This window comes from Peromyscus californicus, unplaced genomic scaffold (genome assembly GCF_007827085.1).
Source record: "Peromyscus californicus insignis strain IS unplaced genomic scaffold, ASM782708v3 Scaffold_6__1_contigs__length_162567912, whole genome shotgun sequence".
Classification (NCBI taxonomy): domain Eukaryota; kingdom Metazoa; phylum Chordata; class Mammalia; order Rodentia; family Cricetidae; genus Peromyscus; species Peromyscus californicus.
Window position 1 is genome coordinate 52,628,572 of NW_026294584.1, and position 288,358 is coordinate 52,916,929.

At 41.7% G+C, this 288,358-nt stretch overlaps 5 protein-coding genes and 2 long non-coding RNA genes across 17 annotated transcripts in view; 4 read left to right on the forward strand and 3 right to left on the reverse strand.

The window, feature by feature from the left end:
- Positions 1–9,727, reverse strand: part of Dennd2a (DENN domain containing 2A) — a 91,076-nt gene extending 81,349 nt beyond the window's left edge. The window contains 1 exon segment of the mRNA XM_052719046.1: positions 9,625–9,727. The gene's annotated coding sequence lies outside the window, so the exon portion shown is untranslated.
- A 103-nt stretch (positions 9,728–9,830) lies between these two features.
- On the forward strand, positions 9,831–23,416 carry LOC128098222 (uncharacterized). Its single transcript, XR_008214170.1, has 3 exons — positions 9,831–10,041; positions 19,048–22,300; positions 22,637–23,416. It is a non-coding gene; the product is annotated as an uncharacterized LOC128098222 (long non-coding RNA).
- A 1,369-nt stretch (positions 23,417–24,785) lies between these two features.
- Positions 24,786–41,454, forward strand: Adck2 (aarF domain containing kinase 2). 4 transcript variants are annotated; one of them, XM_052720373.1, is made up of 9 exons: positions 24,787–25,707; positions 25,903–26,103; positions 27,187–27,333; positions 31,255–31,383; positions 33,513–33,608; positions 36,214–36,465; positions 38,209–38,337; positions 40,525–40,578; positions 41,074–41,454. In XM_052720373.1, exons 1-9 carry the CDS (start codon positions 25,192–25,194, stop codon positions 41,209–41,211), a joined length of 1,662 nt encoding a protein of 553 aa, XP_052576333.1. In that variant the 5' UTR covers positions 24,787–25,191; the 3' UTR covers positions 41,212–41,454. The 4 variants fall into 4 exon arrangements, with proteins under 4 accessions (XP_052576334.1, XP_052576333.1, XP_052576331.1 ...); XM_052720371.1 differs by having other exon boundaries at positions 24,787–26,103; XM_052720374.1 differs by lacking the exon at positions 36,214–36,465 and having other exon boundaries at positions 24,786–26,103.
- Positions 41,455–46,117: 4,663 nt separating this feature from the next.
- On the forward strand, positions 46,118–53,848 carry Ndufb2 (NADH:ubiquinone oxidoreductase subunit B2). The gene is made up of 4 exons (XM_052720375.1): positions 46,118–46,276; positions 49,409–49,553; positions 52,687–52,787; positions 53,773–53,848. Exons 1-3 carry the CDS (start codon positions 46,179–46,181, stop codon positions 52,759–52,761), a joined length of 318 nt encoding a protein of 105 aa, XP_052576335.1. The 5' UTR covers positions 46,118–46,178; the 3' UTR covers positions 52,762–52,787; positions 53,773–53,848.
- A 5,075-nt stretch (positions 53,849–58,923) lies between these two features.
- Braf (B-Raf proto-oncogene, serine/threonine kinase) lies at positions 58,924–200,822 on the reverse strand. 7 transcript variants are annotated; one of them, XM_052720364.1, is made up of 21 exons: positions 200,604–200,822; positions 151,445–151,546; positions 138,929–139,192; positions 130,196–130,299; positions 128,069–128,171; positions 124,639–124,787; positions 123,359–123,475; positions 115,479–115,638; positions 109,948–109,983; positions 109,588–109,624; positions 107,992–108,111; positions 105,031–105,167; positions 103,478–103,595; positions 92,225–92,309; positions 91,376–91,552; positions 79,852–79,898; positions 78,805–78,923; positions 74,618–74,749; positions 71,100–71,234; positions 69,058–69,211; positions 58,924–65,865 (listed from the first exon to the last, which is right to left on the reverse strand). In XM_052720364.1, exons 1-21 carry the CDS (start codon positions 200,805–200,807, stop codon positions 65,843–65,845), a joined length of 2,523 nt encoding a protein of 840 aa, XP_052576324.1. In that variant the 5' UTR covers positions 200,808–200,822; the 3' UTR covers positions 58,924–65,842. The 7 variants fall into 7 exon arrangements, with proteins under 7 accessions (XP_052576324.1, XP_052576323.1, XP_052576326.1 ...); XM_052720363.1 differs by having other exon boundaries at positions 130,187–130,299; XM_052720366.1 differs by lacking the exon at positions 109,948–109,983.
- Positions 200,823–274,619: 73,797 nt separating this feature from the next.
- On the reverse strand, positions 274,620–284,646 carry Mrps33 (mitochondrial ribosomal protein S33). Of its 2 annotated transcripts, none has more exons than XM_052721280.1 (3): positions 284,525–284,646; positions 278,389–278,630; positions 274,620–274,975 (listed from the first exon to the last, which is right to left on the reverse strand). In XM_052721280.1, the coding sequence occupies exons 2-3, from the start codon at positions 278,601–278,603 to the stop codon at positions 274,870–274,872; spliced, it is 321 nt and encodes a 106-aa protein (XP_052577240.1). In that variant the 5' UTR covers positions 278,604–278,630; positions 284,525–284,646; the 3' UTR covers positions 274,620–274,869. The 2 variants fall into 2 exon arrangements, with proteins under 2 accessions (XP_052577240.1, XP_052577241.1); XM_052721281.1 differs by lacking the exon at positions 284,525–284,646 and adding an exon at positions 284,143–284,453.
- A 3,035-nt stretch (positions 284,647–287,681) lies between these two features.
- The window catches only part of LOC128099988 (uncharacterized), a 6,916-nt gene continuing 6,239 nt past the window's right edge, over positions 287,682–288,358 (forward strand). The window contains exon 1 of the long non-coding RNA XR_008214633.1: positions 287,682–288,358. This exon is cut by the window's right edge and continues 1,864 nt beyond it. This is a non-coding gene — a long non-coding RNA (uncharacterized LOC128099988).

Sequence of the window (288,358 nt, forward strand, 5' to 3'; positions counted from 1 at the left end):
CTTCCTTAGAAACTTCCATTTTAACATGCTGCCTTTTTACACTGAACAACACAGCAACAAATTGCCTCTGAAAGTGCCATACCACAAACTTTAATTTCATATAAACTTAAATAAAAATTCATAATAAACTCAGCATGGAGCTGGTGTGGGGACACGTGAAGGAGGATAGGGAATATGTCATTTTTAAAAGACCATCAGAACCTCATTTCAAAGAGCCACTACTGGACACAAGCATTACTCACGAAGTGTCTTTGGGATCCTCTTTAACCCAGTAGTTCCAGTTTTAGGAATTTAGTTGGCAGAATATTAGACTCAGGGCTTGTGGCAACATCATTTGCAGCAACTAAAATTGAACCATAAATTGTTAGTTTGCTAAACAAATGAACTTAAACAGAGGCACCCCAGGCAGCTGTTAAAAAGAAGGCTGTTAATAGAATTATTCTCATAAAATGTTGTTATATTGTGAAACTATGTTATAGAAATTTTTCCATTTTGCTAAATATACATATATACACATATAGATATATGTAAAGAGATATGCATATATGCAAATAGATACAGATATAGATACACACACATATGCAAAGAAAAAAAGATCTAGGAGTCTTAGTGATGCAGGCTTCTAATCATAGCTACTTGGGAGGCTAGGACAGCTTGATCAAAGCTAAGGCCTTTTTAGGCTACAAGTGAGTTCAAGGTCAGCCTGGGCAATTTAATAATGCTCTGTTTCAAAACAGAAAGTTAAAAGAGGGCCCAGGTAGCCAGCCAGTGGTGGTGCACGCCTTTAATGCCAGCATTTGGGAGGTAGAGGCAGGCAGCCCTCAGTGAGTTTGAGGCCAGTCTGGTTTACAAAGTGAGTTCCAAGACAGCCAGGCTTCCCAGGGGAAAAAAAAAAAAAAAGAGCCCAGCAGGAAGGTGACACAAGCCTTTAATTCCAGCACTCTGAAAGAGAGGAAGGACAGCCTGGTCTGTCTACACAGTAATTTCCAGGCCAGTCAGGGCTATAGATGGGAGCTTGTGCAGGGGTAGGTGGTGGCAGTAGGAGTGATGGTTTAAAAAAAAGTGTTGGAATATAGTTCTGATGAGATGGTACCTGCTGCAGGCCTGATGACCTCAGTTTGATCCCTGGAACAACCCCACGATAGAAGGAAAAAACTGACCCCCAAAATGTCTTCTGACCTCTCCGAGCTCTATGGAATGCACACATGTGCACATGCACACACACACACACACACTTGAACTCGCGTGTGTGCAAGCAAACACACACACACGCACGCACGCACGCACGCACGCACGCACTTGCTCTCTAAATGTAATAAAAACTTAAAATAAAGGCTAGAATGACGGCTCAGGGGTTAAGAGCATATACTGCTTTTCCAGAGGACCTGAGTTTGATTCTCAACATCCATGTCAGGTAGCTCACAACCACCTGCAATTCCAGCTCTAGAGAGATCTAATGACTCTGGCCTTCATTGGCACCTACACTCATATGCACATACCTGCTGTGGAACAAAATAAAACAATGTATTACTCTCATTGGCTAATAAAAAGCTGACTGGCTAATAGCTGGGCAGGAAAAGATTTAGCGCAAGAGCCAAACTAGGAGAATTCTGGCAAGAGAAAGTGCAGGGTAAGAGAGTCACCAGCAAAAGCAGAAAAGCAAGATGAGAATGCCATACTGAGAAAAGGTACCAAGCCAAACATAGATAAGAAGTATGGGTTAATTTAAATGTAAGAGTTAGCTAGTAACAAGCCTGAGCTACCAGCCGAGCATGTATAAGTAATATTAAGCCTCTGAGTGGTTATTTGGGACTGGGCAGTTGGGAGAGGAAACATCCATTTACACATGCCCAGAGACATACATACATGCATGTAATTAAAATAAATCTTTTTTTTCCTTTCTTTCTTTTCTGTTTGTTTGTTTTGAGACAGGGTCTCTCTGGGTAGCCCTGGCTGTCCTGGAACTCGCTCTGTAGACCAGACTGGCCTGGAACTCAGAGATCTGCCTGTCTCTGCCTCCCCAGTGCTGGGATTAAAGACATGCACAACCACCATCCGGCTAAAAATAAAATGAATTTTTACAAAATTTAAATGAAACAAGGTTGGATACAGTTCAGTGGTGCAGTGAATCCCTACCATATGCAAAGGCCTTAGGTTCAGTTTCCAGTACAGAAAGAAAAGGGATCGAGGGGGACTCGGTTTACAGACCAAACATCGATGGACCTGCTCTGAGGCCGGGGACAGCATCGGGAAAAACTTCATTTGTCCGCGGATTCTCTTTACATATTGCTTAAAGCTCTTTTTTTTTTTTTTTATTTATTTATTTATTTATTTATTTATTTATTTATTTATTTATTTATTATGTATACAGTATTCTGTCTGCACGTATCTCTGCAGGCCAGAAGAGGGCACCAGATCTCACTACAGATGGTTGTGAGCCACCATGTGGTTGCTGGGAATTGAACTCAGGACCTCTGGAAGAGCAGTCAGTGCTCTTAACCTCTGAGCCATCTCTCCAGCCCCATGCTTAAAGCTCTTAAACACAACTTTCTCAGTCCACATGAAAGCATACACACGTAAAAGTGAAAAATTTAAATACAAATCTAAGAAAGCAAAACACTAAAGGAAATGAATTTGACTCTGTACTTAAGCTAGTCTGTCCAGTCTTCGGAGTAAGCCACCGTCACAGAAAGAGTAGCCAGTCATAGTCATGGGTCTCCAACCTGACCCTACTCCCCGCTTGGCACCTGCCCAAGTCCTAGAGTTCCAAGGGCCTCTTCCCTAAACTTGCTGCAAGGGTGACTCACCCCATCATGCCCTGAGGCCAGGGAAAACCCCGTTACTTGGCTTTCCAAACAGAGTAGTCAGAGAAGGAGGCTGCAGGACTGTAACTCATCAAATGGGACAAAGCAGTGATTCTGGCCCAGGTGATGCAGGGCCCAAGTTCTATGGTCCAGATGATACAGGGCCCAAGTTCTATGGCCCAGATGACACAGGGCCCAAGTTCTATGGCCCAGGTGACACAGGGCCCAAGTTCTATGGCCCAGGTGACACAGGGCCCAAGTTCTATGGTTCAGGTGACACAGGACCCAAGATCTATGGTCCAGGTGACACAGGACCCAAGTTCTATGGTCCAGATGATACAGGACCCAAGGTCTATGGTCCAGATGATACAGGTCCCAAGTTCTATGCAAACAGAGTTGATTTTTGCCTCAATCAGCCTCTGCTTTTAAAACCAGGACAAGTGTCTGCCTGACTGTGGCTTCTCGGAATAGCACTGCCTTCTGAGCATCAGAGGTGAGGGGCTGAGCTGTTCCCTTGCCTCCTGTTATTAAAGTGCAGACAGGCCCAGCAGCCTTTCTGCTCCTGACCTGTGAGAAGACTTTCAAGAGAGCCTGGAGCAGTCTCTGGATTCTGAGGAGGCTAGAGGTTCTGGTGGCAAAACGGTCCACACACGAACACTCAAGGCTGTTGGCCAAGCCCAGGGCTGGGTCCCTAGTGCCACAGAGGGGCTGAAAGGTGGCTGAGAAAATAGTGAGCTCTCACAGCTGGGAAAGTGTGTGGCTGTCGGCTTGTGAGAAAAGCATTTCACCAATATCTCTCCAAGAAGCACAATCCAGGGCAGCCTCAGGAAAGGAACCAACCCCCAGTCTTGGACAAGGTAACCACCAGTGCAATGCAGAAGGACCTGCAAAGATCTTGAGGTGAAACTGGGCGGTGGTGGTGCATGCCTCTAATCCCAGCACTCGGGAGGCAGAGGCAGGCAAATCTCTGAGTTCGAGGCCAGCCTGGTCTACAGAGTTCCAGGACAGCCAGGGCTACAGAGTGAAACCCTGTGAAAAATGAAAGATTGCCGGGCGGTGGTGGCGCACGCCTTTAATCCCAGCACTCGGGAGGCAGAGGCAGGCGGATCTCTGTGAGTTCGAGGCCAGCCTGGTCTACAAAGTGAGTTCCAGGAAAGGCGCAAAACTACAGAGAAACCCTGTCTCGAAAAACCAAAAAAAAAAAAAAAAAAAAAAAAAAAAAGAAAGATCTTTAAGTTGAGGCGAGGCAGCAAGATAAAGAGCTACACAGAGACAGTGGAACACATGGCCTCAAGCAAGGTCAGCCTGGGCTACCTGGTACCTGCAATACAGCCTATATGGCCCCGGGACCTTTGGGGACCCAAGGTTTATCTGCCTTCAGAGATGGCGAAAGCTACAACCCTGAACTTTAAAATCATCTGGAGACCACCCCCTCACAAAACAACAACAACCCCCCCCCCCCCCCCCCCGACACACACACACACAACTGTTGCTCAGGGCCACTCTCAGAGATTTTTTTTCCTTTAATTGTTGTGAAGGTGAATGGAAACAATCACTATTTTTTGTTGTTGTTGTTTTCGAGACATGGTTTACTCTGTGTAGTTTTGGTGCCTGTCCTGGATCTCACTTTGTAGACCAGGTTGGCCTTGAACTAATAGAGATCTGCCTGCCTCTGCCTCCTGAGTGCTGGGATTAAAGGCATGCGCCACCACACCCGGCAGCAACGGCTATTTTTAAAATCTCTCTCCCTAGGTCTCGGGATGTAGTTCAGTGGTAGGGTGCTTGCCTAGTATGTATGAATCCCTGCATTTGACTCTAGTATCACAAAACAACGCCTGCCCGCCCCCCCCCCCCCAACGTCCCTCTCTGGCATTTAAATACACATTCTAAGGTGCAAGACAAGTTTAAAATACTAAGAAATTTGAGGCAGGCATGGTGGCATACACCTGTAAGTCAACCTTGAAAGACTGCGGTGGTTCAAATGAGATGTATTCCATAAGTCTCGGCATGTGAATGCTTAGTCCTCAGTTGGTGGCTGTCTGGGGAGGATTAGGAGGTATGGCCTTATAGTAGTAAGCATGTCACTGGGGTTGGGCTATGAGGGTTCAAAAGTCTCACACCATTTTGAGTTAGCTCTCTTCCTCCTGTTTGTGGTTTGAGGTGTCAGCCCCCAGCTGTTCCAGCCTCCTGCTACCTCTGCTCTGCCACCATGGACTCTAACCCTTTGGAGCCATGAGTGCCTGCTGTGGGATGTTCTGCATGGCAAATGTGTTGCTCTGATTGGTCAATAAATAAAACACTGATTGGCCATTGGCTAGGCAGGAAGTGTAGGCGGGACAAGGAGGAGAATAAAGCTGGGAAGTGGAAGGCTGAGTCAGAGAGACACTGCCAGCCGCCACGATGACAAACAGCATGTGAAGATGCCGGTAAGCCACGAGCCATGTGGCTAGGTATAGATTAATGGAAATGGATTAATTTAAGCTGTAAGAACAGTTAGCAAGAAGCCTGCCACGGCCATACAGTTTGTAACCAATATAAGTCTCTGTGTTTACTTGGTTGGGTCTGACGGCTGTGGGACTGGCAGGTGAGAGAGATTTGTCCTGACTGTGGGCCAGGCAGGAAAACTCAAGCTACAAGTGCCAAATAAACTCTTTCTTCTATAAGTTGCCTTGGTCAGGGTGTTTTATCAAAGCACTAGAAAAATCACTAACGCAGAAGGCAGAGGCAGAAGGACCACAGAACAAGGCCAATCTATATGGTGAAACACTGTCTCACAAGCAAAGAAGCAAAGAAACTCGGGGGTGGGGGCTGGTGGAGAGATGCCAGAGCAGTTAAGAGCAGGTGCTGAGCTTGCGGTGGATCTGAATTCATTCCCAGTATTCCTGTCAGGCAGCTCATAACCACCTATTCCTCCAGCTCCAGGGGACCCTGTGTCCTCTTCTGGACTCCATGGGCATCTGTACTCACACTTGCACACATTTACAAATAAAACCTTTAAAAGAAACTAGAGAGTTGGCCAGCTGTTAAGAGCACTTGTTGCTCTTAACAGAGGATCCAAGTTCAATTCCTAGAATCTACGTGGCGGCTCACAACCACCTTACTCCAGTCCCAGGAAATCTGAAGCCTTTTGATCTCCATGAGCACCAGGCATGTAGTTAGTATACATACATATACACAGGCAAAACACTCATACACATACAATAAAATAAATCTTAAAAATATATATAATAAAAGAAACAGGAGATGGCTCAGAAGTTAAAAGGGTTAAGAGCACTGACTGCTCTTCCAGAGGACCCAGGTTTGATTCCCAGCACCAACATGGCAGTTCACAGTCATCCGTAACTCCAGTTTCTGGAGCTCTAATCCTCTTCTGGCCTCTATGACTACCCGGCACACATGTGATACATGGACATACATAAAATTTTAAAATAAATAAAAGACAGAGAAAAGGAACCTGCTGGGGAGAGCAGAACCCCTCACTTCCTCAATGTTAATGTAAGCTATAGTTAAGTGAGACCGCTCATGAATGTTACCGAGCTCATTAGTGAGGCGATGCCCACGGATTCTGTAGGCTGTCCGCCTTGTGCAGATGTTGGAGGGAGCGGTCACTACGAAGCCTGTGTGGAGTCTGCGGGACTTCCCAGCTCACTCCTTCTGAAACTTCTCCTTGTGCAAACAATCCCCACGCTCCAGACCTCTCTAGGGGAGGAGTTCAGATCTGCTGAATGCCACCCACCCCTTTAGATGCAGACTCAGTATCAAGACCTGAGGGCAGAGGGATCCGGGATGTGTCAATCAGGAGGGAAGCCCAAAATGCCGCTCCCAAGGCTTCTGCCCATTTTGCCACTGAATGGCATTTCTGGAGGCTGGTGACACTGGCACACTAGGATCTAGCTGGCTCCCCTGCACTACACCAGGGTCTCTGCCCAGCCACGGACAGACTAATGGGCCACCTTCCTGTTTGAGGCCAGGCAACTGGCTGCTCTGTCCTCTACATTCAAAAGTATATGTCACTTCTTCCTAAGACATCACTGTCTTGTCCCCTGCCTCTGGTGGCACTGTACCATGACTGTACCCAGCTGACATTCCACCCTCACCCAAACTGTTCCTCTAGACCTGAGATAGATGGTACGGGAGGACAGTCTTGTGGAGTTTATCATCCCATCTTTTGTAACACTGACAATGAAGGTCTCCCCCACCTTGGTCTTATCTATGTTTATCATTCTGTTTACCTAAGGAAGACTTTATTCCATCACCACCACCCCCAAGTCACTCCCTAGTCTTTACATGAAGTTCTCCTGATGAACTCCCAGTTGAGTTCAATTCCAGGAAAAAATTTGTTCTGAAAGTTCATTTGTATGCTTTCTGTTGTCCCCAATCCAAAACTATGCAATCTAGTGCATTTTTGTTTGTTCCTAAGCTGCCAGAGAACTGGAAGCCAAGTTCACTGTCCAAGTGCGGTAATCCGCTCCATTCAGGCCATTCAAAATGTCCCTCTTCTTCTGCTTTCTCCTGCTGAGCATCTCTGGGTTTGGTTCTAGTTTAAGTAACCTCATCCTGTGTCCCAAACCAGCAGCCTTGCCTACCTCTTGACCTCCAGACTCCATCCATCCCTGCTGCCTCAACACTGCCACTCTATCAGGCTGCAAAGCCTAGGTCTCGCTGGCCTCAGGGCAGAGTGAGCTTTCTAAGACACAATGCTAGCTGGTCGCACTCCTACTTTGGAGTTTTACCTTGCCCTGCCTTGCTGAGACAGACCAGACACACACACACACACACACACACACACACACACACACACACACACACACACGGGGTGGTGGGGCAGGGGTGGTGGTGAGAGAGGTGGGGGTTCTGACTGTGCTGCAGCCACACTGGGCTTCTCCCTCAGGCCTGCCTCTCTCCTCTCTCCATGACTTTTCATATGTCGCTCTCTGCTCCAGACAATATTTCCTGCAGGTTCTTGAAGTGACTCCCAGGTCTCACCACAAGCATCCCCTCTGAACTCTCCTGGCTCTGTGGCAAACAGCATGAATAGCCAGGCCAGATCAGAATGGTAGTTTCTGGAAGGAAGGGGCTGTGTTAATCACTGTGTCCCCACTGACCACCACACAGAGCCATTTATATGAGTGAAGTTATGTCCAGACGGGGTGCAAATCATCCAGAATGAGCGTCCAGACATAAGACTCTCTGCCAGTGTCTTCATTACCCTACCTCACAAAGAGTCTCTGAAGAATGGCGGGCTCAGCAGGTAAAGGTGTTTGCTGCCGAGCCTGATGTCCATAAGTCCGACCCTGAGGACCCACAAGATGAGAGGGCAGAACTGAATCCTACAAATTGTCTTTTGATTTACACACATGCCTCACGGCACATACACAATAAATAGAAATATAATAAAAATTGTTTTAATTTTGTTTTAATCTCAGAGATGAAGATATAACTTAGTAGGCAGAGTGCTTACCCTCCCATGCAGGAAGCCCTAGGTTTGATCCCTAGCATCTCATAAAGGTTTGTGGCACACTCTATAATTCCAGGGTTTGTGAGGTAGACTCAGGAGCTGGGGAGAGGGCTCATCAGTTGAGAGCACTGACTTCCAGAGGACTTGGGATTCGACTCCTCGCTGCTCACAACTGTCTGTAACTCCACTCCCAGGCAACGGGCACCAGAGCCTCCTTGGTCATGCACATGGTACCCAGACATACATCCAGGCAAACACTCATAAAAATAAATTAAATCTCAAAAAAATTAATTTAAAGTCAAGTTCAAAGTCTGTCCACGATACCTGAGACCCTGTCTCAAAAAAACAAAACGAAACAAGAGTCCCTGAACTGAGCCTGTCTGCGCCTACCAGTAATCCCGCACTTAAGAGAGCGAAGGCAAGAGGGAGGGTGGTAAGTTCGAGGCCAGCCTGGCTCACATCCTGAGACCCGGTCTCAAATAAACTACCATTGGTTTCTGTTTGCCCTCAACTTCCTCTCAGAATTTCCACTTCCCTCCTAAGTGGACCATCCCCTAAACAAGTCCATTCCACTCTTCAGGTGTTTGATACTGAAGGGAAAAGGCTACAGTAACCACAGCAGGTGCAAGTGTTTCAGAACAAATCACTGTAAAGTGACTATTATAACACCATTACCACACCCCACAATTACCTGTCATTTGGGGAGTTGAAGTCACAACCCCCAAAGCCATCAGAGCCCTGGGCCAGAAGTCAGCCTGCTTCTTCCTCAGCAGATTGGTTAAATCAGGGTCCGCGCACTTTCCTAGTTCCAATGCAGGGCCAAGGAGGGCAACCCCCAGCTTCCTGTCCCTGCCCCTCACTAGAGGATTCCCGGCGCTGGGCTCCCTCTGTCTCAGTGGTCTGACTCCATATCTCGGTGCCCCCCTCCTACACAAGATTATATCCTGTGTTGTTGAGAGACTTACCCCGGGCTCCATCGGCTCCCAACTCCATCCTCGGGAGGGAAGTGGGAGAAGTGAACTTCAACGTTCCCCACCCTCCAACACTGCAAACCCTGACTCCAGCCGTCTGGACCCCCCCACCCCGGCGTACAGACGCCCTCTCACACACGCGCACTCACTCTCAGGCGTCCAGAGCTCTGGCACGGCGCAGGGCCGGGCTCTGCCCAGTTTCTGCAAGTTTCTTCGGCCCTGAAGTCAGCCCGCCCCGGGGAAGAGCTCTGGATCGCCCGCCGGCGCGTGTCCCTGGGGCCGGGCTGAAGCGTCCCCAGCGCCGCCTGCACACAGTTCCCTCGCCGCCCCCGCGCGTACCCTCCCGGGTTTGCCCGGAGCTCGCCCCGCACCCCCCGGCGCCCGGTCCTACCTCCCCGCAAGCGGCGGCTCCGCGGGTTCCGGGGCGCATCTGGCGGACGCCGGCGGGGGCGGCGGCGGCGGGGACGGGGGCCTGGGGCGCCATGGCCCGCAGCCCTCCGCGCCTTTGTCCGCGCGGCCTCCCCAGGCCGCCGCGAGCCCCTCGGGTCCCCGCCGCGCGCGCTCCCGTCCGGTCCCCGCCGCCTCCGGCCTCGGCGGCGCGCTGCGTCCCCTCCCTCCGCCCGGGCGCCCGCGCGCGCGCGCAGCCCCTTCCTCTGCCTCGGGCTGCGCCGCGACCGTCTGCCGTGACGCGCGCCCCCTCCTCCCGACCCATCCCGCCGCTCCAGTGAGCTAATCCGCAGCTGGCGGGCGCCCGGCCGGTTGCCACGGCAACCACTCTCCCAGGGCCCGCCGCCGAGGGGGAGCCACGGTAAACAGGACCTTCTGCCGCACTCGCCCCCTAGCCTTTCGGGGGGGAGGTGGGGGAGACGGTGGCTTAACCTTTTCTGTGCTGAAGATGGCCGCCTGGGTTCTCTTCTACCCCGGCCGGGGTCCATTCTCGAGATGCGCTTAGCCAGGGACCAAAGACCCGTCCCCACCGACGCGGCAGCCACGCTCCCTGCCCCTAGCTTTGTTTCTGATCAGTTAGCATGGAGCTAGGCTGCGGGAACGCCGCAGGCAAAATTGGGCTCCACATTTGCCCCCAAGCAACTGACAGTCATGAGACAGGCCTTCGAGACCCACCGGCCCACTGTTTGGCCACAAGCGACTCACAGTCATGAGACAGGCTATTAGGACCCACGGGTCCATATTTACCCCCAAGCAACTCACAGTCACTTTAGGAGCGGGCCATAAGGATCCTCGGGTCCACCTCCCTGCAGAAGGGTGCAGAAAGGGTTCTAAGCCCGCTGCAAGGCGGGCTGGTCAGGAAAAGCGATCAGAGAAGCGATTTTCTTCGGCCTGCTGGTCCTTCTTACACGATGAAAGCACACATGCAGGAGGTTTTCGGATGGTAGGATCGCTAAATAGAAGTCCACTTGAAAATGCTGTGGGCTGCAAGGGAGTCGGGAACACAGGCTGGGGCATGAAGTCCTCTGGGACTTTGATGGCCTGGAGAAACAGGACAGAAAAGGCAGTCTGGGAAGAGGCAAGCGTATCACTGGCGACTGTGGGGGAGTCCCATCATGGCATTAGGGGAACCTTTATGAAGAAAGAGAGAAGAAGGCAGATGGGTAGGCCTGAGGAGATTCCGGGGGGCTGGGCAGATTTTGAATACTATGCTGAAGGCAATGGGGTCCCAGCAGAGAAGTGCCAAAGGATAAGTTCTCAGGCCTGACAGTGACAATTTGTCTGTCCTGGGGGGTAGATGCCCGCCAATCTCTACACTGGAAAAAAAGACATTCTTGTCTATAGCTTAGAGACCTCCAAAAGAGTTAACCTATCTATGTTTCTGGAGGTAGCCTAGTGGCTTAAAGCTTAGGTTGGGTGGGGGTGGGGTAGAGGGAGAGGTGGGGGTAGGGTGGAGGGAAGGGTGGTAGTATAGACCCAGACTTCTTACAACTTCACAAAGTGGGTACTTAGAGGAAAAATAATGTTGCATATAGAGGAAGGCCCTGCCCGGCATGCCTGTAATCCCAACACTCAGGAGACTGAGGTCCTTTTCGGGGGGGGGGGGGGGGGGGGGGGGGAGCTTGGAGGGGGCGGGGGACAGACACCGAGAGGGGGGTGGACTTCAGACACCAGGGAACCGGGATTTACTTAAAGTCACGGGGGGGGGGGGGGGGGGGGGAGCTGCATCTCCTTCATAGCTGAGGGGTTTGCTCATTGCATAAGATCTTCGAGGCCTTTCTGAATTCTTCATGCCACACCCATTTCAATGAAGCACTGTCGACTTTCAGAAGAGACATTTGCCAAGCCCAAGCATTTGTTTTTGAAGTGTTAGTATTCAAATTATTGCTTTGTTTGCATCCTTCTAAGTCTTCGCTCTCTAAATAAAGATCAAAGGCTTGGCTGCTGGAGGGTTAATTACTCCCAGGGCCACAGGCTATCCTGCGGCAGCAAACCGGCAAAGTTTGATGGGAACCGAGCCAGGAGTCCAGCTGGCTGCCTCCCCCTAGCCCAAAGCACAAAAGAGCCTAGGAGCCTTTGAATGTGTGGCTTCCAGATAGCTCATCACGTCTCAGGTGGGCCTGACAAAGCACGGGCTGAGGAGTCAGTCCTTTGACAACTCCTAGGCCACAATTTTATCCTGGAATTCTGGGCGCTAACTTGTCTTAGGAAAATATCCCTGCCTCTGCCCCATGGGTCAGATTTGGATGAATGCCTTCCCATCTCAGACTCACTGCTTGTAGTGTTCTCACTGCTGGGTCATCCTGTGGCTCCTTCACCATGACCCAGATCCACTCATTGTCCTCTGCCCACTTTCTCTGTGTGGCCTTGTGTGGCCTTGTGTGGCCTTGTGTCTGATGGTGTCCCGTTTTCCCAGCAGATGGGACTTTTGGTTCCACCCAAACCCTGGTGAGTCTCTAGCTCCAGCAGTTCAAAGCAATCCCCCCCTCCCACACACACACACACACACACACACACACACACACACACACACACACACACAAGGTGGATGCTCTGTCCTGGGGCTGCTCCGAAGCACACATCCCTACTCTCCCCATCCTCAGCTTCTCTCCAGGTTGCAAAATGAGCCCTAAGGTAGGCATAAAGTCAGCTTTCTGTAGCTGAAGGAGTGTGGCTTCAGCAACTCCCTGGATACCAAAATGTTTGGATTTTCAAATTCGTCGAAAAAATGGTTTCGAATTTGCATATACCCTACATGAATTCTTCTATACTCTTTGATTCACCTCTAGATTATTATTAATTACTTCCATCTAATCTAATGTACTGTGTAATTATAAATAATATATATAATATATACACACATATATATTGATTTTTTTTTTTTTTGGGTTTTTTGAGACATGGTTTATCTGTGTAGCCCTGACTGTCTGACTGTCCTGGGACTCACTCTGTAGACCAGGCTGGCCTCGAACTCACAGAGATCCGCCTGCCTCTGCCTCCCGAGTGCTGGGACTAAAGGTGTGTGCCACCACCGCCCGCTGTCTTGAACTATTTTCAATAGTTGTTAGACTCTATTGTTGTGGCTTTTTCTTCTTTCTGAAGATGTCATGTGTGGGGATGTTTGGCTTGTACGTGTCTGTGTTCCACTTGTGTTGTGTGTGTGGTGGCAGCAGAGGGAAGAAGAGGCCTTCAGATCAGGATCCTGGAATGGGGTTACAGATGGTTGGGCTGTGAGCCACCATGTGGGTGCTGGGAATTGAACTGGGATCCTCTGTAGAGCAGCCAGTGCTCTGAAGCGCTGAGCCACCTCTCCAGCCCTTGTTTTGTTTGTTTGTTTGTTGTTTTGTTTTGATACTGTGTCTCCTATTCCAGGCTGGCCTCTACTTTTCTATGTAGCTGAGGATTTATTTTTTATTTATTTATTTTTTTCTTGTAGCTGAGGATTTTTAACTCCTGACCACTTGCCACCCCCTCCCAAGTGCCAGGATTACAGGTGTGTACCACCATACCTGACTTTAGAGTCTAATGTTTAGGGGATGGGTGACAAGAAAAAAGACTATACGTACTTTGTATGGTGGTGCCCATCTTTCATCCCAGCACTCAGGAAACTGAGGTAGGAGGATCATGAGTTCAGTGCCAGCCTGAGCTACATAAATCTCCCAGGAACCCCCAGCACACACACAGCTGTGTATTTTCAGTTGTATGTGTATCTCAGAATATTTTCCACCAACAGTGGGCTGAATCTAAGACTTTAGGATTCAGGCCGGGCAGTGGTGGGTGGTAGTGCACGCCTTTAATCCGAGCACTCAGGAGGGAGGCAGAGGCAGGAAGATCTCTGTGAGTTCGAGGCCAGTCCGGTCTACAGAACAAGTTCCGGGAAGACTTTAGGATCCACAGATGTGGAGGAGTAGATTTGGAGGGCTGACTATGATCTGGCTCAAGCTGGGAAAGGTAAGGATGAGACAAGGGGACAGAGCTGACTTCTTGTGAGCCTTTAATTCTGCTTTCTCCACGCGGCAAGAGCCTTGGACCACTACAGAACATCCGTTGCTTCCTTCCCTTCCTCTTCCTTCAGTGCCCTGGTGAAGAACATAGACTTGGACTAGATAGCCAGCTCCAGCTCCAGAACAGGTTGCTCGGCCTCCGAGTCCCATATCTTCAAGGGTAAAGTGGAAGTAGAACCACTTGTAACCACCTCATTGTGTTGGTGAGGAGGAAGTCGGGTAATAGAGAAAAGGGTCTGCTACTGTGCCTGGCCCAGTGTGAGAGGAGAATTCCCTCACTCCCTTGTGTCTCCTGTTATCCTCCCCCCCCCCCGCCCCTCTGTGTGTGTGTGGGGGGGCATAGGTCAGGAGGAAGGTGTGGCATGGCTGTGGGTATTCCAAAGCCTAGAGGAGGGTGTGATGTCAGGTGTCCCCCCTCCATCACTCTCCACATTTTCCCTTTGAGGCAGGGTCTCTCCTTGAACCCAGAGCTCACATTTTGTGGCTAGGGTAGCAGCCAACAAGCCGCAGTGATGCTCATGTCTCTGCTCTCCCCATCCAGGGCTGGGTGAACAGTGGGTACGGAAGAACACACCCACCTTTGTCCTGGGTGCTGGTGGCCAGACTCAGGTCTTCGTGGTGGCTCAGCAAGTCCTCTTTACGACTGAGCCATGTCTCTAGCTCCTTTTTCTTTCTTTCATTCTCTTCTCCCCATGAATACAGGGCATGTCAGGCTCAAGACAGAATCAGGCAGTTTTTCTTCTCTCCCGTCAGAGCCTTCTACCATAGCGTGGTAGGCAGCCAAAAGCTCACGGGCTTCAGCCATCGGCCACCAGCCAGGGGAGATGAGAGGGAGAACTCCAGGGTCCTGGGCAGGCTAGTTCCCCTCGAGGAGCCGGATAGCACCCACAGAACAAACCTCTGGACATCACCCTCAAGTTTTCTCATTTCCAGCAAGAATCCTTTTGGATGCTAATGTTTTTCTGAGCAACTTCTCTGTTCTAGGCAGTCTTTTCTGTCATGTCATGAGTCTTACTGGAGAGCACATGGGCCTAGACCTGTCCACTGAACCCAAGTCCTTTCTGTCACCCCACACTGCTTGGGAGCATGGTTCTGCCAGCACCACCTACCCCCCCCCCCCCGCCCCGCAGCCCCCCCTCACCCCCCACTCCCCCCCCCCCCAGCTGAGGACCGAACCCAGGGCTTTGCACTTGCCTAGCACTGAGCTAAATCCCCAGCTTTTCAAAATCTCTTGATCAGTATCCAATCCGTGTCTTCGTTATGCTGCCCCCTCGTGGAAGGTGAGGATCGTGCCATGGCTCGGGGCACCAGATCTGTCGTCCTCCCAGCCTGGTATGCTGGGACTGGTTTTCTTGGGGCTCTTGGCAGGGTCTTTAATTTGCTGCATTGACACTTGTCTGCCAGAGCATGGGAAAATATACACAGCCAGTGATGATGGACAAGACCATTGGTTAGCTATTCTCTTGAAAGCTGGTGTGGGGAGAAGGAACATGTATCCACTGAGTAAAGGACCAAAGAGGGACCTAACCAGAGGCAGGGAACGTCTGTGTCTCACTCTGACACACTCTTGATCATGCCTCTTCCCGTCTGGAGATCGCATGTACCCAGGGGACGCAGAGCCTGTGGAAACACCCAGGAGAGCCCTTTTCTAGTCTCCCTTGGGCACCTACCCCTTTCCTCCTTAGGAGGTCACCTTCTCAGGCCTGTCCTCTTCCCATGGCCGGGCCCAGCCTTGACCCTGGCTCTCTCAACTGGGTGTTAGCAGAATTCCTGAAAAAACAAAAACAAAAACAAAAGCAAAAAAACCAGGCGTGGTGGCACACACCTTTAATCCCAGCACTTGGGAGGCAGAGGCAGGCGGATCTCTGTGAACTGGAGGCCAGCTTGGTCTACAGAGTGAGTTCCGAGACAGCCACAGCTGTTACACAGAGAAACTCTGTCTTGAGAAAAAAAAAAAAAAAAGGTTGGCTATGATTCCAAATGCTGGCCTGCATTCAGAGAAAAAGATTATATATATATAGAAAATTTAATTTACTCAAAATTTTGGCTAGAAACGGGGAATTTTTTTCTTCCTTTTTTCAAGACAGGGTTTCTCTGTGCAGCAGCCTTGGATGTCCTAGAACTTGATTTGTAGACCAGGCTGGCCTCGAACTCACAGAGATCCACTTGCCTCTGCCTCCCAGTGCCGGGATTAAAGGCGTGCGTCACTACTGTCTGGCCCCTACAATGTTCTAGGTTTACAGTTTTGGTTCCCAGTCCTTTAAGTAAAGTGGATGAATCTGTGAGGAAGCCAGTGCAGCTCTTCATGTCCCCCATGAGCCCAGGACATACAAGATGCTAGCTCCCCGAGGCCAGAACTTCTGTATGTCCTTCTGAGCTTAGGATGCAAGGCCCTCCATCTTGTTTCTGGGCATCTTCTCTGCCTGAGCCTCCATATTTGGGAGGAATAGGAAGACAAGAATCAGGGAAGACGCCGGGCGGTGGTGGCGCACGCCTTTAATCCCAGCACTCGGGAGGCAGAGGCAGGCGGATCTCTGTGAGTTCGAGGCCAGCCTGGACTACCAAGTGAGTCCCAGGAAAGGCGCAAAGCTACACAGAGAAACCAAAAAAAAAAAAAAAAGAATCAGGGAAGAGTTTAAAAACACAAGGATGGGGCTGGAGAGATGGCTCAGAGGTTAAGAGCAGTAGCTGTTCTTCCAGAGGTCCTGAGTTCAATTCCCAGCAACCACATGGTGGCTCACAACCACCTGTAATGAGATCTGGTTCCCTCTTCTGGTGTGAAGGCATGCAGGCAGGACACTGTATAGATAATAAATAAATCTCTAAAAAAAAAAAAACACAAGGATGTGAACTGGCTCTATTACCAGCTTGTCCTCCCCCAGCTAAAACTCACCCTACCCTGCACCTTGACCTCAGCTTTTCCACCACTCAGGGACTGTGTTTCACTGTGTTCCCAGAAGTCGCACTTGGCTGGGGAGAGAGCATTTCTTCTGGAAAGGCCTAGGATCTGACTACTCCCTACCTTGTTCAGGTCACAAATTTAATCAAAATAAGAAGGATTGGCTAGCATTGAGCTAGTCTATATGAACTGCTAAGCTGGCATTATGGTCTCCAGTGAATCAGCTCTTTCCTCATCTCAGGTCCCTGGGCAGATGGGGTTAGATGGGTCCTTGGGAACTCCAGCTCCACCTGCAGCCTCCTCAGATTGGCAGAAGCACTACACAGCTACCATTCTCACTCAAATTCTGCTTTTTTTTTTTTTTTTTTTTTTTTGGTTTTTCGAGACAGGGTTTCTCTGTGTAGCTTTGCGCCTTTTTTGTTTGTTTGTTTGTTTGTTTGTTTGTTTTTTTTCGAGACAGAGTTTCTCTGTGTAGCTTTGCGCCTTTCCTGGATCTCGCTCTGTAGACCAGGCTGGCCTCGAACTCACAAAGATCCACCTGCCTCTGCCTCCCAAGTGCTGGGATTAAAGGCGTGCGCCACCACCGCCCGGCAGCTTTGCACCTTTTCCTGGAACTCACTTGGTAGCCCAGGCTGGCCTCGAACTCACAGAGATCCGCCTGGCTCTGCCTCCTGAGTGCTGGGATTAAAGGCGTGCGCCACCACCACCCGACAAATTCTGCTTTTTTCTTCCAGAGGTGGCAGGTGGTATGCATGCTTGCAGAGCTTACCTGGAAGGTAAGTCCCAAACTAGCTTCTCATTTAGTGGAAGAGATGACGAGTCAGAGGTTAACTAGTTGGCTGCCCTGCTAAGGACAATGACATCACAGCTTGAACGTCATGGCTACTGGTCAGGTTTTCTGTTGTTGTTGGGTTTTGTTTTAATATTGTTTATTTATGTGTAGGTGTACATGCCTGCAGGTACTTATGAAGGCCAAAAGGGGATGCTGGGGTTACAGGCAGTTGGAAGACATCAGACGTGGGTGCTGGGAACCAGACTCTGGTCCTCTGAAAGGGCAGCAAGTACTCTTAAATGCTAATCCATTTATCCAGCTTTGGTTTTGTTTATGAGACCAGGTATTACTCTGTAGCCCAGGCTAGCCTGAAACTCTTGGCAATCCACTTGCCTCAGCCTCTTGAGTACTGGAATGGAGGCATGAGTCACCAAGTCCAGCCTGGTCAGGGTTTCAGAACAGATAGTCCAGGCCTCCAGGTCAGCAGAACTACTGGGTGTAGCTCATCTGAGCTGGAGGGTCTCAGAGGCAGGTGCACCCATACTTCCCAGGCAGAGGAGAAGGGACTGTCCCTACTGTGTTAGCACAAGTCCAGAATCTGGGAAGGGCCAGCAGGTGCTTGAGCTGAAACTGGAATGGGAGAAAGTCTCACTAGAAGAAGGACCAGAAGGAGCAGAAAAGAGGAAGGCAGAGGGGCGCTGAGCCAGCCTTCCCTAGGGAGGGATTTGAGGGGACACCATGAGGCATGGTTGACAGTGGCTTTCTCCTTCTCTCTTGAGAATGCTGAGATTTTTTTTCCCTATGTGTGTGGGTGTATGGGGGTGGCTGGAAATGTATATAAATATATATTTAAATGATGGCATATACTTAATATGCACATACATTTAAATGATGCCAAAGATTAAACCCAAAGCCTCACACACACCAAGAAAGTGCTCTGCTCACCTCCAGCTCCATCCCACGGCCAAAGTTTTTACACCAAGCTCCAACTTTCTTAGGGGCAAATTGCAGGCCAGGTGTATCACATAGGACTTGCAGTGGGGTCAAGGGCTGACCTTTTCAAACGTTTCTTTGCTAGATAATCACCTTGACCTTGTGGAGAAAGAAGAGATGGGAAAAGACAAATTCTAGCTTCTCATCAGCCATTTTGAACTGTTTACACGTAGCCAGTTATGGCGTTTTGTTAATGCAGCCCAAAGAGACCTGTAGGACCAGGGTTGTTTCTGACATTGTGTGGGGAGAGGTCAGAGATGCAGCTAAATATCCTCCAGTTACAGGACCCTACCCCCCTGACACCACCCCCCACCACACATACACACTAGAGAATCATCCTGCCCAGAATGTCAACATGTCAAATGCAGAAATTAGAGAGCTGGCTTAGCAGTTGAGAGCACTGGCCACTCTTCCAGAGGACCTGGGTTCAATTCCCAGCACCCACATGGCAGCTCACTGTAACTTCAGTTCCAGGGATCCAACGGCCTCTTTTAATTTCCACCAGGCATACATGTGATGCATAGGTATGCATGCAAGCAAAATACCCATATACGTAAAATAAGAAAACAAACCTCCGCCTCCTTCTCCAGGGCACTAGATGTACCCCGCCTCACATCTGCCACAGGAGATGCTAAAAGGATAGGTGCCTGTGCAAAGAGACGTCTAGACAGGTTTACGTCTCTTGTTTTTTTCTTCTAGGCAGGTATGGAACCCTAGGGGAAGCTTGGCTACACTTCGAAGTGAGTACTGCCACCTAGTGGAAGTAGAGTGAACCACGCCAGCAGGGACGCTACCAAGAACTGGATACTTCATTTGCTGGGGCTTTTGTTGTTGAGAAGAATCTGGAAATCAATGGAGGCTACCCAAAGGAGGACAAATGGGCTGTTTACTCAGCGTAGGCTGTAGAGAGGAAGCCAGCGCCACTGTGGAAGAGACTTGAACTCAAGTGGAGACAAACGCCTGTGGGCCCAGGTGTTGCTGGGGCCGTGGTGAAGGAAGAGGTGGTGTTCTAGCTTCATTTCTATGGCTGTGATAAGACAGCCTGATGACAAACAATTTAGGGGAGGAATGGGTTATTTCTGGTTTACAAATTTGCTTATTTAAAAAATTTTTTTGAGACAGAGTCTCACTGCGTAGCTCTGGCTGTCCTGAAACTCACTATGTAGATCAGGCTGGCCCTGAACTCATAGAGATCCATCTGCTTCTAAGTGCTGGGATTAAAGGCGTGCACAACCATGTTTGACTGTTTCGGTTTACATTCTCAGTCACCACCCATCATCGAGCAGAAGTCAAGGCGGGAACCCAAACAGCCCCGTCCGTCACATCACGTGAACTCGCTCTCCTCTGAGTTTCTCCTGTCTCCCATAGTTCGGGATCTCCTGCCTAGGGAATGGGGCCACCCACAGTGGGCTGGGGCTTCCTAAGTCACAGACATGACCACGGGCCAGCCTGCTCTAGGCAGCCTTTCACTCTGGCTCTTTTTCTAAGTGATTTTAGGTTGTGTTGAGTTGACATTTAAAAATAGCCATCACAGCTATGAAGTAGAGGAGGTGGAAGACTCTCATAGTTCGAGGTGGCGGCTGACTCCCAGCAACCCGAGTCTTCCCTACACAGCAGGGGAGACACACATACGAACACACAGACTGTGACATCACACACAAGACCCACAGTTCAAACCAGACAAAATCCCAGCACAGAGACGGGGAAGTGGACACAAAGTCTCACCTCTAACCAAGAAGCTATTTGCAGCTAATACCTGCTTGGAAAGGGAAAATTGGTTTTCTGTAACAGAGTGTCCCTGAATATATCAACCACATTTCAGAGCAGGCCCCATGTGCAGAAGCTGTTGGCCAAGACAAAACACACTCTGTGTTTTTTGTTTTGTTTTGTTTTTTTGAGACAGGGTTTCTCTGTGTAGCTTTGCACCTTTCCTGGATCTCACTCTGTAGCCCAGGCTGGCCTCGAACTCACAGAAATCTGCCTGCCTCTGCCTCCCGAGTGCTGGGATTAAAGGTGTGCGCCACCACCACCTGGCGACTCCGTGTTTTTTGTGCGCCTTCTGTTTTGTTATATTTTTTTGGTCTTATAAGTTTTACTTTGTTTGATTTTCTTTTTTTTTTTTGAAAGAGCAGGATGAATTAGAGACGGAAGGAATGATGGATCAGTAGGAAGGTGGGGGAGGATCTGGATGAGTTGGGGGAGGGGAAAGAATATGATCAAAATATATTTTATGAAAAAAGTTTTTAAATGAAAACTTCAAAAACTGAACCATCATAGGCATGTTATGTGACTGTCGGGCTGTCTGCAGCCAGTACTGAGTCGGAAGTGGGGTGAAAGTAGGGGCAGCTGGCACTCTCAACAAGCTAAGCTTTCCTTGTAAGCCTGTAGCTGTTGCAGGGGTCAGCCAGAGTTCCATGGTGAAATATGGTCTGGCCTTCATTTCGTCTCTAAAGTAGCCGGGTCCCATGGTACCACCCTGTCTTCATTGCTTTCACGGCCCTCGCTACACTGTGGAACTGCGCTTATGTGCTCCCCCCATCCCCTCTTCCCCTTCTACAGATGCACATTCTCCTGCCCCTTTCCTAGGTTTACAGACACAGAAGCTGAGGGTGGGCTAGCCCTCCAGGTAGTTATGACAGACACTAGGGTTTGAGGTAGGTGCCATAGGTAAATTTCTAGGAGGCAACAAAGGTGCACCCACTCCCTGCTGGGAATTGGCTAAGATGTTACTTTATTTATTTTTATGGGTAGGGTGAGGTAGGGTGGATATGGGCTTTAACAATAGAAAATTGGAAAACATTTATTATTTATTTATTTATTTATTTATTTATTTATTTATTTCCGAGATAGGGTTTCTCTGTGTAGCTTTGAACTACTGTTCCTGTCCTGGAACTCACTTTGTAGACCAGGCTGGCCTCGAACTCACAGAGATCCACCTGCCTCTGCCTCCTGAGTGCTGGGATTAAAGGCGTGCGCCACCACCGCCTGGCTATTTATTTGTTTTTGTTTGTTTATTTTCAGGTAGGGTTTCCTGTACCCATGTGAGCTTTAGACTTTGATTGCATGTGTGAACTACTCCACCTGGCAGGGCTTTGTTTATTTATTTACTTAGAGAGGGTTTCATTATGTAGCCTGGGCTAGCCTGGAACTCACTATGTAGACCACGCTGGCCTTGAACTCACAAAAGACCCATCTGTCTCTGCCTTCTGAGTGCTGGGATTAAAGTTGTTTGATGTGCCACCATGCCAGGTCAGGACTTTATTTTAAATGAGATCTGCTGGTCATGGTGGCACATGCCTGTCATCACAGCACTCAGGAGGCAGAGGCAGAAAGACCAGAAGTTCAAGGTCATCCTCAGGAACATGTCAAAATAGAGGCCTCTTTTAAAACAAATTGCTTGGTAGCCAGACAGTGGTGATACATGCCTTTAATCCCATCAGAGGTTTTCTGAGTTGGAGGTTGGAGGTCTACAGAGCGAGTCCAGGTCAGCCAGGGCTACAGAGAAACCCTGTCTTGAAAAACCTAAAAACCTAAAAAAAAATCACTTGGTCTGATGCTTTAGACCAAGCACTTGGGAAGCCGAGGAAGGATTGCCTCAAGTTCAAGGCCAGCTTGGCTCTGTAGTGAGATCCAGACCAGCCTAGATTATGGAGTAAGGCCTTATCTTAAAATGATAGTAACAGTGCTAATACTGCTAAATAATCACATAGAAAACAGATGAGATCTTCCACAGTGCATCTTCCATGCCTGTTATATGACTCAGGAGAACAGAACTACTTCTGCTTTCCATTAAGTGATAAAAATGACCATGTTTTGGCAGAGACGTATTGGGCCTTCGTGAAAAACTCTCCCCTTCTGATGCCAATGGGGATTGAGAGCCCAACATGGCCAGCTTTGGCAAACATTAACGTAAGCCTAGGAACTGTAGCCATGCGGTTGGATTCTCCAGAAGGTAATGTATGGTAACTGCTTTTTCAAGTATGTTTAAGAATGTGTCACCCAGACACCTTGGAGATTAAGGATAACCCTGAAGGTCACTGACCTCCATTTGTTAACAGTAGCATGCCAGCTAAGCCTTTTCATTTTCACAATCCTCTTCAAACTGGTACAGTACCTACTTTTCAGGAATGGCTTTCTGCAACATTTATTGGCCTCCTGAAATTCATTTAGCCTCCTTTGAAGATACCTTAAAATTTGTGAGCCTGAATGTAGCTATTATGAGACTATTAGTTCTGCTCCTTGTGAGCTGCCTGTTTTTTCTTTATGGTTCTTAGTTGTTCTTTTGCAGAGCTGCCAGCTTAAGTCATGCTGGGATCAAGAGAAATGGGCCTTGGTGGTTTGTGTTCCTGGAGTTATGTCCATACCAGTGGATGCCCACACGCTCCAGAAGAGAATTTGACATCACTGCTGCTGTTGTTGCTGTTATAGCAGAGGTGGCCACTGCTGCCACTGTTTCTGGGATTGCCATTGTTAGTTAATTAGCGGCGCTCTTACCCTGCGAGGGAATGCCATGAAACACGACAGAATCCACTAACAAGAGTTTTATTAAGATAAAAGGGACAGATGAGTGCCCAGGCCTGTGGGAGAGACACGTGTGTGGGAAAAAAGGAGGAGAAGGAGAAGAAGAAGAAGAAGAGGGCAGCCAGGAATGTGGTGCCAGCTTATAAAGGCTGGGTGGCATATGCGCATACACAGGTCGACGTAACTACTCCACGCCTGCGCAGATCACATGGCTGCATTGTGCACTCTTACACAACCATGCAAAGTCACGGATCCTGGTCACGAGAGACGCCTTGACCCGGAAATGGCTATCTTGACATGGAACTGGCTAGGCAGAAGCGTCCACCGGGCATGCACAAACACGCCCAACCTTGGGGGCGTGTTGTGAACCCATCAGCCACTTCATAATTGGTTACTACAGCTAGCACAATGGAGACTCTGGCAGCAAAAGTAGCTACTACAGTTAGTTAATCTTTCATTCTATTCTGCCCTCTGGGGTTCTCCCATTGTGCTATAAGCCTGTATTTAAGACCTCCTCCCTCCTTCAATAAACGGCATTCGGCATTCAAAAAAAAAAAAAATGATGATGTTGGCTAATTGGGTGTGGGGTGAAGCATATCACATACATACAGCTTGCTTCCTTTTTAAACTATTGCTTTATGTGTATGGGTGTGTTGCCTGCATGCACAGCTGTGCATCACTTGTAGAAGTCAGAAGAGGATGTTGGATTCCCCCTGGAACTGGAGTTACAGACAGTTGTGAGCAGCCATGTGAGTGCTGGGAATGGAACTAGAGTCCTCTGGAAGAGAAGCTAATGTTCTTAACTGCTGAGCTATCTCTCCAGCACCCCTGTCGCTTTTTGAGACAGGGTTTTACCCTGTATCCCTGGCTGGCCTAGAGCTCCCTATGGAGACCAGGCTGGCCTTGAACTCTGTCTGCCTCTACCTCCTGAGTGCTGGTGTGTGTGTGTACCCTCAGAAGCCAGAAGGGGGCATTAGATTCCCTGGAATTGGAGTTACAGGGGCTTGAGAGTTGTTAGATGGGGGTACTGGGAACCGAATTTAGGCCGTCTGAAAGAACAATACACACTTTTGAAAACCGATGTTGTCTCTCCACTGCCCACCCCCAACCCCTGCCACTCCACCAAGTCCAAGGCTGTCTGACCTCCCTGTGGTTATTCAAGATTACACACACACACAAACATCAAAAGTCTTTCTTACTCTGGAGCTTTCTTCATTTGGCCTCTCTCCCAAGACCCTTATTTCTTCTCCAAAGTAGCCTGGTCCTATGGCACCACGGGCTCCTCATGGAGCCGTGGCCCTTGCTACACTTTTATTTATTTTCATCACATTTCTTTTATATGTGGGGGACACGACTTAAAGAAAACGGTGGCCTTCCACCGGGTGGGTTCCTGGGATAGAACTCAGTTGTTAGGCTTGACAGCAAGCACCGTTAATCCACCTAGCTGTCTCGTGTTCCTGTATAGACTCCCCCTACTCTCGCAGTAATTAACGGGTGAGAATAGCACGAATATGTCCACTCCCCAGAGTCCAGAATAATACCTAGTTTAATACATATTAGAGAAAGACTGATTGGGCTCAATAAGTATTCGTCAAATGTATAAGTCATTCCCTAAGGTCTAAACACCACCGCTAAGTCTTGGTAGCCTGGGATTCAAGAACCCAGGACCCACACCCAACGGCTGAAAAGGTCGCCTTCCGCTGGACACACCTGCGATCCATTGTGCGGTTTAACATTTCTAGGGGTTAAACTTCGAAGCTCCGAAAAGGAGAGGCCGACAGGGAAAAAGGGGTCACAGAGGGTGCTTCGGTGTTTTGTGCTAAATCCCTTCTGGGACTCAGTGTGTCCCTTGGCCTGGTTCGTGCCGCGGCCCCTTTAAGGAGCGTGTCCTGGGCGGAGAGGGCGGAGCCAGGTACCGGAAGTCGCCGGCGGCGCGGGCCCCGGTGCTAAGTGCTCTGCCTGGCTGCGGTTATCAACTCGGGCTGGTCCCGGAGTAGTTCGGTGTGTGTCCCCCGCCTCGCTACGGCTCTCTGAGGTCCCGCCGTCCGCTGCAGGCCACGGGTCCACCTCTCCACCCCTGGCGCTCGGTGACACTCTGCGATCTGGCACCAGACAGCCCGCGCGCGTGCTGACCCCGCGTCACCCGGGGTCCCTGGTTCAGGTCGCCGCCCACCCCGGGCCCGGCCTGGCTTAGGCGGCGGCCCTTGGAGGGGGCGGGGGGTGGGGTCGGTCCGACTTATCCTCAACTCTCCCGGAGCATCTCCACAAATGGCTTCTCCTTAAGTAGAGGGCAAGCAGCCTAGGCCTCGGGGCCTGGGGAGGATGGTAACCCTCTGGCGTTTGTCCGTCAGGGTCTGCTTGTCACACTTAAGATGCTTTGAGTTCGGGAAGGAACTTGGCCTTTCCAGACCCCTGGGGTGCTCTCGCAATGCCAGACTATGTTGGTTTCTGCTGGGTACTTTGCCCAAATTTATCTCAGCCCATGGGAATGTTGGAGAGGGGGCGTCTGGCAGCTTGTGCCAACGAAAGACCCACTGGAGTGACCTGGCTGAAAATGGACGGGTGGAAGTGACCCAAGCAGGGCCTCTGGGCCGTGTCTTACTGTGTCTCCGCCTAGGGCTCCGCGCTGGCGTTCTCTTGGCGAAATTCTTCCCCCTCCTGGTCTTGTACCCTCTCACCTACCTGTCTCCTAGCCTCTCCACCCTCTGGCTCCACCTACTTTTGAAAGCCACGGAGACCTCGGGTCCAACATACATCAAATTGGGCCAATGGGCCGGCACCCGGCGAGATCTCTTTTCAGAGGCTTTCTGTGTCCAGTTCTCCAAGCTGCATGTCCAGGTGACCCCCCACCCTTGGGCCCACACGGAATGCTTACTCCAGCAGGCATTTGGGGAGGACTGGGGCAGCCTCCTCTTTTTTGATACCCAGGAACCTGTGGGTTCAGGTTGTGTGGCACAGGTGTACAAAGCATTCGCTAGCACTGCCTTGCTGGAGGACAGAATCTGGAGACTTGGGGACCTCTCTGTCCCACAGCTGTCCTCAGGAACCGGGGCAGTCGGGATGCCGAGACAGCCCTTTGCGAAGGAATGGAAGCCTTTAGAAAACCTTGCCGATGAAGCATTTCTAGAAAAGCTGCTGCTTCCTAAAACTGACCTTGTTAGGTCAGAAGTGGGCACATCTCAGGTTCCTGGCCATCCACCTACGTCGGATCACCTCATCCCAGTAGCAGTGAAAGTAAGTGCTCTCTCAGCCTCAGTCTGGTGCGCCCCATCTTTGATCAACTTACCTTCTTTGATCAACTTACCTTGCATGTCTTTGATGAGCTATCCTGGTATAGGACCCGAGTCTAAACATGAAATATGAAATTCATTTATATTACACACACACCCTTTATACATGTAGACTACAAGTTATTGCAATATTTTTAGTGCACCTTTGTTATGACTTCAACCCATCCCCTGAGGTCAGATTTTGGAATTTTTCACTTGTGTTAGGTCAGTCCTTAGAAAGTTTCAGATTTGGGGGCATTTTCAGTTTTGGGTTTTGGATTTGGGCTGCTCAACCTGTATTGTTGTTAGCTCAGCCAATGCTTGTTAAAAGTAAGCTGTTTCATTTCTCTCTCTCTCTCTCTCTCTCTCTCCCTCCCTTTTTCCCTCTCCCCCTCACTCCCTCTCTCCCTCTCCCCCTCCCCCTCTCTCTCGTAGTGAGGATTGCATCTAGGGTGAATTAAAATTTAGTTCACACATGCTAGGCCACTAAGCTATATTGTGAGCCTTCAGTCTACTTTTGTTTGGAGACAAGGCCTTGCTAAGTTAGTTTCCCAGTCAGGTCTTGAACCTATGATTCTTCCCTCCCAAGTAGCAGGGATCACCAGTGCTACTAGGCCTCCAGGCCCAAGTTGTTTCTTTTACTTTTCTTTCTTTTTTGGGGTGGTGGTGTGTGGTTTCTTTGGTAGAGTCGTACTCTGTAGCTCCCTTGGTCGTCCTGGAGCTCACTAGGGTAGACCACAGAGATCTGCCTGCCTCTGCCCCCTCTGTGCTGGGATTCAAGGTGTATTCCTCCACAACAGGCCCTGGTTTCATTTCCTGACTTGAGGGAGTGGTGGTGTGAATAGTGTGAGGGAGGGGAAAAAAAAAAAAACTTGGGTTTTGCTACTTCTGGGGAGGAGGGACCACTACCCAAGAGCATCTTGGGTATTGTGTTACTACCCTTTGTTTTGAGGAGAGGCACTGTGGTTCTTTTGAAGGTGGGAGCCAATGCTTGCTCAGTAAAATGCTGTCTCCTGATTCTGTCTTGTCTCATGGTTCTTTCTGGCAGGTGTTACACCCTGGCTTGCTCACTCAGGTGTACATGGATTTACAGCTGATGAAGATTGGCAGCCAAGCCCTGGGGCTTTTACCAGGAGTCAAATGGCTTAGCTTGCCTGAGATTGTGGAGGAATTTGAGAAGCTCATGGTCCAACAGGTGACTCCTTCTCTCAGTTGTAAATAGCACCTACCATACTTCTTGCCATTAGTAGATGCTTCTGAACAGGTGAATGGGTAGGTAATTTCCCAACATGTCATGCAGAGCATGATCTATTAGTCAGGGTGGGTAATGCTAGCTGATGAAACAAAACAATGGCCCAGTCCCAGCAGTTTCATATAGCTAGGCTATTTCTTGCCTATACTCAGGTGACCTGAGGGAGAGGGAGCTCTCCTTTGGAGTGGCTTTAGGACCCATTTTCTTTGCAAGATTGGCTCTGCCATCCCAACTGGAAAACCAGTGCTGCCTGTCACCACAGAGGCCAATGGAGAGAGACAAAAACTAACCCTTTACAGTTTTTTATTTTACATTTTATTTCTTCTTGTGTGGGTGTGTGGAGATGGGTAGGCATGTGCATGTCATGGCATATGTATATGTCAGAGGACACCTTTGAGGAGTCAGTGGTCTCCTTCCACAGAGTGGGTCCTTGAGACTGGGACTCCCATGGCAAGTGTTTTTGCCCACTGAGCCATTTTACTGGCTCAGAATTGAATCTTTAAATTGTGCTTTATTTCGCAAGCCTGTGGTTTGAGATGGTAATAGATTAACATCCTTTTAGAAACAAAAAGACCCGCCTTACATATTTTCTCCAGTTAGCAGGCTTTATGGGGTGGGCTGGGAGTGGGGAAACAAAGGCAGCCATTCATTCCGGAGCTCAGGCTTGCCCCTCTGGTCAGCCCGTTGGCTATAGTTTTGAGGCTCGTGCCTCTCTGGCGTTCGTCACTTGCACTCTTCCTGGTTCTCTGGACATCTGAGCTCAGGCAGTTCTAGAAACACCGGCTGTGTAGTGTACAGTTATCAACCTTGTGCTTCTCCGGTGGGGACATCTGAGCAGAGGTGGGGAGCACGGCATCTCACAGCAAGCAGTTAACATGCTGTGCCGGTTACGCCATGACTAACTGGACAGAGAGATTCCTTTTTGCAATATAAAATGCAGGTATGTCTTGTGATACAGAACAAAAATGCCCTTATCTGTCCCTCCTGTTCCCTATTACCATCTCCAGCATAGTTGGTGTGGAATGGAGCTGACATGGAAGTTGGGAGAGATTTTATGGGCAGGCCAGGAAGTGGGAAACACCTCCTCCTTCCAGCTGGCCAACCAGAGCTCCATGGACCTCTGAGAGCACTGAGGAGATACAGGCTCCCTTTGTGCCTCAGGGAAAAATGAAACTAAAGGGGTCATATTAACTGCAACCACCAGAGGCTGACCTCTAGGGAAGGAAGACTCATTCTCTTTGTTTTGCTTTGTTTTTAGAGCTAATTGAGTTAGACAGGGACCTTCTCCCTGTTGGGGACCCTTGGGGGCATTTGTATAAGTAGCAAGACTTGGCCGGGTGGTGGTGGCGCACGCCTTTAATCCCAGCACTCAGGAGGCAGAGCCAGGCAGATCTCTGTGAGTTCAAGGCCAGCCTGGTCTATTAAGCAAGTTCCAGGAAAGGTACAAAGCTACACAGAGAAACCCTGTCTCAAAAAACCAAAAATAAATAAATAAATATAGCCAGACTTGGTAAACTTACATGAAGGTGTTTGGGCTTTCAAGTGGATATCTGCACTGGCTCCCTACTGGGTGGCTCAGGTATGGGCAGAGTTTCAGAAGCTATGTACCAAGGCTTCATTTATATATTCTGGGTGAAGATTTTTAAGTTCCAGGCACACATTTTAATGTTTCAATAGCATTTGGGTACCTGGTGTAGTGGCTCAGGCCTGTAATCCTAGCACTTAGGAGGCAGAGGCAGACAGATGTCTGGAAGTTCAAGTCCAACTTAATCCAAGTGAGTTCCAGGCAGCTAGGTCCTATTTCAAAACACAAAAATGGACAATTTGGGCTGTTGGCATAAGTAGAGCAGCAGTGAATTTTACCAGCAGTTCCGAAGACAAAGCCTGGAGTCGAGAGACTGTGGTTATGGAATCTTCCCAGGGTAGAAGGGGCTAGGGGCTCAGGCGTTTTGTATAAGGATGTTACAGAGCTGCACTCTCAAGACCTAATCACTCTGCAAAGTCCTTCTCGGTTATATCATTACCTTGGAGGCTAGGATTTCAAATAGGAATTTGTGGGGAACTGAGAGGTATGTGTGGAGACCTACCAGAACAGAGTAGAGAGCTTTCTTTCTTTCTCTCTCTTTTTTTTTTTTTGTTTCTTCGAGACAGGGTTTCTCTGTGTGACAGTCCTAGCTGTCCCGGAACTAGCTCTGTAGACCAGGCTGGCCTTGAACTCACAGTGATCCGCCTGCCCCTGCCTCCCCCCGAGCGCTGGGATTAAAGGCGTGTGCCTGCACCGCCCGATGAGCTTGGCTTTCTATTCTGGAGTATTGCCAGTTTGATGATAAGGCAATGAAAACGGAGCAAACAGCTTCTACTCCAACCACTGTCTCTTCATCTTGACTCTTGGCTTCGCCTCCCTCCTGAGCTTCAGCTCCCATTAAAGCCCCACAGACCTCAGGTCCCATCTCTTGAAACTACATCCCCGTATTTTACCCGTGTGTTTTAGACCAGCCTCTCCGGCCAGCCCTGACCGACAGGTGCAGCAGCACATTGCAGGCCAGGTGTGTGTGTCTACAAGTCTGCTTCAGTGCTCTGTGTGCAGTCACGGCAGTTATTCCACACTCGGGATCCACGGTGCCAGGCTGCACGCATGCCCAGCGCTCTGTAGACTTGATGGGATGTAGAGGAAGGTAGGGAGCACCAAAGAGGTGCATCCAGAGAGAGCAGCAGGAGCCCAGTCATGACCCACCTGGATGTCATTCTAGAGAGCAGCAACTTCAGGGCTGGAGAGGTGGCTCGGGAGTTAAGAGCACTGGTTAAGAGAGTTCTCTTGCAGAGAACTACCCACAGGCAACTCCAGTGTAACTCCAGTTCCAGGGACTCTGACCGCCTCTTTTGACCTCTGTGGGCAACAGGCACACATGTGGTATACACACATATGTGCACATAAAACACTTATACATGTAAAACAAACCTTACTTATTTGTTAGCTTATTTATTGTTTGTTTGTTTGTTTTTCAAGATAGGGTTTCTCTTTGTTGCCCTGGCTGTCCTGGAACTAGCTCTGTAGACCAGGCTGGCCTCGAACTCACAGAGATCTATCTGCCTCTACCTTCTACGTGCTGGGATTAAAGGTGTGTGCCACCACCACCCAGCGAAAAAAATTTTTTTTTAAAGAGTGTGGATGACACCATTCACATGACATGGATATATCAGGTAGATTAGGAGAAAAGTTGGGAAGTTTATTAAAATAAAAACGGGTTGGAGCCGGGCGGTGGCGGCGGCGGCGGCGGCGGCGGCGCACACCTTTATTCCCAGCACTCGGGAGGCAGAGCCAGGCAGATCTCTGAGTTCAAGGCCAGCCTGGGCTACCAAGTGAGTTCCAGGAAAGGCGTAAAGCTACACAGAGAAACCCTATCTTGAAAAACCAAAAAAAAAAAAAAAAAAAAAAAAAAAAACCAAACAAAAAAAGGGGAGGGGAGTGGTGGGCATTCAACTACGGCAGTTGCTGCAATAGGTTGGAGGCCCAGGCCATCCCTGTGTGGAAGTGGCTGTAGCACATTGATCATAAGGGGTGGACGGTTAGGCTAGCTGAGCACTGGGGCACTAAAAAGAGCTCTGAGGTCAGATGGGCATCCATTGGCTGCTGTGAAGGCCCACATCCTCCCAGGGCATCTGAGATCTGCCTTAGGGGAGTTCACGTGGACAGTGGATGTTTCCGCCTTTTGCGGCAGCTAGCTGGTGTGTCTTCTCCGAGGTTCCTGGTGGAGCCAGGGGAGCAGGTGAGGGGAGAGGAAGGGGAAGCTGCGGAGCTGCTTCTTGGCGTCATAGAGGTGCTCCCTGTGCACACTAACTCTTCTCTCCTCTCCACCTCTGCAGATAGACCTGCGTTATGAAGCTCAGAATCTAGAACACTTTCAGCACAACTTCCAGGACATGGCGTCTGTGAAATTCCCCACCCCAATCCACCCCCTTATTACTCGGGATATCCTGGTGGAAACGTACGAAGTAAGGCTCTGGTTCTGCATGTCACTCATAACTGGCCATCCGCATAGGGTCTTCATTCTGGAGAGAGGATGTACTTCCTGTCTGTAAACTGGGAGAGGGTTGAGAATGGTGGAGGGCTTGCCCGGCACTACAGAAAACCATCCTACCATACACCTGCCAGAGCCATCCTGCCATACACCTGCCAGAGCCATCCTGCCATACACCTGCCATAGCCATCCTGCCATACACCTGCCATAGCCATCCTGCCATACACCTGCCATAGCCAACCTACCATACACCTGCCAGAGCCATCCTGCCATACACCTGCCAGAGCCATCCTGCCATACACATGCCAGAGCCAACCTACCATACACCTGCCAGAGCCATCCTGCCATACACCTGCCAGAGCCAACCTACCATACACCTGCCAGAGCCATCCTGCCATACACCTGCCAGAGCCAACCTACCATACACCTGCCAGAGCCATCCTGCCATACACCTGCCAGAGCCATCCTGCCATACACATGCCAGAGCCAACCTACCATACACCTGCCAGAGCCATCCTGCCATACACCTGCCAGAGCCAACCTACCATACACCTGCCAGAGCCATCCTGCCATACACCTGCCATAGCCAACCTACCATACACCTGCCAGAGCCATCCTGCCATACACCTGCCAGAGCCATCCTACCATACACCTGCCAGAGCCATCCTGCCATACACCTGCCATAGCCATCCTACCATACACCTGCCAGAGCCATCCTGCCATACACCTGCCAGAGCCATCCTACCATACACCTGCCAGAGCCATCCTGCCATACACCTGCCATAGCCAACCTACCATACACCTGCCAGAGCCATCTTGCCATACACCTGCCAGAGCCATCCTACCATACACATGCCAGAGCCATCCTGCCATACACCTGCCAGAGCCATCCTGCCATACACCTGCCAGAGCCATCCTACCATACACCTGCCAGAGCCATCCTGCCATACACCTGCCATAGCCATCCTACCATACACCTGCCAGAGCCATCCTACCATACACCTGCCAGAGCCATCCTGCCATACACCTGCCATAGCCATCCTGCCATACACCTGCCATAGCGGCTCTGGGAGGAGCCGGAGGCAGAGACAGAGTGGAGTGAGCTGTGACCTGGTCCCAGAGCTGCAGGTAGCCTCAGACTTCTTAGAATTGAGAACTCACTCTGCTGTCTTATTAGCTGGGGACCGCATGGCACTGCCCAGGAGTCAGTGACACACTGAATGAAAACACGTTTGACACAGAGGAAGTGCTCGGGCAAGCATTTGCCTTAGCTGTCCCCTAGACCTGTCTCATTAGGAAATGGTAATGAGCCGGGCGGTGGTGACATACACCTTTAATCCCAGCACTCGGGAGGCAGAGGCAGGTTCATCTCTGTGAGTTCAAGGCCAGCCTGGTCTACAAAGTGAGTTCCAGGAAAGGCTCCAAAACTACACAGAGAAACCCTGTCTCGAAAAACCAAAAAAAAAAAAAAGGTAGTGTGACATCCAGAGACTTGTCTCCCAGCTGTGTGACTCTGAGGCTGTTCTTAGCCCCGCTGGGCTTTTTTTTTTTTTTTTTTTTTGTGCTCCAGCTCAGCGGGCCGCCTTGACAGACTGAACCAAGTGGTGATTTGCTAGTCGCCCGCTCATTCTTTCCCTTTTCCTGCTGGAGCTCCAGCTCAGGTCTCTGCTGGATGATTCTCTTGTTTTAGTTTGTTTTGAGACAGTTTCACACATTCCAGGTTGGCCTCAAATGATGACCTTAAAGTCCTGTTCTTCCTGCCTCTGCTTCCTAGGGGCCAGGATTACGGGTTTGCACCACCACGCCTGGCTCTTGGCTCAATCTCAGCATCTATCTACTCCTGTCTCTTCCCAGGGCCTCAAGCATCTCTCTCCTCTTAGTTGCAGAGTTGATGGCTGCAAACTCTTGGGTATTTCTTTTGAGAAGTATATGAAGGAAATGTAAATAGATTAAAACCAGTGTGTTAGTGACAGATTTATAGAGGTTTTAGGATCAGCTTCTGGGGCATCTTGCTGTCCGAGAAAGACAGGATCGATGTGTGACCTGGCTGGGGAGGGGGTGGGGTGGCCAGCAGGTTAAAGCTGTCTCTCTGCTGTCTTTAAGGAGAGTGTCCCAGTGTCCAGCTACCAGCAGGCAGGAACTCCTGCCGACCTGAAGAGGGAGATTGCAAGGCTGGGGATCAACATGCTTTTGAAGATGGTGAGCTGGGGGCCCCTGATGTTGAGGTCCAGTGCATGGGCAGATTGCATAAGGGAAAGTGGGGGGACCTAGCTGGGTGCTGAGGCTCAGTACACAAGCAGAATGTTTAAGGGAAGGTGCAGAGGGCTCTGCTGGGCATGGACTGGAAGGGCCAGCCAAGCAGAGAGCTGCAGGTTGAGAACTTGAGCTGAGTGGAACCCCCCAAATGCTTCTGTGACCCAGAGCTTGTGCTGAGACCTTGCTCTGTGGTGTGCATTCTGTGTGCTGTGGAAAGAATGGTAAGCACACTGTTTAGACCAACAGCAGGTATGATGTGGGTTAGATACTGCTTCATTCATTCATTCATTCGTTCGTTCTTCATTCATTCAGTATTTATGGAGTACCTGCTGTATGCCAAGTGCTGAATGAAGTGTTGGACTTACTTAAAAGCAGACCTGACTACAATGTTTACTGGGTAAACCAGCGGGAAAGAATCGCATGCCATTGAGGGCCTGTGCTCAAGTATTAGCTTAAAGGGACCTTTTCTGGATCCAGGGCTTCACCCAGGAGGTAGCTCCATTTCATCTGGGATGGGGAGGCTGTGGTCACCAACATGAAGAAAATTGGCAGGACTTGTCTAGAGACAGCAGCCTGTGCCAAGGGTGCGCTGCAGTGGGAGACGTGAAGGTACATTGTGCAGAGCATCTCAGAGTCAGGATTAATCCATGGGCAACAGGCTCATCTGAGTTCTAGTCCCTTAAAAAAATTCCATGTTTCATTAGTACATTTGCTGAAGTACACACACACACACACACACACACACACACACACACTTAAATTGAGACAAGCTCTTTCTGTATAGCCTAGAATGATTTGAAACTTATTATAGAGCCCAGGCTGACCTCAAACTCACATTAATCCTCTGCCTCCACTATTTAAGTACCAGGATTATAGGCCATCATGCCTGGCAAGTATACAGGTGTTAAGTATATTTTTTAATTTGCATATTTTTTAATTTATTAAGAACTTTTAATTTTTAAAAGTTTGCCTGGTGCCCAGAAAGCCAGAAAAGGGCATTAAATAACCTGGAATTAGAGTTACAAATGGTTGTGAGCTGCCAAGTGGGTGCTGGGAATCTAGTCCAGGTCCTCTGGAAGAGCAGCCAGTGCTCTTAATCACTGAGCCACCTTTCTAGCCCCAGATTTTTAATTAAAAAAAAATTTTAGTGTGTTTGTGTATGTGTGACCCCGCACATGCCGCATGGTGTGCGCATGCGAGTCAAAGAATGACTTGTAGGAGCCAGTCCTCTGTCATCACATAGATCCTGAGGGTCAAACTCAGGTGGTCAGGCTTGGTGGCGGGCACCTTCATCCACTGAGCCGTCTTACTGGCCCCTAATAAATTAAGAAAAAATCATTCTTTAATCCTGATGCAGGCAGTGGAAGAATGTGAGGCAGAGATAAGCTGGTCACGACAACGGTGACCTCAGGGTGGAGTTGGGTTGGAGGAGTGAGGTGAGGCAGGGAGGTGCAGTAGCCCAGAGGCAAAGGGTGGGTTCTTTGTTTCTTTTTTGAGACAGGGTCTCATGTTGCTGGGCTTGAACTTGCTATGTAGGTGAGGATGACTTTGGAACTCCTGATTCTAGTTTCTCCGCCTCTCAAACGCTGGGAGGACAGGATTATGGCCCACGTGTCCTGCCACACTGGGCTGATGTTGGTTCTGTAATCTGTTTGGGTCTCTCGTCTTGGAAGCCCTCAGTGAGCTTTTCTATCTCATGCCTGTACATCAGGACGGGGGGATAAGTAGAGGTCCCTAGCCTCATTCTCTCTTCCACAAGGCTGTGGCAGGGGATCTCAGTGGTGCCTTTAACCACCGGGAAATGCCTGCTCTGCCTGGGGACATACTTAGCTGTTAGAGCTGGGTCTGGGATGTGTCTGGAACCAGGTGATGTGCAGAAAAAGGCTACGGATGCCCCCACTTGGGCACTTGGGCATATAGGATAGTACTTGGCATCCCCAGCAATGAATTGAGAAGCCTGGCGAGTCGAGAGCTGAGGTTATCTCTCTACTGATGGGGTGCAGAGGAGACAGGGAGGTTTGAAATTGCTGCTTTGGTTCTGAGAAAGAACCCCGGGAGTGTGGAAGGACTGCAAGTCAGTCAAAGCCACACTGACTCCTGAGTCGGTGGAGGCACGGCTGATCTATCTGTGGTCTACCCGGGTGGCTTGGAGCGGAGTTGATCTGGTGGTGTCTGAATCCAGGTGTTAGTTCTGTCACCTACTACCTGGGGACAGGGAGGGACAGCTGGGGCAGGCAGGACCTTGAATCTCGGCCCTTGAGAGGTGAGGCAGGTAGGTCTCTCCGAGGTTGAAGGCCAGGCTGGGCTACCTGAGACCCTGTGTCGTCATAAAGTGAAAACCCAAACCAAACAGAACCAGCCCTTTGACTTGGCTTAGCCCTGCACAAACTCTTGTTTGAGAGCATCTAGCAGCAAGGGCTTTGTGGAAGGTCCACCTCTTGGGCTTGTCACTGGCAGCCAGCTGTCCCCTAAAACTTTTTCTGCAGGTACCCCAGTAGTGCTAGGGTGGGAGGGTTGACACAGACCTGACTGGTACAGTCTCTTCCAGATATTTGTGGATAACTTTGTGCATGGAGACCTTCACCCTGGGAACATCCTGGTCCAGGGTGCTGATGGATTGTCCCCAAGCCTGGAGACGCAACAGCAGCAGGTGAACGTCCGTGACACACTGGTGGCTACCCTAGCGCCTGCCCTGTGCCCACTGCGTCTGGTGTTGTTGGATGCTGGCATTGTGGCAGAGTTGCAGGCTTCAGACCTGAGGAATTTCCGGGCAGTCTTCTTGGCTGTAGTTCTGGGGCAGGTGAGACTGACTGGGGTCAGCCTTTAGGCTCTGGGGAACCGCATGAATCACTTCCTAGTCCTTGTCTCTGGTGAAAGCTCAGGGTTACCAGATTGCTGTGGTTGGACACAGGTGGAGTAGGGGTGGGCATTGACAATGTGCTGGTTCTCAGGCTGGGCAGCTTAAGGTTGGCACCCTTAGTTGGGAAGGCGTTCTTCTGCATTGTGTGACTGTAATTTGTCGTAAATTTGTGAATCTGTCAGCAAATTTGTTGGCATGATGGTGACAGGAAGCTAGCTTTAAAAAATGTTATTTATGGGGTTGGCGATTTAGCTCAGTGGTAGAGTGCTTGCCTAGCAAGCTCAAGGCCCTGGGTTCGGTCCTCAGCTCCAAACACACACACACACACACACACACACACACACACACACACACACACACATACACACACACACACACACACACACACACACACGTTATTTATTATCTTTGTGTGTGATGTGTATGAGTGGGCAGGTGAGCTTGAGACATGGTGTGCATGGGATGGGCAGGGGACACTTTCGGGACTTTCGGGAGGCAGCTCTGTCCTGTAGCCCTGCTTTTCAGGGACTGGAGTCAGTCCTCAGGCTTGTGTGGCAGACACCCTGAGCCGCTGAGCTGTCTCTCTGGTCCTCTAGCTTTCTGATAAAACAGTGGCTGTCTTCCATCTGTGCCCTTGGCCGCAAAGGGTGGGAAGCGTCCACACCACAGAGAACTTGTCCTCCACGTGGGGCGAGATGGTTGGGATCTGTGGTGTGGGGATGTAAGTGGTTCCCCCAAACACTCTGGGGGCTTCAGGGGTTGGGACTTATTATTAGAGAACACAAGTCTGACAGTCCAGATGAAGTGTCATGGCAAGGAGGCTGGGAAAACACTCTGACTGCATGGAATAGGATTTTCCTGTGACAAAATGTTGAAAAAGAGGGCTTTTTTTGAAACAGGGTCTTATTTTGTAACACTGGCTGGCCAGGAAATTGCTGTGTAGTCCAGCAGACTGGCTTTGAACTCACAGAGATCCACTTGCCCCTGCCTTCAGAGCACTGGAATTAAAGATGTGCACCACCACACCCAGCTAGAGAGCTTTTTAAAAGAAGCAAGACTCAGGGATGTCCCTGCTTAGCCAACTAAAACTGTGGTCTGAAGCCAGTTTAAGGTGCCTCCTGCTTAAACACTGGGATGCAATGTGGGTGGGGCCATCTTCCTCTGTCCAGACTTATGTGAGGGACAAAAGCCACAGTGGCCATACTTTGGGAGGTGGCACTGGGGAAGGGCCGAATGTCCTGGGAGACTGTGGGCACTTGGGTTGGAGGGTCTCATGGATCAGGGGAAAGGCTGCATGGCAGGGACCAGGACAGCTCAGCCCTCCAGCCCAGCTTGTAGGGCCTGGTGGCCCCAACTGGGCCACGTGGTCATCAGAGTCATGGAACTTAAGCATCAGGACTCCAGCCTTTCCCTGACTGAAGTACTTACTCCATGTGGCCCAGGAGGGAGAAAGAGGCTGCTTGCATCATTGTCTTGACTGGGCTAAGCATAGGGCAGGCCCGCTGGCTAGCAGAGACCTTAAACTCTTTGGCTAGCTAGCAGGTCTAGTGGATGATAGTAGCTCAAAAGGGTGAGGGCACAAGAACTGGGTGGTAGAGAAGCCAGGCAGAAGCAACTGAGAGACAGGAGCATGCAGTGTGCTCACTCTGTTCGACCAAGCCACGTTTCCTGTGTACCTTCCAGGGCCACAGAGTAGCTGAACTCATCCTGCATCATGCCCGGGCCAATGAGTGCAAGGATGTGGAAAGGTTCAAGGCTGAGATGGCTACACTGGTGACCCAGGCCCGGGAGAACACCATGACACTGGAAAAGGTAGGCAGGCACTGCGCCGCTTGGGCAGAGCTACACTTAATCGAGGGTCCTCTTTGTGGGGAGCTTGCAAAGGGTAGGATTTCTGGGGGTGGTGTTGAGACAGGATTTCTCTATGTAGCCCTGGCTGTCCTAGAACTTGCTCTGCAGACCAGGCTGGCCTGGAACTTAGAGATCTGCTTGTCTTTGCCTCCCAAGTGCTGGGATTAAAGGTGTGCATCACCTCCACCCAGCAGGAGGTAGAGTTTTTCATTTTTTATTTTTTTTGGTTTTTTGAGACAGGGTTTCTCTGTGTAGTTTTGGTGCCTGTCCTGGATCTCACTCTGTAGACCAGGCTGGCCTTGAACTCACAGAGATCTGCCTGGCTCTGCCTCCTGAGTGCTGGGATTAAAGGCGTGCGCCACCACTGCCTGGCTTGAAGGTAGAGTTTTTTTTTTTTTTTTTTTTAAAGATTTATTTATTTATTATGTGTACAGCATGTATGACTGCAGGCCAGAAGAGGGCACCAGATCTCATTTAAGATGGTTGTGAGCCACCATGTGGTTGCTAGGAATTGAACTCAGGACCTCTGGAAGAGCAGTCAGTGCTCTTAACCTCTGAGCCATCTCTCCAGCCCCCAGGAGGTAGAGTTTTTAAGGCAGGTTAAAAAAAAAAATCTTTTCTTGTTCTCAGCTCTTCCAAGAAGCTGAAATCACAGGTTCCTTGCTGGCAGAACCCCTGCTTTATCTAGGGACTAGCTGTTGTGGAGACACCTGACCATGCAGGGGAGGCAGCATCGCAGAGATGTGTCATGAGCCTGTGTCCCTTGTTTGGCCTGACCCATGGTGACTTACACTCTGTTAACTCGCCTGTCTTTGTCAAGTTGATGGCCTACATTAGCCAGACTGGCCATGCAGAGTGGCCACCAGTGATGCTGACCTGTTTTTGTTTTTTTTTTGCCTGTTTGCACAATTTGATAGACTTTAGTCCAGCATCCTCATAGGCCCATGACACTATTACTACTTTCTATTTTAGAACATCGCTGTCTTCAACTTCACACACACATATAATGTATGGTGATTACATTTCACCTTATTTTTTTAAACGAACATAATATTTGCAATTGTAACCATTTTTAAGTTCACAATTCAGTGGCATGAATTACATTCAAGATATTAATTGAACTCATGATATTCATTAATTACACTCATGATACTAATTACATTTGTGGTATTCATTGATTATATTCGCAGTATTCATTCAATAACTATATTTATGATATTCATTGATTGTATTGATTTTTTACATTCATGATACTATGTTCTGATACTACTGTCCATTTGTGGGGTTTTTCCATTACACAAAATAGAGAGTCTGTATTTCAGAAATCATTGCTCTATATTCCTTTCTTCTCCATCTTGAGATAACATCTAATCTTTCTGTCTCTATGAATTTGTATATTCTATATATTTCATGTAATACAATTCTATAGTATTTGTCTTCTTTTTTTTTAAATGTAAAAACATTTTATGTGCAAGTGCAGGAGAAATAATATACAGATAGCTTGAACATAAAAACAGGTTATAATTCAAAATTCTAGGGTTATTTGAAACTGGAAAATATTTTCTCTGTAGAAAATAGTAAAAATGATAACATTTCCCAGTAAGCCCTTTTAAGCCAAATAATAGCTGAATTACACATATAAATATTGATTAGATTCTGGGTGACTTGGTTTATGCAGATGGTTACTAATTATACAAACAAACACATGTGCCCCCCCCCCCCCCCAACTCGTGCCTACACCAGGCAAACCTCTATCTCTGCTACTGAGCTACACCCTAGTCTGTTTACTTGGGAACATTCTGAGTGTGGCAAGGGATGGGGAGAAGGATGGAGTAGACATGGCTTTAAGGCTTCTTCTGCAGGCGTTTGTGGCCTGTATGGAAGTGGGGCCTGTATTGGTAAAGTCCTTTTTTTGTTTTCAAGATAGGGTTTCTCTGTGTAACAGTCCTGGCTGCCCTGGAACTCGCTCTGTAGTCCAGGCTGGCCTCGAACTCACAGAGATCCACCTGCCTCTGCCTCCCGAGTGCTGGGATTGAAGGCGTGCGCCACCACCGCCCGGGTAAAGTCCTTGTTGTTGCTTGTTGGGCAGCCCTTCTTTCTCGAGGGAAGAAATGCTTCTGGGATGCTACTGGGTTCTTTGTTTTCCAGCTTCATGTCTCCAGCCTCCTTTCCAGTGTTTTTAAGCTGCTGATGATCCATAAGGTGAGGTGTCATTAGAGAAGGCTTGGGAAGAGGTGGGGTAGGGCACGGGGCAGTGGGGTGGTTAGACCCGCTTTTCTCCAGCATTTTTTGCATATTGATTGTGGATTTTTAATCTCCTGAAACAGGCCTAGTGGGCTCATGGTCCCTTGAGAACAAAGTCCGTGAATCTGTCAATCTATGTAGTCAGTCCACAGGCTGACTTAGACGATAGAGAAAAATGTATGTAAAGACATAGAAAGGGTCCAGCCAGATATCCCCTCCCTTCCCTCCTTGGCTTGTGTTAATGGTGCTCAGGTGAGGGATGGACCCTTGTCCTTGGGCCACCAGAAGCCCTAGTGTACCCTTCTGACTGCTGGGAGGGAGGTGGGGAGATGGTAGAGGGTAGAATCCCATGGGCAGCACAGGAGAGGTGCAGGGCTCAGTGACATGGTTGTCCAGGATGCTCAGATGAATCCTGAGCTCTGGGAAGAACTGCTGTTTTCTTTTCTGTTCCAGGTAAAGCTCGAGAGCAACTTTGCCTCCATTGTGTTCGCCATCATGGTGCTGGAGGGGCTTGGCCGCTCGCTGGACCCCAAGCTGGACATCCTGGAGGCAGCAAAGCCCTTCCTGCTCAGAGGAGGAGGGTTCCTGTGACTGTGGCAGTGGGCACACAGTGAAGGCAGATCCTGACAGTCTGTCCTGTGGCAGCTGAGACATCTAAAATTGGGATGTGTGGCAGAAATGTTACTAATTACCCGGTGACCTAGCTTCACGGTCTGTTTGAAAAATTTGGGGTTATTTAGGGTACAAAGGAGGGGAGCCGAAACTGGTGCCAGAGACACCATTTCAGGAAAAGACCCTGCAGAAGAAGACAAATACATTTGTTTTTCTGTTTTCCTCCCCTTTTTAACTTTAAAAATGTGTGTGTGTGTGTGTGTGTGTGTGTATGTGTATGTATGTGTGTGTGTGTGTATGTGTGTATGTGTGTATGTGTGTGTATGTGTGTGTATGTCGTGTGTATGCAGATGCCTACCAAGGCCAGAAGAGGGCCCTGGATGAATCCTCTGGAGTTTTAGGCAGTTGTGAGCTGCACAGCGTGGGTGCTGGGGACTGGAAGAGAAGCAAGTGCTCCTAACTTCTGAGCTATCTCTCCAGCCCCTTCTTTCTTTTGCTTTAAAATTATACTTGAGCCACGTGGTGGTGGTGCAGGCCTTTAATCCCAGCACTTGGGAGGCAGAGCCAGGTGGATCTCGCTTGAGTTCGAGGCCAGCCTGGTCTACAGAGCGAGATCCAGGACAGGCACCAAAACTACACAGAGAAACCCTGTCTTGAAAAAACCAAAAAATAAAAAATAGATAAATAAAATAAAATAAAATTACACTTGCTGTGTGAGAGGGAGAGCTGTGGGGAGTGTGGGGGGGGACAGCTCATGTGCCATAGCATGTGTGTGGAAATGGGAACCATAGGGATTTCTGGGGATTGAACTCAGGTCTTCAACCCTGCCATCAAGCACCTTTACTAGAGCCATGATGGTGGCCTGCTTTTCCTTTTTCTTAACTCTGCTCTTTGGTAAGGTGGTTCTTGCTGGTGCTTCCCGCCCTTAGATAGACACAGGTTAGAAAATGCCATATAATCTTGCAGACCACATTAAAAATTTTTTTTGAAAATGATATATACAGCTGGGTGGTGGTGGTACATGCCTTTAATCCCAGCACTCTTGAGGCAGGGGCAGATAAATCTCTGAGTTTGAGGCAAGAGGCAGGGGCAGGCAAATCTCTGAGTTTGAGGCCAGCTTGGTCTACAGAACAAGTTCTAGGACAGCCAAGACTACACAGAGAAACCCTGTCTTGAAAAAAACTAAGAAAACAAAACAAAACAACCCCAAATCAAAAACATCTCCCCCCAAACACAAAAAAACCCCAAACCAACCAAACAACAAAATAGAATAGTGAAGCTGGTGGTATAGCCCAATGGTTGAGGCTTGCCTACCATGTATGTGGCTCTGGGTTCAATCCTCAAAAACCCCACCCCCATAAGTGACTGCTGTAGAGCCAACAACGTCCTCTCCTTTTTGGTGGGGAGGGGATGTAGCAAGCATTTAGGAAGTTATGTCATCTCTGTTTTTTTCCTCATATACCCCCTTTTGGTGATTCATTTAGAAAGATGAGTGAATGACCTTCAGCTTACCTGCAATACTCAGATTCTAGGACGGAGAAGGTAAAATGGAAATGAGAAGTTCCCTGAGAAGCAGCTATGAGCCTGATCCTAATATCTTAAATGACTCCTGCAGATGAAGGGCCTTAGTGCTCAGAGGAGATAGATGGCTTGTCCTAATTCACAAGGTTAATTGTCACAGCAGGGGTTTGGACTCCCGATGTTCAGCCTCCCAATTTCTAAGCTCTTAGAATTTGTTATTACTGTGTGTGTCATGTGTATATGTGAGTGAGGAGGTCAGAGGACAATGTCAGGAGTTGGTTCTCTCTTTCTACCCTGGCTTCCGGGCAGGACCCAACCCAGGTTGGGTTTGCATGGTCTACCCGTTTACACACTGAGCATCTCACTGGCCCTCTATGGCCTTTTAGAAATGTAAGCTGTGTTTGTTCTGTGGCCTTCCTAGAGCTAGACAGCTCTGTAGTTTGGGAAGTGAGCTTTCTAGAAAGGACTGGCAACTCCTGCCCTTTCCATTCATGGACTTTCTTAGTGGTTTGTACATGTTGTTAGAAGGAGTGGTGGACTGTAGCCCAGAGAAAACCGTGCCATTGAATATAAACTAGAAAGTCAACTTTCATCCATAGAGAGAATTCTACAGGTTCAGGGTTCAACCCAAGGCTTGTCTTTAGCAGACACAATTTGCCACTCAAAAGCCAGTATTTGGGAGACGAGTTGGTGGGAAGGAGTCAGATTTAGAGCATGGAGGGGCTAATGTCTTCAAAGCTCCAGCTTTGGGGAACTCATCCAGGGTGTGGTCTGTTTCTGCCCTGTGGGGACCATCCCAGTCAGTCTCAGCTTCCTGATTAGTGTTGGAAGTTTTTGTCCTGCAAGCTGCTCCCAAGTAACCGCATAGAGGCTTAATATTAATTATAAATGCTTGGCCAATAGCTCAGGCTTGTTACTAGCTAACTCTCACATTTTCAATGAATCCATATTTCTTATCTATGCTTTGCCATGTACCTTGGTACCTTTTCTTAGCACGGCATGCCCTTCTTGCTCCTCTCTGCAACTACTTGCAACTCCTCCAATTCCACCCCTCTTCCTCCCTGCATTTTCAGTTTGGCTCTCCCACCCTGTTCAGCTATTGGTCAGTCAGCTTCTTTATTAAACCAATCACAGTGACATATATTCACACATTGTAAAGGAATATTCCATAGATTAGTTCCTGTGTTTTCTTTTAAAGAGAGTATGTGTATTTATACATACATGCACATGAGTGAGTACAGGTACCCATGGAGGCCAGAAGTGGGTATCATGCCTTGGAGATAGAGTTACATGTGGTTGTGAGCCATGTAATGTGGGTGCTGGGACTGAAATCAGATCCCCAGGAGAGCAGAACATGCTCTTTAGCACTGAGCCATCTCTCCAGCTTCCCTGGATTTTCTTAATATAGGCTTATCATCTGCTACAGGTTAAATCTCATAGCAATTTACATGCTTTGTGACAGTCTATGCACAGAACTAAAACTAAGGAAGGGCATTACTCCTGATGTTATCCCACACATATAACAACACACACACACACATACACGATAAAAATTTTTTGCCATCACTTTTTATGTTCTCAGAGTAGGTCTTGCCTGCTTGCCACCCAAAAACCAATATTTGGAGGCTTGGTTGGACGAAGTCAAGTTTATTCAGGGTCTCATAATCATATGTTCTGTTTGGATATAACTCCTAGGACAGGTTTCCTGTTACATACAAGGGCAAAGAGTCCCATATGTTAGCACAGAAGGCAAGTTATTAGTCATATGTGATGCAGTCGGGTCACTAAATTCAGGTCTATCCTTGATAAGTATCTATTCCCATATTAGACTCTTGAATTTGGAACACCATAGCGATTCTCCAAAGTGAGCTTGGCAGGCTAATGTCATAACTTAAAACTGCATATTCTGAAAACATACAAAGCCAAACTATAATGTACCAGGGAAGACATTGTTGGAAACAGTATTCTCAATGTTACCAAAACAAGACAAAACCAAAAACTCACTAGAACATAGCAAAAGTAACCCTGCAAGGCAATGCCTTTTTGTAAAAAGAACGTGCATAACCTAAACTGGCCTTGAAAGTACAGTAGGGCAAGAAGTTCACTTGTAATTCTAACACAGGTGATAACTTTGACTCTTGGTGAAAGATTAACCTCACAGTCTGCCTTGTTTGGCTAATTCCTAAGAGATGCAAAGGAAGGAGGCGAGGGGTCAGTAGCTTGTCATCAAGTTCCCAGAATGAAAGGCCTCTGTGTAAACAGGTTTCCCAGATGATTAAAAGATTTTACAAGGTAGAGATGTTTGGAGTATTGGCTCTTCATGTGCTAGCCACCTTTTATAGAAAAAAACCGTTTCTCACACCTCAACAATTTGGGGATCTTAGGAGTGAGTCAGAGAGGGTTGGAGTCTATCCAGGTTTGGACAAAGGCAATATTGAGAGATAAAAGCCGGCTAAGGCAGGAGGATTATTTTGTTAATGGCAAGTGGAGCCTTTGTTTCTTGAAGGGAATCTAAAGTGGAAGAAGAATGACAGTTGTTTGGAATGATGACGGCAGGCTATCCTACAGTCCCAGTGGCTCAGAACAGGAAGGTATGCCTTAAGGGGATAAGCTTGAATAGTCATGATCCCCTCCCCCGAAAAGGGACGAGTGCACCAGCGCAGCTACACAGTTCGACATGTGCTTATATTTGTGCTACAGCTTCTTCTGCCAGAATATTATTACAATTGAGGTCAGTTCTCAGGTTTGCTACCACCTTGGTGGTCGCTGGTATTAAGTGGCCTACCCTCACGTCCTCGTTTCTCTGCTTGCTTATTGCAATAATAACAACAGAAGACAAAACTGAGAATCCCGTGCTGGCTAAGAATCAAGGAGTCAGGAACCTTCACCCCTATTCCTGGCCTTACTTATTCCGAGATTGCAGGGTTAGGTTCTTCATCAGGTGATCCTGATGCCACTGCCACCGGTCCATGTACTGCGATTTAACACCCTGGCTGCCAGTTAGTCATCAGGTTTCAGAACAATACTGGAAGAAAGATCTTACAAACATTGCATGGTTCAGAAAGGATTTAGGCCATTAACATGGGCCCACAGTGGCAGGGACACCCATGAAGGCGCCGCCTACATGAGCCAAAGCAGGGAGCAGCAGCAGCAAGGTCAGACAGGAGCACTTTGCCAGGCTGCGTCACGAGACAGCCCGAGATCCTTCCGAAGGGCAGCCTGTCCGCCCGTTAGGCCGGAGTCTCCAAGGTCCGCCAAATAGAAGCTAGAGCCGCCACAGGCGCCAATAGGCCTGATCATGACCCTTGCGGCCCACCATCCGCCCAGGTAGAGACCGGCGGCGCCGTGACGTCACGGGGCGGGACGTGGGGAAGTGACGCATCAGGGGTGGGAGGGCTGGAGATCGGTCTCCGTTCCCAGCTAGTATGTCTGCGCTGACGCGGCTGGCACCTTTCGGTCGCATCGGAGGCCGTCTGCTCCGGGGCTGCCGCGCGCGGGCGGCTGGAGTCGGCGGAGTCCGTCAGTGAGTGTCGGGTGGGGTTGAGGGCTCGGCTGGCTCGAACCACCAGCGCCACTGGCCCGACGCCGTCACCTTGAGGCTGGCGCCCGGGCGGGTGCGTGCGCACTCTACTGCCCCCGGAGGAATGCTGGGTCTTGTAGTCCGCCTGGACCGAGACAGTGACTTTAACGAGATCGGTGGCGTGGAGGTGATGGGCTGGCACGGGAATCCCAGGGGAAGGCATGAACTAGGACCTGAGTGATAAGAATCCAGCCACGCACGGTCCCCGGGTCTGAGACTTTCCGTGCAGCCGGGCAGTGGAGGTCAGGAGCGCAGGGAGACGGGTAGAGATGGGCTCTCAGACAAGTGCGGGCCGGACGGGGAGTGCCCTGGAGAACTGAGGACTTTCCTTAACAGTCCTGGGCAGCCACGGGGACACCTTAAGGCAGGAAGGTAGTAAGTCCGTTATTTTTACCGTTAGGTACATTTTTACTTTTAAAATTTGGCACTTTATTTGAGACGATCACTCTAAGTAGCCTCGACTGGCCTGGAACTCGTTATTTAGACCCGACTGGCCTCGAACCATAAAATTCCGCCTGCTTCTGCGTCCCCCCTCCCCCCCAGGTGCTGGGATTAAAGGCGTGCGCCACCACCGCCCGGCTCTCGTTGGTTTATTATATTACTCTTTCATCTATTTATTATGGTACTACAGCTTGATTCAGAGGCCTAATGATTAGACAACTTGTCTTGGGTTGGAGTCTATGAGTCTCCTAGCTGCCTGCATGGACTCTTTATGAATGTCAGCCTCAGTAATTGCTTCCCAGGCATTTGTGCTTGGTTAGTAATGCTCGAAAATGGACTTCTTGTTTATTTTATTTCATTTAGCATCCTATTTTTTTATGTATATGAGTGCTCGATCTGCATGTATGCCTTTTGCCAGATCCCATTATAGATGGTTGTGAGCCACCATGTGGTTGCTGCAAATAGGACTCAGGACCTGGAAGAGCTGCTGAGGCATCTCTGCAGCCCCCCCATGTTGTTTATTTTAGTTGGAGGGTTTTTCAGAGGGTCTAGTTAGCCACAGTGCATTTAGCCTGGTTTGTAGCGTGACATAGTCATCTAGGTATTTGTTGAAAATTTAATTTCTTTTTTCTTTTCTTTTTTTTAAGATTTATTTATTTATTATGTATACAGCATTCTGTCTACATGTATGCCTGCAGGCCAGTAGAGGCCACCAGTTGCTGGAAATTGAACTCGACCTCTGGAAGAACAGCCAGTGCTCTTAACCTCTGAGCCATCTCTCCAGCCTGAAAATTTGCATTTCTTAATCATGATAATAGTTGTTATTGTTTTTCTCTCCCTAAAATTATTGTCTTTCATCCCTTTGTTCAACACCCTTTTTTCCACTTTGGACTGGGGATGTTGCTTAGTTGTTAGAGTGCTCGCCCAGCATAGGTTTGATCCTCTGCACTTCCCCAGAAACCCCCTATAAAGCAGAGGGTGAGGTGACAGAGATCTGTCACCCCGGCATTTGTGGGGTAGAGGCAGTGGATCTGAAGTTCAAGATCATTTGTGCGATGGACCATGTTCCAGGCCAGCCCTGATACTTCCTAATCAGTGGCTTCCCTGTTTTAGATCATAGTTAGAAGGTCACTCCTGTAATAACAAGATGTGTAGAGTTGCCACGATGGGTTTGAACTATAAGCATAGCATGAAGCAAAGCTTACTTTAATGAAGTTTACTGATTTGCCACTTACATGCCCAGTTTGCAGCTAACGTCTGTGGATGAGGAAATCTGTTGTTACATTGGGTTACCCAGTGTGGCTTGTTTACATAAATCGATATTGGTGTGCACAGCTAGATCTTGAATAATTAAGCAGTGCCACCTGAGAGTGGCTTAAGTAATAGGTAAGCAAGTCCTGTGATTCCAGCGCTGGGGCAGCTTTGGCAAAGGATGAGGAGTTTGAGCCTAGCCTGGGCTACACAGGAATATCCTGTCTATAAAAGAATAGAGCATGGTGATAACACTCCTTTAGTCTCAGCATTTGAGAGGCAGAGGCAGAAGGATCATGAGTTCCAGACTAACTTGGGATGAATAGTGAGTTCAAGGACAGTCTGTGCCCCATGGTGAGTGGATGGCTCATTAAAAGTCACCTCTCACACCATTGAGCTTTCATTCAGAGCCTTCCAAATGAGGGTGCTATAGCTTGGGTAAATATTACACAAAGATGGACTGTTGCCATCAAGCTGCTTTGACGACGATTGGAATCCCGATGAAGGGTTGTTTTTATGTTGTTCTTTGTGTCACTGGGTACTGAGCCCATGGTAGGCAATCACTGTACCATTGAGCTACATCCCCAGCACATGAGTTATATATTTGTTTGGTTCATAAAATGAAAAACAAAAACGGAAAAAATAACTAGGGTTATTTGCTTATAGGCAACATTCTTGGGCTTTGTCATCAAAATACATGTGTTCAATTTATGAAACAGTGAATCACAGCTTTTGTCGCATAAGTTACAAAAGTTACAAAAATTCAGATAACAGCTAATGGTCATAAGTCCAGTGTGGTACCTGCACATGGTGAATACTCAATAAATACCTGCCAGCAGTCTTTTAGAATGAAAGAGAATAATAAAAACAGCCCCAGCTTAGTTCACTGGGGAAAAACAGGAGCTGTAGAACCTGAGTTCCAATGCCAGCACTCAGAGGACAAGCCAGGAGTTGCCTTCTGCACGAGTAACCCAGTGTCTGTAGGGGCAGAGTCCAGAGGGTCCCTGGGCCTTGCTAGCCACTGTCCTAGCCCCAGGTTCAGTGGAAGACCTCCTCAAGGGAATGAGGTAGAGAGTGATTGAGCAAGACACTTGATGTCCTCTGCTAGGAAAAGAGACAGCAGGGAAGAACCATGGGAATATTGCTGTTTACAATGAACCATACATTGGCCTCTTGTCAGTACAGCCAGTTTTCCTGGTCCCCATTTTTAAAGCAAGCTAAATGAAAAACCAGTATGGGAAGGAAGTGGGAGCTGGTCGGTCTGTATTTTGGTGTAGATGAGATGTGCTAGCTTCAGTTTTAAAGATGCATCTGAAAGCTGAGCTGACTCTCTGCTCTGGAAATGCACTAAGAAGCCGTTTTTCATATTGCTTTTTCTCCTAGTGCTGGTGATGGTGTGCACATTCCGCCCAAGTACAGGGAGTTTCCCCACCTTACCCGAAACCAGGTGATCCAGGCTGAGTTCTTAAGCTCACTCATGTGGTTCTGGATTCTCTGGCGCTTTTGGCATGACTCGGATGCTGTGCTGGTAAGTGTGGGAGAATGGTTCTAGTCCTGATTTGAGAGCAGGAGAGGGAGATGGCATGGCTAGCTTAGCTTGTGTGTAGATATCTTTTTCTGTCCAGGTGTATCCCTTTACCACCATATTGTCTTGTTACCTAGTGAAATGTTGTTTTTGGACCTGTTTACGTGATGATGTACATTTGGGAGATCTGTGATTTATGGTTTCCATTAGGTTGCCAGGTAGGGGAGGGGGGCTAGAGGTAATTCCTTTATGATGGGTGAGTTAACATTTATCTTCGTTTGTAGGTTAAGTTTCACATTTAACTTTTCGTTTGAGCCAGGTGTTTTTCTTCTTCTTTTTTTATTAAATTTTTCATTCATTTCATATACCAACCATGGTTTCCCTTCCTTCCTCTCTTCCCATTCCCTCCCCCACCTCCCGTCTACCTCACTCCCCATCCACTCCCCAATCAGAAAGGTCAGGCCTCCCATGGGGGTCAGCAAAGCATGGCACCTCAAGTTGAGGCAGGACCAAGCTCCTCCCCCTGTATCAAGGCTGGGCAAGGCATCCCAGCATGGGGATTGGGTTCCCAAAAGCCAGCTCGTGTGCCAGGGACAGGTCCTGATCCCACTGCTAGGGGCCCCACAAACAGGCCAAGCTACACAACTGTCATATACATGCAGAGGGTCTAGATGGGTCTCATGCAGGGTCCCTATCTGTCAGTCCAGAGTCCATGAGCTCAGATCAGCTGTCTCTGGGTTTCCCTGTCATGATCTTCACCCCACCCCCCCAGCTCATATACTCCCTCCTCCCTCTCTTCAACTGGACTCCCAGAGCTCGGCCCAGTGCTTGGCTGTGGGTCTCTGCATCCACTTCCATCAGTTAAGGATGAAGGCTTTCTGATGACAGTTAGGCTAGTCACCGATCTGATTATAGGAGGTGGCCAGTTCAGGCACCCTCCCCATTATTGCTGGGAGTCTTAGCTGGGGTCATCCTTGTGGATTCCTGGGAATTTCCTTGGCTTAACCCTAAAATGTCCCCCTCTATCAAGATATCTCTTTCATTACTCTCCCCCTCCCTCCGTCCGGCCCCCAACTCAACCAACCCGATCCCTCATGTTCCCATCTCCTCCCCTTTACCCATTCCCCCGCACCCCTCCAAATTTAATTCAGGAGATCTCATCTATTTCTCCTTCCCAGGGAAACCCATGTGTCCCTCTCAGGGTCCTCCTTGTTAGCTAGCTTCTCTGGGGCTGTGGATTGTAGTCTGGTTATCCTTGGCTTTACATCTAATATCCACTTATGAGTGAGTACATACCATGTTTGTCTTTCTGGGTCTGGATTATCTCACTCAGGATTTTTTTCTAGTGCTATCCATTTGCTTGCAAATTTCATGATGTCATTCTTTTTTACTGCTGAGTAATACTCCATTGTGTAAATGTACCACATTTTCTTTATCCATTCTTCAGTTGAGGTGCATCTAGGTTGTTGCCAGGTTCTGAGCCAGATATTATGTAGCCCAGGCTGCCCTCAAACTACCCATATCGGTAGGACTGGCCCTTAACTCCCAATCCTCCCCTCCCTGCCTTCCAAGCAGTAGGCAGGCACCACCACACCCAGCATTAAGTTCTTTTAAATGTCGAACATCCTCTTCTCTGTCCAGAGCCCAGAGCAACCAGATTGGGGAGTACTAGATAGAAGTTAATTTGTCTTGAGAAGGGGAGTTAGTGGTGACTTTCTCTTATCCCATCATTTGTCACATTTACACGGACTCCTGTTTGCTAGGAAATTACATCTTTAAGACACTGAAATCTTGAGGTTGGTTGAGCATGAATGAGTTCCTTGTGGTCTCATTCTCAGCACTAAAAAAAAAAAAAAAGCAACAAAGATGGGCATTGAAATTTATAGGTCCAGGACACTTTGAATTTTAGTAAATTTGGGTTTGTTTTCAGGATAGGTGAACAAAAATCCTCCAATTTAAATAATTAAATAATTTAACAAAACTGCTGGCAATATTGTAGCTAGAGTTTTCCTGCCTGGCCCACAGTCAGGACAAATCTCTCTCACCCGCCAGTCCCACACCACAGCCCCTCAGACCCAACCAAGTAAACACAGAGACTTATATTGGTTACAAACTGTATGGCCGTGGCAGGCTTCTTGCTAACTGTTCTTACAGCTTAAATTAATCCATTTCCATTAATCTATACCTTGCCATGTAGCTCGTGACTTACCGGCATCTTCACATGCTGTTTGTCATCGTGGCGGCTGGCAGTGTCTCTCTGACTCAGCCTTCCACTTCCCAGCTTTATTCTCCTCCTTGTCCCGCCTACACTTCCTGCCTAGCCAATGGCCAATCAGTGTTTTATTTATTGACTAATTAGCAACACATTTGCCATACAGACCATCCCACAGCACAATATGGCTCAGCAAGTAAAGGCACTGTAGTCAAGCCTGACAACCAGAATTCCATCCTGGAATCCATGTGGTAGGAGGAGAACCGTAAGTTGACCTAAGTTAACGGTCCTCTGACTGTCCAAGGTATGCTGAGGCATGTAGGCAAATACCCACGTGCATGATAAGGAAATGTAAACAATACACAGGTTTTTATAGGTTCAGAACCACCAGGATGCTCTGCTTCTGTCCTCTTAGAACTTTTCTGTGCCCTTGCTTCTCAGGAGGGAGCTGCTTGGGCTGCACATTTCCTGCTGGAAACATCTGTATTTCACCATAGTTGGGTCGTCAGGAGTATTAGGCTGTAGGTAGTAGAAGATACTGCAGCCAGATAGGTCTCCAGGTCAGGAGTGCTTCCACCTGAGGCTCCCGAATCTCAAAGTAGGAGTTAAAGGCTTTTGAAACATTTTGTTTTGCCAGGACTATGAGAAATTGCTGAGATAAGGAGTATATATGCGTGTATATCTGTGGCCTCCATTTCCTCCTACTCTTCATCATAAACATACTCAATGACTTAGGCTGCCACCTCTGAAATTTCAAGCCACTGTGTATAATGAGCAGATTGAAGTGGGTTGAGTCATTGATTAGTTCTCATGTATGGCAGGTGCTGGCTATAGTAATTACTGCAGTCAAGTCTTGGAACTTAATTAGCTGCATTTATTATTACAAACTCTTGACTTTGTTTTCTTTTGACTGGTTGTCACCAGGGCCACTTTTCGTACCCAGATCCTTCACAGTGGACAGATGAAGAATTGGGGATCCCTCCTGATGAAGAGGAGTGAGAGAGCATAAACTCAACTCTGTACAAGTAAGTATGCCCTAACGTCTTGTTTTTTTTTTTTTTTTGAGACAGGGTTTCTCTCTGGGTAGTTCTGGTGCCTGTCCTGGATCTCACTCTGTAGACCAGGCTGGCCTCAAACTCACAGAGATCCACCTGGTTCTGCCTCCTGAGTGCTGGGATTAAAGGCGTGCGCCACCTCCGTCCGGCTTGTTTTGCACTCTTGATCGCCTTAAACATGCATATCCTAACAGCCACAGGTCTTAATCTAATTTCTGCCTAACCATTTTCACATTGCTAGCCTGCACCCCCTTTATTATCTTCTTTCTATTGATCGTATATTAAAAACAAGTATCTTTAAAGTTAGGTTACAGTTTTTGGTTGCTATCCACTCATTGAATAAAGATGGATGAATTCTGCATGGTCAAGGCTCTGGGTCCATTTGCCAGTGTAACCAAACCGAAACCCCAGGCTTGCTGGTCTGTTCCTGCAATTCCAGCACTCAAGAGGTAGAGGCAAGAGGATAGGAATCAGATAACAAGACTGCAGAGTGAGTTGGGGCCAGCCTGAGCTAGGTAAGACCCTGCCTCAAAAACAAACAGCCTGGCTGTGGTGGCACACTCCTTTAACCCCAACACACTCAGAAGGCAGAGGCAGGTGGATCTGTGAGTTCGAGGTCAGCCTTATCTGAGAGTGAGTTCCAGGACAGCCCGAACTACACAAAGAAACCCTGTCTTGAAAACCAAGACAAAAGAAAAGAAACCAGCTATGTGATGTTTCCTGGAATATAGTGGTTGGTTAGAGTTTATGGTCTGTAGCTGTAAAAGCATGCCCTACTCTTATTTGGAATTAACACTTTAATGACTGGACTAGGAAGGGTGATTTTGCTTTTCTCTTGAAAGGCTATTCAGTCAGAGCTCCAAAGAAAAAATGCTTGAATAATTGGATAAACAAGATTATGGACTTGGATTAGTAAATGTAGTAGTTCTTAAAACTTGCTTTTCTTTCCCTACAGGAACAAGGTGAGAAGTTTCAAGAAATTACAGCCTTCATATTTAAAGTTGTAAATTAAAGTGGTTTGCCAAGGATGAGCAACTGAGTTGTTTCTGGTGACAGCTGGCCTTCATTCTGTTCTCTAACTGCTTGCTGGGCTAAGTGGTGTGTGCCCTTTCAGCTCATCCTCGTGGGTCCCCTATGATGTAGGTAGCCGTTATCTCTTTGAGGCCCATAGGAACAGGAGATAGTTTCTTGTTTAGCATCACACACTGGTGAGTGGTTAGGTTATGTCTGACTCCAGCTTATTTATTTATTTTTTTTAGGTTTTTCGAGACAGGGTTTCTCTGTGTAGTTTTGCGCCTTTCCTGGAAACTCACTCTGTAGCCCAGGCTGGCCTCGAACTCGCAGAGATCCGCCTGCCTCTGCCTCCCGAGTGCTGGGATTAAAGGCGTGCGCCACCCACCGCCTGGCCTGACTCCAGCTTATGCATGACTTAAGTACCACGCCTCTCCTTAGCTCCTGCCTTAGTTACATATGTGTTGACAGGTGATATGACCGTATAGCTGCTGCAGCTTGCTTGTTGCCCTAGAGGTTAGGGGTCAGCAGAGTCCATTCTTTCCGAATCTCCTGTAGGACTCATAAGCCATGCCTAACTCGGAATTTCTTAGTACTGGGAATAAGGGTAAGATTTCCTACTTTTTCCAGAATTTTGTTCCAGGGTATTTCGCTTTCTGTGGCATCATAGCAGTTATGAGGAAGATAGAATTTTCATCTATCTACAGAGAAAAGTCTGGTGTAACATAGCTTGAGGACCTAACTACTTCATTATGTTTTGACCAACTTAGCCTTGGGAGTACAGTGCCAAGATTGATTGAGAGGTGGGGATTGGGGTGTTACACACCTATAGTTTTTCTTTTTTTTTTTTTTTTTCTCGAGACAGGGTTTCTCTGTGTAGTTTTGGTGCCTGTTCCAGATCTCGCTCTGTAGACCAGGCTGGCCCTGAACTCACAGAGATCCGCCTGGCTCTGCCTCCCGAGTGCTGGGATTAAAGGCGTGTGTCACCACCGCCTGGCTTACACACCTATACTTTTAGCATTGTGGAGAGTGAGGCCAGAGGATTGTACCCATCTCAAAATCACACAGACAAAAGGATTCTGTTTTTAGAGGGCTTTAAGAAGGAATGACAGGTGATAAGTCAGTACTTGTGAGATTTGCTCAGAGCTTGGATGATGTACTAAGGCGTTTTAACTGTACCCTGAGTAAGTAGGATTTACAGGAAGTGTGTTTAGGAACAAGGTGACCCATTAAGGTCTAGATGAAGACCAATTTCGTCTGAGAAACAGCCTACTGTGGCTGTGAACAAGTAAGGAGAGGGTGGGAATAGATGGTAATGGTTGCTCGTTTGTGTTTGACAGTAAGTATCTTGACCAATTTGTGGCAGGCTTCGAGCTGGAATGACAGGGTTTCCTGTAACATACAGTTTTCTACTTTTTCTTCAGTTTCCAGAGGTCACAGTAGCAGCAGCAGCTGAAACAACTAGAACAGCTGTCTTTTTCACTGGCAACCACAGTAATCCCAGCTGTGGCACTGGGGGCACTTCCATGGGCGATGTGTTCACGTCTGTGTGAGGGTGAGCTGTGCTTTCCAGGTCTCCTTATCTTCCCACTCCTTATGCATAAAGCCACCTAGAACATGGTCTACAACAGTGAATTTAAGCAGGATAATCCCCTTAGTTCTTTTCTTTAGAAGCAAAGAATTGCTTAGTAGCAAACTTGAAATATTCTTTTGTTTAGAAGAATGTTGGAATCCTCATTTCCATGTTTGGGCTGGGAAACTGATGCAAGCCAAATGTCAAAAACTCCCCAACCTGCTCAAAGAAATGCCCTCTACATGGCTGTATAGCACATGAGAAAATATTTAAATGGAAGAGGGTCCCAAAGAAACATTAAATATAGCCATGTTTGATGGTGACATATAATGGAAACTCAAAGCAGATTGTCACACAGGCCAGACGACGTGATAAGCATGTGTTAGTTCATTAAATCTTCACAGTACTATTTCTGTTTTATAAGATGGAGTTGAGTAGATAGGTTGGAAATTTGCCAAGCCAAAACTTAGGTCCTGGCTGTCCGGCTGTAACTGTAATATGAGTACAGTCACTCTTCTTCAGTCAAATCTTAGTTTTTCTACATGATTCAAAGTTCCCAAACAGTACTTTCTGTTTATTCTAGTATGTGGACTTAAAACATGACCAGTGGAGTCAGGCCTGATGGCGTATGCCTTTAATCCCAGTGCTGAGGAGGCAGAAGCAGTCGAATCTCTGTTGAGTTCGAGGCCAGCCTGGTCTACAGAGTGAGATCCAGGACAGCCAGGGCTACACAGAGAAACCCTGTCTTGAAAAACCAAACACAAAAAGACATGGCCAGTGGAGACATCCCAAACTGGTTTTACAACCCACTCATGGGCCTCAATGTACAATTTGAGAGAGAAAGCATCCCAAGCTCTGGAATTAAATTGGCCAGATCTGATCCTAAGCCTACCTTTTATTTGCTGAGTGTGGGCAAAGTACTTATTTTAATCTTGTGCCTTAATTTCTCTATTTGTAAAGTAGCTTAGACCTATGGCTAGCACAAGGAAATAATCTCTAGAGCAGTGGTTCTCAACCTTCCTAATGCTGACCCCTTGACATTTCGTTGCTATTTCATAACCGTAATTTTGCTACTGTTATGAATGTAATGTAAATATCTGTGTTTTTCAATGGTCTTAGGTGACCTGAGAAAGGGTTGTTTGACCCCCAGGTTGAGAACCACTGCACTAAATAGAAGCAATTATTTACTGTTTGCAATTAATATTTTTTAAAACATTTTATCTAAGCTGGGTCTGATTTTCACAGGAAAGCCCACACATGGAGACTAAGCTGTAAACTTTTCACAGATGTGGTGCCACTTCTCTTCAAAAACAAAACCAAAGAACAAAACAAAAAACCCAAGCAAGTTTAGGGGCTCTCTTACTGGCTTCAATGAGTGCTGAAAGTGTATTCCAAAGTAAGTTTTAGCGTGAAGCTTGGTAAATAGCTAGGTCTTTGTAAACAAAAGATGAGGAATGACTCACGGCAATAGTGTAGTATGCTTCTGTAATTTTACTAGTTTCCTATGGCGTCTTTAATAAGACAAGTAGATAATAAGGCTGAGATAAAGCATTATATAAGAACACCTGTTAAATGCTATTACAGGAAGACATGTCATTTTTTTTTTAAGACAGGGTTTTTCTGTGTAGTCTTGGCTGTCCTGGGATTCACTTTGTAGATCAGGCTGGCCTTGAACTCAGAGACCCACCTGCCTGTGCTTCCCAAGTGCTGAGATTAAAGGCAGTGTGCTACAGATGTCATTTTGTGTGGGAGCCCACAGAGGTTTCCTAGTGAGATCTGAGCTTGCTTTACCCAGCAGGGCTGCATTAGGGGTTGGCTCACCAGGTGTTTAGGATGGTCTGTACTTGGCTGTGCTGCGGGGAGGTCTTTTGCTCTACCCTTTGGCATTCCTTTAAAAAGCCCTTTAGAAGAGACAGAAGGGGCTGATGGGTTTTGACCCAGGCCCTCCCGAGGCTGTCCTGTGTTTCTGTCTCTCTCCTCTTATTTTTATCTAAATATTTCTTGCTTCTGCCTGCTCAAGAGTACCCATGGGGAAAAAGTGGGGGCAGGCCTCCCACAATTTTGGTTTCACTTGTCCCCAAACTATTCTCTAGAACAAGCTGGCTCTTCTGCTTTCCAGTGCCATCTTTCCATCTACAGGATAGAAGTGTGTGCTGTCCAGGAAATGTCAGTAGGCTAAGCTGCTGTGCTGACCTACCTCAATAGCCTCCACTTTCTCCACTTCTCAGTGACTTACCTGGTTGATAAAGACAACAAGTGTAAGTGGAGCATTGTCTGGCAAGCATCCTCTTCTGTGAACTCTCTGTTGAGAAGTAAACACCCATTTCCATTTAGGTTTCATCTTGTCCTGATGGTTTCAACACCATTGTGTACTGATCTTGGGTTCTGGCTGCATAGACTTAGGTGAGGCATGTCCTTCAGAGTTTCTTGGGATTAGTATTCTCTTTTTAATGACTCTCTATTAGTTTTGTGAGTTTGGGAGATTATATATAACCCAGACAGTAAGGTATGATGACCACAGCCCTTTCAGAAGAGCTGGCATGGGAGAGTTCTTTGTAAAAGCATTTTGAAATGTAAGTAAAACATCCATATTTTGGTGACAAATATTATAGAAAACTTCCATGTATGACACATTGAAAAGCAAAGCAGTAATAACTTGTAATCAGGAATGGTCATTTAGAAAACAAGTTCATAAATACAGAATAACTTTTTCTTCAGTTGAGAAAACCATAGTTCAGAGAACGCTAAGTCCCGACAGCATCTTTAGGTTAGAGACACACATAGTGTGGAAAGGTCAGAAACAGATCCCTGAAAGCCTGCACCCTCCTGGCAATTTTTCTGTCCTTTTATACTGTTCTTAGAGGGTTTCCAGGTGTGTAGTTTTAAAGTCATCTTTTTTTCTGGAAACTGGTAGTTTGTTTTGTCTGAAGATATTTCAGGTGTTTTTCAAAATAAAGATTCTGAAATTAGATACATAAAGTCGGCCCATCCGGAACCATCCCTGAAAACATGTTCAGCTTCAGATGTGTGTGTAGAGTCTGGTACTACAGAAAGTGTGTGATTGCAAGCTGTGTCACAAAGGTTTGTTTTTGAACAGTTCTGAGATAACTGAGATAATTTCTACACACCAGCTTGCCTCTTTTTGGAGACAGGTTTTCTCTGTGTAGCCCTGGCTGTCCTCAAACTCAGACATCCACCCACCTCTGCCTCCCAGCTGATGAGATGAAAGGCCTGAGCCACCACCACCCAGCTAAAATTTTAAATTATACTTTCAAGTATGTGGTTACACAGAGAACAGTTACTTTAAGCCAGAGATGCAGAAGGTCAAACAATACTTGAGGGTCATCACCAAAACTTGATAAAAAGACTATTACAAGTTGGCTAGACCATGCAGGAATCTGGCCAACTTTAACTTCTACCCATCAAGCAGCAATCAACATTTTGAAATAAAATGTGCATTTTAGCTTGGACTGTCAATAGCCAGTAACTACTATTATTCGATGTCAATGCTAGAAAATAATCTTAAGATTTCTCCATGCAGTCAATCTTTATTATAGCAGTATTCGCATATTCACATCAATTACATAGCACTTTTTTGGCCTTTTTTTATAATACAGAGTTTTTAAATAACTTTACACAGAAATAAAGTTCTTCAATTTGATTTTCAGCTATCTTTTTATTTAATTCTCCATGCTTTCTATCCAAACTGAACAATATTTTCCATTATACAAATTTACATGAGAAAAACTCCAAAGTACAAATGAAGGGACCTGAGCAGGAAAGAACTAAGTAATAGGAAGTAGGTATAGAGAAGAAAAAAAATTCAAGCAAACATTGAGGAATACGGGATAAGAGGGAGACATCATCCATTTGATTGAAAATAAATGTCTTTTTCTTATGAATTGAAAAATAAGCTTTAAAAATAGTTACTCCATTATAATTTTTGCAAAGCAGGTATAGAGAGGTTTGTGGATAATGAAAAAGTTCCCCTCTTTTCACTGGGCACACCCCAGACTCCAGAGAACCTTTTCAATGCTTGAGTGGAACTGAGGTGACAAACCCAAACCTCTGGCAATTACAGACAAGAGGAATGTGTAGGAGTTGCCATAGGTTTGGGTGGTGAAACAGGAGCCGTAACTCACTGCAGTTCAAACATGAAGCATTCCCTCTCCTCTCCCTTATTGGAGACTTGTCCTCAGACCAAGAAGTACATATGACCATTTAGAGTGAGGCTTGGTAGATGGCTAGGGTTGTCTCCTTTTTCCTGGTCTAAAGCCAAAGAGTGGTCTATTTAATAGAATCCAAGAGACATGATGAGTGGTGAAGTCCATCCCCTGATCAGTTAGTTGTATGACTATCTTAGGAGAGGCAAGTGCTGTAGAAGCAAAGGATCAGAAGTACACCCAACAATGGGAATACCATAAATTCTGCTACCGGGACACAGTCCTTCAAATATGGTGACATGGAAGCCAAACCAATGCTGTATTGTGGAATGGCCAAAGGAAATGACCCAAAGTGTTTTCAAATAAAGGGAGAAAGAGTACAGCATACACACACATACCTGGTATGTAAACTAATACAACATGAAGATAAATAAGACATCAAGGTTAGCCGCTTATACTGGTAATTAACATGAATAAAAAGGCCTATGTTCACATAACTGGTTTTAGTCAGCAATGGAACATCATACATTAAATGTATTAGAAAGGAATGACTTAAAAAAAGTTCACAGCTTAGAATAAGAAGCACATTTATTGCACTCTTACATTGTATTTCAGGTGACTATAGTTCATCTCCCACCTTTAGTTTTTTCCTAAGTCCCAGATTGAAGTGTCACCCTACCTTATTTTGGTCCATTTTCTTCCATTTGTGCCTGTCTGTGAGCTTTCTAGTCTGCAGTTTCTTCCTATGTAACTCATAGCCCAGCCAAACACACATGGGTCTTAAAACAACAGTGATTTTCAAGGCAAAAATAAGACTAAATCAATCACTCCCATCCCCATTCCAGCTCTGTAAACACACTTCACACACTTCCCGTCTGTCTCCCCTGTGTACACTGTAGATGGGAACCAGCAGTCATGGGTGCTGGCTAATGTACTCAGCCTGCCAGGAAAAGCAAATGATTTGCACAAAACATTTTTTGATACTCACAAGAATAAATATATTTCAGTTCTATTCAAAGAGCACTTCAATCTACAGAATTCTCTACAAAAAAATGCACCACAAAAAACAAAACAAAACAAAAAAACAACACCACACTGGCTGTTGTCCTCATGCACAACTGGTTATATCACTGCAGTTAGTCAAAACGGCTAAATAAAAGTAAACAATTTAGTGATACTGATTGAGTAATTAATAAAAGGGATAGTTGGAGTTGTGGAGACTGAAATAAAGGATTCACCTTTATCACTTTACTAAAGTGGTAACTAGGTGTCCCTAAGAGAGAGAGAGAAACAGTGAGCGAGAGTTTTAACTTAACATTTTATATAAATGTGGATAAATGTGGCTCAGTGGTAGGATCCTTGCCCGTGCATATAAGGCCCTCGCTGCACACCCCAGTGAAAAGAAAAAAAAGGAACTGTTAATGTTTCCTTTCAAATGACAAAAATTAGATCTGAATTTCAGTTTAAGTATCTCTGCCCAAATGGAAGTAGAAATAAATTAATCTGAAACTATTAAATTATTGTCTGGTGTACTGACAGAACAAGCATCTGGCCAGCATCTTCAACTCTACCAGAGCCAGCAATTAGGACCACAAATACACCAACCACTTCAGTCCCTTCTGGTATCAGCAATTCATCTTGGAATCTGAGTGAAACAGCTAAAGGACACACTGGGGAAAACATTGAGTTTCTTGGGGCTAGTGAGGAAAGGATGCAAGAACCACAGCATGGAGTGTCCAGTTTATATGCACTGGCCAAGTCTTTCACTACTCCAATGTCCCTTTACAAAAGACACTCGCAGAGACAGCCCTGTCTTCGCCACGCACCAGAGCACTCAGTAGCACTAGCCAACTTCATTTGCAAACAGGTCTTGGGAGGCAAGTTTACACTTCAAACTCTGAACACTCAGTGTCTAGGTTGGCAGCATTTCTCTGGAAACAAATCAAATCTACAATGTGTTTTTTCTCATTGAGTTAGAACATGATTGCTGCCCAGCACACACTACTTCAAAACTAAACTACAGCAGTATCTTAAAATGTCAAACATTGTGTATAAAAGTTCCATGCTTTGAAGAGCCTATGGGAGTAGAAAAAGTTTCTCTAGAAATGTCACTGAACTGTATTTTCAACCTAGTTGCTCTATGTGGTAAATATTTCTGGCTATACTAGGGATTATGTGCTTTAAAAAAATAATTTTGTTCATTGAAAATTTACCATTTTCTCATGTTTTTTGATGTGATTTTGGCTATAAACTCTTTAGTGCAGTTATCTTCGCAGTCTAAATTGCACTCTAAAAAATATTAACACAGCTGAGTTAAACCAGACTGGCTGTTCTCTTCATAAATCACTGGTTTCTGCTAAATGTTAGCTTTTTATTGCATCATGAAGGCACAGTAAGATCATTTGGCAAATTGTCAAGGTATTTTTCTCGAGCCTCCCTACAGTGTTTCACCCCTGTAAGCTACCTGGTGTTTCTACTCACAGTGACCTTTTCATCTCGGGCTGTGGTTTTAAAAATAGCTTATTGGCTGACATCTGCTGGTCAAGGTGCTGGTATTAGAGCACAACAATGCCAACTTAGACAAAGAAGAGAATCTTATAAAAAGGGCATCCTTCTACCCTCTTAGCTGGGCAGTCTCTTTAGATGAACATCTGGGCATGTGACAAAGCTGTGGCCAACTCACTGTGAAGGTATACTGTTTTGCCAAACCTACTTACTGAAAGGTAGAATTATATCATGGTTAGCAAAGTGTTACCATAACTATTTAACTTCATGCAACTGACTGAAGGTTAAGATTCTGAAATATATTAAACAGACTCTGGCACCAATTCCAACAACAGATACTCTGAGCTACACCTTTAAAGAAAAAAAAAATCTTCCAACAGTATCACTGCTTAAATGTATAATGCCCTTTAGGACAAAACGAGTGCTCAACTACAAGTACACATAAAAGTTAAAATCTTCTATCATCTTCATGTTCTAGAGCTCCTGACTTCTCATACTTTAAAATAAATAACTGTTCATTACCTCATTCTGAGGAGGTAGTTTTTTGAAGAGGTCACCTGATCCCTGCACTGTGTTTCCAACTAAAGCTAGATGCTGAGGTTTGCAAGAGGCTGGGAGGTGGATGTGCGGTAGGGACAGGTGAGATCTGAAGAGGGACAGACAGCAGCTCTGACAGTGCCTGACAAGACATCACGTGATAAAAGAAGTGGGACCGCACCAAGACTGAGGAGTATTTACAAGGTTTCTGGTTGACAGTGCTGAAGTCCTGAATTACATCTTTATGTAATTCCTTCTCCTGTACCAGCATAAATCTAGCATACAGTTTATATCAGATCATCTTTGAGGATGCCTCATTATGCCCTCCCAGACCTCACATATGGACTTAAGAGATGGGCTGTTCAGGAACCAGAATCTGACAGTTACACAGAATATTTGCTGAAGATGCATGTAAGTACAAATGACCACACTGGATACTCTAGTCACAAATTCCTTCTATAAACTACATTTTGAGGTTAATAATATCTCAGTGTCAAAAGTTTGGGTCCTGTAGCTTAATGGTGAAAAGGTCCATCAGGAATACTACATATTTAAAAACAATTCTATATAGTTGCTCTCAAACCTTTCCAAGACTTCACTCCTAACCCAAACAAAACAGACCTCAGGAAGCACTGCAACCACTTCATGGCCCGACAGCTCCAGCCTTACAAGACAGTGAAGCAGCCACATTCTGTCTATACAATTACTCATAAAGTGCTCTGCACAAACAAGGACTTCCTTGTATTTCCTTAGGAGCTCAACAAGATTATCTGCAGTCTAAGCATAAAAAAAAAAAGAAAAAACCCACAAAGGATACCTTTCTCATGTTTGTAAACAAGAAGAAAAACGTATCAGATAGAAAATAAGGAAGGCTTAAATATTTATTTCTACTTTTTATAATCTCTATTAAAAACATCTCGCAATCCCCTGAGCCTGGCTTCTGGGCACAGCTTCATTTAATATCAACTCCACTTTCCCTTTTCAAGTGAGATAGCAACCTACATTAAAATGAAAGTTAGAAGGGTCCCTTTGCATTCTGTCTAGACCACTCACATGCTAAGCTCCCTCCTTAAGCTTGCTGGGTCCCCTCTTCCAGCAAGGAGGTGGCCCTGCACCAAGGCATGCCTGGGAGGCTCTAACTCCTCAGCAGGACCTAAATGTACATTGACGGCCAAAGCCTAGCTCTTTCTAGCTAATCCTGGGTAAAGGAAACAAAGCCATGCTAAAAAGCATTTAAAAGGGTAAAAATGCCTTTCAAAGAGTGGCACATCATATGCAGAGGCTATTTTTCATATCAGCATGAATCATTTTCATCTCAGTTTCTAACATTTTTAAGGTACTCATCTAAGACTTAAAAATGCATTGCTGCTAACTGATTAATGGGGATTCATAAAATTTTCAATAGCCTTTCTTTGATGACAGATATTTGAGCAAAAATCATCTAGCTGTTTTGTATAGGCTTAAATATATAGTGGGATCGTTATAATTTGAAACTTGAAATAATTTAAAATTCCATTTTCTTTTAGATTCCATAGTATTTTTTTTTCAAGTTCTTGGCTATAGTGTAGTTGCTAAGTCATCTCTTTTAATTTGCATTTCTAAATTCAAGATTCAAGATTCCTGGATAAGAGAGGTACTGGCCATTAATATATCCAGTCACTTTCTTTGCTACTATGGTAATTTATTACCCTTAAAGCCAAGGGAAGCTATAACTCGGTTATACTTTTGATCTGTGCAAAGACAAGATTTAGGGTTCTATAAAAAAAAACCGATGACAGGCCTCACACCTTCCTGCAACTCCAATGTCCCTAACAGTTTTATTTCTATCTAGGGAACTCAGCTACCAAATTACCCAACCTTCTGAAGACCAGGCTTGGGAAAAAAGGAAGGAGAATGACTGGAGACACCACCATTTTTATTTTAGGTTGCATATTATAGATCAAAGACTAGAAAGAGGATGTAGGGTGTAGTGTAGACGTTAAGTTGGAAGAAACAATGGGATTGTTAGCAAAGATGTTAGTGTGGATCCAGCAAGTACCATTAATTTAAAAAGTATAAATAACTCATTATGCTAAGACTCCCCACAATTTTAGGTAAAGAAAAGGATAATAATCATTCTTTAAAAGTTGCTTACAATTAACAAAAATATAATTTTCAGGATATATATTCTGGTGGGAAGTATTCTTTTATTCCAATTAAACCTGAAAATTATTTTCTTTTATTAAAAATAAAAATAGACAAAAACTCAGAAATTAAAACCTGTACCTTACATTTAAATTACACTAATCTCTCACATTCAAAACTGTCAGTAAGCAGTTTTGTAGGCTTTTAATTAGATGCTGTCCATGGCATTTTGTGCCCTGGACAAGGTAGCCACATAAGTATTTGGTGACTGGAAGAGCTGAGAGGAAGCTATGGACTGTATTTTCCTGAGAATTTGCTACACTGTGGAGGAAGCAATCCCCCAACCCCCATCTCTATTGCTGGACCCAGTGAGAAAGAAGGCAATGTGTGCCAGCACTGTCCAGCCCGAGTGCTTAGGCAGAGCCCAGGGAGCCAGGCAACCCGAGGGGAGAGAGCTGGAGGTGAGGAAGAAGATGCAGCATCCCCCTTTCTCGGCCCCCAACACAGGCTCTCCTCACCTCTCACCCTCCACTGAAATTTAAAGAGCTTCACTGTGACGTTTGGTGAGGACTGAACAGGCGCTACACAAAGGGGATGCTGCATTTACTCCATCCCTCAGAAGTTAACGGTGGTGGATAGGGAAAGCACTCCACAACACATCCCAGAACAGGCAAGAACGATGCTTGGTGATTGAAATCGCCCCATCAGATGACCAGCCACAAACTGATCTGGTAGTTAGCAGGGCAAAGTTGACTGGCAGACTTTCCATAGCAGATTTCCCAAGCTGCAGCAGCAAATTCTTTCCATCATGCCTGACCACCAAAAGGGCAGAATTCAGGGTCTCTCCTCTTTCTTCCTGGGAATGGGCAGACTTGTGTGCACGTGACATTTGTGTTGAAGAAGAAACACGGGCAGCAGAGAATTCTGGTTCCTAAAACATTCTTCCCTCTTTTGTTGAATAAGAAATTCCACTCTGTTCCACACGAGCTTAGGCATTAAAAATTTTGTATCTTTTAGAAAAAGATGTGAGGAACAGAACTGTGTTTTGATGTTAACAAACTGTATGAACACAAGACATGAAATAAAGAGCAGATGCTGCCATGATGGAGTGGTTACTTGAAGGCTGCAAATTCTCCTGTGGAGGGAGGACAAGAGCTGATTTTAAAAAGTTATCTCCAAAGAATTTCAAGATAGAAAAGGCTCACTTCAATTTCACTGAAAGGTGACTAGTTAAAGATATTACAAACCTTGTAACACAGTCACTAGTTGAAACCTCAATTCATTGGACTCCACAAAAGAACACAAGTGTATGTGCATGCCATGTGAAGATCAGCTCAACTGTATCAAGAAAATAACAGCTGCAGGGAGTTTCACAGCTGGATGTCATGCTGCAGTTCAAGCCTCAAATTCATAGTGCAGGCAGGTGGGCCCCTCAGCACACAAAGTCTTCCTACCTTGCCTCCTCAACTGGGATTACAGGTTCTATGCTACCTTGCCTGGTCCTAAATAATTATTGCTAATGACTGGTAGACTGAATCTTAAGATTACATGTTGAGAAGGTCAGCAAGGTGGTCTTGACCATGCCATTCTGGGGCCTCCTCTTCCGCTTGCTGAGATTACAGGTCTACCATTTTTCTCAGCTCTCTAAACAAGTTTTAATAATTACGGTTTGCTTTCCTACTCTGCATACAGCTAATTGGACTGTAGACACTCTTTCCATCAAAGAGTCTTCTTAATGAGTAACTAACCAAGGCACCGTTGAGCTGAAAGACCAAAGAAGGAAGCTAAGCATAGTGGTTCATGCTTGCAGTCCTAGTGTTTGGCAGGCAGGCAGTGGTAAGAAAATCCAAAGTCCCAGGCCAGCCTGGGCTGCACAAGGAATTTGTTTTACAGATGAGCAACCTGGGGTTCAGAATGGTTAGGAAACTTGCCCAAAATCACACAACTTAGAAAAAAAAAATTAAAAAAGGTCTAGAACAGAACATTAGGGTATAATCCTTTATGAGAAAACTAGAACTCATGACAAAACAAATGAACAAAATAGCACCACTAACCCCCCCCTCCCAAAAAAAACCCATAGAGAAACTGATTTAATTCTAGTGCTTCCTATTTTTCTAGATCTACATGATCTACACACCTTACCTATCATATTTTAATATTCTTCCTTTTTTGCCATCCTGTGGCCAAATGTGGAAGGGGAAATCAATTATGCAATCTATGGGGGAATGCTTGGGTCTCTATGGTTGTACATGAGTTTCTGAGCAGCTTGAGAGAGTTTAGGAATGCCAATGCCGCTCATAAAGAAAGGAGAAGAGAGGAGGAAGACAGGCAGGGGGGATAGGCTGGGGTGTGTGTGAGTCAAATGAAGATGGTAGAGTACTGGCACGGCAGTGCCGAGAAGACAGTGAACGAGGAGAGGAACACGCTAGTAAGATAGGTGTGCGGGGATTACAGAAAGAGCTCCAGTAAAAAAATCCCTCCACATACTAGGTTTCATATGCTCCAAATATCTGGGTATTCTATGAGCCATGTCAATTTTGTAAAATTTTGTATCGTTGCTACATGCAATGATATGTGACAATAAACTCATCATCTTTATGTTAATGGAAGATTTAGAAATCATGATTTTGATGGTTTCTAATACATTACATTGTTTGATTTTTTTTTCTCATTTCCTTTTCCCATGTGGTGATCAAACACTATAGAAGCACTTGCCCATTCTATAAAGTCAGCTACCACTGAGCTGTATCACAGTCCTAGGGTTTCTGAGACAGGGCCTTTATGTAGCCCAGGCTTGCCTTCAAGTTGTGATCCTCCCGATTCCAATGTACTGGCTTTTTATATTTAGAATCATGAATCAGTATATAAAATTACGATGGCATTCTCAACGTACCCAAGTGAGGAACAAAAGACAAGTCATAATAATAAGCAGTTTCCTTATATGAAATACAAAAATGTAAGTAAGGAAAGTATTTCAGAAGAGTATCTGTGGTACTTACAAACTCAATTATCATTAAAGTTTTCCCAATTATCTGCTTATTGTTTTCAAAGGAGGATCATGCAAACATGATCTGTCTGTTGAATAATTATTTTTGCTTTGGGTTGTATTTAAGCATTATCACAAGTCTAAACTGAGTAACTGATTATCAGTAAGTTTTGGTTGCTAGGTGACTATGAATGAAGTAGAGATAGCAGGATATTTTAGAAGACCACATGATTCTACTTTTTTGCTTTTAGATTCTCTCCAAATCACTAGAAAATTCTATTCCATCATGGTTACATTATACTCATTTTCTATCCATAAAAACTGTAAACACTAGAAGGACTTCACACTGAAATGCAAGAAGAGAGTCAGACATTCTTTATGGGGGGGATCTTGTTGTACAAAGGGTATTAGGAAGAAAGTTATGAGACACAATGCTAAGTGACTGCTGTAACATACATAAAAAAGTAGGCATAATCTAATATAATAACTTAAAAAATTACTTGGTTGTTTGGCAACCAATTATCTAAAAGCAAATAGACACCCTAAAGATTCTCAGAATTTTGTAGTTTCTTTTGGGGAAGGGAGTGAGAATAAAGGGTAAGGCATTTGCAAAGACCTTTGACTTTTTTGCACATGTAAGACATCTTTAACATATAAATACCATCTAAGAAGAACCTTAATTTGTACTCCCCGGTAAAAATCCAAAGTTAAGTCATGTTACCTAGGTCAAATGTGCCAATGACTGATATTTTTGGTCACTCACACCCAAAATTTATTAAAAGAAATTATCTATTGCTTCAAGGAAATAAAGGACTTGTATACTTTCTAAACTGTAGTAAAAAGAAACAGCTACAGGAAAATGGGAAGAACAAACCCCAGGATTCTCTATCGAGTTTGTCTAGCTGACAGAGGCCAGCCTCCTGGGGACTCCCCACCCGTGAACATGGAGAGGGAGCCTCCCTTTCTCTGGATGTTCTACAAGGGACAGGTAATAAAAGCTGCACGAGCAACTGAGAGAGAAACCTAGAGTTTAACAACAGGGATGACCAAGTGAACAAAACAAAGTCAGAACAGGAAGTAAAGCCCCTGGAAGAGGCACTGAAAATGTTTAGCAGTGTTTGTGTATTTTAACCCCTTGACGTTGAAAATTCAATGTTAAGTATGATTTTAAGATTTGGAAAGCAATGCCTAAGTTTTTCAACACAAACATTCTTTGGCTCCCCTGTGTACAGCAGAGTTCCTAGTTAATTTAAATATAAGGGAAACTATTCATTTGTTTTGGTTGCTACCTTACTTTAATGTCTCCCTCATTTAGTTTGTTTCAATGGACTGGAAACGCACCATAGCCCCCTGCTTGGATGGGTGTTTTAGGAGACGCACAAGCATACAGACTAAAATCTTCTGTCTGGAAACCAGCCCGGTTCAGGGAGGGCTCTGACGCACTGCGGTGAATTTTCGGCAGTGAGCGGGCCAGCAGCTCAATGGAGGCGAGGATCTGTAAGGAAGAAGGAAGGCAGGGCGGGGGCGGGGCGGGCACAAAGAGAGGGCAAGAGATAAAAAGCAGAATAAAAATATCTTTAAGAGCTCATCGTACTTATAATGAGATTTTTACCTCAGACTTTTTGTTTTGTTTTTTTAAGACAGGGTTTCTCTGTGTAGCTTTGGAGCCTGTCCTGGAACTCGCTTTGTAGCCCAGGCCGGCCTTCAACTCACAGAGATCCCCCTGCCTCTGCTGGGATTAAAGGCGTGAACCACTACTGCCCAGCTTTTACCTGAGACTTTACATTGTTTTCAGTATAATCAATGAACAAAGAGAAACTGGTATTTTCCCATAAACATGAAAGTCAAAAGCTAGCACAGTAACACAAGTTTTATATGCACACATAGCTGAATAAGTCATTCAGTTTGTATTTTAGATCATTTGCCATCCTTGAAATGGTAAATACAAATTTAAAATTAATTACAAACCTGAAACTCTGGCTCTGGGGGATCCAATAACTTCCTCTGTCCTCCTCAGGCACTCTCACAAATGTTACACACACACACACACAAATTTTAGGAAAAAAAAAAAGATCTAAGCTAGGTGTGGTGGTATATACCTTTAATCCCAGCACTCGAAGCAGAGGCAGATGGATATCTTCAAGTTTCAGCCACCTCAGGCTACATATTGAGTACCAGGTCATGATACCCCGGGGTACCATGAAGTAAGAATCCATTATAGTATGTAGTTATAGTAAGAATATAATGTAAGCCAGGTGGTGGTGGTGCACTCCTTTACTCCCAGGACTCCAGAGGCATAGGCAGGCGGATCTCTGTGAGTTCGAGGCCAGCCTGGTCTACAGAGTAAGTTCCAGGACAGGCACCAAAACTACATAGAGAAACCCTGTCTCAAAAAACCAAAAATAAAAAAATTTTAAAAATCAATATATAATAAAACAATATATAAATATATAATATAAAGCCTAAAATAATAAAAATTAAAAAATAAGAAAAATCTAGCATGAACAGAAAACTTAGAATCTATTTATTTTACCATCAAGAATAACCCCAGGTCAAAACTGTCAGTAGAGTTTTTATAAGTAAATTGTCAGAGGCAACATAGTATAAGATACTGAAGCACACTGAGTATAAAACAAAGAATCCAAGTGTGTTAACTGTACAAAAACCGTTGGGGAAAAATGAAATCAGTACCACCGTTTTGTTCTTTTTCATTGTTTATAAACTCATAATGGTTATTTTCACAAACAGAAGCCTTTTAAAGGTTTTTTTTTGTTTGGTTTTCAAGACAGGGTTTCTCTGTGTACCTTTGCGCCTTTCCTGGAACTCATTTGGTAGCCAAGGCTGGCCTTGAACTCACAGAGATTTGCCTGCCTCTGCCTCCCGAGTGCTGGGATTAAAGGTATGCGCCACCACCACCCGGCATTTTTAAAGGCTTTTAACTATTTTAAAATATGTGAAAGGATTCAAAGATCAAAATGTTGAGAGCTAGTACTGGAGAGATGGTTCGGTTCTCAGAATCCACATGATAGCTCACAGCTATTACAGATTCCAGGGGCTCTGACTTTCTTCAAGTATACAAGTGGTGCATACATATCCATGTAAGCAAAACACCCATACACAAAATAAATGAAGACAGAATACCTCTTAAGAGTTTGAGAACTGCTAGACAAATGCAAAGTCCCCTACAGGGCTTGCATTAGGATCCCAAACAGAATTCTGCTCAGCCTTTGTAAAGTCATTGCCCTGTTTGCTCATCTGGCTGTGCACGGAAGAGCAACTCAGAATCCAAACTGTACCTTCACTCTCCTGCCCACATCACCCTAAAAATCGCCTTGTGAAGGTTAGTTAGTTGGTAGCCTGGGGTATCATGAAGGGTTTCTTACTTGGGGAAAGAGTGGTCGCTCGTCTCTTTTCTTTTTGAGGCACTCTGCCATTAATCTCTTCATGGCTTTTGGACAGTTACTCCGTACCTTACTGAGATCTGGAGATAGATAGCCTCGTCCCACCATAAAAATTATCTGAAGAGAAATAGGCAAATCATACACTCTTATTAATAAACAAATATATCAGCAATGAAAATTTAACAAACTGTATACTTACGGAATTTGTACATTATCCCTGTATAAGCTAAAATAAAAAAACAAAGCTAGTATCTGGTCTCCTAACCCATCACAGACTGTTGGGAACCCATACCAACAAGATGCAAGCTTGTTTCATGACCCCAAGCCTGTGGCAAAGTCCTTTGAATTTCTCCTGTGGTCCTTGGAAACAGGGGCTGTGTCTATCACAAATGTACCTTTTTTTTTTTTTTTTTAAATCATAGAGGCTGGAGAAATGGCTCAGTGGTTAAGAATACTTGCTGCTCTTGCAGAGGATGTAACTAAGTTCAGACCCAAGCACCCGGTGGCTCACAAACACCTGTGACTCTGGCTCCAGGGAACTCACTGCCTTCTTCTGGCCTCTATAGGAACTCACATGTATATGCATATACAGCAATAAAATAAAGCTTAAAACTTATTTGCCAGAGAACCACTTAGGTGTATGTGTAAAGAATTTTCCCTGTTGCACCTAACCTCTATTTTACGAAAGGCCTTTTTTTTTTTTTTTTACATTTACCAATATGGACTCTAGTACGTATTATTCCAGGCTACAAAATGTGGTGGCTCACGACCATCTATAATGAGATCTGGTACTCTCTTTTGTCCTGCAGACATACAGGCAGACAGGACACTGTGTACATAATAAATAAATAAATGAATCTTTAAAAAAAAGTTATATTCACCCACATATACATAAATTGAAGAGAAAATGAAAAACACCATGGTGTTCATGAACACACATACTTTTGGAGCTAGGAAGACAGCTCAGTTGGTAAAATGCTTGAGTAGCCACATTAAAAAGGCTGGGCATGGTGGCATGTACTTTTAATTCCCGTGATGTGGAGGGAGAGACAGGTGGATCTCTGGGACTCAGTGGCCAGCCAGTCTAGCTTAATCAGCTGGCTCCAGCCCAACAAGAGTGCCTCTTTCAACACACAAAGTGAACAGCATCTGAGTAATGATACCCAAGACTGCCTTTGGCCTCCACATGCCACCCCCGCCCCCTCATTTCTGTTAAGCAGGTGAGGCATGCTTGTAATCCCAGTACTGGAGAGCAGAGGCAAGAAGGTCAGGAGTGCAAGACCAGGCTGGGCTACACAGCCAGACCCCATGTCTAAAATGGAACAAATAACAAGCCAAAACTATGTACTTTCAATTTTTACCTTTTTTTCTTTTTCTTTCTTTTTTTTCTTTTCTTTTTTCTTTTTTTCTTTTTTGGTTTTTCGAGACAGGGTTTCTCTGTGTAGCTTTGTGCCTTTCCTAGAACTTGCTTTAGAGACCAGGCTGGTCTCAAACTCACAGAGATCAGCCTGCCTCTGCCTCCCGAGTGCTGGGATTAAAGGGGTGTGCCACCACTGCCCGGCCAATTTTTACCTTTTATGTGATAAAATTTATCAGTTATACATTAAAAACTATAACAATGGCAGAACCCAGCATTTTAAAATAACTCACCAGAGCTTAAAGTCTTAAGAAAAAAAATTTAGAACTCTCAATTTAACCTTACATTCATATTTTTTCTTGAAGATATATAATGCATAATAAAAAAGCCTTAAAAGCACAACAGTATGCTACATTAGGACAGAATTCCATGAGGGGTTAGAGCATACTACAAATAGCTTGAAGAGAAAAAAAGGAACCATGCCACTGTAGAGCTTTTCTATATTTAAACAGGGGCTAGTCTTTAGATTTTACTGGATACATTTCAGGGTTTCTCTGTGTAGTCCTGGCTGTCCTGGAACTCACTCTGCACACCAGGCTGGCCTTGAACTCACAGAGATCCAGCTGCCTCTGCATTCTGAGTGCTGGGATTAAAGGCGTGCGCCACCACCGCCCGGCTTAGAATCTCCATTTTAAAGCAGTCTTTTATGTGATTATTATGCAAACCACAGCATATAGCAGAAATACTCTTAATCATTGCTTACATGGGTAACTATCTTCTTCTAATGAACAATTTAATTGCCATTGCTGTACTCTTCACACGTACATCTACACACACTTTAAAATGTTGAAGCATCTAAGGTAATTTAAGTAAAGACAACTTATTCACTTTCTAGCATTAGTAAACTGAAATCAGTGGTACAAACTGTAATTCCCAATATTCTGTCGACGAAGGCAGGAAGATCTACATCTCAAGTTCGGCCAGGATTACAGAATACTATTCTGTTGAAAGATGAAGAGAGAGTGGGAGAAGGGATGGAAATAAAGAAAGAAAACCTAAGGGAATTTATTGTGAAAACACAGAGGAGCAAAGCTTTGTGAGCTGATACTGGCTGGCATCTTTTGGAAGGAAGAAACAGAGAATGAGAACTTAGGAAAGGAAGAAGTAAAAATTTACCCTTCTGGCTGGGTGGTGGCGGCGGTGGTGGCGCACGCCTTTAATCCCAGCACTCGGGGGCAGAGCCAGGCAGATCTCTGTGAGTTCGAGGCCAGCCTGGTCTACAGAGTAAGACCCAGGACAGGCACCAAAACTACACAGAGAAACCCTATCTTGAAAAACCAAAATAAAAATAAAAATTTACCTTTCTGCTGGAATTTTCATTAGAGAAAAGATACAACATGATGTAACAGCCATTTCCTACCCCCCTTTTTGTTGTAGGTGTGTGTGTGTGTGTGTGTGTGTGTGTGTGTGTGTGTGTGTACACGTGTGTATGCATGTGAGTGTGCTGGCCTGGATAAATGCTGAAGCCAGAAGTGGGTATCAGGATGTTTTCCTCAATCACTCCTCCACCCGTGCTTTGTTTTTGTGTTTTAAACAACATCTTAACAATTCTGGAAGAATTGGATACAAATATGTTCATAGCTGAACCCTTGCTCTGACAGTACAACTTGTGATACAATCAAAGGATAAAAGTATACCTGTGATCACAGCAAAGTTCATTTTTTCTTTTTTTAGAAGACAGGGCTGGCCTGGAACTCTAGACCAGCCTGACCTCAAACTTAAAGAGAGATCTGTCCACCTCTGCCACCTGAGTGCTGGGATTAAAAGCATACACTACCACAACAGGCTCCAGAGTTCATTCTTTTAGCTCTGCTATGACCAAGAAACAGGTATTACCTCAATTGTTATACTTCTAATTTCTAGTCATAAAATTGGGGATTTTACTCCATTGTAACATTTATGACCAACATTTCAAGCAAAAGCCTTACAATTGTCAAATGCACACAAACATTTTCTAAAGTTGATTACAAAGATCAAGAGCTCTATCTTTCATGTTTACCTCCATTTCCAGACTTCCTTCCTACAAAGAACCGAAGCCTTAAGCAAAACACTAAAATAACACCCAGAGATGATAAATATTTACCTGATCCCTGTTGTTGATGTTCGAATAAGGTAGCTGGCCAGTCATTAGTTCATACAGAACAATCCCAAATGCATATACATCTGACTGAAAGCTATATGGGTTTTTATCTTGCATTCTGATTACTTCTGGTGCCTGTTAGATAAGGAAAAAAAAATTCTAGTTTTATCCTTAAGTTCAGCTGAATAAAGACTGAAATACAAACTATGATAACTAGAGCAACACCTTATTTAAAGAAATCTTCTACTATGTAAGTCCCCTATTAATGGTCAAAGAAATAAAACCAACTAAGAAAAAGGGGGAAAAAAAAAACCTGCTTTATAAATTCTGAAAGGTGGCTCAAGCCAAATTTCCTTGATGCATTACTATGGTTTTATATAATTTTATCAGCAATCCTCTTTCTGAACAAACACCATTTCTCAACACTATCCTATCAGAGTTAGTCTCCACTTCCTCTTCTTGATTCACAAAGAAATACTAGATTTGCACTTACAAAAAACTTGGGAGTAGGCACAAGCAATTAATATCTTTCCAAGTTACATCATAAATGTGTGGTATAAAAAATGCTTTACTGGTTGGGCGGTGGTGGCGCACGCCTTTAATCCCAGCACTTGGGAGGCAGAGGCAGGTGGATCTCTGTGAGTTGGAGGCCAGCCTGGTCTACAGAGTGAGTTTTAGGACAGCCAAGGCTGTTACATTACACAGACAGAAACCCTGTCTTGAAAAACAAAATAAAACAAAAACTTTACTAACAAGAGTAACACACAACAGGGTGACTTACTGGAAAACTCTAGTTGTTGCTTCTAGGGCAAACAAAGACCAAATCATATTCACCAGATTTTAACGTAATTTAGTCACTATGCTGTACAACTCAGTTTCTTACTTATATTAATTATTAATATTAATAAAATAATTCATTTACATTAATGATAGGTGAAGAAGTAGTGGGTTTCTTCCTTCATCTTGCATCTCTTATACTGTTTTGTTAGAAAGGAACTGAAGAAGTGGTAAATGGTATTAATGAAACTTTGCAAAAAGAGCTGAAGGACAAAGTTCCTGGTCGCGGCAAGTAAGTATCTGCTGAGGAATAACAGTACTCTACTGTAGCAGCAAGTCAGAACTGTCTGGGGAGCCTGCTCAGTGCTGCCTACACTGAGTCCAACAGAGACCATCAGAACCTACAAGTAGGACCCACGCTTTACTATGCTTCAAAGTTCCACACGCGTCTGCTGTCGGCCCACGTGAAGGAACACTGAAGGCAGACCCATGGGACACCCCAAGAGTCAAAGGACTGGGTGGAGGGTTTTCTCTTATTTGTTTTGTCACACACTCTGTTGACAGCGGCTGTTTTAGTAACGTGGTAACAAAGTAGTCTTTCTGGCCGGGCAGAGTTTAGATCAGTTGAGAACTGTCTTTTAAAATCTACTTTTCTTTCACTGCTGGTAGATGATTTGATGAAAAGTTGAATGTCATCTATTTAGAAGAAATGTGTGATAATCTTCAATTTTTTTAATTTACAAAAATTTTTATATAAATTTCTCTCTTCTAAGATATAAATAAAAGTAGAAAAGACTACTGTAAATAATTCAGAGGACCACATAACCTGGTTTATGACCAATTATTATTTTAGGCTGTGAATATTCCACATACCCGAAAATTATTTACTTATTTATTTTGAGACAGGGTTTCACTATGTAGCTCTAGCTATGGAACTCACAGAGATCCATCTGCCTCTGCCTCTGGGATTAAAGGTGCATGCCACCACACCTAGCCTATTTAATTTTTATGTGTATGGGTGTTTTGCCTGTATATGTCTGTCTGTGCACTGTGGAGATCAGAAGAAGGCATCAGATGCCCTTGAATTGGAGTTTACAGACAGTTGTGAGTTGCCATGTGGGTGCTGAGAATTAAACTGAAGTCATCTGAAAGAACAGCCAGAAAGAGCTCTCAATGACTGAGCAATCTCTCCAGCTTATCCCATTTTTTCCTGAAGGCAGATACCAATTGGAAAGATTTATTAAACAATGAAGTACACTGCTGGCTAATCTTGTTCTTTTAAAATTCAGCATGGTAGAATAAAAGATGACCTCATTGATCCAGGGTTATCAACAAAAAAGTAATCAGAATTAAATATAAACAACTTTATAATATTCTACTAACTATATAAACTAAGGCTTTTGAAAAAGAACAAACCTAGAGAAGCATGTGAGTGATCTGTTTTAAATTTTTGCTTCTATAATTTCAGAAGCAAAAAGCCCCTTCCCCATCCTCTTGGGACACACTGCCTACCATCTTTGTTAGAAGTATGTGCCTTAAAGGTGCCTGAAAGCCAGAATACAACCATCAAATAGTCTCTTCTAATAAATTAAAACAGTTAAACATATATCAAGGAATTTTAAAAAGAAACTTAGCTAACTGTAATATGGAAGCTAAGAAAGGATCTTGTCATCGACTACTCTGACCTAACATTTCCAATGAGGAGACTCAAGGAAGGTTAGGAAACTCTGAAGTTAGTGGCCTGAGCACAGCTCTCCTGCCTCTTCCCCTCGCCACTTGTGGTATCTTCATCACTCATCCAAGACAGCACACTCGATTTAACCCTAGGCTCACTAGACATCATCCAAGAAAGCACACTCGATTTAACCCTAGGCTCACTACACAAACTCGGGCCACTACTTTGGAGAATCTGTTTCTTGGAGACTGCTACATACTGTTCTGGGAATTTAGGCAAATATGGCATCGAAAGCTCTCCTGATTTTTCTGTTTCTAATAAGTTGACCCAAAAATATTAGAGCAGATTAATTTACTTAAAGATTAAAACTACACAAAGATGTTTAGAACACCTGTATTCCACTTAGAGCATATATTTCAAAATTCTTTGGACTCAGGATTGCTTTTATTCAAATATTATCAAAGATCCTACAGAATGTTTGTCTGCAGGGACTACCTCTGTGAATATTTAAGATATTAAAACTCAACTGATGATTAAATTATTTACTAATTCACTTAAATATTAAATCAATTGTGAGATATTAGCAGAGAATACCTGCTTTCAATGAAAACTAACTATATTTTCAAAAACAAAGTTTAGTGACAGAAGAGCTACAACTCTCTCTCTCTCTCTCGTGTGTCTGGCTTAACAGCAGCTAGTTGGAATCTCCTATGTGCTCCTACATTCAATCAGCTGCAGTGTGTCATTTGGATTGTTGGACAGGAGGAAAAGATGGTTTCACAAAGGAAAGACCTTTGGAAAGGTCACAAAGAACCACTGTGGGTTCACAGCAGTGTTCCTTGAAATGACTCTTCAACAGCCTGCTGCAGTAACCGGGATCCCAACTGTTAGAACCTCTTTCTACAAAGCAGAAACAAGGAGAGACAGACCTCTGCAGACAGCACAAAGCTCACTAAAAATATCCCCGTCTTTTTCTTTTGTCTTTCCTCTTCCAACTGCCCCATAATTATAAAGTTCTTTCTAGTGTGAAGAAGGTCTATTTCCAATATAGGCTCAAATACAAGTGTGAAACAGCCTTTCTGTTAAGAATAGGTCTCTTAAGACATGTCTTAAACTGCAAACCTTAAAAAAAAAAAAAAAAAGAGCAGGGTATACAGACCATTTGAACATAAAGTTGTTGTTTTCTTTCTTTTTTTAAAATTTTTATTTTTAGACAGGGTCTCACCTAACTCTGGCTAGTCTGGAACTCACAGAGATCCACCTGCCTTTACCTCCTGAGCACTGGGACTAAAGGCACGCACCACCAAATCCTACAAAGTATTTTCAATAACATTTAAACATTTTATACCATATATGTATTATGTTTGAAATATATTGACACTAATTTTGCAATAATTTTTTTAAAGACAAGAAAAAAGTTAAAGACTACATAAAAATAAGAATATTGATTCTTTTGTTTTTGTTTTTATTTTTTGAGACAAAGTTTCACTAGGTAGTTTTGGCTATCCTGGAACTATGTACACCAGACTGGCCTCAAACTCACAGATACCAACTGCCTCTGCCTTCCGAGGGCTAGGATTAAAGGCATATGCCACTATGCCTGGCTTCTATACTGATTCTTGTGAATAGTGGGAACTGTAAAAATACTGTAGTTAAGACCTTCAGTGACTTTCTACTAACTAGTCACTAGTTTAGGATTAAAGAATGTGATCAATTGAGAAATAGCCTCAATTCTTACCATCCACAAGATAGATCCAGACAACTGTTCAAACTGATGGGACCCACTCCATCGAGATTTCACTGTAGCTAAACCAAAATCACCTATTTTTACCGTGAGGTCTTCATGAAGAAATATATCTGAAGTGTAGTAAGTAAAGGAAAAAAAAATAGATCTCATTTTCGTACTAGAGAAAGTGTTTTGATGATTTCAGGTAAAGGAGCTAGTTTCTTTAACTCTGTAGTAAGATTTTCTTTTTAAAATATAGTAATTCATATTTCCCCCTAAAGTCAACAAACATGTTTTAAACAATTAGTTCTCTTCGGCTTTTATGACCTGCTTTTAAGATTTCTTGGGTTAGAAATATGTGAGCATAAGGTTAAGGTGTTTTTTTTTGTTTGTTTGGTTTTTCGAGACAGGGTTTCTCTGTGTAGCTTTGCCCCTTTCCTGGAACTCACTCTGTAGACCAGGCTGGCCTCGAACTCACAGGGATCCGTCTGGCTCTGCCTCCCGAGTGCTGGGATTAAAGGCGTGCGCCACCACCACCCAGCTAAGGTACTTTTCTAAGCCTATGGGATATGTGGAAACTTTCTAATTTGAGTTGGTCCAGATATCCTTTAACACATCAGGGAAAGCTACACAGGTTCTTTATTAGAATAAGAATGATATCAGAAAGGATCTGTCTGGACTCAGAGAAAAAAAGAAATTGTTTTCTTCATGTCACTGTTACATAATTTTGAACCTTCAGTTTCATATCTCAGTTACTGCTCAGCAAGATTAGATGAATTAAAGCAGTAGCCATAAAATATTCACTTTCTAGGGCACATAAAATGAAAGCAAGCAAGATAAAAAGCTCTATTGTAATAAAGACTTTTCCTACAGGGCCCAGTCATACAGAAATGTGATCAGGTTGAATCCTGTTCTATTATACTCTCATGCAAATCGACTCATTTTCTTTACAGCATATTACACTTAGCATGGAACTGTTTTTACATAACATGAAGACAAAATGCAGAAGAAAAAGTCAGGATGCTTTCAGACTTCGCAGACCAGTTTCAGGAAGGATACTATTACTCTTGAGGTCTCTGTGGATGATTGACTTGGCGTGTAAGTAACTGAAAAACAAAACATCATTTAACCTGAGTAAGACTCTGAGTAGGACTCTGGCCTCAAAATCTACAGAACATATTTCGGGATGTAAAGACTTAGAATAATGATACAACTGAAATTGCTATATTGTGATAACCTCTTTACCTAATAATTGATGGTAAATTGAGGGTTATAGAAACATACCACTATTATATACAGCCCAAATCCTGTTGCATATGAGGACTCTGCTTTATCTTTTACTAGTTACAAATACAAACCTTTCACTCAGTCAAGCCTACTTATCCATGTCCTTCAGGTTTAATCCCATCTCTTTCAATGTTTCCCCTTCTGTACTTGTCCCCAACTCAGCACCATTCATTTCTCCACCTATTCATACTCTAAGATGAACATTCTTATTTTCTAACAAAGAACCCAATGGAAAGTGATCTTTCACTGTTCACTTATGTAGTAATTAATGCAACAGCTTGATCTTTGTTTTGCTTTGTTTTTCATGTGCCTATGCTTGCTTTCCATTTAGAATGCAAATTCCACTAGACTAGGAAAGTTTGGTAAAGACAATTAATTTTAAAGGAGGCATGATATATTTGTAAAACATTAATGCCAGTGAGGAAATTTTCTCATAATGACCACATCATATTGTTGTTGATGTTATTATTACTATTGCCTTTTAGAGATAGGGTCTCACTACGTAGCTCTGGCTATGCAGTCCTGGAACTCACTACATAGACCAGTCTGGCCTTGAACTCAGAGATCTGCTGCCTCTGCCTCCCGAGTGCTGAGACTAAAGGCGTGCGGTGCGCCATGATGCCCACCAACATATTATTTTAAAGTCAATGATAGGTCACCTATCCTTAGTTATCCTAAATTATCCTTAAAATCTACTTTAGTTTTAGATTTCATTTTTATTTATTTCCAATGCATAGAACAGGACCTGACAGGTGTGAAGCACTGAATACATGCCTGTCAAATCAACTACAATAGATGCAAGTTATCTGTTTTATTACCAGAGAAAACAGATATAAAGGACTTCTGAAACCTAACAGTGACCACATTAAGTCAGTTCTGACTTAAAATCAATATAAAATCAAAGTCGTACCATGAACACTATTAAAAACAGATTTATAAATAGTTCAGACTGTTTGCACCCCTTTTTTTGGTTTTTTTTTTTTTGTTTTTCGAGACAGGGTTTCTCTGTATAGCTTTGCGCCTTTCCTGGAACTCACTCTGTAGACCAGGCTGGCCTCGAACTCACAGAGATCAGCCTGGCTCTGCCTCCCGAGTGCTGGGATTAAAGGCGTGCGCCACCACCGCCCGGCTGTTTGTACCTTCTTATGTTTATTAAATGTCCTCATTTTCCCAGACAGACATCAAGATCTGTAACTATTTTTTGAACAAAAATTTCATTTTAAATTACTTTATCCAAAGTAACCCCTTTTCCTCCATTACTCTTTCACTTCATGCTATTTCCTTCACAACACTTATTACAAACTAAAATGATCTTGTCATGACTCTGGCTCTAGGCTTCTGCTATATCATTATCACTATTCTTATAGCAAAAGAAATGAAGAGGTCAGTTATAGATTTCATCTGCTTTAAACACTTAAAGGTTTATTTTCTTATTTATGTATATGTATGTATTTCTGTCTGCCAGCCACACCTGTGCAGGTGCCTGTGAGGGCTAAAAGAGGGTGCTGGACTCCCTGGCACTATACTTACAGGCAGTTATGAGCTGCCCAATGTGGGGTTTGGGAACTAAACCTGGGTTCTCTGGAGGAGCAGCAAAGTACTCTTAACTGCGATCTTGCTAGCCCTATTTTATAACTTTTGCAAAAGAGTAGAATAGAAGGCTGGAAGGAAAAGAAACTCTATTTGCCCAGCTAGAAAAATGGGGCGAGTATCACACTCAAAACCTACACCATACAATACTTCAATGTAATTACTGCACTAAGTAATTCTATACAAATTACCTCTAAAACATAGTTTACTAAGCTTGGACTAATTATAATGGAAGATGTCAATAAGTACATAGTTGGCTGGAAGTAAGGAAGGGAACCACACTAAATAACCTATACTCTGACATGATACAGAAGTGTATCAGTTATTTAGGATAATTACAGTGGATTTCCTTCCTACCTTCTAAAACATTTAATTTAGTGCTTGTGTATGTGTGCCCACCATTGTATGTATGGAGGTCAGAGGTCAGCTTATGGCATCAGTTCTCTTCTTCCACTATGTTGGTACTGAGCATTGAACTCAGGTGGTCAGGCTTGGCGGCACATGCCTTTACCCACTGAACAATCTTGGTGAAAACTTTCTACTTTTTTAATATGTTAGGAGAGCATTACAGGTGTGTGTGTGTGTGTGTGTGTGTGTGTGTGTGTGTGTGTGTGCGCGCGCGTGCGCGCTGTTTGCAGCACTAGGAAGGAACAAACATGCTATCATTTAAGTAAGTACCATACTCTCTTGACATGATTCTTTTGCCAGTTTCTTTGCTTGGCTAAAAGTGTGTGTTGACAGAATCTACTCATACAGCTGCAAAAGCACTTGATAAAATCTGTCTTTGTTCTACATCTTTCAAAATCTTACACAAGACTGACCTTTCCAACATTCTTTGAAGAGCATAAGATGATGCACCAAATTAATATGCTTCAGACTTGATCTGACCAACACAAACTAGGCTGAGATTCTCATCTTTATCTCCCTTGTGGTAGGCATAAACTTTATAATCAAGAGCCTATTAATTCTAGGAATCCTATAAGACTATATTAATTACAACCTACAATAATTTTTCTTGAATTGCTTTTATAAAATACTTCCTTGATCCCATATTTGTATATTCTCTTCTTCGTAGGTAGATAGGATTTTGTTTTTAGATATGGTTTAAATTTTTAACTTATTAGATTTCATTTTCAGTTAACATGGTGGTTCATGTCTCTGTAATCCCAGCACTTCAAAGGCTGAGGAAGTAAGATCACTGTAACTTCAAGGCCAACCCAGGCGCTGTTATGTGTGTGTGTGTGTGTACATATATATATTAGGTTCAGTCTGTGGTACAGTGTGAAAACAGTTTCAAAACACACAGCAGCAACAACAAAAACATCCAAAACAAATCTTAATCCAAAACAAATCCTACTCCCAAACCAAACAAATTTCACCTGAAGGTTTTTACTTATATTCTGAGACATGATTTTGCTTCCTAAACTGGCCTTGAACTTTTAAAACAATTCTCCTGCCTCATCTCTGGAGTGCTGAGATTACAGATGTGCACTATCATGCTAGGTGTTAAAAGTAAAGCTTTAAAGATCAGAATTCTAGTAACTTCTATATCAGCTCCTTTTTATTTTTATTTTTTTAATGGGTCTCACCCAGTAGCCTAGGCTGGCCAGGAACTTAGTATGTAGTTCTCAAACCCGTTGTGATTCTCCTGTCTCAATATTCTTAGTGCTGAGAATACAGGAATGAGTTGCCAGACTTGGCTCTCAGTTACTTTTGAAGGTTTTTTTTTAAATTAAAATTTATTTATTTATTTATTTAATTTATTTATTAATTATTAATTAATTATACGGTGTGCCTGTGTGTCAGAAGAGGGCACCAGATCTCACTATTGATGGTTGTGAGTCACCCTGTGGTTGCTGGGAATTGAACTCAGGACCTCTGGAAGAGCAGCCAGTGCTCTTAACCTCTGAGCCATCTCTCCAGTCCTCAGTTACTTTTAAGAAGGCTCATCCTAGGGGCTGAAGAGAGGGTTCAGTGGTTAAAAGCACTGGCTTATCTTTCAGAGGACTTGGATTTGATTCCCAGCACCCATATGGAGGCTCATAAGCATCTGTGGCTGTAGTTCCAGAGGATCCAACACCCTCTTCTGGCCCCTGTGGGCCACATGTATTACACTTATACATATACATGAAGACAAAGTACCTATACACACCAAATAATAAAAATAAAATGTAAATCCTTTTTTTCCTTTTTTTTTTTTTTTGGTTTTTCGAGACAGGGTTTCTCTGTGTAGCTTTGCGCCTTTCCTGGGACTCACTTGGTAGTCCAGGCTGGCCTCGAACTCACAGAGATCCGCCTGGCTCTGCCTCCCGAGTGCTGGGATTAAAGGCGTGCGCCACCACCGAAAATAAAATGTAAAAAGGCTCATTTTCAAAGAAATGAAGTCAGAAATCTTCTAACTTGCGATCCTCAGGTACACAGTCATCCATCCAGTTTTAACACCAATTAAATTTAGCTGCTTGTGTTTCATTTCTTTAAGAATACCATGAAAGACACCAATCAAATGCTTTCCAGAAATTAAAATATTAAAAATCACCTCGCTGACAAACCAGTTTAATCAATTACTCTATTTGGGAAAGGCCTTAGTGGCTCATCTAAGTTTGTTAGTTTCTTGTATTTTTTAATTATTACTAAAACTTCAGACCTGGCAAATAAGATAGCTCAACTTAAAGCGGTCTTTCCTGAACTGTGCATAATTCCACAAATGTCCCTCAGACTTCAAGCAGGAAAAGGAGAATCTCTCCTCTGACACCCTAGCTCTCTGTGGAGTTGGGCAGCTGTCTCAACCGACAGATGTGACAGTGGTGACATAATGTCAGGTTAGTCTTGTGTATAGGTGTTTTGCCTGCAAGGATGTCTGCACACCACATGCATGCCTGGTGTCTGAGGAAGCCAGAAGAGGGTTTCAGATACCCTGGACTGGAGTTAACAGCTGAATGTTGGTGCTTAGAACTAAACCTGAGTCCTTTGGAAGAACAGCCAGTGCTCTTAAGTGTTGAACCATCTCTCCAGTCCCTATGCTTTATTATTGAATTTAACAGTTTTTTATGTACCTTGGAGACTTTTTTTTAAAGATTTATTTTATTTATTTTTAAGATTTATTTATTACATATACAGTCTGCATATATTCCTGAACGACAGAAGAGGGCACCAGATCTCATTACAGATAGTTGTGAGCCACCATGTGGTTGCTGGGAATCGAACTCAGGACCTCTGGATGAGCTGTCAGTGCTCTTAACCTCTGAGCCATCTCTCCATCCACTTTGAAGACTTATCAGATATATTTTCAAACATTTTCTCCAAGACTGTAATTTGTCTTCATTTTCTTTTGTTCATCTATCTTCTTCTGCCATACTGAACAGAGGGTCTCACACAGGCTAGGTAGTGCCCTACTAATGAGTGATATATGCCCAGACATATTTTCATTTTCATAATAGTGTCTCTGGAGGAAAACTAATTTTTTTTGAAGATTTATTTATTTATTTATTATGTATAGAGTGTCCTGCTTGCATGTATCCCTTCAGGCCAGAAGAGGGCACCAGATCTCATTACAGATGGCTGTGAGCCACCATGTGGTTGCTGGGAACCGAACCCAGGACCTCTGGAAGAACAGCCAGTGCTCTTAACCTCTGAGCCATTTCTCCAGCCCCGAGGAAAATTAATTTTAAGTTTTGATGTACTTCAAGCCATTTCTTTCTTTCCTTTACCTCTGTGTTCTAAGAAATCACTGCTTATCTTTATACTACAAGGGTTTTCTCTGTTGTTACTTGAAATATTAGATTTTGTCTTTAACCTACTTCAAATAAATGTTTGTTTTGTGCCATCTAACAGATAATGGTTTAATTTTTCTATATGAATCTCTTCCGGTTATAGCAACATTTGTTGAAGAACTGTCTTCATGAATTGCATCAACACCTTGGTTAAAAAAAAAAAAAAAAATCAGTTCGAGGCCAGCCTGGTCTACAGAGGAAGATCCAGGAAAGGCGAAAAGCTACACAGAGAAACCCTGTCTTGAAAAACAAAAACAAAAACAAGAACAAGAACAACAACAAAAAATCAAATGAAAATCTGTATATTGGATCTATATCTAAGCTTCCTATTCCACAATGATTTATATATATACTTATACAAATACCACACTGTCTTGATTACTATAGTCTTACAGTAATATTTGAAATCTCCCACTAAAGTCCAATTTTGTTATTTTCCCCCCAAATTGTCTGTCTTCTTCCCCCCAAATCATCTGTTTTGTCACTTCCATCTTTTAAAATTCCTTCCTGAAACAGGGAATCAGGTAGCTCAGGCTGGCTTTGAACTCATTATATAACCACAGAAGACCTTGACCTACCCCGACTTCACCTCTGAAGGTCTGTGATTCTTTTTTTTTTTTTTTTTTTTTTTTGGTTTTTAGAGACAGGGTTTCTCGTAGCTTTGTGCCTTTCCTGGAACTCACTCTGTAGCCCAGCCTGGCCTCGAACTCACAGAGATCTGCCTGCCTCTGCCTCCGAGTGCTGGGATTAAAGGTGCGCCACCACCGCCCGACACAATCTAGCTTTTTTTTTTTTTTTAAGATTTATTTATTTATTATGTATACAGTATTCTGCTTGCACGTTTGCCTGCAAGCCAGAAGAGGGCACCAGATCTCATTATAGATGGTTGTGAGTCACCATGTGGTTGCTGAGAATTGAACTCAGGACCTCTGGAAAAAAAACAGCCAGTGCTCTTAACCTCTGAGCCATCTCTCTAGCCCCAACCCAATCTGTTTTAACAGGGCCAAATATGCTGCTGTGTTGAAACTAAATTGAGGTACTCAAGTGTGGAAGCTGGGAGATAGATAATTCAGGTATGCGGATGGGAGCTTGAATAGGAAGATGACCTAAATAAGTGACACGAAGTTATAAGGCTCTGGATATTCTTTAAAAATAGACACATTGAGTGCTGGGTGTGGTGGTACACACCCTGGTCTACAGAGTGAGTTCCAGCACAGCCAGGCCTATAAGGAGAAACCCTGTCTCATAACACAGTATCAAAAATCAGATACAATGTTGGTAACAGATTGGTTTGTGGTGGGAAAAAAAGGAAAGGACTCAAGGATCACTGTATAATGTCTGAGATAAGCAGCTGCAAGAACAGTGCTGAAGAACAGGCTAGAGAGATCGGCAGCTGAGTTTTAGATCTAGTAAACTCGAGATCTCATTAGACAATCAAGCGGACATGTTGAGCAGGCAGTTGATATAAGAGTCTTAAGTACAAATGAAATGAAATAGCTGGAGAGGTACAGAACTGATTTTAAATTTATTTTTTTTCCACACTGTAAAACTGAATACATATATCCAACACTTAAACAAATCCAAATATGGGCCGTGTGTGTTGTATTGCATGCCTTTAATCCCCATTCTAGTGAAGCAGAGAGGCAGGAGGAATTTGTAAGTTTGAGCCTATCTGGTCTACACAGTGAATTCCAAGCCAGCCAGGGCTACATAGTAAAACCCTATTTCAAAAAAGCAAAAACAAAACCCCAAATACCCAAATATGATATATACTTTAGTGGGTTGATGACAGAACAGGGGGAATAGTTACTTATACAAACTGGTATTGTTTGAATTACTTATGTAAATTTATACAACTCAGTTTGTTAAAAAATTATCTTAGCATCTCCTTTTCTGAACTATGCAATATAACAACAGACAAACTAATATTGAACCAGATAGCATGTTGTTGCTGTTTTGGGCAAGTTCTCACATATTACAAGCTGGTTTGGACTCTGAACTTCCTGCCTCCAGCTCCCAAGTGCTAGGGGTTACAGGCAATGTATGCTACTACAATCAGCAAAATTGTGTAATAGTTTTAAACTTCTTTTTTTTGTTTTTTTGAGACAAGGTTTCACTGTGGAGTTCTGGCACTTACTCTGTAGACCAGACTGGCCTTGAACTCACAGAGATCTGCCTGCCTTTGCCTCCCGAGTGCTGGGATTAAAGGCATGCGCCACCACTGCCTGGTAGTTTTAAACTTCTTTTGCTGAAGACAACTCAAATGAATTCTAACAAACTATATAACTCCTTGTGAATTTTAAATTAACATTTAAAGGTTAAAATAAATGAAAAGGGTATAATTTCCAATGTGCTACATTATCAACACTTAAACATTTTGATATTCAATGGTAATGATTTTTAGGCAGAACATTGCTTTGACTGGCCTGGAACATGCTATGTAGATTAGACAATCTTCCTGCCTGTCTCCCAAGTGTTGGGGTCATAGGCACATGCCACCCACCATGCCTGGCTACAAATTTTTTTAGAAAGCATCTTGTTTTTTGAGACAGGGTTTCTCTGTGTAGCTTTTGGAGCCTTTCCTGGAACTCACTCTGTAGACCAGGTTGGCCTCGAACTCACAGAGATTCACCTGGCTCTGCCTCCTGAGTGCTGGGATTAAAGGTGTGTGCCACCATCGCCCAGCAGAAAGCATCTTGTTTAATGTAAAAGTCTTTTTGTTTCTTAATCTCCCCTAGGAAACTAATAGATTATTCTCTTGGTGAGAGTGGTAACCTCTCCTTTCATGGATCTGTTTTTCCCAGTGCACCCCACCCTGGTATGTTTTGACCTTTCATTTCTATCAGACTTCTTTTCTAATGTCTGGTGATTGAGAGACAATTTGTCTTATTCAGACTAAATGGGAGACTAGTAAATTGTCTGATTCATTGTTTGTCAATTGTACAGTGACACTCTTTCCTCCTGGTCTGGTAAGATTTCCTAGAGAAGGCTGGACTTGTAGGAAGAAATCAGGTTTGGCTACTGATATCTGGGAATCAAAAAGAGAACAGGCAGAACACTTGTTCTAGGGATTGGCCCTAGGTCTAATTCCTAACACTGCCCCCTCCCCCGCAAAACTGTGTGCACTGGGCAGCACAGCTGACCATCATCTGGTAAGTTCCCAGCCACCCAGTCCCGCTGTTTTGGAAAGATGTCCAAGTCCTAGACACAGCAGAATTCCCCAGCCAGAGATGGGCATTTCCGAAAGTCCTTCTGCCAGTGGCACTGGCTAGGAGAGGGATTCACAAAATAGCTTTCCCAGTGCAGGAACTGACAATTTCTGAAACCAATCTCTGTATACTTTTGAAAGTTCTGTGACGTACACGTGATGCTTTTCATTGGCAATTAATGATTTAGTCTTTTTGCTTTCTCCTAAAGCCCATCATCAGTTCTCCACTTGCTTTCCAACTTTCAAAAGTGTGACTACTGTCTTCTTTCTCTGTCTGCCTTTTTAGTTTAGACTTCATGAAAATATTTCCTTACTGTAGTTTTAATGGGGTTGAAGAGACAAAAAAAAAAAAAATCTGTCACTTTAACCCAAAACCTACCTAGTAATTTTAATAAGAGTTTTTAATCTGTCAAAGACTTTATATTGGTACATTTGAGCAGATGCAAATTACCATCTCAATTGGAAGGGAAAAAAAAGAAATGGAAAAATGCACTGTGGTTTTTTTTTTTCATTAATTTTAAACTGGTAATAAAAAGTAAACTCTGGCCAAGTGGTGGTGACTCATACCTTTAATCCCAGCACTCGGGAGGCAGAGGCAGAGGGAGGTGGATCTCTGTGAGTTCGAGGCCAGCTTGGTCTACAAAGTGAGTTCCAGGACAGGCTCCAAAGCTACACAGAGAAACCCTGTCTCGAAAAACCAGAAAAAAAAAATTTTTTTTTTAAATACACTCTTTTAGATTTGAATAGATTAAACTTGCTTTGTTGAAAGACTGAGCTTGTTTTGCTAGTAGAGAAGTTAAGGATGTTATTGAATATCAGACCGAGTCTTGGAACTGTAAGAATGCCCTAGTTAAATGCTTTCTTTTATAAGGGTTGTCTCTTCACAGCAGTAGAACAGTGACTAAGACACTATGAGTAATAAAGCATTTTGGTTAGACACAGGCTTGTTGTAAGTTACTGCCTAGTTTTGAATGAGGGAAGGTGAAAAAGTTGAGGAATCAGATATGGTTTGGAGACCTGTCTTCATACTTATTTCCTGTAACTGATCTTGAGGGAAGAGTTGTAGGTGTTAAGACATATTCACTTTTACTCTTTTGTTCCAATTTTATGATGTAAAGGTTGCATAAGTGGTTATGGGAAAACTAGTCTGAAACCTTTTTTTTTTCTCTGAAATCTTAAGTTAAAGTAACTTTGCTAAATATGAGACCTAACAGGTTACTTATACAAATTATTTAAAAGCCTGTTTCTGCTGGCGGTGGTGGCGCATGTCTTTAATCCCAGCACTCTGGAGGCAGGGGTAGGCGGATCACTGTGAGTTTGAGGCCAGCCTGGTCTACAAAGCTAGTTCCAGGACAGCTAGGGATGTTACACAGAGAAACCCTGTCTAGAACCCCACCCCTCCAACAAAAAGCCCATACCTGTAAAGGGGAAATTAAAATATCTACTTTATAATATTTTAAAGACTAAATGACATACTAATACATGCACACAGAATCAATTTGCATACTAGTTAAGACATACTTTTAAACTATTCATCTATTCATAGATGAATTTATATTCATTCAAATTTATATTTTATTGTTTTCAGCTAAGTGCTTTTTTTGAGACAGTCTCTCTAGTTAGTTCTGGAACTCAAAGAGATCCTCCTGCCTCTGCCTCTCCAATGCTGGGATTAAAGGCATGTATCACCAAGCCTGGCCTCAGCTAATTACTTTTAAAATGTTATTTTTCTCTTTTTTGTTTTGTGCTAGGGATTGCCCCTAGGGTTGGTGCTTAAGTGCTCTACTACTAAACTATATCTGCAGCCCTAACTTTTACCTTCCAACTGTTTGATTCCACTTAAAGAGTTTTATGCAAAAATTCTTTTTGAGCCAGTTCTTTTTTTTTTTTTGAAACAGGGTTTCTCTGTGTTGCCCTGGCTGTCCTGAAACTCACTCTGTAGACCAGGTTGACCTTGAACTCACAGAGATCGCCTGCCTCTGCCTCTGCCTCTTGAGGGCTGGGATTAAAGGAGTGCACCAGTACATCTGGCCTCAGTTAATTTTAACCTATATAAATCTTACAACATGTATCTTTTGAGTTATAAAGCAAAATTCAGTAGACATTTATGTTTCAACTTGAAGTCCTCAACTGGGATCAGAATATAGATATTCATTTAAAACTTTAATAACTATTTTGCAGCAGAAAATACAGGCATGCAAGAGAAAATTATTTGAAAGCACAGATAATAGTCACATATTTTCCATTAACTAGTAATGGCTTTTTTTTTTTTTTTTTTGGAGGGGGGTCCTGCTTTTCTGTACTACTGTTCACATAAATCACTGAGTGCTAATCATCATTTGCAACTGTAAAGTTCTCATCAAATACTACACTCATTGTATACTTTAAAGGCTGAACTAGGGAAATATTATTATTAATTTTTTGTTCAAGACAGGTTTTCTCTGTGTACTTTTGGTGCCTGTCCTGGATCTTGCTCTGTAGCCCAGGCTGGCCTCGAACTCACAAGGATCCGCCTGGCTCTGCCTCCCGAGTGCTGGGATTAAAGGCGTGCACCACCATCGCCTGGCAAGAAATATTATTTTTTTAATAAGCTAGTACTAGTTATTAGTTAGTATCCTTGCACAGAAACTTAGAATGTATCCCACAAGAGGTATTATTAGGGCCTTTAAAGTATCCTTAAGTGGTTCTCAAAAAGTCATGTATGAAGGTTTAACAGAACTGAACTTACTCCATGCCCTGTGCAGTCTGCCGAGCAATATCTATAAGTTTGATCATCTCAAATTTGGTCTCAATGATGTGGAGATGGTGATACAGGCTGGAGCCCTCACACCACTGGGTAACAATAGCCAGCTGTGGCTTTGTTGAATAGCCCATGAAAAGTAGGATATTCACATGTCGTGTTTTCCTGTAAAAAAGAAATGTGACAATGAGTAACAATTCTTTAAAGAGAGCCCAATCAGTCTACCAATACTATGCTCTCAGTAAAAAGTACTAGAAACAACATAAGGTTAACCCGTAGTTATCTAGTCGAACCTACAACTCTATTCAGAAATATATTATTCAAATATATTGAGTAAGGAAGTAGAGGGTGCTTTTGTTTAAGTGGTTCTATTAGGACATATTAGGAAGTCTTCCTATGTGAAAGCAAAACTATTTTCCTCTAACCTCAACAACTAGCTTCCTTGTTCTGCTCTCTGCAATGTAAGAGGACCTATGTACCCTCTTGAATACAATAGCCTTCTCTGCATTGAAATCTTAGTTTTGCCAAGCATTTCTCTCACACAAAATTGTAACTCCAGAATCTTCCCTATAGAAGTCTTATCCCAGGACTAATACAATTTTAAATGTGTTTTGACACATTTAGAATTTTTAGAGTATTATTTTCCTAAATGGAACTATCATTATACACGATCAGACACTTTCTGTTTCCATTAATTCAGTCTAGGAATATGTCTTCTATAAACAGTACTAAATGATACTGCACATCAGGAAAACATTATCAACACAAACTGTACATAGACACATTGTTTCTCTACTTGAAGTGAGTTCACTGGAAAGCAGTAATCTACAAGCTCACCTGAGGACTCCTACTTCATTTTTGAAGGCCTGTAACTGTTGAGGTGTGGGTGCTGTCACATTCAACATTTTCACTGCCACATCGCCTGAAAGAAAATTGTTATTCCACAGTTTCAAATTATAAAATATGAAATATTGGGTGTTTTTGCTAATTGTCACAGTTTTATTTAACTACCTAATAATAAACTGTACTTTCCTTCTTCTTCCTGTTTTTTTTTAAAAGGTTTTTTGAGACAGAGTTTCTCTGTTTAACAGCTCTGGTCATCCTGGAACTTCTTCTGTAGATCAGGCTGACCTTGAACTCACCAAGATCAGCCTGCCTCTGAAAAGGCATGTGCCACTACTACCCCACACAAAGCAACTAACAGTGATACTCTTATACTACTATTTCAAAATATAAGCTAAAATATAGTCAACTTTTTTTTCTACTGGGAATTTCGTTTAGCCTATTAAGTACTCAGAGAATTTTTGTAATTATTTGACTATGCTAAATGAGGTATTATTTACTAAATGAATGCTGAAACTATGGACAACAGGTCCAATGGAGCTTAGCTTAAAATAAAAACTTGCAAATTTTTTCTCCAAAACTTATGGATTATTACAATGTTGACTGGAAAATTATTAAAAATTATAATCATACTTTAACTTTTTTTGGGGGGGTTATTTCGACACAGGGTTTCTCTGTGTAGCCTTGCCTGTTCTGGAAGTCTCTCTGTAGGCTGGCCTCAAACTCACAGAGATCCACCTGCCTCTACCTCCTGCTGGGATTAAACGCGTACGCCACCATGGCCAGGCTTAAAATGAACTCTCACACACCGCTAGCAGATGTGTACTGGTACAATCAATTGACAGCATTGATGGGAGATCTATAAAACTGTAAGCATGCATATGGTGTAGTTCTAGAATTCTCTCCCAGGCATATAGCCAGTAAAAAAAAGCATACATATGTTCTTCAAAAGGCATATACTAAAAATATACACTGTAGCATCATTCAGAATAGCACCAAACTGGAAACTATCCAAATGCTTATTATACAGCAGATGGGAGAAATCACGTTACAGTCACACAGTGGAATACTACTCAGAGATGAATGACAACATTGATGGACCTTACAATATTGAAAAAAAGGAGCCACACACAAAAAGATTACACATTATATCCTACTTAAGTCAAGATGTTAGTTATCTTTGCAAGGAGAGTGAATGAAGAGGGCACGTGGGGACCTTCTAGAAGGCTGTGTTATGCTTATTAATCACAAATGTATTCACTTGGTGAATTTCAATTATCTGAACACTTATAAATAATATAGGTATACATATACATAAAACCACTATCTATCTTTTTCTTAACTATCAAAGTAATATACTATTCATTCTATCAGCTATATCACTTAATACTGTTTACTACTTAAATGTTTCAGGAAAGCATAAATAAAAAATTCCTCATAATTATGGCACTCAGAAATAACCCTTGTCACGTATGTATATATATATACACATATATGTATCTATCCTAAGTTTATCTGTGTATGCAATATAAATACTTAATGAATGCATATGAAATGATAACCTTATGAGAATTCACATAGCATTTTTATAATGTTAATATTTTTATATAGATTTTTTTAAATAAAATATTCAAGTTTTTATGATTTTCCTCATGTATTACTCTACAAGTTAAATATAATAGAAAGTAAACGGTCTTCAGGTTTAAAGCAAGGAAGAATACCATTAAGTCTTTCTACAGAAAAGCTTGTTCCTTAAGCATAGCCATTCTTAATGTTTATTGTAAAAACCACCAAGACTTTCATAAGAATTTAAAATCTCAATATTATAATGAAGAAAACCCCATCCTGTTATGTGCAGGATACATCAACATTTACTACTCATTTGCCATGTTCCATGAAAAGCACTGGGCTGTATCGGAAGATCCTCACACCCATTCTCCAGAGTGTCATAATTTAAAGATATTTCTCTACTCAAGGAAATCTATGGTAAAGCTACAACAGTTATATACCAAAGCAGTATCTAGTTACATGCTTTACATAATCCCATGAGAAAAATAATTCAACTGATCCTAATCCCTGATGCAAGGCACTTTAAAGCACCCACACAAAATGTCCATGTAAACAGCAGTGCAGTACACCTTTTAAATAACATGACTCTACATGGCTTGACTAGACTTAAGGAAAATAAAATCCATCATTGCCACAGCTAAAAGGTGTGGTGGTATTTTACTTGTACTGAAATGTGATTTTAATTGTATGTTAATAAATAAAGTTGTCTGGGGGTCAGAGCTATTAGAGCCATAGCAAGTGCATGGCGGCGGTGGCGCACGCCTTTAAGGACCTGGAGGGCGGTACATTCAGGCAGTGACGAGGCAGTCACATGTTTGGGTTTACAACCAATGAGAAGGCAGAACAGCTAGACTATATAAAGACACACACAGGAAGTAGGTCCCCTTTTTTCGGAGAGCTCTCTTGGCTGAAGAGGATCCCTGAATCAGGAAGGGTGAGGCTCTTAGCTCTGACCTCTTGGCTTTCTTCTCTGAATCGGCTCTGTGTTTCTTATTTAATAAGACCGTTGGTTACATCTACATTTGGCGCCCAACGTGACAAGAATCCATTAAAAACCGCTTAACTTGGCTTGGCGGCAGGTCCGGTCTCCCGCCAGGGCGGCCGGCTCCCTAGCCCAGGCCCAGGCCGGCTTGGCCTCAGGCCAGACTAACTTTGAGCTACTTGCTTAAAGCCGGTGCTACAGACAATTCAGGCCTGCCCTGCCGAACAGGGCCCCTGCCTGTAAAGCCAACGCACGTGGTTGGAGCTTAAGGTAGCCAGAGCCAAGGCTTGACTAGGCTCAAGCGGGAACACGTGGCTGGATTCAAGTTCTTAGGCAGAACTTGTGGCTACGGTTCTTGCGTGTTCTCTCTCTCTCTCTCTCTGGATTCACACCTCGGACACTAGGAGGCTGTTTTGAAATTCCCTCGGATTGGTACTGTTCTACGAGGACTTGGTAAGTCACTTAACATATCGAATATTTTAAAGGAAACTATTTAAAAGAGAAATTTTTTTCCACATTTAAAAAAAAATGGGTTTTCTGTGTTCATTGGAAGAAAATTGGGCTTTGTTTGCAATTTTAGACAGTCTGACAATGGAACAGCTATATGAGAAGATTAATGTTGACCGAATTATGCATTTTATTACTATGTTTATTCTCATTTTACTATTTAAAAAGATAGTCAATTTAAGTGCCAGGATGACAGCTTTAGAAAAACTTGATAAACCTGTAAAAACTCAGACAGAAGAAACTAACAGTGAAGTTGCTTCAAGATTGGATCATAGGGTTACAGAAAGAAAGCCTGTTTTCACACAGTCACCCTTAGTTTGTCCAGTAACCATACAGCAGTTGCCTGATCAAATGACTACACAAAATATTTGGGCTCCAATTGAAATGTTAGATTTACGAAGGTTTAAGGAGGCAATAGTATCTTATGGCATGCATTCCCCATATGTAAAGCAAATGTTAAACTCTTGGTCAACATATAATAGGATTGTACCACAGGATTGGCGGGAGCTGGCACAAGCTGTTCTTGAACCCAGTCAAAGGCTTCAGTGGCTAACTTGGTTCAAGGATGAAGCTAAAAACATAGAAAAACAGTGGAGGGATAAAGGAATACAAGTCTGCCAGGATCAGCTTATTGGAGAAGGTCAATATGCTTCAGCACAAGCACAATGTTTATATGATGTCCAAACCCTAATTTTATGTCGAACAGCAGCCTTGAATGCATGGGACAGAGTTGAGGAACCAGGAAAAAAAACTGAGTCATTTACAAAGGTTGTACAAGACCCAAAAGAATCTTTCACAGATTTTTTACAAAGACTGGCTTCAGCAGTAAAGAGAATGGTCCCGGATTCAGAAGCTAGTAAGATAATAATTGAATCTTTGGCCTTTGAGAATGAGAATGCAGCATGCAAAACAATAATCAGGCCATTAAAGGCAAGATCTGCACCTTTGGAAGATTGGATTAGAGACACGGTTAATGTTGAAGCTCATGAGCATGATGATACGTGGGTAGGAGAAGCAATTTCAAAAGGTTTGAGGAATGTTAGATGTTTTGGATGTGGAAAGCAAGGACATTTGAAAAGGAACTGTAAACAGGTCATTCCTAGAAACAATGTTTCTTCAAGGAACAATGGCAACAGACTGCCCCTTCCTTCTGGAGTATGCAGAAGGTGTGGTAAGGGAAAACACTGGACCAACGAGTGTAGATCAACAAGGGACAGACAGGGTAATCCTTTGCCTCAGTCTTCGGGAAACTCCCAGAGGGGCCTCATGCAGGCCCCAATAGCAAATCCAGTTCAAACCTTTCCTGCAGTCATAGAGGAAACCCCAACTCAGAGCAATTAAATAACCAAATGCCTATTGGAATAAGTCATGCTGGTCAGGATGATGAAACAGAGAGAATAGAAAATTCAGGAGAAAACATAAAGAAAATTTTTTGGCAAACTTCTATTAATGAACAAAGACCAAAATTATCGATAAAAATAAATGGTGTTTTGTTGTCTGGTCTGGTAGACACAGGTGCGGACGTTACCATAATTGCACCAGAATTTTGGCACCCAACTTGGCCTCTTCAGGAGGTAAACATTCAACTGTTAGGAATTGGGACATTATCTCAGGTGAAACAGAGTGCAAGATGGCTCGAATGTATAGGTCCAGAAGGACAGAGAGCAAAATTAAAACCATATGTGGCTAACATAGCTATGAACCTGTGGGGTCGAGACTTGTTACAACAATGGAATACTCAGATTAACATCCCTCCAATCTCAGAAACAAATCATAAACTAGCACATGTTTCTGAGAGAAATATTAGAAGGCAATATTCTGAATGGTCACCAGGCATCCATATTATACAAGAACAGGGCACAACAACTGATGATCTTCCAAAGACATCAACAGCTCTACCTTTAAAATGGTTAACAGACAAGCCTGTATGGGTCCAGCAATGGCCTTTAACAACAGAGAAACTTCAGGCTTTAGAAGAGCTGGTGGAAGAACAGTTAAATGCTCAGCATATTGAAGAATCAACCAGCCCTTGGAATTCTCCTGTATTTGTTATTAAGAAGAAATCTGGTAAATGGAGAATGGTAACAGACCTTAGAGCAATTAACAAAGTAATTCAGCCAATGGGCTCTCTACAATCTGGAATTCCTTTGCCTACTCTGTTACCAAAAGGATGGCCTCTCATAGTTATTGATTTAAAAGACTGTTTCTTTTCAATACCCTTACAAGAAAAAGACAGAGAAAGATTTGTTTTCACAGTGCCTACTTATAATAATTCTCAACTGGTTAAAAGATTTCAATGGAGGGTACTCCCACAGGGAATGTTGAATAGCCCAACTTTGTGCCAATATTTTGTACAACAGCCATTGGAAGTGATACGTAAAAAATTTCCTAAATCTATAATTTATCATTATATGGATGATACTTTATTAGCTGACTCAAATGCAGATACTTTAGAAAGAATGTTTGAAGAAGTAAAGAAAATTTTGCCTTGCTGGGGATTACAAATTGCTCCTGAAAAGATTCAAAGAGGAGATTCTATTAATTATTTAGGATATAAAATAGAGCTACAAAAAATTAGACCCCAAAAGGTGCAAATTAGGAGAGATCGACTACAGACTCTTAATGACTTTCAAAGATTATTTGGAGATATTTCTCATTTACAAACTATTGTTGGGGTAAAAAATGATGAACTGCATAATTTGTTCAAAACCTTAGAAGGTGACAAGGACTTAAATAGTCCAAGAGAATTATCACCTGAAGCTGAGAAAGAATTGGCCTTGGTAGAAAAGAAAGTACATGAAGGGCACGTGGATCGTATTGATCCAAAGCTGGATTGCATTTTGGTTATTTTACCTTCTAGGCATTCTCCAACAGGAATATTAATGCAGAGGGAAGATATTATATTAGAATGGATATTTTTACCAAATAAACCAAATAAAAAATTAAAAACTTATGTGGAAAAAATCTCTGACTTGATTTGGAAAGGAAAATTGAGACTTCGTCAATTAGCAGGAATAGACCCAGCAGAAATTGTCGTACCTTTAACTAAGGAGGATATTGAAAAATTATGGACAGAAAGTGAACCTTAGCAAAGAGCTTGCAGTAATTTTTTGGGAGAAATTAACAGCAAATATCCCAAAAGCGATAGAATTGATCTTATAAAGAGAGCTGATTGGATCTTGCCTAGAATTGTACGGGAAAAACCCCTATCTGGAGTTCGTACATTTTATACACATGCCAACAAACAAGGAAAGGCAGGTTACAAATCAGAAAATTTAAGTAAAGTGGTTCAAAGTCCTTATAATTCAGTTCAAAAATCAGAATTGTATGCTATTCTGTTGGTATTAATGGATTTTTCAGAACCTCTCAACATAGTAACTGACTCTCAGTATGCTGAAAGAGTAGTATTACATATTGAGACTGCAGAATTTATCCCTGATGCTTCAGAATTAACTTCACTATTTATTCAATTACAAGATACAATCAGGAAAAGGAGTCATCCTTCATATATAACTCACATTCGATCCCATACTGGTCTGCCAGGCCCTCTAGCACAAGGCAATGATGAGACTGATAAATTATTGATAGGAAATGTGCTGGAGGCCTCAGAATTTCATAAAAAACATCATGTCAATAGTAAAGGTTTAAAAAAGGATTTTTCCATAACCTGGCAACAAGCCAAAGAAATAGTAAAGAAATGTCCTACTTGTTCCTTCTACAATCAAACGCCATTACCAGCTGGATGTAACCCAAAAGGTACTCAAAGGAATGAAATCTGGCAGATGGACATGTTTCACTTTGCAGAATTTGGAAAACTGAAATATGTACACCACACTATCGATACTTATTCAGGATTTCAGTGGGCAACTGCTTTGAGTTCTGAAAAAGTTGATTCTGTAATCACTCATTTGCTCGAAGTTATGGCCATCATGGGTATACCTGCACAAATCAAAACTGATAATGCTCCATCATATGTCTCTGTTAAAATGAAACAGTTTTTTGCTTATTACAATATAAAGCATATTACAGGCATACCACATAATCCTACAGGTCAAGCAATTGTAGAAAGATCAAACAGAACTCTAAAGGATATGCTAAATAAACAGAAAGGGGTAACAAAAACCCCCAGAAACAGACTGCATAATGCTCTATTAACTTTGAATTTTCTTAATGCCAATGAGAAAGGAACAACAGCTGCAGAGAGACATTGGATAATAGAAAAAACTACAGAATTAAATCAGCCTATATACTTTAAGGATGTGCTGACCTCAGAATGGAAACCAGGGTATGTGTTACGTTGGGGACGAGGTTTTGCTTTTGTTTCTACAGGAGAAGATAAGTTGTGGGTACCATCAAAATTGATAAAGGTTCGATTTGAACAAGAGAAACCTCTTAATTAGAGGAGGTGATAGTTCATCAACCAGCATGAACATCCAAATTAAACTAACTTACCAGTAACACATGTCTTTTCATTTAATCAGATAATAACTTGCCAAAAAGGAACATCCCCAAAATTAGTCTTGGGGAAAGGTTTTTGTTTTTGTCTTTTAGGAGAATGAAGGTTAAGGAATCTGAAGAACACTGGACAAATGAGACAACTGAAGAAAAGGGACAAATCATCTATCCCAGGAAACAGAGTGAAACGGCGTATGGGTATATATTATCTAAAAAATTTTATGTCTTCCTAAATGTTTGTTTCTGCTTTTCTCTAAAAATTTAACACTATTGGTCTTCTAAGAGTCCCAGTTCAATTAAAATTTAAAGCTGACTTTAGAGTTGGAGAATGGCTCTCTCCTTCTTTAAACTCAAGCATGTTGTTAAAAGGAAAATGCAAACCCCCTGTATCATGCCAGAATAAAAGAGCCATCTTCTGCTATGGGACAGGAGAAAAGCCAAATTAAGTAAGGGACTATTCTATTACTAATCTCAACTCTTTGATTCTATTCTGATTCTTTAAAACTTTTCTTAAAATATAAATTTCATATCAAAATTTACAAGATTAATATATATAGATATATAGTTATATATATATTTTAAACTTTGTTAAGATATGAATGGTCATATAGAGTACTAATTAATTCTAGAAAAAAGGCTTCAATTAGCTGCATATATATGTCTTTGTGTTCGAGTCTCTTATCAGTTTTCTGCAGGAAATCACGGCCAGGCCTAATATCAACTGAAGTCTCCAGGAAGAAGTTGGGGCCCCACAACAACACCAATTCCACGTGGACAATAATAATATCACTAAGCTCACAAACATCATCTACAGATCAGCTTTGAACTACAAGGTGCTCAGAGCAATTTTGAGATGACTAGCTGAGATGATCCAGTCTCAAAGACTACTTGAATAAGGACTTGAGATAAACCCTGAACTTTGGCATTATACACAGACTGGATAATGAAGGATATGGTTACCTTTCCTACAATTTGACAATTAACCTAAAATTTTTCTTTCAGGATAAAGATAATTTCGCCCATACCCAGCAGGAAGCAATTTTAAGAATACGACACCCACATTCCCAAAGAGGTGGTGTGGGGCGGGTGGTTTTTTGGTCTTTTTAATGGGTTTTGGGTCTGGGATAATTTTCATTGTTTAGGGGGTTGGTTACAAGTTGTTGTCAAGGGTTAGAAAAAAGGCTAAGCAAAGGAGATTAGATTTAAGGTTCTTGTTTAAAAAAAAAAGAGAGAAAGAAAGAAGAAGAAAAAGACAATTACTGGTTTTAAATACTTTACATTGGATTGGATTGTTTTATATTGTATACAAATTATATATATTGAAATTGATATTGTTAGAAAATGCTATATGTATATTTCTAATTGTACTTATACCGTTCATTTAACAATGCAATTTTCTGATCCTTGAATATTATTATTACCAACTATTAGGATATAAAGAAATGAAAGTTAGTAGTTAGACATTATAATAGAACTTGTAGTCATATTAGATATGTTTTAAAAATTGAGCAGATATATTTTAGACAGGTCATCTTCAAACCCTTCAGAGATCTACAGAATATGGCATTTAAAATGTTTTAATAACTTAGAAAATTTTTCTTTTTTGTTATGATTATGAGACATGTCAGCTCCTGGCAGTACCAATCTACTTCAGAGAAAATATGGGCATTGAAGAAACTGCATATGGAGTTAACTTTCATTGTGGCAAAAGTTAGCCACTGGACAACAAAGTATCCTCGAATCAACTGCTGACAAAATGGACAGACAGGACATGAAACAAAAAACTACTGATTCTTGCCAAAACAAGTATGGTTATGGCTTTATCAAAAGGCATCTTCGGAGGCCAGGACAATATGGCACCATCCCTGAAATGGCCTTCGCAATTCGGAAAAGGTACAGTGCCCTTTTCTTCGAAGGCAGCTGAATAGGCAGTGGGTCGATGGCTTCTGATGTGCAATGGAACAGCAGCTGAAACAGTTATTCTTGAAGAGTAACTAAGCTCACCTCTCAATAGTAAACTGGCATTTGACAGAGGGATGTGGAGAAGAACGGGATGCTGAGATGAAGCCATATATACACAGCCAAGAAGAATGGACAGCTGAATTAAAAAACCATCAACAATTTCCAGAATTTAAAATCCTGAATCATGACATGGCACTAGTGGAATTCAGGTGTTTCTGGTACATGGACTGCTCTCACCCAATGTGAGGTTGAACTGTTGACCTTGTGTACATCCTACTTCACAAATGAGTCTGTCAGATATGCTAAGCCTATAGGCTGAAGATGATGCCCCAGCATTGCGGAGAAACCTCAGGTGACTGTCCAGGCAGCTGGCTGTTTCTGTCAACTCACAAATTTTTTGTAAGTTTGCTTGCATGCACTTTCTGTTTTTATTTTTGTTAGCTAATATTATTTCCTTCTTGGGTCTCTGAGGGAGTTGAAGATTAGTTAGTTATAGTTGAAGGTTAGTTAGTTATGTATGTCTTTACTACATGTATGTCTTTACTACAGGCCAGAAGAGGGCACTGGGACACATTACAGATGGTTGTGAGCCACCATGTAGTTGCTGGGAATTAAACTCAGGACCTCTGCAAAAGCAGCCAGTGCTCTTAACCTCTGAGCCATCTCTCCAGCCCTTCTATAGATCTTTAACATGAAGGTATTATATATGCTGCTCCAAACAACTTAATATATGAGACACCTTTCCATATCACTGTAGCTCTATTATGTAATTTTGACTCTCATATAACTATATATGGATGTATCGATGTGTTAATCAAACCTTCTACTAGTGAGTGTTCAAGTCTACTTTAATTTTCCATCATTATCATACCTCTGGGGAGTATACGATCCCAGGTATCAACCTGTTCATTGCTGTCCAATTACTTGCTTAGGCTCAATGTACAGTCTTCTAAATTTTCATATTTCCACATTAGCAAGAGGGAAATAAGCAGGATTATAATTGCAATCTACATGTAATCAATTAAATTTTTTTTGTTGTTGTTCATTTGGAAGGAGAGTTGTGGTTTCTATCTTTTGAATTTGTAATCTTAGAAAACTAGTGAGGATGAACATGTTTTGTCATTTTGTCGTCCCCCCTCCCCCCAGGACCAAACCCAGAGCCTTAAAACTGAGTTAAATCCCCAACTCCGAGGCTGAACATTTTTTATGCTTACTTGTGACTTATAATATCCATAAAATTATCAAAAGGAATACTTCTAAAAGGAAAACAAACTTCCTTTTGGACTAGATAGCTTAATGACCTTCATCTTTACAAGTCTCTACTGTAAAGTACTGATAGCAACCTTGGTTACTGTGAAGCCAGTTTTTATGTTCCATTATTTTTGTTAGAAACCTTTGGAGGACTCTTGCATTTGATCGAACAGTTTAATGATACAAACAGTGATTATTTTGACTTCATATTTGTTTTTGAGACAGTCTCTTGTAGTACTCAAGTTGGTCTTGAACTTTCTCCATAGCTAAGGATGACCTTGAACTCCTAATGCTCAGGCTTCTACATCCTAAGTGCTAGGATATAGGTGTGTGTCATAATGCCTGGCCTGTCATCCCTCTACCCCACAGACAGGTTTCTCTGTGTAGTCCTGGCTGTCCTAGAACTAGCTCTGTAGACCAGGCTGGCTTGTGCCACCACACCCAGCTTTGGCTTCAATTTTTAAAACGAAAGTTTTTAAACGTATCTTACTTGTGTCAATGGAACCATATTACATACATACCATGCCACTTTCCCTTGTAGACAGTTCCAAATGATCCAGATCCAATTCTTTGTCCCACTGTAATCTGTCCATCAGGAATCTCCCAATCATCACTTGAATCTCGTCTACCAAGTGTTTTCTCAAAAAATACAGTGCAAAAGTCAAGTCAAGGCAAACAAAAGAGAAAAACCTTATTTCATGCTAAATATATTGCTGCCTGACAGGAAGTTAGGAAGAGAGCAAGGTCTTTCTAAGAAAAGAAGAAAGAAAACAATAGAATGCCACCATGTTGAGGAAGCAATAGTTACAATCATGACTCAAAATATAAAACTAATTTAAGATGAGTCAATATTAGAATGGAAAATTACTTAAAAACAGAAATAACTGGGGCTGGAAAGATATTTCACAAATTAGGAACAGTGGCTATTCTTCTAGAGGACCTGGGTTCAAGTCCCAGCACCCACATGGCAGCTCACAATCATCCATAACTCTAGTCCTAGGGGATCCACTGCACTCTTCTGGCTTCCTTCAGCACTGGGCATGTACATGTTGTCTTTATACATTCAGTCAAACACCCATATACAGAAAATAATAAAATACTAATTAAATAATTTAAAAATAAAATAATTTATGTGTAGAAATTGTTATTATTAAATAGATAGTTATTATTAAAATCAAAATAAAATGGCTTTTTAACTATTTGGAGGACTACAGAGGTTAGATAACAACTATATATTTGTGGCTAGTTTTGGCTTCAAATCCCTAAAAATTTAACTTAATATGTTAACTGTTGGTACTAGATTTCCTTACATATTTTAACTGATTTGGTCATCAAAAAAGAAAAAAAAATCAACATATCAATTGCTTTGGTAAGGTAAAAGTAGCAGAAAGTTAATTTTTAAATATGGAAGAATGTCATTTGGTAGTTATTGAATTCTGAACCAGCTTTTAGAACACATATGCTTACTCATGCTTTCTGAATACTTGTTAATGCCCGTTCTCCTTATTTTAGAAACAGAACATTGTTTTCCTTTCAAAACGACCTCTTAAAAATTTGATTAGGCCAGACAGTAGTGGCACACGCCTTTAATCCCAGCACTCGGGAGGCAGAGGCAGGCGGATCTCTGTGAATTCGAGGCCAGCCTGGACTACAGAGTGAGTTCCAGGAAAAGCACAAAGCTACACAGAGAAACCTTGTCTCAAAAAACAAAACAAAAAATTGATTAGAAATGGAAGCAAAAAAATCAGTTTTGTGTGAATATACTTTACACAAAAAAACCATCAACTCAAATGTATTTGACAAGAACTTTGTATCATACAGTCCTCTTATGTCTAAATGGTAAAATTATATTTGGCAGGCCGGGCGGTGGTGGCGCACACCTTTAATACCAGCACTCAGGAGGCAGAGCCAGGCAGATCTCTGTGAGTTCGAGGCCAGCCTGGGCTACAGAGTGAGTTCTAGGAAAGGCGCAAAGCTGCACAGAGAAACCCTGTCTCAAAAAACAAAACAAAAAAACAAAGAAAAAAATTATATTTGGCTACGATTATAAGAAAAACACACCACATAGCCTTACCATTCGATTTCTGTCTTCTGAGGATGATGATGATTTCCTTTCCCGCTGAGGTCCTGGAGATTTTTGTAAGGCTTTCACGTTAGTGAGTGAGCCAGGCAATGAGGCAGGTGGGGTGGCGGACAAACCTGTAGTTGACCCTAAATTAGAGGAAGGGGAAATTATCCTCATTAAGGAAGAGGAAGCATTAAGGAGGAGCAAGCATGTTCACTTAACAAGGCCACAAAGTGGGGAGATTTAGACTTTAAAATGCAGTGCATGTCTAAATATTAGCCTTTTACAAAGGGTAGGCCAAAAGAGGCATTATTTGCGATTAGTACTGAATTTCTTTTGGTTTTCTGGCCAATTTAATGACTATTAAGATTGATACTAATAAACAAGTCTAGAAAAACACAATCTTTACACCAAGGCACACTTTCTAAAATTTACTACCAAGTTCCTCTTCCTTTGATAAAAAATTAAAACATCACAACTAATGCACAGGCATTGTACCACACACCTTTAATCCTAGCACTTGGGAGGCAGAGCGGGGAGGTGGATCTCTGTGAGTTCGAGGTCAGCCTGGTCTACAGGGCAAGTTCCAGGACAGCCAGAGCCACATAATACATAGACCCTATCTCAAAAAACTAACAAAACCAAACCAAAAACCTAATAACAGAATCACTGCAGAACTCTAAAAAAACAAACTATTTTGTATTATTTCAATAGCCTCAATATTTTAAAAAAAACATGTAAACATTAAAACTGAAACATTTTAATGGCCTTACTGTTAAAATATTTCTTTTTTTTCTTTTTTTTTTTTTAAAGATTTATTTTATTTATTATGTATACAGTGTTCTGCCTGCATGTGTCTTTGCAGGCCAGAAGAGGGCACCAGATCTAAATGCAGGTGGTTGTGAGCCACTATGTGGTTGCTGGGAATTGAACTCACGACCTCTGGAAGAGCAGTCAGTGCTCTTAACCACTGAGCCATCTCTCCAGCCCGTTAAAATATTTCTTTCATATTAGCCCTAAATTTATATATGATCTCAAACTGTAGCTCTATTGTTTAAGAGATGGTGGGCAGTGTCAGTGGTCCCTGGAATTTTTTCTATTAAATATAGATTGTTACCTTTATTGCAAAGTAATATAAACAAAGCTAAGTAGGCTTTTTCTTTTTTTTCAATTAGTATTTTATTGGTTTTTTTTGTTTTATTTGTTTATAGGTGCTTTGACTGTCTGTGTACCATTTGTCCGTTTGGTGCTTGTGGAGGACAGAAGACAGCATTAGATACCTTTTGGTTGGGAGCTGCTATGTGGGTGCTGGGAATTGAACCTGAGTCCTCTGGAAGAACAGCCAGTGCTCTTAACCTCTGAACCATCTCTCTAGGACCTGGTTTTCTTTCTTTTTCTTTTATTATTTATTTATGTTTATTTTATGGGCAATGGTGTTTTATCTGCATGTGTATCTACGTGAAGGTGTTGGAACTCCTGGAGCTGGAGCTAAAGACAGTGGTGAGCTGCCATTGTGGGTGCTGGGAACTGAACCCTGGTCCCCTGGAAGAGCAGCTAGTGTTCTTAACTGCTGACCCATCATCTCTCCAGCCCTGCTAAATAGGCTTTCAAGACTTTCTGAAAAACTTAGTATTATTAAAATGAGCAAATAAGTGCTATGGAATCCCAGTTGTATTTCAAATATACAGCAATATTTTATAAGGCAAGTGAGCTGTGTAAGTAGGCTCAGTCAGCAGAAGCACATATGGTACATGGGACACAGGAGTTTAGAGCAATGACTCCACAGAGTACATGTATGGTGAACAGGCCTGAGATTTCCAGGTAGAACTTCCATACACAGCAGCAAAAATCTCCAAGAAATTATAAAATATACTACTCTCAAGGGTAAAAAAAGAGTCATGTTCTTTCAAACAGCAAGGATGCCAATGACAGTATTTAAGTGCTAAATCTGGACAGATGTTTTATAGTCATTATATACTATTATAGCACCATATGAAAGTTCTATGCTTGCATATGCAATTTTCTAAAAGAAATTTGGAATTTCTTTTAACTAGAGCACAATACATTTTATACAAACCACTGATAACTTCCAACATTATACAGCATTAACAATTTGCCTCATGCACAATTCTTTTTTATTGTATTACTTAGTTTAACTACATCACTGAGTACTGAATGACTTCCACTACACTGTGGAACAGCTAAGCTGATGGAAAATTCTAAAACACCATCATTATATTAATTATAGGTCACTAAGGATATCAAGGCAGTAAATATAATTGTAAAAAATACCCAAATTTTAATCTTAAAATTTAAAAGTTAATTTAACAATAAATAAATGACAGGCAAAATAGGAGACTATATTACTAACTTCCCTCACATGAGGGCGTTTTAACATATATAGATTCAGTTTTTCTGAATTCATGTTTATGGATTAATCAATACACATATAAGGGAAAAAATAAAGAACAAAAAATTACTTCTATGACAAAATCTCAAAAAACTGTCCAAAGTCTCATAAAAATCTCTTTGGCCTCAAACCTTCAGTGACTCTCCTCCTGCCTCTGCTTCTCAAGTGCTAAGGTTATAGATATGAGCCAATGTGCCCAGCATAAAAACCTTAATCAAAGTCATCATCTAATGAACTAAAGTAAAAGGAATCCTGCCCATGTCCCCAGAATTTAAGAAGTTATCAAGACCAAACAGAAATAAGACAACAATAAACAAGATGGAAATCCCAACTCAGAATTTTCTTGCTTTTAAAACTTTATAATGGACAGCATACAGAAAGCTTGCAGTAGTGAGGATGTGTGAAAAGCACATTCAGAGCATTCCAGCCAGGCCAAGCAGAAATTTAGTACTTAAAACTCTCACACTTACAAACACACGCTGTGAGGGTGAGGCACAAACAGAATCTGTAATTTATATTTAGTTTGCTTGGGTAAAAACAAGAAAGAAGAGCCCAACTACCTCTGAACACTGGGCCAGGCTCAAAATCAAACACTATTTCACTGGGGACAGAATGTAGGAGGGGGCTGGGAGTCCGGGATTGGTATTTCCGAAGACAGCGCATCAGCTGGTTCAAGGGGGCTGTTAGAAGAGAAAGAGAGGGGCAGGCAAACACAGGAAGACAGACACACAGAAGAAATGAAAGAAGTCATGGGGAATAAATTAGATGAACTGAAGCCTGCTTTACAAAATAATTCTGGACGGTTTTTAAAAATCTGCTTATATTTTCATAAAAACCCCAATGAATTTTTAAAAAGTGACTTATAACAAAGATAAGAAATGCCACTTGATTTTAGGTACTAAGCAGGCTGTTTACTACTAAGTTAACTGTGATGCTAACATGATGGAACATTTAAATGCTGGATGTATTGGGTAAAATTATCAGCAGCCACAGCTATTAAGACATGAAAGTCAAACTGGCAGCAACATTAATTGGCAGGCTCATGGAATAACAAACAACAAAAACTCTTGAATAACTATATGATACAGTTCATACTAAGTACATATTCATGCTTGCTATTTGATACCCTCACAGAAGTCCAGAACCATAACAATATATGGCTTATACAGTCTTCACTCAGTATAAAATACTGAGTCTGGGTTTGGACCTATTTTGAAGATACAGAAGGTCACAGTGAAGAACCCAGCATGGTGTGCAGCTAATATGGTCTTCCTTGTAAGACAGAAGGCAGCTGAGAAGGTTAATACAGAAGACCTCTTGTAAGAAAACTTCAAGACAGTCTCAAATGCCATCTCTTAGAAAATATATGGGGCACATTATTATAGAGGTTTCTTGGTTTTTTTTTTTTGAGAGTCTTGCTTTGTAGACTTAGGCTAGCCTCAAACTCATGTTCCTCCTGCCTCAGCTAGGATCACAGGTATAAGCTATCACACTTGGCTCAAAAAACAGTTTCTTAAATAATATTATCTTTGCTGGAGGGGAGGCTAGATGGAAATTCTATAAGAAATCTTAATGTAATTTCTCATGTGTATATTTTATTTACTATACCAATAAGAGAATAACTGAATTTTTCCATTATGGGTCATTCCATGAAATAAATGTACATTTCAAATAGATCTAGAAAGTTGATGAGAAATGCTTGATGAAGTCTGACAAACTGAGGAGATGTGGCAGGCAACCCCAAAGAGTGATTTAGAATGATTTAATCTGATTCTAAGCGCCTCTAAGTATTTGGTGGAGGCCAAAAGAAATTTAGGACTCCAGATTTGAAGGCAGGAGAAATTAAAAAGTGGATAAAATAATTAAGGATCTCTCCTTGGTAGTGTATTTTAAAATCATGGATGGTACATTTAAGACTTTCTTTTATGTCTTCTCATTTTCTCTACGTGTTATGACTAATTTTAAATTCTGTTAGCAGTAAATGATAACTACTATAAAAAACAAAACAAAAACTGATTTGGTTTTCTCTGCACATTTTTCTCTGTGTCTGTTTCATGAAAAAAAGCAACTATAAAGGAGACAAGCAGCAAAGCAATTGCATTTTTGCCTTTAAAAAAAAAAACACACACACACAAAAAACTAAAATCATTACTTACCTCCATCACTACGAAACCCCTGGTCTCTAATCAAATCCTACAAACAAATAGTAAAATACATTTATTCAAAGCACACAGTAAAAAAGTAGTAACAACAAATGAATTTTCCACTATGCATTAGCAGAAGGGTTAATTCAAAACACTACCTGTCTTATAATTATCTCATCAAACAAAGGCTATGAAGTTAGCTAGTGTACATGATAAATACTCAAGCCTGAAGCACTTGCCAACCTAGCCCTACGTGAAAGTATTATTAGTCCCGATCAAATGCTGAAATCCTTTTCAGGCCACTCAGTGGCTTCATCAATACTTAAAGAAAATTCTACTGGCACATATTAAGAGCCATAAAAATGTTCATACCCTTTGATCCTGTAATTCCACTTCTGGGAATTTTTCCTAAGGAAATAATTCAGAAGAAAAAATGATATGCACAAAGATGTTTAGTGCAGCATTATCCATCACACCATAAATCAGAAATAATTATTTTCCTATGATAGGCATTTTGACATAAGGTTATGGTGTATCAATTTAATGAGTTGTACGCAGTTACCAAAAACAATTATGAAACTTAAAACATGAAACATGTTTACATATAATAAAAAAATACAAAATAAAAGGTACACTGAATACTATCAGAAAAATGTGTATGATGTTTACATATAATAAAAAAATACAAAATAAAAAGTACACTGAATACTATCAGAAAAATGTGTATGTACAACATTAAAAATGAGGGGAGAGTTAAAACAGCTCAAATAAGAATTTTGTTTAAATTGGTCTCTATTTTTTAAAACACAGCTCTTACAACAATGTTGGTAGCAGGGGAAATTCCATCAGTAATGAAATTTGGATTCTAGTCCTAAGAACTTGGATTAGTTTACTCAAGTTTAACTTTAGTGTGAGAGACTGAATGGCCCCAAATGTCTCTAAAAAGGTCAGTTGCAAATAGGCACCACTTGCAAATAGGCTTACTGAGTAAAATGAAGAGTAAATTCTTTACTGGTCTATTTCTATCATGTTCAATGTACTATATAAAACCTTCAACACTGTCTACAGAATAATCAATAAATACTCACAATTTCAAACAATGACCTAGTTGTTGGGATCATCTGGCTACTATTATATAAAAATCTTGGTGGTTTGACTACCTTTCAGTGGTTTTGAGAGCTTACAAACACACTGTGAGATGTAGACACATGGAAAATAAACAGCTTAAGAAGCAAGGAGAGGTAGACCAGCTGACCGCTAATTTACTACCAATTACATGGTAGTGTTGACAAGGCTTTTAGTGACATACAAAACTAAAGACTTATATATAAAGACATACTGAGACTAAGATGATTTGATAGTCTCCAGATCCATGAAAATTGGCAAAAGAAATGACACTAGGAATTTGGCTTTGGTGAAGTAGCCGAAGAAATCTGAGTTGGGGTGGTGAGGAAAAGACTGGCATGTAGAAAAGCAAAGGGCTTTCTAGACAGAAGGGCCCATCGGTGAAAGGTTATTATTCTTTCCTGTTTACCTACACTAGCCCTGAAACTCCCTATAGCTATGGCCAAAGGTAGCTTTCTCCACTCTTAGGAACGACCACCATTCCTCACCTAAGCTCATACTTTTCAATCTCACGTGTGTTCTTAAAAGCTCCTTGTTGATCAATCTACTTGATCTAAGTTAACCAGGATATTCTAGTACTCTATAACTACTATTTTAACTGTTCTCCTCATTTCTTCTAGTCACTTGTCTCACATTCCTGATTCAGCATCCCAGAAGAAACAAACCACCCAAGAACATCTGGCAGTACCTTTGTTATCTGTGAACATCCGCAAAGTAGCATCAACTATGTCAATCAATCTCTCTCTCCCTTTCCTCTCTAGGGTATGATACAGCCCAGGCTGCTCTGGCCTCCAACTCCTGATTCTCTTGCCTTTACCTCCCAGTGCCAAGTAGTGTGTACCACAACGCACGACTGACTTAAATTCTTTTTATGTACTGTGGTTGTTTGAACAAGAATGGTCCCCACAGGCTCATAGGTTTGAATGCTTAAGTCACCAGGGATTGTAATTGTTTGAAAGGATTAGGCTGGAGTAGGTATGGCCTTGAGGTTTCAAAAACCAATGCCAGACCCAGTCTGTCTGTCCGTCTATTTCTCTCTGCCTGCAGATTACATGTAAAACTCTCAACTACTGCTCTAGAACCTGCCTGCATGCTACCACGCTCCCCACAATGATGATAATGAACTAAACCTCTGAAACTGTAAGTGAGCCTCTCCCAACCCCCAAATGCCTTCTTTTGTAAGAGTTGCTTTGGTCGGTGTCTCTGACTAAGACATGTACCACAAACCGCTTCCCCCACCCCGAATCCCAACATTTCAAGTGCTGAACATGGTGGTGTATGCCTTTAATTCTGGCACTCAGGAGGCAGAGGTAGACTGAACTCTGATTTTGAGACCAGACTAATTTACACAGAAGTTCCAGGCTAGCCAAGAATATATCTCAAACAAAATGAAGCAAAACAAGAAAAAAAAATTCAAATTAATACCAGCCCCAGGGTTAAGAAATTTATCCCATTTCATGCAGTGTGTAAAGAGATACATCTACCTTTAACTTATCATAGCTCCTGCAAGACATCATTTTCAAGTTCCACGAATTTTATCAAATATTCTCTACTGACTACCTCAACCTCTTTTCACTAGCTTCTTTCTCTCCAGTTGTAAGCTATGCTGGAATCTTAGTTAAAAACAACTGTTACTCAAGTTCTTTTGTCATTCCTATACAGCCAAGTTTCTCAAAACTGGCAGTCATTTCCTCTCCTGCTGCCTTCTGTTCTATTTGCCTTTGAAATCAAAACAACTCGAAAATTTCTATTTAGTTGCTGATTTGTTTGAGATATGATCTCTCACTGGCCTAGATCTTGCTACTGCAGACCAGGCTGGCCATGAACTCTCAAAATTTCCCTGCTCTGCCTCCCGAGTACTGGGATTAAGGTGAGCACCATGACACCTGGGCCCAAAGACTTAAAAATTAATGGTGCTGGGGGACTGAGTACAAGGCATACATACATACATGTTAGGCAAATGCTCTATCATTGAGCTGTGTGCCACAGCACCAATTAATTTTTAAAATTTGTGTGTGAGTGTGTGTGTGTGTGTGTGTGTGTGTGTGTGTGTGTGTGTGTGTATGCCAGAGTTTGTGTGGAAGTCAGAAGCCAACTTTCTGGAGTTAGTTCTCTCCCTCTACTGTGGGTTCTCGGTATCTGTTGTCAAAGCTTTTGTAAAAGGTCTTTCTTTTTTTTTTCTTTTAAGACAGGATTTCTTTGTGCAGCCTTGGATGTCCTGGAACTAGCTCTGTAGATCAGGTTGGCCACTAACTCACAGAAATCCATCTGAGTGCTGGGATGAAAGGCATGTGCCATCACCACCCAGTTTGTATGTAGCAGGTACTTTTATGAGCTGAAACATCTTGTCAGTCCCCTACACCCATGGTATTTAACTGTTAAAAACAAAACTCATTTTAGTCCTTATCTTACTTGAATCTTAATGGTAAGAGGCATCCTCTCTATCAGCAGGTTTTTTTTTTTTAAAGATTTATTTATTTTATGTATGGGTGTACACCTTTATGCCAGAAGCGGGTATCAGATCCCACTAGAGATGGTTGTGAGCCACCATGTGGTTGCTGGGAGTTGAATTCAGGACCCCTGGAGAAGCAGCCAGTGCTCTTAACTGCTTCCATCAGCATTTTTGAAGTGCATTTGCTTGGTCTCTGTAGTACACTTGCAAAGAGCTCATAAAGGTAACTGAGAAATGGTCTCTGCTACAATGTTAAGATTCACCAGGCTATGTTTTCTTTCTTTTTTTTATCTTCAGGTTTGTATTTTCTACTCTTCCCAATTTTATATACTCTTTGAGTAATGTAATTTATACTTATGGCTCTGATTAACAGACACACTGTCAAGTTATATCTCCATTTGAGGTCATAATATTCCCACAGATATCCTAAAGTCACTCTGGGTAAAATACAAAACTAATTTTTCTATAGGTTTCTATAAACCCTGTCCTGGTTTATAGCCAAGTATCTATATGCTAGAAAGTCAACTGTTGTCTTCTGCCTCTCTTCTTTACTGATATATAGTGGATAACTATAAGAAAAGAAAGTCAGGTTTAAATGACCTAAGTCCATTTCAGTCATTTATTAGCTATGTGATCATGGGTTGATTTCTTAGACTCTTATAAACTGAATATCCTTCAAAATGAGATAAAGATAATATATTTCTTATGAGCCTTGACCAGGAAAGCTTATTTAAAACACTTGGCATAGTACTTGACACATAGTAAGTACTCAGCCATTTCCATGACTTCTAAGAACCCTACCACCAGTCTCTACTCCCAAACCTAATACTCAAAGACATGAGGTAGAAAGCAAGTTCAAGACCACTTCGGGCTACAGAATGAGTTGTAGTCCCCCTCCCAATGTGTTTCAGAACTCCTACCACTATTTTAGAGTCATGTACGAAATCAGTCGGTGTTGACATTTCCTACTGTCTCCTTCCACCATTTGTCAGCCCTTTCCTGAACCCTGGACTCCTATGATAATAACTATTAATTCCTTCCATGTAAAGGCAACTCTACAACCTTGTATATACTATTTCCTTAACAAATACCTTTAAAAAAATAACCCTATATAGTGACCGTAATAAATCTCTAGCATTTACCTTCTATAGTATAGCTTCAAGGTCGTCCCTTTGCAGCTAAATATATTCTTACATCTAACGAGGTAGAGCTCATCACACCCTTTCTGTGAACTAACATTATATATTTTTGTGATTATTGCATGTCTGATTCATGCACTAAACTGTGACATCATAGAGGACAAAGATGGTGTGTTAAATCATCCTAAATCCCTAATTGCTGAGCCCAGAGTCAAAGGTAAATCTTTTTTTCTCAGATAATAAGTGACTGAGCTTAAATAAAAATTTTAAGTTACTGAAAGCTTTTAAACAAGGGAACGGATGATAAAAGTGTCATTAAAAACCATCCTGGTGCTCTCACCAGGATGGAAATGGATGAAGAAAAACTAATGGTAGGAACAAATGCAGGGAACTGTTCAAACGAAGGATGATGCAGTCAAATGGTGGTATTAATACGTCAGAACAGTGTGAGACATACATAAAGAGGAAAACGTGTTTTGTTACGGCAGTTACGAAAAGGATGAAAGACTAAGACATAAAGTGATTCTTCAAATAGCCAAGGCCAAGAAACCAGGAGGACAATCACAATCAGAAAAAAAGGAAAGCCGTAAAAAGAAAAAAAATTTCCAGATACATATGAAGATTATTGAACACACCAAGAACACGCCTAACCTACAAATACACTTTGACTCCTTATTTCTCAAGTTCCTATTCCCTATCTCCCTCTCCTACTTCTCACTTCCTGTGTATTCAGGTTTACATAGAGACAGGATGGCCTTAGTTAAAAATGGCACTAGGAAAAAGCCACGTAAGTGAACTTACTCTCCCCAAAATACAGGGGAAAAAAACATAATAAAAAGTAGGAAGAAAGTCTGATTTTAGAATCCTTTACTTGTGATTTATCTTGATAATTAAATTAAAATTTATAATAAAGTATTTCAGTTAATAAAATTTAAGTTATAGTTTTAACTATATGATTTAAAATATGAATGAAGAATTGCTTTTGTTGGTTATAATGCCAAACTCATGACAGAAAAATAAAAATTCTTAATGTCATTTTTATAACACAGTAATAATTGCACAAAAATCCTAGAGAGGACTTCATAAATTCACTGAAGGGCTTCTATTAATTCTTATATTCAAATCATTTTAACTTAAAAACAAAAAGCACACCTGAGTTGTTTAGTTCTAGTAGTGCTAGTACTTACATCAATATTGACAGGTTCGATTGTGTTTATATGTACGTTGGGAGCTGAGGAGGACCGGTCTCGCTGCCCAAACTGATTCCGATGGTCTTCATCTGCTGGGCGGAAGGGCTGTGGGATTGGAATGGATTTTGAAGGAGATGGACTGGTGAGGATTTGGGGCCTGGAAAAATCAAGTCACCGGAAAATAAGATTTGGAGCAATTGTATAGATAATAATACTTAAAATGAAAGTTACAAGATTTTTGTATTTAATACGATAATCTCTAAAGAACCAAAATTCCAATAGTAATGGCTATTACAAGCATTAGTTTAAAAAAATGTAACTACAACTAATACTGCCGAAGCTCTGCTCAAAAGCAGACCTTCCAGGGCCTATCAATGATAGAAGAACAATGATTCTGATCCAGAAAACTCCAGCAGAATCTATGAACAGCTAGAAATTACCTGTGGTTAATCAGCAGAAGCAGCTCTTGTCCTTTAAAATCATATATAGAAATAAAATGCTCCAGGTAGAGACTAGCTGAATAAAATACTCTTATGTTTCTTATATACTACTTCTCATAATCTGAAGTTACTCATGTGAAAAATTTTAGGAAGTACTTAGGAAGTTACAAATAGTGTTGAGAATATACCTATATATTTCAGGACCCCAAATACATAACTGCTGCTTAATGCCAGTGTTTTAATTAAAATTTCTACAATATCAAAAGATCATTTTCAAAATTTCGCAAGATAATATGGTATGATGCCAATTATTTTTCATATTCAAAATGTTTTTCATGTCTCATCATTAACACCAGAGACAAAATGATCATATAATATTAAACACTGAAGCAAATATTAAAATAAAAAATTTGAGATGTGTAGTTTGGAGGTGCACAGAGAAGCCAGAGACTGGTGTCAGGTGTCTTCTTTTCCACCTAATTTTTTGAGGCAAGGTCTTTTCATTGAACCCAGAATTTACAATTGGTTCGACTGGCTGGCCAGGAAACTCCAAAAATCTTCTTGTCTCTGTCTTCCGAGCACTGGGGTCATGGGTTCAGACAGCGCAGCCCAGCTCTCTAAGTGGGCACTGGAGCCCAAACTCACGTCCTCAAGCTTGCATGGCAAGCACTTCGGCTTCTGAGCAGCCTTCCCATCCTAAAATTATTTTGATTAAAATACTCTAATAGGCCACAGAGTGACCTATTTTTTTTCCATAGATAATAGAATCTATGATGGCTGGCCTAAAAGAGCCTGGCATGAAGCACACTAAAAATTTGAAACTAGAGTATATAGACTTATAAAGACTCTAGACCCCTCAGAAAAGATCCTCAGGAGTAGGGAAGTGATTACTACTTGGGAGAGGATACAGTGAGGCTCTGACTAAATTCAACCGGGTCATCATTTTACCCCATATTATAAAAACTAACCAGCTTTATTTGTTATTAGACTAGAAAAATAATGTTGAGATAACAAAAAGACAGTAAATAAGGGGACTTAGAAAAGAATGGTAAGAAAATATAAAAGGAGAGGCCAGTGAGATCACTCAGTGGATAAAAAGGTGCTTGCTCCTAAGTCTAATGATGTGGGTTTGATCCCTGGGACCTACACAGTGGAAGGAGACCTAATTCTCCAAAGCTGTCTTCTGACTTCCACACTCGTGCGTGCCTCAGAGCGTGTGCATGTGCACCCACACATACTAAATAAATACAATAAAAATTTTAAGAAAAAAGTAGGGCTGGAGGGATGGCTCAGAGGATACAAGCACAGGCTGTTCTTCCAGGTCATGAGTTCAATTCCCAGCAACCACATAGCTGCCTCACAACCATCTATAATGAGATCTGATGCCCTCTTCTGGCGTGGAGGCATACATGCAGACAGAAAACTGTATACATAATAAATATATAAATCTTAAAAAAAAAAGAAGTAATAGCAAAGGATAGAATGAAAATTTGAGGAGTAAAGGTTAAGGGTGGGGAAAAAAAGAATCTGAATAAAGCATGTCATCAGAATCTGGAGCACAAGGTCATAAGGATAAAGGAAAACACTTTAAGAGATTCATATTAACTACATGAGTGTTTAGAAATGAACAGCAAAAACATTATTCACTAAAAGAATGAGCATAAACCCAATTACAATTAACGGAATTGGATTTTGGGAAAGTTACCATGTTTCATCTGTATCCTTTATGTTTTCTGGCTATCAAGAAACTCTCAGTTTGTGTCAAAAGCTGTCCTTATTCTTGCTTTATAAAGCTAAACATGGCCTTTGCTAAGGAATTTTTGAACAGTTAAATGCTACTAGTTAATAAAGTATTATGAAGTACAAACTGATAAGCTACTTGTAGTCTTAGAACAATAGAACCCCTTAACTCAGGACTAAAAACCGGAAAACCCTGAATTAACCAGAACTCCATAGAATAGTATAATCAATATAAAATGTGACCTAGAACAGGTAGCCAGGCAATAAATCTTTCCTGAAATTTACTGAGTTAAGACTATGACAGAAATATGAACTGAATAACAAGCCAGAACTCTGGACAGTGATCCAGAAACAAGGAGAAACAAAACCCTGCATTTAATCTGGTAAAAGATGAGGCTTGTTACATAAAATCAATGTGATATACTAATACCATCTGGAGGGTGAAGGTGTGCCTTGGTTCAAAGTTAACTTGTCTAGCCTTGAAGGCAAGTATATGATAATTATGGAAAATATTTCATTACCATACTCCAATGTATTCAAATATGTACACAAAGTCTTAATTCAATGCTTAACAAAAGAAAATCTAATAATAATTTGGCTTCTCATGAATATCTTCCCAAAAAGAGTGTGGGCCCACCCACCACAAGTCTGGTTTAGGTAACAGGTATGTTCTCATTTAGTCTGTTTTGATTTTGTTTAATTTAAGCTAGTATATTCCCAACTCTCATCGTTTTCAGAAAACTGCATGCTGTGGCATCTTCCTTGGAGCAAGGTAATTGATAACATCTATGGAGGACTTGGCCAGCCTCTAGATGACTTTCTCCCAGTGGCATATCTTTTTACTGACCCTTCCACAATCCTTTTTAAAATTAAAAATAAACAGCCTTTTAATTCTAACACTCCTTAGAAAGTTACTGTAGCTAGAAGATTTCTTGTGTCCCGGCCTGCCGGTGATCAGGTCAAAGCTATCTTACCCGCCAGTCCCACAGCCGCTCGGACCCAAGTAAACACATAGAAGCTTATATTATTTACGAACTTATGGCCATTAGCTCAATCATATTACTGACTAGCTCTTACACCTAAATTAATCCATAATTCTTATTTATGTTTAGCCATGTGGCTTAGTACCTTTTCTCAGTTCTGCCTTGACATCTTGCTTCCTCTGTGTCTGGCTGGAGACTCCTGACTCAGCCTTCCTGTTCCCAACATTCTCCTCTCTGCTTATCCCGCCTATACTATACTTCCTGCCTGGCTACTGGCCAATCAGTGTTTTATTTATCAACCAATCAGAACACTACATTCACAGCATACAAAAAGACATCCCTAGCAAATTACTAATAGTTTAAGATTTCAGTTTTAGGCTAAACTATTTAAAATTTTTTGAAGCAAACAAAGTGACTGTTTCTGTTCACTGATATACAAAAAAGGAAGCAATTATCACTTACTTTGTATTCTACACTAGGCAATATATTAATTTTTCAAAATTTCTTGTTATACCCATACTTGTTTCGGGACCATTATAATTGTTGTCAGGACTAGTAACAAATGCAATATTGTAATACAGAACATAATTGACATGATGGCTATTCTTGACTGTCAACTTGACTACATCTGGAATTAACTAAAACGCAAGCATCTGGACACACCTATGTGGGATTGTTTTCTTAATTACACGCTTTGAAGTGGGAAGATCCACTTCTAATCTGGATCTTTGAGGTAGGAAGACCCACCTTTAATCCAGATCTTTTGATGTAGCTAGATCTACCTAGAATCTGGGCCGCACCATCTGCTGGCAGCCTATATACAAGGACACAGAAGAAGGAAGTCTGCTGCTTGCTCTTTGCCTGCTCCTGCTCTCATTAGCAAGTACATTTCTTCATGGGCATTAGCGACTACTTCAGGACTCGGGCACACAGTGAAGACCAACTGAGAAACCCAGACTGAACAACCACTGACTGTTGGACCTTCCATTAGTGGACAGTCATTGTTGGACTGGCTGGACCACAGCCTATAAGCCATTCTAATAAATTCATATAAAAATACACAAAATCTATAAACATATTTCTATCTAGATATAGATATGTAGACACACATACACACATACTCTAAGTTCATTTTATAAGTTCTGTTCCCCTAGAGAACCCTGACTAAATACAACTGGCTTCTATTACAAAGGTAATTTTACACACTGACATAAAAGCATTAGGAGATTAACTTGTAGAGAAGTTTGCACATTTTTCAAGACCAGAATCCATTTCACTCTAGTCAAGAAAAAAAATACATGTGGCAGAGGCAAATGTTTTCTCAGTTTTAAAACAGCATTCCTGTACTGGAAGACAAACTGTATTGTTACCATTATGACCCTTCAGAGAGGCCAAGCTCATTTCATTATGTTCTACAACTCTGCTCACAGAACTGGGACCTACCATTAGAAAAGCATCACAGGTCTATAGACTCTGTCAGGAGAAATTGCCATAGCCAAAGGATTAATTAAAATCACAACAACATTTTGATTCTATCATTTATAAAAACATACAACTAATAACAGAGCCAGAGATAACTGTTAACTATCTGACAAAACTACATAGTGGTTGCATTTCCTAGTGATATAAAAATATATTCACTATTTAAAATAAAACTTTTATTTTTAAAACTTATTATTATTGTGTGTGTGTTTGCAGGTGTGCACATCCCATGGAGCACACATGGAGGTAAGAATGTCTTTGGAGCAAGTTCTCTTCCTATTTTTGAGGCAAGGTCTCTTGTTACTGCTGTGCTGTATAGACTTCTGCTGATATTCTTGCTTCTATCTCCCATCCTGGTCTAGGAATGCTGGGATTACCACCACATTTGGCCTTTGTCAAATTTACATAGTCATGCTTTTATGGCAAGCACTTTACCTATTGAGGAGCTATCTCATCTCACACACATCCCCAATTCTGTGTGTGTGTGTGTGTGTGTGTGTGTGTGTGTGTGTGTGTGTGTGTGTGTATGGGGGTGGTGGTGCAGGGAGAGGTATACCCATGCCAGAACCCAAAGGAGGTCATCAGGTGGCCTTCTCTATTACTTTCCGCCTTATTTACAGAAGGGTCTCTCCTTGACCTGGAACTTGAACCCTTTCAACTAGACTGCAAGACAGCTAGTCACAGCAATGCTCCTGTTTCTACCCCTTTGCTGCTAGCCTCACAGGTGTGCATGGAAACATGCCTGGGCTGTTACGACGGTGCTAAGATCTGAACTCTGTTATTCATTCTTGCACAGCTTAGCTGCTGAGCCAACTTTCTAGCCTGCCTCCTTCCCTCTCTTTTAAAAATAGGGTCTCATGTGTCTTTGGCTGCCTAACACTTCCTGAGAATGATCTTGAACTTCTGATTCTCCTTCTTCTATCCTCAAGTACTGGGATTAGAGTTAACCAGCATGTCTAGTATATGTGATGCTGAGAATAAAATTCAAGGCTTTGTGCATGCTAGGCAAGCACTCTATTGACTGAGCTGCATACTTATCTTCCAATTTATTTTTGAGATAAGGTCTTGCTCTAGCCTAGGCTGACCTCAAATTCATGGCAATCCTCTTGTCTCAGCCTCCCAAGTACTGAGATTATAGAAATGAGCCACTACTCCTGGAAATAGAAATTTATTTTGTTAATTTTTTGTAACCCATGAGACCTTAGGAAGACTGGCTTCATAAAAATTGCAGACCTATTAAAAGTATCAACTTATAGTTATCATTCCTTCTGGTATAAGTCTATAAAGAAGTATGAGCCGGACAGGTGGCTGTGTGTGTAAATGCCTGTCCTAGCCTAAGCACCTCAGTTTGATCCCTGGTTTCACAGTGGAAGGAGAGAACTGACTCCAGAAAGCTGTCCCTTGACTTCTATACAAGGACCATGGCATTTCACACTTACACAAACACCTACATATCACCACTCACACAATACATAAATAGTTTTTTTAAGGTCCAAAGAAATAACGTACTGTGAAGAATAGGAGGAAGCAGGTAAAATTAAAACAAATACTTACGAATTGAACACTTCTGAAACATTCTAAGCCAGGATGCTATCTGGAAATGTCCTTTTTAAAAATTATATACTTCCAGACATGGCATAAATAATCTTGCCTCAATTACAATGAGAAAAGAGTAATAGACCTATGCAAAAAATATTTAAGAGCCAACTTAAAATATCGTCTCTTTTCTTACTATGAATATAATGCCTTGGAGATACTTTTACAGTAAATTCTTGCTTTTCCTCCTAAACTGATAGTATCTTACTACTTTTTTTTGTCCTTTAGGAATATCCTTCCTTTCTGCATATTGCTTTCCCTGCAGCTTAGGTCGTCTTCTTCACCCTATTTTTCCCTGTCTGTATTTCACTGTTAAGTGATTTTTCCCTTTAAAATAATTTTTATCACATTGGTAACTTGTTTGAAAACCTTTATTCTCCCATGTCATCATATTTCAAGTAAATACCAGCCTAAATGTCAAGATTCTTTACTACTTGGTCACACACATGGCATTTTTCCTCTTCCAGTTTTTATTTCTGCTTCAGCCTACTAAGTGCTGAGCTTCTAGAAGTGTGCATCCCATCAGGCTCACAAATGCTACTTCTGAATTTAGAAAAGCTTTCTGACTGGCGCTGAAACCTGCTTTCTTCTCTGGACCCTAATACTGGCTTTGATACCCTAAGTTCACTCAGCTTCTAGTATTTTTTTTTTTTTTTTTTTGGTTTTTCGAGACAGGGTTTCTCTGTGGAGCTTTGCGCCTTTCCTGGATCTCGCTCTGTAGACCAGGCTGGCCTCGAACTCTAGTAATTTTTTAAAGATAAGTTCAAATCTCATCTCCATTACACATTCTCAAGTACATTATATTTTCTTGCATTCTATAAATATAAAATATTTTATTTTATCACAAAGTTTAATAATACTCTATTATGATTTGTACTTTTAAAAAAATTGTCATCAACTTCTCTGTTAATTTTTTTTTTTTTTTTTTTTTTTTTTTTTTTTTTTTTTTTTGGTTTTTTTCGAGACAGGGTTTCTCTATGTAGCTTTGTGCCTTTCCTGGAACCCACTTGGTAGCCCAGGCTGGCCTCGAACTCACCTGGCTCTGCCTCCCAAGTGCTGGGATTAAAGGCATGCGCCACCACCGCCTGGCTCTGTTAATTTTTTTAAGTAGAAGTCATAACATTATTTGATAAAATGGTAAATAAAAGAGTGTAAAAATTTTATGTTGCAGGGTTGAGGATTTAGCTCAGTGGTAGAGCACTTGCAAGGCCCTGGGTTTGATCCTCAGCTCCAAAAACAAAACAAAACAAAAAATTTTATGTTGCTTTTTTTGACAGCTGATCTTAAAATATAGTCTACACCAGCTTTAATCCCAGTGATTGATTGATTGTGTGTGTTTTTGTTTTTTCAAGGTAATAACTTACTGTGTAGACCAGGCCAGCCTCCAACTCACAGAGATCTGCCTGCTTCTGCCTCACGAGTGCTGAGATTAAAGGTGTAACCACCATACCAGACTTTTTATCCCATTCTGTACAAATGCATGTGAATGCTTGAATGCTGTGATAAAATACATTATTGGGGGGAAAATATCCATAATTTAACAGCTCCAATGTTGGAAAGGTTTACAATTATCCAAAAGATCCACAGGAAGGCAGTGCAAATAGCATGTCATTAAACAGCAGGAATCAAATCATACCCAAGAGAGTCTGAGGGGGGTGCAGAAGGGGATCCAGATGTAAGGGCAGTCTCTGCTAAGGAGGCCTCCTCCTGTGGTACTGGGTGATGCTCAAAGAACTTGGAGACAAACAGCAAACTGTGAGGCAAAAACAAAACAAAACAAAACAAACCTAACTTGTGCAAAACCCAGAAGCTTCAATGCACGAGAACACAGAGGTAACGGAAAAATACGAGAAATCAAGTTCTACTTTTGCAAACAACTGTTAAAATTCAATTAAGTATATTTTTGTCTAAAGGTTTCTTTAGCAAATTACATTTTTTGTTTGTTTGTTTTGGTTTTTTTGAGACAGGGTTTCTCTGTGTAGCTTTGCGCCTTTCCTGAAACTCACTCTGTAGCCCAGGTTGGCCTCGAACTCACAGAGATCCACCTGCCTCTGCCTCCCGAGTGCTGGGATTAAAGGCGTGCGCCACCACCGCCTGGCAACAAATTACACTGTACTTTCAAGGGCAAGCTGAGATCTAAAACTAATTGTTCTTTTCAATCAATTTCTATATATTACAGGGGGAAAATCATGCTTTGTGGTTCAAAAACTAAAAGGAAAATATCTAGTGGTAAGTTAGAGTACCCTTTTTGTTTTTTTTTCTTTGACAGATTCACTGCGTAGCCCTGACTCATTGTGTAGACCAAGCTGGCCCCGAACTTACAGAGGCTTCTGCCTCCTAAGTAGCTGCTAAGTTGGATATATCATTATAATTTACTTAAAAGTCAAATTCCATTTCAGCAGCAACAAAAAGAATTACAGAAAAAGATTACAATAGAGTACATCTAGTCTATTAGAGATACTATAGAATAAAGAAAAAAGAAATATTAGAAAGAAATAAATTGTATATAATTATTCCTTTAAATAAAAGGAAAAGGGCCAAAGGTGAAACAGACAGACATGGGTGAGGTGAAGCGTGCGGAAAGAATACCAACATAATTAGTAAAATAGATCACAAAATCAGACTCACTGTTCTTAATTCAAACACTGTTCTATATCCATCTCCAAACCATATACAAGTGGTTTTCTAAGGAAGAGAGCATGAAATGTAAACTTTATGTGCAGTGGACTCAGTGTTCCTTTATCTGGGAGAGAAGAGCCACCTGCACTATGTGTTACTTCCCGATCAGACTTTAAATGTTCTGTAACAAGTGCATCGGGCGGAACATCCCTCACTGGCTTTCACAGTATACTAGTGTCACATTATGAAAATTTAACTATAAAGTAGTAGCAAAGAGGTTCTTTGTGGATTACTTACTCAAGCTGGTCATAATTAACACACATCAGTGGAACCTCTGTACTACAACGCTGGTGAAACTTATAACCACATGTTTGACAGCGGAAACCCTGGAAAAGCAGCTTTCGACAAAAGTCACAAAATGCTAAGGTGAAAAAAGTTTTCCGTACCTGCAAAGTGAAAAATCATAAAGGGTTTCAAATACTTGCAAGAATCCTTTTATAAACCAACACATTCACTCTCTTACTTAAAGTAACAATTTTTAAATATAATTATAGCATATAAAGTCACATACCAAATATAATATTAAAAACCAGGGGAGTTGAAATACTATTTCATCCTAATATCCAACTTAAAAACTCAGAAGTCAAGATGATACAACAAATACAAGAACTGAGCCTCCTGATGTGTTATCCAATCCCAAGAGGTCAACAAGCAACATTTAAAGAGACTCATGTATGAAATTCTCAAAAAAAATTTAAAAACTGATTTAAAAAGAATAACTGATTTCAAGCTTGACAACATTAAAAAGTAGAAAAAAAAAAAGAGGAAGAAAAACCCAAGGTATCATTTAATTAATGCATTAAGAGGCAAAGTAAGAAAAACAGTTGCCAGAGCTACCAGCACAAGAAACAAAGATACACTTATTTAAACTTTCATAGTTATCAAACAGAACAACAAGATGGAAGAGAGGAGAGAGGGTCATAATGCTTCAAATGAGCTAATCCTAATAAAATCAGCAACCAGCATATGATGTCTAAAGTTGATAAAGCAAGAAACTGTGGCTAAAAGATATTTAGTAATATAAAAACAATTACCCAAGAGCTTAAAATAGAAACTATTAAAAATTATCAGTGGCTTCATGAAATCAACACTGTAATTTTATTAAGGTGTAATGGGAATTATTTTATCTGACAACAGAATTATGAACTGAATTGTTTGCAACACAGGAGATACTATTGTTGAATTCAGCAACTTTTCAAGTTTAGCTCTGAAATTTCAATAGTAAGAAAGGAAACCTCTCCCCTTAAACTTTAACATATTCTTAAGACACCTCTGGAAGAATGTCTGATGAGGACTTATTTTTAGTCTATGCTTTCAGATGAACTTCTTCATATAACAAAATAAATAAATGTTCAAAAAACCTTGAAATAATTATCAGTGACTTTTAATGTACAACAGGTATCAAAGAAACAGCACTATACTAAGGGGATCTTTCTTCCCAAAGGGAGAAATTATATAAACTATTTATGTGCCATAGTAGGTAATAGGCAGAAAATTATGTAACAGAAAAGCTCTTAATGACTATTTCAGAATGTTGATAGTAAGGATGACTTCATTCTTGGTTGTGTATTTTCAATCATCTAGGTTTTCACTTTTAAAAAACCATAATCAGTAAGTAATAAATATAGTTTATTTTATATCATGATCCAGTATATACATAAACCTATGGCAGTAGTTACCTGAAACATAACTTAGAATTTTATATACTTTATTACATATAAGTGATACATCTATGATACATTTGATTTTAACACCAAATTACCTTCTCTCTGTTTAAATGGTTTTCGTGATAGAAGATGATCTTGAACTTTCCAATCAGCCTCTTGCTTCTGCCTCCCATGTACCAGGATTCCAGGTATGGAAAACCACATCTGCTCTGAAACTTTCTTTTTTGAGACAGGGCCTTACTATGTAGACCAGGCTGTCTCTGAATTCCCAGTGATCTGCCTGTCTCTGTCTCCCTGTGATAGGATTAAAGGTGTGTGCCACCATGCCCAGCTCAAAACTCTATTTTCAAAAAATATTTATTTAATGAACAGTTACTCAAAATTATAGAATGGCACATAATCCACTCTGGCCTTTCAAAAACCTTTATATAGTGAGGTCTGTTTTCTTTAGTCTCTCTATCACCTGAGAAAGCATGTGAAAAAAGTGAAAGTTGTTTCTAGCTTTCCTCCTTTTCCATTTGCCTGTGATTATACAGAAGTGAAAAACACCTCCTTTGATATTTATTTATAAAGTGAATAATTGCCAAAGTAAGCATCTTTAGTGATGCTGCCATTATTTCAGAAAACAAAGTACACAGACACACACACACACACACACACACACACACACACACACACACACACACAAAATCTGACCTTTTAGCCAACTACTCAAATCCTTACTCACTGATAGTTTGTTGTATCATGAATTCCTGAACAGCCTTCATTTGCCTACCTAGTGCGTTCTTCCTGCTGTTTATACATATTCAAACTATGTATATGTGGTTGGTTTTATATACACAATCATCGACACACATGTGGGGGTGGGGGGAGGAAGGGAAATAGAGAAGAGAGCAGAACCTCTGAAGGAGTAAAAATAAGTGGATATGCATTTGAGTATGAATTTTAAGAAAACCCTATGTCTGCAAAGATACTTTTATGAATAAAGGTAAACCTAAAAAGATCTATTATTTCTTCAGGGACATTGTTTATGCTCAGTCTAGAATCTAAGCATATCTAAAGATGGATGGTAAATGAGCGGTGATTAGGAGGCTGTTGCATGCTAGTAACAAGCTTAAGCTAGGTTTTACCAAACACAAAAAACAAAAGGAAAAGTCTCAAGGAGAGTTCAATACAAACGTGTGTGTCGAGATATAGGCAGTCTAACTTAGCACATAGTATTTTATAAATATAAAAATTTATATTTCTATAAATAGAGGAAAGGCGCCAAATTTCTATTTTTATAGGCTACTAGGCAATCAATACAAGAATAATGCTAGGTGTAACTAAAAAAAATTGACATTCACAAGTCCTACTGATGAGAAAATTAAAAATAAGGACCATCACACAGCATGAGCCTAGTTTTCCCTTAAGAAAGAAAGAATAGGATGTAATGAAGAGAAAACAAGTAAACTTTGGGCTGACCACCATGCATTTGTGTATACAGAAAACCATACAATTACCTACTCATCTATACAAATGCTGACTTCTAGGAAAATTTCACTTTACTAGATAGACTTTTACATCATACTAATTTTTTTTCCTTTTTTAATTACTTATTTTATTTTAATTTTATGTACATTGGTGTTTTGCCTGCATGTATATCTGTATAAGGGTGTCAGATCCCCTGGAACTGGAATTACAGACAGTTGTGAGCTACACGTGGGTGCTGGGAGTTGAACCTGGGTCCTCTGGAAGAGCAGCCAGTACTCTTAACCACTGAGACATTTCTCCAGCCCCTAATTTTTGTTCTTTTAAAGAGACATGTTACATGTTTATTAAGTTACAAAGAAAGAATAAATATTAAAATAAAATTTTTTAAACACAAGATTTTAAAGAACAGAACTTAGGTAAATTATTAATCACAAAATTACTTATCTCTATTTCATATTCCCTAAATTTAAAAACAGTCAAAAGAAACTGACCATTTTTTGACAGTTCAAATATGTAAAGATACATACAAAGTTGTGTGTTGTAAGTGGAACATTCTCCAGTACTTCTACATGCAACTCCTCTCCAGTAAGCCAGGAAATATCAGTGTCCCAGCCAATTGGTTTCTTCTCTCTGAAAAAAATGTAAGCAAAACCTTTCTTGATTTTTTTAAAAAAAGATTTATTTATTTTATGTATATGAGTGTTCTATCTTCATGCACAACTTTATGTCAGAAGAGGGCATCAGACCTCACTATAGATGGTTGTGTACCACCATGTGGTTGCTGGGAATTGAACTCAGGACCTCTGGAAGAGCAGCCAGTGCTCTTAACTGCTGAGCCATCTCTCCAGCCCTTTCTTGGTTACTGTAACCCAAAATATTTATAAACAGCATGCTGAAGACATAAACATGGTTATGGAGGAGCTAATAATAAGGAGGTTTGAATATCTGGTTTTCCATCATTAAAAATTTCTTTCTTTTTTTTTTTTTTTTAGATTTATTTATTGTGTATACAGTGTTCTGCCTGCACATATTCCTGCAGGCCAGAAGAGGGCGCCAGATCTCATTACAGATGGTTGTGAGCCACCATGTGGTTGCTGGGAATTGAACTCAGGACCTTCGGAAGAGCAGCCAGTGCTCTTAACCGCTGAGCCATCTCTCCAGCCCTAAAAATTTCTTAATTTTAGCCGGGAGGCAGTGGCGCATGCCTTTAATCCCAGCACTCAGGAGGTAGAGCCAGGTGGATATCTATGAGTTCAAGGCCAGCTCTGGTCTACAGAGCAAGATCCAGGACAGGCATAAAAGCTACACAGAGAAACTCTGTCTTGAAAAACAAAAAAACAAAACAAAACAAAACAAACAACCAAACAAAACCCCAAAAATCTTAAATTTTAAGTTTAATTCTAATAAGTGTATTACTCTTAGACAAAGAGCAGTGTAAATATATTCATTTTTAAGTCAGTTCCAGAAAAAAACGTACAGCAGTCAAACCCAGATTGTATCTGGGGTTTAAAAAACAAAGCTGGGCAGTGGTGGCGCACGCCTTTAATCCCAATACTAGGGAGGCAGAGGCAGGCGGATGTCTTTAAGCCTAGCCTACAGAGCGAGTTCCAGGACAGCCAAGAACAGCTAAGGCTATACAGAGAAAGCCTGTTTTGAAAAACTAAAACAAACAAACAAACAAACAAAAAAGCACCCCCAAAACACACAGGTATGGACTTATCTACCAATTCAGAGAAAAAGAGCATTCAAGGAACAACATGCCTCAAAATGTAGATTCAAAACATAAACATCTTGGAACAATATTATTTATGAAAAATACTTCAATATAAAAATGTTACTTTTGGTAGACTTTTTGTGGAACTATGAGCTTGTATTTAAAAAGGAGGACTATACAAAGGCACATTATCTAAACTAATCACATTCTCAAGCAGTGGTTCTCAACCTTCCTAATGCTGCAACCCTTTAATACAGTTCCTCTTGTGGTGGTGACCCCCAACCATAAATTATTTTCAATGCTACTTCGTAACTTTAATTTTGTTACTGTTATGAACTGTAATGTAAACATCTGTGTTTTCTGATGGTCTTAGGTGACCCTGTAAAAGGGCCGTTTAGACTCTCTGAAGGGATTGCGACCCACAGGTTGAGAAGCACTGTTCTAATGGTTCACCAATTACAAAAATTATAAACTCTAATAAAGGCATTTATTTGCCACAGGAATAAACAGTATAACCACATAAATTACCAACAGCCTTCAAGATTTCTTCAAGAGTAGTATTAGCACATTTTTTTAAGTTGATGTTCTAAATCTTTTGGTAAAAAATATTTCCTTTCTTCCTTCCATCCATCCTCCCTCCCTCCTTCCTTCCTTCTTTCCTTCCTATTGTGTAGGAGCATTTTGCCTGCGTGCCTGAGGAGACCACAAGGTTTTAGATTCCTTGGAACCGGAGTTACAGATGGCTGTGAGCTGTCATGTGGGTGCTGAAAACTGAACCCAGGTCCTTTGGAAGAACAGCCAGTGCTCTCACTGAGCCATCTCTCCAGTCTCTGAGGTTGATTTTCAATTCCCTAAATTTGGATAAAGACTACAAAACAAACTCAAAGCTTTATGTCTCATTTCTTTTCAAAGAAAATCACACAACACATACAAACCATACCCATCCTGAATTCTGTAAACAGCACAGCATTCTGGGATAAGACCTCTCATCATCAGCGCTTTCTTTAGACTGTCTCGGACTGTAACGCCACATCTTGCGGGTACCTATGACATAAATATGCATAAAAGGCAATGGGAAGGTTTTCTTTCAAATAATTTCATAAAACTCAGTCATTTACCTTATAACATCTTTAAAATATTGCATGGATTCCTTGAGTCAAATACAATATCATGTCTATAATTTACTTATTTTTTTTAAAAGAGTTATTTATTTATTATGTATACAGTGTTCTGTTTGCATGTATCCCTGCAGGCCAGAAGAGGGAGCCAGATCTCATTACAGATGGTTGTGAGCTACCATATGGGTGCTGGGAATTGAACTCAGGACCTCTGGAAGAACAGCCAGTGAGTGTTCTTAACCTCTGAGCCATCTCTCCAGCCCCCTATAATTTACTTATTAGTCAAAGGAAATTATATCAAGTAACTATTATTTTACCAACTTAAAGAAAAATTAAGGCTGGGTGTGGTGGTGCATGACTTTAATCCTAGCTCTTGGGAGCCAGAGTCAGCAGGATTTCTGTGAGTTCAAGGCCAGCCTGGTCTACATAGCAAGCTTCAGGGCAATCAGGACTACAGACTGTCTGGAGAAAAAAAAAAAAAAGAATGGTATTTTATAAAAATTACATATTCATATATATGAACAGAAAATATAACAGTATTTTCTACACTATATACACCAATACAAAGGTCCCACCACTGACAACATTTAGAGGTCAACACTCAAAGTAAAATAAAAATTTTTGTTGTTGTTTTTGAGACAGTGATTGTTGTAGCCCAGGGTAGTCTAAAGTTCTAGATCTTCCTATGTCAGCCTCTCAACTGCATAAGCACAGGTGGATGCTACCATATCGAGCTGTAAAATTTTGACCAAATGTGAAAGCTGTATAAGTCTTCAGTTATATTAATGATCATTAAGAGATGCCTTACTACTCTAAATAAAGCAGAAGAAAATATGTGCTAGGATATATGCGGAGGCTGAAGAGGTACCTCAGTGGGTAACGTTTTTGTTGCTCAAGCATGAAGACCTACGTTTGGGTTTTTAGTACCCACTAAAAAGCTGAATGTGGCAGTGTACATCTTTAATTCCAGTGTAGACTCTGGGGAAGGGGTGTCACTGGCTAGCCAATCTAGGGGAGTAAGTTCTAGGTTCACAGAGAGACCGTCTCAAAACAAACAAACAAAAAAACAACAAAAACCAGTAATAAAGACACCTCCCATTGATCTTTGGTCTCTACAAGCTCATGCACTCACAGGCATATAAACATGCATATACACCACCATCACTCACCCACCCAGAGACAGACAGACAGACAGACAAGGGTTGTCAGGAAGGCAGGCAGGCACACACAGACAGACACTGATCTGATTGATACTTGATGTTTAGTTCTCTAGTGTCTCTATCTGGACACTTGCCCTTCTCTAGAATCTCATATTACTATTGAGGCTATCAATAACTTTTTCTGGCAACAGATGGTGTACATGTGCTAATTAGGTGCTAATCCCTTATGATATTAACAGGTCCAGGACTAAATATATGACCTCCTAAACAATACCTGGGTTCTTTAAACTGAGACATGGACTTTGGTTGAGAGATGTTCCTGTTTTTACTGTAGTTAAGAGTATGCCAACTGATTACATATTTCCTAGAACACTGAGAAAATATCTAGTGATAGAATAAAGCAAACATAGGGAGAAGTACTAAGCTATAGGCTGAGCTTTCGTCATTGTTAAGAAGTCTCCCCGTCATTTTTTGGGAGCTAGCTGGCATGACAGAGAAAGACTCGTTACGTGTGTGTTGAGGACACTTACTTCAGGCCTCCACCATAGGGATGTCAGACATGAGTTCATGTTACTGAGCCAATAACAATATATGTACTCGTCTGAATATTTATTTGCCACAGGAAAATTCACACCTAAACAAAATGTTCAAACTTCATCATAAAAAATTGAAATAATTATTGATTATCCATGAGAATTCATTACTTTACACATGTTTAAATTCTTCTATAGTGCAAAGTTATTTACAAAACTTTAAGGAGTCACTTTAAAATTTGGTTGGACATCAAAAATGTTATACACTGAACTATTTGTGCTAGTACCTTGATAGTATAATTCATTTTTTCCCCCTTTTTTCTTTTCAAGACAAGATTTCATGTAGTCCAGCCTGGCCTCAAACTCATTATGTACCCAAGAATTAGTCTGCATTCCTGTCCTTCCTACTTCCCAGCATTTTGGATTACAAATGTGTCATGGTCGGCTTGGTAGGGTAAAGGCAAGCTTGTGGTATATATAAACATGATACAGTTAGCCCTTAAATAAACTGGCATAGAATACATATGCAAAATAATATGTAGATTTGAACACAACTTTAAAGATATAGCTGGCTAGTTTTATGCCAGCCTAACACAAGCTATAATCATATGACAGAAGGGAATCTCAATTGAAAAAAAAAATGCTTCTATAAACTGTAGGGGCTGGAGAGATGGCTTAGCAGTTAAGAGCACCGGCTGCTTTTGCACAAAACAGAACATTCATCCACTTAATAAATAAACATATACATACAGCATTGCAGGTAAGCCTGTAGAACATTTTCTTCATTAGTGATTGACTGGGGAGTGCCCAGGCCATTGTGGGTGGTGCCACCCCTGGGCTGGTGGTCCTGGGTTCTATAAGAAAGCTGACTGAGCAAGTCATGAGGAACAAGTCAGTAAGCAGCACTCCTCCATGGCCTTTGCATCAGCTGTCTCCAGGTTCCTGCCCTGTCTGAGTTCCTCTCCTGACTTCCTTCAATGATGAACAGTGATGTGGAAATTTACGCCAGATAACTCTTTCCTCTCCAAGTTGCTTTTGGTCATGGTGTTTCATCACACCAATAATAACCCTAACTAAGACATAGCTTTCTGATTTTATGATAATTAATCTTGATGTTGAGTCTTTTTCAGCTCTATTAGACCAATCACATTGTTTTTAAGGAACACTGCGATATGCTATGCTTACAACATAGTCTTATTAAAGCAAGAAGAGAATCTCTTTCTATACCCCAAAAGACTTAACAGAATAAAGACAATGTTAGAATTAATTGAATTTAACTTGTAAAGAACCAGGGCCAATGGAATGGATTTATAAAGGTGGTATCTTTTACTACTCAATTGTGGTCCTCATCAAATCAAAATAGGTCAATCAGTTGAACTTATCTAAGGACAAGAGAAGCTCTTTCATTGTTAGAAAAGTTTAGAACTTTTGAGAAACCAATATTATTCTTCCTGCCTACAAAAAATATACACCTTCAGTTTTTGTTTCACTGTGGCCAAAAATATAGAGGGAGGATATTTCCTGGGGCTGTACCATTTAGTCTATTGAATAATATCCTTTTACTCTCAATCTATTTCTTTAAGCCTACTTATTTATACTGGTGAGAATTTAAGTCTTTCAAATAGGGCATGGTTTTATTTTTAAATTATATTCATTTATTTTCTTCTTGCATTTTTATTTTTGCATGGGTGTGTGTTGTGGGTGGGTATGGGTGTGTATGTGTACACATGTGGAATTCAGAGGAATACTTTAGGGAGTTGCTTCTCTCCTTTTACCAAGAGAATACAAAAATTAGACTTGCAGCAAGCACCTTTACCTACAGAGCATACACATGGTGCAATAAACTCATCAGGCTCATATATACAAATTAATAATATTTAAAAGAACCTTTGAACTACGCATGCATTCTCTGTTCCCAGGAATTGTTCTTAGTCCTATATAAAGGTGCTTACATTTAGCACTATTTGTAATAACAGTAATAATAATGACAATAATAATAATAATACCAGAGAAAGGATATGCAAAAATGGAATAGCTGATAACAATTCAATGGAACGAATGAATGTATAAAATGCACACTGTGAAATCCAAATTTTGAATTTAATCCTGGACATTACATACTTAATGGTACTATCCTACTTTTTTTTTATCAATTAAAAAACAAAATACTAACATGGATATACACGTAATAAAATGTGACTGAATGTGCACCACATTTATCATAGGGGTTATTTTTAGTAGGGAACAGGATGTTCAACAGGAGAATGTGATTGATAAGAGAATGTAATTTGTGTGTGGAGAATATAAAGCAAATATTAACAATCTATTCATTGTAGCTGACTAGGAGCTATGTAATATATGGTTCTTAACACTTTCCCAAGTATTTAAAACTTTCTAAATATCTAAAAAGGAAAACCCACAACCTATTGTTTTTCTTTTCTTGAGACAAATTCTCATGTGGTCCAGGATATAAAGTTTATGACTGGTATTTTACAATTCTTTAAATGTTTTGTAGGATTTGCCTGTACAATAGATATTTATAGTTTTTTTTTTTTACAAAGTGGTTACACAGATCAGAATAGGCTACTCCAAAGTATGTCATTTTAGCAAGAGGATTGTTTTCAGTTAAAAAAACAACAGAGACTCAACTGTGTGCTGGTTGGTTTCTTGACAATTTGATAAAGACCGATCTGGGAGAGAAGATCTTAACTGGGAAAATGCCTTGAAATGAGGGCATTTTCTTGATTAATGCTTGATACAGAAGGGCCTAACTTACTGGAAGTGGAGCTACATTGGGCAAGTGGTCCCAGATGGGATAAGAAAGCAGGCTGAGAAGCCATGAGGAGCAAGCAAGTAAACAGTGTTTCTCCATGGCCCCTGCTTCAGTTCCTACCTCAGATCCCTGCCTTGAGTTCCTGCCCTAATTTCCTTCAACTGTGATATGGAAGAGTAAGCCGCATAAACTTGCTTACTTTCTTCTTAGGTTGGTCATGGTCTCTATCATAGCAATAAGAAGATAACAAATGCCAGGCATGGTGGCTCATGCCTATAACTCTAATTAACATTCAGGAGGTGGAGGCAGAAAGATTGCCCTGAATTAAAGTCCTGAATTAAGGCTGGGAAGAGAGCTCAGTTAGTAAAGTGTTTACCACATAAGCATGATGACCTGAGTTGAATTTTGAGAGCTCACGTAAAAAAGATGTGAGCCAGGAGTGATGGCGCATGCTTTTAATCTCAGCACTCAGGAAGCAGCAGCAGGAGGATCTCTGAGTTTGAGGCCAGTCTGGTCTACATAGTGAGTTCCAGGACAGCCAGGGCTATACAGAGACCCTGTCTCAACCAACAAACAAATAAGCTAGATGTGATGGCATGTGCATGTAATCCCAGCATGGGGAAGGCAAGAACACTGGATCTTTAGGGCTTGCTGGCCAGTCAGTTTACCCTACATGGTGAGTTCCAGATCAGTGAGAGATCCTATCTCTAATTGTCCTTGAAAAAAGTATATATTCTTTAATTGGTATGTGTATGGTCTACCTGTATATTATATTAAGAATGACATCTAGGCTGGGCATGGTGGCCCATACCTTTAATCCTAGCACTCAGGTAGCAGTCAGGCAGATCTCTGTGAGTTCAAGGCCAATCTGGTCTACAAAGTGAGTTCCGGGACAGCCAAGGTGGTTACTGGGAAACCCTGTCTCAAAAAAACAAACATGCTAGGGTATACCTGTAATCCTAGCACTTGAGAGGAGCAGAGGTAGAAAGATCTTAAGTTCAAGATCAGCATAGGATATAAAGGAAAATCATTTTGAGACCCCATGTTAAAAACAACAACAACAACATCGGGGTTGGGGATTTAGCTCAGTGGTAGAGTGCTTGTCCAGCAAGTACAAGGCCCTGGGCTCAGTCCTCAGCTGGGGGGGTGGGGCGAGGAGGGGGACGGGACGGGGACTGACAAGTTCAATACAGTACTTAATATTCTAATTATTTTGTACTGGGATTATATGCATTCCACTACATGTGGTCAAGTGTACATTTTAGAATTCATATAAATGGAATTACAAAGCATGCATCCATTTTTGTCTGCCTTCTTTTCTACAGCATACTTTTCTGGGGATTCATCTGTGTTGGATGATGGGAATATCAGTAACCTTTCTATTAACACGATGGTCTTTGTAACAATATTCCACAGTTTCTTTTAAAATTCCCCTGTTTTTAGCTTTTATTACTTTTGAGACAGGGTCTCATTCTGTAGCTCTAGTTAGCCTACAACTCCACACATAGATCAGGTTAACCTTGAAGTTATATTGATCTACCTGCTTCTGTGTCCCCAAGTCTGGGATTACAGGCATATGCACCGGGGACCAGTTTTAACAGTTTACCTGTTGATGGACATTTAGCATTTGGAGTATGAAAAACAGAACATCAAAGCAACATTTACTTACAAATCCTTATTTTTCATGCTTAGATAAACACTTCAGAGTAAAATGGCTGGGTCATTTTACTAGGGGTATTTTAACTTTGCATATAATTACCATACTGTTCCTTTTAAAATGTATTAAAGTGTACACATAAGAAAGTCTATCTTAATTATTTTTTAATATTAGCTGCTCAGTGAGGTTAATATTCATGCCATTGTGCAACCAATACCCTAAACTCTTTTCATATTGTTTTTAAAAGACATTTTAAAATTTTGTGTGTATGGGTGTTTTGTCTCCATGTATGTCTGTGTATCATACGCATACAGCACCAGAGAGAGCACTGGATCCCCTGGAACTGAGTACAGATGGCTGTGAGCTGCCATGCGGGTGCTGGCAATAGCACCAGGGTTCTATGTAAGAGCAGCCAGTGTTCATAACTACGGAGCCATCTCTCCAGCCTCAAAGTTTTTCACATTCTGCTCGTAAGTACAGGCAACTAAAAGACGGAGATGGAGATGGGATAGGTATCCATGAACTTTTTATAACACAGGCTATTTCAGAGATAGAATTTCTATTTACAAATAATTTTACATCATGTTCCCCCTTTAAGGAGATATCAACACAAAGATATTACTCAGGAAGTATGGGAACAGCAACTAGTTTTAACTAGTCTATGTATGACAAAAAAAAAAAAAAAGGAAAAGGGTAAAGAAACTGAGCCTGTTTTATAAATTGAATTTACTCTGTACAAAAATTAAATAATCCCAAGTCTGCTTTATCACACTTACCTCTTCCTGGAAGAAAAGGCAGGGAAAGTACGTACAAATGCACTCTTGATAATTAACAGTGTTTGAAAACTATTTTCTAAGTAAGATCAAAATCCATATGCAGGTAGTGGGCAACTCTGTTAGTTCCCAATCTGATCATTAACACAGGAATTCTATATTCTACATATTTTAAAAGTCAAAAGGAATTTTGGAACACTGAAAAACACCAATTGTACCTTGTATTTCTGTTCTCTTATAGGGAAAACAAAGGAAAACTACTTTGATTTCAGCTGATTTCTAACTCTTTTTATTAAAAGCAACCATAGAAGGTTGGAGAGATGGCCCAGTGGTTAAAAACACTAACTGTTCTTCTTGAGGACAGAGTTCAGGTCCCAGCAGTAACTTTAGTCCCTAGGGATCTAATGCCTTCTCTACCCTCTGTGGGCACCCATACTCCAAGTGTGCACACCCACACACAGACATACACACATATATACATAAAAAAATAATAGCATGTATCTTATCAGAAAAGTAACCATATACATCAAAAAATTACTGGCTTAAGTTATAGAAATGTTATTTATTAAGGCTGACAATATTTGCTTTACTTGAAGACTTCAGATCAGAAATCTTACTGCTTTAAATGTTTCTTGCTGGTGCACTGTTTCTAATGATGATACTTGGTTTTGTGGGGTTTTTTTTGTTTTGTTTTGTTTTTCAAGACAAGGTTTCTCTGTGTAGCCCGAGCCGTCCTGGAACTCTCTCTGTAGACCAGGCTGGCCTCGAACTCAGAGATCTGCCTTCCTCTGCCTCTCCGGTGCTGGGATTAAAGGCATGTATCACCTGGCAATGATACTTGTAACAACAATTTTTAAAAAGTTATATAAACAAGAGCAGAAATATCAAGCGCACTGAAAGTTAACTTCTGACAACTTAAAATGGAGATTACTCAGAGGAAAGAATCTTACCTGATACAAGCTTAAATCATGAAATTCTGATCACCTCTTTAAAAAAAGATTTATTCATTTTTATTTTATGCTTTTGAGTGTTTTGCCTGTCTGTCTGAAAGGGCATCATATATGTGCCTGGTATCCTTGGAGGCCAGAAGAGGGCATTAAATCCCCCACAAATGGAATTACAGATGGTTATAGTTCAATATACGAGTGCAGGTAATTGAACCCAGGTCCTCTGCAAGAGCAGTCAGTACTCTTAACTGCTGAGCCAGCTCTTCAGTCTCCTAACTGACTCTTAACCGGTACTTATATTTAAGTGCCAATGAAGTTTGATGGACTGCCACACACCTTTAATCCAAGCACTTGAGAGGCAGAGGCAGACAGATCTCTGTTAGTTGGAGGCCAGCCTCATCTACGTAGCGTGTTCTGGATCAGCCAAGGCTACATAGTGAAACCATGTCTCAAAAAAAAAAAAAAAACAACCAACAACAATAACAACAAAACAAAACAAAACAAAAAAACAACCAACCAACCAAAAACAAACAAGTAAATAAAATTTTAAAAGAAAGAAATCTGGTAACTATACAGACTTTGGCACAAAGCAATCATGTCTTTTCTATCCTCGTTTGAAATGGATGGTTCCATTTGCATGGCTCTGAATATTCAGTGTTAATAATGTCCAACACAAGAAACAGCAAACTTATTACAGTAAATATCGACTCACCACTGTCCTCTGTTTGTTGGGCAGGAAGACTCTAACAATAGGTTTCTGTGGTGACTTGGGGTTGTTTCGTGATCCATCTGTGGGAGTTTGAAAAACTGAAAGAGATGAAGGTAGCACTGAAAGGCTAGAAGAAGAGGAGGATGTAACCGTGTCCATTGACGCGGAGCTAGAAACAGAAAACTCAGTTCCATTCCCCAGGGACTCCAACAGCTGTTGCTCTCTTTGCTGGAGGGCATCTAGCTTGCTGGTGTACTCTTCATAGGCCTATAAAATAAAGGAGAGTCACATAGAACCTCGAGTTTGCTTTGACAGTCACAAAAGACATATGACTTCAGTCTTTGATTATAACTTCTTTATAAACTAAAACAGGGTTTAAGCTACAAATTACAAAGTAAATACTGAAAATACTACAAATACTCTCACTCTTCAATGGAAAAATATGTTATAGGACATTACTTTATTATGTTGGGTAACTTGATCTACATGTATCTACATGCTCCATAAATGTTAATTTAAAAAACAGTATTTCCCAATTTTCCGGTAAAAGAGTAATTTTTTTTCCAAACCACAAGTTTAGCATAAGACAAAATATGTATAAAGTATTACACTGCCTTATAGGTGTCTCTTCCTTTATATAATTCTATTTTCCAGAAAAGTTGCAGGCATATCAAGTTTCATAGACTTTGGCAACAAACAATCATTGCTATACTTATTTGAAATAGATGATTCCATTTGTGTGACTCTGAATGTAAAGTGGTAACATATGTGCATGTATGTGAGAATGGGCACGCACACACATACACACACACATACACACACACACACACACACACAGAGAGAAAAAGAGAGAGAGAGAGAGAGAGAGAGAGAGAGAGAGAGAGAGAGAGAGAGAATGAGAATGGAAAGGAAGTGGTTATTAGAGCTATGTTAAAATTCAGGAATGAGTTACACAGTACCAGAGAGCAAGTTCACACTGATCTCAGTGTCAACAACGAACCTTGGTGGGACTTAGATGATTTGTAGCTACTATCTTCTTTCTGAAATAGCTATAGTTATGTTAAAATAGTTTATTCTTTTAAAGAACCCCTTCTCATTATAGATTCCTAATTACCTCCATACCCATCATATGCTGCTTAGCAAGTAAAAATTGATTTGATACCTTGAAACTATAGGAAACTTTGGGCCACTAACAGTATATCCTCATATATATTCCATTTGACAAGGGCTAAAAAGTCAAATGACCTACCATATAAATTACCAAATTCTAAGAACAGCATGATACTGAAAATAAAGAGATATAAGTAATTGGAATAGAAATGTTCACTGTTCTTTCAGACAGTGGAAATCCCTGTAGCCCATAATCTACTATTGTTCCCTACCATCTTAAATAGATGTAGTACAACAAACATTTACGAAACTCTACAAGGGAGAATTAAAGATTTTAATATGGCATTTTCCATTTCTCAACAAGTTTACTAGGCTAGAAGATGGCTCAGCAGGTAAAATTGCTAGCTGAGTAAGCCTCAAGACTTGAGTTGAGTTTGCTCCCTAGAACCCACAATGGAAGGAAAGAATCAACTCCTGAAAGTTGTCTTCTAACCCCCACATGCATGTGCATGTACCTGCCACATGAGCACATCATAACACAATACACTAAGTAAAAATTTTAAAAAGATTACTGGGCTATAAAGAAACGGATGTATTTTTATTTGTGTATTGTGCATAAGAAATAGCATTTCTGCTATGAGGTAAGAATGTGAAATGAGGCAGGGCTTAGGAAGGCACTTATAAGGATGGAAGAAATAGGGAAGAATGAACAGAAGAATTTTATAACCAAGTAAGAAGGTAAGACATCTTTAAGATACTGGGGAAAGTTGGGTGGTGGTGGCACGTCTTTAATCTCAGCAGTTGAAAGGCAGAGGCAAGTAGATCTCTAAGTTCAAGGCCAGCCTGGTCTACAGAGTGAGTTCCAGGACAGCTAGGGCTACACAGAAGAACCTGTCTCAAAAAGTAAAACAACAACAACAACAACAACAAAAACCAACAAAAAAAAGATATTGGAGGGGAAAAGCATAGCTGAATGTTATGTCATATGTAGGAAACAGCAAGAGGTTGATACATATCTGTAGAATTTAAATGAATAATAGGTACAGGGAAACAAGACTGGGGAGATGGGCCCGGGACAAGATCTTGTTTGTTTTGTCCTATTCCGATATATTAGTGCTTATTTTATCTTGTCGTATTTTATTTTATTATTATTCCTTTAGAAGACTGTTTCCTTCGAGGAGTAGGAAGGGGGTGGATCTAGATGGGAGAAGTGGGGAGGATCTAGGAGGAGCGGACGGTGAGGGAATCATAATCAGGATATATTATATGACCAACAATCTATTTTCAGTAAAAGGAAAAAAAAATTCAAAAAAGGAAGCAGGTTGGGCAAGCCACAAGGAACAAGCCATTAAGCAGCACTCCTTTTTGGTCTCTGGATCAGCTCCTGCCTCCAGGTTCTTTCCTGTCTGAGTTCCTGCCTTGGCTTCCCTCAATGGACTGTGACTAGGAATATGTGAGGCAAATAAACCCTTTCCTCTTCAAGTTGCTTTAGTCATGGTATTTCATCACAGTTACAGTAATCCTAACTGTCAAATCTGATTACTCTTCTAATATCTTTCCTTAGAAATATCTGTATCTTGTCTCTAAAGGCATTTATTTCTGTTCTGTCTTCAAGACCCAGAGACACTCATACTACCTAATTTACAGAGACTGAACTGATGCCAGGATCATAATCTGGAATGTTCACACCCCTGAATGAACACCACTCCACCCTGACTGTACATCTCACTAGCACATCGGTAGGTTCAGGTCAACATTAATACCTTGCCCACATTCCTAGACTTGGGCCTTTACTGTACTCTTTCCTGTGTGTTATGGATTATTATTCCAACACCACCATCAATTGCATGTTTGATTAGCTAATTCTTGTTCTTTTTTTTGATAAATTTGCTAAATTCCAATTTTTGTAAAATTTATTATTCAACCACTCCCAGTTCTTCCTCAACTTCCATGCCATCAAGATCTACCCCGTCTCTTATTAGAAAACAAACTGGCACAGTGTGTACAAGTCATGTGACAGCAAGCTAGAACCAGAGAGCCAAGCGTGCCCATGGAGCTTTTATTTCAACCGCTGCCGTTTTCACAGAGGGGATTTGAGCCTGCGCCCAGGCTGAAAATGCCGTACTCAAGACGGACTAGGCCTCGCATCAGGTCCCTGAAACTTTGAAAGCATTGGAGGAGCTCAAACCCTCTTCTGGGTATCTCTGAGAATGTGTCATGGTTTGGCTGGGGATGACAACCTCATTAATCCCTCTGCTTCCACCACAGCCATTTTTGGGGTTCTTACTTTATATTGTGGATGTTTTTGTCTCTGGCCTGGGACTTGTAGCTTTTACCTCCCAGTTGCCAGGCTTCCAAGTGTTGTGATTTGGTAGTTTTGGGTTTTGTTTTTTTCTTTTAACATTCTTTTTTTTTTTTTTTTTTGGCTTTTTTCCCCTGTATTATTAAGAAAGTGGCTCTTTTTGTTAAAATGTTATTCAGCTTGCTTGTTGGAGGAGGGGTGTTGGGCTTTGTCTCTGTATGGTAGATTGATAATAAAGCTTCACAGAAATTAAATTTTTTTTTTTTTTTTTTGGTTTTTCAAGACAGGGTTTCTCTGTGTAGCTTTGCGCCTTTTCCTGGAACTCACTTGGTAGCCCAGGCTGGCCTCGAACTCACAGAGATCCGCCTGGCTCTGCCTCCCGAGTGCTGGGATTAAAGGCGTGCGCCACCACCGCCCGGCAGAAATTAAAATTTAAAAAAAATGAAAGAAAACAAACTGGCTTCTAAGGAATAATAATATAAAATATAATTAATAATAATAATAATAATAATAAAGATAATAATAGGGGCTCATACTACTGTCCATTGCTGGAGGAAATAATAAAACCAGGCCACCAATTAATTCTATTACCTATTCACACACACACAAAAAGACCCTTAAAAATTGTCTGGTTCTTAAAACTACCATTTGGACATTAAAAAAAATCACAGTCTTTATAATATTTATTTTTTTTCTATTTTCCCTTGAATCCTAAAATCTCCTAACACTTAATTCATGTTGAAAATAATATTATGTTCAAATTTATTCTCAAGATCAAAGCTACCAAATGAGCACTAGGCTACAGAAAGAGCTCAGAGCCAGTCTATGCAACTTAGGTGAGATGCTGTCTCAAAGTCAAAAATCAAAAGAGGGACACAGGCCTGCCCGGGTCCTCATGGCCTGGGCTGGCTGAAGACATCCTTGCAGCACCAGGCAGATAGGCACCACTATGAAGAGCAAATAAATATATGGTGGAGAAATGGGAGAGAAAGAGAAATAAACTGGTTCATGTACTGTAGAAAGAGGTGGAACTGAAGAAGTTAAGGCAGTGAGGAACAGGCTGATGTGGATGGCCTGATTGCCACCCTGGGTTACGGTGACATCCGGGCCCAGACTGCTGTCAAGGGCCATGTCTGTGTCTGTGGTCCTATCCCAGCAGGCATCTGTGTTCACATCCGTGGCCCTTGTTGTCACTTAAGGCCACATGGATGCCTGGGGTCTGGACAGCCACCTGGGGTCTGGGCAGCCACCTGTGGCCGTATTAGTGTCCAAGGGCTGTGCTACTGCAGGGGCCACTGTGATCTGAGTGGCCTGCTCTGCCACCTGGTGCCATGGTGCCATCCTGGCCTGAGCTGCAGCTGAGGGCCATGTCTGGGTCCATGGCCCTATTGCAGCCAGGGTCTGAGTTACGGCTGTTGATCCTGTTACCACTGAAGGTTGTGCAAATGCCGGGGGTCTGGTCCTCTACTTGAGGCCATGTTGGTGCCTAAGAGCCATGCTGCAGCTGTGTCATATTGATCTGGGTGGCCTATTCTGCCACTAGGGGCCATGGTGACGTCCGGGGCCAGGCTGCTGCTAAGGGCCATGTCTGGGTCCATGGTCCTATTGGAGCTGGGGTCTGTGTTGATGTCTATGGCCCATGTTGCCACCAAAAGCCACATGGATGCCTGGGATCTGGGCTGCCATCTGTGGCAACATTGGTGTCTGAAGGTCTTGCTACCTCTGGGACCATGCTGAGATAAGTGGCCTGTGCTATCACCTGGAGCCATGATGACATCTGGGTCTGAGCTGCTACCAAAGGCCATGTCTAGGTCCGTGGCCCTACAGCAGCTAGGGTCTGTGTTGATGTCCATGGCTTCAGTTATCACTGAAGGCTGAATATATGCCTGGTGTCTGAACAGCCACCTGAGTCCATGCTGGTGTCCAAGAGCCCATGCTGCCACCAGGGCCAGGCTGATCTGAGTGACCTGTGCTGAACCCAGGGCCATGGTGATATCTGAGCCTGAGCTGCAGCCAAGAGCCATGACTGGGTCCATGGCCCTACTGCAGCCAAGGTCTGTGTTGATGTCCAAGGCTCCTGTTACCACCAAAGGCTGTGCACATGCTGGATTCTGAACCACCACCTGAGGTCATGGTAACATCTGGGTCCAAGCTGCTGCTGCGGACTATGTCTGGGTCCCATGGTCCTATTGCACTGGGGTCTGTGTTGATGTCTGTGGCTTGTGCTGCCACTGAAGCCCACATGAAGGCCCAAGACCTGGGCTGCCACCCGTGGCCATGCCAATCTGAGTGGCCCGAGCAGCTGCTGAGGGCCATGTCTGGGCCCATGGCCCTACACCAGTCAGAGTCTGAGTTGATGTCTATGGCTCCTGTTACCACCAAGGGCTGTATGAATACCTGGGATCTAGTCAACCACCTGAGACCATGTTGTTGTCTGAGGACCATGCTGCCACCAGAGCCATACTGATCTGGGTGGTCGGTTCTGCCACTGGGGCCATGGTGACATCCGGGTCCAAGCTGCTGCCAAGGGCCAAGTCTAGGTCTGTGGTTCTGCTGCAGCTGGGGTCTGTGTTGATCTCCGTGGACCATGTTACCACAGGGGGTCATATGAACCATGTGTGTTGAAATCCAAGGGCCATGCTGAGTAGGCCCTGCCCTTCACTGGCCCTGGGAAAGCTGGCCCTGCCCCTCAATGGCCACTGCAGTAGAACAGCTGGCCCCACCCCTTGACTGAAGGGAATGGTTCCAGCAGTCTGGACTGACCAAATCAGCTACCTCCCACCCAGACCCACATCCAGGGCTTTGAGTTGGCATATCAACATCTACTCCATCTATGACCTGCTGGAGTGCTTGAAGGGACTGGTCCCATGAAACCATAGCCGAAGTATCTCCATGACTTGGGGTAACAGCAGGATATCCAAGAAGAGTTTTTTTTTTTTTTTGGAGGACCCAGTGTTGATGGTGTACCACATGCCAGAGGCCTTGAACCAGACCAACCATTCACTGAAATGAACATTTGCAAGTAAAGCTGAGTGGACAAAAGAGTATACTGCGTGACCCATCTTAGCTCCCAATGTCCCTAAGACAAATGAAGAGGAGGCAGGAAAGATGGAGGAGTGAAGTAGTTTTTTTGTTGGTTTTGTTTTTAATTAATATTTAAAAATTTTTCTTTGGGAGTGACGCTACGGGGGTGAGGGGCACATAGGGAGGGACTGGTAAATGTGTGGGATTGGGGGTGCATGATGTGAAGTTCCCCCCCCAAAAATATCAATAAAAAATTATGTTAAAAAATGTAAAAACAAAAAAGGGACTGGAGAGATGGCTCAGTGGTTAAAATCTCTGGCTGCTCTTCCAGAGGTCCTGAGTTCAATTCCCAGTAACCATATGGTGGCTTACAACCATCTATAATAGGATCTGATGCCCTCTTCTGGCACACAGGTATACATGCAGAGCACTGATACATAGAATATAAGTAAATAAAATGAAGAAAAAAAAAAAGGAGTGGTTGTTAGGTGTGGTAGCACCTTTAATCCCAGCACTCAGGAAGCAGAGGCAGGTGAATTTCTGAGTTCCAGGCCAGACTGGTCTACATAATGAGTTCCAGGACGGCCAGGGCTAAGAGAGATCCTGTCTCAAAAAAAAAAAAAAAAAAAAAAAAAAAAAAAGACAAAACAGAGTAAAGGATATGAATAGACATTCCTTAGAAGAAGATACACAAATACATGAAAAGATGCTCAAAACCATTTCTGACTAGTGAACTGCAAACCAAACCAAACTGAGATACTAATCCACACCTACTAGAATGGTTACAATGAAAAGGTCATGAGAAATAACAAGTGCTGATAAGGATACAAAGAAACTGAACTCACAACCATTACCAATGGGAATGTAAAATAGTGTCAAGGCAGCCGGGCAGTGGTGGCGGCACAGGCCTTTAATCCCAGCACTCAGGAGGCAGAGCCAGGTGGATCTCTGTGAATTCGAGGCCAGCCTGGTCTCCAAAGTGAGTTCCAGGAAAGGCGCAAAGCTACACAGAGAAACCCTGTCTCGAAAAACCAAAAGAAAATAGTATCAAGGCTTTGGAAAACTATCTGGCAGTTCTTCAAATTGTAGGAATTATCACAAGACCTAGTGATTCTATTCCTAGACATACAACCAAGAGAATTAAAACAAAACAACTCACAGAAAATCTACGGTGTGAATGTCCATGGTGGAATAACTAATATCTAGTAAGTTGAACAGCTGAATATTTATCAGTTGTTGGACAGGTTAAAAAAAGTCCACATGGTAATTATTTGGTCAAAAAAGGAAACGAAGTACTAATCCATGCCACAGCAAGGTTAAACTGTGAAAACATTATGTTAAGCAAACGCATCCAGTCACAAAAGGCCACTTACAAAATGTCTACAATATAGGCAAATCTACAGAGACAAAAAGATCAGTCATTTCAAGGACTGAAGGGAACAGATGCTAATGGATAAAGAATTTCTTTTGAGAAATAATGGAAATGTTTTAGAGCTTATGGTTATGGCTTCAATACTTTACAGAGATCTACTGCATCCAAGTCATTAAGTTTACCCCTCCCCCCTTTTCTATACTGATAATTGAAACCAGGGTGCCATGTATTCTAGACAAATAGTCTACTACTTAACTATTCTCAATCCTTGATCTTAATTTTCTGATTTAGAAACAGATTTGCTAACTTACCTGGACTAGCTTTGAATTTGCTTGCCTCAGCCACCCAGGTACCTGGGATTAGAGGTGTGCAATACCATGCCCATTATTAAAATTATTCTTACTGAATTTAATCTCATATTATCTAATGAAAACTTACTAACTGTCCACAGATATATACAATGAACTGACCTACATTCTGGTACTCTTTTCATTGTAGAAATTGATGAAATGCGTCTTCAGTGTTTCCAGTTTGACATCTCAAGATGAAAAAGATTGCCACACATTTTAAGAAAGCTATGTTGATTGACTGTTTTGGTTTGGATCTAAAATGCCCCCTAAAGGCCACATGTTAAAGTCAGGGCCCTTTTTATTATAGTGGTAGAACCTGTAAGAGGCAAGACCTAGTATAAGGGAATAAGACTATTAGGAACATTTCTTTTTTAAGATAGGGTTTCAATATGTAGTACTGCAGTATTGGCTGATCTGGAACTCACAGCTTGCCTCTGTCTAGGGAGTATTAAGAGTAGGTCTGCCTTTGAAGAGAATGCTAAATTTCTAGCTCCTTCTTGTTTTTCTCTTCGCTTCCTAGCTGCCATGAAGCAGTTATCTTGTCAACTCTGGACTCCATATATCAGGTACAGAAACAAGTAGAAAAACGTGTTGAGCTAGCTAGATGCTAGCTAGAGCTAGAGCTAGATGGCTCAGCAGTTAAAGGCACATGCCACCAAGCCTGAATTCAATCCTTGGGACCCACATGATGGAAAGCGAGAAATAACTCCTGAAAATTGTCTTCTGACCTCCATGTACACAACATGGCACATATTCATGCACAGACATTTGTGTGTGCACACATACACACACATAAAACAAAGAATCGTAAATAATTTTTAAAGCATTTAACACTATCTCTTCCACAGAGAAGATATTCAAATTCATTAATTGAAAATATATAGGAAAATTAGAGAAGTAGAAGAAATCCTGGAAAAAATTTTTCAAGGGCAAACACATTTTTTTTTTCTTTCTCTAGGATTATGGTGGTTGACAGGTAAACCATAGATCAACAAGCAAGATAAATTTCAAATTGTGTGAAGCTATGAAAGTGAAACCTGAGTTGCACCGGAGATCACAAGATGTCAGAGATATCAGAGACGTGAGATATCTGCCAAAAAGAGTTGCGTACAGGGAGTAGAATCAGCCCAAGAGAGAGAAATGTATGTTACAGGCAAAAAATCCGGTGGGGCTGAGCCACTGAAATCCTTTGAAACTCAAGTCCCAGACACCAGACATAGGAACTACAGAATTTTATACTCTTGGGGTTTGGTTTTGCTTTGGTCCTATATTTTTTCACCATGCTTCCATTCTACCCTTGTGGAATGGTAATATAAATTCTGTACCATTATATGTTCGAAGTATGTCATTTGCTTTTTGATTTTATAAGGGGTTACAATTAAGAGATGACCTAGAGTCTCAGAAGAGACTTTGGACTTGAAGTTGGGTTAAATGAATTTTGCATTATGATATGGCCATAAGCCTATGTGGCCAGGGACTGACTTGCAGTAGTTTGAATGAGAATGTCTCCCATACTCTTAGGCATAAAAAAGAATATAAAAAGGGGGCTGGCAAGATGGTTCAGTGAATAAAGATACTTGCTACCAAACCTAACAATCTAAGTTTGATCCCTAGGACCAACACGGTTGGAAGGAGAGAACAATTCTTGAAAATTGTCTTCTGGTCCACACACATGAATGAATAAATAAGCAAATTAATTAATTTTTAAAAAAGAACTGCAACTCAGAAACTAAAACCCAAACAATCCAATTATAAATTAGACAATGGATTTACACAGACATTTCTCCAAAAAAGACGTCCACATAACCAATAAACTGTAAAAAGATCTTAACATCATAATCATTAGGGAAATGCAAAGCAAAGCCACAAGAGAATAACATTTTATATTCATTACAATGGTTATTATCAAGGCTAAAATACAAAATATTCAGTGTTGGTAAGGATGTTGAGAAAGTACAATCCTTGTGCATTTATTGATAATAAGAAAGTAAAGTGGTATAGGCATAATATAAAATAGTATGAGAGCCAGGGAGTGGTGGCTCATGCATTTAATTCCAGTACTTGGGAGGCAGAGGTAGGTGGATCTCTGTGAGTTCAAGACCAGCCTGGTTTATAAAGTGAGTTCCAGCACAGCCTGGACTGTTAAGACAGAGAAACCCCATCTCAAAACAAACAAGCAAACCAATAAAAAAGTATGAGAGTTCCTTTAAATAATTAAATAGAATCACTCTATGATCCTGCAATTCTACTTCTGGGTATAAACTCAAAGACATGAGGGCCAGCCAAGCCTAAGGACCACACTGCTCACCACACCTTCTCTGCCCTTTTCTATAAATTCTGGCTCAGCTCTAATCACTAGTTAGTTGTACACAAAATAAACATAAAGTACAAATGATCAGGTTACCATCAGCTTCAAATAACAGAGATTTTAAAGCCACGAAGCCTGATGACCTGAAAATTAACTCCCCCAAGTTGCTTACTGACCTCCAGACATGCACTGGCATGTGCGTGTGTGTTCAGTAAATAAATAAATATAATCTTAAAATTTGTTTTAAGAATTGAAAGCAAGAACTCAATTATCTTTCCCCCAAGCTCATCTCAGCATTTTTCATAATGAGTAAAGGTGAAAGTAATCCAATCATCCAGAAATCAGGCAAGCATTCTACCACAAGTATTTCCCCTGGCAAGGAAGGAAATTTTTACACATGTACTATCCATGTTGCAACATGTATAATCCTTGAAAACATGCTAACTAAAATAAGCCAGTCACAAAAGGACAAATGCTGTATGATTCCATTATAACAGTCAAATTCACAGACACAGGAGTAAAATCATTGTTACTACAGACTATGGGGAGAAGAAAATGCAGATCTGGTAGTTAATATGTAAAATAAAAAAGATAGATGATGAAAGGTGCTGGAGATGGATTGTGGTGATGGTTACAAAATAAGATACTTGTTTTGTTTTGTTTGTTTGTTTTGAGATGGAGTTTCTCTGTGTAACAGTCCTGGCTGTGCTGAATCTGCTAACATCATGAAAAAAATATTTTTTAAAGTGGTAAATTCAATATATGTTTTATTCTAAACAAAAGAAAACAAAACACCCAAAAAACAATAAGGACTCTTAGGGAGTGAAACTGAAAACATGAAGAACCTCAGTGGGTCATCAGGAGAACTGGCTTTTGACTTATGGCCTTCAAATTTCAGTATCTGAGTGTCAGGTTTCCACAGCAAAGCATCCTGTTATCTCCTGTCAGTCTTCTTCATGGTGTAGCAAGTGGTAATACGTGCATATTCTAAGGCCTTTGTATGTCACTGTCTACACTTCCCACCCCCACTGAAGCACAAGCTATTTAAGAGACAGACTTTTGCCTCTTACGCATCTTTTTTTTTTTTTTAATCACCACAAACAGTACAAATATTAGCAGTTATTTACTGAATATCCCTATTTGTAGAACACTTAATTTATGTCAGGAAATATGCTATTTTGTAATGATAAACTCAATTTTTAAATTATTACATGTAATACTATTCTCATTTTTCCTAAAATATTTCACAAATACTCATTGTAGCTGTATTGTGTAGTACTAGTTCATAAGAATCTACTTCCTTGTCATATACTAATAAAATAATCCATTAAATTTTACTCTGATGTTACATATATCTTGAATATACAATTCAAGTTTGTATGCCTAATTCTAAAAGGAAACCAATCAAATACATCTAATAAAAGGTCAACAATTATATCACAAAGAATGGTTAAGAAAATTAGAAATGGTTAGCCTAAATAAGAGCTGCCCGGTGAGGGAATAAGGGCAGAGACACAACAGGATAACAAAACAGCAGAATAAGGCAGTGATCATTATCATAGACTTATGATTTCTCTTCCTCTTTTTAACAATTCTTTTTTCTTTTCTTTCTTTCTTTTTTTTTTTTTTTTTGGTTTTTTTCTTTTTGGTTTTTCAAGACATGGTTTCTCTGTGTAGCTTTGCACCTTTCCTGGAGCTCTCTCTGTAGACCAGGCTGGCTTCGAGCTCACAGAGATCCGCCTGCCTCTGCCTCCCGAGTGCTGGGATTAAAGACGTTCACCACCACTGCCCAGCTCTTTTTTTTAAAATTCAGGCAATATTTAAGTTTATAGGGTACATCCCTCTCAGTTTTGTCATTTCCCAAATAAAACTAACCCATGTAGATTGTAACAAGTGAAAAAAAAAACAAGACTAAGAAACAAACAAAAACAGGCAAAGCTAATTCTTCCAATATGTTTCTAATTCTACTCTCTAAAATAACCAAACTACTACTATAAAACATTTTTATAAATTTTCCCTCAAAATTATTACAAAGAGATGCTAAAAAACTTACCTCCAAGTATATTGATGGTGGATTATGCTCCCCACCAAATTTGTCCAATAGGGCCTCTATATGTTCTTGTGTCAACTTAATCATTTGCTTGATATTCCACACCTAAAAAATAAATAAATAAAGGAATTTAAATAAAGATCACTTAGCACACAAATTAGAAATATTTTAATGTAGAAAAACAGAATGTAGTAACTATCAGTATTCTAAGTTTTAGAGAGTTTAGAGTTTTATGATTATTAATAACTAACTTTTTTCTATACTAGTAATAATCCCCACCTATAAGAGATTCAAATACTTTCAGAGTCAGAATAAACAGTCAAAACTGGCAATTACTATATTAGGCAAACCCAGAAATACAAATAACACATTTTCTATACTATGGAACCTGCATTTAAAATTCTATACATATACATGTACATATATACACAGAATAAATCATGAAAATCTATTTTCATCTTCTCCCAAATTTGGGGCTGTCCACCTGAAAGAAAATGCTTTTTAGGGTTTGTTAGTGTGATGGTTAACCTTTAGTGTGAACTTGACTGATTTTTATTATTTTTTTTTAATGAAAGAATATATTGTGCACCATCAAATAAGTCCTGGAAAAGTTTAGCCGAAATCAGCTGCCTTACAGTGGTAGCCATGTGCAAGTTGAATTGTTCTAAGATGAGAACAAATGAAAGGTCAGAGTACAAGGGCTCACTGAAATTGGGATTTCAGAATCACCTAGGAGACACACCTCTAGGAGTGTCTATGAGGACATTTCCAAAGAAGTTTAATGAAGAAAGAAAAACCTACTCTGAATATGGGCTTTGTCACTCCATGAACTGAGGTCCCGGACTGAATAAAAAGGAGGAAGCAAACTGAGCACCAGCATTCATTTCTCTCTTTGCTTCCTACAGATGCAATGTGACTGGCTACCTCATGCTCCTGATGCCTTGTCTTCCAGTAGCCACTTCACCACACCAAAGATGGAGCCTATTTTCTTTTAAAAACTATAAGCCAAAGAAAATCATCCTTCCTTAAGTTATTTTGGTACAGGATGTACATGTATTCAGTACACGTATTTTTATTTCCTCTTAATAGTTATATAAACATTCAATTCATGATTTAAAAATATTTAATTACATTGATTCATGTGGGTTATGTGTGCACACATGCACATACATAGGACACTGGGGAAGTCAATTCTCTCCTTCCACCATGCAGGTTTTGGGGGTCAAAATCAGGTCATCAGGCTTGAAGGCAGGTGCCTTTACCCACTGAGCTATCTCATTTGTCCACCAACTCATAATTTTTTTGTAACATTGCTAATTTCAACAGTCTACAAATTTCAATGGTTTGATGGACATAGACAGTTCCAAGAAATTTTAAGACAGGCAGATCCTTGAGTCTTGCTGGTCAATCAGCCCAGGATAATTGCAGAGCCCCAGCTCATAGTGAGAGACCTTGTCTCAAAAACCAAGGCAGGACCAATGGTATATAGCTCAGTGAGTAATATCACATGTGCTCACAGACAGCATGAGAGAAAGCAGGAATGTTAAATAAACACACAGGCTTTTCTCTTCAACGGAAGGGATTTATACCTGTTTCTGCTTGGAAAGCTGGGAATGGATGTAGTTAATAACCTGGTGATCTTTGCTCTTATAGGGCCAGGTCTCACCCGAATCTCCCAGACTAGACTCTCCCCAGACTCCTGAACATTGTTTCTCAGTCAATAGAACCCATTCTTATGAAAGAGGTCGCAGGTACTTTGCAAAAGACATGTACTTTGTAAAAGAGTTTCAATGTAGTCATGCCCTAAACTTTACTGTGATAATTGTCACCAGAAATTTTTTCCCAATGCTGTACTATGTTTAAAAATGTCAAAACTGTTTGGAGTCAGACTCCAAGAGTTTGACCCAACACTGGCTAACTAAGTTGTGTTGAACTGGATTTCCTTCTTGCCTCACTTGAACTATTACTCTGCAAGGACCTCCAAACCCTCGATCTCTGGATCATACAATGCAAGAAGAGAAACCACTTCTGAGAGCTGTTCTCTGACCTCAACGCTCAAGCACCATGGCACATGTGCACCTGTACTTATACACATGTATTACTTACACACACAAATAATAAAACAAATTGTTTTTTAAAAAGAGCATGTGAAATGGCACAACAGGTGAGGGCACTTTCTACCAAGCCTGAATTCAATCCCCAGTACTCTTACGGTGGAAAGAGAGAACTAAGTCCTGCAAATGGTCCTTTGACCTCCACACACTAACCATAGCAGGCTTATGCCACTCCCCACATCACCACATACACAATAAATAAATGTAAAGTTTAAAAAAGATACTAAGGACATCCTTACATTTGTAACTGGGGTGACTCTAATCATAACTGCTATAATCCTTGCACCCTAGAAGAATGCTAGTCAATGAATACTTAGCACTCACTTGGCAGAGTCCACAGTAAGACTCCCATTTAGAAAAGAGGCCAGATTTACAGAACTGCAAAGAGTTCTACTATAATCAACTTAGTCTTTTACTCACAAGTTCTAAAAGCAATGCTCAAAAGAAACTGAAAACCCAACAAATCAAAAAATTCACAACGAACAAACAAAATAACAGAACAAGGAATGGTAACTTTTAAGATTCAACAATCTCCAACAAATGGGGGATGAGAAGAAGAGGCTTAAGAGATGAAGAGTAAAAATGTATGCTTAGGGATTTAATGCATTTTTGATAAATTGTGAAATAATATTTTAGAGGGATCATTTCATGGTATGTGAATATTTTACAAATATGATGTTATTATATTCAACCGAAAAATAGTACCTTGGGGCTGGAAAGATGGCTCAGTGATTAAGAGCACTTGCTGTTCTTGCAGAGGTCCCAGGTTCATTTCCCAGCACCCACATGGTGGTTCATAACTATCCACAGGCACATATATAGTGCACATACATACATGCAGGCAAATTACTCATATACGTAAAATAAATGAAATTTAAAGAAAGCAGTATCTGGCTCATTTACTATATATGGCTTTTCATCTTCCAAAAATTTGTTTTTAGATTTTGTAATTCTAATATTAAAAATCTCGCCGGGCAGTGGTGGTGCATGCCCTTAATCCCAGCACTTGGCAGGCAGAGGCAGGAGGACCTCTGTGAGTTCGAGGCCAACCTGGGCTACAGAGTGAGTTCCAGGAAAGGAGCAAAGCTACACAGAGAAACCCTGTCTCAAAAAATTTAAAAAAAAACAACAACAAAAATCTCTCCAGTTATCCATTCAATTTGCTCTGTATACTCACTCTAATAACAAGTAGGTACTAAGAATATTGTACCATACACAGTATATTAACTTTATACACAGCTTATCTTATACCTGGCACTGTTTATATACTTGTCTCTATTAGTTCATTCAACTACTAACAATGCCTCCCAACAATTCAATAATTGTCTTGGTTTTAGTCCTTGACCTCATGAAATACACAATTAGCTGCATAAAGTCAAGCATAAAGTCAGACCGTGATTAAAAAACAAATAAAAACAAAACAAAAGATGAGCTGGGACCAGGACACAGATGGGTGGCTATTAATCTGAAGGAAGAGGAGCAATCTCAGAATGCACACATGAAAGAGAAAGCCAGTAAAACAGAGAAAGAACAAATGCAAAAGCATTAGGATAGAGAAAAGAATGGTTTGTGTGTGACAGGACTGATTGCATTAATGCCCCCAATTAATGGCTTTCTAATAGGCACACCTTTTAGTCTAACTTTGCAAGTCTTCTTTCTACTCTGACCCCAGGCTTCTTCAAGTGACTTGGTTGTTCTTGTGATATCTTGCAACATGGTATTAGCAAACATGACCCAAGCAAAGGTTTGAAATGCAAATATGAACTACTTCTTGCTATCTTGCACAACTGAACTTTGCTTGCTCTTTCACCTCTGACCTGCTCAGCTCTAAGAGCATGCCTCAGCTAGCCTACTAGCATTATGTTGTGCCATTTAAAGCTATTCTGGAATAGCTAGCTATCTAGAACCACCAACTGGTCAAAGATGCATGATTTGAACTCAGCCAACATCAGTGTAGTCCACAATAGTATGCTTTACAACGGAAAATAATGGTGGTTTATGTACTATGTAGCAGGAATCTTAAAAGTGCTCATTAATAAAATCAAACCTGAGGCAGGTATTGGGGTGAATGCTGGAAGGTCAGAGAAGCAGAACAAGCCACAGCCACCTCACCCTCGCCAGTTCCTCAACTGGTCCTGTTTCCTCAGACTGGAAGCCTCTGAGTCCTCATCCAGAATGAATCTCAGCTGAACTGTGCTGCTCAAAACCTAAAAGCTTAACCAGCCAAATGCTGCTAGTTCCTGGTCTTCACGCCTTATATATCTTTCTGCTTTCTGCCATCACTTCTTGGGATTAAAGGTGTGTGTCATCATGCCTGGCCGTTTCCAATGTGGCCTTGAACTCACAGAGATCCAGAGGGATTTCTGTCTCTGGAATGCTAGGATTAAAAGTGTGAGTGCCACCATTTTCTGGCCTCTATGTCTATCTAGTGGCTATTCTGTCTCTGACCCCAGATAAGTTTATTAGGGTGCACAATATTTTGGGGAACACAATACCACCACAGTACTACGCCTTACAATGGTTTATTAATAGAACACACATTGTACAGGAATATGCAACAGAACACATAAAAAGTATATGTGGCCGGGCGGTGGTGGCGCACGCCTTTAATCCCAGCACTCGGGAGGCAGAGCCAGGCGGATCTCTGTGAGTTCGAGGCCAGCCTGGTCTCCAAAGCGAGTTCCAGGAAAGGCGCAAAGCTACACAGAGAAACCCTGTCTCGAAAAAACCAAAAAAAAAAAAAAAAAAAAAAAGTATATGTGAATGTTTCTAATAGCAATATTCCTAATAGTCAAAATGTGAAAACAAAATGGACACTGTTATGCATGCCTGTAATCCCAACACTTGGGAGATATAGGCAGGAGGATTAGGAGTTTAAGGCCAGCCTCAGCTATATAACAAGTTCAAGGACAGCCTAAGATGAGACCCAATCTTAACAGAAGTGGGGGAGGCTGATTTACAATTGGTGTTATAATACAAGGGTGTTATTAGTTTAAAACAATTCTTGATAGCTTTGATTGTGGTAAAAGGAAAGTCTGTCTTTCTGAAGCTACTTAAGCAAGCTACCTAGGCTTGCTCCATCAGTAACCTGAAGCATTTCCTGAGCTGCCTCTCTGGCTCTGGGGAGGTAACATTAGGGTCCAACAAAAAGCTTCTCTGGTCTTTCCTGCCTATTTTTAGTTGTGTGGGCTGAGCTGGTAACACACCAAGACAGGAGTATGGTGGAGACAGCAGAACAGCAGTGGCAGCAACAGGCCAAGCTATGGAAGTGGGAAGGCAGCCAGCCAGCCGCTAGAGCCATGAAACTCAACAGTTCAAGAATGACTAGGGCAGGAAGAAGGGCCATGGAAGGCATAGGTGAGGCTAAAGGAAGACAAACAATGGTAAGGAGCCAAAGAAGAGAACTGGAGACCACAGTCACTAGAAATGTTCCAGAGGTCTATCAAATCTTTAGCGTCAAAGAGTCTCAGACACTGTGGACCAAGAGTTGTACACTGGCCAAGCTTAAGGGCCAAGAAGTTCCAACTTTCCTAGGTCTACAAAAGAGCTTTATTTAACTTAGAGGGCCTGCACTAGATCTGAGAAACTAAGGGACTACTGGTCCTACCTGTTTATTGCCATTGTTTAATGCCATCAAACACTGGAAACAAAACCTGGTAAAGATCAGCTACTTAGGAACTTCTCCTGGCTTTTTAAAAATACAAACACAACAGCTTAAAAATAAAATCTTAATTCTTCTAAGAGGTTCTTCACATAACAGGTTGAATTTAGCCTATACCTTAATGTAGTCATTGTGTGTGCATAAACAGCTTAAAGACACCTGTGCTAACTGGCCTTCATGGCACATGCCTGCAATCCCAGAACTCAGGAAGTCAAGGAAGGAAAATCACCAGTTTAAGGCCAGGCTGAACTCTGTAGCAAGATCCAGCCTTGAAAATACAACACCAAAACCCCCACAAATAAATACATACAAAACAAGAAAGGATACTCATGCCATTGTTATTCAGTTGTTACATGTACCACGGCATTACAAGTGTAGAGATTAATTGCAACTTTAAAATACCTCCAGAAAGAGTAAAATATGATTCAGCATCAAAATAAATTTTAAGTATGGGTAGTCAAATTATTAAGTATAAATAAAATAAATTAAAACCTTAGTAGACGGCAACTGTCTGAAACATGGCATATTCAATTCGTGTCATTTAAACAGATGTGATAAAAAAGGAAGAAAGAGCCAGGCGGTGATGGCACACACCTGTAATCCCAGCACTTGGGAGGCAGAGGCAGGTGGATCTCTGTGAGTTCGAGGCCAGCCCGGTCTACAGAGCTAGTCCAGGACAGGCTCCAAAGCTACAGAGAAATCCTGTCTTGAAAAAACCAAAAAGGAAGAAAGAGAAAAATAGTGAGAGAAAAAGAAAGGAACAAGACATACATGTAAATCCACAAATCTGAGAATGGAGATCAGTGGTAAACCTTAAAGGTTAAAAAGGAGATAACCAAAGGCATTTTCTTGTCAGGAAAGCCTAGGAGAAAATCCAGATGCTGAGTATTTGAAAGGGATCCCTTCACAAGAATTACACAAACCTACCACAAAGGAAAGTTAGGACATTGACAGAAAAACTTAAATGATCCTGCAATCTGTTAAAAGTCTAATTCTATTAAAACTTTTAGGTAACTTTTTTAGATTAAAAAAAAAAAATAATGAGCCGGGCGGTGGTGGCGCACGCCTTTAATCCCAGCATTCGGGGAGGCAGAGCCAGGCGGATCTCTGTGAGTTCGAGGCCAGCCTGGACTACCAAGTGAGTTCCAGGAAAGGCGCAAAGCTACACAGAGAAACCCTGTCTCAAAAACCAAAAAAAAAATAAAAAAATAAAAAAAAAATAAAAAATAAAAAAAAAATAATGAAGCTAAGGCTGGTGAGATGTCTTGGGGAAGGTTCTAGTGGAATACTGCTGTGGAAACCTGACTAGATAAGTTTGATCCCAGAATCCATATCAAGAAAGGCTCCTGTCTGTAACTCTAGCACTTCTATGGTAGGATAAGAGGCAAGACAGGAGAATTGGCTAGAATCTTGTATATACAGTGCAGTGGCAGAAACAAAAGAGATCTTACGTCAAAAACAAGGTGGCGTTGGGGCAGTGGTGGCGCACGGCCTTTAATCCCAGCACTCGGGAGGTAGGGGCAGGCAGATATCTAAGTTAGAGGCTAGCCTGGTCTACAGAGTGAGTTCCAGGACAGCCAAGGCTGTTACACAGAGAAATCTTGTCTCAGAAAACAAAGACAAAATCAAACAAAAAAAAAAAACACACCGTGGCAAGAGGGACCTGAGTCCCCAAAAAGTGGTACTCTAGACCTCCACATGTGTATACACAGGGGGGGGGGGGGGAATAAACGTTTTTTTTAAAAAACAGAAGCTAGTAAATGTTTAGATGTAAAATGTACACGCTTTTAAAGATTTATTTCTAAAAGAAATTTAAAAGTAGAAACAAGACAGACCATGGTGGTTCATGCCTACAGTCCCAGTTAAGGTGGGAAGATAGTTTAAACCCAGGAATTCAAGGCTGGCTTTAGCAACCCAGGGAAGAGACGTGTCTCAAAAGATTAAAATGAGTAGGACAAAATTAAATTAAATTAAACACTGAAATTATATTGACAAAATAGAAACAGACTTTTAAGATACTTTAAAAAAAAAGCTCAGCCGGGTGGTGGTGGTGGTGGTGGCGCACGCCTTTAATCCCAGCACTCGGGAGGCAGAGCCAGGCGGATCTCTGTGAGTTCGAGGCCAGCCTGGGCTACCAAGTGAGTTTCAGGAAAAGGCACAAAGCTACACAGAGAAACCCTGTCTCGAAAAACCAAAAAAAAAAAAAAGCTCAATTACATTCTTAACATTTTAGACTGCCCCTCTCTTTGTAACTAACAGCCTTATTGCAGAGTGATACACAGCTCTTAGGTTCCGGGCAATTTTGTTATCTGAAGTTCTCAAAGGTACTTTTATTTGCACACCTTTAGAGAAACCCCCTCTTTTTTTTTTTTCCCCCTCGCTTAATTGGTTTTACTGGAATTCATCAGAAGAAAAGAAGTATCTGTGTTATATTTTAAACACCAACAAGTGGTTAACAAAATCCATGTGAATTCTGTTTTTTTTCCTTTTTACATAATGAATAAAATCTGATTTCACCAAAACTCCCTGTATTTAGTCTTTCCCAATCCAAACGATCTTTGTTTCAAAATTCTTTATTCACCTATGATCAGATTCCCAAAGAAGTGTTTGCATTTAATACCACAATTAACAATTCAGAAAGTCCATTTTCACAAAACACTATAAATTGTTAATTGAGAAACCCCTTCTTTGTCTTAGGTCAGCAGGGAGAGAAGTTCTACTGTACTTTCCAAGTACTCTCCTGTCAGCTTTTTGCTTTCCTGAATACAGCTAAAGCAAAAAGGAGACCCATGAAGAGAATCTAAATTACTCCCTTGTCAGATTAATTGTGTTCAACTTTCTTTAAAAAGTGTCTCCTTTTTTTCTTTTTCTAACAAATGACTCTGTAAAATCAAAATTACTGCCCTTTCCAAAAAAAAAACACCAAAAAAACCAAAAAACAAAACAAAAAAACACCTCTTAATAAATTTGTTGAAGATACAAATCACAATTTCAAGAACCTCTTAATTTTTGCCACAAAGCATGTGTATCTACTCAAGATCTGTAGAGAAAAGATAATATTTCAAATATTTCTGCCTGGAGAGTATAGCCTGAAAGAGAGATGGTAAATTCTACCACCACAAAGGACTATATCATATACATGCAGAGATTCAGAGTGTCTCCTACATTCCCTAGAATGCAGATTGCCTAGATCTCTTACTTCTAGTCCACAGAATCAACATCTACTTCCTCCGCAAGAAATAACCTCATTTAAACACCAAGGAAGCCCACACTAGATCTCTAATGCCGATTTTTTTTTGGGGGGGGGGGGGGGGATAGCATCTTACTCTATATAGCCCAAATGGACCTAGAACTTTATTATGTAGTGCAGACTGGCCTAAAGCTCATGATCTTCATGTTCCTGTCTCTAAATCACTATATTAAAAGCATCAGTCAACCATGCTCAACCATCAACACTGATTATTTTAACCTTCACTAACTTCTAGAGCATTGTTTTTCAACCTTCCTAATGCTGCGACCCTTTAATATGGTTCCTGACATTGTGGTGAGCACCCCCCTCCCCCCGCCAGCCATATTATTTCATTGTTACTTCGTAACTGTAATTTTGCTGCTGTTATGAATCGTAATGTAAATATCTGATATGCAAAATATCTGATATTTGACCTCCAAAAGGTTGGGAACTGCTGTTCTAGAGAGACCACAAGAATTAAAAACAAAAAAGCATGTGGCTGAAAGAACAGAATAACTTGAGGGTTGCAAGCAAACAAAGAAGCACTTACAATGATCTTTAAGCCATTAAATTTATAAAATTATACTGGAGGGGTATGTTAGTTTGAAAGAAAATGGCCCCCAAAGGGGAGTGGCACTATTAGGTGTGGCTTTGTTGGAGTAGGTATGTTCTTGTTGGAGGAAGCATGTCACTGTAGAGGCAGACTTTGAGGTCTCACATATGCTCAGATCACACCCAGTGTCTCAGAACACTTCTTGCTGTGAGTCAAGATGTAAGAACTCTCAGCTCCTTCTCTAGCACCCTATTGCCCTGCATGCTGCCTTGCTTCTTGTCTGACGACAATGGACTAAACCTCTGAACTGTAAGTGAGCTACCCCAACTAAATGTTTTCCTTTATAAACACTGTAGATCAGGCTGACCTTGAATTTATAGGATCCACCTGTCTCTGCCTCTGAGTGCTAAAATGAAAGCATGTGCACCATGTCTGGCTCCCAAATCTCTTTTTTAAAACATTTTATTATTCCGAGAGATGGCTCAGTAGTTAAGAGCATCAGCTGCTCTTCCAGAGGATGCAGGTTTAGTCCAACTTCTCTTAATATTTCAGAAGTGTTGATATCTATACAAATTCATATACTGAAAGGACAAGTAAAATTGTGCTTTCTGTAGTACACATTCATTTAATCAGCATCCAAAATTAACTTTTTAATTATCCACCCTCTAGCCTAATTAGCAAATAGAGGGAGGGAGAGGGAGGAAGGGGGAGAGGGAAGAGAGAGAGAGAGAGAGAGAATGAATGAATGAATGAATGAGAGCACAGGTCCAAATTAATAAAATTAGAGATGAAAGGGACACAACACATAAGGAAATTAAAAGAAGTGAAAAATTTGTATGATAAAACTTGACACTGAGGAAGGAAACTGAAACAATCAGAAGATGGAAAGATCTCCCATGTTCATGGATTGGTAGGATTAATATTGTGAATGTGGCTATTCTACTTTTTGGCAAATCTATAGATTCAATGCAACTCCCAAAGTTTCCTAGATCAAAAATATTCTGGACATTTATTAAATATTCTTTATTTTTCCTGCAATGCAAATAAAGATAAAAACAGTATGTTTTATATAACCAAAAACAGTGAAAATTCATACAATTTAAAATCTTAAAGTAAAGAACCAAATAGCAAATAGCTCAAACAACTAGATTCAATTTTCTGCCCCCCTTTCGTTGTTCTTATTTTTTGTATTTTGTTTTTAAAATTTATTTATTTTCATTTTATGTGCATTGGTATTTTGCCTACATGTATGTCTGTGTGAGGGTGTCAGAGCTCCTGGAACTGGAGTTAGAGACAACTGTGAGTTGCGTGAGTTGAATGTGGGGCTGGGACTTGAACCTGGGTCCTCTGGAACAGAAGCCAGTGCTCTAACCACTGAGCCACCTCTCTAGCCCATTGTTTTTTGTTTTGTTTTGTTCTGTTTTTTTAAGAGAAGGTCTCACTAGTAGCCTTGGTTGGCCTGGAGCTTTCTGTGTAGATCAGGCTGATCTCAAATTCATAGGATCCACCTGTCTCTGCTTCTGAGTGCTAGTATGAAAGGCATGTGCCACCAATGTCTGGCTCCCAAATCTCTTTTTAAAACAGATTTTATTATTCTGAGAGATGGCTCAGTAGTTAAGAGCATCAGCTGCTCTTCCAGAGGATGCAGGTTTGAGTCCAGCATATACATAACAGCTAACAACCACCTGTAACTCCAATTCTAGGGATCCAACCTCCTTTTCTGGACTCTTTGGGCACCAAGTATGCAAGTGGTGCACACATACATGCAGGTAAAACAGCCATGCAACTAAATTTTTAAAGACTTTATTATTTTTATTTATGTGTATGAGTGTTTTCATGTATGTATGTATGTATGTATGCATGTATGTATGCATGTATGTAGACACGTGTACAAGTGCTTAGTGGGTCAGAAGTACTAGGGCTAGAGATACAGGCAGTATAAGCCACCTACTTGATGTGGGTGCTGGGAACTCCAAGAGCAGTAAGTACTTTTAACCACTGAGCCATTTCTTGAGCACTATTTATTCCAAATCTAGATTTTTTTTTTTTAACGGAGACAATCAATCACTTCCTAAGTTACTCTGCTTAATGTCCTTAGTTAAAACAACAACAAAAAAAAACCCTATTATCGTTTCTCTTTCTAAACTATTTACAAAGGTATCATTTCCCCCATTTCTTTAGACCTAGTTGCATTCCATGTTATCATTCATCCATTCTCCAGTCAGAAAGAAATCCCTAAAACACACCTGACCACTTTACTTCCCTTGCTTTAAAAGTTTAGTGCATGCTAGGCAGTGCTGGCACCCGCCTTTAATCCCAACACTCAGGAGGCAGAGGCAAGCAGATCTCTGGGTTCAAGACCAGACTGGTCTACATAGTGAGATCCAGGACAGCCAAGGCTACAAAGAGAAATCCTGTCTTGAAAAACAAAACAAAAAACTTTAGTGGATGCTCAATAAAAAGCAAATACATACTTCTTTAGAAAATTCATTTGCATTCTGCCTCAGCAGGTACTGTTCCTTCTATCTCTTATACCAAAAATTCATACATGCTAGTCCTTTTTTCTGGAACATTCTTTGCACAGCCCATTTTCCAAAGTAAGCAAATAATTTAACTCTTACTTTCCAATAGGGCCTTTTCTTATCTCAATCTATATTGAATCTACTGACTCTTCATTAAACTCTCACAACACTCCAAAGTTTTTCTTTTGGAATGTATCACAATCTGGAATCCATAAGTATATATGTATATTTTTGGTAATGTCTTAATAGCAATCTTATTGCAGAGACCATGTGTAAACACAAGCACATACAATAAAAATTTTAAATGCAGTATTTTACTGTTATGAAGTGGCTTTTGATATGGTCAGGATTATATTTTATGTTTACTCTGGAAATAATGCTTAGGTTAACCACTAAGTCAGAAAGGTCCAAGGGAGAGGCAATTCCATTAAAACTATACTACAACTAGCAGCAAAAAAGTAGTAAGAGTCTGACCTGTTGATAAATTTAGTATTTTTACAATCCTGTAATGTACCAAAGAAGCAGCCAAGGTTCAAGAGAGTAAACAAATATTCCAAAAGGGGAACTGTAAAAACATTTTGTGAAGTAATTCAACTCTGAATTTAGATGGACTGAGGATGTTAAGAGTAATTGTAATCTCAACCTGAAAATAAATCACCACAAGCCCACCACTGATGTGGATGCAAAAGCAGCTCTTTAGTCAGCTATGTCTGGTGGCTGAGGAACTGAAAAGGTCAGTTAAATCAGGTCATGGTAAAAAAAAAAAAAATGCAAACACAGACCTTACATATTAAACATTAAAACTGTAAAATGAACATTCTCACTTCTTAGGGCCAAAGATCTTCCGTTAAATATGACACTTAACCTAACAGCAAATATTTTTTGAAATGGACAACCAACATAACCTGATGATCTAACTAGGTCAATTCCAGTTCAGAGAACAAAAACTACTTTCTTTTTTAATATTACAGCTGCAATGACACAAAATGAGCAGTAGGTTACAATATAATGGTCAAAGTGTGATCTATATAATGGGCACACAGTTGAAGGCACGCTTTAGTGGAGATGTTAGCTGGCTGAATTATTTAGTACTGTATTCATATCAAACATTATGAAGAATCAGCTTTTCATAGTTAATTACACAAATAAACCACAGCTTCTCCAAGTAGTTTAAATCTCACTGAGGTTACTATCAGAGAAACATGTACATATGGTCAAAAGGAACTCGCAAGACTTCAGGATTCACACAGTAAAGAACTTGACTGGTGCTCCCCTCTTGCACATTGGCCTTATTGTGACACACGTGACTCACATATATGAGGTAGATAACTGTATGGATTATATTATCTACTTTTGAGTAAGCCTTATAGAATGGCAAATGTTTTTGAAATAACTCCTATAGAACAAGCAGTGTTGAATATAAAACAATAATTCTACAGAAAGGTCAAAGCTAATGCTTTCTCTGCTCTTAGCACAAGCTATTAGACCAATAACAGAAAAGGAAAACACAAGGAACTAATTTAGTGGTTCTCAACTAGAGATGGTTTTGCCCCCAGAGGCTATCTTAAGTGTCTAGAAGCATTCCTATGTTTCCCCTTTGAGAGAATAGTATTGTTGGCACCAGATTTCTACAGTATATAGGACACAATAAAAAATTATGTATTTCAAAACATGAATAGTGTCAAGAAACTCTGGGCTACTCATAACGGACAAGAAAACTGGCTTACTTATAATAATTATTCAGGTAAGGCATGGTGGCATGAGCCTGGGAAGTAGAAGCAGGAAGAGTAAGAGTTGGAGCCCAGCCTGAGCTACACAATGAGATCCTATCTCAAAAGACAAATGAACAAGCAAACAGGGCTTCTAGTGCACAACGTCTGCATCCAAATCCCAGATCTGCCACTTAAGCAGTGTGCCCCAAGCCAGTTGTACAAGCTTTTAAAACAAACAAAATAGGATTTACACTATCTACCTCTCAGAGTTGCTGTGAATATAAGTGCACAGACTTTAAATTCCAGTCACTGTAACTCCAGTTCTACCACTTAGCTGTATGACCCTGGAAAAGTTACTTAGTCTGTCCTATCACCCAGTTTCCACTGTCCCCCTCCCTTCAAGTTTTTGACATAACCCTCCTTACTACATGACTAACACAAACTTCACAGAACTGATTTGAGAGATTCTCAATATCTAGCAAAAAATAAATAAGCCAAAATACAACTGAATAATCAATCTGATTAATAATAAAATGAAGTCATCACATTTATCACTATAAAACACTTCTGTATATTAAAAGAGTTCTGTAGCTTTATTTTTAAGTACCCGATGATGACATGCATTTAATTCACCCAATACATATTAACAAATCTCTATGGTGTGCTCAGGCTTATGCTAAGAATTGTACATACTGTAGTGAAAAGAAAATTTCACAAGTTCCTTACCTCAGGAATTCAGTCTTGTTCTAAACAGTTTGTCCTTTTCCCCTAAGTCTAAAAATTACAACTCCTTCCATTATTCTTTAATAATTTAGCAATTTCTCATTCTGCTCACTGAATTTTCAAAATGCTACTTTTCCGTGTTTTACAAACTGAGGTTTTCACTTAGCTAGGGATTAAAAATTACCTGGTTGCAGCCAGGCTGTGGTGGTGCACGTCTTTAATTCCAGCACTTGGGAGGCAGAGCCAGGCGAATCTCTGTGAGTTCGAGGCCAGCCTGGTCTACAAAGCAAGTTCCAGGAAAGGCGCAAAGCTACACAGAGAAACCCTGTCTCGAAAAACAAAACAAAAAATAAATAAATAAAAAATAAAAATAAAAATTACCTGGTTGCTTTTTAAAAACTGTGGATAACAGGGCCTTATGCTAGAAAGCCAGAACTTCTAGGGACAAGACCAAGACATTTATACTTTTTAAGTTTTTTCAATGTGCACTCAAAATCAGACTGAAACATTACTCTAAAAATCTGCCATACAGCTGGGCAGTGGTGGCGCACGCCTTTAATCCCAGCACTCGGGAGGGAGAGCCAGGTGGATCTCTGTGAGTTCGAGGCCAGCCTGGTCTACAGAGTGAGATCCAGGACAGGCCAAAACTACCCTGTCTCGAAAAAAAACAAAAACAAAAACAAAAACAAACACCAAAAACCAAACCAAAACAAAAACTGCCACACATACCTACATGAAATGAAGTAGGTTTTAATTGTCTGACGAAAACGATTTTGTGTGTGTATGTATGTGTGTGTGTGTGTGTGTGTGTGTGTGTGTGTGTGTGTGTGTAGGGGAGTCTGGTGATGCCTAGCATGCATGAAACCCTAGGTTCAATCCCTTAAACATGTATGTGATGGTTAAACTTGATTGTCAACTTGATGGGACTTAGACTCACCATGGAAACAAGTCTCTGGGCACATCTGTGAAGGATTTTCTAGATTAGTTGAAGTGGAAAGACTAAACTTAAATGTGAGTGACACTGTTCCATGGCCTGGGATCTTGAACTCAATAAAAGGAGAAAGAGAGCTGAGTCCCAGCATTCCTCTGTCCTTGTTTCCTGACCATATAATGCAATGAGACCAGTTGCCTCAAGCTCCTGCCACCAGGCTATCTGCCCCGTAACTGTGGCACAAACTGTGAGCCGACATAAACCTGTCCTTTTTGAAGTTGCTTCTGTTGTTGTTTTCTTTTGTGGTTTGCTTCTTTTTTTGTTGAGACAGCGTCACTCTACATAGCCCTGGCTGTCCTGGAACTCACAATGTAGACCAGGCTGTCTTCAAACTCACAGAGATCCACTCCTCTCTCTGCCTTGACAGTGCTGGACTATGGGGCTAGAGAGATGGCTCAGGGGTTAAGAGAGATGGCTCAGGGGTTAAGAGAGTGCTGGGACTAAAGGCATGCCCCACTATGCCCCAGCCTTAAGTTGCCTCTGGTAGGCATTTTAAGAATAGCAATGAGAAAAGTAACTAATACAGTGTATGTGTAAAGCGAGCCTATTATTATTTACCACAACTATACTCACAAAAGATTATTAATGAAGCCTAAGAAAGCATGGCTTTTAAAGAACCACACTACACACTTCTGATTTATATTAAAAGTATACTTAATAACCGGTATATTTTTGTGACACACATTTATAAAAGAAAACATATACCATGGACCAAGGATACAAAATGCCTCTGTCACCAATAATCTGAGCTCACAGTAAGGTATGGGTATACTGTCTTGATAAGTAGACAACAAAATACTTATTTCAAATAATCTAGATGCACCTAAAAATTTTAGGATAGTGCCAAGCAAACAGGAAGAATGTGGGATGGGATATAGCCCTCGAACTTGCTATGTAGACCAGGCTGGCCTCAAACTCACAGAGATCAGGCAACCTCTGCAATCTGAGTGCAGTGCTGGCCAGAACTAAATTTTTATCACTTTATTATTACTATTTGCATTTGCTTATTTATTTTGTGGGGAAACCAGAGGATAAATTTCTGGAGGCGATTCTCTTCTTCCACATTCTCTCCTTCGGGACTCTGCCCACTGAGCCGTCTCACTGGCCCCAGAACTAAGCTTTAAACAACGACTAAAAAGCTAATGGGGCTGGCCTGACAGCTCAAAGGGTAAAGGCTCTTGCTTTGAAACTCTGGTGACCGGAGTTCAACCCCTGGAGCCCACATAAGGGTGGAAAGAGAGAACTGATTCCACAAAGTTGTCCTCTGACTTTCACGTGCACATCATGGCATGCCCACACACACGGTACATTATGTGCCCCCCCCCCACACACACACACCAAAAAGTTTAAAGTTAATAAATGCAGAAGTCTGGTATGGTGGCATAGGCCTACAGTCCCAGCAGTCTCAAGACTGAGGCAGAGATCATGAGCTCAAGGCCAGATTAGGCTACAAAGTAAAACTCTAACTCAAAAATAAACAAACAAATGTAAAGGAAAAAAAAACCTGTGAGTTTAGTGTTTAAGTAGCATTTTAGAGTAGGTAATTCTTGCCATGAAGGGCATGGGCCTTCCCTGGCCCATGGGCATTAAACACTATATAGCAGTCCACATTCATGACAATGCAAACATTTCCAAATGCTTCCCTGTGGGACCAATACCACCTTAGGAAACACTGAAATAAAGATTGAGGGTTGGGAGAAGAAGGCAAAGAGTATAGTTCTGGTGGTGATCTGTTTTTTACTAAGAATAAATGCTGAACATAAGATACAAGAAATTAAAAGCCAGTCAGCTGAGTAGACTAAAAATAAGTGTCAAATCATTCAACAGGAATCTATCTGAAGTCAAATCTCACAAGAAGCCTCACCTAATGGTCAGAAGAGGAAGAAAGTTATTTCAAAAGGCTAAGCAGGTAAAGGCACTTCGCCAAACTTGATGACTTGAGTTCAATCCCTGGAACCCACATGGTGGAAGGAGAGAAACCACACTTGCAAGAAGTCAAGTAGTTCTTTTGACCTTCAGGTGTGCATCATAGTGTATGTGTGATATTCTCCCCCATACCCTCTCTCCTTCAAATGCACACAAATAAACAACTTGTTTTCTTCTTTAGTTTGGGGCTGGAGAGATGGCTTAGTGTTAAGAGCACTTACTGTTCTTCCAAAGGACTTGAGTTTGGTTCCCAGCACCCATGCACACATGCTACGGTACCCAAAACTATCTGTCTGTGCTGGCTATTTTTATGTCAACTGCACAAGCCAGAGTCATTTTGGAAGAGGAACCTCAACTGAGAAAATGCCCCTACCAAACTGGCCTGTACATTTTCTTGATTGATGTGGGAGGGCCAGGTTCACCATGGTGAGGCCACTCCTGGATGCTACAACAAAGCAAGCTGGGCAAGCCAGTAAGCAACTTCCTCCATGGTCTCTGCATCATGTTCTTGCCTTCTGGCATGTTTGCACACATGTGCACACTCTCTCTCTCTCTCTCTCTCTCTCTCTCTCTCTCTCTCTCTCTCTCTCTCTCTCTATCAATCTATCTATCTGTCTGTCTGTCTGTCTCTCTGTCTCTGTCTCTGTCTCTGTCTCTCTCTCTCTCTCTCACACACACACACACACACACACACACACACACACACACACACACACACAAATTTACTAAAAAAATAAGTCTTGGGGGAAAAAGTTCTACATCTAAAATTCACTATGAAGAGTTTAAAAGAAAAGGGTAGGCTCAAAAGTTACTTTTAAAGCACACTGAACAGTCAAGAAACTAAGGTGGTGAATGCCTTTAGTCCCAGCACTTAGAAGGCAGGAGGAGGATCTCTGTGAGTTTGAGGTCAGCCTCGTCTACGTAGTGAGTTCCAGGACAGCCAGTCAGACCTACTCTGACTCTGACTCAGTCTCAAATAAAAGAAAAGAGAAAGAGAGAGACAGAAACAGAAACATTTTTCTAGTCTAACATAAAAACTGTACAAAATATAGACAGATCTAAAAGGCTTATCAGTTCTAATAACATGAACATATATTAACTATATTATAGATTATACATACAAGTAATATATAACATATAATTGATGTGTCATTAATTTATATTACCATATTACATAATATTATTATAATGCTGTTAATATATAATATTATATATATAAAACTAGAACAGCATAAAAGAGCTAAATTCAGAAAGATTAATATTACAAAGGGAGGCAAATTCAACAATGAACAAAAATATAGTGTGATAAAATATATCCAGTAACCCCAGAGTTGATCAAAAGTAAGACCTACTAATGAAATCACTTACATCAGCAGGTGATAAGAGAAAAAGTACTCCCTGATCACTTCAATAACACAGAAAAAAATCTTACAAAATTCAATACCCATGTATGATTCAGAAGAATTTCACAGCAAATTACAAATTACAAATCAAGAAACATCAAGAGTTTACTATAGCGGGCCTGTGGTGGTACACGCCTTTAATCCCAACACTTGAGAGGCAGAGGCAGGTGGATCTCTCTGAGTTTGAGTCCAGTCTGGTCTACAGAGCGAGTTCCAGGATAGCCAATGCTACAATGAGAAAAAAAAAAAAAAAAATTTTTTTTTTACAGTAAGTCACTAAGAATAATAGACATATTTCTAAAAATAAAATGAAAAACAAGGATGACCACTATTATTTATGACCATCTATATTAAAACAATAATAAATAAAACAATCATTACTTGTACATGTAAATGTTACTTAAAAATCCTAGCAATGTAAAGATGAACTTGAAAAATAATAAGATACTAAGCACTGTATCAGAACCAGATATAAAATCCAAGCACAAAGGAGTATAAATTTCTTTACTCCCATACGACTTTATTTTTTAAAGTGTATCATTCAAGGCTGGAGAGATGACTCAGTGGTTAGGAACACTTGCTGCTCTTCAGAGGAACTGAGTTTAGTTTTCAGAACCTACATCCCACAGTCACAACTACCTGTAACTCTAATTCCAGGGTGTCTGACATCATGTTCTGACAGCTTGAGCATCTGCACACACATGGCAAACACACACACATAAATATTTAAAGCACTTCATTTACAATGCATAAAAGTTTACAATAAAAATCAACTCCCTCATCTCCAAAGCAAAAGAACATTGTACAGAAAAGTAAAACCTATTAGAAAAATTTAAATGCCTAAATGAATGACGATAAAGATCATGTTTATGAGTTGAGAAACTCTGGATGTAATTATAAATCTCCCTATATTAACATATAGTCAATAAAACGACAATCAAAATCCCAAAAGGACTTGTGTGATCTTGACAAGTTTTTTGTTTTTGTTTTTGGGTTTTTTTGGTTTTGGTTTTTCAAGACAGGGTTTCTCTGGGCAGTTCTTGCTGCCCTGGACTTGATCTGTAGACCAGGCTGGCCTTGAACTCACAGACATCTGATTGCCTCTGCCTCTTAAGTGCTGGGATGAAAGGTGTGCACCACCACTGCCTGGCAGATCTTGACAACTTTATTCTATCTGTCAAATGGAAGAGTAAGTTAGTATAGGTCTGCACAAAATCAACAAAGCAAAGAGGCTGGCATTAGCAAAAACCAAGACATATAAAATAACAGTAATGTGAACCTGGCACTATGAGAGACAAACAGAAACGGGCCAATGGGAATATGGTATATATATTCAAGGGTGCTTTCCAAATCAATGAGAACAAAATCATGTATCCCAACATAGTGTTGGGATAATTACATCTCCCTAGACAGCTTCAGATCTTCACCTAACAAGACTGCATAAACATAATTTCTGTAAACTTAAATTCATTGGATGCAGCAGAGTAACTCTGTAACACTAGGGAGGAGATTTTCTAAAGAAACAAAAAAGAATTCTAAATAAAAAGACAAGTTACATTGTATCCACAAAATAATAAATCATTCCCTCAAAATAAAGTATTAAAACAAATGGCTCAATTTATGATGTTAACAAATAATGAAAGAAAAAATCCAAAGGCTAAGAAACATACAAAACCAAACTTGATCTTAGAAATAATCAGAGATGGAAATAAAAGGGGATCATTTTTATCATAAAATTATATAGAAGTTTATAAAAAAAAAAAAATCAGCCAGACAGTGGTGTCTCACAACTTTAGTCCCAGCACTTTGGAGGTAGAGGCAAGTGGATCTCTGTGAGTTTGAGGCTAGCCTGGTCTACAGAGCGAGTTCCAGGATAGCCAGGGCTACACAGAGGAACCCTGTCTTGGGGAAAAACATTAGTTTAAATAACTGTAAAACAAACCCTCTGTAGCAAGTTGAGAAACTGCACTGCCAATCTTGCTTCCCACTGTGCTCTTCCTTAATCACCAGGTGATTACTATCATGAATATTTTTCTGGTAATTGGTTCCTTGTGATTTTAGTATCTATATTTGCATTCCTGAACAATATCATTAATTCCATCTGGTTTTGAACTTTTTTTTGTAAATGTGCGTATTATGTTCCTGAAGGAGGTGTGCACATGTGGGTGCAGGTGAGCATCTGTAGTGGTCAAAGAACAGTGCCTTTTGCCTTTGTCTGAGATGCTCTCTCACTGTCCTAGAACTTTGCAACTAGCCTAGCCTTTACTTTTCCAGAGATCATCCACCTAATCTCTGCCTCCCATTTTGCCATTTTTAGGATTACAACCCTGCACCACCACACCTGACTTAAAAACAAAAAATAAAAACAAAACAAACAAAAAAAGCAAAACTTAGGTTCTAGGGATCCCAACTCAGCGTTTTGTTTTTGAACATTTTATAGTGAGAATCATGTTGTCATATGGTTTTGTAACTTGCTTCTAATATCTGACTAATACATTTGTGATATTCATGCATACCGATACAAGAGATACCTATTATTTGTATATCTTTTTGTTTTAATTTTTTTATTTTCTGGGATTAAAATATAATTACATCATTTGCTCCCTTCCCTTTTCTCCCTCTAAGCCCTCTTATCTCCAATGTCTCTGATCTCTTTCAAATCCATGTCCTTTTTTCCTTGTTTGTATTTCTAATCTATTTGAACTAGATTTATATTCTGTAATTAGATATATAATAAACCACTAATAAATATATATTTATTCTCCTAATGAATATCTGAATTTTTATACTGAGGTTAATATCAATAAGCATTCTTAAATATATGTATGCTTCCTAGTTCACATATTCCTATAGGGAAAAGGTTAAATTGCAAAGCACAATTTCTGGGGTTGGAAACAGAAGCAGCATTAGCTGGGAACTTAAAAAGCAAATTATCAGTCTCCACCCAACTCCTACTTAATCGTTACTGTAGGAGTGGAGTCCAACAGTTTTTTTTCCCCCCCGGTTTGTTTGCTTATCTATCTATCTATCTATCTATCTATCTATCTATCTATCTATCTATTTATTTATAATCCCTCCCTCCCCCCGGAGCTGAGGACCGAACCCAGGGCCTTGGGTTTGCTAGGCAAGCGCTCTACCACTGAGCTGAATCCCCAACCCTGGAGTCTAACAGTTTTAACAAGCCCTACAAACAATTCTTATGCACATTCAAGCTTGAAAATAGTTGGAGTAGGCTAGCTGTCTATAGGTAGTATTGCTTGCTTTAGGTCACCCAATTATTTTCTATAGTGAGTTTTCTAATTAACACTATCACCAGAAATGAAAGAAAATCCTACTTTTCCGCATTATCACCAACCCCAGATATTGTCAGATGTCTTCATTACTACCAATTTAATCTATATAAAATGATCTGTTATTGTTTTAATTTTCCTAATTGTTCCTAAAGTTAAACAACATTCCAAATGTTTTATTGGTCATTTCCTCCTAGATCTTATCTATCTACCTAGTGCATTTTCTTTTGTTGGTTTTGTTTTGTAACTAGGAAGAGATATAAGGCCACTTTCAGTTTTCTTATTTAAGCATGTAGTATATGCATGTGTGTGTGCGTGCACACATGTGGAGGTCAGAAGTCAAGTTGTATGTCTTCTGTTGCTCTCCATCTTATTTTTTGAGACAGCCTCTCACTGAACCTGCGGCTCTGTTTCAGCTACCCCGGCCAGCCACCAAGCACCTGTCTCCCCCAGTCCCAATTACTGGTGTTACAGATCTAAACTTACTCAGGATCTCATACTTGAATAGCAAGCACTTTTACCCACTGAACCATCTCCTCCGGCTCTTTAAAAAAAAAAAAAAAAAATGCATGTGGGGTAGGGGATGTCTTACTATCCCAGACTGGCCATAAAGCCACAATCTTTTCAGTTCTACCTCCCAAGGGCTAGGATTATAGGCTTTTCATCACTTTTCTTGGCTACATTTATCATTTATCACTCTTCTTTTTTTTCCCCCCAGTAACATTCTTCTTCTTATTTTATTTTGGTTTTTCGAGACAGGGTTTCTCTGTGTAGCTTTGTGCCTTTCCTGGAACTCACTCTGTAGTCCAGGCTGGCCTCGAACTCAACACAGATCCACCTGGCTCTGCCTCCCGAGTGCTGGGATTAAAGGCGTGCACCACCACCACCGGCACATTCTTTATTTTCTAGTCAAGATAATATTAAGTAATAATTAAAATTACTTAAGTTGCTCCTCAAGGGTGAATTTTTGTTAATCTTTTAAGCAGCTGAACAAGAGATGGCTTAGCAGTTAAGAGTGGTTACTTTGAGAACCCAGTTTTGAATTCCAGCACCCAAATGGCAGCTCACAACCATCTGTAATGCCAGTCCGATGAGATCCAGCTCCCTCTTCTGGCCTCCGAGGGTACCAGGCAAACATGTGGTGCATAGACACATATACAGACAAAATACCCATACACATCAATTAAGTAAGTAAATAAACTGAACAAGAGCTGGATGTGTTAGCTGAAAATAGTCTCTATAGTCTACACATTCTCAAATGATAGAAGAACTTAGTAAATTACTCAACAGTCTCTTGTCAAGTCTTTTTGCAACTCATTCAAAGGTGTTTCTCCCAGCTTCATAAAGGCTGTCCAGGAGCACAACACACACACACACACACACACACACACACACACACACACACACACACACACACACTTAAATGTTTAGGATTTCTCAAGCATAATCACATAACTACTTAATTATTTTTTCTAGTAGGTCAGCATACAAAGTAATTGCTTTCATTGAACCAGTGCCTGGCCCTAAATTCCTCAGGTAGCTAAAGATGACTTTGAACTCCTAAGTTTTTTGTTTGTTCTTGTTCTCGGTATCAAGGATTGAACACAAGGCCTCACACATGTTAAGAAAGCACTCTACCACTGAGCATTAGATGCCAGTCTTTTTTACTATGGCATCTTCACACAACTGAGTCCTTATTTTGTTCCAATTCCCTAGCTTTCCTCATTGCTCTTCCCTATGCCCCTGATCCCCAATGCTTGATTCCCTTCCTCCCCACAAGCAGTCCCTGCCTTTGCTTTCATGTCACATGTATTCCATTACTATCTGGGGTTTGCTTCTTTTGTTTTCACTTTTTTCCCCCTATTTGCTATTCTATTTTAACCTTATGAATTCTTTCTGTATATTTTTCATGTCAGTCCATTCATCAGGTTATGGTGGAATCTTCTAAAATGCCCCTAATGATCCCAATCCCCTGTACAATTTCCTCCCCTTGAGTGTAGGCTTAGAGTTATTAATCTGTTTCTAACAGAATATAGCAGAAGTGATAGGATGTCATGTCCAAGATTAAGCCATAAAAAGTCAGTGACTTTCATTTTAGGCAATCATTTTCACTCTCTTCTGAGAAAAGTCAGCTGTCACGCCATGAAGAGGCACATGAGTAAATCTGAGCCATCTCTTCAGCCTCCTACCCTATTAATTTTGTAAAAGGTTTTATTTCAGCTTTGCCTTTTTATTTATTTAATCTGCTAGAAGCTGTTTTTAAGTATAGGAAAGGGGTAGGAAGGTTCTGAGATTGCTTGTTTGTTTATTTTGTGTGGAAGTCAGAAGACAACTCCCAAAAATTGGTCCTCTCCCAAAATGCCCTTACCTGCTGAGCCATCTCCTTAGTAAGCAACTGTCCCAGCAAGTCAGTATCCTTTCCCAACTAATTTGCCATGGGGCATTTTCTGCCCACTTACTCCTCACAAGCATATAAAATTCATCCGCAACCTCTTCCTGCTTACTATCTGCCATTTTGCATCCATCTTCCCTTTTCTTTTTCTAAGCCTCTTAGACATTCTACTAGCTACACTTTCAAATCTATGCCCAGAAGACGCTTTAGATCATCCTCCCTCTCTCCCCAAGGTCAGGTGACTCTGAGAAGCTTTCAGCAGTAGATTCTCCTCTCCTTTGTAATGAATCCAAATGACAGTCTATTAAAGATCAATTTTACACAAAATTACTCTACTTCTGATCTTCCGATGTTAAAAAAAAATTAGCCAAGACTAAAGAAATGTGGTGGTGGTGGTGGTGGTGGTGGTGGTGGTGGTGGTGGTGGTGGTGGTGGTGGTGGTGGTGGTGGTGGTGGTGGACAACCACTCAAGTCCAGGGAACATCAAAAGATAAAAACCAGATAATAAAACTGGAGTGGTTGGTTTGTTGGCAGCCGTGGCACAACCCTCTTACTTTAGCAAGAAGTCTAATAAAACTCTAGGGTACTGCTACAAATAGATTTGCTTATGAGAGTCTGGGAGGAGCAATCTCATATTAACCCAGGTAATAACTACAGCCCCAACAATGTCTGCCACATAACATTCAAATTTTGTTGATTGAAAGGTGAATTAAAGAATTCTTTCTATCTTTTTCTCTTTAAGAATATTCTGACTCGGTGTTGGTGGCGCACACCTTTAAACCCAGCACTCGGGAGGCAGAGGCAAGTGGATCTCTGTGAGTTCGAGGCCAGCCTGGTCTACAGAGTAAGTCCTAGGACAGGCTCCAAAGCTACACAGAAAAATCCTGTCTAGAATAAAACAAACAAAAAGGAAAAAAATAATATTCTGGCTGTTCTTGCCTTTTATATTTCCATAAAATCGTTGAACCATGAGTTGGCTAGTTTTATGTCAACCTTACACAAGCTAAAGTTATCTGAAAGGAGAGAACCTCAATTGAGAAAATGCCTCCATAAGATCCAGTTGTAGGGCATTTTCTTAATTAGTGATTGATGGGGGAGGGCCTAGCCCATGGTGGGTGGTGCCACCCCTGGGCTGGTGGTCCTGGGTTCTACAAGAAATGGTGCTAAGCAAGCCACTGTTCCTGCCCTGTTTTTTTGAGTTCCTGTCCTGGCTCCCTTCTATAATGGACTACAATGTGTAAGGGTAAGCCAAGCAAACCTTTCCTCCTTTTGGTCATGGTATTTCATCAAAGCAACAGTAACCCTAATTAAGACAAACCAGGTTGTCAAGTTCCACAGAAAACTTTAGCTTTCCATTTAGATTTCAATAAGTGTATCAAATCAAAATTTTTAATATTTTTACTCTACTTGAGCTTCTAATTCATCATAGTAAGTAGTATATCTCATTTTTAATGTCTCTAAACATTATTTAACTACTCTTCCTTATAAAGACCATATAAACACTTAATATTCACTTTATATGAGTCTCCCTTAGATTAGTGGTTGTTAGAAGCAGGTGCTGGAGGAAGAAGGTGCAGCCCTTAAAAGAAAAGCATGAGGAGTTTTTTCATGGTGATGGATAGTTTGTATTTTGATTGTAATGGTGGCCACACCAACCTACAGAAGGTATCAATAGGTATCAAATACATAGCATGTACAGCAAAATGGCTCAGAGGGTAAAGGCATTTGCTGCTAAGCCTGAAAACTTGAGTTTGATTCCTGGGACCTACATGGTGGAAGGAGAGAACCAATTCCCTCAAGCAGTCCTCTGGCTTTTCCACACCCCCATAGTTAAAAAAAAAAAAAAAAGTTAGAAACATGCACATAAACACTATGTGCATGGAAAAAGTGGTGAAAACGGAAAAGATCTATAGTCTTATAAGCTGTTACTTTATTTTAATATTGCACTACATTTATGTAAGATGTCTTTTCTGGTTTGAATCTGAAATAGCCCCACAGGCTCACGTCTTGAAGCTTGGTAGCACACTTGTGGAGTCTTTAGGAGGCAGCACCTGGTTGGCAGAAGTGGTCAGCGAAAGTGGACCTCTAAGGTTATGGCAGCCCCTGTACAAGTGCTCTCTGCTTCCTGTTCAATACCATGTGCGCTAGTGGTCACTACACGCTCCTGCCACCAGACCGAGTCACTCTACTACGGCTTCCCTGTTCTAGGATGGGCTGTAACTGTGAAGCTTTCTTCCATTAATTTGTTCTGTCAGGTCTTCTGTCACAGGGACACAAAAGGGACACAGAAAACAGTGAAACCTGAAGAGGTCTATAGTCTAACTAGCTATACTGTACAGCAATATCAATTCCCTGGGTTTATATTATAAAGCACATAGATGTCATTATTACAGGAGGTAAAGAAAGGGTACATAGGATTCTGTGCACTATTTCTACAGCTTTCTGTATGTCTACAATGACTTAAAATAGGTTTTAAAAATGTAATAAATAGATAAGTAAAAGTATGTCTTTTCCTACAAAATCTTTTCTGTCTTCCATCCCCTTACACAACTGTATTATGTATTCAATCTCTAATTCTCCTATATCTGGGGGTACACTTTCATCTGAGTATACTTGTTCTTAATTCTTGGTTTATTTATATACTTCTACTGCTAAAATGAGAATAAAAATTATCATTCACTGGTATAATACAGAACCTAGCATACAATCCAGTACAAGGATCTTAATATGTAATTTCTGTACTTTAAAGGAATGAATACATGTAACCAATAATTATATACAGTACAAAAGAAATGTCACTTATAGAGTACCCACTGTGGTTGAGCACATTATGCTAAGTGCTTAGGTATATATCATCCATTCTTTTGATACACTACTATATAAAAGTCCAGTGTTACATGGTATTCTTGGTATGAGAAATAATGTATTGACAGTCCTTACTAACTATAGGCAGTCACAGTCTCATAATGATCAGTAAGAATACTAACCTCTGAAGAGGCAATCTCAACACCTTACATGCTAAGATGCTCAAATATAAATTCAACTATGTCCCAAATCACAAACAATTCTTTCTACTCTACCAGCACATCTAAAAGGATTGGGCAAACTTCATGGACAGAGAAGAACAAACTGCAGAGATAGGAGAAAGAGGAAACTCAAAACCGACTAAATAAATCACAGGAGAGCTCAGTGTGTCCAGAACCCTAAAGCTATTATAGGTTTGTCCCAGAATAAAACACAGCAAGAACAAAGAGAGACAGGACTGTGATTATTAGATCAAGAAGGTTTTGGAAGTGAAGGTCAATAAACTTTATTTAATTTATAACAACAGGGTGTTACTATGTTACTAATTATCTTAAGCGTTAATAGCTTCAGATTGACCAGAAAGTAGGCATAATGAATCAAAAATAGAAGTAAACTAAGGGCAGGACAAAAATAAAGGGGTCTCAGAGAGAAATAATCAGGGCTTAAACTAGAGTAATCGAGAGGAATAGAACTGAAACGTCATGGCAGATGGTAAATCAAAAGGATTTGGGTGCTTACTATATAGGGAAATCATGGAACACAAAACATACTATGGAAGGATCCAGCATAAATTCTAGTAAGTGAAGAGTTCGCCAGGACAAAGGGAGATTCAATTTAAAAGCAAAGTTAACTAATTCAGTTTAGGACTGACTTGCCTACTTTGTGCTGTCAGTGAAATACTCAGATAACAATGCCCAAGAGATAACAGAAAATGCAGGCTGACACTCACTACACTGCACAGGTAGCCTGATGCTTTGTTAAAAGAACAAAGTGGTTAGAAATGAAGAGACTGTCAAAAAGTAAGGTTTGGGTGAGTGCTTAGTAAGTGTAAGTAGTAAATAATCAGAAACAGAAATAAAAAGCAGCAGCAGAGACCCTGCCTGGCATGTGGAACATCTTCAGTTCCATTTTCGTGGTTAAAAAAAAAAAAAAAAAAAAAAAGGCAGGAGCAAAGTCAAGCAGAGGTATTTTTAGTTTGGAGTTGGGGTGACCTGGATACATATACATAAAAGCAAACTACAAGTAACCAGTGTCAAAGAATATCTAAAGATGTTGTGTGTGCCTACTTGTTAAATAATGAGGACAGAAATGTGAGATAAGAAAAAAAAAAAAAGATTGTTCTGTGACATTCCAGAAGACTAAATTAGGATATTAGCGCTAGAGACATAAATTAAAGAAAGCATATTTGTGTTTCACATTTGGAGGTATCGTGTATCAATAGTAAGGATACGTAACAAAGAAACTGTCTTACTATTAGATATTTCACTTGATACAGATGCTATGGGAAAAAACTGTGACTAGCTTCAATGCTGACCTTCCAGTAGGCAGAAACTCCCAAGTCTTCCTCTCCTCTAGGCTCTTCATTTCCTATAATCTTCTCTTTCCTCCCCCATCTTTTCTGATGTTAGGGCTGAACCCAGGACCTCACCCATGCTAGGTAAGTGCTTTGCCACCTTCCCAACGCTTACGTTTGTTTTTAATGTATCAGTTTTCTTGTCCTACAAAAGCACAAGACCCCCACTGTACAGTGCAACTTTGCCTGGATAACCCGGTATCCTCTCCCAATAAAGGTCTTAGAACACTGCTTTCATTTGTGTATCTCCATTAAGGGGTTGCTAGTCCTTTATGTAATTAACATTTATTTCAGTGCATGCTCCTATCTTGCCACTCTCTTTACTCTTTGCCTTGCACCTCAGACTTTATCTATCTACTTAATAATTTCTTTTCAAAAGGCTGAAAATTGAATGAACTACATTTTTATTTAAGCCTCTAGAATTTGCCAATTCTAAATTGGCAATTGGTTGTCCATAGTTGTTTCTTTTTAAATTTTTTTTTGACGGGTGGTATTGGCGCATGCCTTTAATCCCAGTACTGGGAAGGCATAGGCAGGTGGATCTCTGAGTTCGAGGCCAGCCTGATCTACAGAGAGAGTTCTAGGACAGCCAGGGCTACATAGAGAAATCATGTCTTGAGAACCCAAAAAGAAAATATTTTTTTGCCATTACATTTATTTTTTGTATGTGGGCTGCCAAGGCATATATGCAGGAGTTAGAGAGCAAAGCGAAGCATCAGTTCTATTCTTCCATCATCAGGCTTGGTGGAAAGCGCCTGTACTTGCTGAGCCATTGCACTGGCCCCAGAGTTGCTTCTTTGAAAGACAACTTTCTTTTCTGTCTGCCTTTAAGATTCCTCCTTGTCTGACTATGATCTGTCTGGGTACAGACCTGGTTTTTCTTATACTGTTAAAAATTCAGTGTACTTCTTTTTTTTTTTTTTTTTGTACTTCTTAAATCTGTCAGATCTAATAAGAAATTGTACCTAGAAAATTTTATTTAAAAACCTCTCTTCAAATATTAACTTTGCAATATTTTACTCCAGAGTACTGACTGAATATGTTAAATCCCCCCCCATAGATATTTTCAATCTTTTTGACTGTATTTGGTATATTTCTTCAGCTTTATCTTCTAAGCAACCAATTCTTTTTTCAACTAAGAATAATCTGTTAGGCTTTTTATGTTTTTGTTTGTTTGTTTTTCCAAGACAGGATTTCTCTGAGTAACAGCCCTGGCTGTCCTGGAACTCACACTGTAAACCATGCTGGCCTTGAACTCACAGAAATCTGCCTGCCTCTGCCTCCTGAGTGCTGGGAATAAAGTCATGAGCCACCACTGCCTGGCTAATTTTTATGTATTTTATATACAACAGTTTTAATCTCCAAAATTTCTATTTTTTCTAAATCTATTAAGTCATTTTATATTGTCTTCCCTGTTTATCTTCATTTTTAAAGTAAATCAGCATTTGTTTTAAATTTATGTGGTAACTGCCATACTTAGATTAGTATGGATCTGTTTGAGGTATTTGTTCTTATTCCCTGGCATTTGAATTCATGCTTACTTATTAGTTTTTTTCTTTTTAAAACTTACTGTGAGGTACAGCTGGGCATGGTGGTATACACCATTAACACACACACACACACACACACACACACACACACACACACACACACCATTAACACACACACACACACACACACACACACACACACACACACACACAAACACAGAACAACAAAAACTGCCCTAAAAGTCAGTATGAAGGAAAAAACTATGGTCACAATTTGATTTTTTAAAAAAAAAAAAAAAAAAAACCTTTCCTTTTTCTTCCTCTGTTCCAGTCAACCATCCCATGGTCTCCCTTTCTGAGATATGGGACTCAGTAGACAATTTAGTTCTGCTTCAAGCGCAACCTAATGATGGAATCCTCAGGGTCCTGTCTAAAACTGGTTTTGATTTTCACTTACTATGAACTTCAGGTGTTGACTTTTGTGCTCTTGGATTGATGAAGTCCACTGTCCACTGACACCAAGGCTTAAACAAGCATAGTGCCTATCCTAGTTGGGTTTCTACTACCACAGCACTTGGGGCGGAAAGGATTTACTCTGTTTACACATTATAGTCCAGTACTCTGGGGAAGCAAAGGTAAGAACTCAAGGCAGGAACTTGGAGGCAGGAAAGAAAGTACTGGCCATGGAAAGATGCTGCTCTTCCTGACTTGTTCAGTTTGCTTTCTTTCTTTCTTTTTTTTTTTTTTTTGGTTTTTCGAGACAAAGTTTTTCTGTAGCTTTGCGCCTTTCCTGGAACTCACTCTGTAGACCAGGCTGGCCTCGAACTCACAGAGATCCGCCTGGCTCTGCCTCCCGAGTGCTGGGATTAAAGGCGTGCGCCACCACCGCCCTGCTTGAGTTTGCTTTCTTGTATACTCCAGGACCATCAGCCCAAGGATAGCACCACCATAGTGGGCTGAGCTTCCCACAGCAAACATCACAGGTTTACCTATGAGCCAATCTGTTAGAAGCATTTTCTCAGTTGAGGGTCCTTCTCAGATGACTCTAGCTTGTGTCAAGTTGACAAAAACTAACCAGCACACTGCCCTGAAGACATAAAGCTACTCCATCTACTTAATTTTTGGGTTTCTTGCATTTTTCTAGAATTTGGTAAAGCAGTTCCTTGCTATCTTTTCAGATCTTCAAATATTTCCATCTTTTTTGCTTTTCTTTTAAAACAACATTCCTACCAGGGTGGTAGCACATGCTTATAATGCAAGCACACAGGAGGAAGAAAGTATTTAAGCTATGTAGCTGCATGGTGAGTTAGAGGACAGCTTGGGCTACATGAGACACAGTTTAAAACAAACAAAATACAGTCCACCATTATAAAAACAGAAATCAATTTCTCCCCTGTAAACCCTATTTCAGATCATTTAGCTAGATACAATTTTAAAAGTTATTAATATCTACTGATGCTAATTCTACTATCAATTATAAGAAAGATAAATTTATAAGAAAATATGTCAAAATGTACAGGTAACTATGATAAATGAGAGTTGCTTGTAACTATACAAAGGATCACTTTGGTTGTTGACAGTTACAACTTCAGGCTGACATGAAAAGCATTTCAGTCACAAATACTGTGTAAGTGGTGCTGTCATCGATTCTGTGATTTTCTAAAGTGGAAAGAACTTTTCTGTAAGTACGTATACACCATATACACACAAAGGTCATAGGCCAAACTCAAGGGTTATTCTTCAGGCATCATCCACACTTTTATTTTTCTCTCGGAGAGAATCGCTCACTGTTCTGGAGATTGTCAAGTAGGTTAAGCCAGATGGCCAGTGGGCCTCAGAAATCCACCTGTCTCTGCCTCCTTGGTGCAGGGACTGAATGCAAACGACCACATCTAGCTTTTACAAAAAGTTGGGTTATTTTGTTTTTGTTTTTTTCCTAGTTTACTGTGTAGCCCGGCTGTCCTGGAATTCACTCTGAATAACAGGCTGGCCTCAAACTCACAGAAATTCACCTGCCTCTGCATCCCAAGTGTTGGGATTAAAGATTTTATTTTTAATTATGTATATAGTCTAGGTATGAATGCACATGAATGAAGGTACCCTTGGAAGCCAGATAAGCATATCAAAGCCCCTGAAGCTAGTGGCTGTAAGCTGCGGGCACATGACTCCTGGTTAAGGGAATTTGGGTCCTCTGAAAGATTTGTGTGTGTGTGTGTGTGTGTACACGCGCATGCATGCATGCATGTATTCGTGTTTAAATGGGGTTCTGGGGATCAAACTCAGGTCCTCAACTGACTAAGCTAGTCTACCAACCCAAGAACTTTTTTGTTTTGAGATAGGGAATTATTGAATAACATAGGATGAGTATGGAATTTACTCTACATACAGCCTAGACTGATATGAAATTTAAAATCCTTCTGCCTAATTCTTCTCATGTTGCTAAGATTATAGGTATTTGTCACACACCAAGCTCAGAATGGTAAGGAACACTTAATAAAAGTCTGAATCCCTTACAATACCAAGTTTTCAACCCTGAAAGAACAAAAAACCTCAACTATTACAGGAGAAAAACTTAGTGCTGCTTAAGTAAAAATAATTCTGAAAACAAACTGGAAAACTATGGTTAAAGAGAGAACTCTGGAGAAGTAAACTACCACATCCTAATGAGTGGCAACTGTGGCGATACTTTGTGCTCTCACAAATAAAGCTTGCCTGGTGATCAGTGTGGAGCTAGCCACTAGTTAACCATAGAGGCCAGGTGGTGGTGGCACACACCTTCGATCCCAGTATTTAGGAGGCACATGCCTTTAATCCTAGCTCTTGGGAGTAGGAAACAGTTAGTGATATGGCTGGGCAGAGACAGGAACTGGCTTCAGGCTGAGGAGTTGGCCAGGTAAGAGGTGACTGTGGCTGCTCCTTTGAATCTCTGATCTTTCATCATTTACCCTGATATCTGGCTCTGAGGTTTTTATTATTAAGACCAATTAGAATTCACAATACATCTCGTGCCCAACATGGGGCATGAGTTCACGGAAAAGCTGCTTACCTGTGGCTTTGCAGCCAGCGGTACAGGCCAGAGCTGCACTCAGCCAGAGTTACTACCCCACTCGCTAAGTTTTTGCTGCAACCTCTCTGCAAGAAACTCCACAGACGTGTGGGCTCAACATGCTGCCAGAGTTAGCCCCTCAATACCAGTCAGCTCTGCCTTTTAGGTAGCTCCAGCCACACAGTCTTCCCCACAATCTACTGTGTACATTTTCAGACAGTGGGTTCCCTCTCCTGGTGGGTTGTGGGCTTTCCCTTGACCCCCTCCCTGGTCTGCTACCAAACTCGGTAGCTGCCTTGAAACCTGTTCTGGCTTCTACTGGTCTATACAGAAACAGTCAGTCTCACGTCTTCATTGTCATAGTCGGCAGATTTAATGAGACAATTCGGAATTCTTAGGGAGGAATTAGTTAAGAGGAAGAGAGATTTTTCCCACATTAAAAAGATTGCAATAGAGGGAGAAAAAGGACAAATCATCCAGAAAAAAAAATGTCTCGAGAAAAAGTGTAAATTGGCCTATGGCTATATCACATTTTCAACAGGGCAAAATTTCATTAAATCTTTTAAAATGTTTGTTTCTGCTGTTCTCTACAGACATATAATGCAAATGGTCTTTTTGTAGTCCCAGTCCAATTAAAAATTAAAGCTGGCACCGGGCGGTGGTGGCGCACACCTTTAATCCCAGCACTCGGGAGGCAGAGCCAGGCGGATCTCTGTGAGTTCGAGGCCAGCCTGGTCTCCAAAGTGAGTTCCAGGAAAGGCGCAAAGCTACACAGAGAAACCCTGTCTCGAAAAACAAAAAACAAAAAAAAAAACAAAGTAAGGTCCAGGATAGGCACCAAAAGTACACAGAGAAACCCTGTCTTGAAAAACCGAAAAAAAAAAAAAAAAATTAAAGCTGGCTTTGGAATTGGAGTGTGGCACGCTTTTTTTTTTTTTTTAAAGATTTATTTATTTATTATATATACAGTGTTCTGCCTGCATGTATGCCTGCAGGTCAGAAGAGGGCGCCAGATCTCATTACAGATGGTTGTGAGCCACCATGTGGTTGCTGGGGATTGAACTCAGGACCTCTGGAAGAGCAACCAGTGCTCCTAATCGCTGAGCCATCTCTCCACGCCCCACCCCCAAAGCATGCTTTTTAAAGTAAAATCCAAAATCTCTGTCTCATGTCAGAAGAGCCACCTGATATGGGACAGAAGAAAAACAAAAAATTAGGAACTATTTTATTGCCACTGATTTCATAATCCTTTGGTTTTACTTTGACTCTTTAAAGCTTTTCTTGAGGTATAAATATCTCAAAATTTATAAGATTACATATATATATGTGTGTGTATTTTAAACTTTTTGTCATGATATTAATGGTCATATAGAGTACTAACTAATTCTAGAAAAAGACTTCATCTAGCTTCCTGTACATGATTTTGGGTTTGAGTCTCTATCAGGTAACTAGGAATTAAGTGTTTGTACTCTGGATATACATAACAAATACTGATCCTTTAATCTCTTTGAGATCTGCTGCATATGACATTTAAAAGGTTTAAGATTTCGGCAATGAACCATGACCGTGCCTAATAGCAACCTTTGAAGTCTCCAAAAGGAGGATGGGACCCCACAATGATGATTCCACATAGACAATGATAATGCAACTAAGCTGACAAATACCACCCAAAGATTGGCTTGGACTACAAACTGCTTAAGACACTTTTGAGGTAGCTAGCTGAGATGATCCAGCCTCACAGACTATTCTAGCCAGGACTTCAGACAAGCCCTGCACTTTCCCATTACACAGAGACGGGACAACAAATGATATAGGCTACCTCTCCCAGGACTTGACAATTAACCCAAATTTTTCTTTTCAGGATCCCCTAAAGATGCCGTCGCCCCCAGACAGCAGGAAGTAATTTTAAGAACACAATGCCCACATTCCCAAGAGGTGGGGTGGGTGGTTTTTGGTCGTTCAGCGGGTTATGGCTATTTGTCATTGTTTAGGGTGGTTGGTTACAAGTTGCTATTGGTAATGGTCAGGAAAAAAGCTAAACAAAGGAAATCAGATTCAGAGTGCTTGTTTTGAAAAGAAAAAAGGAGGATACAGAAATGATAGGATAAAAGAGTAGATTATTGAATCTACTTTTAAAAAGCAACTACTTGTTTTAAATATTTTACATTGATATGGATCTTTGTATACTGATACAAAGTTGAGATTATTTTTGTTAGAACATACTGTTCATACATTTCTACTCTTATTCAATGTATTGTACCTATACAACTCATTTAACAATGTAATGCAAATTTCTAGTCCTTGAAAGTTATTATTACCAACTATTTAGGATAATAAGAAAATGCCAGGAATTAGTCACCTATTACAATAAAACTTGTAGTCATATTAGGTATGTTTGCAAAGTCAAACAGAGATATATTTTAGATAGACAGGTCGTCTTCAAACACTTCAGAAATCTACTGAATATGGCATTTAAGATGTTTTAATAACATAGGTTCTTTTTCTATGACAATGAGACATGTCTGTTCCTGGCAGCACCAATCTACTTCAGTGAAGATGATAGGCATTAAAGAAATTCCATATGGAGTTTATTTTCTTTGTGGCAAAAGTTAGTCACTGGGCAAGAAAATGCCCTTGCCTTGACTGCTGACAGTATGCTGTCCAAATAGGACAAGCAGGACACAAAAGAAAGGACTGCCAAACCTTGCCAAGACAAACTAGGACAGCTCCTTCAAAATAACCTGCTTCACAGATAAATCTGTCAGATATTCTATGCCTGTAGGCCGAAGATGGATGCCCCAATGCTGCAAAAGAACCCGGGGTGACTGTCCAGGCAGCCAGCTGTTTCTGTCATTTCTCACATTTTTTGGAAGTCACTTGCTTGCACTTCCTGCTTACTCAGGTAATATTATTTCCTTCTTGGGTCTCTGATGAAGTTTAAGACTTTATAGTTGTAGTTATAGTTTTCCTTGTTACCAGAGTCAGAAAAGAAATTCTCAAAAGAGGTATAAAGTGTATAAGGTTGAGAGACATAAAAAGATAGTTTTGGGCTAGGTGGTGGTGGTGCAAGTCTTTAATCCCAGCACTCGGGAGGCAGAGCCAGGCAGATCTCTCTGAGTTTGAGGCCAGCCTGGTCTACAGAGTGAGATCCAAGACAGGCACCAAAAACTACACAGAGAACCCCTGTCTCAAAAAAAAAAAAAAGTTTTGTTAATGCAAGTTAGAAGGAAAGTGAATTATGTACAACCTTTTGGATTCACCAAAAACAGAATACATAATGGAGTATTTTCTCTGAATTTGTCAAATGTTTATGGACTAGACATTGTTGATGTATTTATTGTCTGTATACATTGTATAGTTATTGTACTTACCGTATATAGTTTTTCTTATATTAGTTATAACCTTTTTATTTTAGACAAAAAGGGGAAAATGTGGTGATAGTTTATTTGTGCTCTCACAAATAAAGCTTGCATGGAGATCACATGTGGAGCTAGTCACTAGTTAACCATAAAGACCAGGCAGTGGTGGCACATACCTTTAATCCCAGCACTTGGGAGTAGGAAACAGTTAGTGATATGGCTGGGCGGAGAGAGGAAGTGATAAGATGGGTGGAGACAGGAACTTGGCCACTTTCAGGATGAGGAGCTGGCCAGGTAAGAGGTGGCTGTGGCTTACTCCTTTGAATCTCTGATCTTTCAGCATTTACTCTGATATCTGGCTCTGGGGTTTTTATATTAAGACAAATTAGAATTCTCGATATAGGTAACTATTTGGATTAAAAGCACTAAGATCACTCAGCGGTTAAATATTTGGTATACAAGTCTAGCTAGTATCCTGAGTTAAACCCCTGGGACCTACATAAAGGTATAAGGAATCAACTCTATAAAGTTGTCATCTAACCTCATTAGCCACACTGTGACACACACACACACACACACACACAAACAGTTTAAAAGTCTAAAAAATAAAACTGAAATGAAATAAAATGGTCTAGCACAGCACTGACTGAACAGTTATTCATTAAATGAGACAGTTAAATCTGAAAATCTGGCCGGGCGGTGGTGGCGCACGCCTTTAATCCCAGCACTCGGGAGGCAGAGCCAGGCGGATCTCTGTGAGTTCGAGGCCAGCCTGGGCTACCAAGTGAGTTCCAGGAAAGGCGCAAAGCTACACAGAGAAACCCTGTCTCGAAAAACCAAAAAAAAAAAAAAAAAAAAAAAAAAATCTGAAAATCTGATTTAGTATCTCAGTGCTTCCAGCCAAACTGAATGAACAACAGCCTACCACTGGGCAACGAAGGACACTTCCAACATTATAAAGTATGACTGTGACTGACAAGTGCTAGCCTAGAGGAAGCTGATAACAGCAAGAAAACCCTGCAATATGGTGAGTAAAATGATACAGGATGCTAGCAAAGCACAAAACAAAGGCACCTAATTGGGCCTTAGAAAAAAAGGCATTAAGGATACTTCCTACAATAAATGGGAGGTCAGTGAAGCATAGGAGGTTTGAAAAGCAAAGGGTGGTGAGGGATTTGTATTTTAGGCAATAAGAAAAGTGTAAACAAAAACAAGTAAAATTTAAATGTTAAAAAGTACCAAGTGGGAACTGTTTCACTGCAAAATGCAAAAGTCAAACTGCAATGATAAGGATACCATTCTACATCAACAAAATACAGGTTTGTCTGGTTTTTTGTTTTAAAGACACAGTCTATGTAGTCCGACTGTCCTGGAACTCACCATGCAGACCAGGCTGATCTAGAACACAAAGAACACTTGCCTCTGCCTCCTGAGTGCTGGGGTTAAAGGAATTTTCTTAAAAAGAAAAATCAGTCACTTAGAGCTCTCAAAATTTAGCTTAAATTGATGGCAGAAGAGTTATAGATACTTCATGCAGTAATAAATTCATGTTCTAGTTCCCAATAATTATTTGAATCAAAATGAGAGTGACTCATACCAAGTGTTGAAAACTGCCTTGTCAAGTTACATTTAACTGTGCAGATGTGACACCAAAAGTTAGGAAATCCACAATGCTATCCTAGCTTCTCACATGTTAACATTGTCCATCAATTTTACTGTTGTCTTCAATCTATTCTCTCCTGTATGGTGCGGAACACTCACTTCTCTCCTGAAACATCATAATCCCAGTCTGGGAAGAAACTTTACTACACTAGAGAGAAAAAAACTGAAAAAACAGATTTCAGCTGGGTGTTGGTGGCACACACCTTTAATCCCAGCACTCAGGAGGCAGAGCCAGGTGGATCTCTGTGAGTTCGAGGCCATCCTGTGCTACCAAGTGAGTTCCAGGAAAGGCGCTATCATATTCACTGCACAGCAGCATTTACTGTCACATGCTCTGTGGTTTTCTTTTATCAAAAAGTATCATATTGAAAGCCATCCTTCCTACTTATACACCAAACCTGCTTTCCTTTTGCCTCTCTAGAAACACTGCTTCAGCAATTCCTCTTTCCTGAAATCATAGATGTTTTGCTCTAATGTTTCCTTTCTAGCATCATATGACCTTACAAGTCTCATCAAATTTTTTGTTTTGTTTTGTTGTTTTTCGAGACAGGGTTTCTTCTGTGTAGTTTTGGTGCCTGTCCTGGGTGTCGCTCTGTAGGAACTCACAGAGATCCGCCTGGCTCTGCCTCCTGAGTTCTGAGATTAAAGGCATGCACTACCACCGCCTGGCTTTTTTTTTCTTTTTTTTTTTTTGACTTGAGGCTGGTATGGGAACACATGCCTACAATTCCAACACCAAGGAGGATAAGGAAGGAGATTGTGAATCTGAGGTCACTTTATACTATATAACTTCTCTCAAAAACCTTTGAAAATTAAATTAATTAAAATTAAACATATAATTTCTCAGGTCTATTTTCCTCACTTGTCATGATCCATTTCTCTGGTCCCCTTTGTAAGATTAATTCCTTGCTCTTTTAAGTTATTTTGTGCTGTAACAAAATACTCCAGACTGGGTGATTTATAAGGTAAAAATGGTTACTGACAATTCTGAATGATGGAGGGTTCAAGCAGCATAGTACCAAAGTATGGAATGGTCCTCTGGTTATGTCACAACTGCTATAATACCCAAAAGGTGTAAGGACTCAAGTGCAATAAGGGCTATTTCTTTGTTTTTGACCAGTAGTAGGTAGTTCAACAGGTTATCAGAGTGTTCTATATTTCTACATTCATTCGGGAATTTAGGCTGACGGACAATCATTTATAACATTGCTTGGAATGAAAGTATCATAGCTATCATTTCAGTTCCAGCCAGCCATAAAAACAAAACAGAATGGAGGATATTTTTATGTGCCAGATCTAGAACTGGTACAAATCATTTGTGTCCATATTCTACTAGCTGGAACTCAACCCTACAAACACACCTGCCTAACTACAAAGAAGAAATGTTACCTTTCTAGGTATGAAAAAGAAAAGAAAATATGGCTATCATGAACAGTATTTTGCCCCGGGGAGTCATTTCAACCTAAAGAGTCATGAATCCAATTACTTATTCAAAATCTTAGACAGCATTAGTTATCTGCCTCTAACTTAGCATCTCTTGCAATGAATTCCTGACCTGGGTCTTCTCCCTTCTCTTTGGTACCTCTTTTTCTTCAGCACTTCACACTCACCGTCTATAACAAATGCAAGGGTTTAGGATGTGGCTCACTATACAATACCGCTAGACTGTACAAAGCCTTGGGTTTAGTCACCAGCACTGCTGTTGGGGGCAGGCTGAGACAAATCAGATTTGATCTACTTTCAAGCCATCCAAAAATCTGACCCCTTTTCTGTTCTCCTGCTATCACTCTGATTACTGCAGTACTTCCTCCAAGGTTCTCCTGCTTCTCCCTTGTCCCTTAGAGTCTATTCTTTACACTGTAACCAAAGTGTTTCTATTAAGATGTGAGAGGGACTGGGGAAATGCCATGCAAGCATGAAAACCTAAGTTCAGATTGCCAACACCCATGTAAAAGGCTGGGCATGATGGTATGCTCCTAGTAATAGAGACATGGACAGGAGGACCCCGGAAGCTTGCTGGCTAGACAGTCTAGACAAATGAGTAAGTTCCAGGTTCACTAAAAGACCTTGTCTCAAATAAATAAGGTGTACAGAAATTAAGGAAGATAGCTGACAGCAACCTCTAGCCTCCACATGCATATATGAGCATATGCACACACATACACATGTGCATACACACATGAACAAGTTAACACACACAAACTGTGTGAGATCAGGTCACTCAGCTCTGGCTACTGAAATCCTGAATAGGGCTTTCCTTTTCCTTTAAAATGTTCAAGTCCTTTACAAGGGCCTTTGGCCATGCCCCAAGCCCTCTGGAATTTCATCTCCTACCGACTTTCAATTCTTTCCAGTTACTCCAGCAACTCTGGCCTCTTGCTACTTCCTAAATAAGCAAGCTACATTCCTCACAGAAGTTTGTTAGTTCTACAAGGAACACATTTTCATTCTGTATTCTTCTGACCTCTTGAAGCTTTTGTTCAAAAAAGCCACCTTCTAAAACTGAGGTCTACCTTGTTCTCCCTGTTTTAAATTTCAGCCTAACTCCCCCAGGCCTACTCTGCTTTCCTTGAAAATTTCCACAGTACTTACTATCTTCAAACATACTTTATAATTTCCTTTTTAAAGCCAGGCATGATGGTGTGACAAGCCCCTGCACTCAAGAGGCTGAGGCAGGATGATCTTAAGTTCAAGGCCACCTTGGGTTACAAAGCACTTGTTCTAAGATACCCTTAATTACCTAGTGAGATTCCATCTTAAAAAAAAAATTTTAAATAAGGGCCTGGAGAGTTAGCTCATTCATTAAGAGCTTTTGTTGCTCTTGCAAAGACTCAGGTTTGGTTCCCACATGATGGCTCAGAACCATCCCTAATTCTAGTCCCAAGAGATCCAAAACCATCTTCAAATCCCTGCTAGCACCAGGCATATACAAGATGCACAAATATACATGCAGGCAAAACATTCATACACATAAAATAGATCTAAAAAGTTTTTTAAGAAATAGTTTCTTTTGTTTTTTGGGTGGGGTTTTGTTTTCTTTCATTTTGTTTTTGACATGAGGTCTCATATAGTACCAGCTGGTCTCAAACTGCCTAAAGTTGCCAAGGATAGCCTTGTACTCCTGATCTTCGTGCTTCCACCTCCTGAGCATCAGGACTGGTCACAGGTGTGTGCTACCATGGCCAGCCTACAAATTTCCTTTTTGTTTATTTATGGTTTATTTGTTCTCACACAACTTCCAACATGTACCTCTCTATCAGAACGTAGACTACAAAAACTGTACAGATTTTTGTTTTGAAATATGTTCCTAAACTCATAAATTACCACCTGACATACTGTAGGCACTCAAGAACTGACTGAATATATGAATACCTATTATACTATGAACTAACTCAGTGCAAAAGCCAGCAATGCAGTGTTAGGTGCCAGCAAAGCTACTCGTGACCACAGTTTTAAAAATGCTAAAGCAAAGTCATGTTTACCACCTTCCCCACAAGACCACAAGATAGTCCTTGTACAATCACATAAATCCTCTTTTCCTTGTTTATCAAAAGTCAACATGTTGCCACTTCATGTTTCTTGGATTCAAAGGTAATTTCAAAACAACATTAACAGAACTTAGTCAACATTCAGTTTTAGGTCAATCATAAGGACTGTCAAAATTTCATAACTAGAGCCGGGCGGTGGTGGCGCACGCCTTTAATCCCAGCACTCGGGAGGCAGAGCCAGGCGGATCTCTGTGAGTTCGAGGCCAGCCTGGGCTACCAAGTGAGTTCCAGGAAAGGTGCAAAGCTACACAGAGAAACCCTGTCTCGAAAAACCAAAAAAAAAAAAAAAAAAAAAAAAAAAAATTTCATAACTAGAACCTTTTTAAGTCTGTCACTGGATTTATTTTAAAACAAGCAAACATACAACAAAGATTTCTGGAGAAAAAGTCTTAAATATACTTACCTTTTGTCTTGCAAATCACCAGAAAAATAATAGTACTAAAATTTTGTGACAGTGTTTATATATTCCTCACCTCATTTTATTCTCCTACCAGTCCTTTAAGCCATTTAACACATTTGGGCTAACAGAAGTTCAGTGCACAGCATAAGGAGGCGTGGGGGAAGGATCAAGAGATGCCAGCAAAAAGCTTGCAGTGAATGAATTATGTATTAATATAATGAAACTTATTTGCAATTGTGTAATTTTCTGCTAATATGAGAAGCCATGAGTAGGAAGAATCTATGGATGAAATATAGGCAATCATGTAAAAACTAAGAGAAATGAATACTTCCAACAGCTTTAGAATACCCTTTTAAGGACTACTGAATTCTTTGAACTGTAATCTGTTCCTTCTCTGATGGCCTCTGGAAGTATAGTAATATGATGGAGGAAGGAGGCTGTGGGTACAACTCACTGCTAATTGTGCACTTGACATGCACAAAGCCCTAGGTTCACCTCCTCCTCACCCACCCCCACCCCTGCAGAAAGAAACAAAAGCCAAAAACAATTCATTAAGTTATTTGAAAGTAATTAAAATAGTACTTTTGTTTTGTTTTGTTGAGACAGGGTCACTAAATAGCCCTGGTTCTCCTGGAACTTACTGTGTAGCCCAGGATGGCCTCAAACTCACAGAGATCTGTCTGCCCCTGCCTCATGAGGGTTGAGAGTAAAGGTATGCACCATCACACGCAGCAAAATAGTACTCCCACCCCACCCCCCTCACCCCCTCGACAAGGTTTCTCTGTATAGCCCTGGCTGCCCGGGAATTCTCTTTGTATACCAGGTCGGCCTTGAACTCAGAGATCTGCCTGCCTCTGCCTCCTCAGTGCTGGGATCATCATCATCCACAACACCAAAAAAGTTATAAAGACAACTATTTGGCATTCATAGAAAACAGGATTTTTTTTAATGGGTATTAAAGTCTCTTTATACATCAATAGCTATATTATCAAGAACTCCTTAAAGTAACCCTGGGGCTGGGGACATGGTTCAATAGGTAAAATTCTTGCTGTTAAGCATGAAGGCATTAGTTTGCATTCCCAGCCTCGGCCAATGCTGGAAGGCAGAGACAATAGTATCCCAGGGGCTCGCTGTTCAGCCAGTATAGCTCTGGAGAAATTGGAAAACCATCGTCCTATGGTACATTTTCCCCCAAAGTGCTGTCAATAGCTACAGCTGCATAGTAAGAATGAAAATGAGATTTTATTTGATATTACTGAGCTTCCAGAAGAAATAAAGCTAACTGAGTTTAAAACAATTTTTACATTCTGTATAACAGTATTCTCAGGGCTCAGGAAAGAATGTTAAAATTACTGGGCATCAATTTCTTGATACTAGTCAACAGTCTTGATATTAAAACTAAAAATAATATTATTTTTGGTCTTTGATTTTTTTTTTAAGGTCAAGAGAAAACATAGAAAGCAAAAATAACTGTAGAGGGAAGAAAGCAATGACTGCTTAAAGTTTGGTATAGACTCCTTAAAGTTAGGTATAGACTCCAGACTATGATGGCTCATTAAGTATGATAGTAAATTAGGTTAGTAAACACTAAAAAATAAAAACTGCCCTCCAGAACACATCAATGCATCCACGAAATATTTAAAGCAGGAACGTGTGAACCAATGAGAACGAATGTCTTGTTATACTAACATGAAGTTATCTCTAACACGAAGATAAAGAAAGCACAACATGACCTCAAAAACCAGAAGAGCTCCCAAACAGGCCCACGAATTTTGAATCCAAAAGTTCTATAATTATTTATTCATAATTGAGGCTTTTCAGAAAAATCAACATAGGTGAACTAGGCAAGGGGAAAGAATAAAGGGCTGCAAACAATTTAACTTCTGAGGAAGACAAAATCTCATAAGAGCTGCTGACAAAAAGGCTTATCTTAATAGGAACTTGGCAGAGGAATCCAGGAATAGGAGCAAACAAGATTTTTAAAAAGAAAGGGATTGTGACAAGAAGTTCACCAAGTACTCACTTAAATTAACGTTAAGTTGTCAATGAAACAAAAATGCACTTCTGCAGCTCTAAAGGAGAAAGCAATTGTATGATTGGAGATAAAGGGGGGGAGGAGGAGGAGGAGGAGGAGGAGGAGGAGGAGGAGGAGGAGGAGGAGGAGGAGGAGGAGAAGCAGCAGCAGCAGCAGCAGCAGCAGCGGTTGCCCCAGTGTGTGACTCGGCACCAAAGCACATGGAAAACAACACTGACTTTCTTCCTTGTCCCTCAAAGAACATGGCCTTCCAGCTGCTGTTAGACCTATTCGTTCTATCAGTAAAACGGGGGAGAGAAAACCAAGAAAAGTCTGACTGCTCTAGTCTATTGTACTACTTTTTTTCTGGCCTCAAACACAATTAAATCAAATCTGCCATTATGTTTAAGACATTCCATAATTCACTCACCCAGTCCAACATTCCTTATGGTCAACTGACAATAGATTGCCAGCATATATAAGCAACTGATACAAGATATGTGTGTGTGTTTGTTTTGGTTTTTTCCGAGACAGGGTTTCTCTGTGTAGTTTTGGTGCCTGTCCTGGATCTCGCGCTGTAGACCAGGCTGGCCTCAAACTCACAGAGATTCGCCTGGCTCTGCCTCCCAAATGCTGGGATTAAAGGCATGTGCCACCGACGCCCAGCACAAGATAATTTTTTTTTAAATAAAAGGATGAATGGATGCCTTAAGTAAAGTGTTAAGTCAGGAAAAGGGAAAGGGTTCAGAAAGGGAGCAACAGAGAAATACTGAAGACAAACAGCTACTTTATGGCTTCCCCCTTCAAACAAAATCTCTGCATATATCTAAACAAGTATTAATAACAACAGCTAAAACTTTCTGCACATACACCTTTCTACCATAGTGAGAATATTACTTTTCAGAGGTATGATGCAACCTGACCTGGCAGGGTTCACAAAGATGTATTTTAATACAGTGGGCCTCATTATAAAGTAGATCCCATCCTTGAATATTCCCTAGCCAATACATTATTATAATTACACAGCTTAGCCAAGACTGGCTAAGAGATCCTGAAAACAGAAAATAATAAAATTCTAATTGTATTACCATTTTAAGAAACTCTCTTTCTCCAGAAACACAGCATGAATGGAACAGGTAGTAAATATCACACCCTGGTATCACACATTTAAGTAATAAATGCATTTATTATTAACCATCTGGTAATATTATACCATGTACCATGTCATACCAGATGGTCTCAGGAAGAAAGTATCATCAAGGAACTATAAATGGTCAGAAGTAAATGCTTAATAGCAAAATTATACATACACTTAATAAACATTTAGTAAGTTCTTGTCATTTATCAGAACATTTTATTTTGAGCACCTATAAAGTAATACAAATACAGGCCATCAAATCTGTTCATTCTCCAGCATAATTTTGCATACCACTGTCTACATTCTATGTTGAAGATGTATGACAGCAGCAAATTTTCTAAAAAATAACTTAATGTCCAAAAAAATTATTAATCATACTTTACCTAGGGACACATAAAGTTGGGCCAAATTATTATATTTTAAAAGTTACAAATCTATATACAAAATGTGTTACACAAGCATTAAATTAAAAAGACTAGTTGTAATACATGCAAATGTCTATAGCAATTATACAGAAAGTTTGTACTTTTTAAAAAATTTTTCAATGATGGACAGGCTTTCCCCCTATAACTAATTTTTGGTGCAGCTGAAATTTGACAAACTTTTATTAAACCCAGGTAAGATAAAAATTTAGAATAAAATGTCATTACACACATGCACAATTTTTCATCTTTCCATGGTACTTATTAAAGATATTCCCTTAGTTCACATAAAGAAGTTCAATTAAAAGACCACAAGACATTTCAGTTTCCTCTGGATTAACGTCAACTTTAAAACTATCTCTTGCTGGGTGTAGGGACACATACCTGTAATCCCAGCACATAAGAGGTAGTGGCAGAAGGACCAGGAGTCCTACAGCCTCAGCCTACTGCTGAGTTCCTGAAAAGCCTGGGCTGCATGATACTATTTCCTGGAAGAATCTATTTTGTTACATATAATATTTGTACCTGTAGTCAATAGAGGTCCACTTTTTATCTTCCCCGCCAAATATATATATCATCTTCTACACAAGACAACTATTCAGCACCAAACAAATCCTGGGAGGCAGGCAATAGGAAACATCTTTTAACTAAATAAATAAAGAATACAATTTCAGGAGATATGACCATGCTTTCAATGAGTTATTGGTGATTTAATTTAACTTCACGTAGCCTAGAGTTTCGTAAGCACTGGTACATGGGAAATGCCCAGAAAGTGCCAAACAGAAAGTTATAGCCCTAACACTCACTATTCAGAAAGAAAGGGGGTTGGGGGGGAGGAGATAAAAGGTCCAAGTAATCTAGCTCCCTCAAGAAAACAAAGTCTTCCATACAGAAATGTAAACTGTCCTAATAACTCTGAAACAAAGATCTCAAATTAGTGTCATATCAGAAAACTATCATTTTATAACTCCTATCCATTAATTTACCCATATATCTTTCTATCAGTCTTCAAGCATCTTTACAATTCAAGAAAACCATACACGCACTGCAGAGTAAAGTGAAGCCCAGAGGCACCTGTGCCTAGTAAGACAAAGGCATATCCGATTCCTGGAGAAAACAGACAGCAGATGTGACCCCTAGCATTTCTCCATTAAAACAATATATCCTAAAAATAAATTTCCATGTCAACGGAACAACGTTGTTTATAAATAAGAAGGAATGTGGAGGTGTGGGGAAGACAAGAGGAAGCTTCAGCAAGTTAAGTACCCAAAGCCAGGAAACAAGACAGAATGAATGGTAACTCGGGATAAGGGAAACAGATTGAACTAGGAAATGGATGATGGGAAGAGCTTTATCCTTGGAATCTAAGAAGCTACAGGAAATAAAGAAATTAAGTGGAAACTGACCTGAACATAAATTCAAACTGGAAGTTGGAGTTATTTCAAATTAAGGAGCAAGAAAAAGCCAGGTAGTGGTGGTGGTGCATGCCTTTAATCCCAGCTCTTGAGAGGCAGGGGCAGACGGATATCTACGAGTTCGAGGCCAGCCTGGTCTACAGAGCAAGTTCCAGGACAGCCAGGCCTACCTACACAGAGACACTCTCGTCTCAAAAAGCCAAAAAGAATAAACATAAAAAAATAAAGAAAAACTGAGAGACAGAGAGAAAGAAGAAAAAAATGTGAGAAACAGCCTAGCTCAAATGATGGTACTGAGCACATTTTGGTCAGAGACAGCATAAAAGGGTGGAAAACAAACATTATTGTGAACAGACTGCTAATATATCACGAGTAGAGGATGAATTTCCCAAGTAAATATAATGAAGCAGGGAAAAGAATATTGCAGAGATAAGAAAGCAGATAGTATGAGAATTGGGAAACATAAGTAACAGGTTTATCTTTAAGCAAAACCAACAAAATTAAGTCACACTAATCAAGTGTTTGTAAAATATGGTATTGTTTATGTGATACAGTGCTCAAATAGTAAATGTAGTAAGTTTTACATACAGAAAAAAAAGAATAAATTAAGTAATTTGACAATGTAATAATAAGTTGAATGATGCAAGGACAGGTTATGAGAAGCAAATACTAAAGACAAGTAAACATGAAAGAGGAAAAAAATGGGAAGAAAATGGGAACGACACAGATCAATTAAACCCACTGAAAACAAAAAACACGAAGATGTCAATCAAGAGGTGCGGATCAACCCCGAAAGACTTAACCCAAATGGCCAGCAGTGCAAGGGAGCAAGGGAGCAGGTGAAACCTGATGGAATCCTGACAGCCTTGGGGTGCAGGGAGTGGGTCGCTTCCAAAGTGACCAGAAAGATTTGTGAAGATAACATAGATAACGATGCGAGGGAGCAGTAGAATGGGGTAGAGGGCCTCAAAGGACCAGGGCAAGAGAAGCGCAAAAATGCTCCTCAGTGGAAGCTAAGGTTAGAAGCAAGTGGTACAACTGGGAAATGAGCGGGGTGGTGGATGAGGATGGGACGGAGGTTACGGGTCAGCATGGGAACACTGACAAACATTGTTATTAGAATCTGGGGCTGAAAAAAAGTCAAGGCTACACCAAAAACCATCCCCTGGGCAAATCCTGTCCAGAGAAATCCCCCAAACAAGTAGAAAAGTGGGAAAGCGACAAGGGCCTGCAAAGGGAAGACAGGAGAGCGGAGAGAGATGCGCTCCGTCATGCCCACGACCAGGGAGTAATCACACGCGGCAATTTCTAGGGCTGGGGGATTCAGGGGTACTGCCCGGGCCGCCACTATGCTCCATCCTCGACGCCGTCCCTGCCGGCTAGCAAAAAGGAAAAAAAACCAAAAAAAACAAACAAAAAAAACCCAAAACCATCTCAGGGATGCCGGGCTGGAAACCTCAGCCAGGCGTGACCTTCTCCACCAGCCCCGAGTTTCGCCCCCTCTGGAAAGGCTCCAGCTCGGCCCCCGCTGCCCCAACCCCATCAGGGTGGGGGTCGGGGAACCCCCCTGGGCCACCGTGTGTGTTTACGTAGCTAGGAGCCGCAAGACGGAGGGGGACACTCGGTCGATAGCCACATCCCCGCCGGCTGCCCCGCACGGCCGGAGCTCCCTCCGCCGCCCCGGTCCCTCACATAAACACCGGCCCGCCGAGCCCCCGACGCGAGAGCCCTGGGGGATGGCGCCGCCGCCGCCGCCGCCGCCGCCGCCGCTCACCTCTTCAGGAATGGCCGGGTCCGCAGCCGAAGAGGCCGCGGCGCCAGCGCCGGCCTCGGGCTCCATGTCTCCATTGAAGAGAGCCTGGCCCTGCTCGGCGCCGCCGCCGCCGCCGCCGCCGCCGCCGCCGCCGCCGCCGCCGCCGCCGCCACCGCCGCCGCCGCTGCCACCGCCGCCGCCACCGCCGCCACTCAGCGCCGCCATCTTCGAAGCGCAAGCCGGGGCCGAGCGGCAGCCGCGGGGCGGGGAGGGGGAAGGGAGGCGCAGGGCGGGCGGAGGCGGGCGCGGAGGCGCGGGGGGCGTGGGCGGAGCGGCCGGGGCGGAGGCCACCTCAGGAACCCGCCGGCGGCCCCCCGGCGCAGCCGAGCCTGAGGGGACTGGGGGGTGGGGAGGGGGGGTGGGATGGGGGTGGGGTGGGGGGGAGGGGAAGGGGAGGGGCGGAGACGACGACGAGGAGTCGCCGCGGCAACGGCGTCACCCGCGTGTCACGGCCGTGACGTCACCCGGGTGCGTGACGTCATCCGAGGAGCACCCCTCGCGGCGCCGCCGTCGTCAGGGGAGTGTTCCTTCTCCTCCAACCACCCTCGCGCTCACACGGTCCCCCCCCAACCCCCCCCCCCCCCCCCCCCCCCCGCTCAGTTTCCATGGCTCCCGTTTCCTACTTTTCCTCCGTCCTCAGCCTGTTCTTGTCGTGTGGGATTTACTAGAAGAGCAGGGGTGGTGTTCTCAGAGAAGTTAAAATCCTTGAGGGAGGAAGTTGGCCGGGAAGCCTATACTACTTGTGACTTACTGCCATTGCAAAGAAGCTCTGGGGGTGGGGGGACGGCACACACACACAAACAAACAAACAAAAAAAAACCCTTAAATCCCAAGGTTGAAACATCAGCCAAGACAAATTTCATAAAAATACGTCGTGGAGCAGCTAAATTCTCAGTATGGGGCTTGTATACTGTCCTTAAAGGACTTGGTCAGTTGAAGTGAGTATAAATGAAAACCTAGAACCTGGTGCTCGGTGCATTTGCTGCCTAGTTTCATTCATTTAGTATCAACGGCTCCTTCCATGCACTAGGGCCTGAGAAAAGCACATAGCATTCTAGACATTATAAACATCAAAACTATTTTTCATTTCAAAGAAAACCATTCAAAATATTTTGTAGACTCTGGTCCAAGGTTTCTCCACAAACTATATATATATGAAAGAAAAGAAAATTTGGGAGAAGAGAGTTAAATTATGTTTGAGAAGCTAAAGCTACAGAACGAAATTAAATCCAATTTATTGTTTAAAATACATTTAACCAAAAGAAGGAAATAATGGAGAGAGGATGTGATAAAGAAGAGAGAAAACAGGAGTGAAAAACAGATTACCAATAGAGTACAGTTAATTGCCACAGTAACAACATGGGGTCATGGAAGCTTGAGTTGATTTGTCTGTGTGTGTGTGTGTGTGTGTGTGTGTGTGTGTGTGTGTGTGCGCGCGCGCGCGCGCGCACTTCTATTAGTGGAAAGGGGGGGCAGTCTTTATTGTGTTTAGGACGATTTGAGAGGTAGAAAGCTTTCTGAAGCAAGATGTCTGCACTTCTGATCTGGTCTCCATCAGCCTGGGAGCTGATGCTTCTTTTCAAGGTAAGGTAGGAGGTGCATGTGTGGCTGCTTGCTGAATCAAAACATTAAGTTCTTGTATATTGAAAAAAAAATAAAATAACACTCTGATCGAATAACCATTCGGTGTTTGCCAATGTCATAGTACATTCTCTTCTAAGTAGGGAAGTTTCCTTGAGAACTACCTTTAAATCAGAAGATGGTTTGACGTATATGAGTAAAAGAAATAATAATAATTTAAAAAAAAAGACTGGCAGTAATGCGCATCTCTGAGTTCAAGGCCAGACTGGTCTACAGAGCAAGTTCCAGGACAGCCAGGGCTACACAGAGAAACTCTGTCTTGAATAACAGATGTGAGAGAGAGAGAGAGAGAGAGAGAGAGAGAGAGAGAGAGAGAGAGAGAGAGAGAGAGAGAGAACTACAGAGATGATGTTATCAAAGCTGTGCTAGTTTAAGGCACCATTAAAAAAACCCATAAACACATAAACACATAAGGCTAAGAGTACTAAACCAGGGGTAACAGCCAGGTAGGGTCCCTTCCCCCTTGATTTTGTTGGAAACACATCTGTCAGGGTTTGGGTTGTTTGTTTTTAGTCCCTAACTGTCTTAGTTTACTTTTAAAAATTATTCCCTAGGGATATAGCATTATAACACTTCTTCATAACATTAAAACTTCTAAGACATTTTCAACACTATCCTTATCAGCATCAATCTATATACAGTGACCTTGTCTTATATGATTATCTCTTCACAAGATGGCTGGTCTCATCCATTTAATATGGATTTTTTTTAAAAAAGATTTATTTATTTATTATGTATACAGTGTTCTGCCTGCAAGTATCCCTGCAGGCCCAAAGAGGGAACCAGATCTCATTACAGATGGTTTTCAGCCACCATGTGGTTGCTGGGAATTGAACTCAGGACCTTTGGAAGAAGAGCCAGTGCTCTTAACCTCTGAGCCATCTCTCCAGCCCTTAATATGGATTCTTGTTAGTTTCCATTCACCCAACTTTTTTTTTTTTTGTTAGCCCTGTGTGCTGGTTAGTTTTCGTTAACTGTGTACCTGCTGTGTGTGTGTGTTTCCTCACCCTCAATAAAAGCCTTTCTTCAGCTGCTGATTTGGTCTGCTCCTGTTTGCTGTGTTCCAGATTTCTCCACTGCTACCAATCACAGTCAAACTCAAGATTTTTCCTGCCTTTTAATGTTTTAACTGGCAGGAAAAAAACAAACCCAATCAAGACCCCTAGATGGTACCGTTTTGTGAGACCTCGTCCAGGATTTTTTTTGAGGACCACCAACTCATCAAGGTTGTCACTTAGATGCTACTGTCTGATTGTGACTTCGGCAAATAGAATGTGGATTTCACTCGGGTTTTGTCCACTTCACTGAACATTGCATCTGGTACAGATGGGCAGAGGCATCTTTTGCTGACGCAACATCCCTCACAGCACATGTCAAGAATATACACTATCACTAAATGACTGTTTTATGTACTGGATCATTGCTGTTGGTTAAGTTTTATCGTGACCCCTTAGATTAACCTTTTTCTGAGGCACTCTGACTGTTGCCCCTCACTTCTCACCCCTTTTGTCAGCTCGAATCAGGTAGGAGCAGTCTGTGCCCCAGGCCCCTAACAGCCCTTAGGGTGACCTTTGGGGGGGGGGGAGGAGGGGAGGAGTCAGATTCCCTGGTAGGCAAGCAGAGAGGGAGAAGGGCCATGACTAGGTTATAAAGATGTTGAACTTTCAAGATGGCCAGCTTCTTCATCACCCTCCTAACCTGAGACTAAAGCAAGGCAGCTTAAAACAAAGGCCTTGTGGGCTTTGCTGCTGCCAGTGGGCCTCAGCTAAGGGACTGACTGGGTCGACGAGCTCAAGGCCACATCAGGATAGGTTTACACAGCAGCTGTGGGCCAATCAGCCTCCGAGTCTTTCTACCAACCGACCAGCCCTAAATTAGGGACGGAAGGCCTTTCAGAGACTGAACCCCAGGCCTGAAGACGAAGCTAGGTTTTTCAGCTTCCCGAGTCCCCCGTCAGCTTTGTGTGGGTTCTTTTTTTTTTTCCCCCGTGTGTCTGCTGTATGTCTGTGTCCTTGTCACCAATAAAAGCTGTTCTTCAACCGCGAAAATAAAGAAAACAAGCTGAGCAAGCCACGGGGAGCAAACCACTAGGCAGCACTTCTTCACGGCCTCAGCTTCAGGTTTTACCCCCCACGTTTCCGCTTGAGTTCCTCCTGGCTTAGTTTCCCTAGGCGATAGACTAGAACCTGGGAACTGAAATAAACCCTTTCCTCCCCGAGTTGCTTTTGGTCTTGGTATCTGTCACAACAATGAAAAGCAAAGTAGAACACTTGGCCTTCGAATCTAGATAGCCGGGATTTCTTTGGGACATTTAAAAGCCCCACAGTTTAAAAAACAAAGCTGGCATGATGACACTTACCTTTAATTCCAGTTCTTTGGAGGCAGAAGTAGGTGGATCTCTGTGAGTTCCAGGCCAGCCTGGTCTACAGAGCAAGTTCCAGGACAGCCAGGGCTACACAGAGAAACCCCTATCTCAAAAAACTAAAAGGGAAAAACAAACAAACAAACAAAACAAAAAACAAACAAACAAAAAACCTACTAAAAGGAAAAAAAGGGGGAGGGGACTGAAAATTCTTTGACACAACTTTCATCAAAAGGTGAGATCCACATACCTTCTCTTTAAATTTGAACAAGACTCAGTGACTTCCCTGTATCCCCTCCCCCCACCTCAAAAAAAAAACAAAAAACCCCACACACTAGAAGTGGTGCTCTGTGACTTTGGGAGCTAGACCACAAAATATGAAACAGCTTTCAACTTGCTTACTGAAATAGAAGGCATTTGAGTCTTGCCTTGTAAGTCCGACTACCCTGAATTCAGTAGCCGTACTAAGAGAAGCTCAGAGTCCATGAAGAGCATGGTTGGGTGTGGATGCTTAGCTGTAGTTCCAGTTTAACTATCAGCCGTGTGAGTAAACATGCCTCTGGAGCATTCCAGTCCTCAGCTGTGAAGACACCCCCAGGCACTGAGTCTTACTCTGCTGAAGGCCCAGACCTGGAGCAAAGAGATAAGTCACCTTTGTTTTGCTTTGTCTGAACTTTGAGGGTAATTTCACACTTTGCAAAAGGCAAAAACTGTAATATTTGAGTCTCACAGTGCTATAATATAATGAACAGGCTTAAATCCCTCTTGGTTGTGTTTGTTTGAAATAGCTTATTTATATTATTGTTGTTAGATAGGCCATCTTAGATTGGCATTATTATTATTATTATTATTATTATTATTAGTTTTTTGAGACAGGGTTTCTCTGTGTAGCTTTGGGGCCTGTCCTGGATCTCACTCTATAGACCAGGTTGGTCTCAAAACTCACAGAGATCCGCCTGCCTCTGTCTCCTGAATGCTGGATTTACAGGCATGTGCCACCATTGTCCGGCCATTATTAATACTACTGCTAATGAAAGGACCAAGCAGATGCCATAACAGGCTGCTCAGTCTTCTCTCAGAGATCAGGCCTCAATTTCAGTTTCCTGAGACTTGAGCAAGCAGTTTCTAGGAGGGCCATGAACAAAAGACTGCTCAAAGTTTAGCCAGATGTTTACTTTCTGGGGCCCCTCACCAACTTAGAGTTATGTGCAGTACGTGCTTGACCAGCCAGCCCCCATGGTGGCTCAAGGACAAAGCCTGGGACTTGTGCTGGACTGCCCCCAAAGTAATAAATTGTAACCACCAACCAGTAAATTCAAAGGTTACATACCCTCACCCAATTAAAAGAGAACAGAGATAAAGATAAACCAATCCGAGTTGCACCCGTGCAAAACTCCCCCAACCCCCCTGAAGGGCTTGTGGATTTTGCCTTTAAAAAGCTAGCCACACAAAGAAAAAGCAAGTTCCTCCTGGCCTCACGACTATGAGTGAGTGCTTTGGATCAAGCTTCCCTGTCCGCGGCTTGTAAACAAACAGAAATAAACCATGCTAATTGCATTCTGAACCTAAGGTCTGTGGTGGTTTGTCTTTGGGGTCCCAATCTGGGCATAACACTACTACTAATTGTTATTATTACTATCATTTTATAGATTGAAGAACAAGACAAAGCCAGGTATAATGGTCTGTAATCCTGGCACCTCAGGAAGCTGAGGCAGGAGGATGATCAGTTGGAGGCCCTCAGCCTGAGTTACAAAGTAAGACCCTATCTAAAAAACAGTAACAACAAAAACAATACAAATAAGGCATATAAAGAAACCCAATAAAGAGGAATTTAAACTTACCCATTATGAGATTATATAGTCAAAATGTTGACATACTGGCACTAAAATCCTGAACTTTGGACACCAAAGTTAATGCTTTCTCTCTGTTGTTTCTCTTCTGGATACCATGGAACATTTTTGTTTGTTTTTAGAGGGTCTCACTATGGGAGCATTGGCTGGCTGGGAACTCACTATATGGACCAGGCCAGCCTCAAACTCTCAGAGATCTGCTGAGATTAAAGGCATGTGCCACCATATGATGCCTGGTTTAGACTTGTTTTCAAACTACCATGGGTCTTTCTTAGAAAGTGAACTGGCTGCTCTGTAGAACTGACTGTGCTCTCCTTGTCTCACTTAGTCCCGAAAAGATTCCATACAAGCCCAGTTTTCTCTGCTGAGTTGTGGGGAGTTCCCAAGATGTCTCTCGGTAGTCTGGTGAACAGACCCTTACTTTACCTTGACAACTTCTGAGGCCTTAGCACATGCAAAAGCAGGTGCAAGTCCTTTGTCACTGGATACAGCCTGTCTGTCTACCTCCTCCCACAGCCCAGTGCTGCCACATGCGGGGACACACACACACACACACACACACACACACACACACACACACACACACACACGCTGCAAGCTCCTCCCCCCAACAGTGTTCCTGGAGTGTATGATGAGCCAAGCCGGAATGTGATCTAAGCAGAAACAGAACACCCTCCTTTTGTGCTATAGTGTGCTGTGTGAACATCAGAACAATACTATCTGTAAATTCTTACAGACACTTTAGTCAGCAGCTCATGTAAGTTTGTCTCAACCCCCTTGTACCCCTTGAGCACTCACACATCCACAGGAAACTGGAAGGGAAATGTAGTAGGAAGCGCTGGAGCAGTCCCTACCACTGCTTCAGCTAATGACTGAAATGGGTCGAGCTCTGCTGCGTCTCACCCTTTCTCCCCTTTTTACATCTAGCCAGTATTTTCATCCGGAAATACCGAATTCTGCATTCTGATGGACACTGGATCATCCTTCTGGTCAGCCAGATCTGATTCCACATTAATGTGTTCAACTCTAAAAAAAGAAGTAAGCAGCCTTTTAGAAGCTTCTGGATTTCCAGCTGGGTTCATTGATTCATAGCTGATCACAGTTTGTTTTCTTTATGAAATAATGTCATTTTTGTGGATAGCACATTCTTTGTCACTTAATGGTCAGCAACTCTTAGAAGCTGAAAAGATGTGAATGGAAATAGAGTCATAGGACTGGATTCAGACCAGCTTTCCTACAGAGGAGTACATACGTGGAATTCCCTCGGTGGAATTCCAGATTCAACCCAAATCCTTTAATTATGAGGATCTTGATAATACCTTCAACTGGAATCTCCCATTTACCAGACTAACTTTTGCCTATGAAAACCTTGCTTCTAGATTCATGAAATGTATTAGAGTACTGTGTTCTTAACATTTAACAAAAGGTATTTATGTCATATTATTATTTTATCACAACATCTTGCTCACACTACCTTTGGGTATGTTAATGAGATACAAAATGTCTTAGTCAGTGTTCTATTGCTGTGAAGTGACACCATGACCATGGCAACTGTTGTAAGAAAAAGCGTTTAATTAGGGGCTTGCCTACATTTTCAGAGGCTTAGTCTGTTACCATCATGGCAGGGAGCATGGCAGCAGGCATGGTGCTGGAGAAGGAGTTGAGAGCTACATCCTGATCTGCAGTCAGAGAGAGAGCAAGACTGGACCTGACATGGGCTTTCAAAGTCTCAAAACCCACCCCTAGTGGCATACTTCCTCCAACAAGGCCACACCTCCTCATCCTTCTAATCCTATCAAACAGTTCCACTCCTTGGTGACTAAGCATTCAAATGCATGAACCTATGGGAACAATTCATATTCAAGCCACCACACAGAGTTCTTGAAAACATTCTTTTTTTTTTTTTTTTTTTCAATTTTTCGAGACAGGGTTTCTCTGTGTAGCTTTGCACCTTTCCTGGAACTCACTTGGTAGTCCAGGCTGGCCTCGAACTCACAAAGATCCACCTGGCTCTGCCTCCTGAGTGCTGGGATTAAAGGCGTACACCACTACCACCTGGCGAATATATTCTTTGTGAATTTATTTTTGTGCTCAATTTTTATTTTTATTTATGTGTGTGTGCGCCTGCTTGTCTATATGTGCACTGTGTATATGCAGGTGTCTGACGAGGCCAGAAGAGGGCATCAGATCCCCCGGAATAGGAGTTATAGGCAGTTATGACCCACCTGATGTAGCTGCTGGAAACCAAACCTGGGTCTTTTGTGAGATTAGTAAGTGCTCTTAACTGCTGAGCCATCTGTCTAGTTCCCTGCATGAATTTTTTTGTTTGCTTTTATAGAAGGTGCAATATGATACATTATCTCTTGGCAAAGGAGGAAAGAGAACAGCCTACTCTTGACCACCTTCAAAAATTTTGCTTTCTGTGATTTCAGCTACTTGTGGTCACCTGTGGTCTTAAATATTAGATGAAAAATTTCAGAAATAAAGAATTTATAAGGCCTGGGGTTTTGTTTTGGTTTTTTGAGGCTCAGAGAGGTTGAGAAAAGGTTTCACTTCCTGTCCCTAGCTGATTTGGAACTCATTATGTCAACCTGGCAGACCAAAACTTAGAGCCATCTTCCTGCCTCTGTCTTCTGAGAACTGTGATTACAGCTGTGCACCACTATCCTATAATTCATGCTTTAAATTCCATTCCATTGAATAGAATTATAGCATTTTGCAGCATCCTACTCTGTCTTACCTGGAATGAGAGTCTCCCTTTGCACAGCGTATCCATGTAGTATATGCTACCCATCTGTTAGTCAGTAGCTATCTCAGTTACCAGATCAACTGTCAAAGTACTGCAATGTTCATGTTCAACTTACCCTTATTTTACTTAATAATAGCCCCCAAATGAGACTGTCAAATTAACAACAGTGCATTGTTACAACTGTTCTGTTATTTTAGTTATTGTTTTTCATCTCTTATTTTGCCTAAATGCTTAATTGAATTTTGTCACGGGTGTATATGTATTGTAAACAAAACAAAACAAATATAAAGTGTGGTTCTAGCTTCAGTTTCAGGCTTCTACTAGGAGTCTTGAAACGTATTCTTCACGGATAAGGGGAGACTACTTTGTCTGCATATGTGTTTGAAAGAATAATAACATCTAGAAGGCATGGATGGGTCAGAAGAGAATGAAGGACCAGCAGGATGGCTGAGTAGGCAAAGGGTTTGCTGTGCAAACCTGATGCCCTAAGTTCAAGACTCAGAACCCCTATAAAGCTAGGAGAAAACTGATGCCAAAATAGACCCTCTGCCCTCCATATGGACATTGTGGCACTCGTGTGCTGATATTCGTATATCCTACACACATACATAGAATAGTAAAAACTAATTTTTACAGGATAGAGTGAAGAGTATAGGGTGGAAATGAGAGTTCTCTAAGTAAATGAAGACGTGAAATCTTCCTAATCGAACCTAATTGTATACTAAATTGATAACTGTACAGAGGAAATTACTAATCCAAATATCTTTTGAATGTAAGAGTTTTAAATTCAGTTAGCTTGTGAATATAGGGTTTTGCTTCATTATTATTTGTAGTATTGGAGACTGAACTTAGGACCTTGGGCATGATAGGGAAGCGCTCTACTACTGCACATGTGCTGTATCCCTAGTCCTTTTGTTACTTTTCATTTTGAGGTAGGGTCTTGCTAAGTTGCCTAGGCTAGCCTTGAACTTGCCATCTTCTGAGATCACAGGCTTGTGCCTCCAGGCCTAACTTGAATATAGTTTTCTGAGTGCAGATTTTTACTGTGGCAAAGTAAAGTAGCTAAGCATTAACAGTTTCTTAGAATTCTTTTCCATTGTGTAAGACCTACTTAACTCTGTGTGTGTGTGTGTGTGTGTGTGTGTGTGTGTGTGTGTGTGTGTGTGTGTGTGTGTGTGTGTGAGATCCTTAGCATCACCAACAGGACTAAAGCTCTACATTATGTAAATGCTCATGTGGTGCATCATCTATTATTTGAGCCAAAAGTGGATCAGTGTAAGTGTAAGCGCAGGAAACAAATATAGAACGTGGTGTATTGTGCAGAATAGATAACATACTCCAAAAATCCAACCTCAGGGGGAAAAGTCAAGGGTAGGCAACTCTAGTTAGTTAAAAGACAAAAGAACGAAAGGTGGTGGTGGTGGTGGCGCACGTCTTTAATCCCAGCACTCAGGAGGCAGAGGCAGGAGGATCTTTGTGAGTTCGAGGCCAGCCTGGTCTACAGAGCAAGTTCCAGGACAGCCAGGGCAACACAGAGAAACCTTGTCTCAAAAATAAAACCAAACCGAGAGGGAGGGAGGTTAACATTAGGGCATTTGATGAAGGCTATAGCAGTCTTTATAATGCTGTTCTTTTTACCATTTCTGTAGATTTGAAATTTCTCAAAAGAAGTTTTACAAAAAACTACACACTTACAGAGATAAAATGTGATGAGCTTCTAAGAAATGCTTCTGCCAGGCGTGTCTGGTGCATATGTTACTAATATTACTGCCTTAAATTATCTTCTTCAATTATCCGCCTAAGGTCTACTTCTTATCAATCTCTTTTCATCCCTATTGATTTTTCTGATTTTTTAAATGTACAAGGTTGAAAGTCAAAGTATTTTCTGATACTTTGGTACAGATTGTTTTGCATCATGGTTTATGGGAAATAAGAATCCATGAGAGAAATTCTTTGCTAGATCTTTCTCAGGTTTTAATAAGGCCCTGTATGTATGACCATTTATCATATAAGAATTTTCTTTTTGGTTAAATTACCACACACATTTTTATTATACCTATTTGCAGTTAAAAGCTGTCTTACTGTCTCCTCAGAATATTTTGTGATACATCCTATTTCCATTTCTTCATTTCTCAAATCAAAAAATGTTGATGGAATGCCTACTTTTTGCAAAACTATTTGCCAGGTTTTTATGTAATCTGAATGGTAATGAGAGTCTTGGCTTGTGTTTGTTCTAACACTTAACTATTGCTGTGGATGAGCCTTCTATACAGTTCACTGTTAGAAGGCAAATCTCTAATAGTACTCTGTTTTACGGGCAACAGACCTTCCTTTACTGTTTTTAACTTTTCTTATGCTAATTTTCAAATGTATGTTTTGCTTTTGTCTTTGATGTGAAGTATCGATGCATTTCTAGGAGGCCTCACAATGTGAATGGCTGCTGGTCGTGGTGGCACATGCCTTTAATCCCAGCCCTTGCACTAGGAGGCAGGAGCAGGTAGATCTTTGCAAGTTCAAGGCTAGACTGGTCTACATAGCAAGTTCCTGGACAGCCAGCGCTAGCAGCCTCACCCGGCTCCTCCAAAACACGTGAATAATGCCAAGCTTCCAGCCCTCCCAAGTACAAACCATGCCGCTTCGTTCGTTCATGCCTCTTTTCCTAGCGCGTAGCATAAAGCATCACCCTTTTGGTTTCAGCGTTGTTTTGCATTACCGTCAGCTGTTTCCATCATCTCAAAATCTCTGTTACCTCAGACTTCACACCTGTACACACTCTTAAAGGCCAGTTCTTTCCTGGACTGTTCTTTGGAGACCACTGGCAGTCTAATTTTCCTATAACCCAAAGCTTTCCTTATTTCATTTCTCAAGCACCTGTCTTGGTGTACTTAGGCCCTTTGAGCAAAGTGTCATAGACTGGCTGACTTATAAACCAAAGAAGCATGTTTCTCACCGGACTGTAGGCTAGAAATCTAAGGTCAGAGGCCCATGTACTGAAATTCTGATGAAGGTCCTCGTGTAGGTTACAGACTGCCATTTCCTCATCTGTCAGAAAGAAAATGTAGGCATTCTCAGAGTTCCCTTTTGATAAGGCCACGATAGTTCCATATGTGAGGACCCTGTGCTTAGAACCCCCTCAAAGTTCTCACATCTTAATGTTGCATATTAGGAGTCATGATTTCAGCGTATAAACACAAACAAAATGGCTATCCCTTTATCAGTTTCATTAGTTTCATTCAAAATGATGATCCCTAAACCTGAGTCTTGTAGAGGGGCCCCAAAACAGCTTGACCACACAGCTGCCATGACAGGCTTAGAGGTCCAGACACAGCTTCTGTGACAGGTTTACTGGCAGGCAACACCAAGACCCAGGAAAAGCCATAAACTGACCGAACCTAGGAAGGGCCTGGATCTAAGGGGAAGTACCTGACATTCCAAGCATTCCAACCATTAGATAAGGTGGCCAGATGTCCCTGAGTCTAGCACACATCTATTTTTGTTTAACAGATACCCCTAGACAAATGTTAGCCAATCAGGGTCCTGAACCCTATAAGTCCCCTCACCCCCACCTCTGCTATGATAAAATCTCTACCCCATCTGAGCTTAGGGCTCTCTGCTCTCACCACTGCATAGTCAGACAGACAGACTAAGCTCAGAGCTCGAAAAATACAGGCTCTTTGCTTTTACCTGTGGGATTCGGTCTCTGTGGTGGTCTTTTGAGGGTCCCCACGATCTGGGTATAACATATCTCAGTCTAGACTTCGATAACTGGCCAAAGCCTCTGCATCCAGCCACCTAGGATATGCTTCCACGTGACTATTATAAACTAAGTCCAGTGATTCCCGTTCTGTTGCTTGATTCTAATGGCTCCCTCGGGGGAGGGGGTGAGAAGGCATGGTGTCAACAGCATAGACACCAGGAATCAGTTGAAGGCAGACATCAGACTCAATTATTCAATAATGGGAAAGGCCTTATATACCCTCCTCCCAGCACCCAAACTGTGTCCCAATCTGGTGGCATTGCATGGTCATCCCTCATTGGCTGGGTATGATCAGGCACTCTGACAGGGCCTGTTGCTAGGCCCTCAGGCAGGCTTCAGGTTGGCTCATAAGGAAGTACGTTATGTGCGTGCCTTGGCAACTGGTCTGAGCCAGTTTCCTCAACCCTATGAGCCTGTCCTACTTCACCATTCTGCTAACAGCTGCTATGTATGAACAGATCTTTTAACGAATCTCAATTTGTGGCACCACTTTTAATTTTCTTATGTAAAGTTAATATTGATCTCACGTTATCTTTGCTAATATAACAAAAATCCCTGTGGTCTTTTAAGTAATTGAGTTCAGCTGCTTCAGAATTTCTTCAGCAGTCTGTCTCTTCATTGTCACAGGCTTGCTGAAGGGAAATATGCGTTTGTCCCTTTAGATTTTTTTCTTTTTCTTTTCTTTTTTTTTTTTTTTTTGAAACAGGGTCTCTATGTGTAGTCTTGGCTGTCCTGGAACTTGCTTTGTAGACCAGACTGGAGATCTACCTGCCTCTGCTTCCCGAGTGCTGGGATTAAAGGTGTGCACCACCACTGCCTGGCTTAGATGTTTTTCTTTTTCCACACATCATTACTTCTTCACCAGTCTCCTTTATTTCTGCACCTGGAATTCTGGTTTCAGCATCTGTCATGTTTATTTCTCTTCATTTTTATTAATAACTAAATATTAGATAATTAAGGCAAATGGTAATTTGGTATTTTATGACTATATTTGGTTTAGATTATTTGTATTTCTTGTGGACCACAGTCCACAAAAAAAAAAAAATAATTTGTGTATTAAAGTTACAATGACTCTGGGAGGCAAATCATCCTAATTATTCAAACCTTCCTTTTATGTGTATAATCTATCTATTGATCACTCAATCATAGATAAATGGGCATCTTCCTAGAACTAGTGTGGTTTTGTAGGTGCCACTTTTTATATCAGAGCACTTCTTACATAAATACAAACATAACCTGACCAGTGTTCTACACAATTGTTTACTTTCTATAGTTAAGGTCATTAGTTACTAAAATAGTGAAAGTCAAGAGTGGGAGACTCAGGAACCCAGAACACTGTTCCTTTGCCCAGAAGATTGCATATTCTTTCATATTACTTAGTATATCTCAAACGTAAGTATAGTATGTTGTTCCAGATGAGACTAGATCCAGTGGTTTTTGAAATGCTGAAGAAAAGACATAACTAAAACTGTCATTTAAAAGTTAGGATCAGGCCATCATTGGCAGGAGTGGGGTTGTGGTGGTGGCTGACAACCAGGCTGGACTCGACTAGAAACTGAATTTTACTACTACTGGCTTATAGGATATTGATGCAGACATCGACTTCATGATATTACTCCACCTTTAGAAGGATTTGGATATAAAAATCAAAGTTGAAATGTCTAACCCTAAGCAGAATTCTTAGAGAGATCTTCAACTGAAAATAACAAAGTTAAAGGCAAAGTGCAGGGGCTGGAGAGATGGCTCAGAGGTTAAGAGCACTGACTGCTCCTCCAGAGGTCCTGAGTTCAAGTCCCAGCAACCACATGGTGGCTCACAACCATCTGTAATGAGATCTGGCGCCCTCTTCTGTATACATAATAAATAAATAAATCTTTAAAAAAAAAAGGCAAAATGCAGACTATAAAGCAATATAAAACCCTTTATGTGAAGAAATTGAAATAGCCAGGTGAGGCTCATCCCACTCTTTAACTAGCTTATTTTACTAGTGATGACAACACCTATTTATTGGATTGGTGTGCCTGCTGCACAGTGATCACTGAGCAATATTCAAACTTCTTTGATGATGTGGAGCTGAAATATTACATCAGAGCCATTATAGTTGTCCTTGAGACGCTTGCAGGATGCTAGATACATAAAGTTACATGAGGTGTAACACTAGTTTTCCTCTCTTTGAGAAGGTGTACTAACTTGTCATCAGATAGTTGTACATCTTTAGATGGAATTTATTCAGTCATCCTCTGTGCTGGTTAGTTTTATGTCAACTTGACACAAGCTAGAGTCATTGGAAAGGAGGAAGCCTCAACTGAGAAAAGACTCCTTAAGATTGGGCTGTAGGCAAACCTGTATGTAGAGCATTTTCTTAATTAGTGATTATGGAGGGGGGCAACCCATTGTGGGTGGTGCCATCCCTGGGCTGGTGGTCCTGGGTTCTATAAGAAAGCAGGCTGAGCAAACCATGTGGCAAAAAGCCAGTAAGAACACTACTTCACGGCCTCCGCATCAGCTCCTGCCTCCAGTTTCCTGTCCTGTTTGAGTTCCTGTCCTGACTTCCTTCAATGATGAACAGTGCTGTGGGAAGAGTAAGTCAAGTAAACCCTGTCCTCCTCAGCTTGCCTTAGTCATGGTGTTTCATCACAGCGATAGAAACCCTAACTGAGACACTCTCTTTGAGAGACTTGGTCCTAGGAAATTGTTTTTGGAAGATGAAATATACTTAGTAAACCAAAGAGTGAGTGAGTGTGTGTTTCAGAGGGTCATGTGTGTATAGAGTATGTGTGTGTGTGTGCATGTGCGGAGGGTGGCACATCCCTACATACACATGTGGAGATCAGAGGAGGATACCCAATGTCCTCCTCTGTATCTCTCCCCATTATTTCCTTGAGGTAGGGTCTTTCACTGAACCTGAGTCTTCCCAGTTCTAGTAGCCTGAGTGCCCAGCAAACTCCTCGGATCCACCTGTCAGTGCCTCCCAATGCTGGGGTTACAGGCATATGTGGCCATGCCTGGCTTTTACATGGGTGTTGGAGACTTCAACTCTGGACCTCACACTTGCACAGCAAATGCTCTTGCCCACCGAGCCATCTCTTCAGCCCTAAAGATTTATAAAAATCGAAAGTTATGTAATTTTGTTCCTGGGTATAGGCAAACACCCATTTCTTTTTCCCCCTCAAAAACTAAAGTTGTTGGTAAAATTACCATAGATATTGAATTATGTAATTTAGATACATGCTTATTTGTCTTTTGTTAAGTTGAAAGATTGGGCACAGCATGTGGAGATGATGTTGTATTAGGTATTGAATCAGTATAGTAAGACCTTCGCAGACTGGACAGTGGAGGAAAAGTGTTAAGAGATGCTGGTAAGAGATGAAGAGTGAACAGAGAGAAGATGCTGACAGGGATGTTAATGAGAGACTTTGTGAGCAATGGGCCTGAGAACCCCGGAAGCAGAGTGTCATGGATACTGGGACTAACATTTTCTCCATATCACAATGTGCAAACATGTGCTCTCGAGCATCAGGAAGCAGAATCTTTGGTACAAGTAGTAAAGAAGGCTGTGGAGTACCCACAGCATTAGCACCAGTATTTCTCTAGGTAGAGGTAGACAATGACCAGGGCCAACTGAAATAGAAGAGAGAGAACATAGTGGCTCCTAATGTGGGAACTGTTTGATCTCAATACCTGCAAATCCTGGTGCCACTGTTAACACCGTGCAGTGGCCACCTTTCACATTCTACACAGTGTGACTCTCAGCTGTGCTCTGGAACTGACATTCATCCCCAACAGTGTCAGTCCTGCCCCCCGGGATTGGGCAATGTGGCTGCCTGGTCTTGGGAATCATCTGCTTTGGAAACTCCCAGACATAATTACAGGCTGCATTTTATGAGCTGCTGAGGTTGGTTCAGACTATCAAACTGGAAGAAACTCAAGCTATTAGGATTTCTGCTTTTGGGTTACTATGCCCTAATTTATTCCTGTGGTCTGATAACATCTGAGAATCCTGGTTCCTCATTTCCAACCACTCTTGTTAGGGCTTGCTGTATTGTCTTAGAGCAGGGGCCCAGGTGGGGTTGAAGCATTGTTCCAGATTCAAGTGTAATTTCAGATTCATTTGGTGGGATGTTCTTGCCAATACCACACGGGCTGTGGTCCTGGATAGGTGGGTCAAGGACCACAAACTCATGTTGAATGAGGTGATTTCCAGGATAGTCTCAGATCTTACCATCAAACAGGTAGCTTTTTGTTTCTCTTCACCTCTGAGTTTTGAGGAAAACCTACGGGAAGATCACATTTTATCTCTTAACTATGGTGCTTATGTTGGCCTCCAGTGGGAAAACCACAAAGTAAAGTAGATCATTCTGGAATAACTCCATAACATATGATAAAGAGAACTGTATTCTCTTGAAAAGTGCTTCCTGATACAGTCTGAGCCCTGAGAGACAGAACACTTGTCCATGGGTCCAGAAATGCTTGTTAGACTTGCCAAATTGTAAAACCCATTGGGCCCAGCAGCAGCCATTAAAATATTTTTGAAATATTACATTCCAAATGAACCGATAAGGCCTAAGTCAACTGCAAGGAGAGCTGGGTCAAACTCTAGTTCTGTTGAGAACTGTATTAGTTACTTGTCTCATTGCCGTGACAAAACACTTCACAAAACAACTCAGAGAAGGTTTGTTTTGGACTGGTTCAAGAACACAGTCCATCCTGGCAGATAGGTCCTCAGTCATGAACTATACCTATCATGGTATCTATCATGGTGGCAGTCTTGAGGCAGCTGGCCACACTATACCCACAATCAGGAAGTAGCAAGGGATAAGTATTCACACTCAGCTCACTTTCTCCTTTTTATTCAGTCCAGGACCACAGCTCATGGAATGGTGGTACCTATAGTTAAGGTGGGTCTTCCCACTTCATTTAACCTAATCAAGATAATCTCTCACAGGCATACTAAGAGGTCCTAATCTAGATAATCCCTCAAAGGCATGCATAGGGGCTTGTCTCCTAGGCGATTCTAGATTCTGTCAAATTGATCATATTAGCCATCACAGGGACATTTTTATAAACTAGCTAAAGCAGGAAGGAAAAGCCCAAACTTGGTGTCTAATTCAATAATAGTAAGATTTTCCCTGCACACAATTGTTCAAAGCCACATTATATGTATAATGCAACCATAGTCATATTCAGTTTGGACCCTACACACACACATACACACACACACACACACACACACACACACACACACACACACACACACACACACATCATACACACACTGGTCTCAAAGCCTATGGGGTTTTTGTTGTTTATTTTTTTTTAACAAAATAGAATATAATAAGATAAGACAAAACTTAACACATCAGAATTGGACAAAACAAACAAATAGAAGGAAAAGAGCCCAAGAGAAGGCATGAGAAACAGATATCTACATTTTCACACACTCAGGAATCTCATAAAAACACTAAACTGGAGGCCATAATATATACATAAAGGGCCTGGTGCAGACTTGTGCAGGCCCTGCGCATGCTGCCTCAGTCTCTGTGAGTTCCTCTGAGCTTTGCTCATGTTGATTTAGAGAACCTGGTTTCCTTGGTGTCCTCATCTCCTCTGGCTCTTGCACTCTTTCTGCCTCCTCTTCTTCAGGGTCCCCTGAGTCCTGAGGGGGATTTGATGGAGACATCCCACTTAGGTCTGAATGTTCTAAGGTCTCTCATTCTGCATAATGTCTTACTGTGGGTCTCTGTATTTGTTCCCATTAACTGGAAGAGGAGGCTTCTCTGATGAGGGCTGAGCAAGACACACTGATCTATGAGTATAGCAGAATATCATTAGGAGTCATTTTATTGTTTTTTTTTTCTCAGAACAGTAATCTTTGTAATACCCTAGGTCCCTGGGCTATCTAGTCTTAGGTTTTTGGTCACCCAAGCAGCGTTAGGTTTGAGTTCCATCTTGTGCAGTGGGCCTTAAGTCAAATTCAGTATTGTTGCTTACTCCCACAAGCTTTGTGCCGTCATTGCCCTAATATATCTTGCAGGCAGGACAGCATTGTAGATCAAAGGGTTTGTGCCTATGTTGGTGTTTATGTACAGAGTACCTTCCTGTATCAAAGATGCTAGCATGTAGAGGTGAAGGCTCTAAGTAGGCACCAGCTCAACTTCTTGTGTTCGATGAGGCATATAGACTTTGTCTTCAGCAATGGGGTCTTGCTGTCAGTTTGTGGAGAACAGCCTATAGTTTTGGCAACAGCCTGGGTTGTTTGAGGGTTCCTATCAGACCCCCTTGACCAGCAGCTCAATTAGAAGTAACTCAATCCTGGTACTAGAAGTTTTTATTTAGTGATAAGAGATGATCAGAAGGGGCTCTGTATCTACCATTATTTGGCTATTTCATTTATATCATCTTCATATATGTATATATTTTAGGAAGTTTTTATTGTATTAGGTTTTCATTCTACTCAAATGGTCCTTGATTTTAGCTGTCTTTCCCCACATTCTCTCCTTTGTCCCTGTCTCTCTTCCCCCTCCCCACTTAATCTTCCTGTTCCAGCCTTCCCATCAAATCCATAACTATTAATTAAATTTACTTTTCCTAACAAGATCTGTCCCACAAGCCCTTTGTACCTAACTTCCATGATTCTACAGATTGTAGCTTGATTATCATTGAATTAACAGCTAATATCCATATATAAGTGGGTACATACCATCTTTGTCTTTCTGGGTCTGGGATAACTCATTCAGGATGATATTCTCTCTCTCTCTCTCTCTCTCTCTCTCTCTCTCTCTCTCTCTCTCTGTGTTTGTGTGTGTGTGTGTGTGTGTGTGTGTGTGTGTGTGTGTGTGTGTTATCCTCCAAAGGGAGTGGCACTATTAGGAGGACTTGTTGGAGTAGGTATGGTCTTGTTGGAGGAAGTGTGTCACTGTGGAGGTGGGCTTTGAGGTCTCATATATGCTCAAGATACTGCCCAATGTCACAGACCGCTTCCTGTTCCCTGCAAGATGTAGGACTCTCAGCTACTTCTCCAGCATCATGTCTGCCTGTACTCCACCATATCCCACCATGATGATAATAGAACCTCTGAACTGGATGACCTGTTCATTCATGAAAGTGGGGTATTGAAGTCTTCCACTATCAGTGTGTGAGGGTCAATTCATGATTTAAGCTGTAGCAATGTTTCTTTTACAAACTTGGGTGCCCTTGTGTTTGGTGCATAGATGTTAAGATTTGCAGTGTTCTCTCAGTGGGGTTTTCCTTTGATGAGTGTGTAGTGTCCTTCCCTGTCTCTTCTGATTAGTTTGATTTGAAGTCTGTTTTCATCAGATATTAAAATGGCTTTATCAGCTTGCTTCTTAGGGCCCAGTTGCTTGGAATATATTTTTTCATCCTTTTACCTGGAGGTGATATCTATCCTTAATGTTACAGTGTGTCTTCGATGCAGCAGAAGGATGGATCCTGTTTTTTAATCCATTCTTTCAATCTTTATCCTTTTTTAGAGAATTGAGACCATTGATGTTGAGAGAGATCAGTCAGAAATGTTTGTTGATTTCTGTTATTTTGTTGTTGTGTTTGTATGTTTCCCTTCTTTTGATTTTCTCATCTGGGCTTCTTTATTCCTTGTGTTTTCTTTGGTGTGTTAACCTCATTAGGTTGAGATTTTCCTCCTAGTGCCCTCTATAGTGCTGTATTTGTAGATATTGCTTAAATTTGTCTTTATCATGAAATGCCTTAATTTTTCTGTTTTTTTTTCTTTTTTCTGGAGCCAAGGATGGAACCCAGGGCCTTGCGCTTGCTAGGCAAGCACTCTACCACTGAGCCAAATCCCTAACCCTAATTTTTCCGTCTATTGTGATTGATAGTTTTGCTGGGTATAGTAGTCAGGCCTGGCAAAGAAAGAAAGAAAGAGGTAGGGAGGGAGGGAGGAAAGAAGGAAGAAAAAGAGAAAGAAAGAAAGAAGAAAGAAAGGCAAGTAGCATTTACAATAGCATTGGTTAGATTCAGACATAGGTGAAGCATGACTGTAATCTTATCATTGAAAGGCTGAGGCAGCATGGTGACTTCAAGGCTGCCCGGCCTATAGTGAGTTTCAGGTAAATCTGAGCTACATGGCCAGAACCTGTTTCAAAATAACAAAACCTGGCCCAATACACATATACTGCATATTATGACAATAATAGCACAGAGGAGTGGGGAGAGATGGAAACAAAGTTACTACTAATCCAGAATAGACTATGATGGATTAAAATGATACTGTACTACACTAGATCTTTCCTGTCTCTTAGCACTTCCCCCTCCTCTGTCTTAGACTTGGAAAGACCATGCCTAGTTGAGTAGAGAGTAAATGAGAGGACAAAGTGGAGAAAATCCGAGTCAGCACAGGTCATCCAATGTCCCAGTGCAGGGCAAAGGGAGTGTTTAATTTAAATATGCTCCATTTCAATTCACCTATTTGCTCTGTTACCACATGTACACGATTAAACATTATGGTAAAATTTTAAGACTTTATACAAACATTCTACCAAACAAATAGGATTCTATGAAGTAGAATTGGCACAGCAGTAGTTTCCTTTTAAAAAAAAAAATTTGTTGGGGTTGGGGATTTAGCTCAGTGGTAGAGCGCTTGCCTAGCAAGTGCAAGGCCCTGGGTTCGGTTCTCAGCTCTGGAAAAAAAACAAAACAAAACCAAGAACTGTTTATTTAATGTGTGGGTATTTTGCTTGCATGTATGTCTTTGTATCATGTGATTGCTTGATGCTCACAGAGGCCAGAAGAGGGTGTCAGATACCTTGGAACTGGAGTTACAGATGGTTGTGAGACTCCGTATAGGGGCTGGGAATTGAATCTGGATCCTCTGGAAAACAGCCAGTGTTCTTAACCACTGAGCCATCTTTCCAGCCCCACATTAGTAGCTTCTTGTTCACAACAGGAGAGGGTCCAGAACTCTTAGCACCAAACTGTGCCAGGCACATTGGAAGGTGGTTTAGACTGCCGTCTTTGTAGGTCAAGTGTTCCGTTGGCATCACAGCTCCACTGCTTACCCACCTGCCACCAGCCTTGGTTTTCGCCTTGGTAAAGTAAGAAGAATAATGCTGTCTAGCTCGTGGGACTGTTGTGAAGGTGGACTGAAATAATCCTTACAAAGCTCTCGACACAGTGCCACACATGCTCACTATGAAGTAAGTGTGAGATAAACGTTGTTATTTGTTGACTAAAGAATTGCATCTAAGCACTTCCCTCTGGGCATGTTCATGCTTCAAGTACTCTGGGGCTTGAATAAAGTTTAGCATCAAAGGCCTTTATTCTTTTCTCTGATCTATCAAATGCAGAAAGAGACTGGCTTAATGAACTGGAAGGCAGACAGTGGTTTACAGCGCTTACAGCATTGAAGCCGTGGCATCTGATGCCTGTGCCGGCCATTTTTCTGGCCAATATGTCTTTTCCCTGTCTGACAGCCTTTGTGTTTCCTTTTCTTTTGAAGGTAGCCTGTTCCTGTTCTAGTATCTGCCTTGAATTTCTTTCTTGTTCTTTTTTTTTTTTAACTGAAATATTTCCAGCCCAAAAACTCAGCTACTAATTTCCAAGGCAAACACTGCTCAACCATTGCCACCTTACCTATTTGCTTCAAAGTTACATTTCTAAAAAGAAAACAAAGGACACGTTTGAAGCTCCTCTGCTGCTTTCCTCCTCCCCAGGTAAATCCCGTGGTTATTATTCCCTATGCACTTTTATGCATACAACTAGTGGATGCAAATACCCATAAACAGAATAAAGAATGATTTTGCACGTTCCAGAAGTGTCTATAAGTGCACAGACCACTGTAAAGGAATGTAACATTTAATGTTTAGTGAGTGTAATGACGCTTAGCTATTTACCCTTCCACCAATGGTCACTGTTTTCCTTCTTTCTTGTTTCTTCTTTTACAACAAGTCTTGTAATGAACATGTTCGTCTTCTTGTGTACCGGTATAAAGGATCTTGGGTTCCACAGACTACCACTACTTAATACCGAGGCTTGAGTTTGTGTCTCAAAGTCGAGCCTTTATGCCCATGCTTTACTTACCTTGTTCCCCAAAGATGGTACCAATTTTTGACTAGCCTTTCTTTGAAAACCCTGTTTCTCTACTTCCTTGCTGACACTAGCTGTGAACAGTCCTAATCTGTCCAGCTGACGAGCAGCAAAGAGTATCTCCCCATTTTCTTGTACACGACTGATTGTTAGTCAGGAACATATAGAGTCATAATAGTCATTGTAGTTTATGGAGACAGGGTTGTATGATATAGCCCAAATTGGCCTCAAATTGGTGATCTCCCTGCCTCAACCTCTAAAGTGCCAAGAGTATAGGCTTGCACTGCCACAATTCAGTTCCAGGAGGTTCCCTTATACCCAGGATTTTGGGACTAGCCTGGGCGTCATAGACTCCGTTTCTCTTTAAAAAGCAGAGTGACCTTATTCAAGTCCCTAGCGGATTTCTATGTACGCCTCAGTGAAGGTTTTGTCACCCAGTTCCTCTTAGCATCAAAGAATGAGAAAGAAGATGATTCGCCTGAGGTTGTCTCTGTACCTGGAGCCGTTAGAGAAGCAAACAGAACTCTTGGAGGCATTTCCTGTAACTTAATTAAAACAAACAACAACAAAAGAAAGAAAACCCTCTAAAATTGAGCCTCAGCCAATCACAGTCAGCCAGCTGATTAGGTAAGATAACTAGAGTCAGCCCAACGGGACATTCCTACAAAAGGCAAGGGTCTAGCTGTATCCCATCGAGTGATTTCTTTGTACTGTAGTATTCAGCCTAGGAGAGCTTACTGCTCACTCTGACACGCTACTGGTTCTGAGTCATGCCTGATTATCAATTACTCTTTGCCTATACAAGCTTCAAATTTACTTTGTTGAAAACTTCCTTTCTAGTACAGATAACGTGTTCTATAGTAAAGCAGCAAGAGACCCTTTCCGAATCACATCCTTTTGGAGGTTTGTGTCTCTTGGTAGGAAGACAACCAAAAGGTCACCACAGATTACATCCAGCTTCACCTCTATGGTATATGTACGTGCCATCCTCTTCTTCAAGAGTAATCTTGGCTTATTGTAGTTCTATATCCCACAATCACAAAGACAATTTACAAGTGGTCAGTACACTTGACATATAATATAATGGTGGGGGAGACCAGGGCAACTAAGGCAATATGGTTTGATCAGAGAAAGGGGGGAATGTTTCAGGGGTTACCAAGATTAAAATATTCTTGAGTGCTGCCAGCAGTCACTGGTTCTACTGGGCAGGAGGAGTGAAGACGTCCCTGGTAGTGAGCTGATTTCCCCGATCGGCCAGTCTGGTAGCCTTGTCTTCTCTCTGGCTTCGCTCTGTGCCCATTTACCCACCATTGCATTTCTCTACCTGGTGGCACTGTTCTGGGCCTCAGCTTTCCTTGTCATTTTTCTTCCCAGTTTTCTGAGACAGAGTCTCATGTAGTCCGGGCTGACCTGAACTCCTGATCTTCCTGCCTCCTCTTCCCAGACGCTGGAATTACAGGTATTTCATCAGGTGTCACAGACTGTAATCCAGTTTTGTGTTTTGCTTTCTTGTTTTGTGGGCTTTAAAAGAAATTCACACTATTCTCTCTACACTTAGTAGATTTTTGGATTATCTACCTCTAATAAAATAATTCTAATGTAAGAAACGCCAGCCAAGATTCTCCTCCCAGACTGCCTGAGCATTAGTTTTGGCTCTTAGGCTCCCCTTCCTGTTCTGCAGTCCCCAGTGTAGCCATGGTATGGCTTCTTTAACAGTAGCCAGGAGACAACCAATCTCATCGTTAACTAGCATCCCTTGTTTACGGCAAAGAATTCCTGGCATTCTGTGTGCCTAACCAGATCTGCTGCCTCACATTTCCAGTGGCCTGATCTGAAAGAAGTAGTGGACATTTTCATTATTGAAAGTCTTCCAACCCCAGGACTGCAGGTTCCCTGCACAGAATGCATCTTCACAAAATACCAATAAAAAAGAATTAACAAAAGTAAAAAAAAATCAAGAAAAATATGAAAGACACAAACAATAATAAGAATAAAGAGGGAAATTACATTTATAGATAGGACCAATTTTTGTTGTTATTATTGTTTTGTTTTTTGAAACAGGGTTTCTCAGTGTAGTCCTAGCTGTCCTGGAACTCACTTATGTAGACCAGGCTGGCCCTGAACTTGGAGATCCTCCTGCATCTGCCTCTCAAGAACTGGGATTAAAGGCATGCACTACCACTGCCCTGCTAGGACCAATGTTTAATAATAAAATAATTATATAGCATTTTTGAGTTAACATGCATTGTAGCATGAATCTTAAAGAATCTTATTAACAAAAACAAACCTGGAGCCAGTTATTGGGGTGAACGCTGGAAGATCAGAGAAGCAGAACAAGCCACAGCTACCTCACCTTGCCAATTCCTCAGCTGATCCTGTTTCCTCAGACTGGAAGCCTCTGAGTCCTCATCCAGAATGAATCTCAGCTAAACTGTTGCTCAAAAGCCTAAAAGCTTAACCAGCTCTAGTTCCTGGTCCTCACGCCTTATATACTTTTCTGCTTCCTGCCATCACTTCCTGGTATTAAAGGCGTGTATCACCATGCCTGGCTGTTTCCAGTGTGGCTTTGAACTTTGAACTTTGAACAGAGATCCAGATGGATCTCTGCCTCTGGAATGCTAGAATTAAAGGTGTATGCTACCACTGCCTAACCTCTATGTTTAATATATAGGTTAATTATGGCTGTTCTGTTCTCTGGCCCCCAGATAAGTTTATTGGGGTGCACAATATATCAACCACAATACATGAATAACTTAAATTTTAAAATGTATTTTTGAGCTAAATACTGAAAGACCCTAGCCCTTCAGGCTTACACCCCCAAGCCTCAGAAAGAGAGAAACTTCAAGCACCAGGAAATGAAAAACTAAAAAACTAGCTCCAAGGGCCACCTGACTCAGCCACTATTCAATCACCCCTGTAACAATATAACAATGTAAAAAGATTTCTGTTAAGAGATGTGCTCAACTGTGACTGGGATAGTTGCAGGCATTCCAGGAAGGACCACTGTGACCTTTGTGTAAACTCCACTCCCGCCCTGACACCCCCCCCTTGAGGTTTCAGGAAGAATGTACATGCGGACGTGACTGTACCCACTCTGTGATCAGACAATGAACTTATAAAATGAAATTGTATGGGAATTGTAATCTTATGGCTTTTGTGGGTTTTTCCTTTAAAAGCCCCCATGTGGCTGCAGTAAGATGTGGCTCTTGCTCTTAGTAGCAGAGTTTGCCCTTCTGTACAGAAGCTTCAATAAATTCCTCATGCTGTTGCATCAACTGGACTGGAGTCTGGGTTCTTGGGGCACCCACATGAGACCCTAAACTTTGGGGTCCAACAATATGATAGTACACATCTATAGTCCCAGCACTCAGAAAACTGAGGTGGGGGATCATGAGTTTGAGGCCAGTTTGGCAGAGAGACCCTGTCTCAAAACAAAAGGACATACATACAAATACATATTACAGTATTCGACGCAAGATAGTATAGAAAATATTTCCTATTACTAGATGTTGAAAGAAAGTTTTGTAGGATATTAAGGTTAAATGATCCAGGCTTTTAAAACTTCTCTGAGAATTAAAAAAAAAAAAAGAGAGAGAGAGAGAGAGATTTTTTAAAAAGCCTGTACTCAAAGAATACACTACCAAATCTGGATTACCTTTCTCACCCCAAAGATTTTAGGACTTAACACAAACAATCCTATATGCGGTAGCCACATTGGGGAAATTTTTTTTTTCTTCGAGACAGTGTTTTCTCTGTGCAGTTTTGGTGCCTGTCCTGGAACTCGCTCTGTAGACCAGGCTGGCCTCGAACTCACAGAGATCCGCCTGGCTCTGCCTCCCGAGTGCTGGGATTAAAGGCGTGCGCCACCACCGCCCGGCTAAAGGGGAAATTTTTTTAAACAGTCATATCATGTAGCTCACCTGTCTCCAGCCTCCAAGTGCTAGGATTCTCAGCACTGTGCCACCGTGCTCGTCTCAACACTGAGGTGTTTGAAGACGCCCAGCCCTGGGATTACAAGCAGATGGGCCATTTATGACCTTTAATGTGAGTACTGGGGACTGAATTTAGGTCTTCATGCTTGTGAGGCAAGCGCTTTACTGACTGAGCCGTCTTTCCTGTGCCCCAGATCATGTTTTTAAACATTGGATTTTAGCCGGGTGGTGGTGGCGCATGCCTTTAATCCCAGCACTCAGGAGGCAGAGCCAGGCGGATCTCTGTGAGTTCGAGGCCAGCCTGGGCTACCAAGTAAGTTCCAGGAAAGAAGCAAAGCTACACAGAGAAACCCTGTCTCAAAAAACCAATAAAAAAAAAAAATGCATTTTAAATTGACCATGGTGGCATACACCTTTGATCCCAGCGCTAGGGAGGCAAAGGAAGACAGATCTCTTGAGTTCAAGGCCAGCCTGGTCTACAAAGTGAGTTCCAGGACAACCAGGGCTACACAGAGTAACCCTGTCTCAACCCCCACCCCAAAATTCGACTTTTTGTGCATAGAACAGTTTGCAAACTGGGAGTCCTCAGGTTGAGTGATGAGAAGCTCCATCCATAGCTGTTACAGCAGTTTATAAAGCGTAGCACAGTCAGTATTGCGACCTTTTAAGCGTTTTTCTGTTATTCATTAATGTTCTTTTTAAAGCAAGCAGGACTGGTTAAGCGTATTTCTCTATGGCTAATTGATTTAAATTTATTGAATTGTACTGATAAGGACATAAAATGTATGGTCTGTGTTTATAACTAGAACTGGTGTTTCAAGTCAATCAGGATGCCAAGCTTTGGTGAACACGGTTGTGGGCTATTGGCCTCGGGTGAACATGAACTGTAGCTCTGCTTTAGTTTTTCTTTCCCAGTCCCCTCCCCCATCTGTTGGTCTTTCGGCTGAATGGAGTGACGGTCATTTAGTGCTGTCCTCTGTCACCATGTATTTTCTTTTTTCGTAGACATTCATCTGTCACAAACTACAATTTTAGTTGGTTTGTCAATGATTCTCCTTTCTGTAGTTCTTGCTCGTTTTTCAGAGGTCGTTGTCAAGTTGGTGGCTGCTAGCAAGACTTTTGAGAGATTGCATTATATGGGGAAGTTATCCATATGACTAATAAGATAGTCCAAGAGTTTAAAAAAATACCTCCCAAACAATGTCCCTAACAGCCAAGATTTGATCAATTAAATCGATTGTGTTTTCCTAATCTAGCTGACTGCCTAGACCAGATGTTTCAGATCACTGAAGTTCGGGTGACAATCCCTGACTTAACATAGGAACGCCATTTTCCCCCCAATACAATCACTTTCTTAAACATTATATTTTCTAAGACTCTAGAAATAGCTTTATGTAATAAAATACAGTCTACCACCCCAGCCACTCATCTTGGTTATGATAGTATCAGCTTCTATGTGAATCTGTTTAAACAAAACCCAAAAAACCAACCAAACAAAAAAATCCAACTTGTCTTTTTACATGATTACCATCTTGGTAAGTGTGTCATTAAACACAGTAAGGAGCTTAGATACTGAGATAAAGGAACTAACACGATAAACACTGTAGCTTGAACAAAATTCGTCTAAAAAACAACGTAACTATATCACTGGTGACCTAAGAATGTCCCCGCTAGCCAACCCTTAATAGAATAAAAGCAACATTTCAGACTCTGCTGTGAAGTGTGAAAACTGCCAGTGTCAACTTGAAGCTGTTCTTCTGGGAAGCCGAAGGGCAGCAAACACTAACATAGGAACATAAACCAGGATAATGCTCAACCACAGTTACTGAAGTGGAGGTAAATTCCAGAGCTTTGGGGTGGGAGTATTCTCATATTTCATAGGCCGTCTATCTCTAGTTCGCTCAAAGTGGGGTCCCACAAAAATCTGAGGATGTAATGTAGCTCAGTCCAGGGCAAGATTGTTGTTACCCAGCCCCAAGCACCCCAGGAAGCATGTCTGCAAAAGTAGGATGTGTAGGTCTGGAGAGAGAGCTTAAGAGGGCTTGCTGTACCTGGACATGGAGGGCAGGATTTTAATCCCAGCGCTTGGGAGGCAGAGACAGCTGAATCTTTGAGGTTGAGGCTAGCCTGGTCTACAGAGCAAGTTCCAGAATGGCCAGGGCCACACAGAGACACCCGGTCTCAAAACAATAACAACAGCAACAGAGCTTGCTGTTCTTGCAGAGGACTGGAGTTCAGTTCCCAGCACCCAGGCTGTGTGGCTGACAATTGCTTGCAACTCTAGTTCCAAGGCATCTGATGTCTTCTTTCTGGCCTCAATGGACATTCATATACATGTGAGCATACATACACACATATACACTAAAAAATTAAATCAGGTCGGGCAGTGGTGGCTCATGCCTTTAATTTTAATCCCAGCACTTGAGGGGCAGAGCTAGGCGATCTCTGTGAGTTCAAGGCCAGCCTGGTTTACAAAGCGAGTTCCACGACAGCCAGGGCTACACAGAGAAACCTTGTCTTGAAAAACAAAACAAAACTATAAAACAACAACAACAAAAAAACAACCAAAAAAACCCAGTATGTATTGGAAAAGACTTAAAGTGGCTGTAAGAATTCTTCTTAATGCAACTGATAAGTGGATTTAGTTAGTTCTATAATAGCTAGAATTATAACTGATGTCATGTGACAATAAGGACATTGACAGATTTACATATATTATCGACATGTATTGATATGAGTATAGCCTTAAAAAGTATTAAGGGGCTATGGAGGTGACTCAATGATTAAGTGCTTGCCATACAACGTGAGGACTTGAGTTTGGGTCCTCAGCACCCGTGTGTGTGGGACATGGTAGCACACTAATTGATGAGCTACAGGTTCAGTGAAGATACCCTCTCTCAAAAAATAAGGTGAATCTTCAGAGGTTTGTAGTTTGAGTTACTCCACCCCATTAACCCCTTTCTGTTCCATCAATCCCATTTCCCTGTTCATACCACCCGTGTTCTGTCTCATTAACAGGCTTCCACCAGGGCCCCGTAGGAGTTTCCTGATTTCTTGTTTAGACACATATCCAAAATTTCAAATCTAGCATCCACATATGAGGAGAAAACATGTGGCATGTATCTTTCTGGGTCTGAGTTACCTCATTCAGAATAATTATTTACAGTTCCATCCATTTAACTGCAAATTTTATACTTTCAGTTTTCCTAACAGCTAACTAATATTCTGTGGTATAAGCCTAACACAGTTTTGTTATCCATTTATCAGTTGATGGACATCTAGGCTCTTTCCACTTCCTAGCTCTTGTGAACAGAGCAGTGATGAACATGTATTTCTATGGTAGGATCTGGGTCATTTGGTGTATTGTTACTAAAATTTCTTCCTAGGGGTATTACCTGGAGGTAAACAATATCTGCTCATCTTCCTAAGGTCCCAATGACAAGCAGGGCACAATTTCACCACAGTTCACTCTGGGAAGCCATTGAGCTTATTGGGCTTCCTTACCAAGCATAGGTGAGGGCTTCCTTACAGGGATGTGGTCACTCCTCCGCCAACTGACTATACCTTACCCAGCAGGGATGAGGGCTTCACAGTAGCTGCATAGACGGAGCCCCTTTCTAGTCTTCTCCAGCCTTTATATACTTTAGCCCCTCCCCCAGGCCACACTCAGTTGCTAGGTGGTAGAGAGCAGCTGGAAACAAAGGGGAGAATTTCATGCTCAGAATGACTCCGCCTCTCTCTGTGTGGTTATAAACCCTCAACGAGCCCAGCTGGGCCAATCTTCTGTGAGGGAGCACCCCCAAATACCCCAAGATGGCAGTCATTCACAATAGGTATATGCCCAAGAGTAGTACAACTGAACAATGTGGTAGATCTCTTTCTAGCTTTTATGTTTATTCATTTTTGATAGGATCTCACCATGTAACTCTGGCTGGCCTAGAACTTGATATATTGACCTTGAACTCAGAGATCTGCTTGCCTCTACCTACAAAGTGCTGGGATTAGAGATGTCTGCTACCATGCCTAGCTCATTTCTAGCTTCTTGTTGTTTGTTTTTCAAGACAGGGTTTCTTTGTATAGCCCTGGCTATCCTGGAACTTGCTCTGTAGGCCAGACTGGCCTAAGACTCATAGAGGTCCGCCTGCCTCTGCTTCTCAAGTACTGGAATTAAAGGTGTGAGCCATCTCTGCCTGGTCATTTCTTTTTTTTTTTTTTAAATTTGTATTTATTTTTTGGTGGCTGGAGAGACAGCCGTGGGTACTGGGATGTTTCTAACTTTTTAAGGAATCTTCACACTGATTTTTTAGCTTCATGTTGCTCTTGATAACTGTGATAATAGGGTCCTCTTCATAAAGTTCTTTCCTGTGCCTATAAATTGAAGCATATTCCCTACTTTATCAGATTTAAGGTATCATGTCTTATGTCAAGGTTCTTGATCCATTTAGAGTTGAGTTTTGTGCAGAGTGAGAGATCAGGACCAAATTTCATTCTTCTACATGTAGCTATCCAGTTTGACCACCATATCTATATGAAACTTAAATGGAGTTACCCTAAAAGGGGGAGAAAAATATCTCTCCCAGACACCATAGGCTACCGAGCAAAAAGCCCAAGGCCAGGTGTGGTTACTACTTTTCAAGTTTTTGGTCAATGGTTATTACAGGTGATTGACATTACTCTTGGTTACCCTTCAGAATTTGATAGTAAGACTCTTTGGCTGAAGATATCACATACTTGAATCACAGAACATGGAGAAATCAAGCTGGTACTGACCTGGATGCCTCGTCTGTAGTGGCTACCTTTTATAGTGCTGTAAAGTTCTATTTATGATACCAGGGAGAAAAGTATTCAGTGATCTTACCCATTTGTGAACTCTGTGAGCTACAATAATGCCTGTCCTGTCAAGATGTACCCACTCATGCAACAGTGGCACAAACATCATGGCGTAACCACTCTTTTCTGATTGAATTTAAGGCATTCTCCACCAGGTGGAGTTCATTGCTGGTACTGTTAACTGGCCCCCAAACCCTAAGTAGCTAGTCCATACACCATAGACAAGAATCTAATACTACAATTCTGCTAAATTGACAGAATATAAAACTGCTCCCCGGATTCTTATCTTCAGACCTTTAGATTAGTACAGCCCTCAAAGAGAAGCTTCTTTTTTGGCTATAGGTGGTGATCAATACGGGGCCCCACAGCTGGTCACTGTGTGGAGTTTTAAAGACGGTGGGGGTCCACACCTAAGGCTCAGCAATCACTGTGGATGGAAAAGGAAGCAAAAAGATTCTAAGAACCAGAACTGGTGGGTGTCCACAGCAAAACCTTATTTCTGAACATGACAGGGCTGTTGCACAGATAGACTCTGAGCAGCAGTGACTGTCTGTACAAGACCTGCACAAGGTCAAATCAACCAAGACCCGAGCGGGGCCAGGGAAAAGGTTCATGACGTCCCATCCAGAACCGAGGTGCTCTCGGCAGTCGGGGGTGCTAGTGGAAGGAGAGTCAGTTTTCTTCAGGGATTCAGCCCCTGAAAGGCTACCCATGCTCCAGTGGGTGGTCCCACACCCACGTCCACGTGGGCAGCACTAAGTGGACTTTAGTGGATTAAAAAAAAAAAAAGAGCACATGAAGCTAGGGAAAATGGTGGGGATAGGAGAAGAATTGGAGGTGGATTTGACCAAAACACAATAGATGCGTGAATGACATTCTCAATTGATTTCAATTAAATGAAACTTAAAAAATGAAAAAGATAGGCCGGGCGGTGGTGGTGCACGCCTTTAATCCCAGCACTCGGGAGGCAGAGCCAGGCGGATATCTGTGAGTTCGAGGCCAGCCTGGGCTAGAGAGTGAGATCCAGGACAGGAACCAAAACTACACAGAGAAACTCAGTCTCAGAAAAAGAAAAGAAAAGAAAAGAAAAAAGATAGAAACAAAGGTGGAAAACAATAAAGGAAGACACTTGATACTGACCTTTGGCCTCTGTACATGTGGGTGTACATGCATGTACACACATGTGGGTGTATGTATGCATACACCACACAATAGCACACACACACACACACACACACACACACACACACACACACACACACATGCTGGTATTACTTTATACTTGGTATGTCCCCCTTGTATTTTGACACATCAAACATATCAACTTAACCGATAGTTCTTTCTGTAAGGAGAAAAAACAAAGTTTTGGGACTTTTCGGGGGCTCTCTGGAAAAACCCCACTTTGAGATTAAAAGACATTTAGAATTGGAATTGGGGCAAATTGTCAAAAAGGTCAAAAGGCCAAGACGTTTAGACAGGATGACAGTCAAGTTGTGAAACAATTATCTGTTTGATCAAAAGTGACAAAAGATTTCCAAAGCAACTACAGAAATTTTCAGAGTTGTAAAAAATAAGGTAAATAAAAGAGCCCTTTTAACAGAGAAGACAATTTTTTAAAGTAACCAAAGGTCTAATGAAACACAGAAAATTATTTTGAGAAAACAATTTTTGTTTCCTCTGTTTGTGGTGGTGGGGGCTGAAGGGAAAAAAAAAACTTTTCATGGTCTCATGTGAAGAACATACCAGTAGCCCCCCAAAAACTTTGTCATTTTAACAGAAGACAAAATTCTGGTTTTATTTATATCAGTGTACTCTCGATAATAAGGCTGATTTTTCAACCCTATATTAAATTCATGGATTTAAACCATCTTAGCCATATAAGCGTCTCTCTCCCATTCTTTTCCTTCTTTATTTCTCTCTTTCCTGCTTCTCTTTGTCTATGTAGGTTTTGTCTCTCTCTTTTTTTTTTTTTTTTTGGTTTTTTCGAGACAGGGTTTCTCTGTGTAGCTTTGCGCCTGTCCTGGAACTCACTCTGTAGCCCAGGCTGGCCTCGAACTCACAGAGATCCGCCTGGCTCTTTCTTCCCGAGTGCTGGGATTAAAGGCTTGTACCACCACCGCCCGGCTTGATTTTATTTTTCTGTGTGTAAGTGTTTGCCTGCATGTATGTATGTGGACCACATGGATGCTTGGTGCTTGTAGAGTCCAGAAGGCACCTGATCTCCTGGAACTGGAGTTACAGATGGCTGGGAGCCACCGTGTGGGTGCTAGCAAATGAACCCAGGTCCTCTGCAAGAACAAGGGCTCTTAACTGCTGAGCATCTCTCCAGCATCTTCTTAGAAGAATTTTATGTGCAGTTGCTCTTGCTTACACCTAGAGATGATGGTTTTTAACCACTGGCAGCATTTCTTTTACAGAGGATACTAGGAAGTGTAAAGCAGTGGACTTTTACACTAGCATTATTCGTGAGCACACTAGTATATCTTCTAACTCTGTCTTAGAATTCCTCTTATATGCATTCTCACACTGGCAAGAGGAACCCAGTAATGGAACCAAGTATCCTTTATTTATTTATTTAATTTATGCCCTGGCCTGGAACTGTCCATGTAGACCAGGCTGGCCTCAAACTCAGAGATCTGCTTAATCTCTGTCTCTGCCTCTTCAGGGATCATTTTTATCTAAGTTTACCTAAGTCGTGTGAGCTTGCAAAGCATTTGGATCACTTTCTGTTTTTCAGGAAGTTTTACAAATATGCAATTTATGAAAGCACTTATTTTGTAAGCCCAATTAAGTAAAACTGTTCACAAATTAACTTGAAGAATATAATCCTGAAGGTAGAAAATACCACATATACATAAGAGACATGAAGACAAAGATATTATGGCTTTTATTATAAAATCTTAGCCATGGACAGGCACAGCGACCCACAACTCATGTTTTTATTAAGGAATGGCTGCCTTCAAATTGTTTTTGTCAGTTCAGATTACTTGCTGAGGCAGTAAAAGCTTTTTCTACTAATATTTGTGAAAAAGATTTAAAACTGTTTTTCTTTACTAGTTTATGTCTGCAAAGCTCTTTCCAGCCCTCAGGATGAGTCATCTTCCTGGAGTCTGCATTTCAAAGAGATGACATTCTGGTCCTAGAGCAGCCAGGAACAAAAATCTGTGTCTTCCAGGTAAAGAGAAAGGCTTCGAGTTTCCTCCAAAAAGCACTTTCTGTCTGGTCCTCTGCCTCCATTTCCTCAGTACCCGGCTGGCAGGCAATCCTAAGGAGTCAGAGGACGAGATTTTAGGTGAGGGACTGCAGCGGTGTCCACAGCTGTCTGAACGCTCTCCACACCTATCCAAGTGGATAAGATATTCAGTCTATTTCCAACTCATCTTTGTATGTTTTCGTATTTCTATTGGAGGGGGGCGGTGCCTGAAGTTCAGGAGTCTGAGTTTTGTATGCTCATGCAGATATGCCGTACACACACACACACATGTGATAGTGTGTGTGTGTGTGTGTGTGTGTGTGTGTGTGTATGTGTGTGTGTGTATGTGTGTGTGTGTGTGTGTGTGTATGTGTGTGTGTGTGTGTGTGTGTGTGTGTAGACAGACCAGAGGATAACCTCCAATGTTGTCCAGGTGCCATCCACCTATTGTTTGTTTTGTTTTGTCTTCCACAGGCCTGCAACTTGCCAAGTAAGGTAGGCTGGCCTTGCACAGCAAGCTCCCGGCATCTGCCTTTTTAACCTCCCTAGAATTGGGGGTAACAAACTCACCACCATGCCCAGGTTTTTTGGTTTTTGGTTTTTGGTTTTTTTTCATGGAGTCTGGAGATCAGACCCAGTTCCTCCTGCTTGCAAGACTAGCTCTTTGCCAACTGAACCATCTCTCTCCAGCCCCGTATCTGAAGGTTTTTGTCATTGTTGGTAGCTGTGTGTGTACATTTGTGTGGGAGTATACATACACATGTGTGGTATGTGTGTGTGTGTGTGTGTGTGTGTGTGTGTGTGTGTGTGTGTGTGTGTGTGTGTGTAAGCCAGAGGTCTGGGCTAGTGTCTTTGTCGATCATTTTCCACCTAATTTTTTGAGGAGGCAGGGTCTCTCACTGAACCTCTAGACTGGCTGGCCCCAAGCTCCAGGGGCTCTCCTGTCCGTCTCAGTCTCCCTGGTGCTTTGCATATACACATTGCTGCACTGGGCTTTGTGCATGGGTGCTGAGGATCTGAACTCAGATCCTCATGCTCGTGAGGCAAACATTTTACCAGCTGAGCTATCTCCCCAACCCCCCAAGTCCGAGTTTTTATGTCTTGTTTATTTTTGTTGCTTTGAAACAGGATCTTCCATGGCCCAAATGGGCCTAGAACTCACTGTGTAGCTAAGTCAGCCCCGAATTCCTGGCCTTCTTATCTCTACCACCAAAGTGCTTGGAATACTGATGAATACACAGACTTGGCTCTTTCTTTCTTTCTTTCTTTCTTTCTTTCTTTCTTTCTTTCTTTCTTTCTTTCTTTCTTTCTCTCTCTCTCTCTCTCTCTCTCTTTCTCTCTCTCTCTCTCTTTCTTTCTTTCTTTTTTTTTAAAGCATCAACCTTATTAAGACAAATTACATATAAAAAATGCACTCTGGGGCTGGAGAGATGGCTCAGTGGTTAAGAGCACTTAGTGCTTTTCCAGAGCACTGAGTTTGGTTCCCCAGCACCCATGTCAGACAGTTTAAAACTTCAGGTGATCTGATGTCCTCTTCTGGCTTTCAAGGACAACTGAGTATGTGGCATGCTCACACAGACATATACACATAAAAAATAAATCTTAACACCAACAACAACAGAAAACCATTTCCTCACCCCAGGTGATTACCACCACCACCATCCTCCCTCCCCATTCTCCAGAGTTGGAGTCTCAGCCTAAATGTGTGTGTGTGTGTGTGTGTGTGTGTGTGTGTGTGTGTGTTGTTGGAGATCAAGCCCAGGATGTTGTGCATGATGGTGGGCACTCTATTACTGAGTTACACCCAAATGGCCTGTAAATGTTTATTAATGTGCTAGAAATGTTTGTTTTGTCTTTTTAAAAGACAGACTACGGGGTTGGGAATTTAGCTCAGTGGTAGAGCACTTGCCTAGCAAGCGCAAGGCCCTAGGTTTGGTCCTCAGCTCTGAAAAAAAAAAAAAAAAAAAAAGACAGGCTACTTTTCAGTCCTTTTTTTGAGAAAACTGTATGCCAATCAAAGAATGCCTCACATTGGTTTTGAGATGTCCTCTTTCTTTCCACACAGTGACCACTGCAATTCCAAATGATTGCTGCAAAGCTTGCTCATTTTCCCAGAAAGGCACAAGACACTAGCCTGTTAGACCAAGTGAAACTCATCTCTGCCTTTGGTTTTCCTCAGATGCCAAGTCAGCCACAGGGCTTCTGGCTGATGGAGCTGTTTTTCTGGGGCTCAGAGGAATAGAGATTCCCCGTCTTTCTTATTGAATAGGAAAGTATGACTAACAAGGAAGCTTCAACGAACAAACATAGAGAAGTATAATAAAGTTGGGGAGCTCAAAATTTGGGAACCAATGCCTTGATCTGAGAGAGACCCTAGAGTCCACTGTATGGTCTGAGAGACGAGTACATGGGCCCTTGGTGCTGGCAGGGCCTGGACTTGTCAGGAGGTGTCTTTGGATTCTTCCTCCAATTTTTCTTTTTTAAGGATAGAGTCTCAATATGTAGCCCAAGCTTCCCAGAAACTCCTTATTCTCTTGCCAGTACATCTTAAATGCTAGGATTATGGACATGCACTGCCATCCCTGGCTAGATCCCATGCTGACACTAAATACTATGAAGATAAAGTCAGATACAGATAGAAAAAATTTAAAAGTTTTTGTGCATTGGATTGGAGATGTAGTTAGTTCAGTGGTAGAGTGCTTGCCTAGCATGGACTAGATCCTTAGTTCAGTCCCCATCACCACAAAAGAGAAGTTTAATGTGCACAGAAAAGAAGCTTGCAAAATAGAAACTTCAATGGAAAATGGCAAAAACTATTTCTCATAGAAGTTACACCACACTTTATTTATTTATTTAGTTTTTTTCAAGACAGGGTTTCTTTTTTTTTTAATTTATTTATTTATTTGAAGCTGGAGGTTCTTTTTTTTTTTTTTTTTTTAATGCCAAATGTCATTTATTAAAGGAAGGAGGAGGTCTTAAATACAGGCTTACAGCACAATGGGAGAACCCCGGAAGGCAGAAGTTCGATACCGATGTTTTACAATCTTGCATCTAAGCTGTTAATGCCCATTATGCAGGATACACAGACAAGGAACTTCCCTTAAGCATTCAGGAGGGTGAAACCCGGGAGGGAATTAGCATAGGGAGGATATCAAGGTCAAGGTCAGCAAGCAAGGCAACAGTTACCCAAAATGGGGGTCAGGGCCCTACAGGTCCCCCTTTTACTAATAAATGAGCTTCTGATTTAGGTTGCGTGGGACGTCAGCAGGTCATCTTACCCGTCATGGAGACGCCTGTCTTAGGTTGGTGAGCACCCCCCCCCCCAGGTATTACCCGTCTTTGAATACTCATTATCATACAGGCTCAATCGTGTGTGCCAAAGATCTCAAAGTAGCGCTGGGCTTGCAATCTGTGTGTTCGATACAGAAAAGACCAACAGAAGTCCTAACCCACCCACAGCCAGTAGGCTAAAGGCAATTGAGTCATTCCCTTCCTTAATGAACCTTACTGCAAATTGGAGTCCTTGTAAGATGGTATCCCAAAAGCAAATGGAACTTGAGTTTATAAATTTATAATTTTCAAAGCCAATTGAAATGTATATAACTATTGAATTAAATTAATCATACCCAATAGAATGAAAGATTAATTAACTGTGGTAGCTACTTTTGCTGCCAGGGTCTCCACTGTGCTAGCTGTAGTAAGCAATTATGAAATGGTAATCCCAGAAACAGTAGCAGTGGTGGCCGCCTCTGCTATAACAGCAACAATGGCAGCAGCAATGTCAAATTCTCTTCTGGACTGTGTGGGCATCCACTGGCATGGATACAACTCCAGGAACACGAACCGCCAAGGCCCATTTTTCTTGATCCCAGCACGACTTAAGCTGGCAGCTCTGCAAAAGAACAACTAAGAACCATAAAGAAAAAACAGGCAGCTCACAAGAAGCATAACTAATGGTCTTATAATGGCCACATTTAGGCTCATAAATTTTAAGGTATCTTCAAAGGGGGCTAAATGAATTTCAGGAGGCCAATAAATGTTGTACAGAGCCACTCCTGAAAAGTAGGTACTACACCAGCTTGAAGAGAATTTTGAAAATGAAAAGGCTTTAGCTGGCATGCAACTGTTAACAAATGGAGGTCAGTGACCTTCAGGGTTATCCTTAATCTCCAAGGTGTCTGGGTGACACGTTCTCAAACATACTTGAAAAAGCAGTTACCATACATTACCTTCTGGAGAATCCAAATGCATGGCCACAGTTCCTAGGCTTACGTTAATGCTTGCCAAAGCTGGCCATGTTGGGCTCTCAATCCCCATTGGCATCAGAAGCAGAGATTGACCCAATAGGTCTCTGCCATGTTGGGCTTCAGCAGCAGCCACAGGGCGCACTCAGCACTCAGGAATCCAAAGAGGAACCTCATTGTCCTGAGGAAAGACATAAACAGAACCTTAGGCCCACACCAATACCAGATTGGGTCTCCTCCAAGTGCCAGTAGAAAGATCCTTCCATCGCTCCAGAGGGTGATTTGCAACAGGAGCCCTACAGTGCTTATCTGCAGTGGATACTCCAGCAGAATCCACCAATAAAAAAATTTAAAATATATAAAACAAGGGAAAGAATAGAATGTGGAGAGGAATGATGAGTCCCTAGTTCCAAGACAGGGTTTCTCTGTGTAGTTTTGGTGCCTGTCTTGGGTCTCGCTCTGTAGACCAGGATGGCCTCGAACTCAGTGAGATCTGCCTGGCTCTGCCTCCAAGTACTGGGATTAAAGGTGTGTACCACCACTGCCCCTCTACAGCACAATTTAAAGAGCATAAAAGAAAGGATATTTTTTGCCCTTTTCATGATTTGTGTGTGTGTGTGTGTGTGTGTGTGTGTGTGTGTGTGTGTGTGTGTGTGTGTGTTTGACAGGATTTCCCCATGTAGCCCTGGGTGTCCTCAATCTCACTCTGTAGACCAGGCTGGCCTCAAACTTGAAGATCTGCCTGCCTCTGCCTCTCAAGTGCTGGGATTACAGACGTGTGTCACCACTGCTTGGTGATTTTTTTCATTTTTGAAAGTTTATTTTTATCTTATTTGTATGATTGTTTGCCTTCATGTGTATATATGCCAGGTGTCAGAAGAGGCCCAAAGAAGGTGTCAGGTCCCCTGGAACTGGAGTACAGATGGTTGTGAGCTGCCATGTGGGTGCTGGGAACTGAACCAGGTCCTCTGCAAAGAGCAGCCAGTACTCTTAACTGCTGAGCTATCTCTCCAGGCTTTTACATTATTTGAAGAAAAGAATTGTTTAAGCTGACTTGTCTGTGGTTGATTAGTTTAATGCCAGTGAGTACTGCTGTTGAGTATGTCCTGGGTTTGATTCTCAGTACCACCAAAAAAAAAAAAAAAAAAAAAAGAGGTGAGTGGTATGTGAGACTTAGAGTTTATTTCCTTTTTTGTTATTGTTGTTAGATTTTTTTCTGTAACCTTGTTAAAAAAAAAAACAACTTTGTATTTGGGGGCTCTGTTGTTAAGAGCACTTGCTACTCTTGCAAAGGACCTGGGTTTTGTTCCCAGCACCCCCATGGCAGCTCACAATTGTTCTTAACTCCTGTTGTAGGGGATCCAAGGCCCTCTTTGGCTGTATAGGTGTCAGGCACACATGTGGTGCACAGACATATGTGCAGAGAAAATAAAAACAAATTATTTAGTATTACTGTGTGTTTATGTACAAGGGTGGATTTGTAGGCCATGGTGTGTGTGTGTGTGTGTGTGTGTGTGTGTGAGAGAGAGAGAGAGAGAGAGAGAGAGAGAGAGAGAGAGAGAGAGAGAGAGAGAGAGAGAGAGAGAGAGATGTAGCATGAATCTTAAAGAGTCTTATTAATAAAACCAAACCCAAGGCCAGGTTTGGTCTGGAAGATCAGAGAAGCAGAACAAGCCACAGCTTCCTCACCTTGCCAATTCCTCAGCTGATCCTGTTTCCTCAGACTGGAAGCCTCTGAGTCCTCATCCAAATAGATCTCAGCTGAACTGCTGCTCAAAAGCCTAAAAGCTTAACCAGCCAAAAGCTTCTAGTTTCTGGTCTTCACCCCTTATATACCTTTCTGCTTCCTGCCATCACTTCTTGGGATTAAAGGCGTGAGTCACCACACCTGGCTGTTTCCAGTGTGGACTTGAACTCACAGAGACCCAGTCGGATCTCTGCCTCTGGAATGCTAGGATTAAAGGTGTGAGTGCCACCATTTTCTGGCCTCTATGTCTGTCTAGTGGCTGTTCTGTTCTCTGACCCAGATAAATTTACTAGGATGCATGATATATTGGGGAACACAATGTCACCACAGAGAGAGAGCTCGAGCTTTCAGGAGCCCGTTCCCTGTCCACTGTGGTTCTGGGGTTGAGCTCAAGGCTTCAGGGCCTGAGCTGCAAGTGCTTTGCTCACTGAACCCCCTCCCTGGCTTGCGATCAGTTTTTAAAAATGTGTCATTGCTATCTGCTCTGTATTGGGGAGGGCATTATCTCCATAGGATCATTTCTGATATTGTTCAATGTTCTTTATTTTAGAACAATTTTGCCTGATTAATTTAGTCATCTCATGGAAGTTAAATTTTCCCATCAATATTGTTGACAATTAAGATTTTCATTCTTTTAAAAAATTATTTCAGTTTTTGTGTTTTGAAACTAAGTATTTTTAGTGAAGGTAAAGTGTGTAATCATTGAGTATTCTTTTTTTTTTTTTTTTTGAGATAGGCTTTATCTGTGAGCCCTGGCTGCCCTGGAACTTACTCTGTAGACCAAGCTGGCCTCAAACTCAGAGATTCCCCTGCACCCGCGTTTGGCCTCAGTGAGTATTCTTACTGAGATTTTCTTATTATGGATTATCTCTTTTTATCCCCATTAAAGCTTTTTTAAAAATTCCATTATGAATGCCAGTATTATGGATGTAATATATAGCTTTATGTGTGACTTTAGCCTTTCTTGTTATTTTGTTTAGGTGTTATCTCTTGTAGAAAGTTTAAGTCTGGATTTGGTCTTCGACTCCATTGTCAAAATTTCCATCTTTGTGTGTGTGTGTGTGTGTGTGTGAGTGTGTGTGTGTGTGTGTGTGTGTGTGTGTGTGTGTGTGTGTGTCTACATGTTAAAGTCGGTCTTCCTCTATCATACCCTATTTATCTTTTGAGACAGAGTCTCGCACTGAATGTGGAACTTAGGCTGACTGGCCAGCAAGCCTCAGAGATTCTCTTATTTTGGCCTCCCAGTGGTGGGATTGTAGAGGGCACATCTGCACATCTGGCCTTTTATGTGGTTTCTGGTCACTTCTTCAGTTTGTGTGGCAAGTCCTTTACCACTGAGCCATCATCGGCCAGCCCCATATTTCTGTCTTTAGGATGTGTGTCTAGCCTTCAGTAATCTTTAGACTGGTCTTATTTCTCTCAGTTACTTTGTGTTTTCTATTTAGAACTTTTGTCTTGCCTTCTTTTAGACTGATAAAATTTCTGTGTACTTCCTTTTTTCTTCTGTTGCTTTGGATTCTGTTTTCATCAATGTAGTGAATTTAAAAGCAGAGCTCGTGGTTGCCTGTCTTGTTCTTCTTAGTTATGTTTAAACTGTGGTGAAATGCTATAGCATTTCACATTCTAAGTGTATGGTTTAGTTTTGTTGTGTAACCAAACTGCAGAGCTCTTTCCACTGTGTGAAGCGAAAGTCTCCCAACCACCTTCTGAGAACCACCACTCTACATATGTATTTCATCTCTGTGAACTTAGCTACTTAAAATACCCTGCAGAAGTGGGACCATATAGCATTTGTTGTTTGTGACTGGCTTATTCACTGATTGTCATGTCTTCAAGCATTTTTTTTTTATGTTGCATGTCAATATTTCCTTCCCATTTAATGTTGAAAATATTTCATTGCTGGGAGTGTTGTTGCACCTTGGTGGTCCCAGCTGCTTGTGAGACTGTAGTGGGTGATTTGAACCAAGGAGTTTAAGGCTATCTTGAGCAATGTATGAAGACCTCATTTCAATATACAAGTAAAACAAAGACTATATCATAAAAAAAAATACCCCATTGTCTTTGTTTTTCAAATTTGGTTTATCTGTTCATCATCAATAGACATGGGTTGTATCAGCCTTTTGTGGCATTTTCGAATACTGCTGCTATGATTGTGGGTGTGCAAATTCCTGTTCAAATTCTTGCTTTTAATTCTTGGGGGGATAGATTCAAAAGTGGAACTGCTGTGTTCTGTGGTGGTTCTGAGTTACTTTTTGAGCAAGCAGCTTGCTGCTTGTCATACGGGCTGCGAGTTCCACCAGCAGAACACAAAGGAACTAATTTCTCTGTATTATTATTTATATTTCTTTGCCTTTTTTTTTTTTTTAATCAGTGGGCCTGGAACTTGCTATCTAGACAGGCTGGCCTCAAACTTGCAGTGATTTGCCTGCCTCTGCCTCCTGCATGCTGGAATTAAATGCATGGGCTACTGTGCCTAGCTTACTATTTGTATTTTTTTTTTTTTTGAGACAGGGTTTCTTTGTGTAACTTTGGAGCCTGTCCTGGAACTTGCTGTGCAGACCAGACTGGCCTTGAACTCACAGAGATTCACATGGCTCTGCTTCTAGAGTGCTAGGATTAAAGGCTTGCACCACCACTGCCAGGCACCATTTGTATTTTTGATAGTAGTTAGTTATCCTGATGAATGTGAGTGGTGGCAGATTATTGTTTTGAGTGGCATTTCCATAATCATCTTGTTATATGCTCATTTGCAACTTATGAAACATTTATTCCTTCACTGGAGAACTGTCTGTTCATGATATTTGCCCATTGTTAAATAATGTTAAAGTTTCATTGTTGTTGCCAAGTTGTAGGAATGTTTTATTATCTTCTTTTTCCCACAGGATCTCACTGTGATGCCCAGGCTAGTTTTGAACTCAGAATCTTCCTGCTCAACATCTTGAGGAATCCTTTTTTTTTTTTTTTAGAATATTGATGTCTCTCAGGGATGCATGACCCTCCACTCCAGGAGGACTGGACTATTACCTTGAAAGCTGTGTGGTCTGAAGCATAGTTCCTCTTTTGCACACACCCGCCCGCCTTTCTACTTGCTGTGCTGAATAGAAGCAGCATGAGGCCTTTATGGAGAGAGAGAGTAGACACCAATGCTGTGCTCTTAGAATTCCTCACCTCCAGACCATCAGCCAAATAAGAGTTCAGAAAGAGTGGTTGTCTCCATGGAAGGTAACATTCAAGAGGCTGGCCCGCCAGACTGGACCAAAGTTTTGTTTTGTTTTGTTTTCCTTCTTGAGCTCAGTTTTGCTTCTAGACAATTGCATTTGGTGAGAGACATCTGGTGAGGATATAGTGACAAACGTTCTGTCCCCTTTGAATATACCCTCTGGGTTTGTGATCACCCTTTGGCAGGCCCTCTCCTGTGCTGTGGCAGCCAGTTTTTCAGGTTCTGGGAGACACTTAATGATGGACCCTGCCATCAGTATACTTAGTTATTATATGGGCTCAAATGTGTTCACAGGGGAAAGACAAATCAAATGCTTCGTGTTAATTATGTTTTTCACCCCCTGGGTATAACCTCTCGTTACCTTAGTCGCTCCGTGGCAATAGCAGCTTAGACCCTAAGAACTTAAGGTCCACAGCTTAGAGCTTGTGACTTCTGCTGGGAATGCAAGGCTCAAAGAGAACTTTAAGGCTATCCTCCTAAGATGGCCAGACCGGTGTATCTTACAGTTCTTAAAGGCACAGGACGTTTTTAAGGCTTATTGATTATTCTTGAACTAGAACCTTGTTAGGGCTGCTACCTTTGACCAGTCCTTTCTACTTGCTGCTGTTCACAGGTGTAAAATGCTGGGCCTCACGTGCAGAGCATCCAACCCCAATGTCTTTCTTTGGTAGTTGAGTCTGGACCAGAAATGGAACAACAGTAGACACAGCGCAGGAAGTGGTCAGTCTTAACTCTTCTTGGGCACTTTTCTGTGCCTGTCGTATTTAGCTACAGGGCCTCACTGAATTTGTTCATCAGACCAGCAAAGCTCCGGCTAGTCTCCGTGCTTCCACACACACCCCCTTTTAGTAAAGCCTTGCTGACAAAAGTTGTGTGTATTTCAGGTGTGCGACTCAATGGAGTTTCTGTTGTATTGTGTTGTATTTGGCCTTTTATTGTTGTTGTTACTTTTTGGTTTCTTGTGTTTGGTATTATGGGTTTTTTTTTAAATTTGTTTTCATTTGAGATGGGTTTTTGCCATTTTACCCAGCAAGTGCTCAAATGCCCTTCCTGCCCCAGCGTTCTGAGCAGTTACAGCTTGTTTGGATGCTGCATGTACGTTGTGAAATAATTGCCACATTCCTCTTACCTCACACAGTTACTATTCTCCTGTGTGTATGCTGAGTACATCTAGAACAGCAAGTTTGCAGGATTTTGTACAGAAGTCACATTGCTGTACTGTGAGGTTCTGGTCATTGCAAAAGTGTACCTTTGTACCCCTTGATCAATACCTCCTCTTTTTTTCCTCCCTCCAGCTCCTTGGTATCTAGACTTCTGCTCTTTGCTTCTCTGAGTTTATTTATTTATTTTTTAAAATCTCTTTCCCCACCATGCTTCTGCAGTTCTCTCTGGCTAAGACATTCTTGGGCAGTCGCACATAACCTATCTACTCATAACCAGATTTGCTCAGTCCTCTTCTTCCTAAGCACCCTGGCTCGGTAGATGCTCTCCCATCGGGTTCTTCTCTAGCATCTTGCTCTACTGCAGAGAGTGCATACATATGGCTTTTACCTGGTTACCTGTTCTCTCACAAAAGATTTGGCTCCTGGTATATTGAGAGTGCTCAAAAATATTCACTGAACGTGTGGAGGAAATATGGAGGTTTCTGACTTACAGGAACTAGAGAAGAGCCCTTTCCAGGTATTGAACAAGCAAATCATAAGGGATAGAATCAGAAAAATGCTTTATTTTTATAGCCCACTTGTCTTTGCGATGGCTGTGATCATCACGGGTAGGAAAAAAAAAAACAAACTAAAACAGCAACTTTCTTCACCTCCGTTCCTCACCCCACTCCTCCAGCTTGCTAACAGAGGTGTCTGGTTCTTTGATGTTGAAGGTAGAGAAGGAAGAGGGGAAGCAGAGCAAGGAAGCAGGGCCTGAAGAGAGTCACTCACTGTAGACACCAAATCTGAAGGGTCCCGAGAGTCAGGATCAATGGCGGAATACTTTGGAGGCCTAAATAAGGTTGAACACGTGGCAAAGATATAAATGAAGAATACCGTCACTTCGTTCTATTACATTGCACTATCATGCAGTGGCAGTCCAAGATTCCTCGGGCATGGTGTCCCTTGATGGGTGAGTTCAGGATGTTTTACAATGGTGTGTGAACAGACTGGGTCATGCAGGATGTCTTCAGTATTTATATTTCACGAATAGAGAGTCTTTATTATCTCTTTCACTTGGTTTAAAGTATGAGAAGATATTTAAAAAGTTTTAGGCTTATTTTACGAGTTTGAATGTTTTACCTGTGTACATGTATGCGCACCAGACACCTGCCTGTTGGATCCCCTGGAACTGGGCTTCTGGATAGTTGTGAGCCATCATATGGATGCTGGGAATCAAACCAGGTCCTCTGCAAGAGCACAGGTGCTCTTGACCACTGAGCCCTTTCTCCAGCCCCATGGGAGGCTATTTTGATGTGTGCGCGTACCCTGGCACACCTTTTTCCTGGTGGCATCACCCTCAATGTCACGTGACATGATAAACTTTCTTAATTTACTAGTAGTCTTGGAAGTGGGCTTTCTAAGTTTGGGTCTGTCAAGTGTTTAAAACCGACATTTCGTTCATGGACTTCTCCTTGGTGTGGTCTCCAGAGGCTTCCCCTTGGGATTCCTCTGAGTTTCCTGTGCTGTGCGAGAAGTGTTTTCTACAGGCTGCCACTCTAGCCATTCAGAGGTTTGCTTTACATGATTCTTGCCTTCTGATGTCCCTCCCTTCTTTCACAGGTCCTCCGGGAAATATTCAATGCAACTCCAGGTTGTACACACATGTAACTCCAGCAGCATCAAGGCCAACCTTGGCTGCATATTGAATTCAAAGCTAGCCAATGCTATGAGAGACCTTGTTTGCTTGGTTTGGGGGCAAAGTCTCATGTAGGCCTGGGTAACCTTGAGCTTCTGATGCCTCCATCTCCCCAGTGCTGGGCTTACAGTGGGCTACGTTGGCTCTGTTGCTTTGACCCAACGGCAAGACAGAGCATCAAGATGGGACCATAGGAGAGCTAAACCACTTACCTTATGTCCAGGGAGCCAAAGAGAAAGGAGGAAAGAAGCAGGGCCTGCCATGCCTTCCGAGGTCATGATTCCAGGGTCTTGGGGTACTCCTAGTCACCCGCCTCTTCAAAGTTCTACCACTTCCCAGTGGAGCCGTCCTGAGGACTGAGCCTGTAACACATGGACTTTTGAGAACCGTCACCATCCAGACTCTAAGAAGGAAGTGACTTATCATACTGCACTTTCTTCAGAACATCCTACTGAGCATGGCGAAAACTCACAGGATCCCAACGCTGACAGCAGTATGGTGTCTCTATCAAATGGAATCATGTGTATGAAATACTGGGGTTCGGGGTAGGATGCATGCTCAGCCTGTGGAAGTCCCTGGATCTAATACTCAAGAACCCCCCACCCCCGACTCCAATATATATATGGTTTACATACATATGAGAGACTTAAACGTTGAAGAGCTATTTAAGGGTTCATTGTTACTCATTTTCCCTGGAAACAAATACTCTACATGCAGTGTCAAAGTATAGAGTAGCTACTTCCAAGTAAGCAAATTCACAGATTTAAATCAACAGAATTCAGTTCAATGCATTTTGGCAGGGTGGCTGTCTTTGTTCTAGCATAAGAATATAATGCTGATCTTTCGGGCTATTTTCATGGAAGATTATCAGTCATCCTCCGGCCAACTATCTGTGCTGTCTGTGAGCATGTCTTATAAAATTTAGCTTATCTAAGAGAATGCAAATCATATGAAGTATTCCTTCTTAGGTCTACTATGAATTGAAGTAGGACAATGCTGCAAAATAAGAATTTATTTATATAATGTATATATCTGACTGAGCTGACATTCATCCGTCCTGTTAAAATATAACTTCTTCAGAGAACATTTTGGAATGTCAAGAACTGTGAACAGAATAAGTAATTCCTGAGGGCAAGGACCAGGTGTGCCCCTGCTGTGTGTTGAGTGAGTGGCATAACAACTGTAGTGCTCTCCTCCTGCCCCCTCTGTTTTCTTCCTTTTTAAAAACACACCAGAGTGGATAGAAACAATTCAGCTAAAGGGTATTGGCTCAACAGAAACCTAGCAGTGGGTGTGAGGTTAGCATCCTCCATAAATGTTTTGATAATTGTACACTTGTAATTAGGTTCTGCATGCGAGAACTCGTTCTCACGGTCCAGCCTGAGAACTCTCTTTACAGCTTATTCCAGAGCTCAAGGGGGTCTCTGTGTCCTACCAGTCAGGGGTTGAGTTAGTTGCGAGAGCCAAAGCATTATAATACAGTGGATACAAAGTATCACCTATCTGACTTGTGGCTAAAACATGGTGGAAATCGGTGAACTGTCTCTAAAGGAAAGAAAAGCACCAAGTCTGTTTATATTTAGATTGTCGAATGTCTTCCCATCTAAAGGAGAGCTAATTACGCTGTTTTTCTTCAAGGGGGTCGTTGGTTCTATGTTTCAGCTGTTGTGTTTGCATGTGTATGTGTGTGTGCCTGTCTCAAAGTAACAATTCCAGTTTAGCCACCCCCTAATTGCAGGGATTGCTAAAAAGATTATTATGCATGTTATTGCAGAGAGCTCAGCACTCTATAAACTCATGTAGCAGGAACTAGGGCATGTCTCAATTTCCCATATTAGGATTGCAGTAAACCAACTCCTCTGTAAACAGCAGGCCAAGGACAGGGTGGCCCCACTGGGCTATGGAGGCTTTCCTTTTCCTTTGGGTAATTCTTACCTTGTTTCTGGCTTTTCTTCTTCCTTTATGCCCTCTTTTATTTCTCTCTCCTCTCTTTTTTAACTAGAAAAATAATCCATGCCAGGTGTAAAGTAGATTAAAGTATGAAACTCAGAAATAAACACATTGAATTCTGCTTTCCAGTTATGACCAGCTTGTGGAAACTGCACCCTCTTCCAGACATCTTCCCGTGCATGCAAAATGTATTTATGCGCTGCTGTCTTCACTGACCAGTGTAAGGTGTTTAAGAATCACTTGTAACTATCATTTTATGAGGATAGTGAATGTTTCATTCAAGGAATTTGTCTAGCTAGACCTCTGTTATTAAATGTTAAGTTAATGTGTAATTTTTCACCAACATAAAGTATTCTGCATTAATGCCAAAGTATTTGTAAATAGGTTAGGTCACTTCTTTAGCACAGAATGAGGGTGACAGGTAAGAAAGCAGACTATTTTGGAGCCTCTCTGGGTACATTGGAAAACTGCTATTCATAAAGGCTGCCAAGCTTCGTTCCCACCACCAGCAGGATGTGAAAGAACACACTTTAGCCTCTGTGCTGGCTGAGAAATCAACATTTTAGTACATCTTTTGCTAATTTGGAAAGCAGGCAAAGTTGAATATATTGGCAGTTTTCATTTTTAGCTATTTAATTATTAGTAAACTTGTTCATTTTAACCGAATGTTTATTGTTTAATTGTATTCGCATTCATATTCTGGTCCGTTGTCTAATGAAAATCTAGAGTTGTCTACTGCTTGACTCATTTTGATGGGCTTACTTAATGTTTGTTTTTGTAGGTTCTCTCAAATGATTATGTATATTTAAAACTTAAATGTGTCTTTTTAGCGCATAGAAATCTAAACATTTATGCAGTTCAACCCCTTCCTTCCTTCCTGGTTCCCTTCCTCCGTCCCTTTCTCTCTCCCTTTCCCCTCTTTTCCTTATTCTCTCTCTCTCTCTCTCTCTCTCTCTCTGAGACAACAAATCTTCCTTTGAACCCACGATCCTCCTGTTTTACAAGCATATGCTGCCATGCCTGACTTTATTTATTTATTTTTTAGTTAACTTTTTTTTTAATGGTGTTGTGGGTGGAACTAAGGGTCCTCTGCATGCTAAGCACATGCTCTACCACTGAACTATAACCATAGTTCCTTTTTATGTCTTTTATCTATCTATCTATCTATCTATCTATCTATCTATCTATCTATCTATTTGTTTATTATGTGTAGAAATGTTTCACCTGTGTGTTTGTATGTGCACTTTATGTATGCCTGGTGCCCACAGAGGTCAGAAGAGGGCTTTGGATCCCTTGGAACTGGAGTTATAGATGGTTGTGGTTCACCATCTATATGTGGGTGCTGGAAATCAAACCCAGTTCTACCAGAAGAACAGACAATGTTTTCAAGCTAAGCCAACACTCCAGCTCTGTGTATAGTCCCTCCGCCCCCACACAAATGGTTTCTCTGTGTAGCCCTGGCTGTCCTGGAACTCACTCTAGACCAGGCTGGCCTCGAACTCAAGAGATCCACCTGCCTCTGTTCCCTGAGTGCTGGGATTAAAGGCATGCACCACCATGTCCAGCTATCTTTTTATATTATATTATATTATATTATATTATATTATATTATATTATATTATATTATTTATTTTGGTTTTTCATGACAGGGTTTCTCTGTGTAGTTTTGGTGACTATCCTGGATTTCACTCTGTAGACCAGGCTGGCCTTGAGTGCACAGAGATCTGCCTGGCTCTGCCTCCCGAGTGTTGGGATTAAAGGCCTGCACCACCCCCGCCCGGTTTATATTTTTTTAAAAGTTTATGTGTATGAGAGTTTTGCCTGCATGTATGTTTATGCACTATGTGTGTCTGGTCCCACAGAAGCTAGAAAAGGCTTCCAGGTTTCAGTCACAGATGCTTGTGAGCTGCCCATGTATGTGGCCCTCTGCAAGAGCAGCGAGTACTTTTAATTGCTGAGCCATCTCTCCAGTCCCCACTACTCCCTTTTCAAAGTTTATTTTCAGCAGGGTGGTGGTGACACATAGGCAAATGGGTCTGTGAGTTCAAGGCCAGCCTGGTCTACAGAGATAGGTCCAGCACAGCGAGGGTTACACAAAGAAACCCTGTCTCTAAAAACTAAACAACAACAAACAAACCAAACCAAACCAAAATTTATTTTTAACTTCAGATCCAGTTGATAAGTTTAATAAAGCCTACTATTTTCATTTTTTGTGTATATGTAACCTTTGTTTTGTTTTCTTTCTTAGTTTTGTTTTTGTTTTTGTTTTTTTTTTTTTTTTTGAGACAGGGTTTCTCTGTGTTGTTTTGGTGCCTGTCCTGGATCTTGCTCTGTAGACCAGGCTTGTCTTGAACTCACAGAGATCCGCCTGCCTCTACCTCCTGAGTGCTGGGATTTAAAGGCGTGAGCCACCGCCGCCCAGCTGTAACCTTTGTTTTTTAAGTTAAATTTTATGGACAGGGGCTCACACTGTAGGTGTGCAGCCTCGGCTGGACTTCAGTGCTCAGTTGTCTTCCTGCCTTGGTCCCTGGAATGCTGCAATTACCGACACCTGGCTGTATAAACCGTCTTGAATGCAAAGCACGCAGACCCACAGACCTGTTCCTTCCTGGGTCTGGAGACTTACCAGTCAAGGAAGGCAAAGGTAAAGATGTGAAACTGTTGTCTGTGTGAGGAACCAGTCGGACTGCAAATCCCAACAGGAACACCTGGGCATTTGTCACGGGATGAGCTGCTGACCACGGAAACTGGGGAGAGGTCACTGGAGAAGCCTCCGCTCGGGAGAAATGAACTTTGACACCCAGGTTCTCCATTCCCTCTCTCTTCTTCTGAGTTTGTAGAGGAAACTAATGGCATCCATGGACTTAAGGAGTGATGATGTAAGACAGCTTGGGGGTGTAGAATGTTCTCTGGTTCATTTTTTTGCAGACACACCAGCAGATACAAAGTATAACAGGAGCATGTAAGTCAGCGGTAGAGGCTCTGGCTTTGATCCTAGCACCTCCACCCGCCCCCCACCTCCAACTCCTCCCGGGATGGACAGGGAGAGAGGCTGGGCACACACACACACACTTACACACACACACACACACACACACACACACACACACACACACACACACACACAGGTTGGGGGTGGGAGGGTGTGAGGACAGGGGAACTGAGCTCTAGAGGAGTGTTGCTGCCTGGGAAGGGCTTTCCTGTCAGAAAACAGCTCCTGAAGAGGAAAACGTCAGCCTCAGGGTGCAGAAGGTGAGTCAGGTAGTTGTGAAGCAGACTGGCTTACTTTTATTTCACCATTTTTGGGTTATTTAACTATTTGTATCAGTGATACATTCAGCAAACACATTTGTTTTTCAGTTGCATTTATGATATGTCTTTATCATCACCTTCTCTTGGAAAAGTCTAAATGACCGGTTCTGCAGCTCCCAGCAAAGCTTTGTTCTGGAACCTAGCTGTAAGGCAGGCATGGTGACTAAGAGGAACCACTTGGTTTGTTAAGAACTAGCTTTGTGAGCCTGGCCTTATGAAGTGACCACAGATTTCACAAGTCCACACATGTGCCTGTTTGATCCTGTTTGTCAAGAGTCCTCTATAACTTGGTCTGATTGTGCATCTTTGAGGGATTGAGGGCAGACCCTTAGCTCCTGCCCTGCCAGGCTCTTCAGCTACAGTGTGGGGGCTTTAGCTAAGTCTCTAAGCTTCCTCCTGCTTTACAACTTGAATTTTAAAAATGCTGCAGTTTCAAGGGACCTACCAGGTGGAGCACTTCTTTCTTTCTTCCTCCATATGAAGGAAGATAGCCTCTCCAGACAGCCAAAGCTGACCGGAAATTTCTAGATGGTCAGGAGTGCTGGAGATATAAGAGCAATGTGACTTGGAAGTCTCTGATTTTTAATACAATTCCTTAAGAGTTTGACCTCTCACTTTTCGAGCCTGGGCCAAGGAACCATGGACTTTACCTCCCAGCCAGCAGAATGGTCAGACCCCCCGCCCCCCAGTGGTGACACTGGCCTTGGGTGGTCTCATTCTTCCAGCTCAAGCCTGCCAAAAGTCAAACTTGTGGGGTGCCCTCCAGTTAAGCTTTGATCTTGGCGTGTAGCTCAAGGGTGTGGTGCTCCTAGGTACTGACAAAGAGCAGCATGTTGGTGACTGAGCCTTGGACACTGTGAAGAAAGAGTTTTTTTTAAATTTTTTTTTATATGTACCATATTTAATTAGGTTAAATTTTACTTACACATTAATACACTTCAAAAAAAGAAAGACATCCATACTATATACAGCCCTGGCAGGTCTGGAACTGGCTTTGTAGATCAGAGACTGGCCTGGTACTTAGAACTGCCTGCCTCTGCCTCCCGAGTGCTGAGATTAAAGGCGTGCACCACCATGCCTGGCTATACTATCTTTTTTCTTTTGGTAGTTTTGGGAACCAAAACTAGGACCTCTCACATAACAGGTGATGTGAACTGCACCCATGCCCTGGAACACCCTTTTGTAAGTGAAAGCTTTGCTAGAGAAATTACTATGACTAGAGCACTATTGCCACCTGGTGGAACACACCCTAATTACAGGAAAATAGATAAAAAGCTGAGTGAAGAGAGACTGGAGAGATGGTTCAGTGGTTAAGAGCACTGACTGCTCTTCCAGAGGTCATGAGTTCAATTCCCAGCACCCACATGGCAGCTAACAACTGTCTGTAACTACAAGATCTGACACCCTCACACAGATATGCATACAGGCAGAATACCAATGCACATAAAATAAAAATAAATTATTTTAAAAAAAAGCTGAGTGAAGTAAAAAAATGACAACAAATGTTAGTTTTAAATAGTCCTTTGAAATTTATATTTAATAAGGAAGTTGCTACATGGGTCAATTAACATCTATTAATTAAAAATAACTGTCATTAAATCTGAAGTCTTGTGATACTGACCAGTTTTTTCATCTGTATCTTTGGGAAGGAAAAAACCTTACACCTTTAAAAACTGCTCCAGGGACTAGACTAGGTAGATGGCTCAGTGTTTAAGAGCACTGACTGCTCTTCCCAGCAGAGGACCCAGCTTCAATTCCCAGCACACACATGCCAGCTTACAACTGTCTGTAACTGTCAGTCCCAAGGGACCTGACTCCCTCTTCTGGGCTCTACTGGTACCAGGCACAAGCATATAGCGACATTAATGCTCATACACATTAAAACGAGAACACTCATATACATTAAAAAAAAAAAGTTTGTGCATCAAACTGAGTAATGGCAGCAAAGAAAACCCCGCAAGTCCGTAGTGATGAGTGAGTGATAGAATAAGCATGGAAAAGGGAAATCATTCTTAGACATAAAATCCTAAATAGGATGGTAGAAGTTACCACTTAAAAGGAAAAGTAGTACGTGAACGGTAGGGAAGTCTGGAAAGTATGACCTGATCATCAGCTGAAATGGGACATCACACTCTCTCGGGCGGGAAGCTCGGAGAGGAACAAGCTCTATTCCCGTGATGTGGCTGCACCCTAGGTAACTGGACAAGAGTCACGAGGAAACACAAGACAAGCCCGAGAGAGAAGCCTGCTGCAGAAGAACTGGACTGTACTGATCAGAAAGAATATCTTTCTCCTAAAGGAGAGTATAGCCAGGCGTGGTGGCGCATGCCTTAATCTCAGCACTCGGCGAAGGCAGAGGCAGAGCTCACGAAAAACAAGGAAAGCCTGAGGAGCAGGTTCAAAGTTAAGGAGACCGAAGAGATAGGACAACTGAGTTCGGTTCATCATTTGGGCTTTCCTTTCTGTAAAACTTATTATTGGCTGGGCATGGTGATGCAAACCTGTAACCCTGGGAATTGAGGGGGAAGGGGGTCTGAGGCTGGAGGATTGTGACTTCCAAGCTGGTTTGGGCTATATAGCCAGACTCAGAATTACCAAAACAACAAGTCATTATTGGGGCAATTGAAAAAGCTTAGATATGACTTTAAGATTAACTAACAGGATTTAATCAGTATCAATAATTTGATCATCACACACACACACACACACACACACACACACACACACACAGAGAGACAGAGACAGACAGACAGACAAACAGAGACAGAAGAGGTAAGTGAGAGCAGGACTTAACTTTTTAACTTTTGAGGTATCTGAGTGAAGATTATAAAGACATTTTTGTAGCATTTTTCCAAATAGTGGTGTATATCTGAAAGTTTGTTAAACAACATTTAATAACATCAAAGTAATTGTCCAGTAAAAAGAACGAAAGAGACTTGAGTCTCTTTTAAGCTGGTCTGGTGGTGATCCTGCACTTGGGGAGGAAGCTGGAGCAAGACATCGCTTAGGAACGCAGGACTGACCAATCTAGGCCACAGAATCAGTCCCTGGATCTGGGGCGAGTAGAAAGAGGGGGAGAAACTTGATATTGAGCTGGGTGGTGGAGGCACATGCCTTTAATCCCAGTGCAGAAAAACCCTGTCTCAAAAAACCAAAAAAAGTGATATTATATGAAAAAAATTAATTAAAAATCTTCATTAACTGCTGTCCTTAGACCTATCAGATTGAACATTTTAGTAAGTAGCCTTCCAATTTTTTCTATGCAAATGCATATATATATATACACACAGATTTGTATCTAAATATATGTTTATATACAGACTTTATTTTTTATTTTATTTTTTGAGACACGGTTTCTCTGTATAACCCTGGCTGTCTTGGAACTAGCTCTGTAGATCAGGCTGGCCTTGAACTCAGAGATCTGCCTGCCTCCGCCTCAGAGTGCTGGGATTAAAAGCTTGTCCCTCCATGCCTAGCTCTAGACAGAAATTTTAGTAGTAGGTTGATGCTACCCTACAACAGACTATACATGCTACTTTATGTGACATTTTATTACATCTGTTTTCCTTTTTGTGTGTCGAGGGACATATACATGTCAGGGTGCACATGTGGAGGTCACATGACAACTTGGGGGAGTTAGCTCTCTCTTTTCTTGTGGGGCTCAGGGAGCCAACTCAGATCATCAGGATGGGGAAGTACTTTATCTGAGTCATCTGGCCAGTCCCAGCTACTTGACTTTTTAAGTGCTGTCACTGACTTTTCTTATTTTAAAGAACATCTTGCTATATAGATGACCTCAAATTTGTGATCCTTCTGCCTCAGACTCCAGAATATTATAATTGATATTTTCTCATATGTATGTGTGTACTGCACACATGCCTCCTTATTTTTTAAAGCTTTCCCCCCTTATATCTAGGGTCTGAATGTAATATAACTTATTTAATAATCTTCCTATTCATCAACATGTAGATTGTTTCCTTTTTCTATTGAAAAAAACACCTTGTTTGACATTTTTTGTGTTTTTAATTATTTATATAGTTAGTTTAGGTATGAAATCTCTGAGTCAAAGAGCATCCATCTTTAACTCACTGCTAAGTATTTCAAGGGCCATTTTAGATAGCAAGACTCAACTGGAATGGCTTCTTTTAGTGATCAGTGCCATAACCATACATTCAGAAGAAGTGTGAACAATGCATAGAGTTCATCTGAGCTCCATTTGAATGTTCCTTATGGCCCATGACGGCTCACCCCTGTGCTTTGCTCACAAGAACAATGATGCTGCCCTTGGGTCTTACCAGAGAACATCTCTGGCTGTGTTCTCTCATGCAAGTTGGTACATGACCACAGTCTCTCCAGAGTTCATTGTTAACCTGAAGGGTTATGGCAGCTCTTGCTAAACGCTCTTAATTACCTGCATGTTTTCTGGTGTGTTTACTTAAGGAATAGAGCTGCTAATTATTATGACTCTTGAATTACTTTTCCTGCTTCTTTTGCCCTTTTTCCTCTTTTACTCACTGCTGATTTAGGAACATCACTTGTGTATCTGCAGGAAAGTATTGGAAGTGCCAAGAAAGGCTTAATGTAAGTGAATAAATATCATAATCCTTCCTAAAATACATGCCTATAAGCTGGATTTGTATCTGCAGTGGGTTGTTATGCTGGGAGAAGGGTGAGTGTGCAAGGGGAGGGGCAGAAATAGTTATCCCAATGAAATGGAGGCTCAGAGACTGTTGCCAGGCCAATGGAAGTGTTTGAGTCATCACTGAAAACTCGCCTATGGAAAATATAAGAACAAGTAAGGTGACTGTACATAACAATAATGTATTGTGTGCTTTTAAAACAGCTAAGGCCTGGCTTTAGCTCAGTGAGTGGGCTTTTCAAAAATGTAGCAATTCAAAAAAAGCTAAAAGAGGCCAATCATGGCAGTCAGGGCTACATAGTGAGACCCTGTCTTAAAAAAAGAAAAAGCTAAAAGAAGAAAGGATTTTGAAAGATTTAACCATGTAGAAACGGCCAATGTTTTGGAGGATAGATACAATTACTTACCCTGAGGCCAAGCTCAAGAGTCCCAGCACTCAGCAGCCTCATTGGAGTGGAGGAGTTTGAGAGCAGTCTGGGCAAGATGGCAAGCTTCTCTGTCTCTGTCTCTCCAATAATGATAATGGTAAATAGGTATGCATATCCTAATTTGATCATTATATAATATATACTATGTATCAAAACAACACATGGTCTGGAATATGTAAAACTTTTATGAATCAATTAAAGTTATATTAAAAGTATAAGAACAGCTTTTAAAGGATAGGTTAAAATGTAAAAGTCTTCATATGGATAAGACTTACCTCCTATGTGACTCGAAACAGTGGGAGAATGGAGCCAATTTTCTCGTAACATTTGTTGAGTCTCTTCTGAGTTAGTTGCTAGGGATGTAGAAGAATAAGACATGCTTTTGTCCTTGAACAACTAACTTTCGTGAGCACGTTCTGTGATAGGAAAACTGAAATGTGAAGGATGTCAGGGAGACTTCAGTGTGATATGGGCATAGAAGGATGAGTAGGAGTTGGCTGAGATATGAAAAAAGATGTTTTTCAGGAAGGGAGGGTAATAAGCTTTAGTAGTAAAGTATTTGGCCCCCTGGTGCTCTTGTGACCTTGGAGGACACTGGACGTTACTCTAAACCATAGGGTAGTAGGTCTCCCATGGTATGCAGAGCATCTTAAGGTGTGGATTCTGATTCTGAAGGTCTGGAGGAGGCCTGCATTCCTAAAGAGCTCCCGGGGGCTCTGTGGACCACACTCAGAGTAGAAAGGCTCTAGGCACTGCAGACTGGGATTTTGGCTCCTCCTGTTAGTTGGCACAACTTCAGAGCAAAAAGCAGAGTGCACGTTTGCCTTTTGCTCCAAGCAAATGAATAAAAAGCACCTGGAGACTCTCTTTTGGAAAATATGGCATTGCAGGAACAGGTTCTGGTGGTAGCTGCAGCAGCTCTGGTGCGGACAGAGACTGACCCAGCCTGCGGGTCGCTTGCCCAGATGGCACGGAAGGCAGCGCTCCAGGGAGGTGAGGGCAGGGTTTAGACTGGCTCAGGCAGTTCCTGTTCATTAAAGTAGCTGCACAGGCGTGAAATCCTGTCTGAGTCGAGGGGCCTGTGGTGGAGGTTGGGAGGAAGGCAGGATATGTGGAATTGTCGCAGGTTTTTAATTGGTTGGGACTCCTTCAGCATACTAATTAGGAAACACAAACCAGATCAGCACTTTCAGCTGTTTTGACTACGCCTTTTCAGATGTTTAGTTTGTAGGGAGGGGACAGCTACACCATTCCGGGATGCTTTGATTTGAATCCATGCCATTATTTTATCTAAAAATACTTGCTCTTTGTAGATCAGTTAAGAAGAAATGACATTTGGGGGTTGTCACAGTTGAATAAATAGTCTGAAATAAATCCTTCCTGTTCTGGTTTCCTAGTCCTCCTCTGGTTTCTCTGTTTTGGTGAAGCCAGTACTAGTGAGGGGTTGGTAATGTGGCAAAACAGAACCTGTGGTCAGAGCCGAGCTGGAGGGCCTGCCTGTTGTGCGACCTCCAGATGAGGTTGCTAAGTGTTCACATCTCCCCTGCTGCTGAGCGCTGGCTTTGAAATGCGGTGGGAAGACTTCTGATGAAGGAGGTAGACCAAGCTGTGATTTTCCAGAACTCTAGCTCTGGCCATGCCTCCCTTAGTCTAATGAAATCTGCAGCTTATTAGATGATCTAGAGCAGACGGCACAGCTGGAATTTAGCATCAGGGATTGGGATGCTCTCATTAGCTTTATCTCCAAACATATCAAGACCCTGTGCTGAGGACTCGCCAGGAAGAAAACCTGACAGACACGTGAGCTTGTGGAAGCAAGTGATAAGCTCCGAGGCTGAAGGAGTCTAGGTAGGAGGATACCACCCTGCAAAGTGGGCTCCTGGCAGCTTTGATATGTCCCCAGCTCAAGGGCAGAACCCACATCATCTAGCACCTGTGTCTTGTCAACTTTACTTAGTTACAGGATGTCTAGATATTTTGCTAGACATTTCTAGTGTGTCTGTGTTTTTTCAGGATGATATTAACATCAGAATCATTCCCCTCCTCAATGTGGGTGGGCATCATCTAATTTGTTGAAGGCCTGAATAAAATACAAGGCAAGAGAAAGGAAGAATTTGCCTCCTTTCTGCATGACCGTTCAAGTTGGGACATCCTCTCTCATCTGTTCTTAAACCGAGATTTTCACTAACCGCTTGGTTCCCAGCCAAGCTGAATGGTCCCCCCCAGCTTCCCCGGCTACCCTGCTCGCAGATGGCAGATTGAGGGGCAGCTGCTGGGGTGCCTTCTGCAGTCTAGAGGAATCTTGTTTTGAGAACGATGCTCCAGAGGCACTGCCGTCTGGGGCAGCTGTGTCTTGCTTGGGCCAGCCTTGGGATTTACTGTTTGTGCAGGAACTGTGATTCCTTTTGTGGAAGACTAGTATTTAGAAAGTGGGATGTAGGTCTAGTTGTATTTCTAGGCCAAAGAGCATGAATGTTATTAATGGCTCAGTATATGTGTTGACAGGGTCTTTTAAATAAGATTACACTAAAGACACTGCCATCAGTATTATCCAGTGCCAGTTTGAATTATCATTCATGTTTCCTCCTATTCCTTTATTTCTTGCATTGTCTTTTATTTTTATTCTTACTCCATAGCTTAATCTACTAAAAACCAAAACAAAGAAAACCAACTCACTTCGTTTATTCTTCAAAACAAGTGAGTTTGGATATGTCCATTCATTTAGCAGACCTTTAGTGATGCCAATACGAAGTCAGGTTCTAGGCAGTCCAGTCATCTTCTTTTGGTTGCTCTTTGAATGGAATAGCTTTTTCCATAGTTTCACTTTTAATGTATTGGCATCTTTGGATTGGAAATAATTGTATATAGCACATGGATATATTACTGAATATAATACATAGGTATTATCTGCTGTGGATATTGCTCTGTATAAATAAAATGCTGATTGGCCAGTAGCCAGGCAGGAAGTATAGGTGGGACAAGCAGAGAAGAGAATTCTGGGAACAAGAAGGCTGGGTCAGAGAGATGCTGCCAGCTGCCATGATGAGAAGCAGATGTTAAGATACTGGAAAGCCACGAGCCACGTGGCAACTTATAGATGATAGAAATGGGTTAATTTAAGATGTAAGAACTAGATAGCTAGAAGCCTGAGCCATTAGGCCAAACAGTTTAAATAATGTAAGAGTCTGTGTGTTTATGTTATAAGTGGGTGGTGGGACTGCTTGGCGGGGACCCGGAGAGGAAAACTATAGCTACAAATATTGGAGTGTGTACAGGGGTCGGTACTATGGTGTGGAGATTAGATGATTACTTCCTGGAGTCAGTCCTTTCCTTCCACCTTTATGTCCATTCCAGGGACTGAAGTCAGGTTTCAGGCTTGCACAAGTGCCCTTATCCACTGAGCCATCTTGCTGGTCCCAGATCATATATATATATATATATAATATATATATACATACAATTCGTTCTTCTGGTCTCTGTCCTTTACCTAGAAAATTTGATCAGTTTATATCAAAGTAATTACTGATATAGAAGGATTTGCTTTTGCCATTTTTCTATTTGTTTTCTATATGTCTTATGGCTAATCTGTTCCTTATTGTCTACATTCCACTATCCTATGTATCTACTATCATCTTTTGTGTTTAGTGAATTTTTTTGGGAGTGAAATATTTAACTCTTTCTCTTATTTCCTTTTGGTCATATTACACAATTATTTCTTTGTGGTTGCCATGAGGATTACATTTAACATCCTAAAGTTATAACACTCTAAATTTAGAAGAGCTGACTTTTTTCTTTTTTATTACATTTTTTATTTTTTAAAACAATTTTGATCTTGATCATATTCTTCCCTTCCTTCAGGTTCTTCCAGATCCTCTCCTCACCCCTATACACCCAACTTTTAGTTCTTTCTCAAAACAAACAAACAAACAAACACCCAATCAAGCAGCAAATCCCCCCAAAACCAAGAAAACAAAGTAAAACAAATCTCAAACAGAAAAAAAAAAATCCCACCAAATTGTAACCAAATAAAAGCGCACACACACACACACACAAGCTGTGGAATCCACTGTATATTGGTCAACGACTCCTGAACATGAGGCCTGTCCTGAAGTGGTTGATATACCCAGTGTCACCTCATTGAAGAAAACTGATTTTCTCTCCCAGCAGGTGTATATGACAGTTCAGTCATTAGCCTTTACCCTAGTTTTCATTCATTCATTAAAAAAAATGGCAATATAGAGTACAAGAAGATAAAAGAAAAAGTATCACCTCGAAGGTGGACAAGGCAAAGAAACAGAGGGAGAAGTGACTGAGAGCAGACACAAGACCCAGACCCACTTGTTCACACCTCAGGAGTCCCTGAAAACATGAAACCGGAAGCCATACCGTCTACACAGAGACCTGTCGCAGACCGGAGCAGGCTCTGTGCTTGCTGCTTCAGTCTCTGAGTTCATGGGAGCTTGGCTCATGTTGATTTACAGGGCCTTGTTTCCTTGGTGTCCACGCTCCAAGAAGCCCCGCAGAGTAAAAGAAAAGACATGAAACATTGCCTTAAACCGCACAAACACGTCAGTGAAGGTAAACACCAAAGCTGGTATTATCGGAACAATGGTTTCCAGCCTGCTTCTTGTTTTCTATGTGATTTAGAAAATTAACACTTTCTTTCCCCTCTATTCTATTTTCTTTTGCAGTGCTGGAGATTGAACTCAGAACTTTGTACCTGCTAAGAAGTGTTCCACCATTGGCCTACCTCCCCCATCCACAGAACATCAGCACTTGGGAAAAATAAACAACTATTAAACAGGATGTGGTGGCTCAGGGAGGCTTCCTCACCACAAGCCAACAGCCACCCTGGACCACAAGGGAGTCACGGGCCAGGCTGGGCTTCAGACTAAGACCTAATCTTTAAACGGAAACCAAAACTTACCCTAAAAGCCACTATTAATACAACTTCAATTTGTAAGTATTTCATTTACTGTACAATCAAAGAGACCTAGGCATTTCAAAGAACCTTAGCCTATAGTTTGGGCTGTATAATATATAGATACAATTTTATGATGTTAATAATCAAAAAAGGACGTGGGCAAGGCTGTAAAGCAGAGGTCTACAGATCTCTACATTCAAGGCTAACATGGTCTACATAAAAAGCTCCAGGCCAGCTAAAGCTACATACTGAGACCCTATCTCGAATCCCTGCACTCGGAGGCAGAGGCAGGCAGATCTCTAAGTTCAAGGCCAGCCTGGTCTACAGAGCAAGTTCCAGGGCAGCCAGAGTAATACAGAAAAACCCTGTCTCAAAAAACAAAAACAAAGAACAAACAAGAAAAAAAAAACCCAGCAATTTTCCTTGTGATTAAAAGTCAGCTTTTAAATGTAAACACCAAGCCAGCTGCAAACCCTTTGATCTACAATGGTGTACTGCCTGCAAGATATGCTAGTGCAAGGTGATACAAAGGTTGTAGGAGAAACCAGCCCTTAATTGATTTGACTTATGGCCCACTCCACAAGATGGAACTCCTACTCAACACTGCTTAGGTGACCAAAAATCAAAGACTAGATAGCCCGGGGACCTAGGGGAAAAACAAATACTACTGTTCTAAAAAGGAAAACATAGATAGATACATAGATACATAGATATACAGACAGACAGACAGGATAGCTGCTAATGACATTCTGCTATACTCATAGATCAGTACCTTGCTCAGCCATCATCTGAGAAGCTTTCTCCTGCGGCAGATGGAAACAAATACAGAGACCTGCAGCCAGACATTACAAAGAGAGTGAGAAACCTTGGAGTATTCAGCCCTAAATGGGATGTCTTCATCAAATCCCTTCCCTCAGAGCAGGGAACCCTGTGGGAGAGGAGGTGGAAAGAGCCTAAGAGTCAGAAGGGATGGAGGACATGTTTTAATGTCGTTCTCACTTAGAGGGACAATTTTTCCAGATGCAGGGTTCTCAGCCGACAGTTTTTCCTTTTGGCTCTTGGCCCATGCAGGCTGCTCCTTTCTGGCTGTCCTTTGGTGAGAGGCAGTGGATACTCTGGGGCCCTCGCGTGTGAACCACACCTCTCTTGCTGCCCTTAGACTTAGCTTTGGTCTTTGGTTCTTTAGAATTGGATTACAAGGTTTCTTAGTGTGGGTCTCTGAGTTTCTTTCCTTGGAATTTATTGAGTTTCCTGGACATATGTATTTATGACTTTTACCACATTTGGAAAATTTTAGCCATTACTTCTTCTCATGTCCTCTGTCTGATGTCCTGTTTCTCTTCTTTTAGAATTCCTCCGTGTCTATGCAAGTCTGCTTATGGTGTTCCACGGGTCTGGTAGGCTCTTCTTTAACCCTTCCTCATTCTCTTCCTCTTTGGGTCTTTGATCTGCTCAGCTCTGTCTTTCTCAGCTTGGATGCTGGGTCCCAGAAGACTCAATGGCCACCAAAGCCCTCTTGAACCAGTGGCTTGCAGGCTTTTGTTTCTTTAATTTGAAAAATGAAATTCGTAGATCACAGAGGGTGAATTTTAGAGAGAAGTTTATTGTAGATTAAGGTGGGCACTTAAGAGGGAGAGAGAGGCATGCTGTTTGACAGCATTAAGCTGGCATGGAGGTCAGCCATATGGTGAGAAGGTTAGCTTCAGAGAAAGCATAAAAAAAGCCCAAATACTGGGAAGAGTATAATTAGGCTCTAGCCAGCACCTGAGAGACAGAGAGAAGAAAAAGAAAAAGTCATGCCTTTCTGGAAGCTTGTATGGACTGCACTAGGAGCAGGAATTCTGGGAAGGAAAAGTACATTATTGCATTAAAGGACTAATTATTCCTCCTATCTCTTTAGCATGGCTTAAGGTGAATCAGCCTTCCTGAGGGGTAGTCCCTTGGCCAGGTGATTGGCAGGTCCCACCGGAAGAGGTAGATTCCATCCTTTTGACAGTTGGCCAGTAATAGTTTTCATTAATGAACCTTCAATGATACTGTAACACCAGGATTACAATGGAAACTTTTTTGGCTTAAAAAATTTTTTGATGTGCGTACCAGGGATCAAACTCAGGTTCCCATGCTTATGTGGGACTGACTGAACCATCTCCCCAGTCCCTCTTAGGGAGACTGTGTATTGAATGTTTCTATGTTTTAATATTTTTTCTTTCCTTCCTCCCTTTTTTTTCTTTTACTTTGTTCACATCTTCTTGTAGTTCTTTCAGAAATTTGTTTTAAAGTATTTGGTAGATTAATTATGTAGCTTTTTTTTTTCTGGGTAAATTTCTATGTTTTTTCTTTGAGGCTATAGACTCCAGGTCTCAGTTAGGGTTTTTATTGCTTCAAGGAAACACCATCACCAAAAATCAAGTTGGGGAGGACAGGGTTTATTTGGCTTACATTTCCACATCACTGTTCATCATCGAAGGATGTCAGAACAGGAACTCAAATGGCAGGAACCTGGAGGCAGGAGCTGATGCAGAGGCCATGGAGGAGGGCTGCTTACTGGCTTGCTTCCCCTGGCTTTCTCAGCCTGCTTTCTTTCTTTTTTAAAATTATTATTTGTTCATTTTGTTTTTCGAGACAGGGTTTCTTTTGGTAGCCTTGGTTGTCCTGGATCTCACTCTGTAGACCAGCCTAGCCGCCAACTCAGAGATCTACCTGCCTCTACCTCTTGCAGGGTGTATGCAGTTGTTCCAGGGACATGTACAGCTGCCCACCAGGGGATTGCACTTGAGGAATGGTTAGCTGTTACAGTGCTAAGAGCTGGAATTGACCAAAATTAAGTGCAGTTTATCTCCCAAGCCTTCCATAGGAAGTTGTAAACCTTCGGTACGTTCCAGTGTTCTAAAACAATTACACCTGATAGACAGGGCCAGGGCCACTGATGGCCAGGTAGAGACTGGTTCCTGATCCTTCTTCCTCTGCCTCCTTCCCAGAATCCTTTCCCTGGACACCCATTCTGAATCTTGTTGCCTTTTCTTTGGGGCTTCTGTAATGACTTCAACTTAGAGAAGAACCTGTATATCCCCATTTAACTGTGGGGGTCCCTGTAAATGCTGTGGCCAGCAGAGGAATGATCTGTGTGAGGCAAGAAAGAAACTCAGTTCAACATGACTTAGCGGTGCTGGTTCAAACTTCTAGAGTCTGATACCAGGCAATTTATTTTAGACATATTTAAGTACAGTGCAATTTTGGAAAGAAGTTTCTTCCTAACAATTATCTCAATCCCATGTGCACAATAAAGCTCAAGGTGTGACAACATTGAAACTCTTTTGCAAAGTATATGTGATTCTCTACCATGAAGATGGGTTCTATGGCTTAAGGGCCCAGGATCTGATGTGGTCTCTGACTGAGATAACATAGAGGTCACCGGGCTATGGAGAACATGTGACATCTCCCCTAAGGATGGGTTCTGTTGACTTGAGAAACAGTGCTCAAGACAAAGGCGTTGGGAGGAATACCTCGGATAAACACAATAGTCCTGGGGATTCAAGTGTGGCCAGGCCCTCCAGATAGCACAGGTTAATGGGCTATTAACTACATCTGCTCCCAGCCTTATGGGCAGAAAATAGATTTGCATATTTAACTGTTGAAGAGACAAGCCTTCTTGCTTGACATTTCTGGTTTCCCTAGTGCTTGTCTGTGAGCTGAAAGACCCCATGCCCTCTTCAAATTACTTCATTCCATTTACTTACAGTTTCTATTTTAATAGATTTCTGTTTGTTTGTTTGAGACAAAAACAAACTGTATTACCCTGGCTGTCTGCTTTGTAGACCAGGCTCTCCTTGAACTCATAGAGATCCATCTGCCTCTGCCTCCTGTATGCTGGGATTAAAGGTCTGTGTTAACACCATCCAGCCTTAATAGCTTTTTTTTTTTTTAATAAATACATTCATTGGTATTTCACCTGCATGTATGTCTGTGTGAGGGTGTTGGATCCACTCAGAACACAGTTCTGAGCCGCCATATGGGTGCTAGGAATTGAACCTGGGTTCTCTGAAAGAGCAACCAGTGAGCACTCTTAACCTCTCAGCCATCTCTCTAGCCCCCCTTAATAGTTTTTTAAGGTTTAAAAATTTTAATTTATGTGTATGTGTAGGGGCATGCACACATGTATATGGGTGCCCTAGGAGACCAGAAGAGGGCATTAGATCTCCAGGAGCTGGAGTTATAGGTGCTGTGAGCACCCCCCTCCCCCTGCATGCCCCTGCATGAATGCTGGGGACCCAGCTTTGGTCTTCTGCAGAGCAGCAAACCTCTTAATTTCTGAGCCGCCTCTCTAGCCCCATAGTTTCAATGTTTGACTATTGACCTCTCCAAAATGTTTTAAATGCATGGTGTAAGATGATGACTGAAACAGCTCTTATACTAACAACCTAATTGCCAACAAATTGTCACACATCATCTGTTAACCATTTAAAAAAAATCACGTGTGTTTCCTTGTGTTTGTGAGGGAGTACATGCCATGTCACACAGGTAGGCCAGTGGACAACCTGCAGGAGTTAGTGCTCTCTTTCCATCACACGGCTCCTGGAGACAGAGCCCGGGTCACCACACTTGGTGGCAAGCACCCTCACCTGCTGAGCCATTTTTCTGACTCCTGATAGATTAGTTCTTTTCTTTTTTTAAAAAAAAATACAATCTATGTATTTTATATTATGTATGTGTCTGTCACATGTGTGCAGGTTCCCAAAGAGGCCAGCATGCGGGGAGGAGATCAGATCCTCTGGAGCTAGAGTTACAGGCAATTGTGATCTGCCTGATGTGGGTGGTGGGAACCAAACTTAGGTCCTCTGGAAGAGCAGGAAGCACTCTTTTTTCTCTCTTTCTTTCTTTTTTCGAGACAGGGTTTCTCTGTGTAGTTTTGGTGCCTGTCCTGGAGCTCGTGCTGTAGACCAGGCTGGCCTCGAACTCACAGAGATCTACCTAGCTCTGCCTCCAGAGTGCTGGGATTAGAGGTGTGTGTCACTATCGCCTGGCTGCAGGAAGCTCTCTTAATCACTGAGTCATTTCTCTAGCCCCTTATATATTAATTCTTGTACATTATAGAATATTTCTGAGTTATATATTTTCCCAGTTATATATTCTTGCATTGATACTTTTTTTTTTTTTTTTTTTTGGTGGGGCGTGTTGAGACAGGGTTTCTCTGCGTAGCCCTGGCTGTCCTGGAACTCAATTTGTAGATCAAGCTGGCCTCGAACTCACAGAGATCCAACTGCCACTGCCTCCCAAGTGCTGGGATTAAAGGTGTGTAACATTACCATCCAGCAATATTTGTATCTTTTAAAAAATATGTTTTTATATATGTATATACGCACATCTATATCTCAATATAGCATCTTAACCTTTGTTCTTTTTCTTAATCCCAGAATTACTGACCTCTTTGTCTTCATTGTCTTAGATCTTCGTTTCTCCAAACCATCCTGAACTGACACACTGGCAAGGTCTGGCCCCTTCTAGAGTTCTCTGTCTGGTGTCACGGGCGTCCTTTAGGAGACGCCGACCCTGACCCCCTTCTCCTAGAGTTCTCTGTCTGGTGTCACGGGCGCCGACCCTGACCCCCTTCTCCTAGAGCTCACTGTCTGGTGTCACCGGCGTCCTTTAGGAGACGCCGACTCAGAGCCGCTGCTTCCGTCCTTCAGTACTTTCCCTTTCACCACAGAAAACAGCTGTGGTGAGCAATTCAGGTTCTTGAGGTTTTACATGATTCAAAGATGGTATAAAATTTAAATTGTGTTTCTCATAACTATGAATCTTTTATCACTATCTCACAGAGCAGAAAAACTTTTTCTTTTTCTTTTTAGTTTTCTGAGACAGGGTTTCTCTGTGTTGTGCTCTGGCTGTCCTGGAACTCTCTCTGTAGACCAGGCTGGCCTTGTGTGAATCCCATTAGTCAAGAATAAGACCACTACCACAGTTTAAAGCCAAATGTGTAGCAAGCTTTCATTAAATACTGGCCAGGTGGATGGGCTCTGGCCAGGTTCCTGGGAAATGGCCCCAAGTCATGGTTTGCAGGAGCTTAAGGAAAACCCATAATTCATTGCATTTTCCATCAGGTCCAATTGGGACAAGCATATATCCTGACGTACCTCCAAGCCTACATCCAGTCAGGAGCAAGAGTATATCCTGACGTATTTCCTGCCTGTGAACCTCTCACCCACATGTGATCAAGCACATCCAGTGTAGAAGAGTCAAACAAACTTGTTTAGGGGAGTGAAAACACATGGCTTGTTATCTCCCATAAACAACAGCCTCCAGTATTTCAGGAACTATCTGTCCTTGAGCAAGAGGCTTGCAGACCAGAGACAGTTTTGTTTCATGGATCTCTTAGGCATAGTAATCAAAACTTAAAATGTAACTTTGGATCTTACACTTGAACTCACAGAGATTGATCCACTTGCCTCTGCCTCCCAAGTGCTGGGATTGAAGGCGTGTGTCACCAACACCTGACTTTTTTTTTTTTTTCCCTTTGAGGCAGAATTTTACCATGTAACACTGGCTGGCCTGGAGCTTGCTATGTAGATTAGACTGGCCTCCAAGTCAATGTGGTCCTGTATCCTTATTCTATTTGGATACTTATTTATTGTATAGAACAGGGATTGAAACTAGTGCCTTGAGTACAGTGGTCCCCACTGAGGATCATCCCAACTGCCATCTCCTGGCTTAAACCTTCTACAGCTCATCTAGCATTCTGGCTGCTAGATAGGATATTTACATTTGTTTCAGGAGTATGGTATTATTCTTTCTAGTGTTTACAATACCTTTTACATGTTGAATCATCATTTTATTCATTCCTTAGAGTCCAAAACTGTTTAAGCTTTGGCCATGTGGATGTTTTTGGAGGAGGATAAGGACTGGCCTGTCCTGGTCCTGATTGGTCCCTTCCTCATAGCAGCAAGCACATGGGTGCACACCCTGCTTCAGGGCCCAGGTGACTATAATGCTTAGTCTTTCCCTTTGTGTATAGGGGATGTTTGTTTATCTGTTACAGGGTTTAGTAGTTTCACAAACTTTTTGCATATCAATGAAAACTTTCTTAAGTGTGTGAAGTTTTGGATTTTCTGTCAGTTTCTAAAGTTTTGCTAAATTCTGATTAGGAAAAGGCCCCAGGGTACCTTGAGTTAGAGAATTCAATAATTTATCAGCTGGGGAAGTTTGGCCAAGTTACTTTAAACCATGGTTTTAAATTTTAAAAGTAAGGTTCCCAGATGAGCAGCATAAGCAAGCCCTAGGAGCCTATTACATATTCAAATTCCTGGGCTTTATCAGAGACCTGAATAAGGTACACCAGTGGGGTCCATCCATCCCTTCCTCCCCTCTTCCCTCCCTCCATCCATGTCTAACAAGTTCTCAGTAGGATACCGAGGAATACTTGATCTGAGAAACATTAACTAATTGACTGCAATATTTGTTTTTGAGACAGGGTCTTTGTAGCCTAGGCTGGCCTCAACAGCCTAGTGTGGCAGCAATCCTCCAGCCTCGGCTTCTTCACTGCTGGGATTTACAAGTCACACACCCAGGTTCAGTGGAATTTCTTAGCCTTGGATGCACAGCAGAGCCGATTAAAGGAGCTATTTAAAGTAACAGTGCAGGCCTCAGTGGACGGTGCTTGTCTGGCATGTGTGAGGTCTTTGATTCAATCCTAGGCTTTTCAAAGGAAAATAAGCACAAAAAACAAGGGACAAGAAAAATCCCACAAGATAAAGGAAGCCATTTTTCAAACACCAAATGCTAATGCCTTGTTCCTGCTTCAACTCTAACTGGTCTGGAATAGTACCAGAGACAGGATCTTTCAGCTTATCCCATATAGCCAGGGTTCAAAGCCGCAACTCCAAACTCAAGTTCTTGTATAAAATGGGACAATAATAGCCATAGGGCTGTTGTAGAGTTTAAGTGACACAGTTCTGGAAAACTGTGGAGTACCTAGCAAATGGTAGAGCTTGACAAATGATTACTCTGACCTTCAAAGAGCAGAGTTACATCATCAGGCCATAAAAGAGCACAGGCTACAAATGTAGCTTAGCAGTAGAGCATTGGCCTAGTATCAAGACCCTGGCTACTAGCCCCGGTACTGCCCTCCATAGTACTTACTAGTGTTTTATGGTTACTTCTAGATCTTGTGCATGCTGTTTATTTTACACTTTTCTTTACGCTTGTGAAAAATGGGTCTGGTGACGAAGGATTTAAAATTGTCTAGGTATTTGTAGATGTCTGATTTGGGACATAAGAGCTAAGCCTCAGGCTCTTCTAAAATGGGGATATTTATCATGGAACGAAGGAAGGAGTTAATGAAATATAGGCTCTATAATACACGATGTCCTGTATGTGATGACTGCTCTAAGAATGTTTGTATACTTGCATTCACTGTTTTCAATGGTTAGGAACTCATTCCTATGCAAAGCAAAATTCTCTCTTGTCTCTATAACCCTTGATTAAATATTTGTATTACTGCATTTTTAACTAGTTTGGTGCTTAATGCATTGGCCAGTCTTCATGGATACTCAGATAGGAGCCTTTTAGATTACTTTGTATCCTCTCCAAAACTTTCAATCTCTCTTTAGAATTATTTTTATTCTATTCTATTTATTTTTATGTATTTTCTGAGCATGTACATCTGTGTACCATGTATGTGCCTGGTGCTTATAGAGGCCAGAAGGGGGTGTCAGATCCCCTGGAACTGGAGTTACAGAAGGTTGTGAGTCACTATTTGGGTTCTGGGAATTGAACTCAGGTCTTTGAGAAGAACAGCCTGTGTTCTTAACCTCTGAGCTCTCTCCAGCCCCCTGCTTTTATTCTCAATGAGCCAATCAGTAGTTTTCTGTTTTATTTTTAAAAAGATTTATTTATTTATTGTTTATTTATTTTAAATAGGGTCTTATGCAGCTGGCTTGGAATTCACTATGTAGACTAGGCTGGCCTCAAACTCAGACTGTTTCTGCTTCCTGAGTGCTAGGATTAAAGAAAGACCTGTTAAAAAAAAATAAAAAATAAAAAAAGGAAGACAGGATTGGAAAGTTCCTTTCCTTTCCCCTTTCTTTTTCTTTTCTTCCTTCCTTTCTTTCTTTTTTTTTTTTTTTTTTTTAGGAGACAGGGTTTCTCTGTATAACAGCTCTGGCTGGCCTTGAACTCAAGAGTTCTGCTTGCCTCTGCCTCCCAAGGGCTGGGAGCAAAGGCGTGCACCACCACCACCCAGCTAAAACATTTTTTTATGTTATAGCTGTTGTTTCTGAAGTTTGTTCTTAGCTCCATCTCAGCTTTAAATTTAGTAACTTTAGGAGCTTTAGTGACAATATGTGAAGAAAGATGGAAAGTGGAAAAAGTGGAATTGTAAGTTTCCTTTTTTTTTAATCTTAGAAGATGCAATATAAGTAAAAGCATTAAGTACACTTATATAAATATACATATGTACGTATGTGTGTGTGTATGCTGTTTTTGAGACAGGGTCTCTGTATATAGCCTTGGTAGGCCTAGAACTCACTATGTAGACCAGGCTGGCCTAAACTCAGCGATCTGTCTCTGCTTCCCAAGTGCTGAGATTCAAGGCCTGTGCCAATGCCCCCAGTGCTCTTCACTAGAGAACCTTCTTTCCAGGTCCTTAATCTAGTACAATATCACCATGATTTTACAAAGAGGTTCAGGAAACTACCAAAGGCTACAGTAAGCAAACTACATTATAACCTCTCAATTTTTGAATGCAAAACTCAGCCTTACTACACTACACCAAAATCCATGGTAAAATCCTCTATGCACACTAAGTACCAAACTTTAGAAGGAAAACACAAATAGTTTAGGTTTTGGCAAGAAGTCTAATGATAGGAATGTAGTTAGTCTAAGTGTAAAGTTGATTTTTTTTCCCTGGTTGTATTTATCCTCTCTGGACCATGGTGACTGGTGTCCTGAATCGCATTGCCTCCTGTGGCATCTACTTATTTCTTCCTTTCCATCCTACCTCTTCACAGGTCTGCAGCAGTCCATTGTAGGCGTCTTGAGTTGCAAGGGGTTTACTCCATCAGTTGGTTTTTGGGCAGTTTATGTGAAATAAATCCCAGCTTGTGTCTGGTTTTCAGCTTGTGGCAGTGGCGCACTGACCTACTGTGGAGGTTGTCTTAGTCACTGTCCTACTGCTGTGACGAGACACCATGACCAAGAAACTCTTAGAAAAGAGAGCATTTAACTGGGGGCTTGCTTATAGTTTCAGGTTTAGTCCATCATCATGGTGGACAGCATGGTGGCATGTACAGTGCTGGAGCAGTAGCTGAGAACTACATCCTGATTTGCAGCCCGAGGGAGAGAGGACTGGGTCTAGCGTGGGCTTTTGAAACCTCAAAGCGGAACCCACAGTGACCCACTTCCTCCAACAAGGCCACACCTCCTAATCCTTGGAATCCTTTGTTTCATTCCTTGGCGACCAAGGATTCAAATATGTGAGCCTATCAGGGCTATTATTCAAACCACTTTAGGGGTAACTACCGATTCAGTACCAACCATTGCTAAGGCTCCCGGCAGCCTTAGCTCTTGAAGCTCAGTTAGCCAGGAGAGATTCTGCTTTCTGCCTGAGGTCTGAGATCAACATCTACTGTAGTTACCTGCGCACACATCCTCTTAGGTCTTCTTAGTGCCTCTTGATTCAGGACTTCTTTAAAATTTCTAAAAATATTTTATGTGTACGGGTGTTTTGCCTGCATGTATGTATATGCACCACATGTGTATTTGGTGATCCCCAAGGGCATCCAATCCCCCCAAACTGGAGTTAACATGTGGGTGCTGAGAACCAAACCCAGGTCCTCTACAAAATGAGTACACTTAACTGTTATGCCAGCTCTTCAGGCCTGGGGCTTCTTAAAAAGTTGGAGAGTCATCCCAGCTATCCCAAGTTCAGGCTTCCCTATTTTCCACTTCAGTACCTACCCTGGTGCAGCTGCACCGCCAGATGCACTTTCTTTAAACACATTCCTGAGCTCTTGCATTACTTTGTGACAGCAGCAGAACTCACACAATCTTGGAGACCATAGCTATTCATTCTATCACCTCACAACTATTATGAGCCAGGCATATGGCAGGTACTCAGTAGAATGCGGTAAACGAATGGATTCTGAACCTTCTGTTTGAGTTCAATTCTATCAGACACAAATCACCCAATTTTAAGTACTCCCCCCCGCGCCAACAGGCAATATAAGCACTAGCCATCCTATCTGGATTATGCATGTTTAAAAATAACATTTGTTTAAACATATGCACTCCAGTTCTTACTAGTTTAGGACTCACTCAATGTTTGGGGAATGAAAATTCTATCTAAAGTAGCTGCTCTGTATACTCTTGCCTCTCTACTTTGCTTTTTTGACCAAGAGGTTACAAAGGACTTTACCATGACACATACCATCCTCTTTTTCCTGTTTTGAGGCAGGGTCTTGGTAAATTGTTCAGTCTGGCTTCAAACTTGCTGTCCTACTTAAGTTTCCCAAGTACTACCACATCATAGAACTTGCCTGGCCTGTCTATGTCCTTATGGTTAAACATGAGCCAGTCAGTGGTCTGTTTTCAGTGTTTGGAACAAGAATTTCTTCTTCTTTTTTTGTTTGAGACAGGGTTTCTCTGTGTGGACCAGGCTGGCCTTGAACTCAGAGATCCATCTGCCTCTGCCTCCCAAGTGCTGGGATGAAAGGTGTGGGCCACGACGACGACGACGACCACGACCACCACCACCACCACCAGGCCAAGAATTTCTTCTTACCTTAGGGCTTTTCAATCTTTCTTCACTTCCAACACTTTGCTCATTATTTTTCTCTTATTTATCCCCTGTCTCCAGTTTAAATATAATTTCTTCTTTCTTTAGGAAGGTCTCTAAATTTCTTAATGCGGTTTTGCCAATATTTCCAGTTATCTACCCACTCACCATCTCAAAAAGTAGTTTTCTTCATAGCATTTAATACAATTGCAGATAAATGAAAATTACAATTGCATTAAATATATGTATTTATATTAGACTCTTCTATAAGACTTTAAGTTCCATGAGCTAAAAACTACCACTCTATTTACCAAGGCTCCAGTACCTTGTATACACTAGGCATTCAATACCCCCTTTCCCAGAAAGCTTTTAAGCTCATTGAGGCACCTTCAAAAGAGTAAGCTTGAAGGTGAAGACAAAGGTGAATGGTCAAAGGTTAGGGCTGGGTGGGGAAGCAATGGAGGAATAAAGAAAGTACAGGATGCTATTTAGGGGGATCCCCCTGCTCCAACCGCAATATTCCATTCCCCTCTTAAACCGCTAAACAACAGTTTATTCATTCCATTAGAGAAGGAAGTAAACTTCAGATTACAAAACCAATGTAAATATAATTTTGAAGAATTAGAATATCTTCAAGAAACCAGTCACAGCTTAACTGAAGTGCACACAAACATGGGGTGATGTCTACTGAGGAAGGTCACCTTCCTCTAATGTGTGAAAAGTTAATGAGATACACTTCCTTAGCCACTGAGGAAGGAATTTTCTTTCTTGGTGAGCTGATACTATTTCTTCTTTGTAGCTCTTTTCCCTTCTCCTTTCCTTGGTTTTCCCTTTCCACGGAGCTTCTTTAGACGTCTTTGCTCATCCATAAAATCTTGATGCTCATCTCTGGATGAAGGAGGAGGAAAGAAAAAACAAAATCAACCAGCTATGTTTACCACACAGGAGAAGTGCCAATCTCGAGCTGTCCTCTTAGGCTGTTGAGCAGGGCTTTTCAGGGCATGTGCTTAGTTTGGTGAACAGAAAGTATACCTAACATATAGACTGGTTAGGCTGTAAGAATTCAGATGTCAATTTTCCTTCACAGACACAATACCACAAAGAGTAGTAAACTTCCAGGTGAGCCCAGGTAAACCTATGGAACTATGAGATACACCACCCAACATTTCCCTATATTAAGGCTAACCACCTTGGGTTAGATTCCCAGTATTAAAAAAAAACTAAAAAGACTAAACATCGAGGAGTAAAACTGCAAAAGAGGGAGGGAAATATAATAGCAGGTGGATCTTTGTGAGTTCGAGGCTAGCCTGGTCTATAGAGTGAGTTCCAGGTCAGCCAAGGCTACACAGAGAAACTCTGTCTCAAAAAACAGAACTAAACAAAACAAAACTTGAGTATAATTTTCGGTAGCTGCAGAGAGAGTCTGATTGCCCTAGGAATTAGTGTCTACTAAAACTGGGCAGTTCTCCAGCAGAACAGTCTGCATGGCAGTGAATGCCCCACACAAGAAGACTGCTGGGAAAGGCTGAAGCAGATGGAAGGCAAATCAAGACAGGCCTTGTAGGAGTCAGAGCAGTCAGGACTAATTATACACGTGTACGGTGCAGACAGCTACAACTGTATTAAAATGTCTGACTACCCAAAGAAAGTGCTTAAACATGGAAGCCACGGAACCCATGTAAACCTGGCTTTAAAACACAGTCCATGAGACCTGAGTGCTGAACTTTTTCCTCACTTGTAACAGGCGGCAGTAATGGTGTACGGATTGAATAGACATTATTTAATGGATTTCATAGAATAGACTGAATATATAAAAAAGGGATGCTTTGCTGGGTCCACCTAAGCTATTTTTTTTAAAAAAGATTGATTTTAAAGAATTTGATATCTCGCCGGGCGGTGGTGGCGCACGCCTTTAATCCCAGCACTCAGGAGGCAGAGCCAGGCGGATCTCTGTGAGTTCGAGCCCAGTCTGGACTACCAAGTGAGTTCCCGGAAAGGCGCAAAGCTACACAGAGAAACCCTGTCTCGAAAGACCAAAAAAAAAAAAAAAAGAATTTGATATCTCATTCCATGAACATGATGGACAATATAGCACAGACCTCTTTGAGATTAGCTATGACTGACAAATAGTTTTCAACATAACCATAATAATTCATCTAAAATAGATGTCAGATCATGTTGCTGAAACTCTGTTGCCCAGGGCAAAAGCCCTGTTCTTTAGCACAGCACTCCCAGACCCCTATGTCCTGCCTTCTGTCTCCCAGTTGTTCCCTTAGCCCAGACTATTCCTGGGCCATTGCAGGTACACTCTGGCCTCAGGAAGAGTGGCCTTTGTTCACTCTTGCCTCTGTCCCACAAGCTCTACCCCAGGTCTCACCAGGTTCACTCACAACCCACGAGCCTCAGCCTAAACCTCAATCTCTTCTATGGGGCTGACCCTGACTGCCCTGTTTAAGGCTGTTAGCATGCCCGTCCCCAGCTCACCACAGGCCCTGTCAGCACTCTGGATCCTGCTTAGCTAGTTCTGCCTCCCCCACCCCCAGCATGTTCGACACTGTCACCAAACATATCATATTGTTTGTTACATCATTTTCCCACTCTCCATTCCCTCCCTGTTTCTGTCCATCATCAGACAGAAAACTCTACAAAGGCTGCTAGCACAACACATCAGCTTGTTAACCGAGTGAATCAATTGTCTTGGTTGACTATATCTCCCTCTTTTGCAGGCCTTTACATCAGACTTTATTGAAGGGATGTCTACATTTATCCTCTCTGATGCTACAGATGGCCATGCATTGGACGCATCATTTACCATAACTACTGAAAAAGCACATACAAATAATTTTGCTTCTCAGTGAACAACTAAGTGCTTAGTATTTTTTCCCTTGTCCCCACAGATAGCTAGGTCTTTGTTCTTAAAATAAATGAAGGACATTATCAAGCAGACATATTAAAATAGTTGAATGTAATTTTGTTAGGGGTTATAACCTTCCACGGGATCTGGTTTCTGATATTTTATTCTGGGTCATAATAAAATTAGGTTTTATTTTCTGCCAAGACTAATGGCAAAGGAGATAGTCCCTAGCAATTCCAGACACTCAAAAGTAGGCCATGCATTGTAATCTCTAATAATGTATTCACTTAGAATATCGGTTTGTTTTGTTTACTGCTGTTCCTTTAATGTCCATCTTAAATGCCCGTACATGGAAAGGACTTAAAAAGTATGCTGGCTAAATGAATGTACCAACCTTTAGCTCTCTGGAATGAGTATCATGCTGTGCTATTTATTTTATATTACAATGAATGGTCCCACATTAATAGTTAGGTCCAATTAAAACATGTTATATTTTAAAGATGGTATGCAATTCAGTTTTTTTTTTTTTTTTTTTTTTTTTTTTTTTTTTTTGGGTTTTTTCGAGACAGGGTTTCTCTGTGTAGCTTTGCGCCTTTCCTGGAACTCACTTGGTAGTCCAGGCTGGCCTCGAACTCACAGAGATCCGCCTGGCTCTGCCTCCCGAGTGCTGGGATTAAAGGCGTGCGCCACCACCGCCCGGCTGCAATTCAGTTTTATGAGATCTTATTGTTTTAATTCTTTGTAAGGGGTATTTATTAGCTTGGAAGTTTTCTTAAAATTTTTTTTTGAAGAAAAATGGCCATCTTGGTATTTTATTTAATTTTTTTTTCTACAAGGAAAGCACTCACTTCTTAGACCTATCAAATATACAAAACACAGTATTAAGAGTTATGTGATTTATAAATTACCATTAAAAGTAAACTACAGCTTATCCAATCAGAATTAATATACCAAAGACACAAAATAAAAAAGCCAGAAGTGAGGGGGAGGAGTAGGAACGTCAACAAAACTGCCACCAGCAGAGAACGGAGGCCCCTACCTACCCAGTAAGAGGCAGCTCAGGGGTGGGGCAGGCTTCTGTTCATCTGTACCAAGAACTAGCTGCTCTAGCAATCATGCTGCTTGTGGGGGTTGATTCCTCATCATTTTGGCCCACTCCCTACCCGCATCCCTTTTAGAGCACCCTTAAATTATCGAACAATAGCTCAGTACAATTTGATGTAGGTTATGCTTTCGACATAATTCCAACAAGCTTTATTTTTGTTTGTTTGCTTGTTTATGAATCAAGGCAATTTTGAAAGAGTACCTATCCCTACACATTGTACCTTTTGATGTACCTGGACTCTCATAAGAGCCACAAAACTGTAGGGAGACATGCTAATTGTTTTCCTTTGCTGATCTGTTAACACCACCTCTCACAAAGCCCTGTCTTTTTTCCTCTCCTCACCTGTAAAGGCCAAGGAAACGGAGTGTGCCCATGAGCGCAAAATACGTGTTGTGATTTGGATACCAGTCATAAGTCTCTTTCTTTTTGGCCAAGGGCTGTTCACTGAACATATTCACCACTTTCCTGGACTTTGAATCAGTAGGTCTGGCCACTTCACCAAAGATCCGGGCACTCAGACGAGACATACGCAGTGCATATTCTGAAAGTGAAGCCATTTCTTAGGCAGCGAGGAACAAGATTCCCTACAGAAAAGAAGATTAATAAGTGAGCATGAGAAATTCTGCATTTATCTAGTAAATATTGTAAAAAGTGAAATACAGCAAGCCACCCAAGAATTATTGTGTACCTTTGGCAAGATCTGCCCTGGAGTTGTGACATTTCTACTCTATAGCTACTTCTTTCCTCACACTTGTGGTTTTTATATTTTGTGTTATTGCACTATGTTTCTTTGGTGTATTACCTTTCTTACAATTTGTGATTCAATAGGTTATTTACTTGTCGTCAGGTTTACTTATTTGCAAGCTGGATGAAGGGGACAGGGAAACAAGTTATTCTGCTATAGCATAGTTATTATACCTTTAGAAACAACCACCCAAGCAATCTGCAAATAAATATGCTGACTGCTTGCCATCTAAAGGTGTAATCATGGCAGAGAAGTAATTATGCTGTTGTCTTTATTATCAGTCCTTTGAACACTGTTCTCCTCAAGGGCACCAGATGGCTCTGAGAACTGCTAATGAGTTATGAGGTCATTTGGCCTCTAGGTTACTGGATTGAATTCTGCCTAGCAACTGAAAGCCATTTGGGAAAAACAGACAGTAGTTCTATAGAAACAAAATTCAAGAGCTCAAATAAGGATCATCAGCTCAAATGATCTGTTATCCATGAACAAAAGTCACCTAGGAATTAGGATGCTATTTATCAGCCTTAATGCAAACCAGCTCAAAGTAACTTTTTCTTTAGAGGTACAGAATGTTGAAACAGACATTATAATAATAACTAGGGCATTAAAAAATTATAGCTAATAGACAGAAAAAAAAAACCCACATAATGGACATGTAAAAATCAAGAATGCTTCTAGGGGCTGGAGAAATAGCTTGCTGCTCTTCCAGAGGATAGTTCAGTTCATAGCACCCACGATGGACTGTTCACAACTGCCTCAAACTCCAGCTCCATGGGAGCTGATGCCTTCATTTGGCCTCTGTGGGCACCACACTTAAATGGCATGGATTCACAGACACAGACATAATAAAAAGTAAAAAATATTTACCACCAACAATAAAAAGAATGCTTCTGGTAGAATAACTATGCCATCTCATTCTAGGTCAGATACATGGGCTGTTGGTGGCAGAATATGCCAATTTATGTGAAAATTTCATGCCAAGATGAGAATCCTCGCTGGCTAAAAGACTATTTGGGGGATAGTTTGGCTAAGAGGGAAAGGAGCTGCCTTTTAAACATAAAAAGGCATAAATCTATCTGAAAAAAAAAAAAAAAAAAACCAAAAAAGAATGGGAGAACTATACCAAAACCTCCCAAGAAGGGTGCTAAAATAAAACAGCTCTTCAGAGTTTTGCAGATCACTCCTGCAAAGCAAAGTCTGGTTCCAGCAAACTAATACCTCAAAAATAAAAATGCCAGGAGTGTGTGGGAAGAAATAAGAATGCCAATAAAACTGACTGCCACCTGCAAAGAGGTCCCACACACCTGCTAAAAGACAAGACGAGGTGTAGGACACCTGATAAAATTTCAAAACAGTGTCACAAGAAATAAACTCAGTTTATCTGAGAAAGTTTTAATGCTATTTCAACATCCAGAAACAGAACAGAGGTTGACTTCAAACCAACTGTAGACTGTCAGCCTCAAACCATTTAGCATCTTGAACGCCAACCAGATGATCTTGGGGCAGCAGTGCCCTCCGAAGGCTGGCAAGGGGACAAGTCAGACTGGAAGTCTCAGTCAACTCAATCTGGGGCTCACTTGGCTTTCCTTGCTCTTCCTTTTTCACACACTTCTCCGCCATCTCTTGTTGGGCCATGTGGCTGCAGAGAGGTTTGGGCTGGTGCTATAGGAATGAGGTTTCATTTTTATCAGGGGAAAAAATGTCATTACCAGTTTAACATCTAAGTAGACAATAATGACCAGTGTCACAACCCTCCCTGGGCCTTGCAGATGTCCAGAAGTCTTCAGAAGCAGCCATGTTTCTATGGGTGCTTTTTTTCTTAAACACAAGTTTAAAAACAAATTGTTTCTGCGCTCTTTTCATTTTGCTCTCTTGATTACCAGTATAGTATCAGAATAGGTTCCACTGTACTTGCATAAAATGTCCGGAGATACTTTAAAGCAGGCTGGGAACTATCATTTCGCTACAGCATTTAAAGGAAAATACATCCTCAATTCCCAATCACTTTATTTTTAAATAGAGGCTACTGGATGAGACCTGGCCTTGCACCCTGGCTCCGTCATGTAGTCTGTTCTGAACTTGGCCTGTCTAAATCTAACTTCCCCTTTTCTCTGAAAAGAAAGGTTGGAGGAATGTTGTGAGAAGGAGGGCAGTGATACTCAGTAAATGGTAACTCAAAAAAGGAACAGCCCTAAACCTCTTGGAAAGCTTGGCGTTCAGGGTTCACACAGAGAAATCACACTTGTTGATTTCTTGTCCTCATCTGAGAGACTGCACAAGCACACACAGTTACACTTGATAAACTTTCAGGTGTAACTGTGTGTGTTTGTTACCTGAAATGACACCTTCATTTACAAAGCCTGATGAGGGCGGTGGGGCAACCAGCACCTTGGTAACCCGACAGATAGGAAAGAGAGGAAGGGACTCTAGAAACAGCCAAAGCCATCACAGGATGCTAAGGTAATGCCATACTCACTTTGTAATGTAGCAGACAGGTGGGATACATAACCAGGAATAAGATCACATTCGAATCCATGGCAACACAGACAACAAAACCCAAGTCTTAAAATGACAAAGTCTTTATGACAAAGAAAGACCCGAGTCCCTGACTCAGCCGCACTTCCAGCACCATGGATTTAGTTTCCTTCCACAGCACAGACACACATCATAGTAAATGACAGAGAAAACTGGTTAAAAAAATTATTAAACAAAGGATGTGCTTTGGAAAAAAAAAGCTTTAAAAATTGCACCCATTTACTTTGTGCCGTGGTGTATGTATGTGGGCACGCATGCGCTACAAGACACACGTGGAGGTGAGAGGACAATGCATGGGTCTCCGTCACATGGGCGCCTGATGTTTTACTCAGGTCATTAGGCTTGACTGCAGCGTCTTTATCCATTGAGCCATCTCACTTGTACTGGAAATGTACAAGTCCAGACAAACACACAAATAAACCAACACAGGCCAGGGGTGGCCTTGAAACCCAGCACTTGGAAGCACAGGTAGGCGAATCTCTGTGAGTTCAAGGCCAGCATGTTCTAAGTAGAGTTTTAGGTCAGCCAAGGCTACATGGTGAGACCTTGTATCAAAACAAAAACACAGGCTAAAAAGGATTATTTTCCGTAACTACTGGTCCTAAGACTGACACATTGCTATTTTTTTTTTTTTTACCCTCTCTAACTTTAAATATAAAAGAAAGAAAAAATTGGGCCCGAGAGAGATGGCTTAGCAGCTTCAGGAGCTGGCCACTAGGCCTATGCTGAGTTGGATTCCTGGAGCTCACGTGGTAAAGGAGAGAACTGACTCCCTCAAGATGTCTTCTCACCTCGGCACAGCTGTTCACACACACAAATACATGTAAAATAAAATTGAAAAAATTAGGATTTCTCAAGATCTTAGCATGCTTTCTTTCTTTTTTTTTTTTTTTTTTTTTGGTTTTTCGAGACAGGGTTTCTCTGTGTAGCTTTGCGCCTTCCCTGGAACTCACTTGGTAGCCCAGGCTGGCTTCGAACTCACAGAGATCCGCCTGGCTCTGCCTCCCGAGTGCTGGGATTAAAGGCGTGCGCCACCACCGCCCGGCACTTTTTTTTTTTTTTTTGAGATAGGGTTTCTCTGTGTAGTTTTGGTTTCTGTCCTGGACCTCGCTCTGTAGCAGGCTAGCCTCGAACTCAGAGATCCGCCTGGCCCTGCCTCCCAAGTGCTGGGATTAAAGGTGTGCGCCACTGCTGCCCAGCTAGCATGCTTTCTTAAAGGACTTCAATTTTATAACTTTAAAATTTTAATTTTTAAACATTTATGTGTGGGTGGATCTGTGTAAGTGCACGTGAGCGCAGTGCCTGAGGAGGCAAGATGGTGTTGGATCCCCTAGAGCGGTAGTTCTCATCTTTCCTAATGCTTCTACCTTTCAATATAGTGCCTCATGTTGTGGTGACCCCCAACCATAAAATTTAGTTGCTACTTCATAACTGTAATTTTGCTACTGCTATGAATTGTAATGTAAGTATCTGATATGTGAACCCCAAGGGCTCACAACTCACAGGTTGAGAACTACTGCCCTAGAACCATGTCAGAAGTGGTTGTGGGCCACCTGACATAGGAACTTGGGTCCTCTGCTACAGTAATATGCACTATTAACTGCTGAGCCATCTCTCCAGTGCCCCAAATTAGTCCCTTTGAATTGTTATGTTTCTTTAAATGTGAATGAAATAAAAATACAATGTTATGGAGAAAATAATTGTTGAAAATGAGAAGCAAAACCAAATTACTTAAATATATCAAGCAAAACACATTAAGTCCATGTCTTAAAATCCGGAATTCCTTTATCTTTTTTCTTTGGAGTAAAAAGGCAAGTTTCTTATCTTTCTGGTGGATTTATATTTTTTCTAGAGTGTTTGCAGGTACATGTGCAGGTCAGTGGTTAACATCAGGTATCCAATTGCTCTCTACCTTATTTTCTGAGACAAGGTCTTTTTCATTGTACCTAAATAAAGCTCATGGATTGGGCTGGATTGGCTGAGGAATGGGTTCAGGGGACCCTCCTATCTCAGCCTCCCCAGTAAATGTTTTTTTTTTTTTTTTTTAAACGTGGGTACTGGGGATCAAACTCAAGTACCCATACTTGCACGGTAAACACTTTACCCACAGAATCATTTCCCCAGCTTCTACATTCGATTAAAAAGATCAATTTTTGGGGGCTGGAGAGATGGCTCAGTGGTTAAGAGCACTGTATACTCTTCCAAAGGTCTGAAGTTCAATTCCCAGCAACCACATGGTGGCTGACAACCACCTGAAATGAGATCTGGTGCCCTCTTCTGGTCGGCAGGGATACATGTATCAATAAATAAATAAATCTTAAAAAAAAAAGATCAATTCTAGTTCAGTAACTGGCTTTGGATTAGGTTTACTTTTTTCTTTTTGAAAGGTGAAGATGAAGGTGGAGTTAATGTTGATTGACGCTACTGTCAATCACTTTGTAAATCACTTGTATGAAATGTGCATTGTGTATTTTCCCCGGGAGGAAGCTTTCTTCAGATCCTCAAAACAGAGTGCAGAGTGCACCGCGCTTGATGTAGAAAAGGGAGCTAGAATCCTTTCTATGCTTTCAAAGAAAAGGCCATGTTGGTGTAGTCGTCCTCATCTGCCTCTATACTCTGACCAAGTGACAGTCATATGGTCTCCCTGAATTGTGAGACTAAGGCAAAACCGAAGGCATGGAGCGTGTCTAATCACGACCCAAGGAATGCACACGTGTTGTCACTGGGAAGCAACCTAATCAGAACGAGCATTTACAAATCGGTTCCAATTATTTCACTGGGTCACAGGGCATGAACGCCACTGAACAGATACTAACTTTATTCCGTTCGGCGTGAACAACTCATATTCTCCGCTGTCTGACTCGGTCCCTCCTCTGGTGATGGAAGCTGCAGCGGTGTCACATATTTTCCCGACTATCATCTTGATTGCATTTTTAAAAACTAGTGAAAACGGCCTGCACCTCCCCTACAAAACTGTTGAGGGCGGGCTAACAGGGAGAGAGGAAGTGCATTCTTGGCTGGTTCAATTCCCCACAGCACGCAGGGAAAGGCCAGGGTGTTTGTGGGGTACGCGTGGGACGTCCGGGCGGGCCCCTGACGGACTCGTCTGGATCCTGGCAACCCCACCGGGCTAGCGACCTGCGTGGCCCAGCACCGCCGCCGCCCTCTGCGGCGACCCCCGCCGTCCGCGCGCCTTACCTGCGTCTGACCTTGCTCGCGCGCGTGCCGGAAAGCCCGCCCCCCTGCCGGCTCCCAGCCCCGGAGAGCAGGAGAGAGGCGGAAGCTCGGTGGCTAGAGCGGAGCCGGCGGACAACCCGGAACTCTTGTTCCCCGGGGGCGGGGCCTCGGGTGACACCTAGCGGTCCGGCTCGCTCGGAGCCGAGGGCCTCGGCCGGTGAGAAAAGCTGTGTATGCGAGTGTGGTTCTGAGAGCGCGGGCGAGGCTTGGCTTTCTCGGAAGGTGCTGGAGGGTTCGCAAGCTTCATTTGGTTGAGAATGGCCACAGAGCTGCGTCCCTCATCTCTGAAGCTGCTTGCTCTTTGAATAAGTGCAGTATTTTTCCTTTCTCCTCGTTTTCTTTTCATCGAGCTTATGCCCTGTGCGCCCCAAAGATACTAGTTGATGCTGGGTCGGAGTCTTTCTGACCCTCTTAGGAAAATTCCTTTCTGTTAGTCCAGGGGTTATCTTTGGAACTGTGCTTCTCTCTTCCGGGGGCAGTGATGGAGCTGTTGGGTGGAAGGTAGGAACAGCCGCACCGAGAGAATTGTGTCTTGGAAGACAGCCCAAGTTCTGCTTCTCTTTGTACAGTTGGACAAGCTCTTGTAAAACTCTGCTCCCAACCTTTTTTTTTTCTTTAAAATATTTTTTATTAATTAAATTTATTCATTTATTTTGCATCCTGACCGCATTTTCCCCTCCCTACTCCCCTCCCATCGCCTCCCCCACACCTCCCCTCTGCCCCCACCTCCATCCACTCCTCCTCTGCTTCTGTTCAGGAAGGGGCAGACCTTCCATGGGTGTCAACAAAGCATGGCATATCAAGCTGAGGTAGGATTAAGCTCTCGTATTAAGGCTTCGTAAAGCAACCTTGTATGAGGAATAGGTTCCCATAAGCCTGCCTAAGCATCAGGGACAGGCCCCGCTCCCACTGCTAGGAGTCCCACAAGTAGACCAAGCGATACAACTGTCACATCTGCCTCCAACATTTATGATAAAGTCTCGATGTAAAAAAAAAAAAAAAAAAATCTCTGTGAGTTCGAGGCCAGCCTGGGCTACCAAGTGAGTTCCAGGAAAGGCGCAAAGCTACACAGAGAAACCCTGTCTCGAAAAACCAAAAAAAAAAAAAAAAAAAAAAAAAAAAAAGCAAGCTGCCTTAATTGTGGGGCAAGAAAAATGTCTTAACCAGTGGCTAGTTATGAGATCAGTCATGGGACCTTGGGCAATCTCAAAAGGAAATCAGATATGTGGACCAAGAATACTGCAGTTTTATCTGTGTCTGTTGACAGTCAGAGTGCCCTTTATAACCAACTGTCCTTGGAGCTGCATATAGGTTGTTCACACCGTATCAAAAACTAAGGCACTGGTGTATTTGCCCATCTGTGTACTAGTGAAGGGTCTGCATGCTCCAAAGACCATAACTTCACTATAGTATCGTTTTCATTGTGGCTTTGGCCTCCATTCGTAAGCTTTTCTAGAGGATCCTGCAGAAGCCGGATGGCGATGGCGCAGGCCTTTAATCCCAGCACTTGGGAGGCAGAGGCAGACAGATCTCTGTGAGTTCGAGGCCAGCCTGGTCTACAGAGCAAGTTCCAGGACAGGCTCCAAAGCTACACAGAGAAACCCTGTCTCAAAAAACAAACAAACAACAAAAACAAAATTACAATGCAGAATATACTGCACTGTTCCCCTTGTCTTTGGGATGGCTCACTCCTTGGAATCTTTGCATAGCCTGTGTAGCTATGTTCACATGAGGGCAGGTAACAGTGGAGGCCAGCAGAGGATGTCATAAAACCTGGGAATGAAGTTATAGGTGGTTGTGAGCCACCGGACATGGGAGATGGGAACTGAATTTGAGTCCTCTCCAAGAGTAGTGTGTTCACAACTGTTGAGCCATCTCTGCTGATTTATGTTATTCATATGTTTTGTGAACATTTATAAATCACAACAAATCTTCCTTCCTTCTGTCCTTCCTTCCACCCTTTTTTCCTTCCTACCTTTATTTATTTATTTATTTGCTTACTTACTTTTAAAGACAAAGTCTCCCAATGTAGACCTGGCTTACATGGAACTCACTCTGTAGATTACAGAGACCCACCCGCCTCTGCCTCCTGAGTGCTGGGATTAAAGGCATGCTCTATCATGTCTGGAAAAAAAAAATCTTTCTTAAGACACAGCAAGGGTTGGGGATTTAGCTCAGTGGTAGAACGCTTGCCTAGCAAGTGCAAGGCCCTGGGTTCGGTCCTCAGCTCCAGAAAAAAAAAAAAAAAAAGAGAGAGAGACAGCAAGGCGATTGGTGTTTTCTTCCTGCTTTGCCCTGCATCTTTTCTTATATGTAGAAGAACCTCGCCTGCCCCCATTCCATGGAAGAGGATCAGGAGCTGGAGAGGAAAGCCTTTAGAAGACTTGCTAAAGGAGGCAAAGCTTGGGAAATCCAGAGCAGGGACAACTGGACCGATGGGCTGGATGAAGAAGTCTCCTCTTGCTGGTACCAATAACAGATTGCTGGTTAACACAGTTAAGAACTCATGGCCCTCCAATAAAGAGCAAGACCATGAACAATAAGAGGACAGCGAGGAACCTGGCCAAAGCCAAGACCAGAAAGAAACACGCAAAGAAGCACAGAAGCCATTCTTCTTAGTGCAGCCTGTACCCACCAGAGGCTCGGTGGCTGCTCTCCCAAGGCAGTGGGCCTCCCAGACAAGTGTGACCCACGACCCCACAGGCTATGAGATGGAGCACCAGGGCCAGGCAGCCCAGCCCAGCACTGCACCCGCCACTCCTGCAGTGAGGGCCGACATCTGAGAACTCCTTTCCCAGTAGCTCCTTCGCTTTTAAGGTGGCTGTTGTTGCTTTCATTGTGTTATTGCAGTTAACAAGGCAAACAAACAAACAAAAAGCTTTAGTGAAACACATCTTACCTACCTTGTCCTGAAGTGTCCTGACAAGAGCAAGCTGTTTTAGCATTGTCACGAACATCCACGATTTCTTAAATTCTTCCTTCCTTTCTTTCTTTATCCTATCTTGTTTGGAAATTAGTTTCAAAACAAGCAATTCTAGAATTTGAAATTTTCAGGTTGTTGAAAATTAGTCCCTTTTTTTTTTTTTTTTGGATGTACTGTACTTTTGTGGTCATTTCCCAGGATTTCTCAAAAGAAAAGAAAATACTTACACACGTCAAAAACAAACAAAAACAAACAAAAAAACAGCGCAGCAAGGTGTATTAGTTCTTTTTCTGTTAATAACCAATGCCACAGATTTGGTATGTTGGAAAGAGGTTTATTTTGGTTCCTGGTTCTGTTCTGGAGGGGGCCCACATTAGGCAATAGCTTTCTTTTCTGGGGTATGTGTACGATGTTGGCGTGCACATTCATGTGTGTGAGTGTGGGCATATGCATGCATGTCTGAAGGTCAGGGAACACCCTCAGGTGTTGGTCCTAGCTTGGCACCTTGTCTGGGACAGGGTCACTCTCGTTCACCGCTGAGTACAGCAGGCTAGCTGGCCTGGTAGCCTCCGGGAGTGCTCCTTCTCTGCTCCTGGGGGCCTCCGGCAGTGCTCCTTCTCTGGTCTCCCAGCGGGTCTGAGAGCTTCCGGGAGTGCTCCTTCTCTGCTTCCCAGCTGGCCTGGGGGCCTCCGGCAGTACTCCTTCTCTGCTCTCCCAGCGGGCCTGGGAGCTTCGGGGAGTGCTCCTTCTCTGGTCTCCCAGAGGGCCAGGGAGTGCCCCTTCTCTGCTCTGGCCGCCCAGTGGTGGTACTCAGGTGTTGCAGGTATGCGCTCCTGCACCTGCTTTTGTGCGGGTTCTGGAGATTCAGGTGT

Excerpts from the sequence above, each read along its gene's own strand:
- Ndufb2 (XM_052720375.1), top strand. The coding sequence starts at position 46,179 with ATGTCTGCGCTGACGCGGCTGGCACCTTTCGGTCGCATCGGAGGCCGT. Across the intron at positions 46,277-49,408 it reads GGAGTCGGCGGAGTCCGTCA|TGCTGGTGATGGTGTGCACA; the intron begins GTGAGTGTCGGG and ends TTTTTCTCCTAG. Across the intron at positions 49,554-52,686 it reads ATGACTCGGATGCTGTGCTG|GGCCACTTTTCGTACCCAGA; the intron begins GTAAGTGTGGGA and ends GGTTGTCACCAG.
- Adck2 (XM_052720371.1), top strand. The coding sequence starts at position 25,192 with ATGGTAACCCTCTGGCGTTTGTCCGTCAGGGTCTGCTTGTCACACTTA. Across the intron at positions 26,104-27,186 it reads TCATCCCAGTAGCAGTGAAA|GTGTTACACCCTGGCTTGCT; the intron begins GTAAGTGCTCTC and ends TCTTTCTGGCAG. Across the intron at positions 33,609-36,213 it reads TCAACATGCTTTTGAAGATG|ATATTTGTGGATAACTTTGT; the intron begins GTGAGCTGGGGG and ends AGTCTCTTCCAG.
- Braf (XM_052720363.1), bottom strand. The coding sequence starts at position 200,807 with ATGGCGGCGCTGAGTGGCGGCGGTGGCGGCGGCGGTGGCAGCGGCGGC. Across the intron at positions 139,193-151,444 it reads CACCATCAATATACTTGGAG|GCCTATGAAGAGTACACCAG; the intron begins GTAAGTTTTTTA and ends TTTATTTTATAG. Across the intron at positions 91,553-92,224 it reads AATGAAGTAGGAGTCCTCAG|GAAAACACGACATGTGAATA; the intron begins GTGAGCTTGTAG and ends TCTTTTTTACAG.
- Mrps33 (XM_052721280.1), bottom strand. The coding sequence starts at position 278,603 with ATGGCTTCACTTTCAGAATATGCACTGCGTATGTCTCGTCTGAGTGCC. Across the intron at positions 274,976-278,388 it reads CGTTTCCTTGGCCTTTACAG|AGATGAGCATCAAGATTTTA; the intron begins GTGAGGAGAGGA and ends TCCTTCATCCAG.